The sequence below is a fragment of the Pararge aegeria genome, chromosome 3 (assembly GCF_905163445.1).
Source record: "Pararge aegeria chromosome 3, ilParAegt1.1, whole genome shotgun sequence".
NCBI classification, from domain to species: domain Eukaryota; kingdom Metazoa; phylum Arthropoda; class Insecta; order Lepidoptera; family Nymphalidae; genus Pararge; species Pararge aegeria.
In genome coordinates this window covers 12,399,664-12,688,021 of record NC_053182.1, presented here as the reverse complement: position 1 = coordinate 12,688,021, position 288,358 = coordinate 12,399,664, and the positions used below count along the sequence as shown (strand labels likewise).

Here is a 288,358-nt window from a genome sequence, read left to right as displayed (position 1 = left end):
GTGGAACCGTGTTCAAACCCCCGCACATACCTCTCCTTCACAAGGTTATGCGCGTTTTCAATTTACACTATTAAATTATTAGTTACTTCAACCGTGAAGGAAAATATCAAAGTCAAAGTCAAAAATATCTTTATTCAAGTAGGCCCATAAATGGCACTTTTGATACGTACATAAGAATTACACTGTAGTGAGATGATGGCTATAACCACATTCGTAAACTTAAAACTAAAGCTACGAGGGTTCCAAACGCGTCCTGGTCTAAGAAGAAGCCCACAACAAACATAGCCGGGTGTTTTTTTTTTGTTTTCACCATCTCACAATGTCATTTTAAATTATTACAAGAGCAACCTGGTTAGAGCAATAATTTAAACCCAAGCTTTTTCATCAATTACGTCGTCCTTTATACTATAATAGGACTTTTCTATAAGCTTACGTTTAATACAATTAGTAATAAACGTCGCCTAAATTCTCTATAACGTTTTCAAAGGCGTGTAAGGCTACCAATCCGCACTTGGCCAGCGTGGTGGATACGGGAGTTAATCCTTCTCATTCTGAGAGGAGACCAGTACGGGTAGTTGTTGCATAGGAGGAATATAGATCACATAATAGTTAGGCCCTCGGTATAGGAAGTACAAAAGCTTTTTTTAATAGCGCATAAATAAAAATTAGCTAAAACTATAAAGCTCTACGAAGCAACAATAGCGCCCGAGTGTACCTTCCGCCTACGTGCGAAATGTGGAACGAATTTCCTTCTGCGGCATTTTCACTGTGCACAAAGCTAAGCTTATTATATGCGGCTATTATAGGCGGCACAATAGCTTGTACAAGTAGGTGAAAAAAGACTCTTCATTTTATAGTCTTACGCTTTAAAGCCATGTTCGACTCCAATCTTATTTGATTAAAGAACTTAACCGAAAGCGAATTTCTTTAGAAGACGCCCATGTTTGTTTATGTTTCGATAAACCCGATATAGGTATCGGTATAGGTATGTTTTTTTTCCCAACTTCCCAAATAGCTTATATTTGGGAAGTTGGAAAATAAAACAATTTCCATTACAAAATTTTGTAACAATTACAAAATTTTGTAGTTTAATGTGCTATGTTTTATAGTGAAGTAAATAGCGTGGTTTGCTTTATTATAAGCGCATATGTGCTTTTGAATTATTAAAGTTAAAATGGTAAAAACTACTACTCGCTTTTGCTGCTAAATTACTTGAAAAGATTTTTTTGACTGAAATATGAACTTGACTGCTATGTCACCTGAAGGTATGGGGACTAAACTGTTACTGTAGTGTAACTAAGTCAGTCGTAACTTATATTAAAACCCCTTATTGGTTTCCACGCGACATCGTTCCTATACACCAAATCCTCCCAGAGAAATATATACTTAAACACCTCATGTCTCAAATCAAGCTAGTAGATTATGAGGTCAACAACTTAGATACAACTTTTATAAGTCTCAATCCCAACGCAGGGTTTTTGGAATTGGAGATATGCTCACGCCCCCGTGCCTCCCAGGGCACGTTAAGTCGTTGATTTCAGTTACTTGTAATTTATGATAACAGTCGTTAAAGCCCGCCAACCAGAACTGGAGTAGCGTGGAGGGAATATGCTCTAAAAACGTCTCTCCTATGAGAAAGGAGACCTTTGCCCAGCAGTGAAACGTTACTAAGGCGATGTTGATGAAATTAATGATTATTTCTTACAGTATTACTTACCTACTTGCTCAAAATTTCATTACTGCGGTGGAATTGCGTAGCGCAATAAATAACAAATAGCCACATTTGCTCTGCCTGAAAAGTTCAATTAAAAGAAACAGATAGCAGTAATAAAAACAGAAAGAGTTCTGCAAAATGAATGTACTTGCTCGTGTTTGATGTGAAAATCTATACTTATAATAAAACTGTAACTGGAAGATTTCTGTACATTTAATATATTTTGAAAATTTTGACCGGGGGATGCTTTATAATCGATACTGAGTCCAAAACAGATTTTTATTTAATTTTTGTCCGTCTATCTGTCTGTCTGTCTGGGCAGGCATCACGTGAAAACTACTGAACGGATTTAAATAAAATTTGCTATAGTGGTAGCTGGTATTCCGGGTCAACATATAAGATACTATGTATTTATCCCGATAAACAATAAGTTCTCTCCGGGAAATGGGATGAAGGTTTTTATCAATTTTACTTCACAGCTCCGTTAAATTTGAAGCGAGCGAGCGAAGCCAAAATTCTTTTTTTATTTGAAAATGTATACTATCAAGCATGTTTTGTCTTATTTTAATGAAGATCTGATAAATATTGTCGGAGATAAAGGACATAACTCTTCACAAATAACAGCAAGTCGCAAGGCATATGAGACAACGATCGAATGCATGCGCACCATACTACTAATATCAAAAATGCGAAAGTTTGTGAGGATGGATGTATGGATAGATGTGTGTATGTATAAACTAAAATAATGACAACTTACTAACTCAGCATACATCGTACAATAATAGTAGGTACGAAGCTAGACACGATGATTAGTATGTTAGCATCAGATATATTCTAGATTCTCGATTGACTCATACGCGGACGAAGTCGCGAGGGTCCGATATTATAATAATATGATCGTACTAATATATTCCATATATAACTTTAAAAAAATTAAATGTTTTGCAAACATTTATAATATTTGAAATTGTAACACTTAGTTATAAATTATTATGTGCAATAACGGATACCTTCTATCAGGAAGAGATAAAAAGCTATACCACAAAATCGCAAGATTTTAGCTTAGTTTTTGGTTCAACCATTTTAAATTAATTTATTATATTTTGCATCATTTGAAAAAGAAAACTGTATCTTAGATAAATTATGTTAAATTGGTATTTGTAATGTTTTCACCACTATGAATAAATAAATTTATTATTATTATTATTTTATATAATTTGTAAGGACTCCCTTTACCGTCTATTGGTAAGCATGTTTGATTACGGATCACGAGTTCCTGGGTTCGATTCGAGGTTTTTATTACTAACATGTCGCGTAAAGGGTCACTTAATCCTAGTGCTATAAAAGACTACGACTCCCCGCGTCTTAGTACGTGTACACTACTGTATTTCTTTACTATCTAAGTAATTGTTTTCTTTAAAAACCTTCATTCGCTATTATACAAGTCCCGTCAAAATTAGTCCAGCAGTTCCGAAGATTACTTAGAACAAATAGATAGACATATTTATTTTCTTGACTATTCAAAAGACAGCATTAGCTAGCTCACATAGTCTCAAACCACACAGGGTTTATACGCTTAATATATATATATTTTCCCCTTAATTTATTTTTTGCCTACCTAAGAAATAAGTATCTACTTAATATCATTTATTTGTCTACAAATGTGACATTATTTCGCTAATGTTGTTGATGACACACACCCCGCCAAACCGCATTGAAGCAGCGAGGCTGGGCTTTGCTCTAAAATCTCCTGACCTATGAGAGAGGAGGCCTGCACTCAGCAGTGGGACTTTGGGACTGGTGATGATGATGATGATGATGAAACAATGTTACAATGTTACTATTTATAAAGGAACATGAACAATACGTGTCGCACAATCCGACATACCGCCAATACATGCTTTTGCGAGCAATATTAAAGGCGTTCTGTGCATGTTGTTTTCTTTTGTCGCAAGTGCAATTTTCTGATATGAGACCCTTTGTTGTAGTGCGAGGCGTGTACACGGTATTCACGGCTGGTCGCAAGTTTAATTTATCATGATTGTACGACAGATTATTTCTGATCATGTAAATTTCTTCTTTCGGTTTAAGTAAAATGTTTTAAAGAGTTCAAGTAGGATATAAGTATTATCTTACAGATTTATATCGAGCCGTTACCGTCAACATAATTTTACTTATTAAAAAACAAATTCTACGGTTTTTAAGTAAAACAAATATATTATAGATAACCGTGCTGTTAAATATAATATTATATTGAATTGTTTCATTGAAAATCAATAAAATGTTATGTATTTCAATGTCACGGCATACAGCTTCAAACTTTTAAATAAACCTTCTGTAATATTAATGTTGTGTCGGTTATGCTAAGTTAGCGGTAATGATATGTAGGCTCTGATAAAAGATCTAACATTGTGATTTCGATTTCTACTCGAAGTAAGGGATTGGGTTTTTATCTGCCTTAACTTCATTTAAATAATATGGTAATAGAAGTTAACAGTAATGTTGTGCAACATCATTGTTAAAAAGATAGAAACATCTTATACATCTAATACCTATAAAAAAAATATTGGAGGTTATATCTGTCCTTTCGAAATGACTGCCTCTTACTTTGTACTCAGATGATTACCTGTACGAAACATAACCCTATTAATATAAGTTTTTTAATTATCTTGTCTTTGTTTTCTTTTTGTTTCGGAAATCTAATCCTCATGATTAGAAATTAGAGTTTTATGATAGTACCCTGTTTAGTCTAAAAGTCCCATATTTATGGACACTAATAGGTACCTATCTATTTAAAATCTACTCAAAAAGCGGATAAATGAAATAGTGAAAAGGTGAAGTAGTGAGGTAGAGAAAGTAGATAGGTTTCGTAGAAAGTATTTTTTCAAGTAAGAGCATTTTTATGGAAAAACAACATTTAATGAGCAAGGGATATAAGTTTGTTTTTTAGTTTATTTCAGTTTAGAAATTATGAGTGGATGGAGCCAAGGCAGAGTCTAGTAATTTAACAATAATGTAAATAATTAAATGAATGTGATACTGAAATGGAATGATTTATGTTGTAAGCTTCATATAAAATACACGTTTAAAGTCGTCGTTATTGTAGGTAATAATTCAGTAGATAGTGCAAAGCGAGTATTTAGCTGGGATTGCGCTAATTTATAGTTTTTATGCCGGCTCTAACTCTCGCAACGCGCTCTTTATCCATTAGTTTTATACTACAGTCGCATTAACCGACTATTCGCGATACGCGTAGGATAGTACCTATTTTACTTCTATATTAATATGATAAAGAGTGTCCACTTCATAAAATCAGTCTAGATTGATTAGATTTTTAAAATGCTTTTTATTTGTATGTAATCGATAAACTTAAATCTTCCCAACCGTTTTTAAAAAATATTTCGCATTTTGTTTCATAAGGGATCACGGAGGTCCCTAACATGAGAGGGTGGCTACGACGGGGTTTTAAAGGTTGAGAATCCCATATAAGACATCTTGTAAGAAGAGTTCCCTACGAAAAAAAGGGTACATCTAATCTAGGAATTATTACGCATAGAATGCCTACAACAAAGAAGGTAATTTTATTATCAAGACTATGCAGTGGCGTGCATAGAGGGTATGCACAGGGTTTGCAGATGATATAAAATGAAGAAAATCGTCAGTACGAGTTATAAATACTCAAGGGTAGGCTTTCCATAACTCTTACAATGCCTATCTTTAAGTTTTTTAAAAATCTTACTGTGAGATTTAGTCAATTTTATTTCATCTGCATACCCTGTGCATACCCTCTGTGCACGCCACTGAGACTATGTATGTAACTCCTATGTATATAAAACCTAATTCTTTGCAGGAATTTATTTGACGGCACTGAAAATTTAAATAGGTTCATATTAAATAAGTGGCGCGGTTTGCACTAGGTCGAGTAGTAAGTTTACTTCTAAGAGTGCTCGTTTCATATAACATAATTTTATAACATTATATTACGATCCTTAGTTGAAGTGTGTGAAATCGCGGGGAACATAATGATATGTTGTATCTCTGTTTTGAAGTAATATCAAAGTATTTATGTAGGTACCTACATATTTTTTTATAATTTCTTGGTTGAATTTCTCATTTTACTTTCGTTGTGCTATGATAATGATGTGACCGTATGAAATGGAAAAACGTAGAACGAGTTCGTATATCGCGCAATTTTCGCTAATTTGGTTTTGCAGTCCGAATATTTATATCTTTTTATATAAATCAATGTAATGTTTGTTCTAAGACTTTCATTTTACTTAGATGTTCTGTTTATATTATATATTATTATTTTAAAAAGGTATTTTAAAAATATTTTTTGTGCTAGACGTAAGTTATATTAATATTATACTACAATTATAAATGAGAAACTGTCTGTTTGTTTGTTTGAGACCTATGTTTGGTCGAACCAATACACGAATTGTGAAAAAAAATATAGGAGATTGCCATATGTTATACTTTTATTATTCAGAGCTTGCTTACCCGAACTAGGTAAAACTTCGTAAGGAGGTAGCTTGTACCACTTGAATCCTGTATCCTGGCCCTGAAAAAAAAAAATTACTTGTATCCTACGAAAACAAACGGTTCGGATTTCTTAGAAACCGAAAAAGCAAGCGCAAGTGATTTCAAAGGCAGCTACAAGTTCTAGTTATTTAATGAATTCACATAAGCTCCGTTGTATTAAATTTGTCCGCCTTTTTTGTCCGGCTTCGGCCATGGCTACTTGCCACCCTACCGACAAAGCGTTCCGGTACGACTTCGCTTCGAAACCCACAGTGATATGGGTGGTGGTAACTGCCATCATCCCGAACAGCTTAGCCATCTTGGAGTGCATCATCACTAACCAAGTGAGATTTCAGTCAAGGGCTAGCTTGTAGCGGAATAAAAAAAGCCACTATAGTTAGAGATGTCAACTTTAATAAGTGTTAGAAACGGTTGTAAAACTAGAAAATATTCTAACTATAAGATAACATTAAAATGATATAACGTCATCATCATTAATAATCCATTACCGGCTCATAGGACTATACTGGTATCAGAATAAGAAAGGTTTAGTCTACAATCTGGGATTCTTGAGGTTTATTCATAGAATAACCTTACTAAATAGCAAATTATGAACGTAACTGATCGATTATATATAACGGAAATTAATGTAGTTGACTTCCGCTATCCAATTAAACGGGTTTAATGGAAAATTCGGCGGCGCGGCTTCTTCTTGGAACAATATATGTACTTATAAGCTTCTTTAGCGTCAGAAAAATCAACCGCAACAACTTTAATTAATTGTTTTATAGTGCATAGTTAGTGTTACAGTAATTTTATATAGTGGGTAAATAATTAAACTTTTGATAACTATAACTTGATATGTCCCAGATATTTTATAGAATAAATGATTAGAATTTTAACAAATGTGCTATTTAATTACTATTAAATTAAAATTATATTTAATTTAAAGCCAATGTTCATGACATTTTACCGGCGAGTATTTTGATATAAATCCGAGCGCATTTTCGATACACTTCAGTCTTGACAATGCACTCGGCATGTATGGACTGTATGGACTCAGACGATGCTACGGTTTCTTAGTCGTTATCATTAGTTTTTCTATATTGACTTGACTGAGCAACCTTACGAAGGTCGCACACCTACACGGATTGCATTTGATTGCAAGAATCACGCATTTACTTCTTACTTATAATAAACATCAAAACATTTTTGGTAAACTGCGTCAAGTCTTTTATTCGCCGATACCCCAATGCCTCAAGACTAAAGTCTATAACGAGTGTGTCCTGCCTGTAATGACATATGGAGCCGAGACGTGGACACTGACAGTCGACCTGATCCACAAATTTACAGTCGCGCAACGCGCTATGGTGCGAGCTATGTTGGGAGTCTCTCTTCGGGATAGAATTCGCAACGACGATATCCGTAGAAGAACCAAGGTCACCCACATAGCTCAAAGGATGAGCAAGTTTAAGTGGCAGTGGGCGGGTCATGTCTGTCGTAGGACCGATGGCCGTTGGGGCAGACGTGTTCTAGAGTGGAGACCGCGAATCGGTAAGCGCAGTGTGTGACGACCTCTGGACAGATGACCTTAAAAAGGTGGCTGGAAGCGGCTGGATGAGAAAGGCGGAGGACCGTGTGTGGTGGTGCGCTGTTGGAAAGGCCTATGTTCAGCAGTGGACGCATGTAGGCTGTTGATGATGATGAATAAACATTAACCCTTAAATTAGTCTAATCTACGATTTCCGAACTCTACGGTGTAATTTATGAATGAATCTCGCCACGCACATTTTGCTATGATTCTGGGACTTTCAATCAACCACGCCACCACACAGGCCATGAATCGATTTGTAGATTTCACATGCTCTTCAAAATATGCTCTCAGGCAAGCCGGGTTCCTCATGATGTGTTCTATCACGGTTAAAGCACGTGATATTTAATTATATTATGAAAATCAAGTAAGGTGTAATGTATAATTTTTCAATCCTTATACTCCACACCAAACAGATCTTCAGCAATAGGGTTCATTGCCGCTACGCACGTTTCGCTCCGACACCGGAGCATCCTCAGGAGGTGTTTACTTTACAATGAATAATTGTTAAGTGAAAATTCGAAAAATGTGTTTAATAATTTCTAATTGTTCCCTCAAATCAAGTCCCTCAATTCAAGTCACTTGGTCGCAAGTACGTTATATTTCGTATGAATGGTTACTGGCCACGTTATGTCCACTGTCTAAAAGATGTTTTGCAAAATGAGATTTTTCAGGATGGTTATGATTGAAGGCTGCCATATGCTCTTTGTAACGCGTTTTGATTTGAGGGAACATTTAGGAATTATTAAACCTAATAATGGGAGATTCGAATTGCTAAACGAACCAATACACTTTTCATAACTTTCATAATATGTCATGGATTTCCGCAAAGTGACGCCTGCTTCCATCCAATATTGATATTTAATTATTTGAAACGCACATAGCTCGGCAAACTGCGGGAATCGAATTCCCTCTGAAAGGGGGATCTAAGGCCCAACCCCTATGTGGCTATGCGGCGGTTATGACCGCTTTTTTATCTATCACCGTTATCACCTAGGTACATTGCATAGACTTTATTATTATTTTGCTGCTTTTGTAAAACGTATTAAAATTGCAGTAGAAAGATTTACGGTCATGCATGCGATATCCTTTTACGTAGTGGTAAGATATTATAGCTGATGCTTAACACTTTACTTACTATTCTGTAAGGGTGGACAGGTTTGATTTATGAATAACCTTAAATTAAAAACTATGCTCTATAGCAACAAATGAATTTGTACCTTTTTTTTCACGTGGGGTAATCCTCATGGATACAACTACAGGGTACGGTCTGCCTCTCGGAATGAGAAAGAGTGTAGATGATCGTTCACTACGCTGGCCAAATGCGGATTGGTAGACTATACACGCCCTTGAGAACATTTAGAGAATACTCAGGTCCTGCAGATTTCCTCGCGATGTTCTCCTTCACCCTATCATAACGAAGATTAAATGATTGTAAGTTCCAACGTAAGAGGTAAACTACTTTTGCGATTTCAGGGTAGTTATAGGCACATTGTGTTATTGAAATAACGTAAAGTTTTGCTCGATATTTTTGTTAGCGGTAGCAAAATATATTTTATTAGCGGAAAGGATGTAGTTAGCAATAAATTCAGACTGGATGAGAGGACAGCCGATTGTATCGCTTTGACTTGGGAGTGTGGTATAATCCTGGTGAAGCTGACATTTGGCGAGATGCCATTTTGCGGGATGGCGTTTTCATTATTTAAAGCGAACAAGTGAAATATCTATACAAGGTCACTTTGTTTCTGTATGACATTTACACAGAATTAAGCATATACGGAAACCGTGCACAAGACTAATATGGAAGCACCAAAAACTACTCCACTTTAGGAGTGTTTCTCAAGAAGGCGGTTAGTCACTTTAGCATTCTATTAGCAGTTGACAGTAATAATTTTAACTCTAATGTTCTAAACGTTTATCAAAAAATGTTGAAAATGAGAAAATTTGTGAGCTAGAGTCGTGCGCGGGGTGTTTTCACTGTTTTTGGATACAATGCACTGCATGCAATAATGGCTGAATGAGGGTTCTGTATGTTCTTAAGTCTGTGGCCACATAATTATTTTTTCCATATTATTCCACTACAAGTAAGCCCTTGAATGAAATTTGAGTTCCATGTGGGAGAGTGATGATGCATTCTAAGGATAGTATTGGGCTAACCTATAAGGAATATGTCAGTATAATAAAATATTATATATAATATGTAAATAATATTCAGTTTTTAAGAGGCATCGTAGCTGAACATTAAATAGCTAGTCGGCATGTCTTTGTCGGGTTGATAATAAATTAATATAATTAACGCATTTCCAACGCAACTAACGCAACACTGTTCCCATTTATGGGATGGCTCTGCCAAGTATCAGTTTGATGCCTTGGATTCGGTGGATCGCCGTGCTAGAAGGCTCATCGGTGACCTAGCCAATAAAAAACTTAAAAGTTTGGAACATGGAACAAGGTTGCCTGCATTTCGGTATTCTATAGGATTTATTTCGGAGAGTGTGCTCAAGAACTATTTGATCTTGTTCCCCCCTCGCTTTTTTACCATCTAACCGCGAGGCACCGTAAGGATCTGCATTCCTACGTGGTCGATATACCGCGGACGCGTACGAAGCGCTTCGCATCTTCGTTTCTGATCCGCACCGCTAGGATCTGGAATGCTCATCCAGCTTCCATTTACATACATAGTCTGTGTGTTAACCCCTATAGTAAGAAGTAAGGGAGATGTCAACACTTAATATAAAAAAAAATTGCTTTAGCTTTTTTTATTAATTTAAACTGACTATCCTACTAAGTAATCAATGTTACCTACCAAGTATAAATGAAACGTTTTTTCGTGAAATGCACATTACAGGCCAATAGCACCCTTTTTCGTATTTTTTTTTAAGTTCCTCAAGACAAATTCGCGTAGGATAAAAATATACGTATAATAAATGCCATAAATAAAAATTACGAGAGTTTACAGCGACGCTGTAATTATGTTAGCATGAATTCCCGCGAACGAAGTAAGGTTGCAACCAGGCGCGGTAACTTCGTTGCTCAAACTGGAACCGCCCTCTACCTTGGTGTGTAAAAAGTTTTTAAATTCATTTGAAAAGTATTTATTTTTTAAATCTTAAACTTCATTAAAACATTTTAATCTCAAAGATGGTACCTACATACATGTATGGCTAATAATGTCAGCAGATAGTTATCACAGAAGAAGACAAGTTGGCTAGAATTTGCCAACTAAAATGAAAAATATAAAAAGGGTGATTAAAGTTTCTAGAGATAAGGCTTTTAGATTATTACAAGATGACGTATTCATTTGAAACAATAATTTTATTGTCAAAGTTAACTTAGAGTTAGCTTGTAGCTGAACTCGCTTGCAATCGATTCATTTTCGCTTAACAAACTCTGTACCGTCAAATAGGAGCTTTAATACAGTATGAATAACATCATCATCATCATGTCAACCAATCGACGTCCACTGCTAGACATAGGTCTTTTGTAGGGAGTTCCACAATACACGGTCCTGGGCCGCTTGCCTCCAGCGGCTCCCAGCGACTCGCCTGATGCATCTGTCCACCTCGTTAGGGGCCGACCTACGCTGCGCTTACCGGTGCGGGGTCGCCATTCCAGCACCTTAAGACCCCAACGTCCATCGGTTCTCCGAGCTATGTGCCCTGGCCATTGCCACTTCAGCTTCGCGACTCGCTGAGCTATGTCGGTAACTCTAGTTCTTCTACGGATCTCCTCATCTGATTTGATCACGTAGTGATACTCCTAACATAGCTCTCTCATCGCCCGCTGAGAGACTCTGAGCCTTCTTATAAGGCTTATAGTTAGCTACCATGTCTCAGTTCCGTAAGTCACCACTGGCAACACGCACTGTTCGAAGACTTTAGTCTTCAGGCACTGAGGGATTTTAGACGAGAAGATGTCACGCAGTTTCCCGAACGCTGCCCATCCGAGTTGGATTCGGCGATTCACCTCTATGTGTGTCCTAGGTATATGTACTCGTCTAAAATTTCGAGTGCAGAGTTCCCCACAATTACTGAATAACATACTATGATATAATATGATATAACACTAAACTCTGATGTTAAAGTATTTTGATACTCGAAAAGAACTTCTCAATTGCAAGCTAGAAAAACTTGTACTAAGCGTACTGATCAGAGTTTAACTGCAAAAGGAAACACATTCGTACCGTGTTAATACACGATAAGGATGTCTACGAGGTGTGAAAACCCTATCTTTATTCAGAACTATAGACTATAAAAAATATGAAAATTGTAGACGGGTTGAGGCCATGATATCAGTTATTAGAACCCGACCACCTACTGTTTTTCATAATAACATGCGCTATCCTAAATCAGGCAGATGTTAATATGCAATCTATACCTGGCGCCAAAAAACATTTATAAGGACATATGTTTTATCTACATCTTACCTACTGATGTAGGTACTGGTATATGATATTGGCCTGATAGATAAAGTTCTCGGTAAGATAATCTGTTCGTTCAAATTACTTATTTAGTATTCCGACTTGATAACGCTAAGAAACCGGTTAGAGAATAGGCATCAATAAACTGCCACAATTTTACATACTAGCGACCTCTAATTTAACGCTGCATGGCACCTTAGATCTGATAGGTTCGCAGGGGAAAATTACATTTTTTTCCTAAGGATAGTTCCAGATATTCAATATCGAATCTGGATATTTAAATAAGGGCTCTAGAAGTAGAAATGTCTCACTGCCAAACATAATACAACACACAAAGTAATACGGGTTTTGTTCACTATGATAATGTTCGGTGTTTCAGATGAATAAAAATAAACACCAAAATGGATATACCGTGCTTCAAGTGAAGTCCTTTTTAATATAATGGTACAAATAATAGAGCCAAATATATTTTGTTATGTCAGTCTCACGCACGTGTGGATTAAAGGCCCATTATGAGATGTGAGTCACAGTAGAAGTACAGGTTTATTTTAGATTTATACTTCTCACGTAGGTAATATACGAGGCACGGGAAGTTATCGTAGTCATTATTACGAAAAATAAATGAAACAAAGATTTCGCTCAGTACTTAAGCATCTAATTTTTCTTTGTCTATACTCGTATATCTAGTTATCTAAGATGATAAATACTTCACCATACCTTTACATAAAGTTATCTAGCTATCTGACTATCTATCGATCTATCGAACCATCTATCCATCTACCAACCTAACTATCTATCAATCGATCGATCTATCTATCTACCGACCTACCTATCTATCGGTCGATCGATGTATATACGAACTAATGACCATTCGTGTTTTCCGCAAACACCAAAAATGACAGATAGATTTGAATAGTTTTTTGGTTGCCTCAATTTAGTGATTGTTTAAAAAAAAACAGAATAATTAACGTAAGAAGTAGCTGAGAAATCTAAATCGAAATCGAGAATCTTCATTATGGGAATTACTGCGTCGGATTCAACAGACGTTCAACAGATGTCGTTCTTTACGGTTACAAAGTTCACTGAGTCGCCTAGTTCATCATAATTTAATCGTGTAGAGTAAGGATCTCCAGATTAGGATGATAATCCATAAAATGTAAAAAAAATGTGATTGTCTATGTCTATGACCATAGATATATTTTTTTTAAATTTAACTATTAATTTGACCTGAAATACTATTATTTATATTTATTATGTATTCTTTAATTGCACAGTTATGTCTGACTGGCAAATATCACTATAAGAAAAGAATTTTGAATTTGGCTAGTCACCCACCTACAGAGTGCACGTACTCGTAGCTTTAAACTGTGAAATGTAAAATTCAAGATAGAAAACTGTTATGCGTAAAACACGTAGGTATTTTATATTTTACAATTTCCCGCAACATAACATAGCGAAATTTTCGTTATTCACGTACTTACGTCATTAGTGCAATCATGACACGAGTGCGCGAGTCGAACGCTTCAAGAATGTTTGATAAAATATTCACTGATGCTGAAGCCAGACACTCTTTTTAATAAAGCTATATGACCTCATTACTGCCTGTAATACCGATAGAGTGTTTTATAAAAAGATGCTACAAAAATATTTATGTGACAAAAGTCTCCTTTTAACCGTACCTACTGCATAAATAGCCGTGTTATAAGTTTATTATGTGTATCTTTCTGTATGTCTGCGTCATAGTAGCCCCCAAACGAATGTAACGATTTTAATGTTTTTTTTTTCTAAATCTGACGTGACCAAGATGTTTCTAAGCTATAATAATTAGCGAATCTGTTCACACTTTAAATGATCATTAGTTCATTTCGTACAAGTCAAAAGTGTCATAGTTTCGTAGGTCCAATTGGTTGAGATTATTATTATTATTTTACATAAAGGGCTTGTTGAAACGAGGCAATCACAATCCATAAAAAACATCAATTATACTCGATTTAGAGAAAGGGGTACTATAATAAGGGGTATTTCAATTGACTTATATTTAAGTTATTTAAAATTTAACATCCTTTACCAGTGGGCTTATACGATAGTAGTAACATATTAATATGTATTAATACCTTTACTAAATTTATATGAAATCACATTTACACTTGAAAAAAAAGAAAAGTGTGCGTAAGAATAGTGAGAAGTGAGAAATATTTTATTAAATATTATCTATCGCTTTCCACCTTCATTAATTATATCACAGGAGAAACTATAATATAAAGTAGGGGAATTTTATTTAAACTCGATCCTCCAAATCTCAAAAAATAGTTTTCACAAAAACAATTGGCTTCAGTTTAATAAAGGCCTGTCCTAGACCGATAACGTCAGGAAGTGAGGCGCTGGGGAGGAGGCGATCACATCGATGGCTTATTCACTGCTGCGCAGTGCCGAACACAGAATTGAATTGGAAGTAAATGTGCCATACGATTACAACTGGTGAATTGAGCCAACTCGGAATTCTATTAATTCAAACTCTTCCTATACCTGGAAGTGCAGTTTAAAATGCTTAGGTAATAGTGCCAATTCTGTTGAAGAAAATCTCTGATTCTAAGTAGGTATATATAAAGAAAGACTTTTTCGTCTTGCAAACTCACGTGACCCAGTAAATTGTTTCAATGGCATCTGTTAGAAAAAAAAAATAGTATTCAATGAATAGTTTGGTTTATAAGAAGTAAAAGTCAATCAAAATATATTAACTATTGAAAAAAATCAGACGAGTTCTGTCTCATATTATGTGCAGTGCTTTGCATTTTTCTAAAAATGCTAATAAGTTACATACGATGGTTTTAATAGCTGTCTAAAATAACTTAAGTTTTACCATAATTTTGAATGATATTTCGACCTTATCTGATTAGGTAACGGTCTTACCCAGTGGCGCACACAATTGTTAAAGTCCAGCTACTTGCATTGGAGAAGCGTGATGCTCTAAAATAGAAAGGTATATGCTGGGCGCATTGGGACTGATTGTCAATAAGCTGACGTAGGATGAAGATTGTCGTGGGTCAGAACCCACAGTCGCGAATCATAATACTTTGTAAATGTGAACGGTAGATGTAAGCCATCAATATCCTTAAGATAAATCCATTTAATATTTCCATTCCGCGTTTTAATAGTCAAAGTTTATTTTTCTTGGAAGTCATTTAGTGAAATATTTGGACGCAGCGCAATATTATCTAGGCTGAGGTCTGCCAGCGTCTTCTTTTACGGCTCACATAAAAGTTTATTAGGTGCTCGATCTTAGTTTATTACGTGTTTGATATGTTTTGTAAAAAAAAACATATTCAATATATAGATAAACGTTCGTTTGACTATCTAATCCAGTGTTGTTCTCATCTAAAGGACTGATATCAAGACGGCACGTAGAAATCCTAAATAGCTGTAGATTTTATTTGTTTACAGGATTATTGTTATACTCTAGTAATACCAGGTAAAATAAATACCCATCCAAGTTTATAGTGGGCTTCTTCTTGGTCCAGAAAGCGTTTTACAAATTTATTTACCGCCGTTACACTACCGTGTACCTATATACTTTTGTATCTAATGAATTAGGTACGAATCAAAAGTGCCATCTATGGGCCAAATATTTTTATTTGAATAAAGAAACAATTTGACTTTGACTTTACCCAACCTATTTTAATTCTTATTGGCTCAAATAGGTATCTATCATAAGTAAAGAAATTTATTGATAATGATAATTCAGCCAATAATTTTTCATTTCGAACAATAGCAGTTCAGGCCTGTAACAAACTATGGGTTTACACGTAGTGGATGTAAGATGAAATATAGATGCTCATGAATAACGAATGAGATGATGAAAATTTTTGGGGGAATTGCTTGTTTCAAGTAAACATTGGGCCTCCGTTGAACCTTTTTACGCACGACGTAAAAAGCCAACAATTTAAAATCGTGCTTATATTTAACCCGTTTACCTACTATTATTCCGCCTGAAAAAATATCCATTTATTAAAACGTTATTAAAAGTGCAAAGGTTGTTTTATAAACTAACAATTATGGAACTTTATTGGGCTAAAATCGTACCACAGAGTGATATATATATAGCATATCCTTACTAATGATAATTAGGTATGCGATGTGTGATTGTTAGTTTGTCCGTCTTTCAGGGAGCAACGGCTTGAGACTTGAGTTTTTTTGTTTAGAGATAGTTTATAAGCCCGAGCTCTTAGCTAAGTTTTATACCAATAGGTAAAATGCAAGTTTCCAATAAGATAGATCTTATTCTGCCATAACCTCCTTATGATAAAATGGCTGAAATAATTTTGATGAAATTAGTTATATTGGTGATAAGATTACTACATACCTCGGTGGTCTAGTGAATTTTAATTCTGAAATGAATAATAAATAAAAGCAATCAAATTTAACATCTTTGAACCAAATAAAAAAGTAAATAAGCCTTTTTTATCGATAGGAATGTTGCCATCACATTCCTATCGATAAAAATGGCTTATAACTATTAAATTTAATCTTCGATCGAAAGACGTTGGATCAGATTTATATAACTTATCTAAATGCCACTCAAAATTAATATAAGTACCAGTAGTACCTTTATTAATTTTGAGTGTGATGCCTTAAATTCGCATGCTCCTTTGATGTCATAAGCAAATTGATTAACGGAAACAATAATGAAGTTCCTATGAATGGGATCAGTGGCGTGCATAGAGGGTATGCACAGGGTATGCAGATGATATAAAATGAAGAAAAAAATTTCCGGTACGAGTTGTAAAAAACTTAAGCTTTGTAAGAGTTATAAAAAGCCTACCCTCTAGTATTTATAGCTCGTACTGGAGATTTTCTTTATTTTATATCATCTGCATACCCTGTGCATACCCTCTATGCACGCCACTGAATGGGATATCATAATATATAAATTAAAAATGGACGTTAAAATGTTTAATTAAGTCATAATGTCATTTAGTTAACATACCCAGCTGCAATAGCATCCATCCACAAATACATTGTTCATGTCACATCATGTTGTATAAATGTAACAAACATTTCTCTACTTTAACATGAGGAATGAACAATGTCGTTAGTGCTCCATGGTTTAATCTTAACTCTGCACTCAGGGTTAGCACTTGTGTATTAATTTATCTAGAGAGGTATCCTAACTATTAAGACTTCGCTCGTTCGTTTGTACTTCCTTCACGCACTAACTTAGCAACCAATTGACTAGATTTTTGGCATAGAGTTAGTTCAAAGGACGGATAGTAACAGGCTATTTTTGGTCCAGGCAAAACATTAATTATTAATTTACAAAGACGGTTTTATAGGAACATTCGTATTTTTGCACGACCTTCATTCCCGCCCTAACAAAACCACCAATACACTTGATTTTTGGCAAAGAGATTTTATGTTATAGTAATTATTGAGGGACCAAGGAACTCCTTGGTCCTAACTTGGTACCTACCTAGCCTGAAGGTGGAAAACTATCACCTAAACAGAGCAACACTTCACTGGGCATGCAAGGTAAACGTCTTAGAAACTACAAAGTGCCGCCCTGGGTCCTTCAACCGGGGGCGTAGCTGTTAAGCTTCATATACCTGTAACACAGCTTTGCAAATGAGCATAGCGGTGGTAGTCTTCCAAACCGGATTGGAGTGGCCGGGGACGTTTTAAGTTGTACTCCTATTAAAAAATCAGGCCTTTTCCCAGCATAGGCTCAGGATGATGAAGATGATGGCTAAGTCAATCGTTCTTAACAGAAAGTTTTATACATTAAATAATAAGTTCACATAATAGGAATTCGTACAGATATATATAAAAACCAGAGGCCAAAGCTAAATAGCGTTAATGTAGGTATGTTCACTCTAAAAATAATGTTATATTAACGGCAGGGCTTTGAGGTATACAATAAGGTATACGGTATATACGAATAACTTGTCTATTTTGTCGTGGGTGGGAATATTATTCCAAAGGCAAAAATATTATCTAATAAGATAGGCAACCCTAACTCTGTGTATATAATAAACTGTACACGGTTACTTTCATTGGGGATTCGTATGTATTCATCTCACGTGTGAATCATATGAGACATTGCAAGCTATCACAGATCACTGCTTTAATAAATTAGCTGGCGGCGAGATGAACTTTTTCATAAAGTTATTGTTCCAACAATAAATTGCCTTTTGTTTTAGTTGCTCGCCACCGGATAAAGTTTAGATAAAATGATTATTATCTGCGTCCATGATAAATATGAGTCGTGCTAGGAATTATTGAGTAATAAGAACAAAAAATAAGAAAATGGATGAGAACACTGTTAAAGTAATATAAATTTTCCCAGGTATTTTTAGATTGTCAGAGGTAATGAGTTCATTGAGTTTGGACACTTTTAATTGATATAAAATATGGTCGGTTAGTATACCAGATTCTAGCGTTGTTGAGATGCTTGTTTAGTTATTGAAATTTTCTTTGAACAGCTAAGTTAAACCATTCCTCGTACTCAATCCCTCGTGAGATGTCTGTTTTACTATGGCTTTCTTTGTAACGGATTTAATTAAGTTCATATTATATACATACATAAGGTAGCTAATAATAAAAGTTTTGCTTTCCAAAATTTTTTAAATTGTGACATCGCGAAAGATCAATCAGATGTAGCTTTCCCGGGTCGAAAAATCGAACAAACAAAAGGTGTATCACACTTACGGAACTCACCACTTCTCTATCAATAGTTTTCTAGGCGTATTTAACAATATTATAATTATTTTTTTCTGCGATGCGGAAAAACGCGACGTTTATTCCAGGGAATATATAAATAGGGAATATATAAATTAAGTCTGAAGCTTGTAATAGCTTTATAATTATATTCCTAACGCGTTTACTTTTTGAACAACAATTATCTCGATCGTAAGCATAAATTTTATTTATTTAATGTTAATAACACTTGTTTGTCTAAGCCTAAGTCTGATTATATATGCATAGCCCTTTATAATTGGTTTAGTTTAGTTAATTACTTACATCATGTTTACAAATGTTTCTTTATAGAGGTACAAGCTTAGATAAACTATATTAAATTATAAGTACATAAATCTAGTAAGTCTAATATTATTTGAAGAAGATTGAAATTTTCATTATTTTCTTAATATTTATGAAGATGTCAACTTCAGCAAATTGCTTTATGCGGCTTATGATCACGCCAATATCATTGAGCGAAATCAAAGTGAAACTCATTACGAAGCAGTCAAAATCGGCTGCATTATAAAATGTTTACTACCGCCACTAAATCATTTCCAGGTTAACTGTGTTAAGAAGTTTATAAACTCTTAAAAGGCCTCGTGGTTTATACCTCGGCTTTCTTTCGGGGGAACCGAGTTATATTTCCGTCACGGAACTCCGTTATGTGCGTTTGGCACCCATCGCTTACTTTTTAGTCATGTACGTTTTTAATTTTAACATTACATGCTGAATATAGCGACTTGTGTAGCGTCCTGTACGTGCTGTAGCCTATATTTTTTAGAGCATTAGATTATATTGTCACCTCTTCTTGGTGGCTTAATTATCTATTGGTACCTCATTAATTTTTATCCTTCTCGTTACGGGGTAGCGAAGTGGTTGGTGACATTGTACGGTTGAATGAAAAGCATTTGCTTCAAGCTTTTTCTTGGAATCTATTCTTTGAGAGAAATAACCGTTTAAACGAATCAAAAAATAAATACGAGGTGACAACCACAACATCAGCTATGTTTATATTTACGGTCACTCAGCTTACGGATTAAGGTATAATAATAAAACAAGATTTCAATTACACGAGTCCTTCAAGTTGATAGCTTGGTTTAGGTTACTTTGGTAGAAAGCTAAAATACATTTGATATTACAAAAATTTGTCTAAATCGAGTACCAGTGATATTGTTCAAAAATAGTGTTCTAACCCCTCTCTCAATAACCTTGTATTCATAAGTGTATTATGTAAAGCGGATTAATCGCGTAAGCGGTTTCTGTATAACTTTACTCTTTAAAAATGTTCATGGCGTAGTTGCAATGAAGTAGTTTAGCATAAATTTCAGCCAACGAGGTAAAGGTGCTGTGCTACGAGGCCACATCCAGCGCTAACTTCATTAGAGAAAAAGCACTGCAGCACGACGCAACTCTCCACTTTGATACTATTTTTATACTTAGTAGTTTCTTATAAAAACAAACTATGGCAACATTTTTTCATTTTTGACGTGTATTGCTATTTTAAGCAATTTAATATCACTTGCTTTAACGATAATGAAAAAATTGTGAGGAAACCAGTACGCAGGCAGTTTTCTATAAATTTCTTTATACGCACTGGGCCAGCGTGATGGCGAAACATTTTTCTAAAAGGAGACACTAGAGCTTTTTGTTGCAGAGCTCGTGCGGGGAAAAACTACCACCACGCTTATTTGTGCCGCCAAGCAGCATTGTTACAATACTGTTTTCCGGTCTAAAGGATCGGTCGATCTTGGGTACCGATATTTACAGGCATAGTACCTACGCATCAGATTGATTGACAGGGAGGAGGTTTGTAGGACATGCTCCTTGCATGCGAAGTGTTGCTTTGTTTATAGGCGATGATTTAACCACATGACATCGGGTTGGCCATATGCTTTTTCCGTCAATTATTACAACAAAAAAAATGATACCCACCCTATGGTGAGCCGGTTATAGGTTGATACTGATGATGACCATGAGAGTATGTATAATTTTTTTTTTTAATTGCCTACAAAAATCTACAGATGGGTGAAATCGCGGACCACTGTTATAGTACTGCCTAAAACAGAAACTCTTGTCAGCCGTGTTTTCACGCTATTTTAGGAAGATCTACTTATTATTCTGTGCAGCGATAAATTTAGGCATATCAAGGCTAGTGCCTGGGGCGGTAAAATCTGAATATCGATATTCCTGATGAGAGAGTACGAAGATTTAAAACAGGTGGATATAGATAGACTATTTTGTTGATTTGAGTGCTAAGTAAGATTTTCTACTAACGTTAATTTTCTACTTATTCAATCGCGTGAATGTAAGCTACTAAGTATCGAAGGAGCGCTCGACCTAGTAACAATACTTGGAAGCAGTATTGCCACTAGATGACGCTCTTATATACGTGTAGAATAATGTACGCTATCAAACTACTAAGATTTAACTGCACGCTAAATAAGCAAATAAATCGACTCGTACGTACTACTACGTACCTACTCGTATATACAGTCGAAAAAAGAACCTATTTCTTATTTGAATTCGGTTATGAAGTGCAGTTTAATTAAAAATTATAACTGTAGGATTTCAAAGCATTTATGTCAGTATACACCCATAAACCACTTCTGGCAATTGTGGTCAAAAGATAGCGGAGCGTATGCGTACAAATCTTCAACCGCACACCCGGTTTCCCTCCATTGATAAATGGTGACCGCTATTACCCATCTAAAAGTTAGCAAATACATTCGTATTTATTTTGAAAAATATTTTGATTTAGTGTCACTAAAACCTGTGTATTTTGTTGTTGTTTTCTTATATGATCAAAAGTAATTTGTTTCTATTGTAATGGGGTAAAAACTTATAAGTAGTTCATACACGCCACGTTCGATGCAGCGCCAAGCCTTAATCTTCAGTAAGTAGATCAAGCTTAAAGTTTACGGTCCTTAAACTCGCTCGTTGCTTATTATACCTACGCATGCTTGCAACTTGGAGACAGGCAAAAGATTGTTATTAGCCAAGAATTTTTTTTTTTACCGTCAATACACACATCGGCCCCAAAGTAAGCGTATAGAATAGAATAGAATATCTTTATTTGCAAAATACACGTTTTAAAGTTTTACGTTACATTGTATTGCTGACTAACAAATGTAATTTTGTTGTAAATCATTAACAGTATAAAAGTTATTATCTTGTGTTATCGGTACTTATATGACTGATGTATATTTATGAATAATATACGTAAATAATTTTAACATACAGATAAACACCCAGACATTCATGTTAGAAAAACATTCGTCTCATAATACAAAGATTTTCCAGTTGTCGAAATTGAACCTTCTGTGCAAATCGGCCGCAAAATAAACGGCTCCTGGGGATTTTTAATACCATACATGTGAAACTAATGCAGATGAAGTCGCGGGCAACAGCAATATCTAGGTAGGTAGCTGTCTTTCGTCAGAAAAATTTTGCTTCGAGTTACGTCATGTACAAACGTATTATAAAAGAGTCTTCTTAAAGAATGACTTGGAAAAAATGCATTGATTCGACAAAAACTTCCATTCGCCTGGCTAAAAAGTATATAAAATTCGGGAAAGGGCTTCACAGCTTTCGAGGAGCGACCTTCGCGAGATTATCCCCGCCTCCATTTAATATTGTGGTGGCAAACAATATGAGATTGAAATACGTGAAATAATAAATTATCGTGAAATATTCATTCAGTGAATAAAATATGATCGGTTTGTCAAATCATGAACACGTTATATTTTCTACTTAATTTGTTTTACAAAACAGGGTTTGAAGATTGGTCAAATTTTCGAACGAAACCTTTAGGAACGAAATTAAAAACTGCGGCTTCTTTCTCAAAAGCCGTTTAATGATTGGAAACGGTTATTCGGTTTTATTGATTAATGTAATTTATTTAATAAACTAATTAAGGTTTTCCTTGTGTCAGCATTGGCTAGGTTCGATGACCACTCGTATTAGATCGAACTAATTAGCATAGTAATATATATAATAAGTTTAATTTGAAACCGTACTCGTGTAAGAACGCAGTTTTGAAGCGGTATGATATAGCGTTCCCAAATCATTGTATTCGTACCAAACTCAATAACAATTCATTTAACCTAGATAAATATTTTCAAGCGCTGTTTCATTTGCGCTTTACAAAACACTATCCACATCTATTTATAAGAAATAAATAGAAATGTGTAAATGAGCTCAATACTAAGCACGCGTTTTCATTATGCAAGTGTTTTGCACATAAACTGGCCCGAAAATCCACATTGGAAAAGTGTGGAGAGCATATGCTCAAAATTTTCTCTCTCCAATGGAGAGCCATTGTCCAGGGTCCTCCAGTTCGAGGGAAGCCAGTTGCTAAGGTCCAAGCTGGTTTAAGTTGGCGGCCTCAATCAGATGAGATTCGTAAAGAAGATTCGTTTATTCTCTCCATGCTCAGTCCACCAGCAGTGCGACATTACAATGTTGAAGCAAATAGCACAAATGTAGTGAAAGCAAAACCTTGCGGTGAGCATGCTCGGGCAAATATGATTCAATATGAATGAAAGTTAATATGACGTCACACCTGCATCCAATAAAGCACAAAAGGTTTAGGTATAAAAATAGTCAGACTTACTTCGGATCTGCAATAAAGCACAATATAAATTTGGATAAAGACGCATACATATTTACGCATATATATGTTCGACATTCAACTGTGCGACGTCATTACTTTTCATACCTAGGTACATATTTCAAACTAACGCAGAAGGCGAATTCTTATTATGTGAAACCTTGTTATGATGCATGCAGGGTTTCGTTTACTTGGTTGGTTTACGGTTTGCAGTTAAGAGGTATTTATTAACTTACTTTCAGGTTACAAGCCACTATGTTATGCTACGATGGTTTGTTTAAGTCACGAGTTTCGTGAAATTTTTTCTTTACGTGCAAAGTAATTTAATTTTTGGATTTTAAAGTAAAACTTTTATTGCATAGTCTCAATCTTTTTCGTCTGTGTGTTGCATGTCAAAATATTGTTTTCAGTTTTTTTATATATATATATCATCTCAACAATTGTTAAGTATTATGTATGTCGTACTCAAAGACACAGAGTTACATAAAAATATTAGTCGGAGACCTAGTACTTTTATCATTTTCCGTTATCATTTCCATTTTCCAAGTATAAAATTGATATTGATAAAGCTATTTTTATAACCCCAATGAAAAAGTTTGAAGTTAAATGTCTATAATGTGAAAAAAAATTACCTACACTTTTACCGTTTTATGAAAATTATAAAAATATAAAATAAAAGCAATGTGTCATCTCTTGTTTCAAACGTGTCTCATTGTAATATGGACCTTTGAAAAAGTAGATCGAAACTGCAACGTTTTCTACTAGATGACGCTACAGTCGCTATAAGACTGTGAAAGGCATATACTAATTTCGGCATCGACAGTAGGAGAGCCGTAGCTTAATTGGTGAAAGCGCTCAGGTCGCGATTGCCCGAGAGTCGCAGGTTTAAATCCTGTCGGTTCCGAAAATTTTTATATGCAATTTAAATTTATAAAAACTTTTACCGTGGTTTCATAAAACCTCACATATGTGGTGTTAATTTAAGGTTATTTTATAAATACATATTTCCGGATAGCAACTCAATTCATTTTTTAAATTTAGTGAGAAAAAACGCGAGCTGTTGAATACGCCACGGGAATACAAACCTGCATTGAATTGTTTCGAAACAATACTTCAGATCAATCCGCGTCGGGCGCAACCTCATAAATCCATAATCCTGAAGGCCTCATTTACGACGCGAGGTAAGGCTGCCTATCCACCTTGCGCTTCATTTTTTCACCAAGCTATCTAAATAGAAATTATCTTAAAATTCCAAGATACAAATTGCACTACCACTAGTTTAAGGAAACTCCAAAGCCCTCCAAATCGTCTCGAAGCGCAAATCATGTCTATGAATCTGCTCTTTAATACATAAATAAACCTCACTAAAGTTTCCGGACCGGTTTAAATGTGTTTTATTTTTATTACAATAATAAACGCGCATAACTTTGAGGCTGTTTTTAAAATATGTTTTAACTTGGGATTCAAACCAAGGACCTAGTGATTCATAGTGAAAAATCATAACCTCTAGACTTATTCTAGTGGTCACCATTATTGTAACTGTTTCTTTGATCTCATCGTCTATTTGTCCACTACACCAAACAGATAATTACATATCCATTCGACCGCATGGTGGATAAAACATAAACAATATAATTTTCTGATAAAAATTCGTATATCAATCATATCACATTATATAATAATCTTTGAAAGATAGATCACCTTTTTAGCATAATCTATTATAGCCATATTCAGTTGAAAAAATGATAACTAAACGTGAAAACGTAGCAAAAAGGAAGAAAAGATAGGGTACTATTAACTGAGAATTCTTCGAAAAAAGGCTACGGTGCAATGCTTTTTCACAGGCGTCACAATAATTTTCTTCCGGATTTTTCTTTTTGTTCCTCGTAATACAAACAAACACCTCGGGCAAAAAGATACAAAAGGGGAAGTCTCTCGGCAGTCATCCCCTGCTCTTAATGGGTTACGCCTCACTGCCTGTCAATCGTCAAGTAGCCGGTATTTTCTAATTTAGTTACCTTTGCTGAAATCACTTCACTGTGAATCCGGGGCTATGATGAGTATAAATTTGATAATAATATTTACTTTTTCATTATCATTTCTGATCCGCCGATTGATATAATTATAGGCTGCTTGTATGAGTTTGATCACGGATCACGAGGAAATAAGTTTAGTTTATTTCAAGAATTGGTTCTATCCATCGCTGTGTCTGGAAGACCACGTTAAGCCGTTTGTCTCAATGAAAGCATTATCGCTAACATGCCATAATAATCGTTCAAACCCCCCAAACCACATTAGTGCTGCATGGAAGAATGAGTTTTGTCTCTCTCGGTGTAGGTACTTGTTTGCATAGTTATTTACAATGCTATCAATGTTTTTCTATGGGTTTCTTTCTCTCTCTCTCTTTTTCCATGAGAGAGATTTAGGATTATAATAAGATTAGTATTGTGATAATATAATAAATAGACACCTACATTTATGGCTCCTATTTAAATATTATTTTCGTAAGCTTTGCTTTTCAATTTACTTTGACTTTTCAATATATAAGATAGAATCAGGTGGAAAAGAAAGAGAAGAAGGAGTTGCTTAGAAGAATCAAAGCGATATAGATCAACGGAGAATTTGGTCAGTCCAGTAATGGATTTAATGCTGCGTTGGTAGAAATCTAGTGGAAAGATGGTATCAAACTGAAAACCCCATGCTCAGCAATTTGGTGTATATGATGATGATAATGATTATGGTGGCGAATTTACCATAACCACTTAGTTAAAAGCCAAATTACCCAAACAAATTTACTGTACCTACTCTTTTCAATTTGAGATGTTGGTCAGGCATCAAGCTTTAATGGATAGATATTTTAACTGTACCAAGTGATCGTTAAACCTTCCCGAGCTTCATCCAATTAATGTTAAACGAGATTATATCTCTGATTACAACATAAATTTTATCACTCGAACGCTTAATAAAATTCAGTGCCGCTTTACATTACCATAAAAAAAATTAAAAGTAAACTTAATGTTTTTTTTTAATTTTTAAAAAGCAATCAAGTACAAAATTATCGATTGTTGTAGGAAAACAGTTCCCTCGCTTTGGTGTGTCTCAGGTTGGTTGAATGGAAGAAAAGGAAAAGCGAAAGTTGTGGATTCTTCTCGGCAGGCCATAGTCTGTCAAGATACGGGACTTGAGGCTTTGTTTTCATACTCTTGGTACTCGCTTAGTTATCACGGGTACAATCACGCTGGTGTTGGTTTTTCAGCTTTAAAAACTAAGGCGTGAAATCTTGACTTAGGGCGTAGTGGGGTTGCGTCAAATACGTATGCATTGAAATGTGTGTTATGTACTTGCTACAGTGTGAACATATTTAATTTTTATTGGTGATGTGTTGTCTTGGTATCAAGTTCGAAGTTTGGAGTTTTAAATCCAGTGCGTCGTCACTGCCGTGCTCTGCGTCGTCACTGACGTCTAAGTGGGAGGCAAAGTTGATGCGGGTAGGAGTTTGCGAGGGGACGCCCGTCTAATAGTCTAGCTCGAAATGAAGATCGGTTAGGACTTCGACATCACTTTTGGGGGCCGAGTTCAAATCCCAGCACGCACCTCAACTTTTCTATCTGCTATTTAAATTCAAATTCAAAATTTCTTTATTCATGTAGGCATATCACAGGCTTATGAAGCGTTCATATATATATATATATTTACATAATTGTAAGGGGATGGTTATAACTTCGTTCACCAACTTAAACCTAAAGCTACGAGGGTTCCAAACGCGCCCCGGTCTAAGACGAGCCCACAACAAACTCAGCCGGTATTTTTTTTTTGTTATCACCATCTGACATTAAATTTATATTCACGCCCATGCTTTTTTATCGTTTTACTTAAATATCCTTCCCTATCCTTAATATTATACTAGGATTTTTCTGTAAGCTTACGTTTTATATAAACTTTGAATTTATTGACATTTCAAAGATTTCATTTGGTAATTTGTTATAAAATACAATTGCCCTAGAAGGAATTGGCAATTTTGTGTAGCCTAGTAAACTGCACAACGAGTTTATAACAAATTAAAATTCGCTTCATCGGTATAGGAAAACATAGTGAGGAAACCTGCATGCCTGAGTATTCTCCATAAAATTCCCAAAGGTGTGTGAACACAAGACATGAATTTATCTACTGGTGCTTAAGTTGTGCTATTTGTGTAAATGAGCTAGTTAACTAAGTAAGATATAACATGTCCTAAAATTTTCTATTGTTCGTAACATTCGTACATAATCGCCATGACACGAATTATATTTATACCAATAAATAATCCTTCTCTCACACTTATTTCATCCAATTTCTTTAATGGATCCATTAATAATGCATTGTATCTTCTAAATAAAATAGGCTTTATATTACGAGGATTTATTCTAACTCAGATAATAATTCCTGTCGCCGCCCTTTGTAGACACCCTGGAGACTTATATAATGTTAGTATGTGGCGACGTAATTTAGCGCAAAATAAAATTATCGATTTATTCCTTCTGTTCATCAACAACAACAGCTGATGAAAATCAAAATGTTTACATATAACCTCGGCGCGACACTCAATAAAAAAAATATAATCTTTCAGACTAGGCCGTGAAACACAATGCGGCATAATGCCACTTTCTAAACTGATTAATAAATCAACGAAAATTAATGTTACTATAGTGATAATAATATATTGATATTGTTCAAATTATGAATAAGTCGCATCATTGTATAGGTATGTCAACCCCTTTTAATACATCAGCTATTATGATAAAAATATATTTTTGCCGTAGTGAGTGTTACACCGAGAAGTGCGAAATATTTTCTATATAGTTCATATCATTATACTTGGATATCGTAAAATGGAGAACCCACTATTTTGATTCTGTAACCACTTCTGTTATCGGAGTGTAAACTAATTACTAAACTCATTAAACGCAGGATATTGCACATGTATCAAGTTCCATTCGAGTTGACAAAGTTATGTGCACACGTATGTTTAACTCTCGGCGTGATAACATTAATTAAAATTTTAATAAGCCTCCGACTAAAGGTAGTTAGTAGCTGTGTTTAATAAACTTGGTAAATTCGTTAGTAATATTGTTACAGATGCTCATGACTGTTGGTACGACTCTTGCACGATCAAATTTCTAGATTTCGTAAGTTGAAACTGTGCAGTGCTATAAAACTTTAAATTCAAGCACTACCGCGAACTTTCTATGTTTAAAATGAAATCTCCACAAGAACGTCATAAAAGCTCTGCAACTTGGAAATAGGTGAACCGATTTCCACACTCGCAAAATTTACTTGTTCTAATAAAAATGTTTTTAGTTTATTCAAGGTTAGGTGCCTACAACAATGTCTGGTGACTATAGAAACAAACCAAACCTGAACCTACATAAGGTTAATTAAAAGATACATCTTTAGGCTCAGTGATAGAGCATTACAGAGATATTCTCAGTAGTGAACATGCTAATAGGTACATTCCTTATCAACCCATTATCAGCCCACTTTAGGGCATGGGTTTCTTTCAGAAAGAGAAGTCCGTTATCCAGAACGCTAGCCCAGTACGGATTGGTGTACGGATAGTTCTCACGCCTTTGAGACCATTATGTAGAAGTCTCCGGAATAAAGTTTTTTCCACGATGTTTTCCTTCTCCGTTAAAGTAAGTTATATATGCTTATAACTCAAATAACTAAGAAAAATAATAGGTGTAGCCGAAGCTAAGCACCCCGAAATAGAAGCCGAAGTTCTAACCACAAGAATATAACCGCTAGTTCGTACATAAGATAATAATAATACATAATTTTTATTATTAACCGTTGAACTCCAAGAGACTGACTACTACCTATTAACCAGTAAGTTGTTGTTAACGATAATATCAGTATCGATATAACTAATGTACCTAATGAGCATCATTTCAAAATAATCTCTCTACAAACAATCCGGTACTAAATCTCTAAATCCTTTCTTTTAGCCTAGGTAAAATTACAAAATGGAATGTTTTTTCTGGGTTGTCAGATCGTTCGGACTAATAGTATATCTAGAGGGAAAAGACGACCAGTATTATTTTTAAACGACAGTTTAATAAAATACCTTAAATTCCCTAAAATAAGGATTGGATTTATAATTAAGATTGGTCACACCACAAACGAGAATGGCGATATAATACGTCCTAGTGAGGGCCCTCACTACTTGCATTTAAAAATTTTAATACTTACTAAATTCCAATTTGTGAAGTCAAACTATCGAGATAGTTCGTAGTGAAAAATTTGACACAACAAATCACAAATAACTCTTTCTGTGTGTGACCTGAAATTGTTTAAGTTCTAGAAATCAACAACTTAACAAACAATACCAATTAACAGAGTAATATTACCGTTGAGGTTTTTAACACAGAAGAGGCGTTAAAGTCCTTAAACAAGCATATCCAGTTACTTTCCAAAGTTGCCTTTGTACCCTGTCCTCCTCCCATGTTCACACAAAGCTTAACGACTCCCAGTATTCAACAGAGTTTAATAAAGCAGCACTTTAAACCGCTTTAATGAACTTGCGAGTTAAGCAAATTATTTTGTAAACTATAAGTGTATTTATATAATAGTTATATGCAGTGCACACCTTTACCTATATTAAAAGTTAAAAGCTATGAAACCGCATTTTAAATTTACCGAATGGCTGATGATTGCATGGAGAAATAAAAAAAGTGGCATACCTACAGAGCGAAGCTTTTGTGATTTCCACTGTTTTTATGTAAATTTAGATGACGAACGATGAAAACGAATTTCTTGATGAACTGAAACTTACTCTTGCGCAAGTTTCTACTTTCTTAAATGTAGCAGGAGATTGTGTATCCAGAAAAATATAACATAAATAAGCCCACAAATTGCAAGCATCTGTTTATATTACTACGTAATAGAGGCGGAAAACTTGTGTAACAGCGCCAAAGGAACGAACATGTAGCTACAAATCATTTTTTTTCTGCTAAACGCGTGTATGAATTAAAGTGCGCTTAAAATATATTTATTTGTACAGCAAAACTATAAAGTATGCGAAATCCGTGCAGTATGGCAGCGCGCCAAGCAGATTATGCCAAGCCCTTAAGTTAAAGCAAATCGTGAAATGATCACTGATTATCATATTTGAATAGATGTGAAATAAAACTTACTTATTGATTATTTTATGTCTGGTAAAATTATATTTTTTACTACGCTTATATCCGTTTAAGCTTTCGGTTTGATATCTTTATATATATATTTCTTGTGTGCGTGTTTATGTCACTGAACTCCTCCTAGACGGCTGGACCGATTTGAATGAATTTATCGGTATGCGTTTGGGTGGCACCCTGGATAGTTTAGATTCACAAATCAGCCCGACAGATGGCGCTGGGGTCAGCTAGTATTTCATAATTATGTTACTTTTCTCAAATTGGTAGTTACTTAATTAGGTTAGACTGTGAAAAGTTTGCAATAAAGGTAATGTTATAACTAATAATACTGCAATGCGTGAATAGCAATGAAATATAACATGTATGTATATATAATATTCTTCAGAGACGCATTGTGAAGCTCCAATGCTAATTCGTTTATCAATTTGTTAAATATTATCTAGTATCTAGTAACAGAATGCCCTACTTCTTTGACAGAGCTCGTCCGTGTAAGTACTGGCGCCATTTTTACTGCTTATTTCTGTCGCTGAGTAGCATTGCTGTGTTCTGGTCTAGCGTCCTAGGGGTCCGGTTATCGTTGTAGATGATGCTCAACAGTTAACAACTACGCCTCAGGTGACTGACACAGAGAGGAAAGTTTGTGGGACGTGTTTCTTGCATGCCCTGCGAATTGATGGTCTGTGTATAGGCGATACTTGCTTTCAGGTGGGCTATTTACTTAGTCCATCATTTATTACTATAAAAAATAAATAACCAAAAATCTAGATTGATCTAGTTTACTTATAGCAGTACACATTGTGATTTGACAAGGTCGAACCGAGGAAGATTCGAGGGATATATTCGTATGGCACATTTGCTTCCAATTCAATTCTCTGCTCGGCTCGTTGCAGCGGCGAATGAGCCATCAAACTGATTGTCTCCCTCCCCCGGAGTCAGCGACTCTGTACTTCAGTACCTATGTATCTTTACATAGAGAATATTCTGGTAAATTTGGTTAAATATCAATTTGAAACATCGCGAACTTAAATAAGATTTGCCCAAGTTTCTGAAGAGCTTAACCGGCGGTCAATTTTAATCGGGATCCAGACACATTATACTTTGTATTACTGTTTTGTGGGTTATAGGTTTTATAAGCGTTTTATAAAACCAAAGTTGAAGCGTTTTTCTTGGTAACGTAGGTACTTAAAGCCCTTTTGGTAGCTAATATGTAAATTGTCGTTTATTTGAGCGATAGTCAATTTAAAGTAACTGGAATATGTAGACTCACACAAATTGCAGAACCCACAAGATTTTTATAGGCATTTTTTTTTAAGTGTATTTAATCCAATGAGCTTACGAATACAGTAACATATTAAATCAATTATGTAACCATTATAAAAGTAATTATAATTACGTTGTGAACTTGTCCTGCTCGCACATTTTTATCATTTAAGTTCACCTACCTACCTACAATTTTATAATTACAAAAGTTGTAAAAATGCACAAAGGAGAGCTTATCTAATAACCAGAGAGATTTCTTTCAGCAGGTAACATACGGGTTGGATGTAAGTAAAGAGAAATAACAGGGTGTTTTTATAATACACGAGCATTGTTTTGGTTATTACTAGGTGCATTTAGAAATTATTTAATAGATGTGTATACATACATACCTAGTACTGACATAACTCCAACTAGAAATGTCTGTTGCCAGACTTACAACAGTCTGCCTAACAACAAACTCGTCAACTGGACTAAATTAATAAGTATACGGTATGGTTATTCTAAATGCATAAAAGAGATTGTTGTTAAAGGAATAGCTCTACTTTTAGAGGTGTAAATTTATTTTGTTTTAAATTTGCTGAACATCCAACTTTGTTTCTTCGTACTTATCCGTAGCAAACTAACCACAATGTGTGGCGTAAGAGTTATGTATAAAGTACACCTACTATTATAAAAAGGGTAAATAATATACCTGTGTCATAAAATGCATTCCTTAGACAGTTAACATTTCAATGCCAAAGGGACTCAAAGGTCATTATTTGTCATCAATACGAATACGCCAAATGCTACGAAATGATTATCTTCACAAGAAAGACGAGTTGAGAAGAAATTCGTTTGAAAATTCAAATTTCGGGCGGAAATTTTTTACTTAATTGTGTTTTGTGGGAGTAAGTTATCACATAACTAAAGCTACAACATCAATATATCACATATAAGTAACGATTTCCAGTTGTTCCGATATTGACTTATATAGCTTTTCCGCAAGTTTTTATCGGCTCATTTGTTATTCAAGAGGGACTATATTTCATGTCATATCGAGTTCGAGCCACTCACTGTTACACTCTCTGAACGATCATTGTGTGCCATGCAGTATGATACTCTGGTAGTAAACAATATTTATTTTAATGAGTTTTGTAATTTGCAACATTTGTCTGTTTAAACGTAATAATAAATAATAAGGAAATCAGAAAGTACATATCGTGCATAAGTAGGTACAATATATAAATCTGAGGCGTCAATTTGCTGTTCACTGTTTGAAAGTAAGTTGAAAGTACTTTCGTAGCTTTAGTTTTAAGTTAACGAAAGCAGTAATCAACATTGTTTCACTACCCTGTTCAATTTTCTTGCCAAAAATTGCCATTTATGGGCTGAAGAAACATTTGAATTTGACTTTGGAATTGTTGGTACTATCAAAATGTGCTCAATACCTATCTATGCAGTTTTTTGAGAAATAAAGATTTTCTGTTCTGCAGTCACAACGAGAGTTGTTTGGTTCATAAAATGTTTCTCGGGTGTAGTTATCAACGCGCTGTGCTATTTCACACCAAAATTGGACGGTCCGAGCAAACGGTAAGTGCTACTTTAGTTATTGCTGCGCTACTTTCGAAAGTTTCTGTCAGTTTTAATAGTTCAATTAATTAAATTTTAAATGTTTGCGTTAGTTTTTACACATTCTGATCTTAACGAAATTTGAATTTCTTTAAACGAGAAAAAGGAATATGATTACTCAAATTATTGTTGGATTAGTATTAATTATGTTTATTTGATCTTCTTAGCAGTGGTGCGCGCTGAAGTTTTGTCTTTCAACCCCAGCCGTTTTTTTATATAGTTCTATTGACAGATGTTTGACCGAAAAAAAGGCACACACTCGTGCACAGACAGTCTTTTTCTGTGGGTCAAATTGGGGAGATTATAATTTCTGAATAGTCTGGTCTGGTGGGAGGCCACAGCCGTGGCTTGTTACCACTCCACCAAAAAAGATGTGATGCCTCGTTATAAAAGATGCCGATTAGTTGTATGTGGGATTACTATAACTGCCATAACAGGTTAGCTCGCCACCGCATTTTAAAACTACATCATCAGTCATTGTAGTCAAGGGCTAACTTGAAAATGAAAAACGTAGCCAAAGAACAATATAACTTGCAACCACACAGAGCACATGTTTTCGGTTCTAAATTCCCGGCAGATTAAATCCTGTCGTGACTGCATAATTTTTTATTATGAGGTGAGATCGCATTTAAGTGATAACTAGTAGATAGCGCTTAATACTTAATACTTCAAACATGAACTTAGAAAAACTAGTCTATTTAAAAAAATAATGTTACAAAAACGAGTATCAAGAAGTTATAAGGTTATAATTATCCATAAGATCTTTCTCACAGTAACGATATTTGTAAGGTTTATTAAAACAGAACTTTTTCGATAAGATACAATTTTGTAAACAAATATTCCAATTTCCCAAGTTTTTGAAAGTTTCCGTTGTTTGGTTAAGTAATAATTATACGTTGAGAAATCTTCGTTTCAAAACAGTAGCCTTGTTAAAACAAAGCTAAACTCCTGAGTCAAAATGTCTTTATACACAATCAAATAGCAAATAGAGAGAACATTGTTCGTAATTGATTGTGGATCCTATTTCTTCCTCACCATTTCGATCAAAGAGGTTTTCGTTGAAAGTGGTGGAGTTTATATTCGTCGGCTGTCTTTGTACGGCACATTTGCTTCTAATTCGATTCCCTCCCTAGCTTCAGTGAATGAACCATCAATGGGATCTTCTCCTGTCTTCATATTCCCACCCTTCAGCAAGTAATAGCCTTTTTATTAACTTATTTCTGTAAATCTATCTTTTTTATCACAAGTGGGTACCTATCTGGGAAACCAAGCTCAACTGATTGTCTCTCTTTTTATTTCCATAACTCGTGGTTCTAACTAAATAAACTTGTCAATTTTTAATAAAAAGTTCATCCAAGTCGTTATGTAGGTTATACATTTATATTATGAAGTTGAAAGTTAATAGTTATGTTTGAACACACCTTTATCTCGGGAATTACCAGATGAATAAATTTTTTTGCTAGATATCCCATTTTCAAAGGCTTTATCATATAAATTTACATAAAAATGGTACCGATATACTATCTTTCCAAAAATGAAGCAATTTATACTTCCTCCTTTTTAAAATATTAGTTTCAATACTTTAGTTTTTAAATGTTTGTCTCATTATATTTTTTAGGATTAGTATTATTTAAACGTTAAGTATTTAATTTTTTTTTTTTAAATAGCAAGCCTGTTTATCTTTGACATCTTCGTAACGTGGGAGTGTAGAAGATTAATAAATATAACTTATCAGGGCCAAAGAACTTTGAGTAAAACCTAGCAACGATTACTTAAAGAGACGAAAAGAAAAGGAAAAGTGTTATATTATGAGGCCCCTTATGAATTCATAAAATTTACCCTCAGCTTATTGTATGAAGAATTTAGTAAGAGTATATTCGCTTTAAGCTTTGGAGCTTCTGGGTGGATTTTAATTTGGTGTTCATTATTCTCTAGAGCACCTTTAGGAAGGAAGCCGTGTAATTAGTTAAAGGCAGGTTGGTATATTATGATGCAGTATGTATGAAATTGTGATCTTTAATTAGACCGTACATGTTTCCGACATTTTCTGTCTCTTTAAAATGATATGACGGGTTACTTATTCTAATTTTTAATAAAAAGTTCATCCAAGTCGTTATGTAGGTTATACATTTATATTATGAAGTTGAAAGTTAATAGTTATGTTTGAACACACCTTTATCTCGGGAATTACCAGATGAATAAATTTTTTTGCTAGATATCCCATTTTCAAAGGCTTTATCATATAAATTTACATAAAAATGGTACCGATATACTATCTTTCCAAAAATGAAGCAATTTATACTTCCTCCTTTTTAAAATATTAGTTTCAATACTTTAGTTTTTAGATGTTTGTCTCATTATATTTTTTAGGATTAGTATTATTTAAACGTTAAATATTTAATTTTTTTTTTTTTAAATAGCAAGCCTGTTTATCTTTGACATCTTCGTAACGTGGGAGTGTAGAAGATTAAGTATAAATATAACTTATCAGGGCCAAAGAACTTTGAGTAAAACCTAGCAACGATTATTTAAAGAGACGAAAAGAAAAGGAAAAGTGTTATATTATGAGGCCCCTTATGAATTCATAAAATTTACCCTCAGCTTATTGTATGAAGAATTTAGTAAGAGTATATTCGCTTTAAGCTTTGGAGCTTCTGGGTGGATTTTAATTTGGTGTTCATTATTCTCTAGAGCACCTTTAGGAAGGAAGCCGTGTAATTAGTTAAAGGCAGGTTGGTATATTATGATGCAGTATGTATGAAATTGTGATCTTTAATTAGACCGTACATGTTTCCGACATTTTCTGTCTCTTTAAAATGATATGACGGGTTACTTATTCTAATCATAGGACGGAAAACGAACGTTAACGATCATCTCTGCAGTGTGGACAATTTTTACAGTCTCATCCATGTATATAAGTCAAAAACAATAATAAAAGTTATTGGATTCATAATTAAAATATTACAGTTACCAATTTCTTATCTTAAAAATAGTTTTTTAATATTGATGCAAAACATATTTCAAATTCATTTTAAAAGAGTTGAACCAAAAGCTAAGCTGAAATCCTTTTCAGCTTTTGGATCTCTTACCGATTGAATGCATCAGTTTTGCACGACAATTAAATGTAACAAGAAATTATAAACACTTTTTCTGGTCCTTACTTTGAACATGATGTTGACAGCGATAGTACAACACAAACAGTACAATTTGTACGTAATTTTTACGCACGAACTTTTGTTAACACGAACACGAAAATTTATGGTTTAGTGCTGATGAAATTAGCAATAGGTAAGTTGCAATCTGACGATGCAGTTTATAGTAATTAATCAGTTTTAGTAATTTGCTTTGCTCAATAGATACCTACGTTTGGAGTAATATAACATGAATATTGCTAACATAACTCAGTTAAGTAATCTAGATCAAATCAACGTACGTTATCTTGGTAATTTAGCAATGTGTTGGTGTTGACAGATAGATTCATTCGCGTCTAATGGTCTATCCGTACATAACACGGACCGTGCCCTGTCACTGCTACATAGGTGAGAGAAACAAAATAAACTAATCATTTAAATTAATGAATTATGGACCCTTTTTTCAAAACAATGTGTATACTGAAGATAATCTTAAGTAATGTATACAATAGAATATAGAAGCAAAATGATTCTACTTCATCTTCTAGCTGTGGCCTTTAACCCATGTAATATGGGGTCAGCACAAAATGTTTTCTTCAAAAAAACAAGGCATATTTTAAGGACCGACCACTTCTACGACGTAAATTCTTCTTGGGGATGCTTTGGTTGGCTGTATAACCGCCATCTTTTGTTCAACGGGGTAATGTCAAATGGTAGTCAGCTGGTCCGTTTTAGTAAGTTGTGTCCAGTAAAATTTTAGATTTTTGATACTTTTATGGCGCGTGTACAGGACAGGACACAAAAGGTCATGTTCTGAACACCCACCTTTTTTATGGAACTCAATTGTGTGCGCGTTCGTTCGTGCATTCGTGTTCGTGTGTGTGTGTGTGTGTGGGCGTGTGCGTGTGTTTTTGTGTGTATCTATATGTGTATATGTGTGTGTGTGTATCTGTGTATGTTTGTTCGTGCGTGCTTATGTGTGTGTATGCGTGGGTGGCTGTTTGTCGACTTAACAAAAACTTTCTATACGTTCAGATCTTATAAATCATAAAGTTAAATTTTAGTAGAATAAAAAACAACCCTAAAAACTATCAAGTTGCGCGTAGATTAGCCTTTACTTTGATAATATTACAGAATTCATATATTACGTCAATAATGACGTAATGAGTGTATATATTCATCATTTATATACACTCATTACGTCATTATTGTTGTTCTTGATTTTATACAATATAACTGCTATTTCGATTTGGTTTGCAATTACGAATCCATTTCGTATTTACCATTATTTCACAATACCTAAGGGTCGTATGGGCTTGATGAAGTTTAATGATGCGGAACAAGGGGATCTGAAGTCGGCAATTGGTTATAGAACTTTGTCATCACAGGTAGCAATCACTACAGTGGACGCAAAAGGAATGCCCGCTACAGCTATCTACTAATATAGTATGACTTACTCGTAAGTTATGCATTTTTAGAATAGAGTAAAACGAGTAGAGTAAAATTTGTGATAACAAATTGGTTAACATTTCCACCTCCCTTTGAGGGGGACCGAGTTTTTATTTAGTAATTATTGACAGACCTCCAAAAAAAATGGTGGGAAATCGTCGTCTTTAATTAGAACGACTTTTCGCGGGACATGCAAGAAACACGTCCTACAAAGTGGCACCCATTGGCGTAGATGTTGTCTCATATGCTTGTAATTACCTACATCGGCAACCACGTCCTTCAGACCGGAAGGAAGCATTGCAACAACGCTGCTCGGCAGAAGTAAGCACATCGATAGTACGTGTATTTACCGGACGAGGTCTGTCACAAAAACTCTAATAATACTCAGTATCTTTCATATCGATGTGTGTTAAATGGCGCTACATACGCCCTTTAAAATAACGCTTGACGTTTAATAATTATTGGGGATAACATATTGCACGAAAGGAACCGAATGAAACCTAGTAGGTAAAAAAAAACCATAATCATGTTTAGGTTGTCGAAATGATATATTTTATATTGTTTCGTACTGGAAATATAATACCTATAGGTCCTGTCCAAAACAATCTCGGCTTGATACTTTATTTGTACAGTTATCACGTTAGAACAAAACAGAAAAGCCGCTACATAGAATGGCGTCGAGCCAAATGTCAGCTCGGCAAGGATTATAGTTATACCACACGACGAAATGAAAGAGATATTATAGTTAACGATCCCTCTCATATAGTATATACAAATTAACAAAAAAACTGACTGAAACACAAAAACACTGCATACAATCTTACAAGAGCCAGACGCAGTGATAGTCTAGTGGTTCGGACTTGTCTTTGCTCAGCCGGAGGACCAAGTTCCGCCAAGCACCTATACTTTCAGAGTTAAGTTCGCTTCAAGAAATTAAATATCACTTGGTTAGACGGTTAAGGAAAATTGTATGGCAATCATACATGCCTAAGAGTTCTGCATAATGTGGTGTCTAAGTGGTGGACTTTGGCCAAAACCCTTATATTTATTTATATTTATTCTGAGAGGAGACCAATGCCTTACATTTCGCCGGGATTGGTTGATAATCATGATAATATTCATGTGGTTTTTAAACAAAAAAACAATTTTCCGTCGCCATTTCGTCGACGTTCCGGCGTCGTTAAGTATAATAAGTTATGGCTAAGCTATTATTTTGATAAAATATCACTCATTGAAATCCTCAAATTAATTTATAGCTTTGTAGGTGCGTAAGAACTCCAGTATAACAATTGACATAGAATTTACATTAAAAAAACCTGCAAAGTACAAAAAACGCCAAATTAGTTAAAATTATTAGGCATGCAAATCGGACTCCGTGTAAAAAAACAGCAGCCAGCGCCCATCCGCTCGTAAATAATTTTATTAACAGAACGTAATACATTATGTATCTCTTTTATTATGTATGGATACGAAAATAGCAATTACGTTATTTCCACATCGCGTAAAAGTTTTAGTTGAAATAGGCGGAGCACTTAGTTCAGATTGCTGGAACGGTGTCCTCGTACCGGCAGAGGCAGCAATCGTAGGACTCCATCGGATGACTGTCATGGACTGAAGGTATCAATTAAGTTGTTGGGAGCTCTTGGACACAAACAGTACCAAACCTTAGCCATATAATATAAAATTGTTGTTATTGTAAGTTATATGTAATAATAATACACTCCACAGTTCGGATTCTCCTGGTTTTCCTAATCCTAAGGTTGGCTGGAAGAGATCGCTTCTAATCGATAAGGGCGCTTTTTCTATCCTACCTTTTATATTTCTTCTTTTCTTGTCCATGTTTTTTTTTTGTGGTGTTCAATAATTTGACTTTATCCCCACTAGAAGGTATTAAGGCAGGCTAAATAAAATAAAGAAAAAAAAGTATATAAGGGGCCATGTGACTAGATTACCAATTTATTAAAGCAGGGAGGGGCAATAAAACTTGTTTTATTATTCCATCAAACGGAACGCTGGAATACTTGCACTGCACTTTTCGTTTTAATACGTTTATCACGTATTCGCAGTGTTCCTATTAAGTACCTACTGTACTCGAATACTGTATTTGAATTGCAGCTGATTTCACAAAATACCAAAATTATGGATGTAAAAATTGCATTTTGCGCATTCTTTTTACCGTTTTTTAATAAAACAAAAAATAGAAGAACAGTTTAATCTTTGTCATCCAGTACATAAGTTTACTCAATCATAATTATGTCATCGATCCGTTTGGTTCTATCAAGGCTGGGCAGATACCTCCTCTTGAATAGGGATATTGTCCCCTCAACGTTGCTCTAACACGATATGGCAGGCTTTAACGATTATTAGCATGTAATAGTAATAATTATGCAGGGCTCGTGCACTCCGAGGCGAATTTTTTTTTTTTTTTTTTTTTTTTATGGATGAGACAACATAAATATCCTGACTTGTCAATTACCTTTGAGACTACAAAGCTTATTACTGTGCCAGGGAGGTCTGGCACTGATATTTTTCTGGTCTGCTCTGGTGGGAGGCTTTAGCCGTGACTAGCTACCACCCTACCGACAAAGACGTACTTATCGCCAAGATTGATGTAGCGTTCTGGGTATGGTGTCGCGTTGAAACCGTATAGGGGTACGGATTTAATATGACTGCTATAACTGAACCTAACAGGATACCCCGATACCATTTAACTTCACTTACCACCAGGTCAGATTGCAGTCAAGGATTCTATAGTCAAAAATATCTTAAATTTCCAAGACTTTTTTGACAGAAAAACTAATATCTAACAATTCTGACCAGAATTGGAAATCGAACTCATTGGTTCCGATTTCATGATCTTAGAACATACTAACTACTAGATAAACGCGGCAAAGATTGTTCACGCAGAACTGCGGGTAACAAATACTTTTAATACGCAATAGAAGCTTTAGCGAGAAGATTAGTCCGAATCCCAGTTCATAAATATTCATAGATTAATTACTTCATTTATTGTCTTTTATATAAAATAATTGAATCCTTGAGGGGGAATAAAGCAATTAAATACTAAAGTAAAAGTTTTTTAATGAACCCAATAAATTTAAATCAAATAATATATATGTTACTTGATAACATAATGCTTTGATGTAGGTATCCGAACGCTCCAAGCGTTCTTTTGATATAATGTCAACAACGTTTACTCGATACTAAAACTTTTAGCAGAGTTTTACAGCAAACCTTCGTCAAATCCGTTTGATTGTGTTCTACATAAACGAAATCGCGTGATAGACTAAAGACAACTTTAAGTTTAGAGACTTTAAGTTTTATTTACCCCTTTGAGCACGTACATGGGAAAAACGCTTCCCCAAATTGATTCTGGATGTGAGCCACGGCAACCTGTGCCACACCAACCTGCCGTCTTCCCGGAGCCAGATTGGATATGGAAGAGTGAACGGTCAAATCACTGACTGCTTTTGACCATATTCCCTTCGCCTGGAAATGTTAAGTGCACGGATCCAGCTGGTTGCTATTGTGACCTCGGCGCTTTCTTCCCCGGGCAGGTTCAGCTCTCTCTAGATTTCGCTCTGCAGCATCCTTTTTAACATAACGATTTCACAGAAGGAGGTCGCTGCCTTCCAAGCTCCATCTTTCGCCAGCATAGCCGATATTACAGCTGGCGGAGAGAGGTCCCCACGACATGGTTGATTAACACACGGCGTTCGGATTCCCAGGCAGGGCAATCTTCGAGTGTGTGCCCTTTCCGGGAAAAGAACCCGCGACCTCCAACTTACAACCGCAGCGCTCTCCGCTGCACTCCTAATCTACTGATTCTACAATAAAAAGTCAAAAGTATTGGTAGTGTTTAGGGGATGGTGTGGCTTTCTTGCGATATGATATCTAGGAAGCTTTAAATGGTATACGAAGTACTAGCTTTTAACGCTGCTTCGTTCCCGTTACGTTTTTCATACAAATGTCAAAGCACTATTTTGCCAAAATACTTTCTTAGTGGATAGACTAATATAAAAAGGTAAAGTTGGCCAGCCCAATTTGATTGAAAATCACTGGGATTCGAGCTATGCGTCGGTCAGTCAGTCAATCAGTTTGTGACAGTCAGTCTAACTTTCCTTGGACATATGCTATATACTGTTATAGCTTCATAGATCATTCTATTATTTTAGATACATTATTCTTTAGTAAAAAGTTAACGTCTAACTTTAAAAAATAAATTGTCACATTCCATATAATGAACAAACCAGTGCGCTTGGTAATTTGGTACCTAACTCTATAAAATTTGAGACTGCTAGTTCTACGAGTAGATCCGATGACTTCAATAGCGATTGTGGCTTGCAGATAAGCTTTAACTTCAGTACTTTAGCGTCGCATCGTTTGGAGGGTACGTACATGTTCTACGGGATGTATGCAAATGTGCGTTATTGTCTTAGAAACGACGTCTGCACGGCGATGTAAGTGTTCATAAACGTAAACGATGTGTGGGGAAAGGTGGTATTGGTCAAACGCACCATTTGCGTTAACGTCAAGGTCCAATGTTTGAATGGTATATTTGAAAAATGTATTTTACTTAAAAGATAGGGTACCTTTTTACAGATAATTCGGTTATTCGGTAAATATTTGGTATGTAGGGTTTTGGAGACTTAGGGATACTTAACCAATTGATGTAACAATATAGGTAATGATAGCGCAGCCTATGAAATACTTTACACATTGAAAAGTGAAATATAGTAAATTTCTAGGTAATACTATTTTAGACACTTTGCAAGTGACCTGTGGTTAATTATAACGACGAGTAAAATAACGACATCAAGCTAAAGCTAGAGCAGGTTTTCAAGTTCGGTCTTAAGCATATATGGACCTATGATTCAGAACCTGTTCTCAATTCGATGTCACCTTATTAACTAAGTGCCTAAATTAGGATGAATCTGATTTCAGTTTAGCTTTCCGCGTATCATAAGATTATTATATATCTGGAATCAGCTAGTACGATAAATCTAATCTGGTCTTTCGAGGAATCTGGACATAAAAGGCAAAATAATAGAAAACAAAAATTGAAACCACTTTTTGAAGAATAATGAAGGTCACACAAAACAAAAAAATTGTTACCTAAATTTTGACTTCATTGCTTGTTTTGTGATTGCCTTTTCTTTACTTCTGCTTTGTATCATTGTAAATTTACTTTTATATTTCATAGTAATACTGTACTACGATTCGTGAGCGCTTAGATAAGCCTAAACTTTAATAAAATTCATGTGATTAATAAAGAATATAAAATTCATATTGCAATAATGTTGGGCCGTGTATTAAAATTAAAAGAAAATTGTGTGCTACGAATGGATTTTAAAAGGGCGTACGGGCATCTAAAATATTTTTTGTAGTCCATTTTCTAGGTTTAAATTTAATCTTGTTTTTAATAAGCCCAATTGGATTATTTAAATAGTTTATTACTTAACGTATTCTCTGTGATATTATCATTTCACTCCTTCATTTACATTTCAAATTTTTTAGGAGAACTCGTGTGTGGAATGTTAAAATTAAACCAAAAATCTTTGCATACTGAATTCACTTTACTTCCATTTAGCATATATGATACAATCTGCAATATTTCAAATTATTGGCCGTAAATTATTATTTATAACATCAATTCATGTAATACACAGTCATCAGTCCATTAAGCTATAAGATATTTGAATATAAAGTGGGTTTATTTATTGTATATACTATAAAATTACGGTGTTATGAAACATTCGCGATACATTTGTAACGCAAAACAATAAACAAATCATCAAAGTAATGTTTTAACAATGATCTGCGTGATTAAAATTAAAAAGTTCAACTCGGTAAATAAAGAACAGTGTGTTAGCAAAGCTAAAAAGAAACCAAATGTTGTTGATCTAAAATTCAACGCCTCATACAATAACAAGTGGTCTAGGTTTCCGACAAGAGTGAATAGAGTGTGCCTCATAAAACCACCTTTGTCACCACTTTATATCATGTCGTCGAGCTCTATTCTATCAAACATGAATTTTAATGAATAAAAACGTCACATCGTTCGCCACATCTTCTTAGTTGGACTAGTGGCCGTAGTTGCCTACGGAACATAAGGGCCTGGGCCAGATTCCCAGGTCAGGAAAAAAATTCTTAGCACTAGCCCACCGTTAGATTGGCGTTGTCCAGGAAGAGTACGTTAAGCCTCGGTCGTGCGCGGCTTATGTTAAGCCCTTCGTATGGAACGGCAATAAGGCCATTCTTGAAGAACTCGGCATCACGCAACGTCTATCCTCCATAGTACAGGCTCGTATTCTCACGTTCTTTGGTCACGTATCCAGAAGAGACAACGACTCCATTGAACGTCTGGTTGTCCATGGAAGAATCGAGGGCACCAGATCACGCGGAAGATCGCCCATGAGATGGGCTGACCAAATACAGGCTGCAGTGGCTGTCCCCTTACATGAGTGTGCAAGAAAGGCAGCTGCCAGAGAGGAGTGGCGACGAATAGTTAAGCGTGCCACAACCCTTAAATGACGACCACGACCGCTCTAACAAGAGCGAACCGACTGAGAAGAAGAATGGAACGTTTTTAACATTTTTATGGGATAAGAGTTGTTAAAGCCCGCATGCTCTAAAATCCACATTCTTATAAGAGTCTAGGCATGTGCCCGGCAGTGGGATATTCATACGCTGAGGATGTTACGTAATATACACATTGTGTACACACATCAGGCCTATCAAAGAATCCTGATTCACGTCGATACTGATTTTTTGGTGGGTAGGCATAAAAGAAACAAGTCACAAATTTTACTGCTCTGATTCTTAAATTTATTTAAATCATATAAAGTGTTTTATTATAATTTATTATGTACCTGTGAATAGCCTAATCCAGCCAGCTTGCTAAAACAGATTTGCACAGAACCTATCTTTAGCTTTAATTGTGTGCTAATATAACCTTACTTTTTCACTTTCACAATCACTATTACTTGTCAACAATGGAGTCACTTAAAAGAAGCCTTTATGAGATCAATGACCACTTCAATGCCACGATGGCAGAATTTCAGAAGGAGCTGAAGGGAGCCATCCCAGCCACTAGTCCATCTTCAAACATAAACTCGCAGTTTGTGGCCTTCCGATCATTTGTTATGACTGCTCTAGAAAATCTGCAGCTGCAGGTGGAACTTTTAGCCAGGCAACAAGATGAGTTGGAAATGCGGTCTAGAAGGAAGATTCTTCTTGTTCATGGTATTGCAGAAGGTGATAAAGAAGATCCCAGTGTTTCAGTTTGTCATATTCTTTCGCAACACCTAAAATTGTCAAAACTCTCTGCTGAATCGTTTAGCCGCTGTCATCGCTTGGGAGGTGCCGGTGGTGACAGACCTCGCGCCGTACTCATAAAGTTCAGAGACTGGTCACTCCGGGACACAGTTTGGTCTGCAAAAACTAAGTTGAAAGGCACTGGGGTAACTTTATCTGAGTTTCTTATTAAAAGCCGCCACAAGACCTTTCTGGCGGCTCGGCAACGATTTGGCGTTGCGAAGTGTTGGACCAGGGACGGCAACATCGTGGTCCTTGACTCTGACGGTAAGCGGCATCGCATCACAAGTATGTCTGAGCTGAACGCCATCCCGGCCGCTGGTCAGGATGTGCCGCGTGCCGCTGTAACCACTGCTGCTTCTGCTGCTACTGGTGTAGCCTCTAAGGACTCCAGACTTGCCAACTCGAGACTTAAGAGAGTTGTAAGGAAATAGCTGCACTAGGTTACTATGTACAACGTCCTTTTCATCCAGTGTGCTGTATGCTCAGTTCTCGTGTCGTTGCTTATACATTTATTACTTAAATCTTTACTTGTTATTATTTATTTTAATTAGAACTTTGTTTTGTAGGTAGAATGTTTATTTTAGGTTTAGTTTGTTTTTTCTATTTTGTGACAACCCAAAGACCATGACAGACCAAAATAATAATAGACTAGTGACAACTGACACTGACAGTCAAACGTTTATACAGCCCGTTTGATACTCATATATAGAAGCATTTGTAAAGCCTGCAGCTCACTGTGCAAATAGCGTTTTCTTTTTTTTTTTTGTTTGTTGCTTTGGGTACATATTTTAATTTAGTTGTTTGTTTTTTATTATTGTTTTTATATATATATTTTTTCTTTTTGTTGGTTTGTTTGTTACATTCTGTGTATTGTAAGTTTTTATTTTCTTGTTTTTTGCCATGCAGCTGGTGGATTGAGGTATCAGGTACCTTGTTTTAGTAGTCACTTTTTTCGGTATTATTAATTTTATATATATTTTTTTTTTTATATTATTTTTTTATTTTTTTTGAATTCTTTTATTTATTATATATTATCATAAAATATTACAATATTATGTCGTCAAATAGTATAGATAGTATAGATACTGATATTTTTCTGTCTATGTCATCCAGTGATGATAGTTTCCACAGTACATCACTTCATCCTCTTGATGTTACACTTAATTCTAATTTCTCAGATTGTCTGAAAACCTTTAATGTTATCCATATTAACGCCCAAAGCATTCCGGCTCATTATCCTGATATGCTTGCGTCTTTTGATTCCCGTAACTTACACGCTATCCTAGTATCTGAGTCTTGGCTTAAGACTAGTTTACCCTCAACATCCTATTCACTGCCAGGGTTTCGTCTTATCCGAAATGACCGTGTTGGTAAGGGAGGTGGTGGAGTAGCGATCTATTTAAGATCTTACATTCCTTTCTCTATCGTTAGTTCGTCTTCACAACCTCCTCTACCCGATGCGGCTGAGCACTTGCTTGTGGAAGTTCTTTTATCCCACACAAAAATCCTTCTTGGTGTATTTTATTGCCCACCCTCTGTCTCTAACTACTTTCATTCTTTTGAAACAGTATTAGAAAAAGAAGTCCCCTTGTACAGCCATTCTATTATTATGGGAGACTTTAACACATGCCTACTCAAGGATGACTATCGTAGCAAAAAGTTAATGACTGTAGTGGAATCCTGTAGTTTGACTGTCTTGCCCCTTGCTGCTACGCATTACTCTCCTGGCTGTACTCCCTCTTTTCTTGACCTTATTATGGTCTCTTCTCCGGATTTTGTCTTCAAGCACGGTCAATGTCCTGCTGATGCATTTTCATATCATGATTTAATTTTTCTTTGCTATAAAATACGTCCTCCTAAAGCTAAATCTAAAATAATTCTCCAGCGTAACTTTGGTGGGATTGACAAGAGTCGCCTTTGTGATGATGCCAGTCTTCTTGATTGGACTGCTATCACAGATGTCGACTCGATTGATCGTAAGGTTGAGGTATTTAATACTTTGCTAACGCAGCTTTATGATACACATGCTCCTATACGACCGATAAAGATTAAGCATCTGCCAGCGCCATGGTTGTCGGATGAGATAAAAGTCGTAATGAATAAAAAGAATGCGGCTAGATATAAATATAAAGTGAAAGACTCGGAAGACAACCGTAAAAAATATCATAAATTACGGAACCGCTGCAATACCATGTGTAGAGATGCTCAACGACGCCACATTCATAAGTCAGTTGAAAATGGTGATACCATTAAAACATGGAAATTTCTTGAGTCGCTTGGAGTTGGTAAGTTATCCAGTCATACTTCTATTAATTTCGATATTGATCTCCTGAATAAACATTTCTCTACTTCCGATACAATCGATAGTGTCGATAAGGAAAATACTCTTAGACTTCTTTCTTCTGCCTCAACTCCAGACTTTCCTGCCTTTAACTTCAAATCTTTCACTGAATGTGATGTTAAGAAGAGCATTATGTCCATCGCCTCGAATGCTGTCGGTACTGATTGCATAAGCCGTAATATGATCATTCCTATTCTTGATGTTATTTCTCCCATTCTAACTCATATCTTTAATTATTCAATCCACTGTAGTAAATTTCCTGATGCATGGAAAAATGCACAGATTATTCCTCTTCCTAAAAAGACAACCCCCGAATCTTTTTCGGATTTTAGACCTATATCTATTCTACCCTTTTTGTCAAAAGTTCTTGAAAAACTAGTTTTCCAGCAACTGAATCTATTTCTTAATAAACATTCCCTTCTCAATCCTTTGCAATCGGGATTTCGTCTTGGTCATAGTACGGTTACAGCATTAGTTAAAGTGACCGATGACATTCGGCTGGCGATGGATAATAAGCAGGTTACAGTTTTGACTCTGCTTGACTTTAGCAACGCTTTCAATACTGTTGACTATGACATTTTGCTTAGTCTGATGTGCTCTATTAACATATCTCCATCTGTGATAGACTGGTTTCGGAGTTACCTCTATGGTCGTCGACAACGCATTCGCTTGGATGAGTCTATGTCTTCTTGGTGTGATGTTACGGCCGGGGTACCTCAGGGTGGCGTGTTATCTCCCTTACTCTTTGCTATATTCATCAATTCCATTACTCAAAATATATCTTCTCTCTACCACATGTATGCAGATGATATCCAAATTTATCGCCACTCAAGCATTGAAAATCTTGGTTCTGCTGTCTCTGCTATAAATTTGGATCTTGGGGTTATTTATGAGTGGAGCAAGCAATATGGTCTAAAAGTTAATCCTGTGAAGTCTAAATCAATCATCATTGGCAGCCCTGGAATGATTTCCAAAGTTGATGGACGTAACTTATGGCCTATTCTATATAACGGTGTAGGTATACCTTTTTGTGCTACCGTTAAAGACCTTGGCTTATATTTAGATCAGGATTTGTCTTGGTCCACACATATAAAAGAAATGAGTAGACGTATGTTTGCCACCATGGGCTCGCTGCGACGCCTAAGATCTATTCTCCCAATCCCGACTAAAGTTATGTTGGCACATTCCCTCCTTCTATCTATTCTTGACTATGCGGACGCAAGCTATCTTAATTTGACTGAGGACCAGCTTAACAAACTTGAGCGTCTCCAAAATCTTGCTATTCGGTTCATATTTGGCCTACGCAAGTATGACCACGTATCTGAATTTCGACAAAAGCTCAAGTGGCTCCCTATTCGCCGTCGCCGAGATATGCATGTCCTTTCACTTCTGTACTGTGTGTTATTTAATCCTAAAACACCTTCGTACTTGAAGGAAAAATTTGATTTTGTAGGATTGCCTGCTGATTTAAGATCATGTCGTATGCTGACACTTCACATGCCTTTTCACAAGACGAAGTTCTATAAACTCTCGTTTACAGTGCAAGCTATTGAGTTGTGGAATGCGCTCCCACTAAATATACGTGAGGCAAAATCGCTTGAAACATTTAAAAACGCGGTGAAAGCATATTATCTTGCACTATAATGACGACATTTATTATACCTTGATTATGTTTATTTTTATTATCTATATGTTCATATATGTGTATGATTGAGTATATATTAGTTTATTATTTTATATTTATTTATTATATTTTTCTTATTTGTGCAATTTTGTTTATGTATTTGTATTTAGCTATTTGAATGTACGTTTATAATAATTTTACACCACCTGTCCGCTCTCTCTCATCTTGTCCTAATCCAAAGGTTGCCTGGCAGAGATCGCTACTTAGCGATAAGGCCGCCTTTTGTATTCTACTTCTGTCTTTGTATTTCTTTTGTTTTTTTTTATTTTCCTAACTTCATTGTGGTGTACAAATAAAGAGTTAAATAATAATAATAATAATAATTTACTAGGGTAGGAAGTGGCCTAGCTACCCGTCCCTATACGAGTCTCCCTACTGTCTGAGGGGGGGGTCAAGCTGTCCTGATCCCCTCCTCCTTAGCGTTGTAGCCCTGGCAATCAGTTGGGGTTGTTGGTAGACGTTTGGGAAGTATACAACGGGTTCCCCGGACGTCCAATAAAGCCCACGAGAGGGACATGCCGTGGTGGTTTTTAGTTAGGGTAAACAAGTCCCACATAACCTCTGTCCTGCCCAAAAGGAGAGAGGTACAAAGCTTTTCCACCACGACAAAAAAAAAAAAGGTTAGGAAGTGGCAATAAAACTTTTTTTATTATTCCATCAAACGGGACGCCCCAAACACTTACACTGCACTTCTCGCTTTACCAGATATCGGATTGAATTAGTAATGCCAGTTTGTATGTCAACAACGGAATCGCTTCTATGAAATACTACTATATATTATAGTCTTGGTCCTAATGAACTAAAAATGGATAAGCTAAGATCGTCGATCATAGAACTAACAAAGTGCTCTTAGTAAATACCTAACATAAACACGGACTCAAAAACTTAACTGATCAGATATTTTTACCAATATTTTAAATATTAAAGAGTGTTTGGTTTCTAACAGTGTTCAACCCAATCATTGAACCAATCGTAATTTAATATGGCACAGCGGGCATCTTCAAGAGGGCTTAGTATTTTTATCCAAGAGTTGAAACTTATTACGTACGTACTACGACTTACGTACTATTGCATGGATGGTTTGACAGTTTTACGGTCGGCCGAAGCGCACAAAATTTTACGCACTAAAAGCAATCACGCCTGATGGTATAAAACAGTCTAATAGGCTGGTTAACCTGTTAGAGGTGTGGAAGTTATATTATACCCATATTTTCTCGGCATCGTAATATAAACAATTGACTCTACAACAATTGACTTTACAAAACCTTTAAAAAACGCGGCCAAAGTCGCAGGCAGTAGCTGCGGTGAAAGCGTTTTGAGAGCTGTAAATATAAAAAAAAAAAGTGGACTGTATTGACAAAGATTAGGAACAAACGCAAATCTGGATTAAAAGGAGTCAAGTTACGGTTCACCTTCGCGAATCCAACGTGTCACTTATTCAATATTAAATGAGGCGTTATGATAATCGATATTTATTTAAAATGTGTGTAACTTATACGGCCATGTTTTTTGTTCTCACGAATAGTACGTGCACGCACGATGGTAGTCGGTGCTCGAACGTTTGTTTATAAATTTGCAAACCTCAAAGGACGGGTTGGAAGGAAATAAAGATAGGAGTTTTAATGAGATGGAAAGAGAAAGTGTCCAATTAGTCATTTTTAATCGATTCGATTGTTTTGGCACATATTTTGATATTAAAATTGAGGTTCCTATTATTACCAAGCTGGTTAGTTAACATTGCCTGGACAGCTAAGTATCATGCATAATGTAATCGTACTTTATCCGGCAATGCTTGTGAGAGAGTATTAGATATTATTTCGTATGAGTGGGACGCTAGGGTTGAAGTGAATGTCATGCAAACAGCGCTGCACTCGACTTTGTAAATATTTCTCATTTGTATGTAAGCGACAACGACACGATTATGATTCTATTAAAATATAGTATATTTTTAGAATTTTGATTCGTTTCATATTGATTTATATATAGTTCGCAAATTCGATCGCGTATAAATTTAGATTTCTATGCCTATGTTACACTGCGAACCCTAATCTATAATGCAAAAAATCATGTCAATCTCTTGCTCAGCGAAAATGAAAAACACATCTATCCTTCAGGAACTGTACCGGAATAAAGCCTAGGTCGTTACAATACAATCGTTTTTCTGCTATATATATCTCGAAGCACGGCGTTGAATTCCTCAAGAATTGGGTTTTCGCTGGTAGTTCCGGAGATTATTAGAATAGATATGGTTATAACATATAATAGACTTAAGAGAGAACTTATAACCCCTTAGATACGAGTAGCTACTATGCTGACGGGATATAAAATATATTTTCCTGCGAGTTGCGAAATAGGCTTGAAGGTTATGTTTACAGCGTAAACATCGTTGGGATATACGTTACGGAAATAACCTGCCTTGCATCTAGATAACCACGATACGTTGGCAATAGCCTTAAAAAACAGGAATATTTTCCATATTTTTAATTCAACTTCGCGTAATAAAATGTAATTTTGATTCTCTTATACAGTTATTAACACATAGGCAATTTAGATTTTTTTAATGAAAGTGTACGAAGGGAATAGTTTTTCCCTTTATACTTGTTTCGGGATTAAATATTAAAAACATCAGTCCTAGTTTCAACTAATAAACATCACAAACTGAAACTGGCAAATTAAAAAAAGTCTAAATTTTAACGCTTTTTGTCTTTTAGACCTCTAAGTCTGCAACTCCGCTTGGAGAAAAAGACAGGATACAGCTGCAGGAAATAAAGAAAATTTTTTTATTATGGGAATTCGGGAATAATAATCTGATTTTAACTCCATCATGTCCCAGCTCTATCTTACACTGTGGAATACCCAAGTAAAATATCGTAACGTTCTCGTTTAGTAGAAAAACATTTTCTCAACAGCACTTACGAGTAGGTACCAGTGAATACCGCCCAGTTGGTTGATTCTCTAAGGTAAAATAAGATTTGCATTGGATGCAAGGAACTAAACAGTAAATTGTTCTCAGTAAACTTTTTTTCTTGTAAAATCCTTCTATAGTGTAGGTACTTAAAAGCTTGATGCTAAGAAATTAATTTATTCTGCCTGAAAAAGACTTTAAAATTTCTAACCATTTCTAGCTAAATCCGACCAATAAATTTCCCTCTGATTTTGCGATTGAAACCCAAAAATAACTAAAAACTCATTTTGAAGCCTGCTTCAAAATGAGTTTTCTCAATGGGCAGTAGTATTTTTCATTGGTTTTCCTGTTCTTATTGTAATCTTCTCTTGGAAAAGTAAGTTTATGGCAATGCCAACTTTATTCAGAAAACCAGCTGGTGAGCACAGACTCAAATAAATTAAATGTAAGATAATTTGCCTATCGTTCAAATAAACGCTAGGCGAAACTGAATAAAATAATATACATAATTTAAGGTTTAATAATTTGACCTTACGTATTCTCACAACTGGTTTCAACTGCGTTCACATTTCTACGACAAATCCTTTTTCACGGCTACTTTATGCTGCAGCTCATACGTATTTAATTTTGTTTGATACCAATTTAGGTACTAAAAAAATAAAATATCTTTCTTACCTTATGAAAATTAAGCTTAATTTGCTATTTAGGATTCTCCGGTTTCGGAGCGAAACGCGCGTAGGGGGTACATTGTCGAGGATCTGTTTGGTGTGGAGTATACGGATTGAAGAAATTATAAACAACACCATACAGATTCTCCTGCTGTTCGCGGAGTATAGCAAATTAAGCTTCATTTTCATAATATATTATGGATTTCCGTATAGTAACGCCTGCTTTTATCCAATATCTTTCTTGCCTTTAATTTCGAAATTACTTTCCTATTCTTAAGCTAACAACCGCATGCAACAACTAAAATGGGTTTAACTAAGGACTGTAGGTATAATAACAGGGCACTGCCAACTAAACAAACACCTTTCCATTTTTGGTGTAACTAAATGTAGGCAGGCAAGGCAGAGAACGGTAGGCAGAGAAAAATGTCGATGTCATCATAGATATAGAGGGAGAAGATGGAACACAGATAACATAATTTACAACATTATTATTTCTATTCATATAAATTTTTAAAACAAAAATTATAAATGTGGGGCAAATAAAGCTATTATAATAGTAATAATAAAACAACGCGGGGCGCAAGCTAGTTTTATTTATTTAATAGCGGTTATCCGAAAGATATTTCAGGATATTTGATATTTTATTAATATATTATATTTTTTTCGGCCCACAAAAACAAACAATAATCGAACTAGCTACTTAAGGAATATTATTTGCACACATTTTTTTGAAGTCATTCTCACCAGCTCGCTTTTCTGCATAAAAGTTGTGTGGCCATAAACTTATTTTACCGTTAGAAGATTACAATAAGAACAGTAAAGGGAAAACCAATAAAAATTGTTTTTATCACCCATTGGGGAAACACCTGCTACATAATGAGTTTTTAGTTATTTTTGGGCTGCCATCGCATAATCGGAGGGTAAATTTAATGGTCCGATTCAGTTTGTGATGTTTGTCATTTTCTGGGACTTGCCAAAATTTTGCGGATAACCAATGTTTTGCCACTAAATTTTTAGGTTCCTCATAAAATATCAAACTAACTTCAAAATTAACAATTGTTTTTTGTTAGTAGGTACGGTTTACTATTTAGTTCATTATACTGCAAAGCGTGTAATAATAACCAAAAATGTATGCAGTTATAACTCACGTCACATAAAAAGAGTGCATTTGTGTGCAAAAGTGCAATAATTTCAGTTTGTTTGTCCTGTACTGTATGTATCTATACTTATAATAAAACTGTAACTGGAAGATTTCTGTACATTTAATATATTTTGAAAATTTTGACCGGGGGATTTTTTATTATCGGTACTGAGTCCAAAACAGATTTTTATTTAATTTTTGTCTGTCTGTCTGTCCGGGCATCACGCGAAAATTACTGAACGGATTTAAATGAAATTTGGTATAGTGGTAGCTGATATTCCGGGTCAAAATATAGAATACTTTTTATCCCGATAAACAGTAAGTTTCCTCCGGAATCGGGATGAAATTTTTTATCAATTTTACTTCATAGATCCGTTAAATTTGAACCGATTTAAATAATTATTTTTTTATTTTAAAGCGTATACTATAAAACATGTAGTGTATAATTATAATGAAGTGTCTAATTTTAATGAAGGTCTGATAAATATAGACGGCGATAACAGCAAGTAGCAAGGCATATGGGACAACGATCGAATACATGCGTACCATGCTACTTAATATTATAAATGCGAAAGTTTGTGAGGGTGGATGTATGTATGTATGTATGTATTCTTGATTGACTCAAACGCGGATGAAGTCGCGAGGGTCCGCTAGTTTAAATATAACTTTACGAAAGATTCATACTTAGCTTCACTAGATGAAAATTGGAAATATTCATATAGTTCACCCACTGCATGCAACTATACTGTCAGTGCTCGTTTTAACTGACTTACAAAAAGTTGGAAATTCTCAATTCGGTTGTATTTTATATTATATTTATTTTTTATATTCGCTAGCTCAGAACTCTGTCATTTATTAACTTATTTGGACATTTTTTTTTGGTTTGAGACGGTATACTTCCCATGCGGTCCCGTTTTCGTCAGTTCAAGATCTGTTGATGGAGGATCCTGGAGAAATTCAGGGAAATCTTCAAATATTATATGTGGACCCCGATAGCGATTTGAGTATTGTTTTAAGTAATTTGAGCATTTGCTATTAAAAAGCACCATTTGCTCAAGTAACACTGATGATGAAGACTACGGATGGCGACCGGAACTACACGTATTACACTGGTGGGTTTCGATTATGCTCGTCACTATAATAAATGTTACATTTTACTTGGCATTGACTTAAAAATGTTGTAGAAAGTATTTATTTCTTGCTTTTTAGTTGTATAAAAAAGTCGGTTTTTTTGTCAAAGTATATAAAAATTAAAACGGAACTAACAAAGGATAATTCTAACACATAGGTACATTCTGCTAGTTGATATAATTTCCCTCGCATAAAGACAACTTAGATTTCCATTAAATTTATTGACGCGTAAAGGCCTAATACTATGGAAATATTCCATCCCTACTGTTTAAGTACAAGGGGTTGGTACGTGGTGGAATAAAATCCTCTTTGCAGGTAAACCAGATGTTACATGGATCCGCACAATTTCAGTGAATGTAAAATACCAACTTTGGAAAATGGCATTATGCCTCTACGACCTACGACTTTTTCAGTATTTAAGGTGCCTTGCATACTAGTTCTTGTATGCCATATATCTGTGTAGATAATTAATAAATAGCCTGTTTCAAATAAAATGACTCAATCATAATTAGATACTCAATTTTACATTTTATGGTTATTCAACTGCGCAGTCTTACAAGATTCAAAGATCGTAAGTTCGTAATGAAAGTAAATGATCCAGAAAGGAGGGCTCATCGTTGACGAGTAGTTAAGGGCTCTTTTACCGTTCCGTAATCAAACAAAGAACCTTCAAGGTTTACTGAAGCGTGCCCGTCTGTCATGTGGTGGGTGCATCGCTATTAAGTAAGTAAAAGTAAAATGCTAAAAATATTTATTTAGGGATATTTTCCGTGTTTGCTGTTAATAGGGCGAGGGTTTTTCCACTAACGATCATGTGGGCCATCTCATTGGTACGTCGATTATTTGATACCTATTTAGCAAAATAATGTTTATATACCGTAAATTCATCGTTTATTTGGTTACACACGGGTGTCGTCAACTCTTTCATTATTTTAACCTTATAAATTAAATTAAATAGAAAATTTGATTTTAGTGGTTGTAGTTTTAAGTTAAATGAATAATTAATTAAGGGTAAAAGTGTAAAACCGCGGTAGAATTCAAATACTTTCCTTCCGCGGTCTAGGGAAATGAGCTCAGTATAGATAATGAAATTGTAAATACTGGTTGTAAATTGACCGGCAGTGAGGCGTGACCGTTTACAGGGCAAGGGCTGAGAGCCTACTGGGAAATACTTTTCCCTCTTTGATCTTTTTGCTGGAGGTGTTTGCATTTCCATGTACAAAAGGACAAAATGGATAAGTTATGCCGTTTCAAAGCTTCGCGTAATAGAATCATTTACGCCTGTTTAATGGCGATAATTATTTCTAGAGTATTTCTCTAGGAAAAAATAGATTGGTATCTTGAATTATTTTCAATTCAATGGAAATAATAGTTTTTCTGACTATCTCTAGTCTACTAGGAATATCTGATCTAGAACAACTTTTTGGGCATTTATGTACGAAGAGCTCTGCTTCCTCGTTGCTAATGTGCATCGTATAGTCACTTCCTGTTACAGTACAACTTTTTTAGGTGTCATAAGTTACTATAGCAATTCATTAATGTGACTTAGTGTTATATGATTTTTATTTTTTCCTCTTGACATCAATTAATTGGGCGTATGTAACTATTCTGTTTTGGATGCCTTCTTTCTGGCAATACACTGTACTATAAACCAATATGTAAAATATTATTTACGTGTATTTTGAAATAAATTATATACTTCTATATGAGTCAACCCAACCTTGTTAAATTATAGTCGTATGTTGTCGCGGACTGTTTTTTAGAACATTAAAGAAACCATTTCGACATACTTACTACATACTTTTGTTTTAACGTAACGTTTACCGTTCATAAATTCTCCTATATAGATTCTGCTGCTTTTGCGGTGTATAGCAAATGAAGCTTCATTTTCGTAATGTATAATGGAATTCCGCAAAGTTACTCCTGCTTCTTTCCGATATGTAATGTTCTTATTTGGTACAAAAATATTATACCAACCAAGACCGTGACCGCGAATTCAAATCCGATTCAACATAGATTATTTCTAAATAGATTGACATGTTAAACATATAAAAAAACCGTCTAATAGAAATAATATAACGCAAAAGATTACGACACGGCCGCGGTTCCATACCTAACCTATCTTGTATTTTCTCTTTAACCATTCTTCATTTCTTCCAAAATATATGCAGTAAAGAGAAAAGTCTTTTGTTTTAAAAACTTGAGACGATAATTTTACTTATTTAGATAAGTATTCATAGTTTTGGATAATACGACCAGTAAACATGACCTAACGATTTTAATTATTTGTTTACTTAAATATAAAAGGGCAGCGTTAGTAAAAAACGTTTTCGTTCGACCGTTCTTTCTCCAACTTATTTTGAAAATCCTACTACCATGAAAACTCCTATATCACAAATACTTAATGTGGCTTTATGTTAGTGAAAGTAAATGGAGAGATTACCACCGACAGTGTCACAAACTTTACTTGTTAATAATATTAGTATAGAATAATAGACAAAACCATTAAAATTATATAAAAATCAAATAACCTACTTTCGGATTAAGTTGAGAACATCCTTATTTTATTACGGTGATGATAAAGATAATACACAATTCGGAAAAAAAACCTGGCTATACCTCAGTAGTCTTACCATTTAGGTACATAATAAGAAAAAAAATAATAGGGCAACACAGAACATAACGTTATTTCTTTGAGGGTAAGATTGATGTCAATGTTTACGACCAAGGCCAAAATAAGATCCGAATGTTGTAGCTAGGTTTTAAAAATATTATTTTATAATATTAAGTGTAAAGGTTAAAATGAAAACGGTTAGCCGTAACACGTTAGGTGCGTTAACTTGACTCTACAATAATTATGCTTTGAATTTACTATATTTTGCTGCATTACGTTTTGCTCTGAGGTTTATGAAAACCCGCTTGGCATGCAAAGTTTCTATAGGTACGGGTATGTACTACTGACTGGTTAGCTCGTACATGTACTTTAAATGTACAAAGTTAAAATTACAATTCAGTCAGAGATATATTTTCTATTATAAATCTTTAGCACCATGGTGCAATTAAAGTAAATAATTATAGGTTTCGTAAAGAATATACGATAGATAGAGACTGTTGCCGCGTTCTTCGTACGTGTTTCTGACGGTTTTTTACATATCCCGTGGGAACAGTTGGTTTTCCTAGCATAAAAAGCCTACGTTATTCTACGTCTTTTGAATTAATTCAATGCCAAACATCAAGCTGATTGGTTGCTTAGTTAGAAGGAAGGACAAAGACACAAAAATATAATCTCGCATTATAATATTATTAGTAAGGATTCAATAACGATTTTTATTTAAATATTGGATAGAAGCAGGCGTTACTTTGCAGAAATCTATAATATATTATTAAAAATTAAGCTTAATTTGCTATACTCCGCGAACAGCAGGAGAATCTGTATGGTGCAATTTATAATTTGTTGCATTACGTTAACAACAACAATTATTAATTGTAAAGTCAACATCTCTTGAAGATGCACCGGTATCGGAGCGAAACGTGCGTAGAGAGTACATTGCCGAAGATCTGTTTGGTGTGGAGTATAAGGATTGAAGAAATTATAAATTACACCATACAGATTCTCCCGCTGTTCGCGGACTATAGCAAATTAAGTTTAACTTTCATAATAGATTTTTATTTACTCGTATTTAGTGCAATAAAAGTACATAAGTTGATTTTAATACTTAAAATGTGAAATTATTAATTTCAAAAGGAGCCGTAACAACGGAATAGGTACAGTATATTATGTAGGTTTATAGATATCCCGGTATTCAGGAGCCATTATATTAATACGCAATAAAAGCGCTGGCAAAGCGATGAGTGCGAATCCCACTTCATTAATATTCATGGATAAATTATTCCTTTCATTGTCTTTTAGGTAAATGAATTGAGATCCAGAAGGCAAATAAACTCGGATAAACTAAAACAACTACTTATTTGTAGAAACATGAAGCACAATCACGGAATAGTACCTATTGTTTGCTGATGATACATTCATGATTTTGTGATTTGTCTAGGTATATTAAGAACGTTGTGGGCTTAAAAGATGTAATAAAAGTCCAGCCCCAAAGTAAGCGTAGCTTGTGTTATGGGTACTAAGATAGCTGTTGAAAATTTTTATAAATATAATACATAAATACTTTAAATATATATATAATTATAAACACCCAGACTGAAAAATATTCATGCTCATCACACAAACATTTTCCAGTTGTGGGATTCGAACCCACGGCCTTGGACTCAGAAAGCAGGGTCGCTGCAAACTGCGCCAATTGGCCGTCTGGGTTGTTACTGGGTGATAAGGAGGCTCTTACTAAGTGTTATAACAAAAAACCAGCTAAGTGCAATTTGGACTTACATACGGAGAGTTCTGTACCAAGGTACTAAAATAAATATTTATGTAAACAATATTATAAGATCAAGCCAAAAATACCAAAAAAGTTTTTAGGCTGTAGTCCACCACGCTGGAAAAGTGGTAGTGGTAGACGTCAAATCACTTAACATTATAAAGAACTCTCAAGTATGCAGGTCACGATGTCTTCGTTAACCTTTAAAGCAAGTTATATTAAAGTGCTTTAATGAAAACACACACACAGCTCAAAAATAATGTTGTATGCCGAACTACCATTTATCTACATTTTTATTATTAAATGTGTCAAGAGTAGTCAAAAAAATAACACATTCTGTGAGAATTTGGAAACTAAAGGTTCATGAGATATAGCCCGCTGACATACAGACGGACTGACGTATGGACGGATGTCACTAGACAGTCAGCTGTCCAGGCTTTAATATCGTTGGCTTCTGGTACGGAACCCCAATATAATGTAAATTTAGCAGTGACTGAAATATTTGTGAGACGGGCTGGCATTGCGATATGAGTAAGTGCGTTGGTATGTCGTCTCTTTGTGCTGAGCTCGTTTGCATACTTCCACATATTGCTTACAAATATTACTGGAACGTAAACATTTCTGATGTGGATTATATTATGAAATGCTTTTTTTACGTCATTGCATTGTCTCGATGTTATCTTAAAAATGTGTTTGCAAACAGATAATCATTTGTAAAATTGTAGTAAGACCTAGATATCTTCGCATTTATTTTGGTTTTTAAAAACCCTGCAGCAGCTCCTTACCCTCCCGGGATTGATTTCTACTCGGCATCGTATCGGAATGCTTAAGCGCCTTCATTTATATATTCGTTAATATTTTTTTTTTTTTTTTTTTTTTATTATTATTTAAACTAATCAATACTAACTTAGTTGTTAAGGAAAAATTGTTACTAATATACTAACAATCTATGGATGGAAACGTCTGAATTAAATGATTATTATTATATACCTACCATAAAGCGGTTTTGAGCCTTTCGCGATTAATTGTATCACGATAATGTGCTAGTAATACTAACCGGGGCTGACAACTTGCAACATGCTTTTTGAGGTAGGTACATGGGTGATAATCGTCAATTTCCTAATTCCTGGCTTATACTAAGAATACTTGAACAGACAAACCGAATACTTAAAATATTTTCAAATATTCTCATTTCAATATTTTCCGGCCCGGCCTAGCCCGGGAATTGAACCCAGAACTTCATGATCTGTATGTTCATGCTCACAACAACGAGGCAGTTGGGATACAGTAAACGAGAAAAGTAGTACTTGGGCCAAGCTACTAAGTAAATATTTTAAAGGTTAAAAACTCTTTTTTACAGTTTTGAATATAAAAAAATCTTTTCCAATAAGTTACCGGTAGATGATTGACGGTTGGATTTGTTGGCGGGTGGCGAGCGAGGGTTGAGAGGCAAGTGTTTGTGCAGTGCAAACACCGCCGCACTCGACCTGGTGAATATGCTCACTTTTGTTATATACGACAACAGTACGACACGTCGTAACACGTGTTACGACACGTGTTACGACGTGTAGCCCGCCAACCCAAATCAGAGCAGCGTGGTGGGAATAAGCTTATTATTATATAATGCCATTCTCGCCTTTTAGAGCTCGGTGACCAGCAATGGGATGTTAAAAGACAATGAAAATGATGTCAAGTAGTTTCAGTTCCACTCTCTTTGGCATTTAGTTCTTTATGTGGCTTAGTGGTCGTCATATATTCGATGTGGTAATCTTAACAATATTTCAGTAAAAAGGTTCATTTTACTGCAGGGTTAGGATAACGAAACAAAGGTCTGACTAGGTCTAGACAGGGCGTACATTGTAATTTAAAAAATCTGTTTATTATAAAATTTTGAATCCTTGTTAAATTTCTTACGTTGTTTTGTTTTAAATTAATCAATTGTTTCTATCAGTTATGCCGTCACAGGGCTTTTTCTTTAATTCCTTTGATTACATCCATTGTTTCCCTGCAATCAAAACCTTTTGTGATCCGCAGATCTAAATGTAAATAATATGACAATCACATCTTGAGAGGCCCTAAATACGAATGGTAAAACAATATTTACTCAAATATATATGTAGTAGTATTTGATTCTTTGATTTATTTTATTGATCGAGCAACACGACTGTTTTGTCGTTACGTTGTCAAGAAGTTAAAAGGATCATTTTTAAAGTACTTTCCTCTACTCTCAGCTTCTGTGTACATGCCCATGATAATTTACAGCTTTGCATTATATATTTTTTCTATAACTGTCGGTAACTAATCTAAAATTTAAATGATTGAATTGTTTTTTGTTTTTATTAGGTTTACATTAACATCACGTATCCGTATTTTTTTTTAAATACCCATTGCATACTTAAAACATGCATTGCATATGTTAATATCCAATGCCTATTCTAAGTGCTGTATCTATATCCCTTAGAGAGAGGAGGCAGTATGATATGAATAAAAGATCATTCATGGTAATGATCATTATACTCTAACAAATTTTGATAAGCTTATTAGTTCTGATTTACAATAAAATATCTGTGTATTGTAAAATGAAATTTATTAAATACTAGCTGACTGTATCAAATCAGTTACTATCGGATTTAATATCTTTTAGCATTTCTATACCCGTCATAACGTCTACACGATAGGTCCAATTTGAATAATTTAAAGAGGAATTCGCAGGTATATAATAAATTTTAATTTTAAAACTATTTATTTGGATAAGGATTTGATATGAACGTCACTATCTTAAGATTGTACCCGTGTTTTGATTGACAAATTATACCAAAAAGCGGTTATTGTGACTTAACAGTTAGACATTTAGCATCCCGGACTTTTTTGTAGGTAATAATGATTACTTTAAACATGTCCATCCATATATACATACATCCATCCATCCAACCATCCATAAATCCATCATCACAAACTTTCGTATTTATAATAATATTAGTAGGATGGTGCGCATGCATACGATCGTCGTCCCATATACCTTGCGACTTGCCGTTATCTATGAAGAGTTATGTCCTTTATCTGCGACAATATTTATCAGATCTTCATTAAAATTACACAAAACATGCTTGACACTTGCATACACTTTCAAATAAAAAAATTATGATTAAAATCGGTTTAAATTTAACGGACCTATGAAGTAATAAGCTTCTCCCGGGAAATGAGATAAATATTTTCATCTTAGAAGCTTATTGTTTATCGGGATAAAAAGTAGCCTATATGTTGACCCGGAATATCAGCTACCACTATACCAAATTTTATTTAAATCCGTTCAGAAGTTTTCACGTGATGCCCGGACAGATTGAAAGACAGACAGACAGACAGAAAGACAGACAGACAAAAAATAAATAAAAATCTGTTTTGGGCACATAATCTATGCCAGTGATGAAATTTATCGAGTAAAGACTATCTTTAAATTATGTGTTGAGCACAGTTATTTACCTAAAGGGTTGATAAAAACACTAGAAGCCCCAATTGTCAAAAAGAGAACAGGCGATCTGTCTAGTTTTTCAAACTATAGACAAATATCGTTAGGTACGGTTATAAGTAAAATTTTGAAAGACTCTTACTACCCGAAATGACGAGGAATTTCAATATAGATGACGCTCAATTTGGTTTTCGAGGCGGAGTCTCCACGAATTCTGCGATTTTAAGTCTAAAATATACTGTAGACTATGATGTAAATAGAGAAACTTCAGTATATGCATGTTTCCTTAACTTAAGTCAGGCATTTGATCTTGTCAACTACAAAATCTTATGGCGCAAACTTGCTTGCGCACAGAGATTTGGTAAATCTGTAGAGGTTCTTGTATGAAAACTATATGCACTATAAAAATCCGTTTGTCAAATATTGGTCTTGCGTGCACGGTGCGAGAACAATAATTTTAGGTTTTAAGTAAATTTAATTTTTCACATCTTAAAATTAGCTTTATTATTATACTTTAAAACAAATCAAAATATGGGACCATTGCCAAAAAATATAGGATTATTATTATATATTTTGCTGTCCTCTATCGACGTAGCATATTCGTAGCACATCTATGTTCGTTCGTAGGCAGCTACGTAACTTATAGCATATTTATCTAATCTACAAAGGCTCTTTAGGTAGGTGCTTGTCGTATCATCGATACATATTATATTCGATATTCAAATTACGCGCCGTCACGCGTGTTTCGATTCGAAATGGTCCCGTGCAATTGTTCATACTATGATTGCTAATAATCGCGCGTAATCGGCGATCATCAGCTAAACAGCTGTCTATTTTGGGCTATCTAGAATTGCTATAAGCGTGCTATTGTGCATGGTGCAGATCCAATTGATTTGAAATTTGGTGCACTAGGTTTTCCATAACATTGTAATATCTTGGAAAAAAACACCGACACTGAAGTTATTTCCCTATCTGACTCTGAATTTCAAGAGCTGACTATATACTTCGTACTTAATATTTTTGAAATCATTATTATCATCACCATAATCTGTTGAATAAAGTCCTCCTCCTCTATTTGTATGAGAGAGACTAGTTCTAGTTCTAAAGACGGTTGATGGGCTTATAACGCGATTTCTTAGTCTGGATTAGTTCTGAAAATTTCCTGACAAAAATCTCAATACCTTTTTTTCATTGTTTTTTTTTAAGGTTGAAATAAAATTTTATGTAATATCCAAAAAGACATCGTTACTTTTTCGTAGAAAACTAATTTGTAGGTCAAGGTTACAAAACAAATAATCTACTCGTACCACGTAAAAATCTTGATAGCGTTTCGGCTGCGGGTAGGGTGTAATGGTACTGGGATCTGATTTAGCGAGCTATAAATTTGGATTGCCTTTCCACATGCAACTCCTTCGGGGCCAGGCAACTATTGAAACAGTTATTGCCCACTCTACAAAACTTCAATTAACTATCAGTTCTTTTTACCTACTTCAATCCTTTTATTCCGTTTTGAATCCTCTGGCGGTAGAATTTTCAAAAACTATGGAATACCACTTTCCAACCAAAAGCCTAAACACCAAGTTTCATGGATATACTTTAAAAATTACGTACTTTCACTTTAGCCCCCTTTTTTCACCGCGATGAAATTTAACGACAAAGCTGTGATAGCCTAGTGGGTAAGACTTTGGCTTCCCTGTTGGGGGGTCACGAGATCAATCCCGCAATCACAACTTTTCGGAGTTATGTGCGTTTTATGAATTAAATATCCCTTGCTTCAATGGTGAAGAGAGTTTTCCTTAACGGTCTCAAAGGTTTGTGATGTCTTTCAATTCGCACTTGGCCAGCCTTCGACCACGGTCGAAACCCTTTTCATTTTGAGAGTGCTTGTAGTTGACCCGATATTGTCGTTATTCTATTGAGAGAATTTAATTCTTATTACAATCCTCAAATAACGCGTTGACGCCACGTCAAATGATACGGTCAAGCTTAGTTAGTTAAAAAACTTGTTAAAAAAACTATTTGCCATGCAAATCCCGAAGAAAGAATTAATATTCGGTGTACAGATATATTTTGGTAGTCGGGCCATCTGTTACTCATTCGACATCAATATACAATGTATAAGAAAGGGAATTTCAACTTACTAGATCTTCGAAGACAGCGTAAAAGAGATTATATCGTGCTTGTTAATTGCGACTCGAACACATATTAGGAAAATGTAAAAACCTTCCATAATTTGACCTCTTACGGCTTTTAATGCACTTCGCGAGATGAAAGCCAGCAAAGCGTTCCGTAATGTCCTAAATTTATCAGCTACCCGAGTTCTGTTGCATTATATTTTCTTCCTAGAAAACATATTTACAATGTAGTCGAAAGTTAACACAAATACGTTCTCATTAGACTATGTCCTTGTAAAAGTTAGCAACAGATTATGTTATGTGTGTTATGTTATTCAAATAAAAGAAAAAAGGGGTGCGGTTATCTTGAGCTTGCTATCATAATAATTTAACCACATCAGTTTCAGATAAATTATCAGACGACGACTTTCCTTGCCTGGTTTTGATCCATGGCATGGACAATTTAGGTATTTATAATTTTTGAAATTTCTCTGGTCTGGATACAACCCTACCCTAAGCGATTTAGCGTTCCGGTACGAAGTCGCGTAGAAATTGATTAGGGGTATAGCTTTAATATAACTTCTTTACCCCTAAAAGGTAGTCAGGCAGCACGTCAAGCATAGGCAGGAGACAATTATATTCCCGGGGAAAGGATTCTAATTAATCTTCTCCAACAGCTTTATCAACTCTCAGAGCATTGGCACAAGTGGAAATAATATCAAAATAATATAGGCTAGCTTGCAGTGGATTAAAAAAACGTCAATCATTCAACTGCAAACAACAATTAGTTGTAGCATTACTTTTATGTCAGGTAGATATGATTCTCATCCTAAGAGCAAAGTTCAAACCTGTGTCCGTTCGATCGTCTTTAAAAATATACTCTAGTTTTAAAATAAACGCGGACAGTTTCAACGATTCCCCGTTGTATTGGAGTAGGTCGGATGTAAGAGTGAATATTATTTTTAGAATCTTTTTCCAATGGCCTTGTGCTCCTATTATGTCAAGAGGGTAGAGACGTTGTCAGCCAAGTTCGAGTTCTAGGATTTTTTCTCATCTATTCCGATGAGATGGGTTCCTACGTGACAATGAAGAACCTTCATATACATTGTCACGAGTGGTTTAACATATTGAGTCATTTCCATTCCCTTTTCAACCTTATAAATGAAAAAATATCGTTATTTGTGAAATATATTTTACAAAATTCATGACAGCCGGTTGGCGCAGTGGGCAGCGACCCTGCTTTCTGAGTCCAAGGCCGTGGGTTCGATTCCCACAACTGGAAAGTGTTTGTGTGATGAACATGGATGTTTTTCAGTGTCTGGGTTATGTTGTATTATAAGTATTTATGTGTATTATATTCATAAAAATATTTATCACCTATCTTAGCACACATAACACTAGCTTCGCTTACTTTGGGGCTAGATGCCGATGTGTGTATCGTCGTATTATACTTATTTATTTATTATTATTTAATTAAAGACAAGTATATATTATTATATATATTATATATTGCTAAAAGTGTTTCCATAAGGTTTATTTATTTAAGGGTTTCCGGTGATGATTAGACTACAAAATATGGGCGATATCTGTAGGCCTCATGAAACACTGAGATCTTGACATATTCCCTGCTGTGCCGGTGAGTTTTGTGGCTTTACAAGTTGGAGGAAAATTTATAATTTCTGAATATTCTGTGGTCTATACCTGCTACCAAGCGATTAGGGGTATGTAGCGGGTATGCTATAAATATGACTTCTATAACCCTAATAGGTTAGTCCGCTCCCATCGCATACCACTGCTAACCGCTACCACTGCTAACCGCTACCACTGCATCATAACTTACCAGCAATTGAGACTGCAGTCGCATAACTTGTAGTGAAATAAAAACAAACTTTGCTCGGGTAACGGAATGAGGAGATTCGTAGAATAATGATTATTTAATCCGCCATCTCAAATACTTGCAGAGCCAAAGTGGCAATGATGGTCGAGTTTTGAACAACTCCGTTGAGATCCCTAAAAACAAAGCGTTGCCACTAATTGGTGGACACACGACATCAAACAAGTTGAAGGAAGTTGCTGGATACAACCAATACAAAACCGTAAAGTGTGAAAATCTCTGCAGATAAAACCGTGGGCGTCCATCGGGTGAGACGTTATTGTACTGACAAAATATTTTCTGAAAAAAGTTTACATCTCCAAATTGTTGGTCTATGTATGTAAACTAAATGGTGCTTGTTACCCGAGAATACTTTTAAGCAGCTTATAGACTGCGGCTTCGCTTGCCTGAAATTCGGGTCAAGCGGTCTGTATATCGGGTTCTAGTAGACTGCTTTTGATCAGCAGTATTTAATATTAACTATATTTGGAATTGCAATAAAAATCGCATCTCAATAGGTTTCAATGATTATCGCACGAGGCTCAAGTAGAAAACAAGAGATAGAGAAGAGGTACTTAAAGGTACTTTAATAACATTCGAGTTCGAGTTCACTTATTTAAATAAAATTATAGACCAGCAAGCGGAGATAGCCTGTGTGGCTTTAAGCCAAGGCCTAAGTTTTCAATGAACCGAGTTAATGGTGTTGAAAAATATTGTGAGGAAATCAGAATGCATGAGAGTTCTCCATAAAGGTCTCAAAGCAGAATGAAGACAACCGTTCCGCACTTGACCAGTTTCGTGGACTACGGCCTAATCCCTTCTCTTTCTGAGAAGAGCCATGTATCGTAAAGAACTTTATAAATACTCTCGTATACTAGAGAAAAGTTGAAAACATAATCGTAGTTCGTAGTTGCGTATTAAATGGATTTACCTAAAGCTCTAGTAAGTCACTCAACTGTATATTCGCTCATAACGGCATTTACATTTGTTTAGCCCACTAGAAAAGTAAAGGAACTGCGGGAGGATATCTGAAGCGAGCATGTCTTGAGTTGCGTCGCGACGAATGCGTGTGTGGGTGGGAGCACCCCGGCGGGCGAGGCGGAGGTTGGGGCGAGGGGTATCGATCCCCGCTGGGCGCTTGCGCCGCGGCCGCAGGTGCGGGTGGCGTTGGGCCTCGCGACTACACTCAGTGTCACCCGCGCAGTCCGCAGCTGGCCGCCAGGCGAGCGACTGCCTGAACGCTGCTCGTCAACAGCGCCTACACTGCAACGTTTGACATTTCAGACGCAGCGCGCGACAACATTACACCTCAAACCTCCTTACATGGAATTGCTTAAGTGTGACTTTGGAGCCGAGCACTGAACAAGATTATAAAAAGATTATTATGAAATATTTTTGACTTTACTGCTATTACCGAAACGCTTTTAGTGTTATTAAATAAATTGTACTTAAGTTTTTGATGACTTTTGGATTCCATAAATAAAGAGGAAAATTGTGAAGTGTTGACTTGAAAATGTACAAGTGTATTTTTAGTGATCGTGTAAGTGACTGGTAAAAGACCCGAGGTTTGCTCACGAGTTTACAGCTCGTTAAATCGACGGGAATCCGGGACAGAAGATCTTCACCTGCTTCCGCTCATCGGTGATAAATTTTATGACAAACGGTAAGAAGCATGCAGTGATAAGGGTCGGCCGCGTTATCTCCGCGGGCGGGCGGCGAGAGCGACGTATATCATCTTCTTGTCGAACGCAATGATAATTATCTTCTCCATTCATTCAACGACCTACTTTGAAAGTAACCTATTAAAAATACGCGCAAAACCTGTGAGTTTTGCCCGTATTTTTATTTGGTTATCAGGTTTTATGAATTGTTTTCCAAAGTTAAATAGTAGCCTGTTTTACTCTCGAACTCTGTTCGTGCTCCGTTCTCGTTGCTGCGCGTAATAAGGGCAAAATAACAATGACACTTTAACATTAACAATTGTTAACATTAAAAAATATTTTAATTCAATTTGACTAAATATCTACTTTCTATTTCAAATCCTATTAATTTCTTATATATTTGGTTTGGTTTGGCTTTTATGTCCCTATTGGGTTTGATCTTAATGTTTTGTACCTACATGATCTTTTCTTGAGTACAACTTTATTACAGATTGTTTTGTTCATACCGCATTTTTTGTTTTATGCTAAAGTACCATGAATTTATTATATCAACTGGGTAAAACGAATGTATCTCTTGTATGTGTTTACAAGAAAGGTCGTTTCCTATAAATACTTTTGTATTTAAGCTGAAAGTAACTAAATGGCTCGTTGATTAAGTGATTAGACTTTCAAGTACGGAACATAAAGTACAAGGTTTCATATACAAATTGTGTCGGTCAAATATTATAAAGTGTACTTGGTTTTATTAAATATTCGCGGAGTATAGCAAATTAAGCTTAATTTTCATAATATAAATTGGTTTTATTAATTAATTTCGAAGACATTCGTCCGGAAATTGAGGGTTTTACTCTCGTCTTTACGTTGTTGGGTCAATTATTATGAGTCATCATCATCATCATCATCATATCCCCCATTACCGGCCCACTACAGGGCTTGGGTCTCCTCGAGTAGAAGAGGCTAAGGCCCTAGTCCACTACGCTGGCCCAGTGCGGATTGGTGGACTCTGCACACCTTTGAGAACATTATGGAGACACGCAGGTTCTCACGATGCTTTCTTTCACCGTTGAGGCAAGTGAAGTCGAAATCCTACTTATCCAGGCTATCGTCGCGTCGGTTACTAATTAGTAAATCGTGATAATAGCGCTGTTGCCAACTAACTTGCATTTCAGTAGTATTAAAAATAAAGTAATTTAATTTATATACAATCGACAAAGCACACATCGACATCTAGCCCCAAAGTAAGCGTAGCTTGTGTTATGGGTAGATGACTGATGGATATTTTTATGAATAATATACATATATACTTATAATATACATATAAACACCCAGACACTGAAAAACATTCATGCTCATCACACAAACATTTTCCAGCTGTGGGAATCGAACCCACGGCGATAGACTCAGAAAGCAGGGTCGCTGCAATCAGCCGTCGAACAGTATGATGGGTCCAAGCTCTTCTTCCCTCACTCTTATGACTGTGCCGAGCTGTGATACATATAATAGGCTTATGATGGTATGATGATGCGTAGAAACCAATTAGGGACATGTATTTAATAAAACTGCTATACCCCTAACAAGTCAACTATCATTTTAGTTTGCATCATCACTTACCATCAGGTAAGATTGCAGTTTAGGGCTAACTACAATTTATTTACTATAAATTATAGTTCGATAAGTTAGGTATATTATGGAAAGATGATCATAAAGATGAAGCTATGTGCGGGTCAGAAAGTTATACAATTATTTTAGGCTTCTAGAACACGCTCCCCCATTGTTGATACCCCCCATTGATCCGCTGATGAGTTCTGTCCTCTATCTCCAATCATATTCATCAGATCTACACAAAGTTTTGGCAAAATTAAACACATATTATAACCTCTATAGTACAAAAATAATAATTTAAATCGGTTATAATTTGTCGGAGTTATGGTGTAAAATCGTCAAAAACTTTCATCCCCTATCCCAAAGGAACCGAGCTTAATGTCGGGATATAAAGTATTCTATAATACTTCTAACACTTCCAAAAATATGTGTACAAAGTTTCATGAGGGTCCGTTAAGAAGTTTTTGCTTGAAAGCGTAACAAACAAACTTACATTGGCATTTATAATATTAGTAATAATAATATATGGATTTTGAGCGCATGTGCTCTACTTCCAATCCGAATCCGAAGCGCTGTGAAATAGGCATAGTACTTTTCTAAAAGTGGTTGTGCACGAAATCAGAGTTCATATGTCAGACTGTTTAGTATATTTTCAGCATAGTTTCTTTTAGCTTAATATTCAGGGATCGAAGTAACAGCAATAATTTTTGTATGAATTTGCTGCATCTTATTTGAATGCAAGGCATATACAGGATTCTATCTTAAACAACTTTCAAAATGATTTTGGTTTACCATTGTTATATTATTTTTGGAAATTTAATTATTTGTAAAAGTATTAGTATCTAATAAATATAATACGGTATCCAATAATTTTGTATTCATCTATTATTAATTTATTTTATTGTATGTACGATTTTTTTTTCGATCCTTTTGCCGTATGTTTTGCACAGATCTCATTATTGTGTATTATTTCAGGTGTAATAGAGTATTCTAAATAATAATATTTAGCTTCGGTTTTTTTTTTTACTCTCGTTTATATAATGAGTACATTTATGTAATGAGTAGTTGGGATCATGCACACATAATTCTAGAGAGATCCAAATTCAGCCCGGGTTTGCTGAATTTATTATTTCAGCTATATAGCTTAGTTGGTTAGGCTTCGTCTTTCCTTTCAGGGGATGTCTAACTTTTCGGAGTTATGTGCGTTTCCAATTTAAGCAATACAATCAATTACATGCTTTAATCACATTCTTCCATAATGTTCTTAAGGGCGTGTGTAGTCTACCAGCGTGGTGGACTACGCCCTAAACCTACTCATTCTGAGAAGAGTCCCGACTACCTAATGCCGGTAAGGGGTTGATGACGATGAGCGTATGTCTTATAGTTAAACTGTAAAATAAACATTCGCAATTATTCAATTACATTTCAACTCGAAGAACAAAACAAACTGAACTCCGGAACTGCTTGGTATGTAAATTACTGGTGAATTGACTAACGTACTCGTACTTCATTCTCGACGACTACGAAACGACAAATATTATACAATTATTTATAATTATAGAGATTTTTTAAATCAGAATTCTATTATAAAACAGAAGTTTTACAACGAGATTCATTGAATATTGCACTAATATTGATAGTGAAAATAGAAAAATGCTATCTCAAAATGTATTGCTTGATGAGTAAATAGTTGATAGAGATTCTGTTGCTTCGGTAACACAATACGAATATTATTACCTTTCACCTCGAGAAATTTTCTCGTTCTCACGGGAAATCAGAAATTTTACGCGTACGAAGTCAACATCTGCTTGTAAAATATACAACTTAAATGCAGTTTTATCATTTTCCCAGCCCTACTTCCTATTGAAATATTACAGTAGGACTACAATTCCCTGACGCGGGATAAATGGATTTTGACCTTTTCACTGAGCCTTTTAAGTAAGTTAAGTTTAATATATTGTTTCTAAGTATATTTTCATGTTAAATATACTTAGAAACAAAAGCGTTAGCAAGTTGCTAGCTAGTGATATCCGTGTTCATGGAAATTCATGAGGACTTGATTAGGCGTCAACGTGCTTTGCTAATGGATTACTGTACGGTAAGATAAACCTTTAAAGCTAAACAAATGAAGGATAAGTAAACTGGGTAAAGTTGATATTACATGAACACCAATGAAGCGGTGATAGCCTAGTGGATATGGATTCGACTTCAGTTATGGAGGGAGTTCCAATCCCAGCACGCACCTCTAACTTTCTTCTAAGTTACGTTTTTTAAGCAACTATAATATCGCTTGCTTCAACGGAGAAGTAAAACATCGTGAGGAAACGAACTTTGAGACACTACACAATGTTCTCAAAGTAATATAAGAAATGGAAAGTGTAAAACCGTGTAAGAGTTGCATTATCTACTGCAAATCCCCTCAAATTCAATTAACTTAAAGAGTTCCTAAATATGGGATAGCTGATAAAAGATTAGTAATTACTGTAGCTCCTCAAAAAGATATTACATATTAGACACGACACAATGTTCTCAAAGGTGTGTGGAGTCCACCAATCCGCACTCGGCAAGCGTGGTGGACTATGGCCCTTAAACCCCTTCTTATTGTGGGAGGAGACCCGTGCCCTGCAGTGGGCCATTAATGAGTTGATATGTTGATTATGGACAGATTTTTTCTAAATGAGGTTGCTTTAGTGAGGTTGCTTTGCAATGGTAATTACCCTTAGCCTACTATTAACCCACTGTTGGGCACAGGCCTCCTCTCTCATTGTAAAGAGGGTCCAGACCTTAGACACACCACGCAGTTTCAATGCAGATTGGTGGCTAACAACGATTATAATTATTTCATAATACTGGTGACTGGATCTGATGCTTTTTGTGGTATAGGGATGAACAACGCCAATCATTGTTTAACCCCAACGCCAATAATTGTTCATCGACAGTGAAAAAAAAATCTAATGAAAAATTCATACTTATATCGTCTACAAACGCTTAAAAAGTTGTCGTTTGCCTGCCTGTGGACATTTAACTGCTATGCGATCGCAAAGAAAATAGTGGGACAAACGATCCCAGTATATATTAAAGTAAATACTTATTGAAAATAATGGGACCATCTAACATTTTTGTACGACTCAGAAGTCGAACCCATGGCCTCGAAATATATAGTAACCACTGGTCTAACGAGAAACTTACGACAAGCGAGAGTAATTAGAACGTAAAACGAGTCAAGAAGATAGATATGTTTTATAATAAACATAGTTTAGGTCTTAATTGCGTCAATGACATCATTAGGTTAGTATATATTTTTCCAAAATTATATATTTGTCTATAATACAATCATATATTTCTGTAATTAATCTTTAGCGGCCATTCGTTTTTTTACCCTAAGCCTACCTACCTACCCTAAAAGCTGAATTAAGCTTTTAACTTGTCCTTTTCTAGGTTTCCTGGCACAGATCGCTTTTTTCGTGATCGGTCCGATCTTATTTGTTATCTTATTCTGTTGTTTCGTGTAAAATCAAGTGTACCAAATTTCATTTAATTTTCATTAGTTATGTCAGTGTATTTATTGCCCTTATGGGAATATTAGTACTAGAAGTTGGATATCTCACTAAATGATGACGATTTGCAAGCTTGAAATCACGTTCACCACGCATAGAGGTTTGTCCTGTATATACACATAGCAACATAAATAGAGTTCGAAAATTGCCAGAGCAAATTGGCAGATTGCAGAACGAGCGCATGAGATTGGCTTTTTAATTGAATATTGAGCCATTTACACCCCAAAAACACTTTTATGATTAAAATAAATATTAAGGTTGATTAAGTAATATGGGCACTGAAGTCCTACAATGCACGACATACGTTACTATGTGACGTCATTCAATGACAGTCATTAATGGCGTTTCAAATTGTAGTTATAGTTTACTTTTCCTTGAATATGAATTTATGATAGGTGTTATTGTTTTTTTTTGCAATAAACGGCTAACGTGCTGTAAAGAAACAGGTTGGCAAGTCACAGTTGAGAAAAACCTGTGACTTGTCAATTTGTTCAGCTAAGAAAATCCACACTTTTGATGATCTCCCTGGCGAAACGGTGAGCGCTGTGAATTTAATAGTTAAGTTTATAATTTCTGAATTTTCTCTTTGTCTGGTCTGGCGGGAGCTAGCCGTGGCTAGCTGGCCCTACCGACAAAGACGTGCCGCAAGCGATTTTATGTTTTGGTGCGATGTCGCGTAGAAACCGATTAAGGGTATGACTACTTCCCAACAGGTTAGCCTGCTACCATCTTAGACTGCATCATCACTTACTACTACCAGGTGAGCGTGCAGCCAAGGGCTAACTTGTAGTGGAATTGAATTCTTTGATTGTAACATACTTTGAGCTTACCCGCAGCACCGATTTGTCACATGTGTAGCTTGTATTATGGACCTGAGACTTTTTATAGTAGAAAGTAATTTAAAAAGGGATTAAAAAATACAGCCTATGTAACCTATGCACGGCTACAGCTAACCCAATCTCAGTATAGTTTCGCATAGCATCCAGCTAGAAGAGATCTCAGCCCAGTTTTGTGTAGATATAGCTTGAATCTTCTGCATATACATTATTTACATATATGATACTTTTTATTCAGGTCAATATGACTGTTACTGTACTCATTGTAAAAAAAAAGCCCATGAAGTTGCGGGTAACAGATATATCGTTGTTGCTCGCGAAGTTTTCAGCGTTTGTTTCGGTTTTGCTGCGGGAATAGTTTATTTTTCCAGGCTAAGATTATCATATTATCTTTTCAAGGATGCAATCTATCTCTATGAAAAATTATGTCAAGAAATCCCGCGCACCGGTTTACCGGGGCACCGTCCTGTCAGTCTCCCGGACACAAACTATCTCTGGGCCAAATTTCTTCAAGTGTTTGAGCCGAACATAACTACCAAACAAATGAACAGGTCGTAAAAATATCTTAACAGAAAAACTTAATTCCTAACAATGATGGGAAAGATCCGGGAATCGAACCCAGGACCTTTTAATCTGTAGTTAAACAAGTTAACTAGAACACACGACCAACGAGGCGGGTTTACAAAATATGACATAATCTTATATAAAGTGTAAATAAAAACATTATGTACAGTCTCTGAGAAACCGAAAACCTAATTGTTTTTGAGTAAACCACTGCCGTAGTTTTCACTAAAAGAAATCAGACCCTTACATCACATGCAAAATTAAATCAAGCGACTCCTGCCAAGAGGGTTGTCATATGTAAACACATAAAATGTTTTTAATTCGTTTGTATGGAAAAATAAATAGGCTTCTTTTGATTCCTTATGATGTTCTTATACTTCACTTGGGATAACCTTTAAAACATGAAGCATACTTATGCATTCATCAACATTATCTCGTAATTCGGTTACACGTTGTATAATTCAATCAAACCACGCTATATACCTATTGCAGTTGACAGAATACTCAAAATATTTATGTAGTTCTAAAAGAAAACAAGTAATAACAACCAACACTTGATTTCACGTTTTACTATTTCGGCATACAATTGCGAGTGCGATAAGCCGAATACAATTTGTTTCACACTCCGAGCCTTTGGCAAAAACTGTAGGACTGGATGTGTAGTTTCAGATTGAAAATGTATTTCCGATGCTACGTAATACGTTCCTTTGCCCGTATCCGAGAGTTGAGGGAACTCGTCCGGTTTATTATGTCCTAGTCTATTCATTATTTTTAGCTCGCAGATTGTACCCTTGCTAGAAGCAGATTTCCTCTCTCATAGGAGAAAAGGACAAGAGCTAAAACCCACCACTCTAATGTGCGTAGATTAGAGCGGTGGGTTTTATGTCTTCCAAAGTAAATCAATATCATCAACATCATCTCAACCAATGGATGTCCACTGCTGGATAAAGTTTTTTTGTAGTGACTTCCGCTGCGGTTTTGTGCCGCTTGTATCCAGTACCTTCCTGCGACTCATTATATGTCGTTTGTCCACCTCGTGACTCCAACGATCTTCGCTTGTCCGAGCTATGTGACCGCCCATTGCCGCTTCAGCTTCGCAACTCGTTGAGCTATGTAGTTACCAAAATTCTTCTAAGAAACTCCTTATTTGATCTTGCAGAGACTATTCCAAGGCTACTCCACCCAAGCCAAAAGTACTATAAATCCAAATTTAAAATAAGACCTATTTACTTTCGAATTTTTATTGTACTGTAGGCTTTTGGAAAAAAGGAACAACCGCGAAAGGTAATTTTGGATAGCGTGAAAATTTATTTCCGGGTCGTCGTTGAAATATCTTAGTACGGTGGCGGACATTCAGTTAGAAGACCGGGAATTGTGGGATTACGTCCTTTTCACTGACCTCTTTTTGCGTTTAAAGTTCAAATATTTTAGATTGAGGTCGCTTGTAAAAGAAAACTTCTTTTTGAAAAATGTTACCTTTATTGGCTTACATTTTCGATCCACTTATACTTCAGTGGCGATAGCCTAGTGCTAAGGACTTCGGCCTCCCTTTCGGGGACCGAGTTCGAACTCCTCCTCGTTTTTAGTTTAAGCAATAAAAATATAACTTCCCTTAACGGTGAAGGATAACATCGTGAGGAAACCTGCATCCCATAACATTTTCAAAGTGTGAAGTGAAGTCCGGTGGACTATGACCCTTCTCATTCTGAGAGGAAACCCATGCCATGTAGTGGGCCTGTATGTAGTGCCATCGGTTGATGTTGATGAATACTGAAACTAAATGTTTTCTTTATTCTACGTTCCGTTACTCTTGATTGTATATCCTATATTGTAGTAAAATATTATCTTATATCACATCGCATGTTCTTTATAATGTACATAATTATAGAAGTGGACACAATTAATATCACAAAAACAAAAATTCTTATCCAGCATTTACGGTGGACAGTTTTTTATTTGGTTACTACATAGATTTAGAATGGGGATAAAGAAGAAACCCTCAAACAATGGAGAAAAGCACTAGGACAGATAAAATATCTCGTTACTTTTTATAACTTCAGAAAATAAAAGGGCGAATACCCAAGGGAGCTCGGAATTTTCATCAGTACCTAGTCTTAACTAAATAGGAATAAGTACGAGGACGTTTTATCTGCAGACAAGGCCCGAAGCTTGTCTGAAAAATAAATCTTTCCATAATGCGGTAAGTTCAATTTTGTGTGAAAATTAGGGGCATATTTCTTATATCTTTTCTTTGGGCCTCGCCTCGATTCATATCACGTTGCTAAACTCACAAAATATAGAAAATTCACTGTTTTCTCTGGCATTTGTTGACCCAAATGCGGAAAAGGACGCTATCTTGTTTCAATATATTTCACATTGTGAGCCTGTAACTATGAAGTGACGTAACTGTACTGATATTTTAGACAAAATATTCCATAGCGTGAATCCAGCCGCATCGTGAGAGTAAGTAAGATAGTTTTATTGTATTTTTTTTGACATAAAACATTTTCGGGAAATTTCATTTATTAGTATTCCATGCGTTTTATTGTGTATTGAATTATTTCTCGTGGGATTCCCGCCTGTTATATTATTCAGGCCGCAATGCGAGCTGTAGAAAGGTGTTAAAGAGTGAAATGGTAGAGTGAATGAATGGAATATGCGAACGAGTCGAACTATTCAGGTGCCTACGTCTATTAAATTTCTATAGCAAATTAATAATGTGTGAAAAGCATATTTTGCTGCTTTTTCAAACATTATTCATATAATTGGGGTTTTAAAATATCTTGCTTCTAGCGTTTGGTATTCATATTAACAGCTATATTTATTGAGATGTAGTTGCTGTAACGATTTCTTTCCTTAGATTAAATATCAAATGCAGTAATCACAAATACTTCATTTACTATTTATTAGTGACATCATCAAGATCGTCAAATCAATTGATTGATGTTCACTGCTGAAAATCAGTATTCATTACGTATTTTTCACTGTCCGATTTCTCCAGTCATGAACTGCTTGCTGTATGCGGTTTGATATATTTCATGTTAAGAGAATATGTTTATACTATGTACGGCATAATCTAATGAGATATACGTTAAATATTATAGGTAGCAACGCTACAAACGTTCGCAATTTCCGCTGCATATTGAAATTACGCATACATCGTTAGTAATTTTTGTACGCAAAAACTTTTGAAGGATTTTCTCCTTCAATTTTGTAGCCATCTATTCCAGTCACGCGTTACTTTGTTTATACACATTCGCTTTGGGGTACGCAAATAATGGGGTAACTTCTTGAGTTTTCCCGAACGGGGTACGCTTTTAGACGACACTCGAGTCATTAAAATAATGTGTAATTATATCACTGGTTTTGCTTCACGAAATTCATTAACTGTTCAACTTTTATGTGCGTGATATATAATATGTGTAATGAAAACTAATTTTTGTTTAAACTTAATAACCCTACGAGGAGTCTCATAATAATAAATGATTATTTATATTAATAAGTTTTTTAAACTACAAAATACTAACACCGAGGATAGGAATTAAAGGAAAAGCCTAGTGGTTAGGGCTTTTTCGGGGCTTTTGGAGTAGACGGAGTTTGATTCACGGAACCTCTAACTTATCTGAGTTACGTGTATTCAAAGCAATTCAATATAACTTTTTTAAACCTGTATGCTTGAGAGTTCTTCGTAACGTTCTTCAAAGCACGTGAAGTCTAATAATCAGCACTTGGGCAGCGTGAATTCTGCACAACATAAATTCTTTTCATTGTGAGAGGAGACCCGTGGGCTGAAGTGGGACGGCACTAAGTTGATATGATAGATGGAATGTATTACTTAAGTAGTAGATATTTAGGTACTATTTACTTTAACAGCATTACATAACACTTCTCGAATGAGTCCTAACTGTTTTAATAGAGCTGGTCTATTTCATCAGGCTTAAACATTGTTAATCACTCACATAAAACTGAACAAAGCTTTTGTATTGTGGTTTTGTGGCTCTGATTATTACGTAGAGATCTATATTTCATGATATAGTTCTTTGTGGTTGATTTTGGTCGTCGCTAATTTTAGTATAATTCACCATGAGCTTGAAGATACTAATTGTCATAAATATGCAAATACATTAATTACTAGAATTATTATGAGTTTTAATAAATTTTCATGTAAATGTTGAGTCATTTTGCGTTGCTATATTTTTCTTATCGGTTCCATATATCCATTATTTTGTGTTTTAATATTAACATGTCAATTTATAGAAAAAAAGTTTTTTAGAATATTTTATTTTGGAAAACATATAATTTTTTCTTCGAATTTGTCAGCTCTTTGGACGAACAACTAAAGAGAGCAAATGTAATTGGCTTGACAGAAAGCCAGAGAACTGTGTGTTGTGTTTCACTCTCGTAAAAACACATGAATTCGCATAATTAAATTGTTAGGATCGCTATAGAATCGCTTTCAATAATTCTACTACAATAGAAATACAATAGATAAATACGTTATCCTTTCGTAGTCGGGTAAATATGAAATAAACAAATGAATTGATATGATTCCTCTTTAGCGAAACAGATTCACACATGAAGAGGTATGCTCAGTGTTTTTAAATATATAAAGTAGGCACATGATATAATATGGAAGAGTCCCTCTACAATCTTCTATCGGATATAGATTTTTAAAATAATATTAGGGAAAGCAGTGCGTATATGCATGAATTACAATAACTGAACCGTCACCACGCAATCTTATGTAATTCTCAAAAATAAATATTTTATTTTGTTACGTTACCAGGTATATTTTGTTGGTATTGCCGTACCAAATGTTTCGGTAACTAGACGCAGTGGCCTGTCAATTTTAAACATTTGAAGTACGGATATGGAAATAGGCACCCTCCAATATGTACTTGCCTGCTTCCGTTCCTCCTAGTATCTGGATCCTAAAATCCGTAAAAGTAGGCAAAGTAGAGTGCCTATATTAGAGGATGTGGTTTCCTTGCGTTGAGAGTGCTTCCTTTAAATCTATCAACTTATAATACAACTTAACAGTTTGTTTTTTAGAAAAATCTTTTTTGCGTCCAACCTAGCTCAACTCTTGCGAAAGGCACTGCAGAGTAAGTTTTTCAATTTTCATCCCTAAGAGTCCGATTTTTTCAAGTCATATCTAAGAAATTGGACAGTTAGTAAACCAAGTGCTTAACGATTTGTGGCGGTCTCCACATTACATAACTAGATGGCGCTACTAAAATCCTACATCGCGCTAGCGAAGTGTTCACGAAGAATGCCTATATATACAACTTCCAAAAATGAATGTTCGGACCTCGGTCCCCGAGCACGATCACCCGCTCGGAGGAAGATCTTCCTATTGTTACGGTCGAGCGTATCACGATAGCTCCCGTACAGATTTATAAAAATGCCACCCAAAAATGATTAAACGTATGGAAGATTATTTGTTAGCCTGCGCTAAAGTCCAGGAATATCAGTCAGTTAAAAAATCTTGTTTGCATTTGATGGCCCAATTTTTAGGACGCCAGCCGCGTAAGGCAACGCGGGGGATCGAGATAAATTTTGTATTAGAGAAGAAAGTTTGTGTTCTTTCAGAAGTTGTACACTGGTCAAGGCTATACCGGGTAGTGAAGGTTGTACGGGGCAATGCTTGTAAACACTCCGTACAGATTTCACGTAACAACAGACAGTTTGTCACGGATTATTGTATGATGTTTTGTTTAAAATTCAATATTCCGACTAGAAATATCAAGCCAAAATTATTTAAAAGCAATGAGATAGAACTAATTGGGCAAATGTATTGTTTGTGGGGTAGTTGGTTGTTACTAATTTTAATAACAGTTTACAAAGAGCCTTTTACAACGAAGGGGCGGATAATAATTGTCCTTAAAAATGTAGTGTAGTTATATACCTACTGTCTGTACACATAATTAGTTTTTAACAACGCAAGTTAATTATGTTTACGAAGCAGTAGTTTAAAACTACTGGCAATACCCGGCCTTCGTCTGATGTTAGTCTTCGTTCTCGTAGGAACTGATGATGCAGTCTAAGTGGTAACGGTAGTATGGAAGTTATCATCAATAACCTATAATATCTGTATTAAGCTCATCCTAATTGACTTCTACTAGGTATCGTACTGGTATGCTAAATCATTTTGCGGCACGTAGTTGTTGAGCCTCGGCCGAAACCTCTCAACTGACAAGACCTGAGAATTTTCTGAAGTAATCAATTTCAAATTCTCCATGCCGGCTAACAAACCCTCCTACCACATAAAGATCAGAACTCAGCGCTGCAAAAGTATCCTCTACCCATCTCCGATCGGATTCACTACACGGATTTTAATAAAATTAGGAAATAGGTAGAGCAGAAGCAAAGTGACAAACAAATAGACAAATTTTCACATTTTTGTTATTAGTAAGGACCTGCGTTATGAAACCTGAAAACCGTATCGGAGTTTCTTAATTTTTGCTGATTATCTCTATCTTTCCTTTCACCTATAACCAGAGTGTCATATCTGCTTTTACTTGTTAGATAGTGTTGATGTTTATACCTTACCTGCTTCACCGCTAACGATTATAAGTGAGAAATTATACAGTTATTAATAAATAGTTATTAATGTCTTATTAATGTAACACAACTGTCAAGCCTGGTTTAGTTGATTTTTTAAGAGAGAGAATAAATAAAGGTTGCAAAGTTCAAGAATCAATTAGTAGTGTAGCTTGTCGTCCATAATTCATGACTACACCGAAGCACCTGTTGCAAAGTGGCTTCCACTGTCCACAAAGTAACATTCTTTCCCTGGGACTATCAGGTTGGCAAGATTTTTTAGTTTTTTACTACTTTCCCATGCTCGTAATTTCTAAAACGAAAGAGTATTAACTATTAATAATCCATTTGTTACTTTAAGAATTTACATTTTAGTTCGTTTGATTGTTATCATACATAAAAGCTTTAATTAGGTATTATTATAATTGCAGAATATATTATAAGCACACTCACATAAATATAGAATACACTCTGAGATTGCTTAAGTTAGAAAATGATTTTTTTATGACAGAATCGTCTACTAACATGAAAAGAAAAATAGTAAATTTATGTATATGCTCTTAATTCATTTTTCCTTTATGAGAAAAAGCTGTGCCTAGCAGTAAATCATTATTGTGTATTTTTGTAACCTGGATACTTTAATTGCAAAATTCTAAATATAAATTCGTAATTTCAATTACGGTAATATTTAAATGATCAAGTCGAGTAGCTAGGTATTACGATGCCCATTTGTTTCGGAAGCTTTCTTCATTAACTGAAACAAAAGTACTTACCTCTGGGAAATTTCAAAATTCGAAGATCGAATACTTGTAGCAACAAATGCTATTCTAATTATTATTGTTATTCTCACTGCTTTCAGCTTTAATGTTATAATTAACTTCATTAACTTAATTAGACCTAACTCAAATTTTACACGGAATTTTCTCTAACAAAGAAAACTTGTAAAATGTACGAGAGATTTCTTGAGAAATGGACACATTTTGTTTATTTATTCATAAATTAACACAGACTCGCGAGACTCGGCCTGAGACCTCGCCGCGTGCAGTATTTGCATGTACCTAATGGATCCCTATTTCTTTCTAATGTTATAAAGGCACTCATTTTTGCAATTATAATAATTACGAAATATTCTGCGATAAAGAGTAGAATATGCCACTCTCATATGACATATAACCTTTTTTTTTGTTATCATGGAATAGATTTGTGGTTACCCCTGACCTTTTGGCGGATGGAGCTTATGTGGGTGTCTCCCTCCTTAGTGTATATTGCCGAATAAAGAACCACTACGGCATGCCCCTTTCTCTGACATACATCCGGGGAATCCGTATACGATTCCCGGACGTCTACCAGCCCTCCCAGCCAACTGATCGGCCTATAATTAACCTATTTATATTGAGAGAAATCCTCCGATGTCCTGCAGCAGCGTGACTAACAGACGCTCTTCCACGCTAAAAGTTTTAGTAAGTAGTGAGCAAAAATAACGTGTCCTATAGTCTCAAAGTCGTTCTGATCATATTAATTGGATAGTTTACGGCTGTATGCAATTTCAGTAGTATATTTTGGAAATTTCAATATGAATGTTGTAAAGATCTACTTTAGTTCATAAGATTACAGATTTAAAATTATATTTCATTCATTTGTAATAGTTTATTTAAGAGTAAGTAGTATAAAATATTATAACAAAATGATATGAGTTTTGTTTTTTTACTTCAAGAAACATGCAATTCTACATTTATATACATTTTATTTATTAGTCAAGTTAATTTGCTTGCGAAACCTCTAATGTCGATCGAAAACTAGATATTATAATTTTTTTTTTATTATTTATTTATCTCTATTAGCGGCAATAATAAGTGGTAAGTCTTTCACGGTTAATTCGGTGTATCTCTGAAATTGCCTATGAACGCGGCAATCCAAATTTCTTCATATATTTAAACGTCGTTGTGAAGTATCACCTCTTGTCTCTGTAAGTTCATAAATATATTTTTACTATAATAAACCCATATAGTATCAATATTTATGATTAAACTGTATATTTTTATATAAATTATGTATGGATTCAGGATGTACATTGTAATGTAGTAGCTTTTAGATAAAAATAAAATTACTTCAATCCGTTGCTCTGTTGCTGTGTTATTGATTGACAAACAAACGCACTTTCGCATTTATAATATTAGTATGGATAGTGTGAATATTAGTATGGATGTAATTTTATGTAAGTTTGTCGTAGGTTTTAAAATTAATGAAACCTTTTTTATCTGTGCACGAACCGCCAATTCAACTGTCCTCCATATCTTTACTGGTTGCCTGGAACAGATCATTACCAGTGATAATGCCGCCTTTACTCCTTATGTTAAGTGCTAAGTTTTCCTACCTGTATTTTTTTTATTTGGTCTGCTAAAGAGTTTAATTATTATTATTATTACTATTATAAACAGTTTAATTTAAGGCTATATCCGGTCTATTTACTATGATTAATTTAATCATTTAATAAAAATTAAACTCGTTAACTTCGGCGAGTTTCCTTTGCAATACTATTTGTATTTTATTTACTTACCAATAAGGAAATGCAGCTTTGTACCACAGTAGGAATTAAACAAGGGATAGTTCGCACAGCTCTTTTCCGTTAAACAAATCACTAGTACGAGTTACGAAAGTTGCTTTTCCCACTGTACTTTTGTTTAAAAACATTATACATTGCAATTCATCGTTATACATTAATTCACTTTAGAAGTAAAAGCTTGAAGCAAAATTAATTAATTTGAATATTATCTCTAGCAACATAAATTATTTTAAAATCTGTTTAATCATCAATCCTTCGATCAGGTAGGAGGAGCAATGGAAGCCTCAGAGGCATTCCAGATCGCTGTGGCACTTTGAGAGAGATCGTTGTATCACGAAGAACTTGTTTGATAACAGTTTTACCCTTGTCACTTTTCGTTTCAGTGTACCATTATTATAATTAGCGTGTTTTTTCTGTATCTTTTGTTACTGTTTATTTTGCAACATCCTTCATTTTAGTTTCGATATTTTCTTTATTGTGGTTATTATTTAGTTATAATATTTTGCTTTGGTATATCTTAATTCCTTTCATGTCAGAGCAACGTTTAATCTAATCAGAATAATTTTTCTTTGTTAATATTGACTAGCTCTACCGTTAATATATGTTACTAATTGGTCGGAGTTACAAGTAATCTTTGTCCGCTTCCAGGATGCGATATATCTCCATTGATTTAATATGCTACTTGTATTTGCTATTTATAAACTCACTGCCTATCTCTGTACTAAATAATGCTAGGATTTGTTCAGCTCACCTAAAACATAAACTATAAAATAAATGTGTTTATGCATTTCGTAGGATCCCCTTATTTGCCCAGTATCAAAGTATCCTTTTCCGTGATACGAGTTATTTCTGTGCTAACTATCATTAAGATCAGTACATCTGTTGACCCGCACATAGATAACAAAAAAACAAACACTTTCACATTTATAATATTAGATTTGAATTTAAAGTTATCAAGATTGTATTAGAGATCAGTGGATTATAGAACCAAACTGGTAGTCGCTGTGTTCGGAGATATTTAATGAACTGCCCGCGGCCAGGCATCATCTCATCAATTGTTCCTAGCTTCATTAGTACGCAAGCCATTCTGTTCGAGGCACAACAAACACTTTTATAGGATCTTGGAAAATGAAATTGGAAGCTTTAATCACAAATTCTTGTTGTTTGTATCTCAATGAAACTGAACTATGCTTTTGGTTTTTCTTCTTTTACTATCTCGGGGTTGAATAGATAATATATATTTAATGACAGAAATCTAAGGACAATCGCGTAGCTTTAAAGTTTACTTTAATTGCATGCTTCATTCATAATCAAGTTTTTAATATTAACTCTATTTTCAGAATCTGATCACTATCTAGCTAGGCAACTATCACCGTAGCTAATTTCACAAGGCCAAACTCAGTGGGTCCGTTATTCCTATCGGAGAACCATCTTCCGGTTCCATTATGAGATCAGCTTCATTTCACCACATGGATTAACTTACTAACTATAGAGTATAGATGCAGGTAGCTGTTATGGAAATGGTATATTTATGGATGGGCCCTTGTAATGATTCCATTATATTACAAATTAACAGGAAATTAACAACGCGGTACGAAGGCTAATTAATCTGTTTGGTCATTTAAATGAAATACGCAGGGGCGGTGATGTATGCGTTTGGAAATTAGATCAAACTGAGAATTTTAGGCTCGGGTGTTCAGCGTGCAAGCTGTTGCGAGCTAAATAAATGTTTAACTACGCCGAAAATGCGGCTAAATTTGAGAGTTATCTGTGTTGTGATAATTTATTCAGATTAATTACAGCTTTTTGCGTGTGCGTATATGCCTACGTATAAAATCATAAATGGTTTTCTTGCCTAATAGCTACACAGATGTAACACTGAAATGTATATATTATTGCGTTAACTGATACTAAAGAACCCCATAGAACCATAGAGTCACAACCATAGAGTAAAGAGCATATCTTAGCGTGGCATTTGTTACAATTGTCTCGCAATTGCAAGGTTCGTAAGTCACAAGGTAATCCCTAAAGATTATTATTTTCAATATTTCTTCATAAAACAAAACCAGAAAACACAGTATACATTTTCTATAAAATAAAAATAAAAAGGTTTTTTCCGAGCCTATTGATTCGTTGACTCTCTGTCTAAAGTCTCGTGACTTCATAAGACTGTAAACACAATGTGGTATTGCTATGGTAAGAGGGTATTTTATTCCTAGAGACTCATAATCGTGGGTGACAATGAAGTGGCTCCCGGATTCTCGGAATGTACTTCAAATATTTTTAGAACATTCTGACGTATTAAAAAATAGTTTTTTAACCATTGTTCCTCCTAAATAAACCTTTGAAAATAGATTTTAACGAGCTACACTGCTATCTTACTATCAGTTTTTCCATTTTTATAGACTTGTGACGCCATTGCAGTCAAGTGATCCCAAACCGAGCAATTTTCATTTAAAATACCAAAAATATACCTATTGTTCGCTACAAAATGGCATTTTGGTTATTAGACACGATTAAAAAAGCAGCCAAATACCCTATTAATATACTTGGAATGGAAAATGTTTCCACTAAAAAGGGACAGACTAAGTAAAAGTTGCGGTATTACGCGAATGTATGAGAAAGGCAGTTGTCAGAGGAGTATGGCGATGCACAGTAAAGCGTGCCAAAACATTATAGTGACCACCACGATAACTCTCTCAAGATAAAACCGACGAGACAAAGAATATAAGTAAGGATTTAATAGTTTCATTGACCACAGAAACATTTTACTTGAAGTGAGTGAGAGTGAGTAGTGTCTCCATGCTCGAAACCCATCGGTCGTTGCGTTGCGTACCTTCGAGGTAGAACAAAGGGGTCTAGTAACAAGTAAATCCCACCGGAAAACGGGTGTATTCAGTTTAAAACATACGGCTTTAAAAGCTACTCCTAACAAAAATAACACCGGAAAATGTTATATAAAATGTAAACAAGCCTAGCCTTGTTCGTGTTGTGTTTTATAGCAGTAAGACTAATTTTATCTTACCTTTGCTATCTTGCCTTTCATGCTTAAGTCAACTAAACTTTTCGAAATAATAATAAAACGAAAGAAGAATGTTATTCGTACCCATTAGGATGCTAGAGAACATGCAATAGCTAAAACCGATATCAGCATGTACGAGACATGCTCCGATTACTTTCGTTTGAAATTAGTCTTAATACTTTAAGACGTAAGGTAAACAAGGTAGTAAAGTTATCATGGCACCAAACTCGTGGATTCGATTTTAAATGCAGCTACCACTAACAAAAACAACACCGGAAAGGAGTAAGATAAACTATTAACACGGTTATCGAGTCGTACCTTGTTCGACTTGCGTCTTTTAGCATTAACACTAATCTAATCTTACCTTTCCTATAGGAAAGTAGTGTAGTAGTGGCGGGAGTGCTGCTGAAGTAACCTAAACTTTTCGAGTTAATGTTAAGAAGGAGTATGTTATTCGTTCCCACTATGATGGGAGCGAACGTGGCCAAAACCGATAATATCCAGATTAGTTTTGTTATAAATTACTGAACTACATAAGGATAAATGCCATTTGACGTAGTCTGTTAAAATAGTTTGTAATAAACTCGGAGGGACGTTTTAATTCAACTTTCTTTAAATAAGATAATTATTTTGATTCGCATTTTTTTACAATTTGATAATAAATCGAGTTAGCTGCCTTGTATCTATTGTTCTATGGTTATTGTATACCTTCAGTAGGTACAACGATCGTTACAACAGAGTACGAAAAATCCTTTTGTTTTCTTTTATGTACGGTTTACTAAAATTACCTTTTATAGGATATTAAGTAATTCTAACGGTAGTAAAAAATAAGTAAATTCCATAGAGACCCTCGTAAATTTTTATGATGGGAGCTGTGTCGTCTCGATTTCTAACCTAAATATATTACGAATACGTTAATATCGTTACATTCACAAGGTTACAGTTCCAACTTAGAATTAATATTCTGCAAATCATTCAATTTAGCATAATTCATCATCGTCAGCTTCATAATACCCGATTGCTGGGCACAGGCCCTCTCCGTCATACGGAGGAAGTATTCAACTGTAGACCCTACAAAAAGCTTTGGGAGAACGATTGTTTTGTTTTGTTTATTTATCTGTATAAAGAACGGAACGCGGACAAAAAAGGAATATAATTGCAATGGTCAGACTGTAAAATGAAATGTGCCAATAGTGGGTACTATTAAGAGCGATATCTTCTAGGTTACCTACACAAGGGGATCTTATATCTGATTATGGATTTTCAACTTGACGGATGTGATCTCCGATGCACAAAACGACTTAACCACAACACAACTAGGATTTAGACGTCAATTTCTTAACCCTGAGCTGGTAGTGGGATTTTGACATTATACAATCGGGAATGGAACCCCGGACCTCATGATCCTTATTCGAATACACTAACCGCAAGACCGATGAGATCATTTTGGTATCATTACGAACAAAAAATTTTGTATAAACCCAGTGCACGGTTTTGTAGTTTAATATAATATATCAGTTAAATAGAAGCACCTCGATACGACGGGTTGGAAGCGTGTCCAATGTGGCTACCCGCAGTGGACAATGGCAGCCGGAGCACAACTGAGGAATCCCCCGTGTCACTTTATGTTTTGATGTCACGATAATATAAATAATTTTATTGGTATTACACGATAGCTATACCCGGTTTATTTAGAATTCTTCGTTTCTGATGATATTAATGTTTTTTTTTACCTTTGGCAGTGAAACTGTAAAGTCTAACGTTTGGGAGATGTGCAAACGTAATAAATCGCCATAGTTGGTAATTTTCAGTAACTACTTTGTATTCCAGTGTCTTAGCCAAGCTTTTATAGCTGAAGATGTGGACAAGGAAACAATTATCTTTTTAAGAGATCTGTAAAGGAAGATTGAATGTTGTCTAATAATTTTTTGATCCTAAAATCCTATGCCATAAATTTCGAAAAAGTTACTTTGTATTCCAGTGTCTAAGCCAAGCTTTTATAGCTGAAGATGTGGACAAGGAAACAATTATCTTTTTAAGAGATCTGTAAAGGAAGATTGAATGTTGTCTAATAATTTTTTGATCCTAAAATCCTATGCCATAAATTTCGAAAAAGTTGTTTCTCGTGGTAGTTCTGTGTCTGGTCTGGTCAGTCAAACATTGGTGGTTTATGAAAATGGATAAGATTATATTCGATTATATACTTCCAAGCCAAAAAGCCGTTGTTGAAAGGATATCGTCAGCAATAAATTCAGTATTTTTATTTGTACGTGTTAAATACGTTTTTTTACAAATTTCGCGGGAAACGTCAATAAAATAATAATCTTCTGTAGCTATAAAAAGTACTTTCATCATGTACTAAATAACTTTAACTTTTCATCAATGGCTTTCTCAGCGCACGTCAAATAATGAATTTTATAGGCAAATTTTTACTACTTAAGGTTGCATTATTGAATTTTTTTATTCATGTAGGCCTATCACAGGCACTTCACGGCTAAAGATCTCTCTTTCAAAAAATAAATTATAGCCTACGTTGCATCTTGATAATTTAGCCCTCTTAAAAAAAAAATGGTTAAATTCAGTCCATTTGGAGCCAATTTTGTACAAATAAACAAAATAATATTTAGTTTTTCTAATATTAGTATAGATGTTAGAATAAAACTTCAAATTAATTTAAAATATAATCTAACTATAATACTATTTACTTAAAATGTCTGGCTGTTGTTTATTTGACTTCTCTGTGAAAAGACTCATCGAAACCAGCCAGTACTATTTACAATTCATGGGTATTAAGTTTTCAAACGGTTAATGGCCATGCACTCGGAAGTAAATCTGTATCGTAGTAAGGACAGCCACAGTTGACTTCACATTTTCAGCAGCCATTTTCAAATAGTCTCATTGTCGAGTACTGTGATCGACCAACCGTAATCGAAGGCACGGCTTTTAATCGAGCAGCGTAGAAATGGTCGCTTTCAACACTCTTTTGTTCTCTACAAACAAAAGATTTCAGGATTTTCAAGTTACTAAGGAATACGAATGATAAAGAGGCGAAGAAAGTAATGAGACACCACCCGCTATCATGTAGCAGAATATGCTTGTAAATAATTTAAAACTAGTAAAAAGTATTTTGAACATTTGTCTCCTTTAATAATATTTACGATAAACTCATTTTGAAAATACATTTATGTTTTATTTTCAGCCTATTCTAGTCTAAAGTTATAAATATTAGGAAAAGAATATTAGCAAAATGAAGTGAGGTGTACTGATATTCAAAGTCTTTTAAAAAGTTAAACTTTAGTCTAGCTATCTGTAAAAATAAAATTGAGGGCTATGTCTGGCACTTCGAAACATATGATAATAAATAATAATCTCTCATAAATGATTATTTAAGCTCATAATACCATTGTTGGAGCTTAATAAAAATACATGTCTTTAAAATATTAATTTTCCTGTGTTTCCTGGCTTTGTATGTTTATCCAAGCTTAACTTTGAAACGTTTTTTGACCTGTTGTTGAAACCCAGGAACATGGGCTACTTTTATTACAGAGGATATGACAGCTAGGAAAATAAAATATCTTTATACGGAATTATTTGGGAAACAATGGGGAATGAAAATGAAAATAGTTAAGGCAGTATTCTACCCCGCTGGCCAAGTGCGTATTTTTGGACTTCACACGCCTTTAAAATCATTATGGAGAACTCTGTAGGCATGCATCTCACGATGTTTTCTTCACCGTTAAAGCATATGATATTTTAATTGAGGAGTGTGCCCGGGATTGAACTCGGTTCTGCCAAAAGTAAGGCCGAAGTCCTCACTAGGTTGTCACCGGTTCCGTGAATACCGGGAAAACTTCACTTATTATGTACTAAGACGAAGTCGTCGTCTACAGATAGTACTAAAAATTTTTAAAACACAAAGAAAAATATTTTTTACTGTAAATACAATATATATTAAAGTGCGAATGACTAATTTTATTTTCCTTTGTAAAATACAAAGAAAGCTTAATCAATGAATGAGAGCACCAAAAACAAAGAATAATTCAAACCGACACGATGTTTTAGCGGATTCCGTTTCCGATTGTGAAAATTTTTTATTTTCTGTTTTACTTAATAAGATTAAAACTTATTAGAACGGCGAAAAGAAAAGCAATATCCGGTTGGATACTTGGAACGAGTGGCCGAGAGCTGTCTTTGGCGTCACTTTAAAGAGTGCTATGAAAAATTCCTGCTGTTTAAATACTAACGGGTTTTAGGAATAATTTACAAAGACTGTTTAAGTTTGCGGACGTATTATTCATGAAGCAGAAATGGTTCTAGAACGACGGCTTATTATTCATTTGTCTTTATAAAGTATAATGAGTCAACTACATTGAGAACTTTTACTACTAACTCAGCAAATTGGATACATGAGGCTGTTAATTGTAAAATAACAGAGTTTACATTCTATATTTCATAATCATCATCAACCTCAGCTGATTAATGCCCACAGCTGGGAAAAACACTCTCTCACAGGTGAGAGCGATTTAGAGAATGTACCCACCATACTGTATAATTCGGCTCCACTGCGGGATGGCGAGTTTTAAAAATTATTTTTCCAGGATATTTGAGAGAGCTATGCTTGTAGTGATCAAATCATGGAAAAGGAGATTGAGGAACCAGAATTACCGACATAGCCCAAAGAGTCGCAAAGCTATGGGCTGGGCAAATAGCTAGGAGAACCGATGGACCTTAAGTTGCCGGAGCGCATTGGAAAGCGCAGTATTATTAACAGACGACATAAAACGAGTTGCATGGAGTCACTGGATGCAAGTAGCACAATGCCGTAGCTTGTGGAAATCCCTTCGGTAGACACGTGTTCAGCAGTGGACATCGGTGGTTGAGATGATGACTATTATGATAATCACATGGTAGCGATATACACGGGGAATGAGGGTGTAACGTGCTTGTGGAGGCACGGAGGATGATAAGTAACGTCTAGGGATTTCAGGATAATGTCTGCTAGTTCCACCGCCAATCAGTAGAACACGCTGGTCGTTCAATGTTAAGTCGAATGGGTAAACTCAATGGGTAATCGACATCTTAATTTGGCGTAGGGTACGTTCCTTGCGGTGGACAGACTACATTAAGCGAGGCGCCACTGGAAAGAAGCGGCCGAGGACCGCGGATTTTGGAACTCTACAAAAGACCTATGCCCATCTCCACATTTGGGCATAGGTAAGGGGGAGTAATAAGGATCGTCTATGCGGAGAAAACAATTGTTCCTTCATCCTCATCATGAACCGCAGTCTTTTAATGTCGCATTGCTAGACATCATCTCTCATAGGATACACGGTGTTAAAGCATAGACCCGCTACGCTGCTACAATGCAAGTAGGTGGACTAAAGTTGTCACATAGTGGTATGTTAATTAGGCTGATAATTACAATCAAGGTTATATGACAAAAAAACTGTAATTATTTAAATTTGATCTTCTATTATTTTATACAAAAGCTGGATTACTATTTTTATGCCAAACACTAACCAAGATTTGGACTGGTAACACAGCACAGCTAATCTTGTCTTCTTTGCATTAAAAATTGTCTCCTAAAAGTAATGAACATTTTGCTGTAAAAGGGAACGGTCTAATACCAAGACCAAAAACAGAAACATTTCATCCTTCCACCGCCTGTGCTGTCATTGCGTTGTTTACGAGTAAATATTTTAGTAATTGACTACATCGGTGAAAAACATCTGTTTTCATCGAACTGTACAACGTTATTTTTATAATATCTCATCTATCATTGCAGTTGCAGATTTCTTATTGTACGAGACAAATTATGAGTCAATTAAACCATTAATGTTATATTTAAATAGGAATTGCGTACAACTGCTAAGAAAACAGGTGATAATCCTCAAACATCTGATATTTGTTTCATAATGCTTTAAAACTATACCGATTCAACAGCACTTCTTATTCCTTTCCCACGTTATATGGAATTATACGTGGAAAAGGGGCAAGACTCGATTGGCCTAACAATTTTTCTTCAACTGAAAGACATACTTTTAGTTGGTTTTGGATTTTTTTACGACCAACCGCCTGTCTGAATTAAACCCGCCTTGTAAATGTTTTTGGACGTTCAAATACTACCTTCCGGTTCAATGGGATAGGGTCCCCTTCTAAGTCAGTTAGGCTTTCCGAGAAGTTCCTGTTTGCATCAGACTATTTGTAATTAAAAGTCTCCGTTTTATCCGCTATGGCATCATAAAAAACACATGGATTTATAAAAAATACCGACAAATACATTCGAATACGATGATGCAGGCAAACTTATTTTAAAATAGGCTATAAATCAGGAAAACAGGTAAAACGATATTAAAAAAACTGATGTTCGAATATCAAAACAAATCGGTCACTACAGTTTGATATTCGAACAGACTGATTTGACTTAGATGATCTTCAGGCGATGCGCGAAACAGTTCGCTTAGGAACGAAAACTAAAAAAATACCATTGTTACCAATAGTTAGACAAAAAACATCAGTGATTTCTAAAACCCCTTGTTAGTGCTGGCAGCGCGCACTGCGTGTTTTAATCGCTATATTGTAATGTAACGTATGGGTTTATATGGAAATGCCAAAAAATGCTGCTAAAAAGAGTAGGTATTACAGAGCGATTCTAAAACCGTGTCGCTAAAAGTCACCCGATTAAAAATCGCTGTGCGCATACCATTTGCACATACCAAAAATCACAAACCGTGTCAAAAAAATGCTCATAAATACGTACCTATATTGTGCGCTTTATTTATTTGGCACGGTCTGTATCTAATAGCATTCATTTTATATATTTAAACAATATATAGCCTAAAAGAGATTATTAAAGTATTTTTATGACTTCAAATTGGTTAAAAAACCAAATATATATATTAATATAATTCAAGCAAAAATCCTCAAAAATCTTCATAAATATAATTCAAGCAAAATGTAATAGAACTGCGGTTAAATAAGAGAAGACATTTGCATGATTTGCCATATCGTTAAATGATGATGTAGTAACCATTGAAAATACTGTTTTAGCTATTAAATGTCACTCACAAGAACGGTATGTTAAACATTCAGGTAATTTATTACGATCTGGTACCTACTCTTCATTCGCAGAGTAAAAAGTGTTCCCGTTGGCGCATTCGGATTTATACTGATAAGGCATTTGCTTAACGAGCGAGCCGATTATCCTTACAGATAGCGATATATCGGGAAAGGGTACTGGATTACAAAGGGGGAAATGTGGGGCGTTTTGTTTGACCTATGCTTACTCTTTGGCGCTCTTTGAACCGAATCTGCCTATTTCTAGTGCTGATATCATATATTCAGCTTTTGTGTGCGCAGATATAGATACAGTACCTAACTGTACAGTTTGTGTTTGGATTTTAAGGTTGGATTGAAAGTCACGGATCACCGCCGGGCCTGCATTGGTATTTGATATTCACTTTTAAATTTGAAATATTTTTGTGGCATGAATTTTCTATCAACGTAAATTAATTGGATTGCTGTGTACGTATGTTTGTGATGTGGATATATTTATTTATCGTATGATTTACTGTATGAAAACTTGTTCATGCATAATATACGTAAGTATTTTACTAACATTAATCTTGTAAAAACTTTGGAATGAATGAAAACAGACATTTAGTTAAATAAAGATATATTCATCTAAATAAATAATAAATATTTTAGATATTTAGGTAGTAGAAAATATTATTTCAATTCAATTTTGATAAACTTAAAATATATTCGCGAAATCTATCTATCTATCTTCTATATATAAAAGAGAAAGTGTGTGGGTATGTTCCGTATAGGCTCCGAAAGGGCTGGACCGATTTCAATGAAACTTTCAGGGAATCTCTGGATTGATCTGGCGAGTAATCCTGTGAAGTTTGGTGACGATCGGAGCACTCCTATTTTTGAACTGTGAAATACTGCTTTTATTTACTATGATGATATTCTATTGTTGGGTGTACATGGGTGTAGATAATGATCTTCACCCGCTCGAGAAGAGAATAGAAGAGAATGAATACGGAGAGAAATAAATGATTTTATATATTATAAGACTCAAATTAAAAATTTAATGATGTAAGTTTATTGTTTAAATAAAATAAAGCAATATCTAACCCGGCGAAGTGGGCTGGGTACGCTAGTATTTAGTAAATTCTAATATATTCTATACACTTAGAATAAAATTGTATATGCGCTCTATATTCGATACTGAAGTCTTAACATAAATTTTCTCATTTTTGTCTATCTATCCACAAATTATAGAATGATAAGAGTTCACAAGGTACAGATATACTTTTCACCAGAAGCTACACATACCACGATTATTTACAATTTATTATAAAAAAAAGAATAATTTAGTTAGTGAAATTATCACGAAATTGACTGAACCTGGTAGCAGGTCTATGGTTTTGAGTTTAACGTTGCGTTGTGACAAATACATGAGCATACTTCAAAGTATATACTCCCCATCTGATGCCGACATTTTCTGTCGCTACTCAACGAGTTTTTCTTTAATCTATTTTAAAAGTTAACATCCGGTACTGCAAAACGCCGATTCGAAACAATTGGATGAAGAATTCTCAAGTAACTTCTTTCATTATTGCATCACCATCATCATGTTAACCAATGGTTTACTTCCACTGCTGGACATAGGTCTTCCGTAAGAAATTCCAAATACCACCGTCTTGTCTCTTGGGCCTAGTTGCTTCCTGTGACTCGTTTGATTCGTTCCATCCAGTCCGTATTCTACCAACCAGTTACCGGTGTCAGGTCGCCATTCCAGCACCTTGGAATCACAATGTCCACGGGTTCTCTGAGCTATTCACACTGCCCATTGCTATATGCATTGTTTAACAGTACAGAATCCACCAATCCGCACTGGGCTCGCGTGGTGGACTACAGCCTAAGCCCTTCACATTTTAAGATGAGACCTGTGCCCTTTAGTGGGTTTGTAATGAGTAGATATGATGATGATTATGATTATTACAAAAATAATCCAACGGATAAATAAAGATCGACGGTTCTATGAGTACGATTAAAATACGTGACCATTTGTAAGAAGAAGAGAAATACACGTACATCTTGTAAAATATTTGCAGCTTGCCTCCGAAAGTCTAAATCTATATGTACTGAGGGCAATAAATTATAAGGGTTGAAAATAATTACCTTCCCAACTAGCACCAAAACTTAAGAAGGAGCGTTAAAACTTTAATAATTTCCTCTGATTTCCTCGATTTGAGGCGATCGAGCGAGAAAAGAAATAGAGTAAATTGGAAACAGACATACAGTCCTCGTATTTTTTGTCGACTGTTTATCTGTTTACCGATAACTTAAAAGTACATTACTTATACGAAGTCACTTGCGTAATTAAATTTTAATGGACTTCTCTATATCCAGATCTAGGTTTAAGGGTAAAAGACCGAGTAAATAACAAGAAGATTCGAAAGAAAACCAAACTTGTAGATGTAACGAAAAGGATAAGAATTTTGAAATGGAATTGGGCAGGACATGTTTGCCGGTTGCAACCAGAGAGATGGACCAAGAAAGTGACTGAGTGGGTTCCAAGAAATGAAACGAGGAAAAGAGGGTGACCAAGAAAGAGGTGGCGAGATATTTTCCATCAGAGGTGTGGACCGGACTGGATGCGAAAGGCTCGCGACAGAAAACTTTGGCGAGACTTGGGGGAGGCCTACGCCGTAGAGGCGATTTAAACGTATATGTATTTTTAGTAAATGTAAAGTTATTTGTAGTAAAAATATGTAAAATATAAATGTAATACGTTTTAGAAAAAAAGGCTTTTTTATTTTTATTTTATTTTATTTATTTATTTAATATCCAGATCTATTCTTAATACATTTTAATCCAATGCGCAACAATTAATAAATTATAATTGATTCTAATAATTAATAATGAATTTTTAATGACAAGGTTGCCTGGAAGCAAGCCGCTTTTATCTCACACAAGATAGAAGAAAGATTGTTAAATTGTAAAACGAAGTTGGAAAAGAGCAACTGCTGAGTTTCTTGCAGGCTTCTTCTTGGTAGAATCTGCCTTCCGAACCGGTGGTATAGAGTAACTACAAACAGACATACTTAACGTTTCAAAAGTGCTTATATTAGGCCTACTTGAATTAATGATTTTTTTTTTACGTACGTACCTTTTAATTTTTGAATGAAACTGCATTCAAGTAAAACCCCAGCCCAACAATAGAAATTAATAACGAGATGTTTTTCGCTGACCTGGAAGTAATATGGAAATTAAACGGCCCAGGGGAGACAGATAAAAACAATAATGCCGCAAGTATTTTATGCACGTGGCCCTCTAATTTATACCTACTATAGTTATCGTTGGGTACGAATACAATACGTCACGTTGGAGTATATTTGTTTCAATAGTTGTCTTGTTTATTGGTTTCTCAAAAGGTTTTATTTGTAGAGGACCGTCTGCACACGTAGTAATTGACTGGCACTTTATTTATTGACCTGCCCATGTTCACATAAATATAGCGCACGTGTAATTCGTATTTAACAAACACAATTAAATTACTGGTACGTTTGTATTTCTGTTACTTTTGTTTTTAATATAGAGTAGAAGTTATTAATTTAAAACATATCCTTTAAATTACCTTATACATACTAGTAGGTACCTATTGTAAAACTGAAGCTCATTCAAACAAACATTCATTCATTCAGAAATACGGACATCAAAGAAAATATTTCATAAAATAAAGCAAATTAATTTGTATTAATATCGAGTATGCTACTGCAAGCTTTCTTCGTTAAGTACCAATGTTTACTCATAATATAATCTTAAAAATGCAATATAATTAAATGTTGCCAATTTAAGTCGAGTGAATTGCTTGTCTTAGCAATCTTAAACCATACTAATCATTCTAATAATAGGCCAATGATTATACTGAACAATTAATTTCTTCCTGTTTTCAAAAACCCAAATAAACACGGTCAAAATCTTTTCACTAGGGAATTCGTAAAATGATACTTGAGAATGAAAAAAAAAATTGTTTTTTTATCATATTAAATATGAAAATATGACATACAAATAAAAAATACTACATCACAGAAAATTCAGGTTATATGAGTTGCCTGGTAAAAAAAGATTGGTAAAAGGTTCAATTTATGAGATAGGAGTCTTTTTCGATTAGGCGTTACCTACGAGTATATAAGCTTTCTATCTTTACATATTAAAACCGTATCCATGTATACCAATCGTGCAATTGCAAGATACTCAGCGAGAATCGATTTTTGAAATTATAATCCAAGAAGCTTATAAGGCTTTTCTTATATTTCGTTTTCCTTAATAATCCTTCATTACCCAGACAAATGGCACAAACCCATTTTGCTTATTCCGTTTCTTTGCGTCCGTTGTTGTCATCTTCTGTTTCATTAATACAATTTAATCTTAATAGAAAAAAATGCAGTACCTTGTAAGAATTATTGTACGAGTATGAAACAACAACGCCTCGATTTTGTTGTGTGTTGATATTTTTTCCGGTTTTTAATAAACGTTTAAAATCGATCTTTAGTTAGTGCAAGATTAATAAGCTATAGAAAAGGAGAAAGAAGTATTTTTACTACTACCTCTTTTTGTATACTAGATTTTGGTCGTTTCGCCTGTATAAACCCGATAATAGTGTCATATTATGTGCCTCTATGATATCTATTGAGATAACATTATAAAAAAGATTTCCTTCTGTCAATTGTTTTCGTTGCTTTGAGAAAAAAGGACAAAACTGGAGGCATATCACAAACAATTTCCTTTTTTTGTATAGTCGTCGTCAGTTCAGTGTGCTCCTACCTTGTAGGTGCATCAAGTGCGGGATTGCTTTTACACCGGACTTCCAGGTTATCAAATTGCAAATAAACTGTTGGTAGTGAAAGGTTAAAGAACAAAATATTTATTTTTATTCGTAAGCTTTATTTCTCGCAATGGTTCAGGTGGCTCATCGCGGATAATCGCAAACGTTTAATAAAAGCATCACTCACTAGTGTCACGTGTGACATATTATTATACGTTACTCGGGGGTGTTTATAAATTGGAAGGTCTACCGAGAAGAATTACAATGAGACAATATTACCACTTCGGTTACGGGCAAACAAACAAAAGTAGTTTTAGTAGTTTCAGAGCTTTTTGAGTCTGAGTTTGTCCGGGGAAGTACTACCGACATGTTTATATGTGTCTGCCGCACAGCAGCATAGTTGCAATGCAGTTTTCCGGTCTGGAGATCTTGGTTGCCGGTGTAATTAAAGGTACGTGAGGCTTAACACCTACGCCTCAGTGTGGTTGGCTTGGGGTGGCTTGCGGTGTCTTGTTGTTGGCTTGTGGTTGCTTGCGGTGGCTTGCGGTGTCTTGTTGTTGGCTTGTGGTGGCTTGCGGTGTCTTGTGGTTGGACGTTGAAGGACGTGTTTCTGTCATGCCCTGCTTAGTGTTTCTCTGTTTAAAGGCAAGCGTTTTTCACTTACTATCAGGCGGGCAAACTGGTAGGCCCGTCAATTAATACTACAAAAAAAAAACTATGTCTTAATTACTGCAGGGGAGAAATTTATAAACACTTTGTAACACGTACCTACTTCTTTAGCTAACAAACTTTCATTTTCCTGTATCATAACATTAGGCCGTTTAACAGGATAATTGGGCAATTGAATGCAGCTATTGTTATGCAAAATTTAAGCTAAATCCATCCAGTGGTTTGAGGTGTGCGTTGATACATCAATAAGTCAGTCAGCCAGTCATCCTTTCCTGCTATAATACAGAATATATTAACATTAAGATTTGCTGTCGGTTTAAAATTTAGTTATATTTCCAAATTATGTGTCTCGATTCCGTGGTCACCATATTGAACGATTGAATGCCTTTTTTTGCCTTGCCATTTTTTTCCCCCCAAATTTATAGCATCAGTCCTTTTGGGATTGTTCACCGTCGTAATTCGGTTAAGTTATCGTCTATTTTGGTTGGCATTTTACATAATATGATAGTAATGTGAAAATTTCACTGAGACAGCGTGGTGGGTCTTAGCTCTATAAAAAAGTAGTAGACCTGTAGGAAATGAATAGGCTAGGGATGATAATAATCATAAAATAATGTTATGCGAAGGCATGATGGAATAAATGATGTAGAAATTGTCTTTTTGATCATAACATGTTTTATATGAAATTGACATTAAATTCACTGAAATTTAACCAACGTTTGGCGTGGTAGCAGGTCTGTGGTTTCGAGTTTAACGTTGCGTTGGCTCAAATACATGAGCATACTTCAACGAATATTATTTCTCGCATAATGGCGACAGTTGCTTTTGTTATACAAAGTTTAATGTAGTACTATTTGTATTATACATATTTTAACAATTATGAGCCGATATATCAATATTCAAATATACTTAAGTGAGTCCAAATTTTTGTTTATTGTGTCTGCCCAATTGTATGTTTCAATACCAAATTAAGGGTGATTACATGTATTTGGTGCTTTGGCGCCCCAAATAACCGCTATTCAATAGAGTTTTCTTATTTAAAGTACTTACCTACCTTTGACGTAGACAATGAATTAAATTTCGTAGTATGTTGAAGAGTCGCACACTTCCAGTGTAAGTAAAGTAAGTGTGCATAATTTCGACAGTAATTATTTATTAATAGACTTGATTATAGTTAAAGAGACAAAAGTAAATTTAGGTAATATTCCCAATCTTTTTATTTTATACCTCTCTCAATAATATTACTATAGATTATCCGGTATCTCAAAAAAAGGCGGAAGAAGCCGCGAAAAACAGTTAGTGAATAAATATTTTATATACAATCAATTATCGAAATCATATAAAGTAAAGTTATTCTTTTTGTTGGGCATACCTTTACCTAAGAAATGAAATAGAATGCTAGAACATTAACTGACTTCAAAAAGGAAGAATTTCAATTGGACACGTAGGTACATAAACAACACAACAAATTTCAATCAGGAAATCCTGTAAAACCACTTCATTCTAACTGTATCTCTCTGAAGCAAGAAAGTTTGTTACCGAGGTAGCTACTTTGTGAGGATTGTTGAAATGTTAACCACGATAAACCTATTATGAAGCTTTACCTCGCATTAAGGTTTCATGGTAGCCCCCTTTTTCCGAAAAAAAATCGTAGTATTAGTTTCAGGTATAAATGCCGAATTAATAAAGCCATTGTGACCCTATAATTGTATCTTCTCCAGAATTGATATGTTCAAAATGTCATGCTGGCTTTTTGGACTGCGCGTCTCACAAACTAGTTGATTCTGGAGGAGCTTAAGATCCTTATTGTGATCCTATAATTTCGTACAAACTTGTTGATTCTGGACAAGCCGAAGATTCAGATCTGTTTCTCTACTAAATCGAATGGCAATGATAAGGGTCAATAGTATAGGTAGACTGGTTTTTATTGGAAAAAAAAGAAGCAGGTATTGGCTCTTTGCACTGACAGCATTTTCAATAAATCCAGAGCTCTTTCGAGAATTTCTTTCGGGCCAAGTTCTTATATATTCTCCTAGCTACTCGACATTCGTATTAAAAACACGAAGAAGAAGAAGTCAGAGAACAGTTTTTGGTGTAGCCCAGGGATCAAACCTAGAAACTAATGATCGGAACTCAGTTTTTTTTTTACTAACATTATTTTAAGCCCTTGACTTCACTCGGTTTCCTCTATGTACTAGACTTCTAGTACCTATTTTTTGTATAATACTTATATTTAAAAATAGCTGCCCCGCGCAACTTCGTCTGCACTGAATCGGTTGTTAGAGGTTTTAAAATCTCAAAAAAACCTAGAAACGAATTGCAGCGCTACCTACCAGGTCCAGTTTTATTTTTCTTACTTTTTGCGTTTCTATGCCAATCGTAACTTCTAAGCGATAGGTTCAATTTGAACAATTTTAAAAGTAATTTGCAGGTATATAATCAAACTACATATTTATAAAACTATTTATTTGGATAATAAATAATAAATAAATAAATAAATATACTACGACAATACACACATCGCCTTCTAGCCCCAAAGTAAGCGTAGCTTGTGTTATGGGTACTAAGATGACTGATGAATAGTTTTATGAATAATATACATAAATACTTAGAATATACGTATAAACACCCAGACACTGAAAAACATTCATGCTCATCACACAAACATTTTCCAGTAGTGGGAATCGAACCCACTTCCTTGGGCTCAGAAAGCAGGGTCGCTGCAAACTGCGCCAATCGGCCGTCAAATATAACTATTAATATCATGATAGGAATGTCAACATCTTACAATTATACCAGTTATTTGAAAGAAAAATTATAAAAAAAGTAGTTATTGTGACTTAACAATAACAGTTAGACATATAGTCTCGCGGGACATTATATTTATGTATCATCAACCATTTTCGCGGCGTACGCCAGTAAAACTCTAAATCGGTATGACATCTTTAGAAAACTTCGTTATATTTCAGCCAATTCACGGAAAACCACAGTAAAATATACACTAAATCATCCATCCATACTTAGATCCATCCATCCATACATTTATCCTAACAAACTTTCGAATTTATAATATCAGTAGGATGTTTTTCGTTCGTCGTATATGGTACAACTTGCTGGTATCTGCGAAGAGTTATGTCCTTTCTCTCCGACAATATATATCAAATCTTCATTAAAATTAGACAATACATGCTTGTTAGTATACACTTTCAAATAAATAAAAGAATTATTAAAATCGGTTCAAATTTACCGGAGCTATAAAGTAAAATTGATAAAAACTTTCATCCCATTTCCCGGAGGAAACTTTTTGTTTATCGGGGTAAAAAGTAGCCTATATGTTGATCCGAAATATCAGCTACCACTATACTAAATTTTATTTAAATCCGTTCAGTTGTTTTCACGTAATGTCCGGACAGACAGACAGACAGACAAAAATAAAATAAAAATCTGTTTTGGACTCAGTATCGATTATAAAGAAACCGCCGATCAAAATTTTCAAAATATATTAAATGTACAGAAATCGTCCAGTTACTTTTATTATAAGTATAGATATAGCTTACATACACAAATAGACTACGCTAATTAGATTTTACGCCTAATATTACAACTTTACAAAAATTATTTGTGTATTTGAACATGCTATTTTCAAAACCACTTTATTCAAACCCTTAGGGATATTTTTTCAATGGAAAATCCTGTGTGCATGTCCTTTTACCATATTTAATGTTTCTATATTTTGCGGTTTAGGGGAATCGTTTTACGTAGATAAAGTATAATTACTCGTATACTTATTTAGCCAGCATTTTAACTACAGTGTTTAACGAGCTGTTTGCAAATAAGGACGAGTTTTAGTTGTCTCAGCTTTTAATTGTCGAACCACAGTTTGGAGTAGTTAGTTGTTGTGAGTTAGAGACTGTTAATAGATGAATTGTATGAACTGCAGCGAGTAGGTACCTACCAAGCCTGGTACTTACTCGGTATGTAATAAAGTTAATTTTATTACAGCTGACTAAATTAATAAATGTTTTAGCAAAGATACATGCATGGCCTTATTACCGCTATTGTTGCAAACAGCGCTTCATTACTTGACTTCAACTAACATCTACATATTAATATGAACTCATGAGATATATAGTCAGTCTCTTTTTAAAAATTTGTTTCGCTATATTATGGATATAGCTAATGCAACAAAAGTTTTTTTTTAGTGCATTTTTATCATCTCATGAGACAAACCGCAAGCATCGTATTTAGCATTACCTTACCTCTTGCGATGTTAATGACGTCATACGTATTTCTGTACCGAATTTGTAATTGAGTATAATATATTTAGCGAGGTTCCCTTGGTATGGCTATATTGTGCGATCAAGGATAACAAGTATTTGCGATGTATTTTTGCGAGTCTGTCAATAGCCACAGTTCATTAAAATCACGCCTCTTCATTTTTGCTTTTCATCTCGATTTAAATGTTGCCTTTTAATGAGGAGTATAAATTTTAGTAGGTTATTGACCTCCAGGAATGCATTTATATTAAAATTTAAAGCGAACTGTTTGATATATGCCAGCAGTAGGTTTGTGGTTTCAGTTTACACTTGCGGTAAATACCTGAATGCATAATAGATGTTTGCTAGTATATCTACGGATATTCATGAGTTTCACTTTATAATTTTACCTTTTTAAAGGAAGGTATAGTTTTGTAATGGATTTTTATTAACGGCTTATTATAATTCTACGCAGCAACGGATCAAGACGATTTTTACCAATGATTTATAAAAGCCGTATAGTACGGCTAGTACGGCCGGTAGTAGTATACAGGAACAGTAGACTCATATAGTTTTAGGTTTTGGTGTTGGTTGGTTTCTGTCATCTTTAAATATTAAGCGTACACTTCTTGTAGATGGAGAATGATTAACACAATCATTAAAACTTTGGTCTTCAAAGTGAAAAGATTACTTTTATAAAATACTGAACTCAATTATTCTACTTTTTTAACGAGCTCGTAAAAACCGTTTATTCAAATAAATTTGTAAAGCCGTTGCTGTGAATTTTATAACTAAAGTTAAACGTTAGATATAGAGCTACACTGCCTGAATATAATATGTTGACGCGTTTGTATAATAAGAAACTAAATTGCTAAATTTTATTTTTTATTTATTATTCCACTACAAGTTAGTCCTTGAAAGCAATGTAAGTGTGGATGAAGTCTAAGTTGGTAACGGGCTAACCGGTTAGGGGTATAGCAATTTAATAAAACCCATACCCCTTATCGGTTTCTTCGCTATACCGTAACGGAACGCTAAACCGCTTAGCGGCACGTTTTGTTTCTGTAGGGTGGTAACTAGCAACTACAAAAGCCTCCCACCAGACCAGACTAGAAGAAATCAGAAATACAAAATTCAAGAATTGCACCTACTGGGAATCGAACCCGGTACCTCAATCTTCAAGGTCCATTTATGTATAAACATATACAAAATCTAGAAGAAAAGAAAACTGTACTCAATAATATTCTGTTCTTCTAGATTTTGTTTCGTATTTCTCATTCAGTATGATAACCAATGGACCCATTACCCATTACCAGCTGTGTATGGTGCAAGGTTTTGTCTTCATAAAAATGAAGAGTTTAGGTCGTAGTCCACCACGCTGGCGAAATTGTGAAATTGCTAGACATAACATGTCCTTGAAAACATCATGGAGAACCCTTTCCTCAAGGTGTTTTTTTTCACCGTTAAAGTAAGTGATAATTCATTATAATATAGCTCCAAAATAATATAGCTTGACGGCCGACTGGCGCAGTGGGCAGCGACCCTGCTTTCTGAGCCCAAGGCCGTGGGTTCGATTCCCACAACTGGAAAAGGTTTGTGTGATGAACATGAATGTTTTTCAGTGTCTGGGTGTTTATCTTTATATTATAAGTATTTATGTATATTATTCATAAAAATATTCATCAGTCATCTTAGTACCCATAACACAAGCTACGCTTACTTTGGGGCTAGACGGCGATGTGTGTATTGTCGTAGTATATTTATTATTATTATTATTTATTAAAACGTAAGAGGTGCGTGCCGGGGATGAAACTCAGATTAGCGAACTAGGCTTATATTGATAGGCACCCTAAGAATAGATCTAAATTTATATTCACGTACACCTATTACGTATAGGTAATTATACATTTGATCAGATAGAATTGATTAAGACGATAAAATATTCTTTCGACGTATTTAGCTAGTCGTAAGTAGCACATGAATCGCAATAATTGAATGCGTAAATAAACGTTCAGTACCTAATCAGTGATATTCATTAATCCTTGTGATTTAAACTTCACTCCGCAGCCACTTTATATGTTGATTGGGTAATTTTACCAAAGCGTTCCCTCACTCAAAACGATTAGTGATTCGAATTACCTTTTCCCTTTTTCGCAGTTTGCTTTCACCGGAATTTTTCGCCGCAAGAATTAAAAGTTTCCCAGACGTTTTATAGAAGGTAAAACGATTCTGACTAAGAAGCTTTCGAGTGTTGTTTTAAAGTAACATAGTTATAAATAGCAGTGTGTTTATGATTCCTCTATACAGGGTTATATAAAATATACCAGAAAGATCAAGGCCTTGTAGTTCCTTACATTAAAAATAATAATTTTGTCCTACGACTTTTTTTAACTCGATAGTTTGAGATATATTTATATTTTACATAGAAACTCTACATGTTACTCTCTAATACATCGGCAATAGCGCGAACCACGACTCTATCGTGCAGTCACTGACCCGATTATGTGACTTTGTCGAATCACATGTGTTAGGTTTCACATTGTATTGTTCATAGAAATAACGTGATTTATTACGTTTTTTTATGAAATCAATTAATACAGAATTTTGCGAAGTCGTAAACAGTTGTTATTTTTAATGATAGTAACTACAAGGTCGAGAGTATTCTGGTATTTTTTATATAACCCTGAATATGTGTATCTTAAATATGAACGCAGTTCAAAAGATTACATTTCAAGTTGTTGATTAAATAAAGGGAAAAACCCATAAACTTTGCAAACACTAGAAACTAGCGAATAAACATGTTCATTAAACAGAATTTCATAATATACAAACAAACAAAAGATATAAAAAGACTGGGATTTTTACATATTAAAATGAGGAATTTAAAATTTTATTGAGAATATTAATTACTTATACTCTTTATTTGTACACTACGAATAGAAAAAGAAACAATGGACACAACAAGAAGAAACTTAAGAAGTAGGATACAAAAGGCGGCCTTATCACTTAGTAGCGATCTCTTCCAGGCAACCTTAGGATTAGGAAAACCAAGGGAAACCGATTGGTGGGGTATTATTTATGAACAATTACACACTAATTCTTATCCAGATTACACACAAAAAATACTAATAATAATAAATATGAAAAATAAAAAACTAATATATACTATAACATACGATACATACTTAAATATGAGTAAGAGTTAATCGAAATATTGATTGAAATTAAATATAAACCGTACGATAAATACTTCAACGAGTTTTATTACCGAAAAATAACAAAACATTTGCAACTAATTATTTTAAGAATACATAAAACTGGCATACAAAATCTCTTTGATGTCGTCCAGTATCAACGTACTTTAAACATCATCGGTCAAAGGTAGAAAGGGTCGTAGATGTCAAAGATATCCAAGGTCTTATTACGAGACTGTACCCAACAAATTATAGACACTAAACCGCGCAACCATACATACTATGTAATTTAGTAAAATTAAGATATAGGGACGAGGAGATCCCTTGCTAGTTAATTGCTCACTTACTCTGTTAACAACAGTCTCATCGTATTAGGGTCATTTCTACAGCAATTACTTCTTTATGTTCCGCAAATAGTGACTGTTTGATAATTAAGTATCTAAGACTGTTAATGCCACGGCTTGCATATTAAAATGCCTCTTATTGTTATGTCTACTTTTTAAGTTTAAATCCAGTACACAATCCAGAATCCTAGATAATAGTAGATAATATGGACATAGTATACCATAAAGGACTCTACGACCTGAATTTTATGGTAGATTATTAATAACTTTCCTAAATAACGTCCAATTATGAATTACAAAAGGAAGGTATTTTTGCAAAACTCACTTGATACGATCAACTTCCAGATATTTTAATGTTCTCTTAATTTATTGAGGTATACTTTTTATTGCACACACAGAAACAAGATAGAAAAATAAACAACACAGAAATATATAAACTGGTTTAGGCGTGCTAAGGCGGTCTTATCGCCAAAGCAATCTGTTCAAGACCAAACTAGTAAAGAATAACTTAGGAACGCAGTGGTAGGATATTAAAGCCCTAAATTAAAATATTTAAAAATATACTACACGGAGAAATTCTATTACTACTATTTATGTTTGATTTTCGGTAACTACAACCTGTGTGCTTGGCAGTTGTATAAAGTCCTAATTTGGCTTCCTTCCTAATTGTCTTCTAAATGGCATTGTACCGGAACACTAAATTCTTTGTTAGTAGGCTTGTAGCTCGAAAATGGCGTAATCCGTATGAGGGCAGGCGAACTTTGCAGTTCGGAAAAATACGAGATTAGTTGCAATGGGGTACTTATGTCTTGAAAATACAAAATAAAAATTAAAACTTCAATCGTGTTTAACTTAAGATAAACAGATTAAAGATAGATAATGTGACGTAGCCAAGCCGCCATGTTGTCGTACCCTACCATCATGCCAAAACGGCCACGGTTTGGTACTTGGTAATAAAAATATTTTGTTTACATTAAATTAATTGATATTATTTCAGGATAATGTAGCTTTTTCCTCTCTAAATGGCCTTATAGAACTACAATCACCCAATATACATCAGATTGACCTGACAAGACTCAATTAATACTATTTATACTCACATTTGAATCTAATAGTATTTTTGCATTAATAGTAGCTAGTTTTTCAAACATTGTAATGGTATTAAATTGATGACTGAAAGCAACGGATCGGATCAACATCAGGTTCTATTGATCCTGGAACGAGTGTATATAGTCATATAATTAATAAGGCTATTAATAAAAAGTTTTATAACGATTGTTGTCACACAATGTTTTGTATTCTGCTTTGTAATATCAAATTACTAATGACAGAAAAAGAATAAGTTCTAATCTCTATCACTGATTGATTACTCGCTATACAACGTTTATTAGTAACGCCGTTTATTCTCAGCTAGAATTTTTAAAGTAGTTTATATTCTGCAACAGTTAATAGTTGGCAGTTTGTAGGAAATAAAAAGCTAGGACAAACATTATACAAGTTAGAGACGCCGCAACTTGAGGGGTAAGAAAAAAGTTCGAAGTGAAAGATGGAGCGAAGGATTTCAGCAGAGCAACGCTGCTGGGAAGGGAAAAGAATAATAAGCTACTTACTTCAAGTTACTTGTAGTTGTTAAATAAAAAAACTTTGCGCATTTAAACAGGAAATATATTTTTATTACTGTTACTAGCTCTGCTCACGGCTATATAAATATATATTTTTATTTCATTTCATCATCATAGGTCCTTTTTAGGGAGATCCAAATACCACGGTCTTTTGCAGCCTAGGTCGAGCAGAACCATCCGACTGCCTCTTGGAGGTCTACCAACGCTTACCTTTACGAGGGCGCCATTCAATTTTCAATTTTATTTATTTGCTGATACAGGTCTTAGATACTAGATCTTAACTGTACCACGCCAAATTGGCATGCAAATTGTTTTCAGGGTAGTTTCTTAAAATTTTAATTTGTTACTACTAGGTACAATTAAGATATTGGCAAATTAATAATTACTAACAAATGTCATTTTAAATATTCATCAATAGTATAAAAAGAATGTCTATTTAAATATTGAAATAACTTATCTTTTAAACATTTCATGTCATTCCAGCACATTGGGACCATCGGTTCTCCGAACTATGTGCCCCGTCCACTTCAGCTTAGTGGAATGTAGAAAAATAACTCACAATGTATATTAGGTAACATTAGTAGCTTTAGCCGGACCTTTGATTATTAATAATGTCCTATGTTCCATTAATTCGACACCTAAGTTATTTTAATACTGAATGTCATTAGAATCCATTGTATGTGTAAGTGAGTATTGTGGTCTTATAAATTGGAGTTCCTGGGTTCGATCACAGCGGAGGCAGTTTTGGTATTTATAATTTGCCAATGCTGTCTGGTCTGGTTTGGTAGGAGACTTCAGCCAGACTAGTTATCAGCCTACCTAAAAGACGTGCCGCCATCGTTCCTATATAATTTAGTTCCCTATACAAATTACCCCTAATAGGTAAGCCTACTAGGGGTAATTTGCACCTGCTATGCTACCATCTTAGACTGCATCATTTCATACCACCAGGTTATATTGCAGTCAAAGGCAAAATAAAAAAAACTATCTTAAAAATTACGTAATTACAAGGATTGGTATTTTTTATTCCTGCGTGAAGGAAGAACACAAAAATAAAACCTTTGCATTCTTTGTTTTATTAGGAAAAATAGTTCAATAAAACTGGGAAATAATCCTACACCTAAAATTTCATATGTGAACCTAATAAAACTACGTTTTAAATAAAGCTGTTTTACCTTTTTGCACATGGTGTTTTATTGTATTTTATTTTGCAATATGAAGGTACGGAGAAAAATATATTTTGTATAACAAATTTTACGAGTCGGATTGAGATGAAATGCCAAAGCAATAAACTTCGCCGCACTGGTAAATCTACGCAAATATGAAATAAATATTTATGGTACAGGAATATTCAGGGAAACCGGGCAATCAGTTGGTGGCTGATTAAGTACTTTTCCAAACAAGGGCCGTCTACACGGTTTGGAGTCTAAAATCAGAATCTATCCTAGAAAAGTTAAATATCGAAGTTAGTGTTATTTGGTATAATTTATTAAACTTTCGATGACTTAAAATTCATTTTTGCTGGATATTTTATTCAACTGATTAGCATTTTAAAAATGGGATAATAATTAATATTTAATGAAGAAATAGTTTAAATGAAACAATAAAAAATATATTTTATTCACATCCCAATATTCATCAATTAAGTTGGATATTGATATAACACTATTTGGAACACTTTCAATCTTCAGTCTTGTATGGGGTTCTAGACGATGTAACGATACCTCAAGGTGTCGTTACATCGTCTAGTCGTTATCACTTTTAAATACAAATGTATATCTAAAGAAATAACTGTTAACAGTTCTGATATTAAGAATGTTGAATAAATATTGTAATGGCTGGAACTATTTATCGCCTTAAGTTATTTTAAGGATAATACGATTATTTTATTGAGTCAAACTATTATCGTTATTCTTCCACATAGTAATAGTGGTACGATTTTTTTGATTTACACATACGGTTATCACGTCGAATCAAAACCAGACAAAGTGCGACGGTTTGTATTCTGCGGCCTAAGCATCGGTTTGTTTAATGTGCCACTCAGATCAAGCTTTTTTTATATTATACCATAGTGACAGAAAAGGTTAGCTTATGTTACCAGAAAAAAATTACATGTGCGTGGAAAGAGGTAATCGAAGACCTAAGAAGAGATGGATGAATGGTTTAAGAGAAGAAATGCGTTTAAATGGATAGTGAGTTGACGGTTGATAGGAGTAAGTGGAAGAAGAATACGTGTTGTACAAACCGTCAATTGGGTGGGATATGGGTAAGAAGAAGAAGATACGTTACGGACAAATGAGTAGGTGGCAGACCTGATGTTCAGTTGTTTCTGCTACCCATGAACATTTGCGGCACTAGGGGAGCCACTGATGTCTTGCCGGTTTAACCTATTCTGCCAATATAGAACATGATTATGTAATAAACCGTTTCTCTTTCATGAGCAATTTTGTTTTCCTTTTAAATTTTTCCCACTGCAGACAACGAAGCCATAGTGTCCGAATAAAAATAAAATACCGTTTATGAAACTTTTTGTTTTACGTACAGGAATATTCAGGGAACCCTCAAATGAATATTTAATAAGCGTATTCAGTTGTTCACTTCTGATAAAGATTTTATGTTACTAAAACCGAACGCGACCCCTCTTAATGGTTTAGGCGTGGTTTTCAGGGTATCTTATCCGCTCTGCATTTGTAGCCTGTAAGCAGTTTTGAAGTTCCAATATTGACTTAACCTTTACCTCATGGTGGATGAATGATATTTTTAACATTAATTATGGTAAATAAAACACAGCTTGATTGGATAGCGAAATGTTGATCCAAGTTGATAAATGGATGAGTGAATTTGGAGTTTTGGAAAGAATTTTGGCATCATTTGTTCCCAGCTATTATCAATCACAACGAAAGCATCCGTTCCGTTCTGAGAGCCAAAATAGTACCGACTCTTTTTTTTATAATTCGAATGAGTGCATGTATTTCCCAGATAATTCGAATGAGTGCATGTATTAAGTATCGTTAAGCCTTAAGTTTGTGGTTAAGCAATTTTACGTCAACTTAACTGGTATTCAGCATCATCAACCCCATTACCGGCCCACTACAGGGCACGGGTCTCCTCTCAAAATGAGAAAGGTTTAGGCCGTGGACTACCATGCTGGCCAAGTGCGGATTTCAACGACAAATCCGCACTTGGCCAGCATGGTAGTCATGCTGGCCAAGTGCGGATTTGTCGACTTCACACGCCATTGAGATCATTATGGAGAAATCTCAGGCATTTAGGTTTAGTGATATCCCCTTGATGCGTAAACAGACACACGAATAAATATTTCAACAAGTCTGTTTGGCGTTTATTATATTATAGATACCCCGTAACATTGTACGTTAGGATATACCTACGTGCTATATCACAAGTTTTACGAGTTGGGTCGAGATGAAATCGCTCAGCAATAAATTTTGGCAAACTGGAAAATCTATATTAAATATGAAAACAAAATTTTTCGTAGGTACAGTAAATGTTTAATATCATGTTACTGCATGTTGGAGGTAGTTTATAGAAAATATTTTCGAATTGTTGCTCCCTCAGCTAGATAGTACATTTTTAAAGAAGGAAATGCAAGTTTGGCAATCTTTATAAAGTCTTGCGTGGTTATCTAAGTTCTACCAACTTACAACTTGTATCGCTGGGACATTATTAGGACAGTGAATAAACATTAAATGGCATGTGCGTGAACTGAAAATTTATCGTTTACTGATACGGTCTCTGGCTTTTGTTACATCTTTTCCTTATTCTTTTCTTTTTTCATTCTCCTGTATTAATTCTCTTTCCCGGCATATAAGATTGTGCTTATTAGGATAATCCAATTACAGATAGTAAAATAGGTAACGTGGTACCCAAATATGTCAATATGCGTACATATATATCCATTAATCATCCTCGTTAAATTTCATCTACGATATGGATATGTCATATTATTAGTAGTGTGTGTGTTTAATGTGTGTATTGTTTCTGTAACGATTAAACTATAAAATATGAGAAATTTACTAATTATTTTGTCAGTATTAGGAAATAACTGGTAAACGTATCAATCATAATTAAAACAGTTAATAATTAATTGATTCTAACACTCCATTTTGTTCGTAATAATATGCTCTATCTTATACATCTCAAGAGTAGTGCACTTGTTCTATATTTGGCCCAGACGCTGTGTCAAGATGCATTTACCAGGGTTTCTAAAATAGGCACAATGTCTTGAAGTGTTTATACCCAACTTCTATCGATCCACCACCGTCTAGAGTTCCATACATAATATGTAGTAAGTATGTTTAGCCATCTAAATAATAATGACTTAAAAATTTGTAACGGAAGTACGGAGTTTGTAACTTAAACAAGCCCATGAACTCCTCATTAGCCAGCGCGTTGGGATAACATCACTTCTATGTCAATGGGTCAGACCAAAAGGTGATAATATAAAACTGATTATAATGGTGGTAATGTGATGAAATAACGGGGATCATAATATAATACAAATATATAAGAAATTTGTTAATTTACATATATTAATATTGCAGCAATCCCTGGTTGTGTTTGATGAAATTATTGGATTTAAATCGTTCAGAATAGATACATAACACATATATATTTTGTTAACTCGGCCAACTACCATAATAACTAAGTTTTCAAATATTTTCTATAATTTTGTAACTTAAACTGACTGGTAAACTTTTTATCGTAATAAGCACGTATCATAAGTAATAAGCCAACTCTGTACAATAAAATAAAACAACAGTGAAAACTAGAGTTTAACAATATTGGAGTTTATTGTGTGAGCGTTTGCATAATAAAAATACAGTTTTGTAAGTGTCTCTTCCATAAAACATGGGTCTCTTTTCGTTTCTTCTAATGTAATGTTTAGGTATACATTTTAACCAGTATAAAAATATAGCATATGGCACCTTGGTAATTCAGCTGCACAAATTAGGTTTAAAAAAACTGTGATTTTTGGAAAGTATGGTAAATACACAGACAGAATTAAGAAACCGTATACACGACTAATATCGAAGCATCAAAAACCACTGCGCTTTATAAGTGTTTCTCGATGAGCTAGTTAGATAGTCAATTTAGCAGTTGACAATAATTATTTTACCTATAATGTTCCAAACGTTTTCCATAAAATGAGAAAACGGGAATAAATTTGTGAGCTAGCAACATTCCGCGGGAGTGAAGTGACACGTGCGCGGGGTGCTTTTACTGTTTTTGGATACAATGCACTGCATAGAATAATGGCTAAATAAGGATTACGTATGTTCTTAATTCTGTGGATAAATAACGTAAATAAGAGGAAGCAAAGAAACACTGATTTGAAGTTGGAAATAAAAAAGGAAAATAATAGCAGTCAACTGAATATTGAACACTACACGTACTACGTAGTTAAACATGTTCTATCTCCATCTTCAATGCTCTTGCAGACAGAAGGACTAACTGCACGAAGTTAATTTTTGAATTCCCTCTTATATCATAGGTATTAATTATAGTCTTAATTTGTAGAACGATCGAAACGTCATTCTCTTTAAAACTTACAGATAAAGTGGAGCGAACTTGAGAAGAGCACTTTCATTATGTTTTATTCCGTCCTCGAGTAGAAAAGTAATAGTTTTTCCATTAGAGGGAGGCGAAAAAAGCTGATTAGTTCGAACGTTTAAGAAATCAGATACCTACTTGTATTTTGTAGTATATCACCAACGTGGTAGTCTGATTTTATAATGGTACATATCTAAGTAGTACTTCTTAACCTGACCTCAAATACATGTTTTGTCCATTTGTCAGCTCAAATTGTTGCGTTGCATTTTTCATGGACAAAATTATCTCGAGCTTTCGTACTCTCTGGAACCAGCATTGCGAAGCTTCTGTCGCTGATTGGATTGCGCAGGATTTAATTGAAAACTGAATCGTGGCACTGGAGGATTAGATATAATTGCTGATCACACGTCTACAAATGTTATATTAATTTAAAGAAACAATATAACATTTTTAATCTGTTAATTTAGATCGACGTAGCATGTCGTAATGAAAGAAGTATGGAAGTGGAAGATAATGTATACTTCCCTGATCATTTATTTTTGTTTGGTGTTTCCAACATGTTCTGTAGTGAAGAGCAAACTTGTATTGCAACCAACATCACTCTTCACCATTTCACCCCTAGTTGACAACTGGAGCACACACGATCATGTGTGTCCGATGCACGTCAGTTGTGACGTACATTCGCGTTATTTATCATCCATCAATGCAACGTGAGAGGGGGTTCGTTACACTACGGGTACAATAGTTTCTGTACTATCCCACAAAGAATTATACTCGGAGTAATTACTACGTTTGTGACGTGTAACCTATTCAGTCATTTATCACTGTAAGTTTTGTTCCAGTAGATGTCATTCTAGGTGAACCGTATTTAATTGCTTTCCCCTATATCCAGCTTTTTATTTGAAAAAAAGAGAAAAGGAAAATAAATACAAATCTAAATGAAATCATCGAAAATAATCTTATTTATTTCGTTTTATAATTACAAATTTCACTAACTAAAATCTAGGTTCTTCACAAGAACCTCCTCGTGACACAATAATATGAATTAACAATAAGCGAAAGAAAAAGACTAATCATCGTTTGAAAAAGCCATCTTATTAGATAGTGTATCTTTCAGTAATTGTTAGCTGTGAGGGAAATAAGAGTTAACGCTATATATTCTAAAAACAACCTTATCTGAAATTTATAATTCAAAGAGAATATATTGAATAAAAAGATAAATCAAGAAGGCACCTAATTTAAATTGAACATTCAAAGACCGACATTAAAAGTAACTCAAATGAAAACAAGTCATTCTAGAGCTAAGTCTCGGTTCTTTTATGTCTTCACTTCTAAGGGTCAAAACGGTTTAGAATAGCTTTGCTAAATTGATTTTATGTGTATTGCAGACTTTAGTCGGTCCCAGTTGTATCGGTGTCCGAGCGTTAGGAATATTTCGACTTTAGTGAAATAGCTTTAGTTTTAGATAAACTGCTTACAGTTTCCGGGCTCGTTCCATAAGCCTGCGACTTTATCTTTTATCTGCTCGTATTCATGTCTAATGGTAAAGTGCAAACATGGATACTACCTTTATTATTTAAACGGAGCAGTGTATACTATTAGTGTGCTTACACTCCTGACAAACCGTGTTTGTTGGTATAATAGGCAGTCAGAACAAATATTAACCTAATTTCATCTCAATACTTCCCTGAAAAACATTTATTTAATTTATTTAACCATTATAGATACATAATGCAGATAGAGACAGGCTAACAGACAGACAGACTGTTGAAAGTTTATTTTTTTATTTTTATAGTATCGCTGATTACAGAACCAATAATAATTAGGCGTGCGCAATACTTTATCAACATGGCCTAAACTAGACTTTTTCTACTAACGAGGACGCCATCCGTTTGAAACTATAGAGTTACGTATTTTTGGTGTGACAAAGTCCGTCTACATAAATCAAGTTACGCACAAAAATATTATTATTTATGGATAAAAATACACAATAGTCCATCAAAATTTCATATTTCTACGTTAAGCTGTTTGGGTTATAGGTTATTTCCTAGTAAGACAGGACAAAGCTTTTAATAGTTACAGATAACAGCTGTTATATTTAAGGATACTCCAAAATACATTTTAATTATTATGCTTTAGAAAACACAAGTGACGAAAATTACGGACGACGATTTTTTATGCTTGTTGCATAGTATTACTCGTTTGTTATATTTTCGTGAACATGGACAGGTCAATAAATAAAGTGTCAGTCAATTACTACGTGTGCACACGGTCCTCTACAAATAAAACCTTTTGAGAAAACAATAAACTAGACAACTATTGAGACAAATATGCTCGGACAAGACGCATGGTATTTTGTCTGACGAAAAGTATAGTATAAATTATAGGGCCGAGCATATTTTGTGAATAAAATACTTGCGGAGTTATTTTTTTTATCAGGTTGCGTCATATTTTGTGAATACAATATTTGCGGCATTTTTTTTTATCACTTTGCTCTGGTCTATGTAATTTCCATATGTCATCCAGGTCAGCGAATTCCATCTCGCTATCGATTTTGATTTCTGAGCTGGGTTTATACTCGTGTGTAGTTTCATTCAAACTTTGAAAGGTACTCTACAAAATAAATAATTATTATATCTTCCAAGAGACACGATGGATTAAAATGTTATTATATAATAATTGAGTAATATAATTTTATAGGTGCGCTAAGACAGAGCTTAAATGGTGCCTACAATTGCCTCTTTTTGAAGACTATTTGCCCTATAGTGCTTTTTTATACAGAATCGCTCATTTTTATTTTTATTTTTGCTCGATGGGCTTACTAGAATCTCAATAAAATATGTCAGCTTCTTGTAGTTTTTATGGAACTTTACTGTCACAATTAGAAATAAAGCTAATTTGAAGAAATTACAAGTGAAATAACAAGTGTTAACATAAGTGTTGCTTATCATTTTGTTTGCTCAAGCTTATCCAAGAACTGAAATCGAGAAAATCTGTGCACCGTAATAAAGTTTTAACGCCCCTGGTAACTTTTCGGTCTAGTTGGAAAGTTAATTCATTCTAGTTTCAGCCTTTATAAATTATTGCTCCGAGTTTATCTCAGTTTATCTAAACTTAGAAGTTTCTAACCCTAACAGAGTTTCTAGATTTTCCAATACGATAAATTTGACGACCTACCCCAGGCACAGCACCCCAGGCACAGCATTCGGGTTGCAGTCGTGGGTTTACGACTGTGACTACTCAATTCGCGTAATTATTATCCTGAGTCTAATGATGTCCCACTTTGGGTACAGCACTCCTCTTTGATAGGTAAGAGTTTCTCATTAACAGAGCACGTTGCACCATTGCGGGTTGGCGGGCTTTACCGATTATTATCACACGTTAGTGATAATAACCAACAACTCTCTGAGGCCTGGGGATGGACAATTTTAACTTCTTGGACCTAGGAACACCAAATACTAGACCAACACGGAAATTAATTTGGTTATAATTACTCAATTGCTTAGTAGTTTGGCCGAAGGCCTACGAGGAATCAACATTCATATTCAGACACGAGGAGGTGTAGAAGTTATGTCGAACTTCTATCGGCTGAAGGTCCAAGGTGTCCAACCTGCCATCTGACGATGAACGGGCTGGATTTGGTACACAACTTTATACCGTCACCACATAGACAACATCGTTCTTCCGTTTTTCGTCCGATGGTCCTCTCTTTAGCTCGAAGAATTAACTTCAGTTTATTTATCCTACGACAGACGTATACGATTTAGCCTCCCGCTACGATTCCGTATAGTAATCGATTACGCTCAGTAAACGGCTTTATCTGTTACACGTTAACGAACCTTTATCCCTATTTTAAGTCAAAAATATTCGCCGTGAGGTGAGATCGCAGTTGAAAACCATATCGTGTCATATAGCAAATAAAATAATACGCAAGTAAAAAAAAATTATGAACATGTATTATGAGTATTGTCCGCAACGATAAAGGTTACTTACTCATTTTATGTGCACTAGGTTGGATAATGTGGAAATACTCTAACTTCTTAGGTGATATTACGTTGATATGTAACAAATAAAATTTTACTGACATAGATATGTAAGTGAAAGGTATTAGTTCTCGAGCCTAATAATATTTTATTTTGCGACATTACATTAAGTCGGGCAATCTTCATAAAGTAGGGGAAATTGAACGGAGGGCTTGGTGGTGAGAGCGGTCGGCGAGATAATCTAGTTTATTGCACGAAACGTCTGGAGACGCCAGAGGCGGCGAGATCCGACCAGTAAGTACTACAGTGTTGTTCTCATACGAAGTCCCTTTTGTCATATTTATCATCGTCTGTATTAAAAAGCTGCCTTATTGGTCAAATAGTTACCTCCTTGGTAACTATTTGACCTCCAGCTGCTTCATTAGTCTAGAAATAACCTAATCAAAAAATTACTTGGGTACTTATGGGTACGAGTAGGTATTTGGGTTTTCAGCCCAGAAATTATTAATACCAGCTTGGAGTAACGAAAATGGTTTGAATGTGGCCAATGGTTTCGGTTATTATCAATAACATAATATGTTAGCGATCATTAATTATGTTACCGATAGTTAATATGGTTGTGATGATTAATTATGTTACGATTAGAATCATTAAAGCCCGCTATTGGAGTAACTTCCTCCACGTTACTCCAATCTCAGCTCACTATTTTTCACTTGAAGGGCTCCATGTCCCTCCGTCAGTCATTACAAGATCATGTTGATGATAGATTGTATCTAAAAAAAAATAGAAATATAGATTTCTATACGAATTTTAAATATATTCACACATTTGCGAACAAAAATCTTGTTTCGGCTGTAATATAAGACTGACATGAACTACTAGCGAGATGAAACGTAATTTAAGGGTATGTGAAGTGAGCTCTAGGCGAGATGGTTTTGTTTATTGCAAAGAACGTCTGGGGGAACTCAATGTGGCGGTCGAACCGGTATTAATGGCCCTACATTTCTTTGTGGAAGCCACTCATTCTGACAGATGGCAGTGATCCTTTATCCCTTAAAGACAAGCCTCACGATTTTCTTGGTCTCTGGAAATTCAGATTTAGTGGGTAATTCATTTGATTTCCCATTTTCATTATAGAATGAAGTTATTTAACATTTATGTGATGCTTCTTTGATCTTAACCGCAGGGTAAAATAGGCTGGAACTTTATCAAACAAATTCAAACTTTTAGCTTGATTATATCTTAGCCTTAATATCATGATAATCTTAATGAATGAAAGTAAAGTCTACCTACTTTTAAACAACTAACACAAAGCCATATAAAACGTCCAAGTGTGAGCCAAACTCGAGTACCAAAATTTCCGTACCTCGTGACTACTTACTCTCTTTTTCTTGTCAATGATTATTCATTGTGGTAGTGGTATTTTTATGAAAATATCTTTAATTTCAGATTTTGGCTTTGCAACCTTTGGAGATAAAAGAGATAAATTTTCACATTGTTAAAAATACGTGAGTTTTTGAAAAAATAATATAACCTACTAGCTGTTGCCTGCGTTCTTTATCCGCGTTTATCACAGTTTTTTTAATCTCGTTAGAACCGTTTTTTTTACATGGAATATAAAGTCTATGTTACTCTCCGACATTTCAACTAAATCAATAATCATGTTGATTGGTTGGTTAGTTAGGGCGTAAAGAAAGGCCAAAAAAACAAACAGACATGCACAGTTTTGCGTTTATAACACTAACTAGTAAGGATTTAAGAAAATGTTAATTAATCAATGAAAATTAGTAATTGAAATGTAAAAAAATATCAAAATATAACACACACAGGTTTTAATATTTTTTATTTTTTTCTAACCATTGATTTAATATTGTACTACTGTTTCAAACAAAAATATAACCGATCATGAAAAAATAAATAACCATAGACTATTAACAATGCAGTTTGATAAATGAAATTAGAGTTTTGATTCATCTGCCTTAATTTCACGAGTCACCGAGGGAATTGAATAGCTTATTTTTGCGTGAACAAATAAAAGTTATTTCACAAAAGAGCGCTTGATTGATGGCCTGTCGATGGCAAATCGTTAATTACTCGAAGAGAAACTGTCTGGTTTATGCTTATGAAAATTGCTTTTAGTTATGAAAAGCGGTGAAATCGTTGAAGATAATTATCGATCTGTAAACTTGATATAGCGATATTAAAGAAAATAATGAATAACTCTCAGTTTCTATTCCCAGGTTTTGCCAAAATTACTTAATTAAGTATTTTATTTTAAAAAACTTTAAAATATTAAAAAAAAAAACTTTAACTAATTAAAAACACCTTCAAACTAAAAGAGATATAAAATTGTTTCAATTGAATAATCCCATAATACACCGAAAATTATAAGCTTATTATGAAAACCGCAGGTGGAAGTTGGTTTTATTATTTGCGTTGAAAACATTATGTGACTGTCCAAGTCGAAGAGTAACAGCCATCCAGGCCGTTGGGATGAAATTTGTTCCTCCGACGCGTGGTACAATCAAAAATATCACAAGATTTCTTTAATCTGATATCACATTTACAGGGGTAAATGTGATATCAGATTAAAGAAATCTTTTGAACACTTATTATATAAATTATTGACGATAGAAAACACATCGTTTGCATGGACTGCAAAAATGTGAGAGTAATATAAAAGAATGAGCGTTGTTCCTGCAGGTACTTTGAATAATTTCGGAATAGTGTATTTTATTTAAAATGTTCTGTATGTAATTGTGTTAATTTGGAGTGTACTCTATCTTCATTCTGAGAAATCAGAAAGCATAGATGTAGGTATTGTTGAGAGTCGGTTAAAATTTATCCTGCGGGAACTTAAGAATTTTTCGGTGTAAAATAGCTAAATCAGACGTAAAAACATTAAAACCTTCACATTTATAATATTAATATCCAAAATCATAAGATCCACTGCTATGTGACTTAACAATTTAAATTAAAGTTTGAAAAACACAGTAAATATTATCAGAGCTCCTCAGAAACTATAAGCCGTCATAATACTTAATAAAAGCTAAACGCTTACACTCTACTGTACTTACTGCGATTAGAAACTTCGTAAACGTGATTATAATAGGAAAACATTAAGATAAGCTAACGACAAGGTATAAGCTATTTGAATTCAGCGGGGGTAGCTTTTCTAAAGATTTATACCAATTGCGTGTTTTATACTAATATAATATTGATCAACTGCCTCGATGGTATAGCATTTAGTATCTTTTATTACGGATCACGAGTTTCTGGATTCGAATCTATATAGAAAACCTTACCTAACTCAGTAGAGTTAGTTATAAAGTTAGTACGGTCGAGAAATTTTCATTATCAGCTACGAGGTAGTAATTGGTGGTGTCCACCGTGCCTCGGAGAGCAAGTTAAGAGGAAATTTTAGGCAGGACTCTCCATACAAACGTATTCCCCTAATTCCTCCCTGCATAATGTCTCTAGAGCAATCATTTTCATAAAATTATAGTCTAGTGGAAACAATTCGCTATCATTTATTTTTTAGTTTAAAAAATTCTTCGTTTTTACCGCTGATGTTCAGAGGACTCAATGACAAATTTGATAAAAAATAATGGGAAATAACGAAAGAGAAACCATGTTAGAGATAATCTTTTATAAATTTTCATGCCAAATATAATTTTCTCAGTTCTGGATGAGAAAACAATGGAATATTTTTATACTTGAAAAGGGCGACGGCAATCGTTTTTTCAAAATCAAGTTTGACCCAGCTATCGTCTTAAGCATGTATTAATGATCACAACTGTCGTGCCGGTAATTATAACTAACACGTGATAGTTATCGTCAAGGCACACCAACCCGCATTGGAGCAGCATAGTGGGTTATTGCTGCCTTCTGCCCAACAGTGGGTCTTTAATAGATCGAGGATGATTATGATAACATTGATATGTTTCAACATGAGACATGACAGATTGTATTTCATACGGTTTTAATTACTAGAATGTGGCCTCTCATGCACGTATAAAATGTGATTTGACCGACACGACCTGACTTACATGTAAGAGGTGGTTAATTACGTTCGTAGTAATAATTTAGATATCATATAGATATATGAAAAACTCATACAGTGTAATATCGAGCTACTTTGTTGCGACAAGCTTAGCTCACCAAACTTAGCTCTAACTAATGTCAATGGCTTGTCTTAATGTCGACAGTCATTACTCATGTCCGGAACAGTACGTTAAACCGCTCTCATCTCGTAGGACATCGTAACGTATGTAAAATCGTTAACGTCGAGTACACTGGTTTATATAACATTCGCTTTAGGTGCAAATAAGTAATATAAGAGTTGCACTGGGACTAAATGCATTAAAATAAATCAACAGGTGTTGTGCGAAAGCAGTGCTGTTTCAGTGTGATATTGCCAAATGCCAGTATTGATGAACTTTAACTCATCACCTTGCGTGGTTAGAAGCTTTACTAATTCGGATTTAAGAGTTGTAACGATAACTTGTTGCGTTCTTTCGGACTGCACTCTGTTAATAAGGCCGTTAAGACATTTTAGGAACGGCGAATTAAAGACCTCGTCACGAAACGCTTTAACAAAAAGAACCAACTGAAGTTTTCCATATAAAATATAGCTGGCCAGTAACACTGTGGGCTATGCAATTTTATTTTCATAACCAAATTTGGATTTGCCAGTCACATTCGCTTACATGTCCTGCATTAGTCTGGTCCGCTGTTGACGGATAGTCAAGGAGGCTCATATATTCCGGGTTATTTTTTAGAATTGCATGACAGAAAATCCCAATACCTGATATCCAGGCCTGCAAGTCGAACCCAGAAACTTATAATCCGTACATTGAACATGCTAAAAAGACATTGAGGCCATCAAATTAGGGGTTGAGAGTATCATTTTATTTCTACAAAGAGTATCAATAAATGTAGGATTCGAAAAAGTACTTATACTCCAGAATAAAATCCTTTTAAACGGATTTGGAAAGACTGCAGATAAAGTTCGACTAGTTTTAACATTAAAACCATTTTATTGAAATACGCTGTAGAACCTAACGTTTGTACCTAACTTAAGCTTTTTTTTTACTGTGGGAAAAACCAAAAGAATAAATATTCAGTACAATCCTAGAATTTAAACTATCTTTTTTATATGGTTTACAATGATTCATGGTTGGTGTATCGACTAGTGAAGAGTGTGAGAAAAGACGTATGAATATAAAATAACTATTTTATATTTTATAGTCTTTATTCATTATCTAGACGGAGCTGATATCTTATGTTTGATGTTTGGTTTACACATCCTAATTTGTCGGCTGCGTGTCATAATATACCTTAAAATTATGGCTAAATATAGAATTCATTCATCAGAAAGGTCTAGGGAGAGCTTATTTATGCTCGGACTATCTTTACTTGACCCGAAGGATGACCTTATAAGGAAAGCCATAGGAAACAAAAACCAATATAGCTTCACCAGAATGCATATATTTGTCGTACGTCGTCTTCTTTATAGATAGACGACTTCAGTCGAGTCGCTGGAAATACGCGGCACATGAAGTAGCTTGTGGAAACTCCTAAACCAGACCAAAGTCTGGGATGTCCATACGTTGAAATGATGATGACGATGATGATGATTTACAACACAAAAAAAAAAACATTTACTATTGAAAAAAGGTCTTTTAATTATATTTTTGCTTGAACACAGTTCTTAAGAAGTTTTGTATTCAGCGTAAGTTCAACTTAAAAGATAAAATAGTTACAATGCTATACCGAAAAAACTTCAAAAGTCACGAAAGGAATTTGTGAAAAGTGTGTTTATCTTCATAAACTTTAGTTGAAGACTTTTCTTGTTTAACGTTTCATCGTGTATTTAAAGAGAACATAGTTCAGATGCATCCATACTAATGTTATAGCTGCCAAAATGTTTCTGTTTGTTGGTTACCTATCTTGATGAAACTTGCCACAATGTGGCGTACGCTGCCAAGACGCAGGCGTATTTATTTTTCGGAAAAAGGAGCCCTTTCACCTTGGCTTCCACCTTCCGGGGGGCGACCATATTGAGCTCTTGGGTGACAACATTTCATCCAATCTCAATTTCGGCAAGTGTCTAAAGCCAAAGTGGCTGCTAAAAACTTGGTATCCTTAATAAGGTTAGGCGGTACTTCACGCCAAGACAACGCCTCGCATCGTACAAGGCTCAAGTCCGAACAATCATGGACTACTACCTGTGGGGTGGCTCTGACAAGTAGCAGCTCGAAGCTATAGATTCGGTAGATCGTCGCACCTCGAGGATTATAGGTGACAAATCGATAACACAGGCGAAACTACATAGCACTGCAGCACTGACGCAATGTTGCCTGGTTATCGGTTTTTATTGGATATACTTCGGTAAGTGTGCTCAGGAACTTCACAATCTTGTTCCTCCTTCCCCGTTCTACCAGAGAACAGTTGATATTTCATCAACACGCACGAAACGTTTTTTATCCACGTTTCTGATGTGGAACGCACTCCCGGCAACTGTGTTTCCTGCCACGTATGATTTGAGTACTTTCAAGGTAAGAGTGAATAGGCTTTTTCTAGGCCAGCGTGCTTCAAAGTACACCTCATCATTGATTTTCAACGGGCATGATTGTCGTCAAGCGCTGGCCTATCGTTACTAAAAAAAAACATCCTGTAGGTGGACGTAAGATAATATTTATCCCCGTAAAGCGCTGGTAAAAGTTAACCATAGCATTAAAAAAAAAAAAAAACATTTATAACCTATGCATGGGTTGTACGCTTGAGTTATCTTGGTGAATTTTGCTTGGAAATAGCTTGCATCCCGGAGACAGAACGGACGGGAAAATAAGGGATTCCTGTGGGATTTTTAAAAACCCTAAAATAGCCCTAACGAAGTTACTAGGCAACAGCCAGTAAAAAATACAATATTATAGTGCTACAAATATGTATGTATCTACTTATACATGGTACCAATTTTGATGTACATACATCTTATAACTGATCTAAATTTACATGTCTTAAAAGAGTGCTATTCTTTTCTAAGGAAAACATTCTCAAAAAGACAGCACTATTTTTACACCTTTCAATTTAGTGTAGTTCGTAAATACAAAAATAGCACTAATGTCTATGTCGTTGCTGCTTCTATTGTAGAGAGCGGATTCAAACATTCCAGAATCTCTAAAATAAAATAGCTGTTTTAAAATAGCAAGTTTAGCGAACCAAGAAGATTATATAATCAATTTCAATCTTATAAAGCATTCTATATTCCAATTCAATTTTACGAGTCACCGAAGGAATTGAATAGCTTATTTTCTTGAGAATAAATTAAAGTTTTTCTGCTAGAGGGCATGTCTACGAACGGGATACGATGATCAATTGTTGAGTATTTGTCGAACAATTCGTGCTTTTTCTTTACGTAATAAGTATAAGTTAATCTTAACTGCGTGCTAATATCTACATAAGGATAGGCAACTGAAACGTTGTAATGATGCGAACACATTAAGCTTCGAGATACGGTGACGACAAGGACTGTCGTATAGAGCTAAGCTGCTGAGATAAGGCACCGAAGCAGTCATTAAGGACGAGTTAAGAACGACAGCTCAGTCAACGATGTCAAATTGCCAAACGTTTGGTGTGTGAATACGATTTTTTTAATGATCATTACCATCGATATATATTATACATTTGCTGCAAACAATTTTTATTCAATAAACACAAAGCGAGCTTTTATTAAAATAATTTAATTTTTAATTTTATTATTCCACTTAAAGTTAGACCTTGTTTGCAATCTTAACTAATGGTAAGTAATGCAGTCTAAGATGGTAGCGGGCTAAACAGTCCGGAAGTAAGGTAGTCATACCCCTATATGCGCCATGGCACTGGAACACTAAATCTAAATTGTCTCTATATGTCCAGCGCAATCCAGGGCTGCTTCCCTGGTCGAGCATTTTGCCTTTAACCAACGTAAAGTAATTCTAAAAAGTACTACTACTAGTAGATATGAAACGAATTCCAAATCTATATTATAGAGGTTATGTTAATTACACAGAAAATAATAGACCTTCGATAAGGCCCTTTCGTTTCATAAGCTATTTGTGGAAAAGAACAACAAGAGAATTCGCAAATTTGAACGATAATAATAAACGTTTTAGGAAATGACTAATAATAATGGCTCTATTTTAATATTATTAAGAGGAAAGATTCATTGCTTTGTTTGAGACACTTTGAAGCTATTGAACTGATTTCGGCTTGAAATAATGGTATTTGATAACAAAGCCCGAAGATAAAATGTTGCAGATCTGTGTTTTTCGCGTGCTCTATGAATAGTTTGTGGTACACATTTTTGATGGCTTAGTACTGAATAGTCAATAAAAATAGTCTGCAGATTTAGCCAAGGTTACTATCGATATAGACGATTAAAATAATGTTATGTCACGTGGTACGAGTATAATGTATTTCCCATTCATATCCGTAGTATTGTAAAGCGGCAACGACACTGACCCGTATTCTTCTTTCTTTCTTTATGGCCCTTTGTACTGCGGCTTGGTCCGCAATAATTCTACCAACGTCAACGTAGTGGAATCTCTGACCTGTATTGTTACAATTGGAGAAGCTGCTGACAATTGTCATTTTGTTTTTGTCTCCAATTGATTGACGAAATTTTAGCGCTGTATGTATGGCTCTATAATACGAGTGTCTATGGTGTATAAATTTTATTGACTGAAGCCACAATAGTATTAATTCCGGAGACTCTTATGTTTCAAATGGGATTAAACTTAACCTTTCATTAGTATTATTAAGGAAAGCGAACTTATTTGTCTATATTATATACAAATACTTATTTGTATATATTATATACAAATATGACTTTCAGGATTCAGGGGTAGATGACACAGTGCACACACACACAATAAGCAACTTACATTAATAATTATGATTCCGTTGGTTGTATATGGCGTTAAAGGGTTTCGTACATATAGTGTAGAGGTTTGCGTCCTTGTAGTTTGGATTTATCGCTTGTCTCATTGTGAACACCGAATCTCTGTCTCTGCCATGCCTTAAAGCGTTGGTTTAACCGGTAATCTCGGAAGACATCCAGGCTTACCAAACTATTAGGCACATGACCCTAAGCGACATATTAAATGTATATCTAAGTTAAAAGGAATATTTATAGTTCATGAATAATCTTGGGTGAATATTTGATATTACGAGTTAATTGCCCGCAACTTTGTCCCCGCTTGTTTTTATTTTTAAAGCATCCCGTAGTAACAGTTTGCTTGAGACATGTGTGGCTGTAGCAGCAGCAAAAAATAGTCGATTGTGCTGGGTAAACAGTGTTAACTGGAGACAGTAAAGGAAAAGGACCCACTTTGAAGAATTAAGTACACGTCGGGGTCAGCTTTTATCACAAACGACGAATACTAACCGTTAAATTAAGAGAGGAGATTCTATGATACGTATTCTTCAAAAAGTATTAAATTTTTTTTTAGTTTTGTATTGTTGTACAAAAATAATTTGTAGTTTTTGAAAATAACTTTTTCTTGAACTTTAATTTAGAGGTAGGTACCTTATGAATTCAATGTCCGATTAAAAAATATTTTATTGCTATATCAATGTCCTTGATGATTAATAATTAATACTGCGATACAAATGTTAACCACTTTCGTTACTACTGGCGCGGCGATCCAATAAAACTTACGAACTCAAAAGCTGCTATTGCGACATGAATTTTGTATTTTTTATGTATATATCATAGTTTTCTCAGCGCACGTCAAGTAATGAATTGTATTGTCATTGCTACATTTTGCTACTTTAGCTTACATTTTTGCATTTTTATAAAGATTAGAGATTAAGAAATAATTTTTCGAATTGGACCAGTAGTGCCTGAGATTAGCGCGCGCAAACAAACAATCTCTTCTGCTTTATATATTAAGTATAAGATTTAGGTAATTAGGTACTTTCTGACACAAAAATTTTTAGCTGCTGGACGTAGGTCATGTAGGAAGTTCCAAATGCCATGGGTTATCTGGCCAGCGGTTATCTGGGACTCGTTTGAAGTCATTTGTCTGCCTGGTTGTTCACCACACTATTCTCACACCTCGTATTAGTATATTAGTATAAAATAAACCTAGGACTCGACTAGTCTCTCAGGCCAAAGTGCAGGTAGTTTAATTAACATGACATCTCATCATCGGCGTCGTCATGTTAATTTTCGTACATCTATCATTTAGTATTGACGGTGCAATTTCCTTAGACTACTGATTAACTAATTCGTACTAAATTGATAATGTAGTGAAACCTCTTCGTCACGTTTACCTGGAAACTTACTTTTGGGTCTCGGAACCCTTATTGTAACTCTTTGAGTTAATAAACCTGGCTAGCGTAAAAGTTAGCGTAGTGACGTATTTTTATACTAGGTAACTTAAGTTGATCGCATTGTTTTGTCATGAACGGTCGTAGTAAAAGATGGCCCGTGACCTCGACGCTTCTTCTATATACTATATATTGAACCTTTATAAAAGAATCATTAGAGTTAAGTACCTCTTTAAAAATCTGGTAAAAAATGTCGTTACCAAGTTGTTTTCCCGAGTGAGGTGGCAATCACCACCATCATTATCATATCAACCCATTACCGACCCACTACAGCGCACGGGTCTTCTCCCACAGTGAGAAGGGGTTAAGGTTGTAGTCCACCATGCTAGCCCAGTGCGGATTGGTTGACTCCACACACCTTTGAGAACATTATGTGAAACTCTCAGGCATGCAGGTTTCCTCCTTCCTAAAAGTTGGAGGTGCTTTCTGAAATTCGGACTCGGCCCCCCCGTAAGTCAAGTCGAGTTCCTACCCACTGGGCACCGCTCAAAAGACGTCTTGCGAAAAATCTATTTGACACCATCTCTGGTACAAAATTTTACCGGGCATTGAGGTTTTGTGAGTCTCTGTTCTCTCCACAAGTTTTAACTGAGAAAAGCCCAAATGTGATCCGACTCAATCAGAATCTGCGGTACTAATTTAACAAGCTGTCCTATTTTCGGTAAGAAAATTAAATTGAATTAAATTGTAACAAATAAACCATCGTAATTGACAAAATAATGATGATGATGATATGTCTATAATATACATTTATAGTTTTTATATATTATAGAATATGTTAACTTAATAGATGTATAATACACAAGAATAAAATATTTATAAAGATAAACGGAAATAACAAGGCCTCCGTATCTTTCGGAGGGTAAAGCTTCTTCCTACGAATAAGGAAAAAAAAAACGTGTGTGTACTTATGTACACGCGTTAGAAGTTATACTTATTTGGCGTAACAAGATAAAAATCTATTCAAAAATTTATTTTTTGCCTTATTCTAAGTTTTTAGAAAAAACTACACTATAGTCGTAAAAATGTAATAGGCCCGTTTTGACATTTGTCATCGCGACGTAACTAGTTATGGTACCATAAGACTCGGGACTCGATACTCACGATAAATCAATTCAAGTTTGTATCAGTACTTGATTGATATTATTATGTATTGTAAAGTGTTCGTTCGTTCAAAGTATTCCTTTAACTTCACAACCAATACGCGTGACTGGCTGTTGATTATACGTCCACTTTTCAACATGTTGAAACAGAGTTAGTACTATATAACAACAAACACAAAAATCGAGTCAAATCACTATGTTTAAATTAATGTCCAAAATAGAAGAGCCATAGTTAACGTAATAGTAAACAATATATATCAAACTTAAACGAGCGCACAGTCAACTTTACAAGATGAGGAACGAAAAACTGCGCAGTGCGCGCGGGGACGCTTCAGTCATGTGCCGCTTGGTCAGATACATCAACTCAGACTCATTATTTGGAACCCATTTTGAGAACCAAGCTCATTCTTTGCAGTAAAGATAACTACACAATATTTAATTTCGATATTCAGTAAAAAAATGGTTACAGCTCTAGTATAAAAAAAAAAAGACTGAGAACGTAACTGTTTTCGGAACGTTTCGCAAGAATTATAAATTGCCTGCTACTATAAAGTAAGCGCAAAAAGAATACTCGCGATATATTCTTTCATATTATTTAACGTCCCAAAAAAATTTACGTATTTTTTTAAACACTGTATGTTATTGATTTTTATTTTATTGTTTCTTTCAGTTTCGTTCCAAGTTACATTCTATGGTCTTGCACAAATGTCAAAACGGGCCTATTATATTTTTACAACTATAACAATATAAAATACATTGAAAGTTCATTATAACGCATTATCTAGTTATCTCATTATTGGACAGCCAAGTTTCACTCAACATTAACATTTGAGATTTTTGTACAATTAAATCAATTTATATTACCGGAATGAGCCCGCAGTCTTTGACAATTTAAATTGTACACTGTCAAACCTTATAGCTAACTGCAGAGTGTCGGTTTTTTGTGACTGTGTTTGACGGTTGTGGTTAACGCGCCAAAAGAAGTATAACTTCAAAAAGATACGTCCAGTATATATCTACTTGTGTGTACTAATTTAGTTTCTGATTAAACTGAAATTTTGATTTTGCTAATTTTCTATATGAAATACAATTGAGTACATTTCATAATTAAAATGGTAGGTGAGCACTGAAACTTTCTGTTGTCATGTGGTTGGATAGTTTAGTTTGGATAAAAAAATCCCGTTGTTTGATAAAACCTAAATATGATCTTCTTGTTTCTCCTGGCTATTATTCCAATTCATTTGGGGTCAGCCCTCCTAATATTCCTGCGCCACACCGTGCGGTTGTGGGTGATACAACCTAAATATGAATGTAAATGTGAATTGAATAATGTTTTAAAATTATTAAAATGATTTGATAATATGATGAAGATATTATAAGATAGGATTGCGAAAGAAATACTTAAATATAAAACGGTTCGCTGCCGAAGATTGCAGCTCAAAGTGGAACACAAATAGCTGCAAAACTTTTGTGTACCGACGGCCTTCAAACAAAACCCTTGCCTATGTTACGTTTAGTGTCGATTTTACCCAGCCGGTATGGCAACACATCAAATATATCTATACTATCATAAAGGCCGATAAATATACATTTCCCGCGTACATTTCAATTTAGCACTCGCTGTGTTACAATATTTTTCTGCGATCATTAGATGAATCTTAGTAAGATTAATAAATGAAAATATGATTTTCGTCGGTATTTCGAAAGCTAACAGTAAATAAGGCTCTCTCTTTATTTACAATCAGAAATATTATATATTATAGCACACAAAAATTGTGACGCGTTTTGTGGAAATAAAAAATATAATTCTTGGGCACGTATTAAAATATTTAAGTTCCTTAAATGTAGAAGGGTTCTCATTCAACGTGGATCTCATGGAACGTTGGAAAGGACTTTTATTTACCAATATTTTTATGTGAAAATCAGTATCGGTTACAGGGTCAAAGGGATGCGAAACGACAACAAAGATTCTGCTTGTCACGCGCGTGATTGATGATACATCCCCCTTCTCCTTTGTCAGCCGCTCGCGTAACCAAATAAGCCTGTAAATACCACAGCCACCCGCAATAAAAAGACCAGGATTCGATCATGGTCACCGTGTCAAAAGTACACGTCATATGTAATGAAATCCTCCCTAATAAATAATAAAGTTCACCGCTCTGGTCCCTGGGATACGGTAGTATGTAGCGTAAATAACGAGGGGTATGGCAGTTATATTGATTACCGTTACATTAACAGCACTTACCTCTAACAGGGTAGCTAGCTACCATCTCAGGTGGCATAACCTTTCGTGATATCAATCAGTTCTATAGGTAGATTTACAATCTCAATCAAAGTGAAGGAGTGATAGCCCAGTGGGTAGGACTTCGACTTCAATTTCAAGGGTCCGAGTTCGCATCCCAGTACGCACCTCTAACTTTTCTAAGCATTATTAGCAAATAGAATATCACTTGTTTCAACGGTGAAGGAAAACTTCGTGAGGTAACCTGAATGCCTGAGAATTCTCCATAACGTTATCAAAAGTGTGTGGAGTCCATCAATCCGCACTTGGCCATCGCGGAACCCTTCTCTTTTTGGAACCCGTGCCTTGTAGTGGGCCGGTAATTGGTGCCATTAAGCTGATATAGACAAAATTGCGTTACTAATTTTATATTTGTACCTTAATAATAAATACGTACAGTAAAGTTGGTTTTAGATTTTCTTCCGAAATCATATAATTCAAGTGATTTAGTAAAAGACGAAGACGAAGTAAAAGTTATAATTGAATACGTTTACATCACCACAATATATTTTATTTTTATGTGTAAGGAAGTTGAGAAGACCTGGCTAAATGAAAGCAATTTACTTTGACAGTATAGTTCGTGCAAAAAATATGAAACTATGCGCTGTGACCGCGCGGTGCAAATTAAGTTGCCGCAAACTTCATTTTCTAATAAAATTATAAGTCTTTGTAGAATGGTCGTCTGTGGCTAAATAAAAAGCTGTGTACTCTACGAGAAGTTATTTGAACGAACTTACAAAGTGGTACTACGAGTTGTCCGCCAACCAGCATTACGTGGAGGGTCTAGCTTTTTAATCAGACATTGGGTGAAATATTATTAGGGTGAGGATAGTGACGATGATGATAAAAACTATTGTTGCTAATTAGTGCTATTACCATAGATATATTTTAAATTGCTGCTTATCCATCCCGGACATGGTCAATGAACACAAAACATGGCACCGATTTATTGGTGCGAAAACGTGAAAAGATTACCAGGCGGGAGCATAGCAGTACAGTAGTTCAACTTTTTTTATTATTATTCCACTACAAGTTAGCCCTTGACTGCAATCTCACCTGGTGGTAAGTGATGATGTTGTCTAAGATAGAAGCGGGTTAACTTGTTAGGGAGTATGGTAGTCATACCCCTAATCGGTTTCCAAGCGACATCGCACCGTAACACTAAATCGCTTAGCGGCACGTCTTCGCAGGTAGGTAACTATCCACGGCCAATGCCTCCTATCAGACCAGACTTGAGAAAATTCTGAAATTATAAATTCTCAAATTTCCCCTGCCGGGAATCGAATACGGGACCTCCTGCTTAAATTCACAGCGCTCACCGTTGCGCCAGGGAGGTAATGAAAACTAAATACAATAAGCGATCCCTGATCTGTCTATAGCTTTTTTCGTATAACCGTTCTGACAAGGATAAGCCATATTTTCTTAATGACTAAAATACGAAGTGGCTAAATTAATTCGTGGTCCGTTGTAGTTCATGAGTATTCTAACAGATGGCACTGCTTTTTTTGTGCGGGGCCATATCTGTTTATTCATATCGATGGTTTTTACTATTCTTCAATGTCGAATGAACAAAACGAATGTTGGACCTGACAATTAAGTTAAGATTAGGCCTTTCATTCAACTAAATTAGTACTATCAGCCCTTCAACCTTTCTAGGATACTTGAGTTCGCTTAGAGATTACAAGACGACTAAGACAAACGACGAGGCGAAGGAATAGATCAGTCATCTAATAAACTGACTGATGTGCGTATTCGCTAAGAAGAAACGAACCTAATTTTAAGCTGTAATAAAAAAAAGTCAAGAGTTTATAACTATAGGGATATATATAAACTCTTAACTTTTATTTTTTGGGTGTACCTTCTTACCGTGAATTCCATTAATAAGTCTCGTATAAAAAAGGTGTTTTAAGGAATTCTATGGTTATTATTTTGGTTCAATTAAAAAACAAATAAAAAAAACAATAACAAAAAAAACCTGGCAAGTGACTCGGACGAGTGTAACACTCGCGCACTGATGGTTCCGTGCCTTGGCAAGAACGTTTTACCAATTTTGGGATAAAAATTATCGTATATGTTGACCCGGAATATCACCTACTACTATACCAAATTTTATTTAGATCCGTTCAGTAGTTTTCACGTGATGCTCTGATCTGTTCTGTCTGGACAGACAGACAGATAGACAGCAAGAAAGACAGCCAAAAATTAAATAAAAATCTGTTTTGGACTTAGTATCGATTATAAAGCAACCCCTGGTAAAAATTTTCAAAATATATTAAATTTAGATTTTATAAGTATAGATATGAACAATCAGCTGTTGCCACTTCGTTGACTTCGTCCGGGGTTGTAATCCTACGAAAAACGTAAGGGATAAAAAGTATCGTATGTACATTTCTAGGATGCAAGCAAAATTTATCAAAGTACAAAATAAAGAATGCCGAAGATAGGTAACAAATTAACACAACTTTCGGGTTTATAAATACGAATATAAATAAGTTTTATGCACTAAAAACTCCTTGACTGAAAAAATTATTTTTGCCAATCCCTCAATGCAGGTTTAAAACTATTGATTGGCAAAATCTGTTGGGCACACAGCTCGCAGAGCAACTAAATAAAGTGGAAAAATTCTGATTTTTACCGCTCCTTGATAGGGAGTAGGCGTAGAGGGCTCTACGACGAATAAATTCCTCGTAACGCCCTCTACGCCCTCTTGCCCTTGTTAAGATGTACAAACGATGCAGCAGTTTTAAATTCATAAAGAAATTAACTCGGAAATACAAGACTTGACATACGAGTACGTTGCTGTTCCTGTACACTTATTCGGGGATATAATCCAATCGTTTCATCTTAAGGGCTTAGTAGACTTACCAGGAGGTAGTTGTAACTTACTAAAGTTCCCACCTATGTTCGCCTGGATGTGTAAAGGATAATCCAACTGATATAACTCAGCACTTGGGTGTTTGAAAGTCTTCATTAATTACGCAGGAGCGGAAACTTACACTTACTTATGTATCGCGTAACGTAATTGGTAAATAACAACAGACTTGTTAGGCCGCCTCGATTTCATTAAGGGAGTGGGTACGCGTGTTTTACGTAACCAATTAATTTAATGAGTAGGCACTACCACAGTATAAAGAAGCAGTACAGTGGTTTGACACGTTTGATCTCGTGGTTTTCTTTAATTTTTTTAAGTAAGGCCTAGACTGCAATCTCATGGCAGTAGACATTTTTTTTCCCCAAGAAGAGGGCAGAATTTTACCTCCCTCCCCTTTCCTCCCTCAACTTTATCAACTTTAATCAGGCAATAATATCCTGATAATATTGGTTTAAAATTAAACGTAAAAAATAATCAACCCCTTTTCATTGTGGAATTTGACCCGTGCGTAGTGGGCTGGTAATGGATTGAGACGATGATGATGATGAATAATAAACGGGGGTAATTTTCCTATTCCATATTGCCTTGCCTTGGCAGATGGACATGTTGTTTTTTTTCCTTTTGGATATAATCGGGATTTATAATGATTGTCTTTTCCCTATGCTAGCCGTGCTAGTGATGTTAAGTGATGGTACAGTCAAAGATGTTAGCGTAATACGTTACCATTCGGGTAACGTATTACGCTAACATATTAAACCCTTATCTGTGATCGGTTTCCACACGGCATCGTGCTTAAACACTAATTCGATGCATTGCCCATCTTTGTCAGAATTATAACCAGAGGGTCGAAGCTGCCCTGAAAAATGTCAACGTATAGAGGCTATGGCTCTATAAGGAATAGAGGCCTTACTACTTAGGCAAGTAAGTCTTTCCTCGCCTCGTACTTTGCGGGATTGCTCTGTCTAGGTTTCTTCGTCGGACCTCTGTAGGACTATGCTTACTGTGTGTTACTACGCTCCCGTTTGTTTGACAAATTAAGAAGAACGACACGCAATGGAGCGTGTGTTACATGAGTAGTTTATTATTTTCAGTACATGGTGAAGAGGAGACAATATTTTAATTTAAGATAAAATATGGAAACGCGTAAACCGCAATTATTAAGAACTATCTATTTACCTATTGAGAGTTCGATTTCTATAAATGCACTGATAATAACCATGGTCCCACTGCAGTAAAACAAAAATTGCATCTTGCATCTTTTCTTTTCTTTTTTTCGAAAACGAAAAAAAAACAATCAATTAATGTTAAAAGTTTTATAACCTTGAAATCTTCAGATCATTTCAGGTTATAAGAGCCATCCAGGGCAAAGCAATAATTGCTATCATTAATTTAAACCTACTATCTGATGTTTTTGGATTGGATTGATTATTAATTTCAATCGTATAACGTTATCTTTCCTATGTAGACACACCTGTCCATACACGTGTTTTCCTTTTTATTCCTTTTCTTCCCGATATCACCATCCAAAAGGGTCTAAGGGTCATTTTTATTACAACGAAACTGTATAAAAGGGAGAACACCAATTTAATATAGACATTGTTAGCCTTTGCCTATATGTTTATTAAAAAAAACGGGTCTTACTATTATTAGAATGTCCAATATTATGCTTAATCTGTGATCAATATAAATTTAAGTGGGAGTTCAAAATGACAGGAATTAAAATTCGTAAAGAGAGTTACAAAAAAAAACGAAAGGAATATTTGAACAAGGTGGTATTGAAATAATCTGGTGTAAGATGCCTAGATAATTGTTTAAAAAGGATTGTGATGGAGATAAAGTGCCGGGATTGAAAAAAAGGGAAGAATTATGATAATATAGATTTGTAATGTTTATAATGAGTTATGCTGTAATTAGAGTAAACACTCTGAAAGATAAGATTAAAATGACTATTCCAAACTGGAATACTAAAAATAAAGTAATTTTTAATTTAAAGTCTTTTAAATTACACATAGATAAGAAAGCTACAACAAGCTACTTAATAAATACAAACACGCGAAGTTGTAGGTGTAGCAAGTGCATTGTACCCTCTGTTAACAATTATTAAATTACCGAGAACTTTTAGAGCTGAAAGGTTGTTTTTATATGATAAGAACAATGGCGAGCGTAAAGGACTAAAATAATTTATCTAACGTAATTGCACACAGTTCATCTGCAAAGCATCTGATGTGAACACCACATGATTAAACTGATGTGTTGTTCGCATCCGATGTTTCTTAATTTATTGTTATTTAAAGATAACTGCAAATCAATACTAATAATTAATAAAAAACGCAGACGAAGACCTGAGCAACAGCTAGTTTTATGTACAAAACAATGCATTGTTTTCTCCAATTAATTGTCTGACATAAGTTGGCGAGGGATTGTGTATATATTTAGATTTTAGATAAAATAAAGATATTGAAGAGTTAACGGTGACTACTTTTACACGATAACATTAGTATTTTATATATGAAATCCATAGAACGTTCGAGTAATACTCGAATGTTTGAACAACAAATAAAATACGTTTACAGGGACTTTATACAAAAAATAGTTTAAGCGTTAGTTATCTGTAAAATTTATCGCTTTTTCCATCCAAGTTATTTCTATCAAAAGCGGATGTTTTCGGAAAAGACATTCATGTTATCCGTTCAGTATTTTTTTGATCCAATGCTTGAGTGGAGTATAATATATCAAAATGTCGTACGAAATTCCAGCTTATATTTGGGAGGAAAATTAGACGCCTTAAGACTGACATTAATACCGGAGATTATTTTTCTTGATTTGATTTATTACTGGGCTCAGGGTTATACTTACCGTCGCCGTTTTCGTATAAGTGAAAAATTCATCAAGTGAGACAGGCGTGGAGAAAGTCGCGTGCAAAAGCTAGTTATCTATTTTTACTTTTTAGTAGTGTATATGTTTTCGCTACTACGTCAAATAAGAACAAAATTCTTTGTTATTTAAAACTTATTGGGTTCCGTATTTTTATAACGGATTGAAAGTAGTAAAATATTCGATGATCACGTTTTCGTAATTACCATCAAATAAAATAGAAATGTATTGATATCCAAATTTTTTGTGTTTATGACAGCCAAAAGGCGCAGTGGGCATTGATCCTGCTTTCTGAGTCAAAGGCCGTGGGTTCAATTCCCACAACTGGAAAATGTTTGTGTAACGAACATAATTTTTTTTTTTTTTTTTTGTAATTTTTTGATCAGTGTATTAACCTACACTTGGAGGAATTATCAATTTTTATAAATTTAAAATGCATATAAATATTTTCGGAACCGACAGGATTTGAACCTGCGACTCTCGGGCAATCGCGGCCTGAGCGCTTTCACCAATAAGTGCGTGCGTTCAGACATGCGGGAATCGTGCGTTTACGAATCGCGCGGTTTCAAACCGCAAAATTGTGATGCTATTCAGACACGCGCGGTTAGTATGCGATTTCGTGCGGGTAAAGCGTCAGTTTCAAAATGGAGGTCGACGAAGAAGTGTGTTTACTGTGGTTGCTCCTTAAAAAAAAGAAAAGAAAAAGGCGGTATTGGGTGCATCCAATATTACGTGACCGACTAGTACATGGTCAGTTCGTAACATTATATCCCAAATTAAGAATGTATGATAACAAATTTTTTGACTATTTGAGAATGTCAATAAAATCTTTTGATGAACTAATTGAACTGATCAGGCAAGATATTTCATGCTCTGAAACGCATTTGAGGCCAAGCGTGTCACCGGAAGAGAAACTCGTAATAACTTTAAGGTAAGATTTATTTATTGTTCTTCAAAATCAGCATAAATATTTTCTATAACTGTAGAGGACTGAGAGCCAGAACTAAATTGCGATGGTGACGGTGACGGTGCCGGAACAGGAGGAGATGATCCAGATGTAGTAAAATATCCTTGCGGGCTTGTATACTGTTGTCCTTGCCAATACGTAGGTGTGATCTGCTGAGTATTGTAGCGAAGAGGGGGTGGTAAGCTTTGTCCTTTTTGTATCACTTGAAGTAATTCAATTTTGGTTGCTAAACGCCTATTTTCTGGTACTTTTCTGAGTTCTTTATATAACGACAAACAAAAGAGTTTGTCGTCATCTTGCTTGGTAATACTATTTTCTTGAAGTTCATTCTGAAAATGTTTTCGTGACTCGATACTTTTTTCTATTAAAACCGCTATTTTTTCTTCTGGCACTTGTGTTTTCTTACGTTTAGGGGGACGTATTTCAGTGGCTTCGGTTGCATTGGCGTTTAGTTCACTTGTCTCCTCACTTTGCCTTTCATTCTGTTCTTCAATATTAGTTGTAGTGTCTTTATTACTTACACTATTCTGCAGGAAAGATAATCTTGAAAAATACATATATCGGGCTCCTTTACGAGCACCTGAACCAGAAGGAGTTGTTTTTTCTTTTTTGTATTCTTTATTGTAGCAATCTCGTATATTTTTCCATTTTTTTTGGAGTTGTGTACCTAAAAATAATAACATTATTAATAATATTCTTGTTTCAGATATCTTGGTACGGGTTGTTCATTTGGAGAACTAAGCTACAATTACCGCCTAGGAAAATCGACGATTACTGGAATTGTCCGCGAAGTATGTAAATCATTGTGGAATAAGTTGGTAAACATAGTCATGCCCGAAGCGTCTGAAGATATCTGGAAGACAATAGCACGAGACTTTGAGAGATATGCAAATTTTCCAAATTGCATTGGTGCTATAGACGGCAAGCATATCCGAGTTATAAAGCCTGTTGATTCGGGTTCTTTGTATCATAACTATAAACATTACTTTTCCATAGTGCTCTTAGCACTTTGCGACGCCAACTATTGCTTTACTTATGTTGATATTGGGGCTTATGGCAAAAGCAGTGATTCTGCTATATTTAAAAATTCGGTTTTTTATAAACGCCTGACAGAAAAATCATTAAACATACCAACACCTAAACCAATATCTAATGTAGACCTAACACCAATGCCTTATGTTATAGTTGGAGATGAAGCCTTCGGCTTAGCAGAAAATTTAATGCGCCCATATTCAGGCAAATGTTTACCATATGAAAAAAGGATTTTTAACTATAGGTTATCGAGAGCCCGACGTAATATTGAGTGCACTTTTGGTATTTTGGCGAACAAATGGCGCATCTTTCATAGGCCTATAAATGTAAACATAGATTTTGCCGAAGATATAATAAAAGCTTCTTGTGTTCTACATAACTATGTGCGGACTAGAGATGGTCTAAAATTTAAAGATACTTTATATAATGCACCCATGACTAATCTCAATACCTTGCATGCGGGAAGAGGGACACCGTCATCTTTGAATATCAGAGATAAATTCGCTCATTACTTTGTGAATGATGGGCGTGTTCCATGGCAAGACACAAAGATATAGCTGCAACTAACATACCGTACTTGTAATGTTTAGGTACATAACTAAATGTAAACAAACGAAATATGGTAATACCGTTGTGACCTTCATTTGAAAAATGCTCGAAATGTCTGCATAAAGCAGCCGAAGTTTGTTTATATTTATTTAAGTACCTAAAGTATACGGAGAGTATAATATACGCTTCATAACAATAATTATAACATAATTCTGTCAATTATTTTTTGGTGAATAAACCTACTTACTTAAAATATTCTTTTTTTCCACCGTGTCTTCGCAATTTCCAAATATCTCCACCAACTCTTGCCAAGCTCGGTTCTTGATAATTTTATTTGAGTAATCATCACACTGAATGTCCCATATTGCAGGTCTCTTCTCCACCTCATCAATAAATAGTTCAGTGTCGAAACGATCCATGGCGAACTCGCGAACAGTGACGTGCTCACCGCGCGGTATCCGCAACGCAACTGAACGCGAAGTAAAGACTCCATAGTAATAGAAACGCGCGGGAGCAGCGCGATTCTATTTTCTGGCGGTTGGGTTGCGGTAACCGCGCGGCTTGATTAACCGCGCGGTTATGTCTGAACGATTACTAACTAACTCATATAAATAAGACCCGCGCGATTTCCATGCGATTCTATAATCGCGCGGTTCCCGCCGTGTCTGAACGAGCGCAAAGCTACGGCTCTCCTACCGGCGCTGCCGAAAATTAGTATATGCCTTTCACATCAGTCTTATAGCGACTGTAGCGTCATCTAGTAGGAAACGTTGCATTTTCATAATATGCATTTTAAACTTATAAAAATGAACATGAATGTTTTTCAGTGTCTGGGTGGTTATATGTATATTATAAGTATTCATCAGCTGTAATATTCATCAGCTATCTCAATACCCATATCACAAGCTATGCTTGCTTTGGGGCTAGATGGCGATGTGTGTATTGTCGTAGTATATTTATTAAAGTGAAACTTCTTTGTCGACGTATGTAAGAAAACTTATAGCAATGTAAAAAATTGTAAAGTTTTTTTCTTACGTTTTACTTCATTTATAAGTCACATTTTTCCGTTTCGCGTCATATTTATTTTCAGTACATTCAACACGTGGGTATGATTACGGTATTATGGGGAGTAAGTTATTTCAGGTTAACCTTAGATTGTAAATATCATTGAATGTAAATAATTTTATTAAAACTAGCAATTATTAATTAATACGATTTCACTTTTGACGTAAAATAAATACAAACACTATTTTTTTTTAATTATCAGCCTTATTATATTACTCTAGGTATCCACTTTCTCTCTTAAGGGAGAGAATTATTTACAGTTTAGACCCTCAACTCTGCTCTAGTGCAGGTTAGCGGGCATTAATGATTAATTACACTATTTTAGTTAGAAAACCAGCACCGATCTTTATCGTTGAAGGCCAGGGTGGATAACACAAATTGTCTAACTCAGGGTTGGTGCTGATAACTTCTTGCCAGAAAACTCCAATTCCTCAAATAACTATCAACACAAAAAAAATCCAATACAAAATACATTCTTTGCCCTACCTGGCAATCTACCTCAGGACCTCGTGATCCGTAGTAGAAATAATAAGCAATGGTCTATTTTACAATTTTCAGTCATTTAACTGCCTCAGTCAAATGTCTGAAAATTGTGTAATCGCTAATAATAATTAATTGAGTTAATCTCGTAACATCGGGATGGGAGGGGTGATATTTCGCAACAAGATCCGAAGCTCGATCAACCCTGAAAAGATTAACATGTTACCCACAATTTGCCGCTGACACTTTGGCAAATCCCGGCGACTTAGTTTTTAAGAGGCTATTGCAAAAATAAATTGAAGCACAACTTTCATGTATCAGAAAGCTAAATGGCATTTATTGAAAAACACTAGGTCAAAATACCTGATCTACTCAAATTAAACAAAAAGTGGAGTTAGCTTTGCCCGCAACTTAGTCTGCTTTAGGAAGGTAGTGTTCAGGGTAAGAGGGGCTAACGCAACGCGGGGCAGCTGCAGCGGTGCATATCAACCTGGCAACTGCAGTATCTGGCTCCGACCCTGGCCGACCGGGGTCGGGGGGACCACTCTCCGACACTACCCACCCCTGGCCCAAGCGGGTTTAGGGGGCAGGAGCGCGGGGCACCCGAGGAACGCTTACCTGGAATGAGCGAACGGGGAGGAAGGACAACCGTCCGAAAAACTGGTAGCTCCTCCAACCCTGTATCGATTAGACTGGCAGGCTCTCATACCGGGCAAAATACCACTGCAGCTGGCCGCAAAGGAAAGGCGGGAAAGGGTAGACCCCTTCAGGGGGTTCATTCCGGCAGAGTTTTTTTGGAATTGAAAAATCCTTCAGGAACCTTTATTTTCCTCGGGTAAAATGTATGCAACGCTGTTTTTATATACCTCATGCCCATCTCCAAGGTGCAAAGTACATCTGTATCAAATTTCAACGAGATCGATCCTACGGTTGAGCCAAACAGCAAACTTGGTCATTTATAATATTAGCATAGATTTTATCTTTCTGAATTCGTCTTCCAGAAAACAATTATGTTTATTTGATTACTCTTGCCAAATGCAATTTTATCCACATCCTTCGTGCGCAAAATGCTTTAAAATAAAGTTTCACTAACTTGGATTCTAAAAACCGGTTTTTAATGTTTGTCTCACATAAAAAATCTAATAAACCAATTTTCCAGCCGTTCTCTTTTATAAGAGCTTATATTAATAGTTTGTGTATAATTTTAATTTAATGGTGTCCAGAGTATGAGTCACTTAGACTTCTAGTTCTTGCAGATAATGATCTGAAGACGTTTCGTTATGCAATTAGCATTTGCATGTGAACTTTGTAATTAGTGCAGGCTTTAAAATTGGCAAGCAGCGGATTGCGAAGTAAACGCGTTCTTTGTTCTAAATAGTTTAAAGTGAATTAGCTTACGTCTTTATTCTCGGTAAAATAGGATTACCAGAGAATGCTTTTAAAACATTTGAGCCGCTTTCTATCGGATTACGGTAATCTTATAATTTTAGCAGTCTATGTTTGTTTGGTATTATGATGTTACACCTCTTATACTTTACAAATACAATTCATTTTCATGAACGAGTGACACCAAGCATGATATTAAGCGTTCCAGTACGATACATCACTAGAGAGATTGATTGAAAACTGCCCTTAGGTTACTACATACTTGCTTGCATGGAAATGATCAAATATTGTATTACATCTTACACTAGTTTACTCATTGGTGCCTATTCTGGAAATGGCATCATCAGTAACATAGCAAAAGTGTGGCTGATTTGGCTGAATGATTTCTGACCCTCTAGTGTAAGTGAATCTGTAACATGTCTAGAAATAAAAAAAAACTAAGTACCTTGTGGAATTTATATCCGTTTGAAGGTTTTTACTAAACGACTGCTGCACAAATAGAATGGCAAATGGTCTATCAATCACTCGCCTGGCAAGCTGAATCTGTTGTATCTTCACACTATTACTTAGTCCTGTTGTAATATTTAAAGGATGTTAACATATTAGATGCTCAAAAAGTATTGCTCATGGGTATTTGCGAAACTTAAAATGTATTTAAGTTTAAGTTGTAAATGTATGTTCTTTTTAATGAGTGCTGACAGAATACAAAATGATTTTTCATCGTACGGGCTTGAGAAAACAATATTAAAGCCTTTGTGCTAAACAAAATTAAACATTTTCTTGCGAAAAAATTATTTCATTTATTAATTTGTAAAGAGTTCGCAAATAAATAGGTTCGTGAAAATAATATAAATGTTCAAAATATTTTCATGACCACTCGGAAATAATTTTTAGAAATTATAATAAGGCATTTTAAAATGGGCCAACATGCAAACCTTTCTAATTGCAAACATTTGTTAACTGAAACCTCAGGTAAATGAAAAGGGATTTTTTTGCTGATCGCAAAGGGTATTCAGGACTGGAAAACCCTTTTAATGGTATCATAATGTGTGATAATTAAATGTATCACATTTTGTTATAGGTATTTTGTTGAATAATTAATCCTGTGATGCTATTCAACTTTGATACTCCTGTTTTAAGGTACGGGATCCTATAATAAAAAACGTTACTTTGCATATTTTATGATAACTTTGTCATCTGTTCTTTAAATGTATCGATCAGTGTTTGATTGCAATCACACCGAATGGTGTATAGTGATGCGTACTAAGCTTAGCTAGAAAATACCACTCACTGCTGTTGACGCTTGGTTTGACGAAACCCATATTACGCTTAGCGGAGAAGACCGATCTTTGCGGTGCGCGTTCAAAACGAGAAAGCGGAGCGATTTGTACGTGTCGAAAGAATATCAACCCCGTAATGGGTAGACCCTAACGATATTTCGCATTTTCGGTTCGATAGTAGAAAAGTGAGGTTGGAACTAAATTGAATAGTTCCTGAGCACACTCTGTAATATATTGTAGAGCTAGATCGACCAGACGACCTTGCAACGGTGTTCCAAACTTTGAAGTTTTGCATTCACAATCGCCTCGTATAAATTCAAAGCTTCTCAATACTTTGCAAAAATATCCCAACGATGGCTGCATTACGACCAAACTAGAGCTTGGAACAAGCGAAGTGAAGAGTGTTCATAGATCTAGTTCAGGATACCAACATTTTTGCCGGCAGTTTTTAGCCTTGATTTTATTTGCCTTGATTTGTTTTGCCTGGTCCAAAGCATGTGTGTTGATACGTGTGTTCTTTAGTCAAGGCTCTTTTTCTTAACGGCTTAAGATATTAAGTTGAAATTTACATTTTAGATTTATAGTTTCATGATTCACGAAAAAAAAATCTTTTCTCCTCAATGGTGCAATTTTTGCTGCAATGCTAATAGAGTAAACTAGTAATTATTTTCTGCCCGTTAACTCGTTGTTTAGATTATTTATTCAACGGTTCGAAAATCAGCGATTTACAGATTCTTCATATTGCTATAATTCCCCGTGTCTTCTTCAAAACTGAAGAGTGTCATGTTGTTTTGGTTTTGGCGTATTTTTAGCAATCGAGCGCGTCCCGACGAAAACCCTTTTTGTAATTAAATTTGAAGCACTGTGTAAATTAAGTGAATAATAAACTTATTTTAACGAACCAAATTATTTTAAGTAGTTACATAAACAGTGCTGACATTATTTGTGTTTTATGATTATACTAGTCGTGTACACATTGCGGAGCTACTATTTAATAGCAAAAGTTTTGATCGCATAAGCTATGTTTTTCCTGTACTAATATTTATAAATAACATACGTTATTTTCATACAGCTTGATAAACTTTGTTTATTTAAACGAATATGACGCATTAGTAACTAGCTGTTACCTGCAATTTCACCCGCATGTAACTACTGTTTTCCAACGACAAAAATAAACATTTCTATCACAAGGATGCGAATTATATGTCTGTGCCAAATTTAACAAACAGATAAACTCCCCTAGGGCCTCAAACAGTCTCTTTTCTTTATTCCATCTACCTGTTTACCAAAAACATTATTCAGGCGTTTTTGAGCGTTGTAGAATATGTATATTTTAAATCTTCTGGGTTTTTCTTGACTTTTAGATATTTTACGGCATTAATGTTGACATTAATTTTGCGCCCCATAGTGTCAAGATTGCTCTTTTAATTAAAACAGTCATAGTTTTCAATGATTATTTTTTAAATAGGTTTAGTTAATAGAAAAAGAAGCTGGACCACGAAGATTTGCAGGTATGACTAAGATTTGGATTGTTGCGCTGTGTCACAAGAAAGTCCAATTAGTACATGCCAAAAATGCAAAGATTTGTTATGTACTTTGCAATGGCATACTTAGGGTTTTTGACCAGGGTAGGCATAAAGCAAGAAGATGGCAGAAATTAAATAAAACTCTCCATCTATGTAAGTATAATGAAAATTATAGAGTAGGCAGTGCTTTTGTGCACGTGTAATGTGCACGCCACTGGTGCTTTGGTTTTGAAGAAGAAGTTTTGAAAGTTCTTATCATTAAACATCTTGTGCCTGCCTAATTTCTATCCGACAGATAAAATCCCCTAGAACCTCAAATACCTCTTTATTCTATCTTCTGGGTTTTCTTGACCTTTAGATATTTTCCGGCATTAATGTGGACATTCATTTTGCGCTCCATAGTGTCAAGATTGCTCTTTTAATTAAAACAGTCATAGTGTTAAATGACTATTGTTGAAATAGATCTAGTAATGAGAACAAGAAGCTGTACCACAGAGGTTTGCAGGTATCATCAACATTTGAGTTGTTGCGTTGTGTCACAGGAAAGTGCAATTAGTAATAGTACATGCCAAAAATGCAAAGATTATTATGTACTTGGGTTTTAAAAAGGCGTATGCCTGCAAAGGTTGATAACTTGATTTTAGCCACTGGTTAATTAGGCTTTTGTCAGGGCATGATAGTATTGCATACAATAAATTAAAAAAAGAATGTATAAATGAAAATTTGTGATGTGAATATGTGAAAATACACTGACGTAATAAGAAATACGTCAGTGTATTTTCACATCTTCATTTCACAAATTTTCATTCATACATTATTTTTCTGAAAAATACGTATTCATTTCAGTATTTCAATATGCCTCTTCACATAAAAAATGTGTGCAACGAATTTTTTTTTTTTTATGGTTGAATATTTAAACATCTTTTGCCATCACGGATGTATGGTGTGGTAGCAATTGGAGTCATGTTTAAAGAAGCTAATAATTAAACATGATAAGCCAAAATAACTCATGTGTATGAATGAATGTCTAAAAGTTTTAGCGTAATTACTGATGCTCACAGTTTCTGCATATTTAATATTACTAGGTCAGGTAAAACCTTTAGCTATTTTTAGACCTCCATAAATAAACAATAAGAGAATAAAATTAATGAGAAGTGGGTAATCTTTAACTACAAAACCCTCCGACAATTTTAAATAAATCCTTTACGCAAAATTAATTTCAGGTATTGTACGAGACTAAAGGCAGTTAATTTTCAGAGGAGTGATTTGAATATCTGGCTCTAACAATGGCACGGAACGGAATGCCATTTAAGGCCGTCTTTCCTAAGTTCGTTACGAAAACCGGCAAAATTAGTTTAAAATTGTGCTGTTGTGTTTGCGTTCCATTAAATTATACGAACGGCAGGTTAAGTTTGTCAACATAAACATTTCCTCTTACCTACGCCATTTTCGCCCGCCTCCCAACGCACTTCAATGATATTTGATTAAAATGGAAATAAAATATTTACATATTAATTCACTTTGCTGTGTTTCCCATGCAAGGCAATACATATTCTTAGTACAGCTGGTCTTTTTTTTTAGATGAGCATGTATAATGGTATAGATTTTTTTTTTTTTTTTTGTACGTTAAACAGCTAATTCCAATATTACTAGTTAGTTAGTGGCATATAGGTAACTTTCATTAGAACTCAACGCTTTTACGATGTCATCAGTTTTTTTAATACCGCATTATCACCCTCTATTAGTTGGACCACAGACAGTTATATATACCATGATATCTCTGCCTTGGGTAAGTCCCTTAGCCTTTTGTAAAGTATTGCATAACTCATGGAGTTCTTAAGTACATGAGAATACTGACTACTACCCTACACCCGTTGGGTTTGAATCATGCTTGTCGGTAAATTACCGTTTAAATTTGCGATTACTATTAACTTTCCAATCTTATCGTTACTGCGGTGTGCGATATGTTTAACTAAAAAGTAGCTAAGAATGATTGAATACAGAGAGCTGAAATGTGTGTTTTAATTCAATGTTGTCCTAGAATAACTTAATATTTTGTGTTTATTCAACCCGATGGCATACGTAAAGTACAATATATTTCAAACGCATCTACCTTTCCTAACAAGTTTCCATACTAACTTACATATAAGAAATTTATAAAAAAAAAAAAAAAAAATGTTATTTAACATAAAAACTAAATTAACAATTACTTCGTAATATCACGTTCTAAATCTCTTCTTAATTACGTTTTCTTTGTTCCAGAATAAACCAATGGTTGGGTTTGTAGCACATGAAGGCATTCGGTCGAAAACATGACTTGGGTAAGTTCAAAACACATCTAATCATTTAAATTAAAAACTCGTCCAATTTTATTACTTATACCTACCTAAGTTCAGAGTTTCATTTCAGTTTTTTCTTTTATTTTAATATATTATTCGTAATATTGAATGTTAAAGTATTTTTATTAGTGCAAAATTTATTACTATTGATAACTTATACTACAAGGTTTATACCTAATAATAAATATAGGTACCTAAAAATTATATTGCTTAATATTTTAATTTTCTGTCATTTAGTTACCCAGTGAACTTCCTTCCACTAAAAGTACAAAGTCTCTTATCCTAAGTGACAGTTTCAAAAATATATATATAATATATATATATATATATATACACTATTTTAATCTGTGCCCATTAATAAAAAGCGAACAAACAGTCGCGGCTTTCAAATTTTTCAAAATACAAGCACGGCAATAGTTTTTATGAAATAAATTTTAAAAAAGGAAGTCATCATTCCAAGCGTTTTAAAATAAAAATAAAAATGAATTGCCGAATCCATTCCCACTATAGTTAACGTAGGCGTTATTATAATATTATACCTCCTCCTACGTTTAGATACGATTTTGTTTGGAAAGCCTCTTGTATTCTCAACAAAGCATCGTTGACCCAAGTCAACAATGAAAATGACCTATTCGCTCAATATCGAGCTTCTGAAGGGACGATGAGGTATTGCAGCATTTCGAAAATAATGAGTTCATTGCGAGTTAAAGTATGCAATCAAGGGTACTCTTGACTAGAAGAAAAATGAGGTGAAAGCTTTTCTCTGAACTGTTTTACTGAACATAGTGAACAACAGAATATTTTATTTTACTGTATTGTTCTTGTGAGTTCTGGGCTTTAGAAGCTAATGAATGGGTTAATCAACGATTGATCATCATTCGAAATCCCATTGTGCCCTACTACTTTAGACTGTGTCTAAGGTTCCATAACTTGAAAAAATTAGGAAGTTATGTTTAAGACATATTTAAATTATTTATGACTATTCAAATTTGATAAGATGTACTCGTAGATACTGCTGCCTGTCAGTTGCACAGTATGAATTTAAAAGTTCGTTCATATAAATTGATTTATTTTATTAACTATAAAAAATCCTAAGGCTGAAAAAATCGTAAACCAACGCAACCTTAAATTTACAACGTCTATTTACTCATGACCTGTGAGAATCGCACTCTTTCAACGGCGTAACTATAATAACTAAAATATAAAGTTGATCCATACGCAACCATAGGTACCAATTTATTTTATAGTGTTTTAGCTTAAAAGGTTTAGGAAAATGGGAACATACTAATAAATAAAGATATAAAAACTTTAGATTAACTAAAATAATATAAAGATATAAAAAAATACACACGCATTCACTAACATTCCTAGCCGTTCTCCGTTCCGTCATGGATAGTAAAATGACAAATACACCTTGGGTATTTCTTCGATCTTATAACAGATTTTATCTTGTAGCATTACTTGCATGTCACCTTCAAATTACAATAGTTTTGTGATTTTATTGAACCTAGTTTAAATTAACTTAGGTATCCACTGTTCAAATATGTTTTTAATAGAGGTTGCTAATGCTACTATAAAACTAATTACATTTTGCGCAAAGGATCAGCCTGACTGTTCAGTGCGGAGAGCATGCAATGTAGGACGAGCTTGCATGAGCTAATTTTGGTTGTGATGTGCAGTGGCCGCGAGCGCGCGAGAAGGCTGTATCAGGATGAGCCTGCGTATGGGGCGGAGCGCACGCGCTGAGCGGGCCGCGTGATGCGCGAGAGCGCGCGCGTGTCCGGCGGCGCGTCGCTCGCGCTCGCGCCCGCCCCGTGCGCGTGATGCGCGCGGACCTCGCCGCGCTATACGCGTGGCTCGTCTGTTGCGCCGCAGCTCTCTCTACGCACAAGTATAGCACGCGCGTGATTCGCACGAAGTACGGACCACTGCGCGGAATCGTAGTCCACTCGCATCCACAAGTTGAGGCGTACCTTGGCGTTCCTTACGCGACCCCACCACTTGGAAGTCTAAGGTTGATAATGTTGATGTTTTACTTACAATATAGATATATTTTTTTGTTGATCACCAACCCTTTCTCCCAGCGCGGTGATTATGGGCCAACCTTTCCGCTGGGAAAGTCTTTAGTCTAGCTGTGGACTGTTATAGACTATTGATGGTAGTCTTTAAAGTAAAAACTTCTTAAGCACTTTTTGGGTTAACATAATGGAGCTCGTGTCATCGCCACCGTACGCTTATAGAAAAATTACATAGAAAAATTACATACAATGTACATAGATTTATCACGTCTCTCAGTAGTCCCCAAAGTCTGCCCCGCATGTTTTTTTTACTGACTGTAATTTTACCTGGTGTAGTTACGTGTGTGTGTCTGAAGTCTAAGATGGTACTTGAGTAGCCTATAAGGGGCATGGCAGTTATTTTAAACCCTTTCCTCTAATCGGTCTTTACGCGAAATTGTACTGAAGCACCGGCGGACCTTTGTCGGTAGGTTGGTAACTAGCTACGAGCTCCCAACGGATAAAACTGTAGTAAAGTTTACTTTATAGCGTCTGCTGTACATTTAACTTCGATACATTTTAATTGCAATAAGTACTATGTCTAATTTTTCTATAATCTGCGAAAACGAGGCAAATCTGCACGATACAATTTATATTTTCTTAAGTGTTTACATAGCTTAGCGCATCTTCAGAACTTGACTTTGAAGTTAAGTTCTGAGGATGCGATGCGATACATATATAGAGGGCACATTTTGAAATCTGGGTAGGGTTAGGTATTGAACATCAATTGCACCGTGCAGACATGCCTTGTTTTCGGGGACTATAGAAAATATCATGAACTTCTGCACAATATCTCCTTCTTCTAAGCCACCATTCACTGGAAATGTATCATTCATAAGATAAGTCTATAATAACGCATTTAATTGGTTTCCATTAAGCTACCAAATAACCAATTAGATACTGCAAATACACACAGCTTTGTAATAATGAACTTTGTAACAGATACATGCCGCCCGTGACGCCATCGCAGTGGCGCACGACGCGACTGGCTGACGCCTCTGGGCCAGCTTGTCCGCAGGTGCCACCCGCAGCAACACCGCGGGAAGAAGCCCTCTTACTACACCCACGTGCGCGCATCCGACAACTCGAGCGTTTATTGCCAGTACTAGCGAACCAGAGCGAAGATTGCCTTTACGTCAACCTTTATGTGCCTGTAAATGGTATGTATATTTATTTTATTTACATTATTTTTTTACACTTTGCGCTATCTGCGACTGCAGTATAACTTATGGCTACAATTCTTAAATTTTTTGGATTATTTTGATCATGAAATCGCTATGAAAATAGATTACTTAGAAACAATCTATCTTTTCCGCCATGGTGATTACTATTATTTGGCGTCAAATATGTTTGATGTTTAAGATATTTTTTTATGTAAACAATATAAACCAGGTTCTTCAGTACGTCAAGATTGTTCATTATTCTTAGCTGACACTTCCTAAAAATTCCATAGGTAATGTGCAATATTCGCTTATTGGATTTTCAATATCTAGCTGAAAGTATTTACTGCTAGGTTCAGCTAGTAATATCGTATTCGCCATTCTCCCTTGATACAGCTTTTAACGGTATTTGTGGATATTGCAAATTGGACGCCTATTTCTGGATTGCCTCTGGCAAATGTGTTTCTAATTTAAACTGATCACTTAGCAATTCACAAACCTCGATATGTTTAGGTAAGTGAAGTTTTAGTACAAAAAAAAATAAGTAAAAGTGAAACTGGCGTTTAAATAGTGCCTTTACTCGGTTGATTTATGTAAGTTTCGAAACATGAACATTCTCGCCGTGGTTTTTAATCTAAATATGCATATAATATAAATAACAATGAATGAGATATACATTCTCAAGTTACACAAAACCTAATTAAATAAATGTTTAGGGTAATTGTTTTAATGTTTACTGGGATTTTAGTTTCGTAATTATTTAAAATATAGGTACCAAACAGAACTTTGTAAGTAACTTGATTCCTTTGCTGCCCAAAAAGGTTTAGAATTATTTTGTTAACTCAAATAAGTTATTAAATTTTACCTGTGTATCGAATATTTTAGTCCAACCATATATCTTTTGGGTTCAGGTTAACTAAATTATTTCAAAAATAAATTGGCATTTAAACCGAGTGGAAAACTTTTAAACAATGAGTGAACCTTCAATACCGATTAAGCAATTGAATTTTATTGTATAAGACCATGTCTATAATGGAACAATCATATTGTAATGGAGTGGCGCTGTTTTGGTTAAGGGTGGCGATTCGGAGTTTTTGGGGGTGCCCTTTAATCCGCGCCAGTTATTTATTATTTATTCGGACCATTTCGCCGCAAATTCGCTGTCCGTTAAATAAGCCGCTTTTCAATTATGTATCGCTACACAACTGCGTAAGGTTGTGCAAATTATAAAACACACCCAGACTTACACTGTGTACACATAATAGCTTATGGAATGTATTATTAATGCGTTTTGAAGATTTTTTGTTAGACTAAAATTTAACTTGATATTACGATAAGCAGCGCCCAATATTTTTAAAACTTTTAATATATGAAATATTATATATATACTTTTAATATATAAACAGAATATTAGGGTCAAAATATTTAAAAGATAAAAGTGAGAGATCAACGATCAACTGGAATAACGTCGGGCATATTATTGTTTTTATGACTGTCGGATCAAAAAACATAGAATGAAATTTAGGTTTCCTCAATTTAGTTGCTCGTGAAACAGAAACTTTATCGTTGTCAAAAGACAAGAAAGAAACCCATTACAGAGTAAGCAACATTTTCTCTTTTAGCCAGATATTAATCGGTGGATTTGAATGTCTTTTACTTTGAATGTACATGAAAAAGTAGTGGGTTAAACGTTTGCATTAATGAATAATCATTTCTTTAAATAACATTTAATAACGACAGATAAATAAACAGTAAAATAACATGTTATCATATGTTTGTTTCGTAAGCATAGTATATCCATTATGTCCGCACCTTTTGCATTACCACCAAATTTATTGCATAAGGCAAGTTAGTTTTAGTTTGATCGCAACTTTCTGCCTTCCCACTTTTCCTCTCCATCCTTCTAATAATAGGAAAGCTTAAAAAGGAGGAGGCAATTTATAAAATGGATGTTTTTACGTCGCTACTTTTTCTGCCACTTAGGAAGCATCTTTTACATTTTTCTTTTCCTTTTTCAGCACATACTTTACAATGACTTAGTGGAAACTGAGTTTACAAAATCATATTATGATAATAAATCCATTAAATAATAGCAGTGCTTATTCTTTATAAAGTCAAAGACTTTCATTATATGTTCATGCTAGCACAAGCTGATTTGCAGGCACTGACCGACCTCTATTATTAGGCTGCTGCCACTTTGTCTCCAATTGATTGCCATTTTAGTAGTGTAAGTTTGACGCTGTAATACGAGTGCCCAAGAAACTTAAATAAGAATTACTTTACTAATTTTACGAACTAGTATTCACTTTATATAGTTTACAACAAATAGTGCAAAACCTATTCGGTTTACACAATTGATTATATAAACAAAGAGTTAACAATAGAATTAGGTTTACAAGCATTTTACACTCATTTTTATGCAATGGCGGGACGAACTCTCCTCGTACAATTAGAAGATCAACTTTACTTTTAAAACATCTGACATAGACGCAAAGGTCGATAGACCCATAATGCCTAATTTTTCAATAAATTGCTAGTATTCGTTTCAGAATTCAGGAAAACCAGAGACACTTTGGTTTCAAATGGGGATAATTTTACTGCCAAAAAAATTATACTTAGTGTGTTAATATTAGATTAGGTTATAGGGCACTTCCTTCATAATATAAAGTTAAGAACCAAAAACCAAAGAAACCAAGAGTAAAAAACCAAAGGCGTGACTACTTTATTATTTACAATGAACCGAGATTTCTAATAGTTTAAGTTTTTGCCATCTCCGAAAACTTTTTCTAACATATACCGTGATAAAATTATAATAATAAGGTTTAGAGAGATATGCGACAGACGAAGACACATAACACATACTTATCTAAGCGAAATTTTCATTTTAAGAAACGATAACAATAACCTATGAAGAAAAGCAAGCCATGGATAAGTACAATTGGACAGGAAGAGAAAACACAAAGGGTTCTGAGGCCTCAATTCCGTAGTGCATTGCAGTGCATATAGCCCCCTGCAAGCAGTGCGGAAGTGAGGCTGAGGTCTCCTTAGGCAACGAAACCGGGCTGCTCATAGAAGATGTGAAGATCAACTAATATGAAGAGGAATCTTACGTGTTTTTTATTTTTAATGTTATGATTTCAAATTTTTATTTTACGTGTTGTTGTATGTTTATATGATTTGCAATTATGGTAATTTTGTAATTTCATTTCATAAGGTATGTACTAAAATTTTTGTCTACATTTTTAGAGCAACCCATAAGACTTTTTGAAAAATAGCAAAAATTATATCGATTTGCTTATATTTTAATCTATCTTCTGTCGTTTATTTTATCTTAGACTTGCTAGATGTAGAAATATAAAACGTAACATGCCAATTTATGTATTAGATAATTAAACGGGTATATTATCCTTTCCTACTGCTTAAGTAACATTGATTGCCATAATCATCCTCATCGTATTAATGTCTCACTGCGTCTTCTGTCATAAGATAGAGGGAATTAGAACATTGACTTAACACACTGCATTTTAGGTAACTGAAAAGATAATTTCTCGAAATCAGTTTGATTTGTAATAAAGGAAGACACATAGGAATAGTCTTTTAATTAATACTCACACACAAACATTCGTACGTGAGAACATTCCGTTTAATTAACAAAATGTTTGAGTTATTTAAGATATAGTTTAGGAATTCTTGGCCACTTAAACTGACGTTTACTGGACGTTATGAGATCTGTCCATAATTCATGTATTACATAATTTTTTACCAAATTTGCCGATAAAACAACAGACGAACCGCGATTTCCAGAATAACGAGGAAAAGTCAATGTTAAAATTCAATTGCCAGGCACTTAGAAATTCGATTCGCCGTGACAACATTGATTGGATAAGTTTATTTTCTCCTAAAACGTTGGACGGCGGCATAATTAAATTAATGATAATAACTGTCAGAGTTAGCTGGTGTGCCATCGTTTCGGAACTGATTAAACTTTAATATTGAATTATTAAACTTTCTAAATATAGCTTTATTTTTTTTAGGTCAATTTAATTAATAAACGTCGTTTGCCTTGTTAGTAGCTAGTAAGAAGAAATTAACAGCATTAACAAAACTAACGTTATTAAAGGTATCTCTGCCTTAACAGTAGCTGTCGTGATATAGTCATTAGTATTGTTTCTCTGATGATCCTGAACGTAATCATCCTTGCTGGTTGAACTGAGCTTTCCTAGTTATATTAAATACGGTGTGCCAGTCTTGTATTATGGTGGAAACATATTCTTGTCGAGAATTAGTGACTTCGTATTCATCTACATGTATTCCTCTGGCTATCACAGCGGGATACTCTGCCAATTGGGTTACCCACTACACAAAAGCTAACTGCGTTGAAATATTTAATATACAATAAGTAAGTGGGATATCTATCATTATTCTCTAGTGTTTAAATTTGTTTGTAGTTTAAACATAGCTCGTTCGAATTATGGCGAGGGAATATTTCATAGGTTACTTTTTTTCGACAGCTTTTTTCTAGGACTACAGTTTTTTTAGGAATAAGGACAACGTTTGCTTTAAAAAAATCTGCTGTGATAACGTTTACGATCAAATGGGATCATAGGTGACTCTGAAAACGTTCGTAGAAGGTCCTAGATAATATTAAAAACAGTAATTTACACACACACGTTTAGTCGCGCATATACAATCTGCATATGTGATGTCAAGTCACTCTCCTTACTAAACCTTAGTAAATAATGTATAGTTAATGCATAATTACACAATGTTTCGTCTGCTTCTTTCGAATGTCAAATTACTGATGACAGATAGAGAAAAAACATTATATGACTAATCACCAGCTAAACAATTAATAAATTAGTATGGCCCTAAATGTTGATATTATTTTTTATGAAAAGTGAGATATTAGTTATTGGAAATGACCTATAAGCATGTCTTTAAATAGAGTATTAGTGATAGTGATACATTTTATAGGCGGTATCCTAATACCCTCTTTGCAAATGACTTTGTTTATAAGTACATAGGATGTTCTATATTGCTTCGTGTCAGGTGTAAGGTTCCGAACATTGCACTCGACCTTACAGGGTCGGGTTCAAACTGGGGTTGAGGTAAGCTAAGCTGCAATAAATAATAATAATAATTCTCTAATACACCATAGTATTTTACGTAGCATACAAAAGTTTTTTTTATAAGAAAAGCTATTATTACCTTATTTAAAATGTTCAAGCCTTTTTATGACCTTTGTGATTGTATCTTTTATTTGTTAAAATTTATTTGTAGATTTATGATAAATATACTTTATAAACCATAATAATAATAACTTTTAGTTACAAATGGTTGTTTATAATTGTTTAGGCCGTGAAAGCAATGAGAATATAAAGCCCCGCTGTATTTATTTAGAATGTAAAGTTATAAAATTGATATTCAAACCTTAAAAGTATGCACTGTTATAATATTATTTCTTTATGTTTATGACGGACGTCGTTGCGCCTAAATAAATGGAATTCATTCAAGGAATTTGCGGGTCTGAGTAATTAATTAAAAGTAACGGGTCGGTAGGTTTTACTTTTCCATTTTTTGCATGATCACCTATTTTACATTTATTTAGTTTAAACAGATGAAATATAACATTTTATCGTAATTTACTGGTATCCAAGTTGAATATAGTGTAAAAAATTAAGCCGCAAGATGAATTAATTCCGTGCACAAAAGTAAATATTATTAGTTACAGCGAACAATTAAAACATAGAAGCATAACTACTGCTCAAAAATGGGCCCTAACGACAACATAGCCTCAGTGGGAGTGTGTTTTAAAGTAAGCCCCGCATGCGCTAAGTGCCTAGTCATAGTGCTGACTGATTAACTGTCGGCCAATCATAGCTGGTCCCGTGCTGCATGACATAAAGTAGACCAATCATTTATTTCGCGACTCAATTAATGGTGTGTGCGCATATAGACTGATACCCATTTCGAAATTCAATTTGTTAGAAAGGGCGACTTCTATGTTTTTTCGTTCGCTAATAACTTATAATAAATAAATTCAAGTAATAGCTTTTCTCTCAACAACTGACTGGTTAGATCTGTTTTAGGTAATTTTTCGATTAGCATGACATTTATACACTGGCAAGAGTCGTTCTGGGCTACCGACACATTATAACGTCAAAGTGAATCATCAACTAATAATAAAATAGACTTGACGTTCCCTTTTTTAAATAAACCTGAATTATTAGCCCTTGCTTTGTATAAGAATAGTTAAAGCTAAAGATTGGATGGTATTGATTCTTTTCACCTAAAATATTTAAATATTATTACTATCGATGATATCACAAAGCAATCTATGTCGACATACTGAAACGTTTTAATGAATGCTGAACGAAAGTACTAGGGCCACTCAGTGAACACTCTGTTTTTGCCGGCCTTGCTGCCCGCTCCGCCGCGCCGGCCACTTTTTCACTCAGGCCGTACACTAATGAGTGTTAGCAAAAGAAAAGAAATCCCCTAATTACTCTTTCCTTTCCCTCAATTACTATGTAATATACTTTTGCTTTCAGCAAGATTTTCACGCGTTTCAATTAGATTGTTAATTGACTGCAAATCTTTTACACTTGGTATTATAATTTTCGAGACGACAAATTATGCTATTCATATATACTCAACCTAAGTATGTTGTTTATATATACGTGTATCTCGGAAACTGCTCAAACAATTTTAATCAAGCTTGCTTCATAGATTAAAATCTACTAAGTTTTATTTCCTGACTAAATAATTTTTCGTAAAAAACAAATGAAATTTTTTTTTAGGCAATCTCGTAATTCTGTTTTCGTTTTACTTTGTAAATTTCTTTAAGGAAGAATATTTTCTGAAAACCCACGACTCTAAAATAATAATTTATTGATGAAAGAGTAAAAAGTTCCTGGGAGTCCGCAATTTCATCATTTAATATTCACTGTTTCATTTTATTTTCTATTTCAAATTCATTAATATCACTTTCACATTTTATAAATATTTTCATTAGTTAAATAGAATTATTGAGATTAGAAAATGGAAGCTGAGATCAGCACATGTCAATATAACCTTGTCATTGAATATTAAAGAATGTCGCAATCGTTAGAAAATTTATTAATTAGTTATTTATTACAAAAGTAATAATTAAACAATTCAATTGAGAGGTTTTCAAAAAAAATTTGCAATTAATTTTTTTTTTTTAATTTGTTGAATGTTTATTTACTTTGCTATTCACAATTGATCACTTTGAAAATATTGGAAATAAATAATCCTAATTGATTACGATATTTGCCAATAGCTGGCGTATAAGTCAAGAAGCGTGGAGTATATGACATATACTTACGACCAATCCACATTATTATTTTTAAATAGCGGAAACTACACAGACGTCTGAGATATGACGACGCCTGACGACGCGTCGACGTCTGACGCGTTACTTCCGTCAGAAAAATTTAAACTTAGTTACTCACTAGTCGCGCCTAAAGTAGTTTTATTTCAAAAATGTCGAGCAAAGTTCGATATCCCAAGTAAATTGTTTAAAGAGTAAGACAAATCAAGGATAAATTTGCTGTCAAAGTTAGAAAGCATCCATTTGTATAGCGAGGTATCAATCTATATTTATCATCATTTTAATATCAATAAGAAATACTTAATATAATTATACAGTTCACAAACCCCTTATTTAGCAAACAAGTAGCTTGTCTGCGAACATACCTAGTGATTGATGATAAAATATGAAATGGATTGTGCGAACCGTAAAGCGGTATGTTTTAAAGTCTAATCCGTGTACAATTTTTACGTGGCATCGTGGTGGCTTCGAATCAAATCCCTTGGCAGTCCGTTTGGCTCGTAGGGTTGTTATTAGCCTCGACCCACCTGACATTCACATTAATTTAATCAACTACTTAGTTGGTACAAATATTTAATTAACACTATTGCGTGCAACTCCTTAACCAGTAGCTAATTAAACTCTGTATATAGACTAATGATTGAGTTTTGAGTTCATCTTTAGTTTTTGTCTAATTACTATGGTGATTTTTGTGTATGATTTTTTTTAATAAGTCTTTGTTATATAAACCTTGGTTAGTTAAATGCTAGAAATGTAAAGCTTTAGCAATACGATGGTAAATAACCTCTCTTCTTGTTTTGTTATTTATTGCGTTTATAACTATCATTTGTTTTAATTATTTCCTTTTACCATATTGTCAGTAAAGCAGCGATTGTAGTGTGTCTATGTTTACAATCGTTATTTTGTTTTAATATGAAAGTAGGTAACGGTTAATTATGAACTTTCAATATTTTGAATCAATACATTCAGTGGGCTTACTACCATCGTTCAAAGTAATATTGTTTTATGTATAAGTTTAATGACAAACCCTGATGTCCCCAAAATAATGAATGATTCTAATGATCCAATTAATAGCATCGACAATACGTCAAGTGATGCTACTAAATGTCTACAAGAGGAAAGTTTCTTGCTCTTTAATTCCTTGTCCATACTATAATTAGATAAATATAATGAGATTTATATAATCACCACTTTACAATCTAAAGTTTGACGTTGAATGAATCAAAAGGAAATGAAAGTGCTTGTTGTCGTTAAGTCAGTACTGAAGGAATGAAAATTATATTCAATATCGCCCTTACTATTCAAATAGGGTTCCATACATAGTAGAAGCGTTGCTGACATGCCGACGTTCTTGTGATTTTCGTAGAGGTAGTGGCATTTTGACCCATATTCCACAAGTTGAAAATGTTGATGAGCAGAGCGAGTTTTCATGTTGTAGTAGAGAACCTAAATTGGTTACTAAATTTGAAAATAGCGCAGTATGAATTACGCATATACCGCCGTTAGCGTTTAAGTACTATTTGCAAGATTCGGAAATCACCAAAGCTATCAACTCACGCTATTTCTATTAAAGTGCTGCCATCTTTTGAAAAATAGCAAAGAAGAAAAAAAACACAAGTCCTTTCATTTTGGTTGCAAAAGGCTCGTCTATACTGTATCTCTAATTATATAACTTTTGGGTATTTACTTCATAAAAGTGATAATTCTTGGCAGAGTGGTCATGGAAATAGGGTATGCAACTTTCGTAACCCTAAATTTCGTAAACCCCAAAATCATATTGTAACCATCGTCTTCTGCATCTTACTATGAAAGTTTCTTAGATCTAAGGAAAAGGAAGACTCTTCCATTCAGATGCCCTGCTACGTGAAAATTGTCAGAGCATCGGCCTTTGTCTAGTCACTCTAGCAGGTGAGGTTGACAGTAGGGTAGATAAGACTTATCCCCCATTAATCTATTTGAATTTGACACCGAGGGTATTTTGTAAGAAAAGTGTTCGAGCATGCGAGCGTAGTATATCGGTATTTGCTGACACTGAGCTTTACATAATAGCTCTTCAAAGTTCTACAGACGTTTTTAATACACAGGTATAGAAGGGGAGAACGAGGGCGCGGGTCTCCCGTGCCTTGTGTTTGTGCACGGCGAGTCTTACGAGTGGAGCTCTGGCAATGCGTATGACGGAACCCCGCTTGCTGCGCACGGTGGCATCATTGTAGTTACTATCAACTTTAGATTAGGTGTACTGGGTAAGTAACATTTTCTATTATTCCACAAAAATATGATTATAAGAAGTGGCCGAAGTAGTAGCCAATATATCATGAATACCGAATTAAATATTAATAAAGGCGAACCCATCAATGGGCTCGCCTTTATTAATAGCAAATAATAACTACCAGAACTTGTAACAATACGACTTAATTAATTTTTGGAGCAGACTAATGAAAATACGAGCATTATATTCTTGAAATTGGTTTCCTGGCTTTTTTGAAAAAGTAGCAAAAACTGAATTTATAGGATACTTAAATAGCCGCGGTATGAAGCTTTCAACACCGATATGATTTGATCCACCAACAAGAAAAAAATTGGTTGTCTGTAAAGTTGGCTATTGGCTTACTGACGATAGTTGAACGTGACAACGTCGTAAGAAAATACTGATGGAATGGTTGCATTTTTCAAAAGAAAATTTTTCATTTTATTTGTTTGATAGATATTATCGTTGCTATAAACAATTGACACCACATTCACTTTTCACTGCACTTCATCCTTGCCGAAAACATGTAATGTATTATTGTATAGAAGCTGTCCACGCGGACGCATCGCTCACTCAAGTAGGAGAGAGACAGATGTCGAACACGGGGGCCGACTGTGCCTCTTTGTCGCTCGTTCCACGCTCTCGCTTGCACTTCAAGCCTTGAATGGAATGCCTCAGAGCGCGGTAACGCCGCATACGTCATGTTTTTTCGTGCGTGCAGCCGGCTCCATCGAATTATAAGACGTTGTCACGTCAAAAATATTACTTTTGTGTAAACATGTAGGGTACGTTAAAATACTCACAGATTATGGAAAAAAGAGTTCCATCCCTATCGTTTTAACCTTTACCACATATTATAATATAAAGAAAGTTGATATATTTCTTTTTAAAACCAAAACATGATTATGTCAGAAGATGTAAAAATTAGAACCAATCTCGCGAGATCTTTGAAACTAAGCTAGCTTGGGCTTGAATAATTACAGTTCCAAGAAAGCAAGCAAGTTCTATTAAATTATTTGCAATGAATAATGCTATGTAGGTACTAGAATATTAATAAATTTTATTTTATGAAAAGAAAACAACTTTTTCATCTCGTTTACGTTAACGAGAGATTTTGTAACGGAATACAATAATTTGATTATCCAAATTAATTAAATTAGATTATATTTCTTTGTAGTCCTTTCTCAATTTATGTTTATAAAGAAAAGATTATTTTACCTTTAGTAAGAAAGTACTCTTGACGTTCCAAGATCCAAAAATATCTCGCATTATTTATTAAAATATATCCTCTATTTTAATCTGCTTAAAAATATTAAATTTGAGTGGGACATTTTATTGTAGGTACTCCAAGAAATATCCAATAAATTCCAGGAATTGCCTACCAATATTTGTACATTTATTTAAGGTACTGTACACGAAGCGTGCTAACGGGACCCTATTACTAAGTCTTCGCTTTCTGTCAGTCCCTCCGTCTCTCAGAGGGCCGAATCTATCTTACTAAGATAGGTTATAGGTAGAAAGTAACATTTTTAAAGAATATGTACGTAACATTTACGCTATAATATGATATATTTAGATTTTAGTATTTGAATGAGCGAAAATGAACGTAAATTAAAAGTATCCTAATTACTGTACTATATACGTCTTTGTCGAATGGGTGGTAAACTGGCCTTTACCAAAGCCACCCAGCACATCAAACATTTGGCTTTATATGCACGGTTAGCTTAGATAAGAATTTGCACAATATAATATTAACGCTACTAAATCGCAGTCATTATTTGGTATGTAAATGTGATGTTCGGAATCGCTGATCCCTAGGCGTTGCGTGTGGACGGCAATGGCCGCAAATTGACACATTTGGTGTGAATTACTTCCAGTTTTAAACGATAGCGGCAATCTGTCATCGAAAACTTATGTAGATCGGTAACACTATAAAATTTACGAAATTTATTTCAATAACAATAATTAGATTTATTAAACAAAATAGATACTGATTTTAATATTTTGGTCTAAATAAAAGTAATGAAAACAAAGAACGGAATATATTCGTCCTAAATTAAATACTGAGTCTGGCTAAAACCTCTAGCTTAGAGGAAATTGATACTTTTGCTCGCCTCCCTGAAAGAGCACGTTAAGCTGAGTAAAGACTAACATGTAAAAATAACGAATAATTAAAGCCCGCTTACCCGCATTGTGGAAGCATGGTGGGCTGAGTCCAGCATAAGGACCTTAACAGGCAAGAAATGATGATGATCATAATTACTTATGTGTAATATATACATAATAATTATATTTTTACAATAATTGAAAGCTACACGTTAATCTACGGAAAAAGAAATAATACAGATGAAGAGGATAGGATATGACTATTGGAGATTACGCAACGACCGTGCTGAAGTGAAAAAAATAACCAATGTAAAGGTTTTTAAGTCGGAATAAGCGTGGAGCTCCGTGCTCACCTTTGAAATGGGCCTACCAAGTTCAACACCTTGGGCTCTATGTCTCGCTCTTTTTATGTAACTTTCGTCTTAGTTTCGGTGAACGAATCGCTACTACTCAGTTGTACATCACCTGTCCATGCAACACTCATAATCGTTTTTTATTTCATAGTATGCTTTGATAAATGTCTAAAGTGTCAATCAATAAACCAATCAAAAATAGTTAAAATGTCACCAAAAAAATTAGAAATAAAAAAAATGTAGCAAAGGTAATGGAAAAGTAAGTTGAATAGACATTTTATGCAACATAGACCTTTTCATTGCTTGCGTTGGGGTAACCTCTTAATTTTTGGGCTACAGAGCATTTCTCCGGTGCGAGGTGAGATACCACCTAAGAAGTAAGTAAGAAAAGAAATAGGGTTTTGGGGGATTTCTACACATTAAAACTCTTCGGTGGCCACCCTAAGCACATATTTGGCGGCCCTGGGATAAACTAACCGATCTCCTTTTGTTGGTACGATAAGCTGCTAATAGTAATTGCTATTCCCAGTAAATACCATTTAGAATTAGAACAGATCAGAATTCGATATAGATTGCTGATGCATTGATGGTGTGTATATGAATAAATAAATAAATATAATGTTTCTCTTGACTTGTGTCTTGAAAATATTGTATTCATTTTTGTATTATCCTGTTGTAATAATAATAATTTTTATTTATTGTGGTTATAACCCAAAAAGCACAAAACGTACGAAAGTAAATATTTTAACATTAATAATTATAAATTAAGAATAAATAAATAAATATTCTGTCTATGCACTGAAGGTGTATCAAATTACTTTTTATTTGGATCTCCAAAGAGCTACTTTTGGATCCCGCATTAGCTGTCCCACTACCTGATGGACAATGTTGCCAGAGTTACGTATTCTTTCCCAGAAGGATCCTATACGCGCCCTGATAACAGCAAAGAAATCGAGCAAACATGCCCTATGCACTGCAGTATCTGGGACGCTTCATAAGGATGCGGCATGCGTAATGACGCATACCGCAAGTTTTGTTGCACCCTTATAGAACTGAAGGACACCCTCTTGTTCAGATACCAGCATTGGCATATATAAAAACACTGGCTGTAGGCCCTAAAGAGAGTGTCCTTTACTTGTTTACTGAATTTAGTGAATCTGCGAGCGAGCATGTTGCTTCGTTTTCAAAGTCAAAGTAAAAAATATCTTTATTCAAGGAGGCCCATAGGTGGCACTTTTGATGCGTACATTAATTGCATGAGTATTACACGGTAGTGAGATGATGGCGCTAACCAAATTCGTAAACTTAAAACTAAAGCTACGAGGGTTCCAAACGCATCCCGGCCTAAGAACAAGCCCACAACAAACTTAGCCGGGTGTTTTTTTTGTTCCATCTCACATTGTCATTTAAAATTATTAGAAGATCAACCTGGTTAGAGCAATCATTCACACCTAAGCTTTTTTATCGATAACGTAGTCCTTATACTATATTAGGACTTTTCTATAAGCTTACGTTTAATAAAGTTTTGACAATGCCCTCCTTTTTCGCTCCATGTTAGGGTCGTCCTTGCACTCATCAGTGACGATGTGATCAAGGTATCTGAACTGTATGACAACCTGAACCGCTGTTGCGATTAAAAAAACTTCGGGAACCCTTTCCACCCTTTTTATTATTATTATGTATGACTTTCGAGCGACCTTAAGAAATCCATCTAATAAACGGAAGTTAGTAGAAAAACCTAAACTACGAAATCAGGCTGTCCCTATAGATTTTGCTTAGTTTCCTTTTTCCTAAACTTCAGGCCATGAGGGCAGCCAAAGAAGTAAAATTATCGAATTCGATCGAGCCATTTTCGTACCGTATTATTGATAACTACCGTATTATTGGTCACGTATTATTGATTTAAAAAAACACTGGTAACAAAAGGTAGCACTGTTACTAAATTAGAATGAGGAAATAACAGCATTGTTGCGTTAAAAGCAATAAATAACCAATCATCCAATATTTATGTTTTTCTTTGACTGAATATTCATTCAATCACGATCACTGAAAATGGAAACGATAAGTTTAACTTTATAGCGCTCACCAAAATTCGATCCGAAAGCTTAATGAGGCAACGGCATCACCGGCTACGAGTAATTGACACGTTTAGCGTGAATTACTCCCAAACGATGTAATACGATGCCGTGGAACTTTTGTTAATTAACTATCAGTGTAAAATCTCCGTATTAATTAATATGGAAATGAAATGTTCGAGAGCACCCGTCGATATCTGATCCCTGGGCGTAATGTGCGTACGGCAACCGCAAATTGACACATTTGGTGCGGAAATGCTTACGACTACGTACGATGTAATACATCACCGCTACCGTCGGACGATTACATCTTTCCGTATATAAATCGCTTGATTTATTTAAATGAATCGTGTGGAAAATTTTATGTTTAGATTTTAATATACATTTTTGCTAAAAAACTACTGATGGGTTTTAAAGCCTTGACAGATTTCCAACGCATAAGCTATCAAAACGTCAAATTTATCAATCAACTAGCGAACCCGCGCGACTTCGTCTGCGAATGAGTGGACTTAAAAAAATACGCGTATGTTGTCGCAGACTGTTTTATAGAACTTTAAACAAACAAATATTTCGATAACTCTACAAACGTCCGCCGTTTGGCGTAACGATCACGCATCGAACGCATCAGAGTCTCTCAAAAAGGATATTTTTTGCAGTTTTTGCAACATTTCTCATTAATAATAGTAGCCATTGGTCGTAGCGTAATGTTATATAGATTTGTTTTATACATTATTGTTACATCAAAAAAAAAAAATTATAATCGAAACAGCATTTTCTGAGATTAGCGCGTTCAACCAAACAAAATTTAAAAGCTTAATAATATTTCAATTATGCCTATCCGAAAAACCACGTCAATCTAAAACTCCGTTGCACGGATTTTTAATGACAAATGCGGAAAAAATAGCGATGCTATCCTGTAGAAGTTTTTTGCTTCTTCGGGATAAAAAGAGGCATATGAGCTATTCCAGACTTTATTTTAGGTATCTCTGCCAAATTTTAGCCAAATCGGTTCATTCGTTGTGGCGTTAATGCGTAACAAACATCCATGCATCTATCTTTCCATACATACATTCATCCATACATCTATTTTCACAAACATTTATAATATTAGTAGGATGGTACGCATCTATTCGGTCGTTGTCCCATATGCCTTCCAACTTGCAGTTATCTGTGAAGAATTATGTCCTTGATCTCCGACAATATTCATCAGATCTTCATTAAAATTAGACAATACATGCTTGGTAGTACACACTGTCAAATAAAAAGAATTATTAAAATCGGTGCAAATTTAACGGATATGAAGTAAAATTGATAAAAATTTTCATCCCATTTCCCGTAGGAAACTTATTGTTAATCGGGATAAAAAGAAGCCTATATGTTGACCCGGGATATCTGCTACCACTATACCAAATTTTATTTAAATCCGTTCAGTAGTTTTCACGTGATGCCCGGACAGACAAACAAAAATTCAATAAAAATCTGTTTTGGACTCAGTATCGATTATAAAGCATCCCCCGGTCAAAATTTTCAAAATATATTAAAGATACAGAAATTTTCCAGTTACAGTTTTATTATAAGTATAGATTTAGAAACGGGCTAAAGGGCTTAAATATATAACTGTTTCATTTTAGTTAACAAAGACAAACGTAACAATTAAATACAACAAAACAATATTTTAAAGTAAGTCAGCTTATCTACATAAGAATGTAAATAGTCTGCTAAAAATTCTTAATCATCATTTAATGATCACAAACTTAAAATTTACCTCCTGAAACATACATTATGAAGAGATTTAGGCTTTATTCGAAGTAAACACATGAAAAATAAACTCCTACATTGTACATATACACGCACTATCACACACATACGCACTCACACTCCCGCTCACACAAACTCACAGGCACGCTCAAACACACATACAAATACACACAAACCATAGGTTTTGTTATTTAAATTTTATTTTAGTGCCTGTTTTTTTTATTAATTTGTTTTACCAACAGTTTTACATTTAAAAAAAACAATTTAAACTAGCTTAAGTTAAGTTTAAAGACAAAATGTTCAGCTACTTATAGGTAAACACCGCATGCAAATAAATAGTGTTAAACTAGCTTACAACTACACAAGCACGATGAAAGTATATCACGTGTAGGCAATGTATAAAATTACATTCAGGCCATAAAAATCATTTAACTCTTGTGATAATCCAATAGTATGAGTAATAATTTCAGCATAAAGTTTTTCTACGGAAGGGCGGGACATTCTGGCACAGGTATATTAATTACTTAAAAGGGTTAGCCAACAACGGATCAATGTTTATTAAAAACTTATAAATAAATCATTTTTCATCATTTTAATCAAAGTCAACCATCTGGTGACTGAAGGGCTGGCTCATTAATTACACAATGCCTGGCTGTTCAGTGTTAAAAGCAGCTAGAACTCATAGCAGGCATGATGTTATATTTTAAGTTAAGTTTTAAGTTTAATTGTAACTATCAATCTAGGACTAAACTTACGACTTTTTTTCTACACACAGATCACGTAGATTTACGCGTAAAATTAGTTTCAGACGCTGCTATTAAACCATTGCTGACGTCTTGAATTTCGCATGCAATGTAGTATTGCACACTCTGCACAGGCGCTATTCAGAATTTACCATTTCGTTGATCGATACCTATTTCATTTTTAGGATTCTGTGTAAATATCGCTGACTTATAGAAAACATGTCTTGTGCACGTAAACACCTCTTTAGATAACCTTTTAAATTTATTTACTAGGAATTTCGAAACTAAATTTTTACTTTTATTACAGTAGATAGTCGAAGTAAAGTCAAAGTCAAATATTTGTTTATTCAAATAGGCACATAGATGGCACTTTTGATGCGTCCATTACATTTAAAATATAATATAGAAGTGAGTTGATGGCGATAACTAAGTTCGTCAACTTAAAATTAAAGCTATGTGGGTTCCAATAGCGCCCTGGTCTAAGAAGAATCCCACAACACACTTAGCCGGTTGTTTTTATTTTGTTATTACCATCTCACATTGTCTCACATTGATAACATGTACGTACTTTAATTAGTAATCGTATATTCTATCATCATTATCCCCAGCCTAGCAATGTTCTGCTGACCAGAATAAACCTTTTATAAAGCAATATTTACAGCATTGTGGGTCAATGCTTTAATTTTTCTTTTATGAGGAGCCTCACGATGCTTCAATGCTTGTTGGCAGGTTTTAACGATTTTTATCACATGTTACTGATAGTCAGGGTCCTAAATGTAGATTGGTACTTAAAAATTTCGGTCAGAAAAAATCAACATCTAGTTGATTTTTTGCCCGAATTACTGAATCGACCTCGGCTTAGAACCTCGAGACCTCGTGATCCATAGATAGTCAAACATGCTAACCACTAGACCGTCGAGGGCATAAGCAGCTAAGTATAAAATAAATATTAAACGGTTTAATATATACGGTTTTTTTATCGAATAAGAAAGCTAATTGACATAACCAATAACCATAATTAATAACTGTTTCGGAAACACAATTTGGAAGTGATACATGGTTATTGACCGATTAGGGAATTTGATCTATGATCTGACACAGGGGGTAATTCCGTTATTCCGACGTGCGGAGGCCTGTGTGGGCCGAGCGGTAACACACACAAGTAATAAAGGTTTATAATCATACATTAAATCGCTTTGAATTGTTATTGTAATGCTGTGCTGTTTATCGGGGCGTGCATACATAAACTATTAGATTGACTGTGGTTTAAAGTAGTTCATTTCTGAATAATATAAACGTAATAGAAGTAGAGCTTTTTATGACGGAGCTCTCCGGGAAGTCCTACCGCCATGCTTGTTTCTGCCGCAAAGCCACTTTGCAAGACGTGCTCCTTGCATGAACGGCGAGGTGTTTTTTTATCGGAGATGGTTTTCCATTTACCATAAGGTATCCGCTTTGTTACTCTATTACTTTGAAAAAAAAAATGCGTATACTAAATTAAAGAGCCTAAGAGATATTAGCCATTTAAATTTAATTTATAACCTAATGATATATAAGGTACAAAATTATTTTAAATCATATAGTAAGGCAATTCGATATCCCAGTATTCATATCATATAATCTTGCAATATTTATACCAAACTTAAAGAAAAACGGGTAAATGTGAGTTGGACTTGAACACGAAAGGTTCCATTCCTAGTTTTGTATAAAAAACACTACATACTATTAACATTATTTAGACTCACTTAACAATTTTTCGTTGTAAAGTCAACATCACCTGAGGATGCTCTTGTTTCGGAGCGAAACGTGCGTAGAGGGTACATTGCGGAAGATTTGTTTGGTGTGGAGTATAAGGATTAAAGAAATTATAAATTACAACATACAGATTCTCCTGCTTTAGGCGGAGTTTAGCAAATAAGCTTGATTGTCATAATATTATAAGATCGAGCAAACACATCAATTTAGTTTGTTAACAGTAAAAGTTTTAATTTTAATTTTTATGAAATATTTTTTTGTTATTGCATCAGAATCTTCGTCTCTACGACGACTAACAGGATATAGTAAAACAGGACGGATAGACCTCAAACACGACGAACTAATCGGTGTACATAGAGACATCAAGAAATGCGACCCTATATGAAAACCTTCGCCTTTTGGAAGTCGATTAAAAATCTCGGCGCTGGCCCGCAGTTGCCATGTATATTTAGTGATTCAATGTGTAAGGACCTCTCGTTAATTGGACAATGGTTAGCTTCAGATACCTACTGCAGATACATTAATTAATATGTAAATGAGTTGTCCGATAGCGCGTGCCGATAACCAATCCCTGGGCGTAACGTGTGGACGGGTTCGTCCACATATCACGTGGTTTGTGAAATGGCCGTGGGTAATGTAATATGTCACAGTGATTGCCATCGGCTCATCGAAAATACCTATAGCCATCGGTATTGTTACCTATAAACTATGTATAGGTACTTCGGCTAATTATAAATGAAAGCTCAAGAATTCGTATATTTTGATGTTGTATTCTGAGGAACGACGTTTCCGATATTAACGACTATTTTTTTAAAAAGATGACGTGGCATTAGTTTAAAAACAATTTTTGTGTATGAGAGCCCGTTTTTTGAAAAAGGTTATACGCTCTATTATTAATAAGTTAAAGAAGTTAAATAGTTAAAGTAATAATGGAATAATAAGATTGTCATTTAAAAATTCAATATTAAAAACAAAGCTAATGGTTTCCCGTATAACTAGAAGATTTTTTTTACAATAGTAAACCCCTAGCCAATTTAGAATACATATATCATTTAGTAAACAGTTATAAACTATTTTTGTCTAATGGCAATCTATTAGCGTTCTACTGCTGGGCACAGACCTCATCTCTCAAAAAAAGAAGCCTCCATTGGTTTTTAAACTTTTAATAGGGCACTTCGAGTGCTGGTACGTGATACCGTATGAAGCTGCTTCAGCTACGCTCTGTGCACGTGACGCAGTCGGTGACGCGTTTAGTTTCATATGTATTTCAGATATAACGGTGCGCTTAGTATCAGATTTGCACGCTCGCAAACGTGGAGTCGCTTTCGTGTATTGAAATTCTATACCGTCAAAATAAAATTGACTTAATGTTATTTGTTTTAAAGACGCAATTATACAACTGATTATGTTTTACATATTTTTTGCCAGAAACTTTATCTTTAGAATTCTGGGCTAATCTAACCTTTAAACGTAAGTTCCTTAACTCTGACGAACTAAAGTTTCGATACTCGAAAGCGACTTCTCAATCGACTGCGACCGAACAAATCTTGTACCAAGGGTACAGGTGCTGTCTTGCATACGTGTTGCACCTTTGCATGCATTTGGTGTGCATTGCTCTTTAGCGTGCTCGGCGAGTCACGTGAGTGAAACAACATTAGTTTTCGTACCAACAACTGAGATGTTATGAGAATTGTTTGACAAATGACCTTACCTAACAGTTTTGGCCCAACTTGGGAATCGAAATCGAACATGCTAACTACTAGACAAGTGAGGTAGTCTATATTAAATATTATTATGCAAAAACAATTTATAAGGGTAATTAATTATTTAAAAATATATTATTATTAACAGTCGCCAATACCTGAGCATTGGTGATGTATATGTACATGGATCGCCCACAAATTGGCACATTCGGTGTTCATCAACCGCACGATGTAATGTGTCAACGTCCGTGTCACTGCTATCACATTAACCATTATACCAATTACCAAAAGGTAATTGGAATAACTTGCTATTATTTTACTGGTCTCCTTTTAGCATGAGAAGGTTAGCCCTTAGTCTACCACGTAGGCTGAGTGCGGATTGATGAACCACACACGCCTTTGAGAATCTAATTGAGAACTTTAGCTATTTAATTGTTATTTATTTTTAACTGATATAATTTGGATGAGATGCTGTACAAAGTTTGTTGATAATGAGCAAGACCGAACAGTTTTTTTTTATAATTTTTAGTTTTTTATATAGATTGAAATTTAATAAATAATTTTGTTATAGGATTCCTGAAGACTGGTGCCAAAGGATCGGCACAGGGTAATTTCGGCCTGATGGACCTCGTGGCAGGGCTCCATTGGTTGCGGGAAAACTTACCAGCCTTTGGAGGTAACCCCGAAAAGGTTACTCTAATGGGGCATGGGACTGGAGCAGCACTTGCTAATTTTCTTGCTGTTTCGCCGGTGGCCAGAGGTTTGTTTAATTTTTATAATATGAATCTACAATTAGTGTTCTTACGTAGGGGACATATTTTCTACAATCGCAGTCCCACCATAGCGGGCTTTCCTAAGATGAGAGTCCCGGAGTAGGGAACTTTCCCACGCGCCTTAAATTTGTAAAATATCAATCCACAATTGACATATTAAAGTAGAGGATATTTCTACAATCGAAGTTCATGCGTAGATCACTTTCCTACGATTGGAGTCCCAGCGCAGAATGATTTCCCGCAATTAGAGTCCCAGAGTATGGAACTTTTCTACAATTGGAGTCCTGGCATAGGCGTATTGAACTTTCCTATAGGTTGTGTTCCAGCATAGGACACTTCTTCGTTCAACAAAAAATTACGATGTCGGATCTTTATTTCCGAATACATAACTGCTTACCGTAACACTTATTCACACTTATATCATAAGAGCAAACGTGACTGTTAAGGCATTGTTGTTATCCTAACTTAAAGTCTTAGCCGTGAAAATGTTGACACACTTTGATACTGCAATAGATAATGTCAAACACTTTACCGTCGGATTAATATTTAAGTCTCGTAAAACCGAATATCTTATGAGTTATATTATCTTATTAGCCTTTTAAACACATTCCGGGGTTTAATTATTAACAATTATCTCGCACTGAAAAAGGGCACAATAAAGCTAGAATACCCGGGTACGTTTCCGGAATCGCCATTGCAGAGACCGCGGCCTCCGCAAACATCGCCAGTTTACCAGTGATGCATAAAACCTCCCATTGTTTAAAATTAGACCGGCCTGCGGCGATTTTCGTTACGCTCTCGTGTCAAGAGCTTCGTTCATATCCTTTGTCACTTAATGTAATTATAATGATCGTTATAAATGAAAAGCTGTTTTGCTTCTCAATACAGGGCTTTACATAATTTTACGTAGTTGCGTTGCGTAGACGGGATTTTAACAGGCCGGTAGAGGATTACATTAAGAGTAACATACTTAACCTTTTTTTATTTTGGAAATATAAAGGAATAAAAAGAGGGTACTGTATGAGAGTCCCATCTTTTAAAACTTACGGACGTAAAAATTTTAAACGGAACCTCCCTTCAGATTGTTTCTGTATACGTATGCTTAATGTTATGATTTTCCTATGTTTTTGAAGTGGGGGTATTAAAATGTTCATAAAGTATGTATAAGAACGTTTTTTAAAACAACTTTTAAGATATTTACATATTTTACGTATGTTATTTGTTACATTGGATTGCGTTTAATATATTGGGTTATATTGTATTCTAGTATAAATAAAACTTGATATACCAGCTACGCTTTCGCAAGCAAGTTGTCAACGGTCAACTTGTACTTACTCAACTTATTAAGCACAATGTTTAAGTCGCACCGGCGCTGTTTTTGACAACCATGAGCTCCTCAATCGTAAAGAGAACATGTCAGTAGGCCTATAAAAAACTTTTATAGGCCTACTAAAAATAAGTTTTTGCAATTCTGATTTGTATGAGAATGAGATAATTTTGTACTTACCACACACTTTTTGTGAATACTTACTTCATTTTTACTAACTTGTTTTATCATCATTTCATTACTTCTTAGAGTGAAGTTTTTTCAGATATTAAGATATTATCAAAAACAAACTTACATAAAGGGAAACGCTTTTGATTTTGTTGGTTTTAATTTATTTATACTTGTTCTTTTTAATCAAACCTTTATTTCACCAAGAATCAAACGTTTATTTCACCAAGAAGTAACTAAAAGACTGTTTACATTATAAGTTTGTAGAATCCATTTCTACTAATTTGTCTTATAATGTAACTTCTAAACACAAAAAAGGTAAGGGGTAAAATTATCTAATTCTCATAAAAATTTCAAAACTTTAAAAAGGTTCCAATAAGCCTATTTACGTGTTCTTTTTACGATTGAGGAGCTAATGGTTTTCACAAACAGGGCCCGTTTACGAATGATGCATGGGACCACCCATTGTTTATAATGAGAACGGCCTGTGGTGGATTTAATTACGCATTGAAGTTAAAAGTTGAGTTGAAATACTTCGTCATTCATGTATATTTATTTTTATACTGGCTTCTTAATCACTTTAGCACCACATAATGCATGTTTGGCAACTTGAGATCGGGGAACGCAACTGCACAATTTTGAATTAGGGATTAGATATCCTAGATTTTCCTTTAGTCCGATTTGTACATTTTATCGCTTAATTCGACGTAAAGCTGTTTCACTGAAACGAAGTCGGACAAAAAACTACAATTTACATTCCATTTTAGATTAGAAAGAAAAAGTTTATCCAATCGAGCTAATTGATTTCTCTTATGGAGACCAAAATGTTTTTTCTCAATAGATTAAACGTTCATCAGTTGATCCTCCACGGAATAACAAAATTAAATTAGGTTATCTGTTTCAGAACTACTGAGGCGCGTCATCTTATTAAGCGGGTCGGGGCTCAGCTCTTGGGCGTTGCAGAGAGAACCGCTCACGATAAAAAGAAAGGTAGACAACTCTATATAAAAGCGTATTAAGTGTTAGCTTTGAGCGGGGCGGTAAAAGTAATTTGAGTAAATTAGTAAACCCGAGTCTCAAACAAGCTCTGCGGAGTTTTTATATTGCGATTTACAGGTGAGCATCTGGCCTTCACAGGGTTCCTTGTTGAAACAAAGATCCTTTAGGTTTAACGCAGACCGAAGATCATGCTGTCGTTCTGCGGTCTGAAAGCTGTAGTATTGTCATATTTAATGAAATATTCTGTTGAGATAGATAAGTTCTATTCTCAATATGTAATATGCAGTTTGTTTAATCTATGTATTGTTTGTATCTTTGTTGCTATTTACAACTGTTTGTAAATTGGTATGTAATGATTTGTGTTTTAAAATATTTGATCATGTTCGAAATATGCTCGGGCGTAGGTAACACAGGTGGCAAAACACATATAAAATGGTTACTCCGGAACCGACATATTTTTTAAATAATTACGTATTACTTTCTGATACGTAATCTCGGTTTTGTAATTCCTAACAGTGGATTATAATTATTACCGTATGGTTACACCAAATTCACGAGATATTTGTTTTCCAAATAGAAAAATGCTTGAAACGACGTGACATTACAAGGGAGCTTAGAATAGTAATCGGTACTCGGTAGATACGTATTGATTAAGTTAAAGGAGTCTAAGGACATAATGAAACCTATTTAGAAGTTTTGGTGCACTGCACGTGTGCATCTTAAATACTAACGAAGGTGTTTAACAGGCAAAGTTAAAACGATGCCAAATTTTGCTGGTGGATAAAGTTTGGGAATGTAACCACATTGACATTTTTGCTTCGGAAGGTTTTTTTAAAAAAAAAATACTGGAGTTGAGCTCTAAAATAAAGATCTTATAAAAAAGAAAATACAGTATTAGGGAGAGATCTCTCCAGTCAATGGCCAGATGACACAATAAGTGAGACGCTGTAAATCGCAGAAAATATCCAGCAGACTCTGTTGAGCAGAGTATGCGTATCGTTTGAGATGATGATCACCCCTTCGCTCTCATATATACCTTAGACCCACTGCACTGTCTTAGGAAGAAAATGGACCTGGAGATTTTGGTACGCTGGGAAAATAATTGTCAGATTCGAGGCTATTGAAGTAACCAATAAAGTTAATCCAGTCAACGACCTTTCTGGGGCGGCAGGGAGATATGTGCAAGGGCTTTTAGGTTTAACAGTTCTTAACAGTTCTTAGGTTTGATTCCCGTCGGAGGCTTATTTCAGAAAACTTCTGATTTCCAAACTTACTCTCGTATAGCTTAGAGGCGGGAGTCGCGGCTATTTATCGGTTTATTTATCGGTTACCACCTACTGTCAAGATGCCAATGATATCGCTTAAATACTGAGCGAGATAGGTTTAAAAAATGCTTTTCCAATTTGCCTAATTCCATCATTGCCTAAATTGCTGACATCACAGTCTAAGGTTAACTTTTAATGGAATAAAATAAACTTGCAGACTTAGTGATGTTGCTTGACTGATTTTCGAAGTTGCAAGTAGGCCGTAACTGACATAAACTAGTAACGTTGTCGATTGACCTTTTTCTGCCTGCCAAGTTTTGGGTTAAGGCGTGTAGTGTCCTCTTTTGGTATCTAAAGGATAAAGTTCGGAAATGTTTACATTTGGTTTTATGTTTATTAGGTTGCGGAGCAGACAGGGTGCCACGGGGATTTGCTAGAAGACGACCTGGCACCGTGCCTGCGCAACAAACCCCTTACGGAGCTACTAGCGATTCGCCTTGATCCACCGCGCTTCCTGCCCGGTTTTGCCCCATTTGTCGATGGCACCGTTATCGTGAATCCATCCTCCGTAAGTAACTTTTAATACGTTCGTTTCCTATCCGTTGGGATAATCATCTTTTTATTTTGTTATATTCTGAAAACAATATTTATTATAATCACAACCAGGATAATTTCAGAACTACCGTTTCAACAATGTATTAAAGCATATTTTTAAGGTCGGAACAATATATAAATGATGAATTTCTAAATAAAAGCGAAACTTATCACGTCAGTTTCGCTTTCATTTAAGCGAACCTATATTATAAAGCTGGAGGATTCGTTTGGTTAAACGGGCTAATCTCATTAACTACTGCTTCGAATCGGAATTTTTTTATTGTTGGATAGTCAATTTATTGACAAAGACTATGAAAGCCTATAACAGGAGCGGATCATCAATGAAAAATACTGCAGAAAAGGGGAAATATATTTCTTGTAGGAGCTTCCGATGTGTCCTTTGCGTGAACGCTTAAATTCACACCAAAATAATGTACGACGGAGTTGTTTATTTTAAAAGTACTCAAAATAGTCCTTGACAGCATATGTCTCTCTTATATGGTTGACTCATACGCGGACGAAGTTTCGGGGGATTATTTCACATAAACATGAAATTCTGACTGTAAAATTATAAAATGTTGATGTTGGAATTAACCGTTTAATTCCTTGCTGGCTTCTTCTTTATAGAATATAGAATTTCGAAAACTGTGGTCAAGTGACCACAAACAGATAGACTTTTCGTTTCTATAAAATAGGTTTGCTTGAAATAAATAATTTTTAAATTTAAATTGAATTAAATATCCGGTTTTGTCATGACAAGATCTTCACCGAAATATATCGTGTATTGGTACTTAGTAGAGACTTGTCACATACATCTCAAGTTTTGAGGGACAAAAGATCAAATAACATATCATGAAAATAATTGCTAAATATACAAGTTGGCGAATTGAAAACGCTTTTTTTTGTACCCGAAAGCGTTTCTTTGAAACGTATCTTTCTTCTACGTTCGTAAATATATTAAGTATCTTAATATAGACTTAAAAGCAGTATCGCCGATGAGGAGCTACCGATATTTACAAGGGTCTTAACGAGTAAGAAGTAATTCAATACAGTTAAGTAGCTTTACACTGTGACTTCTCAGAGAGCGAAGTTTTTTACTTGATTACTTATAACATTTTATGAAGATGAAGAAAAACAATATTTCGCTGTTACAGTTTAAACAAGAAGGTGATTTTGTAAATGAATTATACATAAACATTATGTTTCAATCAATTTGCTCGTAACAATTGTAGCTACTAAATCTATGGCTTTATTATACTTTTGTAATTGAATTTCATATATACTATAACCGCAGACCGTGTAATTTTTTTACGTCACACTATAATATCGTTTAATAGTATAGGATAGTTTCAGGTATTTTTACTAACAGTTGACAAGAATATAATCTCTCAGCATCATTGAAACTCTTGCATTTGGCTCAGCTCCTGTTATATATTACCTTGATATTAATAACCTTAGTATACTTGTAAGATTGATTACTATTATCATTTTTATGAGACATTTCTTCTTCTTGCCCTTATCATATGCTATGTGGAGTCGGAACATTATAGCGTCTTATTCAAGACTACTTGTTGTGGAATAATTTTTACAGATAAGAAAAGAAAAAATCGTGTTCGTTTACGTAAGGAAAATCAACTTGTATACAAATGCCTTTGCAAGTAGCATTGCATATTACGCTATTGCAATCAACTGTGTAGTTTCGCCTGGACTAGCGGTTGGCTAAGTACTCAGTCCATTATAGACTAAATTACAACAGAACGTAGCTATACGGACTATTTTATATTTTATTAATATGAACAGGGTACGATGTAATATGTTACTCGTACTACGACTCAACATGATTATTTTAGCTAAGGCAAAAACATATACTTCTTGGCCTACGGGCTCTTTCTTGGTCTTGTTTTTATCTTGATATCTTTTTTTTTCTCTAGATGATCTAATAATCAAAATCATTATTTTCATTAAATGCTTCGATTTTTAATATCGCTGAAGGTCTCGTTTTTTATGGCGAAAGCGCAAAGTTTAAACTCGAGCCATAATTTCTGGTTTTAATAAGGCCAAGAGTTTAATTTACCATGAACACGTGTATGATTTTGGAATGAATTTGTAAGTTCTGAGTAAAAGCAACAAGGGAGTAGAAAACTACCCCTTATTACCAGGCACTGAAAGGTGAATGGAATAATTTTACTACTCAGTATACCTACATAGACTTGTGTAATATTTTTACATACTACTTTAAAAATTGATAATGATGAAATAAGAGAACAGTATTATATTAGATGCTAAATGAGAATAAGAGAAGAAATAGATCATTCTCAGTTAGAAAACTGAGAATGATCTATATATATCTAATATCTAACAGTCCTTTCAGGAGAGAGTAATTAAAGCATGTTACCACCATGTCGGCCCAGTGAGGATTTTCGAACTTAATGTGTTCTCTGAAATTCGGGGGAGGTTATGAACGTTTTTCTAAGTCCGGGCTGTTATTGAGAAATTTTTGAGAGGAAAACGGGCTGGTGGGCTTCCTAATCCTAGCTCCACACTGGTACAAAAAAATCGTTAATAGAAAACAAGCATTACCGATTCTTGACCCTTTTAAATAAAAAGTTATATACAATAGTATGCTATCGTATATATCGATGAATGTAACTTAAAACTAAAACTACAAGCCAAACGCGGCCTGGTTACCTTTTAGAAAAGACGTAGTAAAGTACACCAATTCGCACTGGACCAGCGTGGTGGACTACGGCCTTAACCCCACTCCTTCTTATTGTGGGAAGAGACCCACGCCCTGAAGTGAGCCGGTAATGGGCGGATATGATCATGGTGATGATATTTCTGGAGTCCAGTGTAATTTTATCATTACCTACAGGCTCCCCCTCCAAATGACAACTCTAGATTGGGAGCAGGAGCGGCTGCAGTTGCCACAGCCGCCGGCCACGAACTAGCAGACTTTCCTCATAGAGAACTTCTGATTGGTCTCACCACTACAGGTAGGAAAAATTTTATAATTGCACCAATAACGTTGTCAAATCTCTAAATTAAACTGATTTGACAGAACTAAATGTAGCGCTTTCTTTATCCCTATCCCGTTCTTTTTAGATCGCTTAAAGCATTAAGACCGCCTTGGCGGATTACTTGGTTCTTTCTTGATATTTCATCATTTGTTTGCTCTGTAATTTGTGTAATAAAGACTTCATCGATTTTCCCCTGGGAAAAGGTTGCACTATTTTTCGACTTATCTATTCATTTTATGAATAACCGGATTGGCATCATTATTAAATAGTGTAATCCCTGTTATTCTCAATAACCATACAAACATACATAATGGTATTTCGTGTCATCAGGATGTTTAAATATATGTTGTTGCAATTAATAAATGAAGCGGCCGTTATGCCTAAATCGAGCAATTAACTAATCAGCTTGGATTCGGGGCTACAGTTTTTTAAAATGTGATTAGTCTTCCAAAACAGCTAAAAGCGTATCTGGGAATATTAAGCAATTTGATTCATAAATCATTCCACGTTATATTTTATCCACAAAACATACCTATGTCAAAGAAAATTGAGCTTTAGTTTTGGGCAACTTTTCCACTTTTTAATTAAATATGAATGCTGCGGCAGTCATCTCATAAATTTATGCAAATGAATGACATGCCATTACTTGCAGAATCTTACTTGGAATTCAATGCTCAAGACTTGGAGTTCGGGTTCAATGAGAGCCGGCGAGACCGCATTCTGCGCACCTTCGTCCGCAACGCCTACTATTACCACCTCAATGAGATTTATTCCACCTTAAAGAACGAGTACACTGACTGGGACAAACCTGTGCAGAATCCGCTTAGCGTGCGCGACGCTACGCTCGAGGTACGGAATTCATTTTAATTTCATTTAAAGTTTGTGAAAGAACTTTCTGCATTCATCTTACTTTGTAAACTATGGGAATTTGCTGACAGTTTTCGGACGTATGGAGGAGAATTTTTAGAGCATGATAGTAGTTTTAACAAATTTTCATTTGTTTTGGTATTTGTGTAAAATATTCTTCTCATTCTTCCTCTCTTGCCTTCTTCAAACTTTAAGAACAGACTGGTAATTTTGATTTAATTGATTTTTTTCCAACTACGTTTTTCGAGATGGGTCCCTTTTAATTATAAAGTCAGTCGGTCTCCCTGTGCGTCGGCATGACATTTGTTTAATATACTTTAAGATAAGTATTAATATCGTCATACATTGTAGCAACTGGCTCCGGGTAGTAAATAAATATACTACACAGATCGTTTTTTAAAATTATTTCATTTGGTCATAAATTGTAACAAATGCTCGTACGGAACATTTCTTATAATTTAAGGATTTACTTGACCTAAATTTGTAAGAAAATATTTTGAACGCACAATCGTCCTCTGGGATATATATATATTTTTAAGACTATCCCAATCACAATGCTCTTTTTCTCTATTTTGTAACACTAATGCTGCAGGATTTTTCACTACCCTAACCAAGGCATACAACAACGGTTCTATAACTTTCCCCTACATACCTTCCAAAAGAAATAAAAAGCGGTGTTTGTTTTACAGCGGACATATCTCGTACTCCGTGCTCCATTTTTAACGGCCATTCTTTTGTTTCCCCGTTGATAAGGGCACAGGCACGGAAAGGTGGCTGAATTCGCTCTACGTGACCCAAGGCGTGATGATTAATGAACTACGTCTTCGTCCTTGACTTCCTTTTAAGATTCCCTTTTACAAAAGAGTAGTCTCAAAGTTAAATACAATTTATCATGTTCAAAGGAAGATGAGAAAAGATATTGTCATATCATGTAATGTGTAAAGTAAAATAAGACATCCTAATATCCATTTTTGTAGTAAATCTTTAGTTCATTCCTTAATGTTTTTATTTAGATGTAACTCAGGCCCATTCTGTTGTTGAGAATGGTACCACCTTTTCCATCGTACTTAGACATAAAAATATCGAAACTTGTACCTACTGTAATAAATTTAGCAGCAGAAGCTGGACATCGGTTTGATCCATCGATTTTTGCTATAAAAAAAATGTTCATTGTTATAAATTCGACAAAGTTACTCGAAAATATTACTCTTTAATAATGTAGCCTTGATTCAGGTGAGTATCAGATGATCTTAATTAACGGCTCAAGCTGTTTTCGCAACTCACCAATCACTGTTGTGATGTACAAAGGGAGGTAATGGCTCTTGTGTATCTTGAATAGTATATAAATGTTAAAGACTCTCTTACAAAAGGTTATCAACTTATCTCTGATAAAACTTACTTCGCTATTAATGCCACTTTTCAATTCTATTTCAAATTGTGGCTGTCTATATTTTCTAAACTGTAACTTAATCCTTGGTACTGATTGATTTGCGAATAAATGAAACTCAATTTGGCTCCAATAAATGCGATAGTAAATGGAGTAATAGACTATATCGCAATAAATACGGCAGTTAAAGCTGAATTAATTTGGATTGGGTTAATAAAGTTTGTTTTAATAAGCCGAAACCTTTCAATTTTGCATTTATTATGCTAAATGAGTTTCAATTGATAATTTTTGTTTAAATTAATAACCGTTCGTGTTGATACAATCGCAATAATAATATATTAAACATCAACGGAGTTAATTATTAATCGATTTCTCAGTGCGTAATCCAGAAATCGTCAGAGTCAAGTTAACCGGCGCATTTATTTGTGGAATAAATGTTTTACAAATGTTTATTTTTAATATTAAAATGCCTTTATATTTTAAGAATGTTAAAATGTTAGTGTGAAAGCCTTTCTGCTGTTAAGTTCTTCTTTTATTCGGTAAACTCAAGATGTAGAGCTTGCAAGATGATAATTTTAAAATTGTTATAAACTAGGCTCCTTCTAATGATTTACCGTTTTCGTAACAAAAAAAAAATGTAAGATTATGTTTTATTGGTATATTTTCAATTTTTGGATATTTCTATTTTTTGCTTCAAGACATTGCTTCTCGCTAAAGCTGGAAGTTCTTTGTGGGATTGGATTCAATTGCGAGTGTCCAGATGCGGCATAATTACTAATAATTTTTGATTTCGTTGTCATAGAAGTTTGATCTTTTCACAGCTCTACGGGATTGCATACGTTATTATGTTTTGGGGCTAACTACACGCGTTTTTAAATAAAAGGGCATGATAAACGGCCTTTGTTGTTGTCCTAATGGTTTCTTTTTTCTTTCGAGGTACGGAACCCTAAAAAGTACGTTGGATTTCGTAGAAGTGTATAATAATTTATTATATACTATATAATAAATTGCCAATTTTTGCAAATTGCAAATTTTTTTTTAACAATAATTGTTAGTAGCTGCTATTGTTTTCTGTAGTGCTGAAGGTATACAGGTAAGTTCTAATACTGCGATTTTGCTACTGAAAAATCATGTTGTTTGGTTTTTGAAGAATTTATAACGGTATTAAGTATAAAATGTTACTTTGTTGTAGGTATTAAGTGACGGGCGGACGGCAGCTCCTTTGATAAGGCTGGGTTATCTCCACGCGTTGCGTGGTGGTACGACCTACTTCACGCATTTCCACCACCTTTCTGTAGATAAAGACTACCCGCAGGTAATTTTCATATCCAGACTACAGAGTGTGTACCAAAGGTGAGATTTTCTACCTACGTTTACTTGTAGACGTTGTTAGACACACTTATTCGGCCACGTAAGAGTTAACTAGGATTTATATTACTAGGAAACTGTAACGCCACTAGTTGGCGATCTTTCGATATTATACAAATCTTAGTTCACTATAATGCGATCGAATAAGTAAACAAAGGTAGAAAATCTTACATTTGACGATCTGTTGTTTCATCTAGTCTTCTTTTATATTCAGATATTTTACGTTTAGCGCCAACAAGTTGATGTTTTCACTACTAAACGGCCTCCTTCTTCGAGACTGAACTTGAATGCCTTTGGTTTAATTCATTTGTATATTATAATATAGTAGACAAAAGCACCAAAAAATGACGCTACAAAAGGTGTTTGGTTTCACAAAGTGCGTATATTACCGGCTAAATATGTACAGTAGCCAGTAGGTATCTAGGCGCTCATCCATGTGCCAGGCTAAGTTTCAGCCTAAAGAGTTCTGCATTAAATAAAACATTTGCACAACAAGATGTTTTTATCTCCCTTTAACTATATGCACATAGTAATCTGAGTATCACACACGATCACTAAACAGTGAAATTTAAAACATAAGTACATAAGTTAGGAATCTGTAATTTCGAGATAACATTTTTATAGTTAAATTCAAATTCAAAATATACCTATATGATATACCTACTCTCTTTGGTTTTTGAAACAGCATGATGTTATTTAATAGCTCCTACGTGAGCCCTAGTAGAAATAACCTTCTGAAGAATCGCTTGCCTTTATCATGTGACATTGCTGCCAAATCTGTTGTACACAAAATCTTTGATCTGAACTGACTGGTCTAAAAACAGTCAGAAATTTTTCACTGTTCTTAGACCTACCAATTTAGTTAAATTATAAAAATCGTGTTAAATTAAAGAACAAAATACAATCGAGGCTTAGGTGTGGATTTAACATATAATCTACGGTTTATGGAACTACATAGATCATAGCTTAACCTCGTTTTGCAGCACTCAGCATCTTAATATTACACATAGTAGTAGTTATGTCCATCAAAAAGTTTTACCTTATCCCTTTACAACACCTGTTAGGTTATCCTGCTGGCAAAGATTGAAGTCTCTTTTAAGTTTACTACCACTCGAGTTAACTTAAAATATTGCATAGTATGTATGAAATAAAAATAATTTACGATAGTTGCTAGCACTTTTTTATCACGTTTTATGTAAACTGTAGCTTAAGCTTTTTGAATAAAATACGTTTAGGCACGTGTGGCGCCGACCCGAATTACCTATTTACCATGAACGAAACATAAAAGCCTTTGATAAAACCAGCAGAATGTGGGACTTTAAAGTATAATACTAAAATATGCGTATTGTGTCCTTTGAATTATTGAACTATATTTTACTACGGATTTAAACTGTAGTTAAACTCCAGTATCATCATCAGTTTTTTACCTTCCGACTTCTATACAAAGGCAATATCTGATATCTATATAGAAGTTAGACGTGCCAGATTGTTTTAATACTGGTTGTCAGGCTAAATTGATGATCATTTACTTTCTGATACCTAATAACCATGATCAGGTGTTCAAGTTGGCTTAACTTACTCACTGAAGCGAGGTGGTAAACAACAAAATAGGTTACTTATCCAGTTAGCATGGGTCATCGATGGTTTACCAGCGTAATCGGCTGCACTGGCTTGTTTCAAATAGTTCTGTAGCCACGAATAGTCAGAAAAAGGGTACTAAACCGTAGGGGTATTACAGTTTTCTTAGTCATAAAAACTCATGTTCAACTTTTTATAGGTTCAATCATTTTAAACAAATAACAGCACAAAGTTTACATAAAAAATACGCAGTGACATCAATCGTTTAAGGTCAAATGGAGTCACTGTTTACTATGATGACGGGAAAAATGGTATGGTCCTATACTATTAAAACAATAATTTATACACGTCATGGTCATACGCACATAGACGTGTAATTTAAAATTAAACTCTGATCAATTGCTATTTTAAGTCATAACTATTCATTACAATTGTAGGTTTGCAACTTTTTTAAGGTTATTTTTATACATATATGATGTGCGATCGAGATAGCAGGACATAGTATGTCTTTTATTAATGTCTTATTTAATGGCGTAGTTTATATATGTCAATTCCCATTCGATAGAACCGTGATGGCCTAGTATTAACAGACATATATAGTTTTTAGTAGCAGTCTCTAATTTTTTTATAGTTTCTATTAGAATTCAATTTTATTCTGACGATGTATTAAATCTGGTTTAATTACCGGAAAAATGCTAGGTTGAGTGGCTTTGTGCTTGCATAATAACTATGCAACTTTAAAATGGCGCTTCAACTCTTTGAATGAAATAGGTTTAGGCACGTATGTTTCCGACTTGCTGCGGCTATTTACCGTGAATGTGAGCATAAAAGCCTTTGCTGAAACATATGGGGAGTGGAACTTTTAAGTATAATATTTGTATGTGCGCTTTTGTCAGCTTTTAAATATGCCGCTTAATGAGGCTCAAAAGTTGTAGTGGGCTCGAGGTATTTTAATATCCCTCGTTATGGTTTCTGTCTGTTTTACTCATGTTGGTCTCTTTGAGTTCGCTGTGTATCGTTGAAGAGTACCTATATAGTTAAAAACAAATCCTACTAAACTCAAAATAAACTTTATTTGCTGAGTATTCCGAAATAAGGTCCGACCAACAAAATATTATACTTACTACTTATTATTAAATTTCTGAAGTTCTTCACAGCGAAAGAAAGATTTGTTAATTTTGACTTTAATATTTCTGACTAAATCGTTATCCTGTATACGATTAAGTAAAATTTGGTTGACAGAAAAATATGTCAGCGTAAACTCAGCGTAAACGCGAAGTCAAACAACTTCTTAGTTATTTTATAAAATTATTAAATACTTCAGGGTTTAGAACTCGCATATTGTTTCAGAATTGCTTTGCCTAGTGCTCTGTCGAAACTGTGCGTTGCCAACTGCGTCTTCTACTTACAGTGGTAACTGATTGGCTATTTTACAATTTGTTTGTTGATAGCGTCCGGGCTCCGTCCATGGTGAGGATCTACCGTACTATCTCGGTGTTCCTCTAGCTCTGTCCCACCATCAGCAGAACTTTACGCAGCAAGAGCAACGGGTTGCCAAGCTGTGTATGCACTACCTCGCAAACTTCGCCAAATATGGGTAAGATTAATATATAATTTTATATAATTCATTACATATGTGTGCATTATTAACTTTTTGAATGAAATGCCTGTTGACACTTAGTTTTATATAATGTTGTCAGTTTTAAAGTATTTCGAATTTTTCTATATTGCTCTACTCCGTACTATTGCGGCTATAATTGATTTTTGGGCAATGTAATAATAGCTTCGTCTTCTTTCAAATCTGAATATGGATTATTTCATTGAGGAATATATACTGTCTAGTTGGGCCCATCAAACTTGTTATTATAATTAGGTACAGCCTTTATTAACCCCTTTCTCATTGTGGGAAGCGACTCCGTGCCTTCTTGTGGGCCGGTAAATGGTTGATATGCTGAATTAGATAAATAATTGAATAAAATCTAATCTATGAAAGATTAGATTTTATTCAATTCTTTTAGACCTTATATGAAAATCAATAGTGAAATTCATACGTGCTTTGTGTGTACCTACTAACTACACCGATGAAAGTAATACTGCTAATAAAGCAATACGCGCAAAATGTACCTTCAGTTTTCAGAATATCCAAGGCTTGACTACTTCGCACATATAACTGTAGTCACTAGACTTTCCTCAAAGGAGACATTTTAATTAACATCGCAAGATAAAACACTTCCCATCTTCTCGCAAGAGGATTTAGTGGCTGTAATAATTTAAATATTAACTAGAAAGTTAATTAAACATTAACTCATTTTTATATAATTATTTTTTCTAATTTAACAACTATTTTGAGCTATATTTACACATGAAACTGATGATGTCTGGTTTAATTATTTTCAATTAAATTCAGTCGCAAGTGATTGTTAATTAAATGACTTATATGATTATTTGAACAATAGCATGACCAAACGCTTTTGCATTTCGATATAAGTATATATTTATTAACCCTGCCACGCTTTGTTGTAACACATTGTGATTGAATGGTTGAGAAAAATAGATAAAAACAATCCTTGATGCGTATTATGTATCATGCTAATTTTTTTTCTAATTTTTGAAGCGTACACAAACCAACATAACATTTTTATATATATAGACTAGGCGCTACTACGCTCAATTAAGTATATTTAAAGTATACTCTATATTGAATAGGTCCTTTTAATGTTATTTTTGCGTACGTTGTGAGAAAACTAATAAAATCAGGTTTATATCAGGCTTTCGCTTTTAAGAAATTTAAAGAAATGGGGTTGAGTCCAAGATTTACGACACCTTCCAAATATCTACCAAACCGTGAATTAAAATGGGTTTTGGAAGTAGCCCATGTCTTCAAGGTCAGACGAACTTGCGACCAACTACGAGTAAAAATAATGTGCCAAATCTTACGAGGAGATAGATGTCGATGCTCCAGATCTTCATAACTGACTGTGTTGTATACGTACGTATGTGTACTTCTGGGACACGCCCCAAAAGACAATAACCTTCGTCCACGAAAAAACAAATTATTCGTGGTCCCTTCCTGTAACACTGTTGCACAAAGCATGGCACCTATAATACCGAGTTCATTGTTGTCATTCAATGCGCTCTTGGACAGCAATGTTTACATGAATTAAATAGATCCTATATCTATTTCGGGTGGACAGCCTAGTTCCGTGAATTGTAGAGATATTCTGACAATATTGGATGACCTTTACTTCAATATTCGCAAAGTATCACTATAGTACACACTACAAGTATATTAATATCATATCTTTTATAATGTTTAATGTCATCTTACATTCATTTGTCTTATTCCCACGAATTATGTAGTTCTATCTAGTTAGTTTAAGTGGCCCTGCCGTACTAACAAGATGTAAAATAAATAAATAAATAATATCAAGAGCTATTTTAACTATTGGCCAATTTCAAAATGTATTTTATCTCACAGCAATCCGAACGATCCGTCTGCAACGCCGCCGCCCAGCCCAGTGATGGGAGAGTCACCCCCCCTCGGCCCCGACGAGACGCCCTACTGGGACACATACGACACTATTAACCAACTTTATATGGAAATTAGTACGTCTCTTAACATTTTTTGCTGCGTAAATGACAAATAGGTATACTTAATTACATTTAATTGGTCAAATCACAGAGTAGGTAGTAGGTTATTGATTATTGACCTAGTTTATTCAGCCATTAACCAACATAACGTAAAGTGTATGAGGGCATCGTATATAAAAGATTTTATGGGATTTATTATACTTCATACGGATATAATGCATATAACCTTTTTAAACATTTTATTTTTAACAATTGCTAGTGACGGGTTTAATTTGTCTATATACTTTTATTGTGAGATGATTCATTCTTTTCATTTCATTGTAACATTGATTTAAAAAATATATAGTAGACAATAAAATATTTTGCATAAAGTACTTTTAAAAAGCGAGTATAGTCTCAGTGGTTAGCAATTCGGCCTTCCTTTCGGGGGGATGCACTCAGATGCACTCAGCATTTGCGGAAAGCGTTCCATAATAAATTTTCAAAGGTTTGGATCTAGGATCCACACTAGGCTGGTGTAGCAAAAGTGTGGCATAAGTTTTTCTTATTCTGTGAGAAAACGCGTGATAGTGTGCCAGTAAGGAGTGGATAGTGATGATGATAGCCCACCAACTCGCATTGGAGCAGCGTGTTGGGTCTATGCACTAAAACCGTCTCCGAGGCCTTTGTCCAACAGTGGGACGTAAATAGAGTTATGATGTTGTTTAGTATTTAGACAGCTCTCAATACTTGTTTCACCCTTGTTTAATTTATTCCTGTGATTTGGGAATACAGGCAGCAAATCCGAGATGAGAAGTCACTACCGCGGTCACAAAATGTCGCTGTGGCTATCCCTTATACCTCAGCTACATCGCCCTGGATCTGACTTACCCGACGCTGCCATGCGGCATCACCACTTTCAAGATGACAATGCTAATTATTACGAAGGTAATATAAGTGTACAGCGATTTCATATGACACTAAGAATTATATAAATAAGAGGACTTTGAGAATAGGTGAGACGAAATATTAAAGATGTTTTTTTTGTAAACAAGCAGAAGGAACGACAAAGGATTTTAATTTTTTTTCTGTGTTCTTGCTCGTAACGTAGTCCTTTTAATTTATTTAAAAATGTATAAGTAACTCTATAAAATTAAAGCATTAATTAAAATATAATTGCCCAGGCAATACGTATGTATTGAAAATCTTAATAAGAGTATATAATATACTTTCACGTACTTTATATTATACTCATAATATTTTTATGCATTGACCACTCCGGTGTCTCGACTTTTATGATTAAGTACCGAGTTTGAGCAATCGTATCATAATAATATTTGAAATGTTAAAAAAGATGTAGATAGGAGATAGCAAAAGGAATGCGAAAAATAATATTTTCTTACAATTAATAGAAAACTAAGCCGCAAAACATATATCTTAATCTTCTTTCTTATTTAATCAGGTGCAGTAAGAACTCAGTCATTATCACGCGCTCACATACCGCACGTAGTGAACATTGATATTGGTAACGCACGCGGTGATGGACGCAGCACTTCACCACCACGTGCTGCCCCACCGAAGCCTTCACCGGCCCCACCAGCATCAACAGAATGCCCTCCGAACGCCACAACTACACCGATGCAGCCCGATGATGCACTGCTTCGAAGACTTGCGTCGTCCCACTATCAGTCATACACAGCCGCTCTGACGGTAACCATAGCTGTTGGTTGCTTTCTTCTCCTACTTAATGTTCTCATTTTTGCAGGTATTTATCATCAAAGGGGCTCCCGGCCTCGGCGTTGCAAGGATGATCTAGCTGAGGCCGGGAGCTCGTCTTCTTCCGATAATTACGATGGAAAATTAGATTACGACGTTCGTGCTTTCGATGGTAAAGGTTTTGGTTTTGAGTGTAAATCGGCGCACGTGCCTCGCGGTTCTGGTTCTAAATTTGATTTACGGACGTTATCGGACTGCGGGGAACCCACTTTTGGAGAGTATAGTTGTTATGATGAGAAACATCGTGCAGCGCGAAGTTCGTTGCCAGATGTAAGCGTAGGTAGCGCAATAGAGGCAGGAAGTGTTGTTTGTATCGATACTCAGAAGCCAGATATACAAAGAGTGGAAGGCAGAAATCCAGAAGCCATAGGGAGGACTAGCACTTTTGAGCCGCGTGTTGTAGACAGTTCTACTCAAGTTAAATTTGGACCCGGGGAATATTCTGATAATTCAGAAACAAATGGTGATTCTGAAACAGGCACTGCTGGAGGTTCAGGTATTTTAAGGGTTCCTCCAGCGGCTACTACCCCGGCGCCACCAGGCATCATGAAGAAAAGAGTCCAGATACAAGAGATATCCGTATGAAAGTTAGAAAAATTAGACACTGCCGAGATTGTAGTGAATACACGGACAAAGTTGTGATTCATAGAGAATTTCTTGTAAATATAAATAAATACTATTATATTCCCAGCGTAATATATTAACAATCGTGTATATAATGTAAACATAACGTGTATTAGTGAAGTATTATAATGTCTGACTTGGAATAATTTTTAAGCGTGCAAATTCGCTGTAAATATTATGTAGGTTTGTAAACACGTAAAATCTACCCTTCTATATAACAATAGCTATTGTTATTGATAAAGCAGAAATACCTAACTTATATAAGCATAAAACTAATTTTGAAGCACAATATTGTTTTAATATGAACGATAAGATTTTTGTCTTATACCTGTTTCATAATTCTGTACTAACAAGACGAAATAAAATTATTGTAGATTATTGTGAGTACACTTAATGTATGTGAATATAACAATAAATATAGTGCGAAAAGACTTAAGATCTAGGTGTACCATAATTTTATCAAGGTGACGTGTTTCAGAAATTGTAGAATAAATTATTTATATTGCATATGTTGTATTTTTTTGTAAAGTTATTTTAATTGAGACGTATTAAATTTAAGTAGTTTTTGATAAGTAAATATTGAACACTAATATAATAACCAATATGTCAGCTGGGCGAGTACACAATATAGTCGAAATTATATTTCATTATGGTTCTTATTTATTTTTGCGGACGATGTATCTTATTAGTTTACTTATTTAGTTATGAAGAGGTAAACAGGGTACTACGCATTATAATCAGTTTTGGTTGATGTATGTTTATTGAAAGTATACATAAATTTAAAGAAAGCCATTTAAACGATATCAAACTCTAAAACTAAACACCTACATCTTGTTTGTTTGTTTGACTGACAATATTATTTAGTTCCGAATAATATAAATTTAATATTGGCTTCTAAATAACCGGGTTTCTATTCATATTTTTATCATAAACCCTAGGTAACAATTTAAAACTTTGCTATCGTGGTACTCTTAATAGAACGTCCTGTTCCTAAGGATTATTCTATCGCTTAACTTGGGCAAAATCTTGTTAAAACTGAGTTAAATTAAAAATGTATGAAATACGCGATTAAAGTTGTTTTGCAAGCAACGCACATTGCGTTCTTGAAATCATGTTGCTTAAAAAGTTTGAAGAACCAAAGTAATACGTACTCGTCCAAAATTTTATCTTCCCAGGAATTGATGATTTAAGTAATGATGAGTGATTAAGTAAGTAAAAATGCGTCATTATCCACATTGTGACAAAATGTGATTTGTAATATACTTTGAAGCTTTATAAATCTCAACACCAGCGTCATTTGATTCCTGAAGCCACAATTTGTAGCGTTCTTAAATAAGTGCATATGTAGGATACCGGCAAATTATTTTTTATTAAATTCTAATAGAACTCATTAAGTACTCTTTACATCTATAATTTATTATAAATACACACGATATGTTCTTAGTTAATTATGAAACTCCTAACATTATAAATCTTAATTTTCAATATTCTCAGTTTAAAATACAAAAGGGGTAGAGCTAATGGATTTTAGACATATAAAAGTTTGACTGACTATTTTTCTTTTTGAAATAGGAAAATCGGGCTTCCCTTACCATAAAACAGGAATCAAACATTTAGTCATTTGAGAGTTAAGAATATTACTAATTTGGAATCCTATTTAATTCATACCTAATGTATCACCCAGTAAACTCATTCTTTGCGAATGCATATTGGATTACCCACAAAGAGCAATTGAATTAAACTTGTATCCTACATGTGCTTATCATCTTATCATCACCTACGAATGTAAAGGCAAATATTTATTGTAACCAAAGAACGAAAAACCTCATTTCGTTCAGCGGTTGTCACATATATCGTCGGCGCAAAAGTCACTCAGACATGTTAATGTACACTAAATCTTTGTCAAACATAAATTATAATTATGGAATTGACTAAACTTAGTTTAATGATACCTATTATTATGCAATAATGCAATATTATTTTTATCAAAATCTTTAAAGAAAAATCATTTTTATTTGTTACTCGATATCCTATTTAATTGCATGGCGTTCGATTAAAATTATATTGTGATCAGTATTACTTTTCAGTTGCAAACTTTGATATCCAATTTTCCCTGAACGATTGTAAAGACAGGGACCAAATAGAAAGATTTTGACCTCTGTAACAGTAGTGAACTGCAAGTATAACGCAAAATTGGGATATCGAATGACAATTAAAAAAAAAAGGCCAGGCCAAACCGAGTAGTCCAAGACTGGATCTCTCACACTTCTTGAGATTAATCCTACGCCAAGGATGCAAGTAGGATGCCGCAGTGTGGTCTTCGCTTTTATTAGTAGATAATTATTAATTGGTAAAAATATAATATAATACAAAAATAAGCTTCCTTAAAGGAATTGTGTTACTTTGCTTATAAATACAATTAATTATATTAATTGCGTATACTTGTGCAGTAAAACGGTTGGTTTTTTACAAAACCCAGTTTCTGAAACGCTGATCATTGATCATATTAGCGATTTGGCTTGTAAACAATTGATCCTTCCTGTGTTGTTTTTAGGCCAAATCCCTATTAGCATAAGTTAATTAAAATTGTGCCAGAGTATTCAACAGCATTAGTCAAGACTTTATGAATGCAGTACAGAAGAGCGTTTCTACAACGCTATCGAAATTCATTCAATTTGGCAGCTATTTAAGTTCAACGTTTATTTGATCAGTCTTTCAGAAACTTTATTTAATTAATTGTTATTAACTTTATAATAGAAAAGCGTTTGATAAAAATGTTTGGAATTTTTTACTTATAAATTTCAATCTTTTATTTCAGAAAAGCTTTGCAATGTTAAACCTGCGGTCAAAACAATTTTCTTCTTAATTTAAGAAGGTGTCGAGTGTGCAAAATATGCATATACTTACAGAAAATACTTAATCTTTTGAATATTGTCAATTTAAAATCCAAAAATTTCGTTTTTTAGTGTCGTCATTTAGTTCCAGTGTTAATCCAGCTTTATAGTATTGATATGGATTTACTTATGTGATACCTATTTTAACGAATTTCGTTGAAAAAGCATTTATTTTAATAATTTTACACCCATTACGTTCATTAATTGGAAGTAAAGGTTTTACACTAAGTGTCTAGTTGCACCTATTAAAACATTGCAATCATATTTATGGTTTATGGTTGCGTCTTTAAATATATTTTTTGAACGTTTGTAAATTCAAAATCAAAATAATAAATAGAGTTTAGATTAGTTTCAATACTCGAAAATTATCCTACGATTGTGACACTATAAATCTTTAACTAAATGGTACAGGGGGCTCACTAATGTAACTTCATGGTATTCTTATAATATTGTTGACGCTTTGGTTTCATGATTTTAACCCTTACGTCAAGGTTTTAAACAAAGGGTTCTAGCCCACTTGCACACTCGACCACCTAAAACGAGTATACAGCCATGAAAAATCAATTCGGTAAACTGTTATAATAATTAATATGGTAAAACTCAACATTTTGTTACAATTTGGTGTATATTTGGAGTGCGTATAACATGGTGTTGAATAAATATTTGAAACTTACATTTTGCATTATTTTATTCATTTTCCTAAAGTAAAACTAGTATTTTAGATTTACAAGGAGTGTTACAAGTCATAAAGATAATAAACAAAAACAACCTCAAGACGTAAGTAACTTTTGCAACGAAAAGTCAGTCTAGTGCAAAAAAGTCGTATCAAATACGGTTCTACTATTGATAATATTTAGCTGTGGCAATAATTATAATTAGAATAATCTATACTTATAATAAAACTGTAACTGAAAGATTTCCGTACATTATATTTTGAAATTTTTTTGGACGAGGGATGGACTTTGGGGTCCCAAAGTGCTGGAATGGCAGCCCTGACTGGTAAACGCAGCGTTGGTCGACCCCCGACGAGGTGGACGGACGACATTAGGCGAGTCGCAGGTAGCCGCTGGATTGAAGCGGCACAAAACCGTGGAATTTGGAACTCCCTCCAAAATACCTATGTCCAAGAGTGGATGTCTATCGGTTGATTTGATGATGATGATGGTATTTTGAATTTTTTTACCGGAGGATTCTTTATAATTGATACTGAGTCCAAAATAGATTTTGTATTTAATTTTTGTCTGTCTGTCTGTCTGTCTGTCTATTTGTCTTTTTAGACACAGAACAGTTTACTGTCGAACTTATTGCCTCTCCAAACGAGAGGGTTTGCCCATAATCACCTCCCTGGGCAGACTAGTTTGTGATCATTAGAATAATGTTCAAGTAAATGATCTTTAGTCTCATAAAGTTCAATTTTTAATGCTACGACCGAGTCGGACTCACTTACGGCTTTAAATTGTTAAACAAGGATGAACATTTATGAGTTCAAAATAGGACATAACTGAGGGAAATCGTCGCTCGTGATTCAATTTAAATCAACCATTTTTTAGCACCTATTGTATCGTATTGAGAGCGGTGATAATAATAATAACAGCGCATTGGGTAAGAGCTCGACTTCACCTTCGGGGAGCTGAGTTCGAATCCCAGCACGCACCTCTAACTTTTAAGTTTAAAGTTGCGTTTTATGTTATTAAAATATCATTTGTTTCAACGGTGAAGGAAAACATCGTGTGAAAACCTGCATGCCTGAGAGTTCTTCATAATTTTCTAAAAGGTGTATTTCTGTAGTGGGCCGGTAATGGGTTGATTTGACGTATCGCTTTTAGTGCATAATACGAATGTTGGCTGATGTTTAAATGTATACTTAGTTAAAATAACCTACCCTACGAAGGTTCTACACATACTTATCCTTTTGTAGCTGACTCCTTTTTTCAAAGATAAATAGGTAGCCAGATAATTAAAAAAATAATGTTATAATGATTGATTAAAAATAAAAATTTATGTTATGAATGTAAAATGTTGTATAAATATATGGTGGGCTTATGCATGCATAAACCCACCTAATTTATAATACTATCTTAACGTAACTTGTCAACGAAAGGTGACATTACCGCGTCGCCAATAAAAAACGAGTGTTTGCGTGCAACGTTCTTTTGTTTATTTCATTGGCGTTGGGATTAAATTTCCCTTGCGTATTATCAAAACATACTCGTATATAAAATGTCTTATAATGTTTCCTACATTATATCTTATAGTCTATTTTAGATAATCTTATGTACGGTTTCAAATTTTCAGTATGCTAAGTGTCCCGAATGTGCAATTTCTTATACGAAATCACCAGCGAGTTAAACTTTAGGAGCTCATGGTAGAGCTGCAGGTGATTGAGATCCGAACTGTTCACACGAGCGGTATGATATTTTACTGCTTGGGCCTGGACAGGAGTACGAATGAAAATGTATTTATCTGTCCATATATGTTAAATACAGATGTAAGAATGTATTTATTAAATAAGGAATTCATGATTAACATGAGGAATTATTTAAAATCTACGTCCTTAGAATATTAAACATTTTCAAAGCAGTTTGTGACAGGATCATGAAATTACGATGTAGTCAATTGAAGGTTTAAGACCTTCTTGTGGTAATGCTGTGGAATTGGCAAACGACAATTTTCATAGCCTTCAAGTTATTCGTGTAATGAAACTCATTTGCTTAAACTCATTTGCTAAAGATGATAATAAAGAAGAAAGAGTGAATTACACAAACGACTTTTAACTAATAATGGAAGTTAAAAAAAACATGCGTGGAAATCACTACACTAGATCCCATGTCCAGCAGATATCCATCGGTTGAAATGACGATGACGACATTAATAAATTTAGAAATGCGAAATTGCTTAGCCAGCGTGTTTAATATCTTAAAACATATGTAACCCTAAATGCAAAATTACGATCATATTTAATTAGCAAAACCTCGGTAGTAATCGCGTAGCATGGCTACGCTACTGGTATTTTATAACTCGCGTATCCATTTCACGCCCCCGCGGAACTTTGCTCTTGCTAGTTGGAAATTTATAATTATTTATTATTTGTGTACAAGAAATTGTGATAACAAATATAAATATCTATAGTTAGCAAAGACTTACGTAATATTACGTCACTGTAAGCAAAGGGAATTATGAACTAGATATAAAATCCCTATCCCTATTTAATATTATAAGTTTATTATAAGTTTTTTTGCTGTTCTGTATTATTATAAGTTTATTATAAGTTTGTTTGTTACGCTTTCACGCAAAAACTACTTAACCGATCCTCATGAAACTTTGTACACATATTCTTGGAAGTGTTAGAAGTAATATAGGATACTTTTTATCCCGACATTAAGCTTTATAACCGATTTAAATAATTATTTTTGTACTATAGAGGTTATAATATGTGTTTAATTTTGTCCAAACTGTGGTTGGAGTTAGAGGACAGAACTCCTCAGCGGACAGCAGCAAACCCCTCATTCGAGGCTTAGCGATGCTGAGTACTTTAATTTTTTTTCGAACTACAACTAAATTGAATGCCACATCAAAAACAAAATCAAACGCAGACGAAGTCGCGGGCAACAGCTAGTAAAATATAAAACTCTTTGTTTTTATGTAGAGGTTCAAGGTCAAAACTTTATATGCGGTTTTTGTTTATAAATATGACAAATTATATTTAACTCTAGTCTTATCGTTCGCAGCAGGTTGCAAAAGTAATCTCAGCTCCTTTGCATAATTTTTTAGGTCCAAACGATCAAGATTTTCAGAAAAAAAGGCTCTTATTTAATATTTTAGCGTACCATAATTAAATCACGGATTCACAGGTGTCTGCGTTGCGACGTGTACTCGAAATTGCAGTGAACAAATTTGCTTCGGCTGAAATACATGGGCATGTGATTAATTTATGTCCGGAATTGAATTTAACGGTTGGAATGCATAGGAAGATGGGTCACTGGATTTAACCCCGCTTGAGATGCGTTCTGTTATTGTCATATTATTAGTGGGCTTTCTTGTATATATTTCAGTGAAATTTTATTACTTTTTTGTTAACATTGCATGTTTTATTAAGTGTCTGTTTTTGGGTCGACATTCAATTAATTATTCAGTATACCATAATCTAAAATACAAGGATACATAAGTATCAAACACAAAACACAAATGAAAATGAAAACGGATTTAAGACTGATAAAGAAAAAACCGATTCCTTTAATGATTAAAAGTACCATGAGAATTTTTATCTTTTACATTCGTCACTTTCGCTTTGTAATTCTTGCTGATGTATTCACGTTTCGCGGCTATGGAACTCTGTTTACGTTTTAATGAAAGGAAATGTATGTAAAATTCCTGTTTATTTTACTAAAAACAGCAAACCTACGAGTGCTGTTATTGTAATATCTTAATCTTTATATAATATAAACATAATTGTATTTACACAATATAGGTATACATACTTGTAAATACACATAGCTAGGTACCTACCTGATATGATATTTTCCGTCAGGTTTAAATACTATAACTTGCAACAACGCAACTTTCTATTAAACCAAAAGGTGAGCATAGGCTGAAGGATCTTCCGGCTTTACCACCATAGATCTCTTCGTTATGCGACCCAATGTTCATTAGATCATTAATGCCCAGTCAAGTGTGGCAAAGAAGATTTATCTGTGAGGAGGACCAATGTTCATCTTCTTTGATTACTTTATCAGCCTGATAACTAGCCATTACTTTACGAAACAAATGACTCTGAAATATGGTCGCTAAATATGTGCTTGATAAAAATAGCTGAGATTCATTCACAGCAGGGCTAGTACGGGCAGGAGACAAAAATTATATCCCCCGATTATATCCCCTGACAAGGAAGATAATTAACGTGTCCACCTGCTAATAGAATAGGAGAAATTTCTCCTATTCTATTAGCAGGTGGCAGTAGGTCCTCCGTTTTTTATAACACATATATTATTTGTATATTATTTCCAATTGTGTTCCAGTGCTCTGAGAGTTGAAAAAGTTGTGGGAGACAATACATTTTTATCCTTTCCCCGGGGTTATTATAGTCTCCTGCCCATGCTAGCCGTGCAGGGCGATAAAGAATAGAAGTATACGTTTGAAGGATCTCTAGGTAATCAAACATTATTGAAGAAATCATTACAATAATCACAGTTATTGACATAGCTTAATAAACGATTCTGAAGGATAAGTGACATTGAGTATGATAAGTGACTCAAAGTTACGAAAACCGAAGGACGCATGGGCTCCGAACTGCTAAAAAAGCTATCGGCAACGGAAAAATGCGTTTTTAGTTAAAAGTATTCTAACCAGGTGATAAGTATTCTATTTTTTTTTTTTATGACATAACTAGAACTTATTTAAACTAATTTAGCGCGTTTAAGACAATACCACTGTTTGGGATTTATTTCAAACTGAATAAATTTTGCTTTAACAAATTACTTTACTGTGTGCCAATTAAATAGAAAAGAGCTTATATAACTAAGATTAACTTTTAGAGTTAGCTAAATTATTATGTAATTTAGACCGGCAGGTTTGGAGTTCAAAGGCAACGTCGCAATTTATATTAAACTCTAAAATCCCCAAAGTTGGTAAGTTATTGGTTCATAAAAGGTTCGCTCGTTTAAAGAGTCATGATTGTCGTCAATTAGTACAAGTTCGAACGTTTTACGGATCGAATATTTGCGGATAGTTTACATTTTTAATAATCCCTATCCAATTACAGTAAAGCTCATAAGCACATGACAGAACCAACGAACAGTGTGTTAATATTCGTCTCATTTCCTGCACGATCAGTCAACCCGTACTATTATTTCTGTAATTAAGAAAGATTCCAAATAGTACGAAAAATCCTCTCCAGATTACGTATCACACGACAGACTGGCGACAGGCGTTAATCTTGCGATCATTGCAGTCAAACGTAACTTTTGTATTTTTATTGTATTCAAAAGTGACGTTTGACAGCAAAGATCACGTGATTTACGCCTATCACAGTCCTGTTGTGATATAGGTACGTAATCACCCTGCCGGTCTTTCAGAATAAATAAGTGCTAGTGTCTTCTAATAAGGAAGAGTTTGTTCTTTGTTTAAAAATCTTTTTTTTATTTTTTAAAAGCCAAATTTTTGGGGAAAGCATTATCATTATTTTTTTTAATTTCACGCCTAAGGGGTTTACCCTGAGGTTGAATTGAAGTTTGTATTTCAGTTCGTGATTTAGGTTGACAATAAAAATAATAAAATAAATATTATTTATGTGTAGAACGCGCATAAAACGGCACTCAGTTTATATAGTTGTTACAAGAATTTAACGCGCATTCGATACACTCAAGCTTTTTTGAAAGCGTCATAAGCTTTAATTAAACACAAATTAAAGTGATTCTTCGTACAAGTTGGTACATAATTATATTTGTCTAAATCAAAAGGTGAAACTAAGTGACCAATAAAGAATAAAGCTTTGTAACCTAAGAAAGGTTTAGTAATGTAATAAAGGGGGAAGACATTTTATTGCGTAATCGATCTTATCGGGCAGCTTTTAACGTAATTGACTGGTAAAACGGACCTTCAGAAAAGGTAATAGCGAAATCATAAAGTTGTAACTTCAGCTTATTAGTGATGACGACTTGCGATTCATTTTGTACTCGTAGATTTAAGGTTATTCTTTTTTTTATTTATGATTGGGACTAATAAACTGTATTCAAATAAGTTTGATATGAAAATTAATGAATAATTAATATATCTATCCCTACCGCATGATATTATTTATTTTTCACAGTAATATTTGATGGACCAATGAGATTCAAGATGGTCAGTGGATCAACAGAGCCAAACTTTCCCGGAAATGCAAGGAACACGATTACACCATTCAGATGGGAACAGAGCAATGCGGTTTGGCGGCAGATATAAAGATGGAGGTAGTGCTACCCTGGCCGAGCTTGGTTACAAAAAGCTCTACGGCTACTACGTTACTACACCATTATATCACAACAAAACGATTCGTTGACTTTTCGAGCTAATAGTTAATTGTTAAATATTGTATTTTATATGATGAGATATTTAGTTTATCATTAACCAGCATTTACCAGATAATGCTTGACTTACCTTCGTGTTTGTTTCGATTTTATTAAACAAATATAAACATATAGGATAAAGAACATTGAAATTTTAGTCTGATAAAAATATTGAATATGATGTAAATAGATAATTTACATAACAGATACTGGATAAAAATGCTCACAGAAGAATAAAAAGAGGAGAGACTAACGTCTAAATATTATTCTAATAATAAATAGTAAGAATATTGGATAGAACCAGGCATTACTTTGCGGAAATCCATGATATATTATGCTTCATTTGCTATACTCCGCGAAAAGCAGGAGAATCTGTGACTTTTCATTCATTGTAAAGTCAACATCTCCTGAGGATGCTCCGGTTTCGGAGCGAAACGTGCGTAGAGGGTACATTGCTGAAGATCTGTTTGGTGTGAAGTATAAGGATTGAAAAAATTATAAATTACACCATACAGATTCTCCTGCTTTTCGCGGAGTATAGCAAATTAAGCTTTATTTTCATAAATAGTAAGCAGTCAATATTTTTGATTGCAGCCAACGTTCTAAAATTGACAAACTATAAGTGATAGTTATCTGTTTTTAAATGTAAACCGCGTGTATTATGCATAATTCAGTAAATCCTATGTCCAATTAGCTTCAATCAGAATTCGAACAGTGTAACATCAATACATTCTGAATGTGCATTGAATAACGGGCTGACATAATTAAACCTTTCAGCACGAATAGCCTTATACTAAACACATTGATGTAAATTATTATCAAATCGGAAATAAATTGCCATTAATTAGTCACCTAAATTTGGTCTCCTAGTATTCCAAACGTATTGCAATTTATAGTAACGTTGACAAATAATATGATTGCCTCCGCTCACAAAAACGCTTTGTTCATTTCAAATATTATACTTTAGCTCCATGCTATAACTTCTTTTTCTAAATGTGGGAAGTACTTTCAGGCAGTATTTGGCTGTATTTTAAAATAAGGATCGATTGTCGGCTATATGATCCAGAAATTGTCGCTACGTTGTTATCTAGAGTTTTACCTTGTGTAGTGGATACTTGACGTACTTTTTAGTCGTGTGGTTCATCTATAGCTCACGAGATCCAAGGTTTGATTTCCGCGACGGCTAAAATTTTTTGCTGTCAAAAATTCTTATTACCTGCACAGTAACGAAATTGACATTATCCACGTGCCAGAATGCTGCCTTCTAACAACGTGGAATGTCTCCACTTTTGATTGATCCCCCTATGAGAGGAGAGCCCTGCGATCAGAATTAGGCTGTGTGATATCGAACCTACCGGATACCTTTTCTGTCAGCTTTATTTATATGTTATCCATTTTATTCAGAAAATATAATATAGAACCGGGCTAAATATAAAATATAATGCTATAAATGTCGGCTATAGAGTACATTCAACGGATTACTTTTGATGAAGTGGCAACAGTACAGAACCGCCTTATTGTTGATTTTCTCATTCCTCACATTCTCTGCTTCTCTTCGTCTATAAACTTGCAGCAATTTTAAGGTTTCTTGGTGTTCGCAAATCTGAACATATATATCTATCTATACTTATAATAAAACTATAACGGGTCAAATTCAGTAGAAAAATGAAGATATTAAAAAAAAAATTTGAGGGCACTCTATAACCAATGCTAACCCCAAAACAGTATTTTTTTCATTAATGTCTGTCTGTCTGTCTGTTTGTATCAGGACCACGCATCACGCTAAACTATTGAATGAATCTTTGCAAGATTTGAGTTCATACTACGCGGTTGGACGTAGGATTCTTTTTATCCCGAAATTGAGCTCAGTTTGGGAGAGGGGATGAAAGTGTTTGACGATTTATCAACATAACTCCGTTAAATGTGAAACGATTTAAATATTTTATTTTATTTTTGTTTTGGGTAGGTTATACTATCAGTTATCAGGCTGTTTCGTCTAAATTTTGTGTAGATTTAATGACTATTATAGGAGATAGAGGACTTACTGCTTTGGGTCAACGTTGCTTACCCACTGCAATTGACAAATATGTAGTGCTGCTGTTAAGCCAAACATCATTGTTGCAGTCACAGAATTTAAAGTATTTTAAATAAGGCAAAACGATCCTCTGGACAGGCATTTACGATTGGTAGTGTTTACGTGATTGGCGGTTTTAAATAATCGGTGACTAAAACACCAAGAGCAAGAACAGATTTATTATTCGCTCCATTTGTTTAAATATGTTGAAATACCACCTGTACTTAAAGGAGGTTTTTATGGTTGTATAGGTAGGGGTAGACTATGTAGCAGTACGCTGCGTCCCGTAATTTACGCCATCGAAGCCGCATGGCACATCTAAATAAAAAACATATACCTATGTATATGTTTTTTATTTCTTTGGTACCTATGTCAAACTCAACAACTGCCAAAGCATGTCCAAAAAGCACTAGGGTAACCTTCCTGGGGGATTTATATACGTAGGATACTTTTATTTCCGGAAAACTAAGGGAAATAAACGCACACAAAATTGCGGTTAATTTTATTGTTATTAATAAATTTGAATTTACTCAGATATAGTACCCCGTAGTTGAGAAAAAAAAGGTCATGGTCCAACCCTGTTGGAAACGGCAATAACAAAATAATTATTGTATGTTAAAAATTCAATTCGCAGGTTTCACGGACGGCTTCATCTGCCCGCCTCGTTACGAGCTGCTCCGCTCACATATCAGAATGGAAATGCAATTATTCTGCTGTAGCTTGGGATTATTTTAATGCTTATCGCTGTCGAGCACTGGTGTTGTTTACTTAATTTTTCATACGCAAAACAAAAAAAAAGAGAATGAATATAGCGATAATATTATATTTTACTACCGCCAATTTAGTTATGGGGATCTTGTCTTTTTTGAAATATTATGTTTTACGAATAGTTTGGTTTCACAACAAGATTTTTAGTCATAAAGATCTCTTCGACATGGTTACTGTTTACGGTGAAATCAAAATAATTTAAACTCCACTTCATTGAAGTAAAGTAAAGGTTTAGATACAACTTCGTCCTATTAGCTCTTAATATGAATATTGGGTCAAAAGTGTTTATATTGCAACGTCATTTCACCATCAAGTGTCAACGCAGCTACTTGTGACCGAATAAAAAATAGCTTACTGGTATAAACAATTTAATCATTTACGTAAGCCAGTATAGCGGTGATACTCGTAGCTCAGCGGGTAGGACTTCGACTCCAGTTTTACCAAACCGCACTGGGCCAGCATGGTGGACTACGGCCTCGACCCTTTCTCATTGTGTGAGGAGATCCGTGCCCGTTAGTGGGTCATATGATGATGATGATGATGATGACATTAACAAGAATAGTACAATAGAGACAACTTGCTTTTTGACCTCAAATATATCTAAGAACTTTTTTAAATAAAACAAGAACTTTTACTGTAGACCGTTTTGTTTTTTCTTTAAATTGTTTCAGTTTAATACCGCAGAAATCGTTTATTTTACTGTGATGTAAGCTATAAATAAATAAGCAAATAAATAATATCGTTAAATACAGCGGACGAGTCGATCATACATAAAGAACAAACTTTATGTTTGTATGTGGTGTTTATTTTACTAATGTTAAAGATGTGAAATGTTCACGACATACTTTATCAAAGTTGCATTAATAATATTAGTACAGATGCATAAAAACCATTAACGATTCGCTCCATTCGCTTGGGACAGACCGAAATGTTTGCGACAGGGCAATACGTACTATAATGTTGAGCAGTTTTACCTCATGACTCTTAGTTATAAAAAATGTACATAAAATTATGTTCTAAAAACAAATTAATCATGGCCGTCAGATTTTGCGGCATGAACTGGCGAAACGACTGTGGGAAATCACAGACGCGGTCCGATTGCGTGTATTTTGATATCCCGCGATAGTGGTTGCGTATCGCAAACTAATTGGAAACTCGATTTGGCCGCGTGGGCGATGTCGTTCAACAAACAAAAGATCCGCTCCCGTTATCTACTTTATTTAGATCGATAAAGCTGCAGCACTTTTGTTAAAATTAGAAAGAAGAGAGCAATAAATATTTGGGAACATATTATTTCGGAGTACTTACATGTGCATAGAACAAAAAAAGAATTAAAACGTGTCATTTGTCCCAAAATAGTATCTATTCAGCATCTTATACTACTATGGGCTAGGATTGGGGTACAACGGAAGTTATTTTGGATTTAGAAGTACAGAGTGTCTCCTTTAAATTTCAGTTCTTTGTGACAGATCTCGTCCGGGGAGGTAATACCACCGTGCTTATTTCTGCCGACAAAACAGCATTGCTGTATTCGGGTCTGAAGGGCGTAGTTACTGATGTAATAACGTCCACATTAGGCTTAACATCAATGCCTCGTACGTGTTACTTGTATGTCCTGCAAAATATTGCTCTGGTTACGCCTAGTTTATGGATTTTCGCTTACCTTGGGCTATATGCTAGGGCTCTATCCAAACTTATATGAGTTGCGCCTGTTGCAAACTAATATACTCGTATGTTTCTAGCTGTTATCCGCACTCTTCGTCCACTTTTTTAAAAATCCCATGAAATCCCTGGGATAAAAATCAGCGTATGTTATTTCCGTCCTTTCAATTAACTCTATGCCAAAAAGGTGATTGGATGCTAAGTACAAGTTATTCTATACCAAAAGTCAATTGGACGTAAAGAAAAGACGAACAAATAAACTTTCACATTTAACAACACTAATATTATAAATTCGAAAGTTTGTTTGTTTGTCTTTCCTTCACGCTCAATCAGTTACTTGTTATAGGAACAAAAGTGTAGTGCTGGGCTTCCGTGGAGCCAAACGGAGATTTATTTTCATTTAAAAGTATATTTATGACTAGATGTCCCCAGTACTGCTACAAATAATGCACTTTCCTCAATAAATAAAATATTAACAGTTAGTTTTTTGTGTGATGAACATAAATTTTTTTCAGAATCTGGGTGTTTAAATGTATTTATTTATATTATTCATAAAAATATCTATCATTCATTTTAGTACCCATAACACAAGCTACGCTTACTTTCAGTATGTCTATCAATACATTTGTTTGCTGCAACAATATTATTTAGAATCTATTAAAGCTAAAATAAAAAAAAAAACACATGTACAAACTTATTATCACCAACATCTCTATCCACTTTTTTATAACTCTTCGTTTAATTGATTTAATTAGTCATTGTAGTACTATGTATGTCACATGACAAATCGCGCTCAAAAACTAAAAAAATACGGAAAATTTATCCACCCTTTACCCTATAGCTTAAAAATACCTACATTCACACTCCCGAAAACGATTCGTTAAAAAACAGTTGGGTAGTAAAACGCGGGTACTTTATATCTGTAATTCTAAGTCTTTTTAAGATTAATTTGTAAGTAGTGGGAAATAAATTACAAGGGTAAAGTCGAAGGTTTATAGTAACAAGTTCGCCTCATGGGACAGACAGTAACTCGATTTAGGTTTCGTGCGCTTAATCAAGTGGTCACTTTAAGATATTTATGTATGGTCGTGTAATTAATGTACCTATTCGTATAATTACTATACAATTGCTCAGTAAATAAATAATTTATTCATTTTTGACGGGAGGTCGTGGTGCTGTGGTGTGTGCAGGGTAAATATGAGAATTTATAACTGGTAGGTATATAAATTAAAACTTCGGCTTCGGCTGAGTTACGAGAATTTAATATATTTTCCAAAACAGATTACTGCGCCGCTGTTGAATATTTTTATGAATATAATAAGTATTTATGTGTATTATACACATAAATAAGTATTTATGTGTATTATACACATAAATACTTATTATATACAGATGAACACCCTGACGCTGAAAAACAATCATGTTCATCACACAAACATTTTCCAGCTGTGGGAATCGAACCCACGGCCTAGGACTCAGAGAGGCAGGTAAGGGCAGAGTCGCTGCCCATTGCGCCAGTCGGCCGTCAGTCGGTAGATAGGCAGTGGATTAAACTGCTAGCTAGGTACTAAAATACTCATGTGATACAGTCAAATTATTTTTTGCGGCTCGGCTTGCGCTTTTTAAAACGCATTCATGTTTTAATACCCAATTATTACGTAACTGTTTCATAAACTAGAGACTATTACTATACAGAACTTATGTAATGACATGTTTTATCGAAACTGCAATTAAAAACGTATCCACGCAAAGTATCCAGACGATATAATGATACAACTAGTTAAATCCATACAAATATTATAAAAGCGAATATGTCTATTTGTATAAGGATAATTTTTATATTATAAAACGTTATAAAAAATCTTTTTTGATTGTATTAACCGTTACCTGAACACTGAGAAGCATTGAGAAGAGCAATAAGCACGTAAATCGGTCCAGCTTTTGTCTTAATTGACAATAACCGTGAGTCCCAGGGCGTCCGGGCTTGCTCCCAACGAATAATTAACGAACTTTCGCGATTTTCGAGTTTGTAAATTACATCGTGGCTTTACCAATCCGCCTCCTTGGTCGTCGATATTAATTATTATATGCGAACAAAATTTATCTTAGTAATTTAGGCCTTACTTTGTTTGCGACGATTTGATCTTATTTTAGAGAAATTTATATAAAAGTGATATTTGAGTTCAATTATTTATTGATTTATTTATTAATGTATATTATTCATTTAAAAAAATATATTGATCAGGCATCTTAGTACCCACAACAGAAGCTACGCTTACTTTGGGGCTAGATGGCGATGTATGTATTGTCGTAGTATATTTGTTTATTATTTATTACAATTTAATATTGTAAATTGAGCTTTTGGGTTTATATGCAGCAGCTATGAGTTACTTAGGGTAAAGTCAGTATGATAAATTCGTACTTTTCTATTCATTATATAACAATATTAAAATACTACGGAGTAAATTAAATGTACCATAAGTAAATTCAGGGCCATAACAATGCTATAATTTTAATTTCTAATAATGGAATTGAGCAAGTGCATACACATAGTGAGTCTCGTGTGTAATGGATAACAGGGGAGTTGGGACTATAAGTATAATATTGAATCTTAGAAAACTCAGAGTGATGAGATTTGGTAATTTTGAAAGAAGAGTTTTATGGTTTGTCCTTAGGGTGGGCCAAACACAACAGCATATTCTTTAATGAAAAAGAGCAAACGAAAATCAAAATACCAAATTTATCAAGAAGCCACTTGAAAAATTAGCGACTTTAATACAAACTTTCATGCCATATACCTGTCACCCATTTGGGGCTCGTATTAACTAGAACTAAGTAACACGTGTTTTTATTAATAAACATTAGCAGATTTCTATCGATGAGTAGAATAAAAAAAAACTACACCTGAAGACTTATCGATCTTAAAAGATTTTATAAGTATGTAATTTTCATAAATAAAACTTTATTTTTCTAAATTGGATAATAATAAAAAAATTAAAAATATAATTAAACATTTTTGAGCTTAAAAATATTTCTTTTTTATTTGTGTGCGATGCACAATTTCTGCCGTATAGCGGATCTGTCTAGTCACGAATCTACGGAATCGCGAATCTGATGAGGTCCTTGAAGTTCTCTTAAGAAAATCAGCTGTTTGGGCTGATGGTTTTCATTGAGTCAGTCATAATAAAGATAAGTCTTTAGAGTATAACTCTTTCACTTAAAACTAAGAGTGAAATGTTATACATTGATATATTACTGAGAGAAACAGCGACAGCGTCGAGTTGCGAGCATTAAAAGATGTTTATGGACAACGTTATGGCCTCCAAATAGCTGTCACAGACTCAGATATCATCCATTAGATCTGTTAATAGAAAAGTTATTTGGAACATAACAACATTACGAGTATGTTCATACTATTACCCTCCTGAAATTAATAGCTTTGACATATTATTAGCTATATAGAAAAATAACTAGAGCCGTATTGAAAGTAAGTTTAAAAGCAATAAATATTTACTTTTCACCCTTCTTATGTGGCCGATATATAATTGAGAATGAAATATCACTGTTTGTATGTGTAAACGGCGAAGGAAAACATCGTGAGGAAACCTGCATGCCTAAGAGTTCAGCCTGGTGGATTAAGGCCTAAAGCCTTCTCATTTTTGGAGGAAACCTGTGCCCTGTAGTGGGTCGGTGATGGGTTGATTATGATATATTCAAGATGTAAGAATGAATAAATAAAAAAACTCCACTTTATCACAGTTATGCCGACTTCACTAAGAGCTTATATAGCCAGAATAAATATTTTTCTGCGTGTTACACTCATTAATTCAAATGGTCACTGCAACGATGTAGTTGCCATGGAACAGTCCCGATGAAAGCATTAAACTACTTCGGCTATTATGACAGGATAGGTTACCATTATCTTGGGACGTGATCGGCTACTGCAATTAATGTCCCTTAGGTATGCGTGATAAGATAAGTTGATTATATACTACCTATTGTTCTATCTTAATTATAGAAATAAAAGTAAGAATTAATAACACATTTTTTATCAGAGGTATTTTTCAAATTCAAATATCTAAATTCATTTATATTGTTGGTCTGTTTTATAAATACTTTTGAAACGTCATGTCTGTTTGTCTGTAATTAATATACAGTCTACCACTGGAGTAGAAGGCGGCATGAAACTCAGCATTTGCTCTTATTGAAAGTACTATTTCTAAACAAATAAATCAGAGAGATAGAAATAAACAATGTTGTGGCAAACTTAATATTCAAGAAAGAAAATATTCAATCGGCCCTTGAAGCGCAAGATAAGATAAGATATCCTGCAAACTCGCATTAGATCAACGTTTAATCACTAAATTCCTCTTTCATATGAGAAAGGAAACCAGGCCTTCTGGGCACAGGCTTCCTCTCTTATAGGGTTAATAGGGTTAAAGATCATTTTCGTCCTGCAGAAGACACTGTTCGTGCAATCATTAAAGGATAAATTTAAAAAAGTTCAAATAATGACGTGCAGAGTCAGTGCATATTTGAAAATATAATTTATGTCCATAATTATTAATACAGCAAAATTTAAAAAGAAAATTGACTGTAACAATATAAATATTAGAAGCAAAAATAAACTCGCTGTGCAGTCTAGTCTAAGGCTAAGTAAAATTGCAAATTCATTCAAGGGCAATAGTATATTACTTTATAACAAACTAGGTGTCCCGGCGAACTTCGTACCGCGGATCTTTTTTTTTATTAAATGTTCTATTTTAATACTTATTATCCTATAACGGTCTAAGAGGAATCCAAAAAATTAAATATCATAAAAATTGGTCCAGCCGTTCTTAAGTAATAACATTCTTTTATAAATATATAGATTATCGAAAGAATTATTTAGAATTGCCTCTCAATAATTTTAAAGTTTATATAAAATGTAATCTTACAAAAAATCCTATTATAATGTTAGGGATTACTTTAACGATAAAAAAAGCTTGGGTGTGTATTGTTCTAACTTCTTTGCCTAATATTAATTTACTGTGAGATGGAGACGACAAAAAAAAATACCCGGCTAAGTTTGTTGTGGGCTCTTCTTAGACCAGGGCGCGTTTTACGCGACCAGGCTCTTCTTAGACCAGCGCGGACCAGGAACCCTTGTAGCTTTATATTTAAGTTATAACCATCCCCTTACAATTATGTATACATATATGTATGAATGCTTCATAAGTGCCTGTGATAGGCCTACATAAATAAAAAAAAATTGAATTTGCATTTGAGCAAATATCCAACACGCTGCTCTTATGGGAGTTGCTGGGCTTTAATGAGTATTATCACAAGTTAGTTACAATAACCGATAGATTGATATGCTTGGAGGCACGAGCCTAGGCACTTCGTGATCCGTAGTTAAACATTCTAATGACTAAACCGAAGAGACAGTTGTCTAGCAGAGTTACATTAATAGGTAATGTTACATTAATAGGTAATAATAGGTAATGATAGTTATTGATATCTTTATAATACACCGTGAATATAATATTTATGTAGTCTATTTTAAAATTAGTTAAAGGAAATTCCTGGTTAATTTCCTTCAACAACTCCGTGAGGCAAATAATAACATGCTCGCGTATGGCAACTTTTGTAAAAGTTTGGATGAGAGTCGTTACGGCCTCAGCTCACTTAGTAAATTATTTTACACACTTGTCGACCCTTGTCTGAAGTTAACGAGAACTTTTGTATCATATAAATTTTAGTCTCAAAATACCATTCAGTTGTGGTTTTAACGAAAATATAATATACTAGCTATTGCCCGCAACTTCGTCTGCGTTTGATTTTGTTTTTAAAGTATTCAGTATCACTAAGCCTTAAATGAGTATAGTAGTATATATATATATATATACTACTATACTCACAATTACAAACAAATAATTTGCAATAAAATAAAATTGCGACTATAATTAAAGATCTAAGCTATCCTATCTCTTAAGTTGGACCAGAATGCTGACGGTGTGCCAATTTAATTTAAAATCGGTTAAGTAGTTTAGGAGTCCATCGCGGACAAACATCGTGACAGGAGATTTATATATATTAAGATATTTTAGTGTCAGAATCATTTCTAGCTTTAATTGATATAAACTAATGGCAATTATTATAGTCTTTATGATACAAACAAGTGATTAAACCTTTTTAGTCTAATACTTTTACGTTGGTTGCGATTCGATTATGGTATATAGTAAGCATTTTGTGGTCCCCAAAATAAAGGAGCTGATGGTGAAGTGCCGGGAGAGCTCCTCAACAATTAACGTCCTGGCTTGAAAAGCAATGTTTATAGGTTAAGTGCTGTCGAAATTTGGCTATTAGATGATTATAAACTTACACACTAAAATGCATCACGCATGCTATCAATTTTTGTCTTGATATGTTAAGTAGTTAATCCACTCGTGGGTCATTCGGGCACCGTTATTATTTATCACTTAAAAGTCATTGATGCCTTTTATTTTGATATATTATTTTTATGTTGAAATAGTGAATAAAATTACAACTGTAAGTTTAACGAAACTCTTATACCACCGGATGGACGGATGAACCGAAGGACACAATGGGGAATGGATCGCAATAGTACCCAAGTTAACTAATACACAATATTATATACTAAAATATGACAATGACGCTAACTCGTTAACTTATACCTTTCCCGAAAGATGCTATTTCTTTAGATATATAAGTTTAAAATTCATCAAAATGAAAGTTTAACGATAAAAGGTTGATTTAATACTGTGTTGTTATAGCGTATGTAAGTGTATGAAAAAGAAATTCCCAATTTGTTTTTATTCTTATAGTTAAGTTAAAAGCTGTACGAAAGCTAATCTCTTAACCAAACTAAAAGGCTATTATTTGCAAAAGCGGCCGGAAATAGCGTGCAAATTGAATACACAAAGTTTCGGTAATTACTTCCTGTTTGCAAAAAGATCAAAAAGTTTAGGCTTGTTGTAACACTTATAGGTTTAATTGAGCTTTTTTGAGAGCATCGTAGTTTGACAAACTTTTACTTTATCTTTGTAATATACTTTAGTGACATATTTATGGTATTGGTTTTATGAACAATAATACGATTATTATTCACTAGATGTACCCTGCGGTTTCCTCCCGCACCAATTAACGTAACGTAAATATGGTTTCAATCTTACTGGTAGTGCCAATTATACAAACCTACGAGTGTGATATTTACAACCATAACAGGTGCAAATTCTTTCAACATAATATTGAAAACTGAGGAACCTGGAGAACGAGGATCCTTTAGTCTCACCAAGAATAGTATTCGTCAAAGTAATAGCCAAAATCCCATCGTTAGGTGAATTGTATGCAGAAAGTTAACCAAGAAAATATGTTAGATCTTTATACAGTCCCAGCAGTGAAGGTCTTATTATAATGCGCGGTAATATTTTATGTTTTTAGTTTCATTAAACCTCAAGTTAAGTGACGGGTTCGCTGCTTTCAGTTCAAGAGTTCTGTCCCCAATCATATCTATTCATAAGAGCTACACATACTGTAGGCGAAATTTCACTGCTATAAAGACTTTTTTAATGCAAAAAAAAAAATATAAAAATCGGCTCACATTTGACGTAGTTATGTTATAAAATCTACAAAAACTTTCTTCCGCTCTCTCAAGAGAACTGTGCTGATTTTCGGGATAAAAGTATACTGTATCTTACCTCAAATCTCAAAATCGCATGAACTCAAATCGTTAAAATTTTCATTCAAATTCGTTAAGTATTTTTTGCGTGTTTGCATATAGTGATACCCTAGCTGCATCACACATCCATGCCACCTCGTCAATAGTTAGTGCGGCTGCTACCAGTGTCGAGCAGGCCAACAGGCGTAAATATGAAAATCTGGATAGCAGTTTTATTTTTGTGCCTTTTCGACTTTGGGACCGTGGGGTCCGGAGGCACGAGCTCTTTTTAAAGTTTATTATCGAAAAGGGCATATAGAGTCTACCGGTGATCCTAGCGCGGGCAGTTACCATTACCGAATAAGTTTGGCCATCAAAAGGGGGATTGCTGCCAGCCTCTTAGGAACTGTCCCCATACTGTGGTTTCGAAGGCGTTATAGATTTTATTTAGTTTTACTTAGTATATTTTAGGTTATATTTATAAAACAAATGTGAAATTATGCATGTCGGTTTTTATTATTGAAATCTATAATATTTACCCTACCAATACGTTGCGCGATGTAAAAGGGCTATTTTAGGGCTCAAATAGAAAAACAAAACCCTTAACAGACATGCTGTATGTGATAGTTTGTTCGATAGTTTACCCATCTCTCACGGCACATTCTAACACAAAGGAAAACTTACCAAACCATGTTTCACGACGATTACCAGTGTAACTGAAATCAATGTTATACTCCTTTAAATGTTGGTCAATAACAATCACAATTAAATTATAAAATTAGACAAGGAGTATATGAGTTATAGTAGCCCTTATCGCCATCAAGCGTTCTGAAAACTAGACTCCGCTCAAACTATCTTGTAATTTAACTTAAAGAAGCTAAAGCACCGTCCAAAGATGAGATATAAAAGTGTGAATTCCTCTGAGATTGTAAAAATATGAGCTCAAACTTTGAACATAAACTGAGCTCGCAAACTGTGTAAACGTCCGCAATTTGCAAATGTTGACGCTTTACAAAATTATAAAATCCAAGTATCATGAATGAAAATGGAATTCCAACATTCAGAGCTCCGTTAGACAAGTTGTCCTGTAGCTTTTAGTTTTCCCGGATCCATCAAGCAAGGGTATAAGAACGAACATAGATATTGTGATAAAATGTTCCCATTTTAATAGTAGTTTCCATTCTCAAAAGTTTTTAAAAACAGTTTATTAAAGTATTAACCTTACCTAACTTCCGTGTTGACGTCTCAGATTAATAATGGGTAACTACGTGTCAAAGGATCAAATAGGATATATGCTCAATTAACAGCTCCCAGCTTAGTTCATCTATAAAACATCTTCCGCTGTCGTCGGCCGTCGGATATTACCTTAGTTACTTCTTTATTCTTCTATCGCACAAAGAATATCATTACGTTTTTTTGTACTAGATGCCTCTTTTGTGATCACACACTTAAGTACATGACGTTCATTGATCTTTTATGTTAACATTTCATAGGGCATCAGTGCCAATACCTGGCGGCGGTGAGCTATCGCTGCCGCTTTGGCTCAGGAGTACCAATTTAGGAAGCAATATTTCATAAAATTGTGAACACCTAGGTGTACTTACCCTATGAAATATTATTATAATATTCTTAGTATACAAAGGGAAAAGCTAACGATAAAGAATTTATCTAAACTCGTACATTAAAATCCTGATCTTGAAATCTAAAACAATGAATAATGACTAACACGATACGTATACATTTTATTAAAATATACAGGTACATCTTATATATTTCATAAAAATAGTTGTTTATTTAACCGTCTATTATTAGAGCATGATAGCCTCTAATAATAGACAGAAAACAAATGTTCACAAATGTATACACAGCGAAAAAAAACCTTCCTTTTTCAGTACTTACGGTCTTATAATATTTGGTGGCAACATTTTATGTATTCAGTGTATTAAATAAACTTAATACATAAAATATGGTGATGGTTTGCTGCTGACTTCTAAGGAGTTCAGTTCTCTATATATTATTTAACTGAGTTATGGTGTGATAATTAAACATAACTTGTTATAATATTCTAATAAACGGTGAAATCTGTTGGTATAGTTTAAATAATAACGTTTTAAGCTCATTGTATATCAAATACCTACTATATTCTACGAATTACATTAAATAAAAGACTTTCGCATAAAAACACCTACTTTTAACCAATAAAGCAAACCGAACGAACCTAGAGATCATCATTTGTTTGCATCAGAGGTATTTGTCACTAAGCGATAGCATATCAACAATTAAAAAGGAAATTATACACGTGTTTGTATTCTCTATGCAGTATTCTGATTTGGCCACAACGCTATGCTGTGCATTCTATACTGAGTAATTTCTCCAGGAGTTTTCCAACCAACATTCCGAGAGCTGCAACGAAAACCACGAATCAAAAAAAATTTAAAGTTTGAAAGATAACAAATCTAGCTAGTAAACTACTAGGGATATTCATTAAATACGTACACTTTTATTAAACTCTTTCGAATCAAGTAAAGCAAAGTTGCAAAAGATTCGTTTGCGAAACTATCTTCATCCACTGCAGTCTGTAGCATTCTTTAATTACATTTAAAGCACTCAACAAAGCAAACATCATGAAGCTCTGAACTCTGAAAGCGTAGTTACGCTTCCTAGCGTCTAAGATTACAAATGATTGATGAAAGGATAGCGGCAACTATCTATTTGAGAGAACTGGTTATCACTTACAACTTCATATTATTATGAATTCTGTACAAATATATTACATATCAAAAGTTGTAAGATTTATGTGGCCAGAGGGTACACCACGCTTTCGGTTGACTAATTCCACATAACTTAGTTTTGTTTTTCTCATATTATCACGAATTTCATAAGTAAATTAGTAATAGTAGCTGTTGCCCGCGACTTCGTCCGCTATTGTTTTTGTTTTTAAAGCATCCCGTAGGTACAGTTATTTCGCAGATGTGTGGCATTCAATTTAAGTATAGTTCTACAGATATATTTGTTTACACAAAAAGTTTCGCAATCAACAATGTCAATTGTTCACAATTGACATTATTGATTGCGTCTCGGATGGTATATACATTGTATAAGTCGCTACCACTGCTTATATGCTTAGATCAATTAACCTTCGCGATAAATTTAAATGCAATTTTTATTTAGAGTGATTCAAGAGGAAATATGTAGTAATTTAGTAAACCTGCGTACTTTTATAGTAGAAAAAAGCAAATAAACACCATGGATTTTCAAAAAATCCTTTCTTATCGTGCGGTTACGTCATAAGAGAAATCTACCGTCAAAATTTCAAGTGCCTAACCGCGGCTTGAGCGGTATTTTTATTTCAGCTTACCTGTTAGGAGTAATAAAGTCAGTTATATTATCTGATAACCCCTAATCGTTATTTACTAGACATCGTATCGAAGCGCTAAATCGCTTGGCGACACTTGTTTATCTGTAGGATGGTAACTAGCTACGGCTGAAACCTCAAATCAGACCAAACCAGACAAGAGTGACATCAAGAATGAATTCTTCGCGTTCATTCTTGGGCTTCATCATCACATACCATCAGGTGTGATTGAAGCCACGCGCTAGGTAGGTACATTAAGTAATAGAAAAAGTCATACTTAAAAGACAACAGCAGCAACAAAATATTATAATCTTACACTTTGATTCTGTGTTGACGTTGAATACAAATGTTTGAATGGAAATATTAAGACTTAGAAGACAATACCCATTGTTGCACAGTCAAATAATAATCCGAAGTTTGGTTGTGAAGTCTTTCTCTGTCAGAACTTTTCAGACAAAGGGGTAATGAACTGGCCTTCTGGCTTAAAAAACTCGTAGAAATCCGCGTGGATTCAATCGCATAAGTTAAATGTATATAGGCCAATTATTATATTATTTATTCACTGATTATAAGTGTACAAAATCGTTTACTGATCATCATAACGAGGCCATGAGTTTGATTCTTGAGTCAAACCGATTTTTTTTTTGCATTTGGGGTTTTTGTCCGGAAATACTCGATAACAGCCCGGACTTAGAATTGACGTGTTACAGCTGTGTGTCAGTTATGCCAATTATTACCCATCAATACGTATAAGTAAAAAGCACCTGATCATTACTAAATACACATTGATGTATTTGTAAGCTAACTGTCCGTACCTAAACCATTTTCAGGCTAATCTACCTAACGGCTAATAGAAAGATAGAAGATGGGCGACATATTTTTTTTAAATTTATATTTCCCGAAAAATATTATATTATCATACCAGCGGTTGGCAACAATTTTCATTGGAGATCGCCCGACTAGTGTTGAACCTAAAACTTATGTCAATTCGGTCATTAATAAAAAAATTAAAATGAATTTGGTAATGAACTGTATTAACTGGGTAAATTTTCTGTCTTGCACTAGAAGTAATCTTCCTATCTTGCACTATTTCTGTGTTTTTCGCAGAGAGATAATTGATTAAAGAATTCCCATTTGTCTCTACATCTGCCATCCGGGATTTATTGGGAATAAATAATAGGAATGCAATAAAAAAAAGTCGGAAGCGAATGAGATTGAAACAAAAGGGACAACCGATGGAAATTATGGTATTACTTTTAGTAATGATTACTCTTTTAGTTTAAACTCTTAAATTAAGAGTGAAAAGAATTTAGGTCGTCTAAGCGACGCAATCACTTAAAAGTCATCTATACATATATCATTCTCATCCTATTTGTAAATATGCGCAGATGCAAAATGCATTTCGGTGTACGAGGTAATCTTTGAGGAAGAGTTATAAAATAAAACATTTAAGGTGGAAGTTAAGGTAAAAAGACGACTGCAGCTTAATTAATAATAGCAAGGGAATTTAATATTCAGCGTAGGACAGGCCCTTTAGGAAATTTCACCTCCAAATTTCTGTATAATTTTAGCAAATTTCTAAGGGTAAAGCGATAAGATTAGAAAGAGTTAAATATGAACATCTTCGTAAGAGACCATTCATTTTTAACAATATTTTTGTCACTTAAATGGTTAGAGATAACTGCTTTACATGAATAATTGACATTACTTCGTTGTTAGTATAAAGTATATTTTACTAAGTGACTAACCTGTTTGCACTGTTGTTTATAATTTACAAAGAAAACCGTATAGAAATTTAACAAGGGGTAATTGTTTTGGGTACCTTGCCCGTAAGTGCCCAGTGACAGTTATATTTTTTGTAAATATTATTGTTAAGTAAGTAATTTTTGTTTTTACATATTTCATGTTTCTTTAATTATCATGTTATTTAATTTAAATTAATTCAACAAATTCAGAAGAATTGACTTAAAAAATTTACCTATCGTAATGAATTGAAATAATATAGTAGATACTTTTTTTTATTTAATAACAATTTTTTAGTTAGCATGCCGGTTTTATGCGTACTCCTGCCATCGTAACTGCATATTACATGTTTAATTTTATACATGTTAGCAAATATAAAAGTGCAGTGGCAACATAAAAAAATAGTCATTCATCCATGGGAAAATCCAGATAGCTGAAAAGACGCTAAGGGAGAGGCAAAGTTTTGTTTTCGCCTGAAGACAAAGATTGTGCTTATTTCAAAGCAGGCACTTGCATTTTTCTTGTTTTTCATCTTCCAACAGGCATAATGTATGTGTACACAAAAACTCGCATCGCTCGATGAGGAAACTTTGCTCATTTACGTGCAAGCTTTATATTAAAATTTTCTTGATAAAGTAAAACAATATGTTTTACGAGACAAAGAATCTTAAATAATTAAAAAGTTCACCTTTGATATTAAATATTTTAAGCGGTATAATATTATTGTATAGCAAATTAAGCTTATTGTAAGCTTATTGGATATCATGAACTTCAATAGAGTAAGGCCTGATTTAAGCAATATTTATTCGCTATTAATTATAAATTACTTAATTAAAAATGTATTAATCTATATTACTCACCAATAATTATTAATAACTATTTTTGTGGCAACACAGGTGACAGGCCTAAAAATAGTGGTATTCTTATCCACGAGTAACAATATGTAAAGAAGAGTAAAGTATTTTTAGAGCTAACAATTTAGTTTAGTGTAGTGATTTGTGACTACAGATTCAGCACGATTATCATATAAGTAATTAATAATTGGATAGTTATATGAATACAATTAAAAGTATAAGCTAATAAATATTGCTTATAAGCAGGCGTTACTTAACAAAAGTCCATAATATACAATGAGGTTTATATTAATACTAGCTGATGCCCGCGACTTCGCCTGCGTTTGATTTTGTTTTTTGATGTGGCATTAAATTTAGTAGTAAATCTAAAAAAAATTAAAGTATTCAGTATCGCTAAGCCTTAAATGAGGGGTTTGCTACTGCCCGCTGAGGAGTTCTGTCCTCTATCTCCAACCACTGTTTGGGCAAAATTAAACACATATTATAACCTCTATAGTACAAAAAAATATATTTAAATCTGTTATAATTTGTCGAAGTTATGGTGTAAAATCGTCAAACACTCATCCCCTCTCCCAAACGAACCGAGCTGAATGTCGTGACAAAAAGTCCTATATAACTTCTAACACTTCCAAGAATATGTGTACAAAGTTTCATGAGGATCGGCTAAGTAGTTTTTGCGTTAAAGCGTAACAAACCAACTTACTTTGACATTTAAAATATTAGTAGGGATAGGGATTATTTAAAACTAATTTAATTACTTTTTGCTACAGGTAACACAAGAAGGTCATTCAAGTTTATCGATTAAAGGTACTAATCGGTTCATTGAAGTTAATCCATGATAGGCATTCATCAGTTATTTCAATCATTCATAAAATCCTTGAAAAAATAACATTCAGAAAAATAGCCATACCATATTTTCTTCTCTTTTTTCTCACTTATAATTTGTTGTTATCAGACCAAGAATTGAGAAAAGAAATATGTTTAGCAAAGCAAACTTACTTGGGACGTATTTTATTTTTTACGAGAAACTAAACGTAAGTATTCTTAAGCTTCAAAGAAAAAGTAGTTTCACAATGAGCCCTCATAAATTTCAGCTGAAAGACAAATTTAACGTGTCTTTCTGTGTTATAAGAAAATGTGGACATGATGGATTTTAACTAAGCGGTATATTTCTTTTTGTTTTAAACTTTGCCTTTTTCACTTTTGCGAAAAAAGTTTAGACTTTTCTATGAATAGGTATTTATATTTAAAATGTGAAATATTTATGATATTCTTTTGGATCAAACGAGCTGAAAAAGTTACAGAAAACGTTACAAATGCATACAGGCACTTACTAACCGTCGCTTGAAACAAAATTATTATAATTGAATATCCTTATGTTAGGACGTCAAGATATTATTTTAAAATAATACTGCTTTAAGCGATCGTAGCCGGGATATTCCTTTGTCTTAGGTCCTATGCAGACGTTGATTTATCTACGGTACTATTAACGAACGCACGTTTAGAGCGCTTTCGAAGTACAGCTTATACAGTTACAACGCGATACAGTTTATTAGATATCGCCGTTTATGTCTGTCGATAAAAATATGAGACCAGTAGGTCTAGCATGCGTGCCACGAGAAAATTATCTATTCCCGTTACTTGTATTTTATAGAGATAGATGAGACAAGATCATACCTGGTGGTGAGTGATGATTCAGTCTGATATTAGCAGGCTAAATCGTTTGGCAGCACGTCGTTATCTTTGGAGTTTTAACTAGTCACGGCTTAAGCAAACGATCCCAAAACGTCAATAAGATCACAGTGCCAACCACTACGCCAAGGAGGCCTTCAAAACCTTTTATATTCATACTCGAACGCGTCTGAACCTTTGAAAGTGTAGGTTTCCTAGGTACAACTTAATTTTGTTTTTTTTTTATATAGGAATAAGTGAAGGACCAAGCAGATGCTAGCAAAAAGCTGATAGTTAAAAGAAAACCATCGCCTATAATCAGAGCAACACTTCGCAGGGCATGCAAAGAACACGTCCTTTAACTTACCATCGTGTGTCTATCAACCTGAAGCGTAGGTGTTAAGCATTATGTGCCTGCATTACACCGGCAACCACGCCCTTCCTCCCGGAACACAAAGTTACATTAGAATACTGTTGCTTGGCGAAATAAGCATGGCAGCAGCCGCGATAACTACCCCAGACGGGCTGGTCTAAATCTACCGTCAAAATTTCAAGTGCCTAACCGCGGCTTGAGCGGTATTTTTATTTCAGCTTACCTGTTAGGAGTAATAAAGTCAGTTATATTATCTGATAACCCCTAATCGTTATTTACTAGACATCGTATCGAAGCGCTAAATCGCTTGGCGACACTTGTTTATCTGTAGGATGGTAACTAGCCACGGCTGAAACCTCAAATCAGACCAAACCAGACAAGAGTGACATCAAGAATGAATTCTTCGCGTTCATTCTTGGGCTTCATCATCACATACCATCAGGTGTGATTGAAGCCACGCGCTAGGTAGGTACATTAAGTAATAGAAAAAGTCATACTTAAAAGACAACAGCAGCAACAAAATATTATAATCTTACACTTTGATTCTGTGTTGACGTTGAATACAAATGTTTGAATGGAAATATTAAGACTTAGAAGACAATACCCATTGTTGCACAGTCAAATAATAATCCGAAGTTTGGTTGTGAAGTCTTTCTCTGTCAGAACTTTTCAGACAAAGGGGTAATGAACTGGCCTTCTGGCTTAAAAAACTCGTAGAAATCCGCGTGGATTCAATCGCATAAGTTAAATGTATATAGGCCAATTATTATATTATTTATTCACTGATTATAAGTGTACAAAATCGTTTACTGATCATCATAACGAGGCCATGAGTTTGATTCTTGAGTCAAACCGATTTTTTTTTTGCATTTGGGGTTTTTGTCCGGAAATACTCGATAACAGCCCGGACTTAGAATTGACGTGTTACAGCTGTGTGTCAGTTATGCCAATTATTACCCATCAATACGTATAAGTAAAAAGCACCTGATCATTACTAAATACACATTGATGTATTTGTAAGCTAACTGTCCGTACCTAAACCATTTTCAGGCTAATCTACCTAACGGCTAATAGAAAGATAGAAGATGGGCGACATATTTTTTTTTAATTTATATTTCCCGAAAAATATTATATTATCATACCAGCGGTTGACAACAATTTTCATTGGAGATCGCCCGACTAGTGTTGAACCTAAAACTTATGTGAATTCGGTCATTAATAAAAAAATTAAAATGAATTTGGTAATGAACTGTATTAACTGGGTAAATTTTCTTTCTTGCACTAGAAGTAATCTTCCTATCTTGCACTATTTCTGTGTTTCTCGCAGAGAGATAATTGATTAAAGAATTCCCATTTGTCTCTACATCTGCCATCCGGGATTTATTGGGAATAAATAATAGGAATGCAATAAAAAAAAGTCGGAAGCGAATGAGATTGAAACAAAAGGGACAACCGATGGAAATTATGGTATTACTTTTAGTAATGATTACTCTTTTAGTTTAAACTCTTAAATTAAGAGTGAAAAGAATTTAGGTCGTCTAAGCGACGCAATCACTTAAAAGTCATCTATACATATATCATTCTCATCCTATTTGTAAATATGCGCAGATGCAAAATGCATTTCGGTGTACGAGGTAATGAGGAGGAGAATTTGAGGAAGAGTTATAAAATAAAACATTTAAGGTGGAAGTTAAGGTAAAAAGACGACTGCAGCTTAATTAATAATAGCAAGGGAATTTAATATTCAGCGTAGGACAGGCCCTTTAGGAAATTTCACCTCCAAATTTCTGTATAATTTTAGCAAATTTCTAAGGGTAAAGCGATAAGATTAGAAAGAGTTAATATGAACATCTTCGTAAGAGACCATTCATTTTTAACAATATTTTTGTCACTTAAATGGTTAGAGATAACTTCTTTACATGAATAATTGACATTACTTCGTTGTTAGTATAAAGTATATTTTACTAAGTGACTAACCTGTTTGCACTGTTGTTTATAATTTACAAAGAAAACCGTATAGAAATTTAACAAGGGGTAATTGTTTTGGGTACCTTGCCCGTAAGTGCCCAGTGACAGTTATATTTTTTGTAAATATTATTGTTAAGTAAGTAATTTTTGTTTTTACATATTTCATGTTTCTTTAATTATCATGTTATTTAATTTAAATTAATTCAACAAATTCAGAAGAATTGACTTAAAAAATTTACCTATCGTAATGAATTGAAATAATATGGTAGATACTTTTTTTTATTTAATAACAATTTTTTAGTTAGCATGCCGGTTTTATGCGTACTCCTGCCATCGTAACTGCATATTACATGTTTAATTTTATACATGTTAGCAAATATAAAAGTGCAGTGGCAACATAAAAAAATAGTCATTCATCCATGGGAAAATCCAGATAGCTGAAAAGACGCTAAGGGAGAGGCAAAGTTTTGTTTTCGCCTGAAGACAAAGATTGTGCTTATTTCAAAGCAGGCACTTGCATTTTTCTTGTTTTTCATCTTCCAACAGGCATAATGTATGTGTACACAAAAACTCGCATCGCTCGATGAGGAAACTTTGCTCATTTACGTGCAAGCTTTATATTAAAATTTTCTTGATAAAGTAAAACAATATGTTTTACGAGACAAAGAATCTTAAATAATTAAAAAGTTCACCTTTGATATTAAATATTTTAAGCGGTATAATATTATTGTATAGCAAATTAAGCTTATTGTAAGCTTATTGGATATCATGAACTTCAATAGAGTAAGGCCTGATTTAAGCAATATTTATTCGCTATTCATTATAAATTACTTAATTAAAAATGTATTAATCTATATTACTCACCAATAATTATTTTTGTGGCAACACAGGTGACAGGCCTAAAAATAGTGGTATTCTTATCCACGAGTACCAATATGTAAAGAAGAGTAAAGTATTTTTAGAGCTAACAATTTAGTTTAGTGTAGTGATTTGTGACTACAGATTCAGCACGATTATCATATAAGTAATTAATAATTGGATAGTTATATAAATACAATTAAAAGTATAAGCTAATAAATATTGCTTATAAGCAGGCGTTACTTAACAAAAGTCCATAATATACAATGAGGTTTATATTAATACTAGCTGATGCCCGCGACTTCGCCTGCGTTTGATTTTGTTTTTTGATGTGGCATTAAATTTAGTAGTAAATCTAAAAAAAATTAAAGTATTCAGTATTGCTAAGCCTTAAATGAGGGGTTTGCTACTGCCCGCTGAGGAGTTCTGTCCTCTATCTCCAACCACTGTTTGGGCAAAATTAAACACATATTATAACCTCTATAGTACAAAAAAATATATTTAAATCTGTTATAATTTGTCGAAGTTATGGTGTAAAATCGTCAAACACTCATCCCCTCTCCCAAACGAACCGAGCTGAATGTCGTGACAAAAAGTCCTATATAACTTCTAACACTTCCAAGAATATGTGTACAAAGTTTCATGAGGATCGGCTAAGTAGTTTTTGCGTTAAAGCGTAACAAACCAACTTACTTTGACATTTAAAATATTAGTAGGGATAGGGATTATTTAAAACTAATTTAATTACTTTTTGCTACAGGTAACACAAGAAGGTCATTCAAGTTTATCGATTAAAGGTACTAATCGGTTCATTGAAGTTAATCCATGATAGGCATTCATCAGTTATTTCAATCATTCATAAAATCCTTGAAAAAATAACATTCAGAAAAATAGCCATACCATATTTTCTTCTCTTTTTTCTCACTTATAATTTGTTGTTATCAGACCAAGAATTGAGAAAAGAAATATGTTTAGCAAAGCAAACTTACTTGGGACGTATTTTATTTTTTACGAGAAACTAAACGTAAGTATTCTTAAGCTTCAAAGAAAAAGTAGTTTCACAATGAGCCCTCATAAATTTCAGCTGAAAGACAAATTTAACGTGTCTTTCTGTGTTATAAGAAAATGTGGACATGATGGATTTTAACTAAGCGGTATATTTCTTTTTGTTTTAAACTTTGCCTTTTTCACTTTTGCGAAAAAAGTTTAGACTTTTCTATGAATAGGTATTTATATTTAAAATGTGAAATATTTATGATATTCTTTTGGATCAAACGAGCTGAAAAAGTTACAGAAAACGTTACAAATGCATACAGGCACTTACTAACCGTCGCTTGAAACAAAATTATTATAATTGAATATCCTTATGTTAGGACGTCAAGATATTATTTTAAAATAATACTGCTTTAAGCGATCGTAGCCGGGATATTCCTTTGTCTTAGGTCCTATGCAGACGTTGATTTATCTACGGTACTATTAACGAACGCACGTTTAGAGCGCTTTCGAAGTACAGCTTATACAGTTACAACGCGATACAGTTTATTAGATATCGCCGTTTATGTCTGTCGATAAAAATATGAGACCAGTAGGTCTAGCATGCGTGCCACGAGAAAATTATCTATTCCCGTTACTTGTATTTTATAGAGATAGATGAGACAAGATCATACCTGGTGGTGAGTGATGATTCAGTCTGATATTAGCAGGCTAAATCGTTTGGCAGCACGTCGTTATCTTTGGAGTTTTAACTAGTCACGGCTTAAGCAAACGATCCCAAAACGTCAATAAGATCACAGTGCCAACCACTACGCCAAGGAGGCCTTCAAAACCTTTTATATTCATACTCGAACGCGTCTGAACCTTTGAAAGTGTAGGTTTCCTAGGTACAACTTAATTTTGTTTTTTTTTATATAGGAATAAGTGAAGGACCAAGCAGATGCTAGCAAAAAGCTGATAGTTAAAAGAAAACCATCGCCTATAATCAGAGCAACACTTCGCAGGGCATGCAAAGAACACGTCCTTTAACTTACCATCGTGTGTCTATCAACCTAAAGCGTAGGTGTTAAGCATTATGTGCCTGCATTACACCGGCAACCACGCCCTTCCTCCCGGAACACAAAGTTACATTAGAATACTGTTGCTTGGCGAAATAAGCATGGCAGCAGCCGCGATAACTACCCCAGACGGGCTGAGTTACAAAAAAGCGCTACGACTGTTAAAGCGCGACGTCTGCGCGTAGAAAATACACCGTGTGCATCGGCTCTTACACTACGATTTCGAGTTTATAATATTTAGCAGCTATAACTTGCTTAAATGAAAACGGGCATCTAGGGGAGATCTCCACGATCCTTGTGTTGAAACTCAGAAGATATGACAAGGGTATCTTTCAAAATAATATGATATACTCGTAAGTATTTAAAGGGCAATAAATGAATAAATGGCGAGAAAAGAGACATTTTGACTCAATCATGGGTGGTCCTTATTTTATGAAGAGGTGTCGATTATGTTGTTAATTAAGAGTAGTTTATGGGCCTAAGAGTGTCATAGGCTACTATTAATTCCGGAGAAATGTTCGGTTCCTACGGGATCTTTAATACAGTTTCGTGATAACCTTTTTACACTAGAAGGGCTGAATGGATTTTGATAAAAATTTAGTACTTTAATATTATTTCCTTGCCCTTACCCACTCTTAGGAGTCAGGTAATGGGAGGGTGTTGAAACACGATTGGTCATGAGATGAAAATTTGTAGCAGACAAATGGACTTATGAGAAGTTATACGCGGACAAGGTCACGGACGAGCCGCTAGTAGGTTTTATTAAATTAATTAAAATCCCTTATCACATGAAACATGAATAATTAAATATTTGCAATTATTGTTATAATATTATGTATGAATATCAAGCTTTATACATGATATCTATTTCAATCATGTAAATTAAGATATTTTGTTTAAGAATCCATAATGTCCGCATAAGCGTTATTGTTCTAAGGGGGCCATAACTCTTCCTTATTGATGACGTATCGGGCCATCGCAATGTTATTTAGGCAGCTTGATTGATGGAGATAAATATTCGGATGGACGTCTCCGGCAAATTATTTCACTATATTTCTGCTCCGAGGCCTTCTTTGCTCTTACCTTCTGTAATTGCAACATAAATCTTACTCAAAAAAAGCTCTTACTTTTATACAATATTGTTGTAATTTAGTCAACATTGAATAGGTTGTCGACTTGTTTTAGTAATATGAAATAATAATTGCAATACATGTATTTATTTATACATTTGCCAACTAAAGACTAACAGACAAGACATTTTTTTTATGAAATGCACACGTAAAATTATTGTTTTTGGTGACAATATACGAGTAAGTATATACAATATATTTTTTTTTTCTTTGGAAAGCAGATAGTTTAACAATACCGTCTTTCGTTCTGACGTGAGTTATTACCCTATCAGTAGTCTCCAAAAACAAATTCTAGTATTTGAATTTGAAAATAAAATATCGTGAATAGATTGCGTTAGGCTGAATTTTTATAATGAATTCCCAGTTTTTTTTTAAAGTTCAACTTTTAGTGGATGTAATGGTGCGATACGAAGGGGCGATACGTGATCCAAGAATGCTCATTGAATTTAAGGGGAAAAATTTAAAAAGGTAAGATTTTAGACCATCCTTTTGTATAGATTAAAATGTAGGGCGGTAAAAGGGATGAATAAAAAAAGAGTAGGTAAACGCGAAAATGTTTTATGGTTGTAGCTGATTCGATTTTTATAATTATTTTCGAACGGAACATGAGTTAACCCCTTATCAGGCTACAAGGCTGATGGACGCATAATTTTCATTCAGACTTCCAAAATTGAAGGTTTCAAATAGTTTGATTCGATTAAAGTTTCAAAAGCAACAATAGATATATTATGCGCATATAACTCAGGGTTCAGTCGTTTGTTGTAATATATTGAAAGAAGTCGCCTCGCAATCTTTACTATAAGTACTTTATATCAAAAAGCGGAACAGTTAGTTTATATATTTGGTAGGTTTATATAATTTAAAAAAAAATCATTTCGTTGATTTGTTGAGAAAGTTTGTAAACTATGTATCCGTATTCTGCGTTTCATTCTTTATGCGGGTTAATCCATAGGGCCCAGCTAATTAAATAATTACAATACAGATTGAAATTATTTTATCAATAATTAATTTATATTATTCTATTCATGGCTAGTTTAACTCTTAGTTCTTTTTTGCTTTATACTAGATCGATAAATCCGCCGTTCATTTATTTTCATGCTAATGACAGCCACACAAAATGTCAGTATCAGTTCATACGGAATAAACTGTACGAAGCCCGATTTTTTGGAACGAAACGATTTATATATATAAAATCAAATTTTACTTCGTATGACTGTATGAAGGTTTCAAAAATGCAAAGTAATATGAATAAATAAAAAGGGAAAATGCTTGGTCGAAGATTGATACGGCAGAATGTTCGGAGGGACGCAGTCGGAAATTTTTACTATGTTCCTTTTCAGAGGCCTCGTTCCCTCTTACCTTCTCTAATTGCAACATAAATCTTACTCGAGAGCGGATCTGGTACATTGTTTTATGTTGTTGTTGTTCTTTCAGCGGATGATACAACGAAACCTACTGTATATCCGGTCTGAATCGTAAATGATGCTGTATTTTCTTACAAAATTTTGTAACGAGACAAGATGCCCGCGTTTTCTCACACACTAAGGGTTGTCATGAAAAGCTTTATTAAAGCAAAAGGGATGGTTTTATTACATAAAAACCTGCAAAAGCAGTTAAGAATAACATGCTGTGAAGGGCAAGGTTTAACAAAATAAGAATATCTTGATAAAATAATATGTTCTAACCCGTGTGTGTGTGCGTGTGTGTTTATCTGTCTGTTGCATTTTTTATACCGATCGAATGAACCAATTGATTTTGTTTTTTGTTACAAGGTGAATTAGTCGGGAGCAATCTCATGTTTGAGGAAAATCGGTCCAAGATGGCCGCCGCCAAAAAAGCTTGAAAGGGCTTCATCAATTTTCAAAATATATGAATTGTACAGAAATCAGTTACAGTTTTATTATTAGTATAGATTTACATAAGACCAATATTTTTCTAGTACCTACATACTCGTAGTTATTACGTATGATAAGTATTTATTCAGCGCAGGCGGATTAAGCAGCTTGTTAGGTTTTTTTTTCTGGTTTGCTTCATATATACCATTACATCCAGCGGAAATCTTATTAATATAGTAAAAAAAATAGCCTTTGTTACTCGGTTGGCACAGTTCCTATAGGCGATAAAGAATTAAAAATCGTATAAGAATTTTTGAGATTATGACAATCTGATCTTTTGTCTGTAAATTTAGAAATATGTAGATTAAACTAAAATGTAGTGTTTCGATCTATGGCCAATGAAATTAGGTAATTCCGGCTTACAAACTTTGACGTTATTTGCATGAGTGATAAAAGGACAGTCTTTACTGACTTGTTAGATAATTTAATTTAATTTACTGTAGCTTAGTTTTTATATGAGTAAAAAAGTAAAAAAAAAACACTACACTACATTTTTACAAAAAGCCCTTACTAATTCCTTTCTAACTTTTCTAATTGCAAGATAAATCTTTCTCGAATGCGCGTCGACATTGTTTATGATGTTATTGTTGTTCGGCGGATACTCGTAATGTTATTAAGTCTACGAGTTTCCTACGCTGAATTATAAATCGTTTGTATATTTAATGAGTAGTCCTTTATTTTGGTGTCATGATCATTGTCTGCGTATTTCCCACTTCTGAGCGTAAGCCTTGTCCTAATGAAGAGAGGGGTTCATAGAATAAAATCACTACGTAGTTGCGATGCAGATTTTTAGGCTTTCAGGATTCAGGAATGGGATGGATTTTCAGGATGGAGGAAGGGCCAACATCTTAAAGTGTTCTCCAAAGCAAATGGTGTCTAGCAAGTATTGAGAATTTATCGACAGTTTTATATAATATTATCTACGTGAACTATTGGTATATACCAATTCATAATGGACTTGTATTAATAGATATTTATTAGGCTTAGGAAATAATATTAAGTATAATATATAAGAATAAATAAATTGTATGCGCTACCGAAAAACAAAAAAGAAAGGAAACTGTTTTAACATAAGGTAATGTGTATGTGTAATTACATGACAGTATAGCAGTGAGGAAAATGTACAAACGACAGGTTCACCGCAGCTCAGCCGATCTGAGCCAAATTGCTGCTTCTAATTACAAGTAACAACGACCCGACACCGCTTTTCCTCGTCTCTAATATATGAACATTAATCTATTAAATGTGAAATAATTAACTACAATTAAATATGAAGCAACAAATAAGATCTGACTTGGCTTCGTATTCGTTATCTTAATAAAATTAAACAGAACTAGAATTATCAGTAATCTATACATATTATATATAATTTTTCATAAACGTCAAATTTGTGGCAAAGTTAATTATAATTTTTTTCTGACGATAAAATTTTACTGGAAACTTGTAATAATCCGTACTCTAAGCAATATCATAATAAATTATCAAGTTTGCATTAAGTACTCGTATAATAATAAGATCACACACATGGCAATAATAAGGAAACACATTCAGTAATACAAATACTACGAAAGTATAAACTTCAGTGCAAAAAAAAAAACTATTTTTGTAACAAGCGAGAGTGGCTAAGACCAAAAAATAATTGTAATATAAATTACAAATACTCTGCACAAAGCCATAAATCTGTTAAGGCGTCGTTGGCAAGAACTCTGCTTGGAATCTTACCAAATTTGAATATCCATTTCTGAAATCAAGAAGCATCATAGGAAAATGGTGTGTATCTACCACCTTATAACAGAGCACTCATTGCGGAATTAGTTACCTAAATCTTACTCCTTTGTTCGCTCGCTATATTTTATTCCTATCAGTTACTTACTTAAATAAAATGCACGAATGTTGAGCATGCTTAAATACATTTATAAACATATCATATAATGTCATAAGTTCATATCAGTTATTAAGAATCGTATTAGGTTACTGTTACTACTTACTGTAATTGCCTCGATGGTCTAGTGGTTAGCATTTTACGGATCAAGGGGTATTGGGTTCTACCAACATTGGTAGGTAAATAGGGCATATCTGTAACGAAATTCGTCGAAAGCGTCTGATACCGTTGATCTCAATTATTATTTTCAATAGCATGTGAAAATATACACAATTAACACAATATATCAATTAGTCAAAACTCATGGTAGATATATTTACTGGCTTATAGAACTATTGGTCAAAATGATAATGTGAATTCAAACTAGTTTGTCATTAGAATGAAGTGCAGCCATGCATCTATTGTTGTGTTCTCTGACAAATGCCGTTGGGGCCGTTGGTATTCCGAAATATGATCACATGCTGCAAATATCGATAATAACTTCCCTAATTTTGGTAGGATAGTGAATGTGAAAGATCACATTGTGTTGTCAATAGAATTGTACACGAATACACTAGAGTCATAATTATTCGAACCAAATCATTTCTGCCAATGCAGTTAACTGTTGTTGTTTATCGTTTGAATAGCATTCAGCTATTTCTATTTTACAGAGTCACAATGGATTTTGAATAACACATTCTGTAAATGTTGTTCAGTGGATCACCGAGTTAAAAATCATCGGCAATGAAACGTTACTACTAAATACATTACTCTAAACTAACTAGTAACATTTCTATGTTGTATTTAAACCTGGCGACATAACTGCTGTTTTAAGTTGGAGGTACCCGGCAGATGCCATTTGGTAATCTTAAATTCAAATGGTAAAGCTTCGGTCTTATCTAGTTACCACCCTACAGACAAAGACGTGCCACTAGCGATTCAGCGTTCTGGTACGATATCGTGTTTAATATAATTATCATATCCATAACTGTTTAAACCATTACCATCTTAGATATAATCATCAATTACCAACACGAGAGATTGCAGTCAGGGGCTTATTTGTAATGACATATCTAATTGCAAAGCCACACGCGGTGATATAAAACTTATCTAAAACAAAATCAAACATCCTGCCTGAAAGTAATTAAATGTAAAAACGTTAACATCCATTGAATATATAAACACAAAATACAGTCAATCTTTTAATTAACAAGTTGGGGCTAAAAATATACATTTTATAGATACTTAGTTGCTATATTACATACTCGAAAGTCGGAACAAATCAAAACTATCGAAGCAAATAAATAATTACGAGTACGTGCTGTTGAAGTTTATCATTGAATAGAGTTTAGAGTTTAGTTGCTCGTATTGTTGTTTTCTCCATCTCCAATGCCGCGGGGGTTCATAGCCCCAAAATTTGCATATGGCAAAATTTGATCACGTTCTGTGAACACGGGGAATAACGTTAAAACGTTGCGATGTATGTGCACATATAAAATATGTAAGTAACTAAATTTGTATAAGACTGGAACCCGACTTTCTTTCTATTACACCTTAAAAACATACAAATATTTTAGTAAAGTTCTGTCACAAAAAACTTTTCTAAGATTGCCCCAATGCCTCAGGGCGTCACTGCGAAATGTTGCTCTGTTTATAGGAAATGGTTTTTCACTTAACATCCGATGGGCCATCTAAGTGGTGCATCAATTATTAGTAAGAAAAAAAACAATAACAGTTTACGACGAAAAAATATAAAGCATTTTATTGAAAAAGACTGTATTTACGCTATAATAGTGCTATATTATGACGTTCAAAATCCTTGACACAAAATCATCAAGACCTTGGTGACGCTATTATTAAAACTCTCATTTCACTCCTCCGGCGTACTCTTTGTGATTGTACGTAGAAATTTACATATTAAGTATCACGTACTTTGAGCATCGGGAAAAACTTTCCCAATTGCGACTGTCCTTACAGAATTCTATTCCATACCGATTCGTTACGATATATTGTTGCTATTCAAAAGGGGTTGTTATCAGTATTTTCTAGTAGTAAAAGAAAAGTAGTAGTTTTTACACCAAGTCACTGGGGGAAACAATTCCAATACGTATAAAAAACTATTAAGTTACTAGAAATACTTTTTCTTTACTAGCCCTATTGCCCGCGACTTCGTCTGCGTTTGTTTTTGTGTTCAAAGCATCCCGTAGGAAAAATTTATTTGAGAGACGTGTGGTATTCAATTAAGAAGAATTAATAAGCATAATCTATATCTATTGCAATTTCAGTAGTTTTTGCGTGGAAAAGTAATAAACATTCATTCATCTGTCCATACAAAGTTAGGATAATATAGTATTTACCTTGTTAAAGACGCATACAATTTATTGAGTACATACCCGTTTTATTTTAGTTAGTCTTATATCACTTCAGCAATGATGTGTTTGTTGGCTATCCCACAAACAAGTCCTCTGGGACGACGGTTTTCTTGGAATTTACTCGTAGCTTTGTGCTACGATTGCTCTACGATGTGGAAAAGAGAACCATTTTTATAGGTAACTTTATATAAAGTAGTTGATATAGGAAGTAAACAGATGAGGTAAGGTAACTTTATATTTAGTAGTTTTATTCTACTACAAGCTCTTGATTGCAATTTAACCTATGGTAAAGTGATGATACTGTCTTAGATGGTAAGAGGCTAAGGTATTTTGGGTATGGCATTTATATTAAGCCCATACCCCTAATCTGTTTATACGCGACATATTACTGGAACGGTGAATCTTTGTCTTTAGGCTGGTTATTAGCCACGGCCTAAGAGCCTCCCAACAGACCAGACTCGAGAGATTCGTACATTGCTTCCACCGGGATCAAACCTGGGACTCCCACTTAGACCACAGCCTTCACCACTGTGCCAGGGATCATGACTTATTATAGATTTCACTTAATTTAGTTTTCGCATTGTCTAAAGTTTTGATAGATTTACCTACCTAAATTCATAATGGGTAAATTTGGTAATAATCATTAAAGCCCACTCTTTAATCTTCAATTTTCTTTTCTATAAGAGAGAAAATTTGTGCCCAGAAGTGAATGGTTAATAAACCTATTTTGCTTTCCCTCCTAATGATGTTGATGATGATGACTTTAAAACTATTCTACGAAAAATTTATAGAACTGCGTGTAAATTTAACCTAACTTAAGTTTCCATATTCGTGATTCAAATAAAGTCATTGCAATGCAGAACCATAATGTTGCTTAGTTCCGGTCCTTTCGTTTTTACTAAAAACATACCTTAAGATGTAGGAGAAAATAATACCTGTGAGCATTTAACTAAAGGTCTGTCTGGTGTAAGTTGCAAGACATTGAAGAAAATTAATCGCTTTGCCAGCTAAGCCTTTACGAGCACCTCTGTCCGCTGAATCTCACTGCCAATGCTTTACTCTGTTTCTAATCTAGATAGCGAAATGTTGTTAAAGGTTGAAATGCTTATGCATTTTTTTACATTTACATACTTTTGAATAGCTTTTTTTGCAATGCACGCATGTACCTACTTGCTCATGCCGGCAAATTGACCATCGTTCGTTTCATTTTTTTTTATTCTGCGTAAATCGTTAGTTCTTCCGAAACAAAAGTACCGCAAGGGCCACATTTTATGATGATCGGTAAAGTGATTGAGCCTAATATATGCTACAAACAAACAAACATACTTCCGTATTTAAGGCCTAGTGGAAAACTACGGCTAGGGCTAATTACCATCCTACCATCTGGTACGATGTCGCGTAGGAACCGATCATGGGTTTTATATAACTGCTGAACACCGAACAGGTTAGCCCGCTACTATCTTAAACTGCATCATTCCTTACCACCAGATGAGAATACAGTCAAGGTTTAAGTCTTAAGGAGAATTAAGTCAAGTCAAGAGAATTAGAATAATATTGTTATATTTAAAACATTTGATTTCATATTATTTAACCTTTTTAACGAGGCGAATGTATCAAATCAAAGAATAATGCATAGCTACTCTAGTTCAAAGTGAAAACATTATGTCAATGAATTAAATAATAGATAAAACGAAACTAACACACTTTTTGTCCCTTCTATCTCATGTGGCGTTAGTCGACCGACGGATTAATGTCCCGTGCAAGTTGTAAGTTGCCAAGGAAAATAAATGGTTCTACTGGCGAAAGCTCTACCAAGGCGTTTCTGTGTGAACCAAAGAACTAAAAGAACTTGATGTTTGAGAGCAAAGTTACTCATCCGATGTAATCATAGCATATATATTGAAAAATCTGAGTTTTCATGGAAATATTATGGACCTCCAATCCTTGAATTGTTTATTCTTTTTTTTTTTAATGGTATGGTGTACAAATAAAGAGTATAAGAAAAAAAAATCTTTCGTCATAGCGCTTCTTATCTACAACGCTTACAAATTAAATGAATGAATTGTTTGGACAATTATTTAACTTACTAACCCGCATTTGTACAGCGTGGTACCGATTAACTTCCCCCAATAAACGTATTTTCTCTCAACAATACAATATGGGAAAAGGGCTTTGACTGTCAGTGAGGCAATAACAGGCATTTACTATTTACACATGTTTCCCCGTATGAAAGCCCATTTTATCATATATAGACAACCTGCTACGAATCTTTCTAAGTTTTGATTAATTAAATCTCCTACCAATTTATGTAGAACTAGTACTTGAGCACAACTAACGGGACCCGACTAAAGCCCTTGACAGACTTCCATTAGAGCACAGCCGCAATTGGATATTGACATTAGAAACTAGCACGTTAAAGAGATTATACACAAAGTAATAAGAAGAGACAGTGCAAATCAAGTGGCTAATCGCTAATTCTATTTCAAATTATATTAAAATAAAAAAGTTAACTATGATTATAGGAATTTTTTTTATCGACGTTGAATGTACATTGTTCGTTTGTAGTTGGTACTTTCAAGCAAAACCGGTTTAATCTAGCGCTTTAAAGTTTGTATAGGGTTTGGGTTTATACTGAGAGGTTTGATGAGAAAATTTATCTAAACTTTTGAATGGATACAACCACGGGATCTTTTTTAAAAAAACAATTGAAAAAAAGTTGCAGATAGGAGCAGTGCCTTCTGTTGCACAGTATGGTAACATTATTTTTATTGAGATATTTGGTGGTTAAGGATAATGGGTATTTTTGGGGAGTTTTAGTTAATAATTAAGGCAAACTTAACGTACTTTAAGTGTATAAAAATAGTTATTAATACATAAAATACCAGACCAATATGTGAATTGTAGTGGATTGTGTTGTTTTTCTATCCACCTTGTATTTCTTTAACGTTAGTGGTGTCCAAATAAATAAATATATTGCATAATTCATAGTGTAAATAAAAACAGAATAGTAATCATTCACACATTGATTGTCTTATTACTTATTTATTATGCATACATACAAAGTGTAAATGAAAACGGAAATAATACTTCACAGCCTTTAAAGGTATATCTCACTGTATATCACTGTCTCTGAGATTTATCAGTGAAACCGAAAATCTTATATTTTTTGAGTAAACCACTGCCATAGTTTTTAATGAAAGAAATCAGATACACCTAACCTAACATCACATGCAAATTTAAATCATGTTAATCCTGTCACTTTATTAGCTACGCGTCGCGTAGCATAGGTACTATGCGCGTATCGGTCTTTTATTTAATATTTTGCTTCTTTTGATTTAATATCTTTTTAGGGTGATTCCTTGTGAAACGTACTTATGCATCCTACAATATAATATCGTAATTCTGGTACACATTGTACAAGACTACTGTTTAATATTATATTTTACTTATTAAAATTTAAAGTTAGAGTTTTTTGATGTTGGAAAAGAGCAACTGCTGAGTTTCTTGCCGGCTTCTTCTCGGTAGGATCTGCCTTCCGAACCGGTGGTAGAGTCACTACAAACAGACAGACTTGACGTTTCAACAGTGCTTATATTAGGCCTACTTGAAATAAATATATTTTGAATTTTGAATCAGAATTTTTTTTACGGTTTAATTAGGAAGCTAAGCAATTAGACGGTACGATTTAGTTAGGAAGCTAAGAAAGGGGAAAAAGCACCATAAAATAACATAACATCACATAGTAGCTGCTCATATAAAAGTATCATCCCTGCAGTAACGATGAAAGAATGATTTAGTTCATTACCGACCTACTACCCAAAATCCGAACTCAAATGAAATTCTTTTGATATAAAATGCGTTCTCCTCAGTCTAATTTTCTCAAGTGTTTTCCCAAGTTTTACATATTTAATGACGGCATTTTATTTGAAGTACCTACCCAATTTTAGATTAAGGTTAAGTAGCTTATATCCATACTTATATAATAAATTCGCTAACTAAGCAACCAATCGTCATGATTTGGCATACTTGGGCTACGTTTTATCCTAGGAGAATAAACGGTACTAAATGTGCAAGTATACATTATGTGTATACTTGAACATATTTATTAACACGTTGTATCTATGTTTCAGAACATTTTGATGTGATAAAATCATTAGTACTTATATTGGTTATTATAAATATAAAAGACATTTTTACAATTTTTATCAGTGTTTTTAGCTACACTTGGGGGAAATATTAAATTCTGTTTATATTTTTTTTAATTCATATAAAAACTCCGAAATCGACATGATTTGAACCTGCAACTCTCTGACAATCGCAGCCTGAGCACTTTGGGCACTAAGCTATGGCTCTCCTATTGCCTATGCCGAAAAAATTATGAATAAAAAGTATTATTTTTAATACTGTTATAAGCTTATGGAATATAGAACTTTTCATGCACTCCAGATCAATTTTAGTTTCAATCGGCTTTTCTTTAAGTTTTTTAAATGCATATAAAAACTACGGAATCGACAGGATTTGAACCTGTGACTCTCTGGCAATCGAGGCCTGAGCGTTTTGACCACTATTCTACGGCTCTCCTACCGCTGATGCCATAAAATTATAGATTAAAAGGTATTATTTTTATTAATATCATAATATTTTAGTTTTAATCGACTTTAAAGTTATTAGGGGAGTATTTTAAATAGGTCTATTTTATATGCACTGTAGAAGCATGTGACTCTCTGGCAATCGAAGCCTGAGCGCTTTGACCACTAATCTACGGCTCTCCTACCGCTGATGCCGAAAAATTATATAATATAAGGTACTATTTTTAATACTTTTATAATATTTTAGTTTTAATCGACTTTAAAGTTATTAGGGGAGTATTTTAAATAGGTCTATTTTATATGCACTGTAGAAGCATGTGACTCTCTGGCAATCGAAGCCTGAGCGCTTTGACCACTAATCTACGGCTCTCCTACCGCTGATGCCGAAAAATTATATAATATAAGGTATTATTTTTAATACTTTTATAATATTTTAGTTTTAATCGACTTTAAAGTTATTCGGGAAGTATTTTAAATATGACTATTTTATATGCGCGATAGAAGCGTCCTAAAGCAACAGATTAAAGATATATTGAGATATCTTTTTATCCCATGCACAATACGCAATTCAATTATCATATTAATGGAAAAAACAGAATAATTATTTATATCCTGAAATATAAACACGATCGTTAAACGAGGAATCTAAATCGCATTGTTAGTTGAATCGTTTGCAAACCAAGAAAATATCTAACGTTGTTTATTAAGTCCTAGGACTGAAGTTCTCATAATAAAGCCTTTAGTGAGGGCAATCCTATTCGTCAGAACTTCACGAAGTTGGGGAAAAACTAAATAATTATTTAAATCAATTAACATTTGACAGAGTTATTGTGACAAATCGTAAAAGAAATTCATCCACTCTCCCAAAGGAACTGAACTGTATTTTGGGATAAAAAGTATAAGTATAAGTAATGTGTTCAGTAGATTTACCCTTCTTTTATGCAGCGTCTTTTGCAATTAAAAGGGTGAATCATAGGTCCAGTCCGAATCAGTAAACTATAAATAAATATAGTTACGATCTTGAGTTCGGCGATTAGAATAATTTCACGAGAGCTTGTAGCTGGTGCTTTTGTGTTAAGAACTTGCCAGATACTCTGTTTAATGTACTTCTTCTACTATTCCTTCCCATCTACTATTATTTTTTCTTGATGTTAAGTGTATTCGCTTCTAAATAAACAACAGGCTTTTGGTTGGAGGATAGGCATGACATCTTAGAAAGGATTCGCTTACTTTTTCTATATATTCGCTAGGTAGTTAATCTGTCAACCTTTTACTTATACATACGCGAATTTTCCTTGAGTTTAACACATTAAATTCACACCGCGTAGGGTTTTAAAATGAAAATATGAATCACTAAAGTCCTGAGCGGCAATTTACCGTACTTTCACATGATATACGGTTAAAAGGCGCCTTGCAATGACAATAAATGTTATGAAGCACGTCGTGTTGCATGAACACACATACACACACATTTTAAATTAAAAGTTAGTAAAGTGTAAAAGAGTTCCCCGGGAATCCGCGACCTGCTTCTTTAAACCACTTGATGAATTACGAACCACAGCATACGGACTTTGTGATTTATCCACTCATATACAATGTAGGTAGAATAATGCAGAATTACTGCAGTAGAAAACAAATGTTAATTAATTCAGTTCTATTTTTAAGATGTATTAGAAATGTTATAAGCAAATGATATGCGGTGAACATGCAAGAAAATTCATACGAGGGCTTGTTGAAATTATGTATTCATAAATACATACAAGCCATGATAGCCCAGTGGGAAGGACTTCGACTTCACTTTTGCGGGGCCGAGTTCAAATCCCAGCACGCACCTCTAACTTCTCTGAAAATTCGAATAAAAAATCTCTTAAGTTGATGATGAGATGTTACTTTTAAGCAATTAAAATATCACTTGCTTCAATAAAGAAGGAAAACATCGTGAATTTGCATGCCTACCTGAGTTCTCCATAATGTTCTCAAAGGTGTGCGAAGTCCAACAATCCGCACTGGGTCAGCGAGGTGGACTACGGCCTTAACCTCTTCTCATTGTAGGAGAAGTTCTGTGCCCTGTAGTGGGCGGGTAATGGGTTGATATGATGAAATCTATTAATAAATAAGTAAATAAAAATATTCTACGGCATTATACAACAACTTTAAAGTAAGCTGATCTTGTGTTGGGGATTAAGATAAAAAATTATTAAGATAGATAGATAGATAAACGCCTAGACCCTGAAAACCGGTCATGTTCATTACTCAAACATTTTCCAGTTGTCGGAGTTGACTTGGACACAGAAACGAGAGATCCTAACCTCTGCGCCAATCTGCCAGCGTTTTTAATATTACAGGTATTATCAATATTATAGGTACGAGTCCCTGGAGACTCCCCGATCGAAGGCCAAGTTAGCCTAAGTATTAACCAAATTTCAGCACTTTTTGCCTTTTCGACCTGAAGATGATATGTATACACAAAGGAATATAAGAGATCTGCCAGTACTATCTAGTTAATTTAAGTTAGATATCATGGTATACCGCTGAATAAGTATACTTATCTTATTTTCATATTTTTTACAGCCAACACAATCTAGGTCCTCACCCTAGTCGCGCAAGTACGAGCATATTATTTTAAACCATATATTTACATTACATTCTAAAGTATAATTGCATATAAAATCATTTACAAGTTATGAATTTCTCATTTAAAATACGGTTGCTATGGGAAAACTCAAGTAGCTACTATCTACTACTCTATATTCATATTTTATTTTTAAACTGAGGAAGATTCTCAACCAACAGCGGATTTTTCAGGCAATAAGGACACCACAAGGGACTCGTGAATGCATAAAATGTAATTTTACTATATTTGAAATATTGTCAAAGGGAGAATATAAATTATGAGTACCAACGAACACAAAAAGTCTGAAATGTATCCTGAATTTTATAGTCGGGCTTTCAATAGTTATTTATCTTACAAGTGTTGTATTTTTTAAATGATACTCAATACTACGAAACCAAATATGTATGGATGAATTATTTATAATACATGAACGGGTTCAACATTCACCTGTAGGTATTAAACAGAAAGCTTTAAATTAAAATAGGTCTGAAATCGCCAGATAATCTGTTCCCTGAAATTTGTGTAAATTTTATAATTATGATTACTTACTGTTGTTTACTTGCGTGCAAAAATGTTGATGTCAAAACTTCTTTTGCCGCGTTGAGCTATTTTTTTGTAGGGGAAAAACTTACGGGTTCTCGTCACCGATGATCTCGACATGCTTATAACGTATTGTGCTAGACTAGCGAAGTGTAGTATAGAGTTTTGTGTACGTGTATAGCCATAAAATGATAATACGTTGTATATACTCGACTGTTTTATATGCGCCTCATTCTAATTTTGATTTCCCATTGTTTTGAGTTGTCATTCCTGTCGGCAGTCCTTATGATTGCCTCATCTTTTATTCACTGCAAACTCGCATACATGCAGTATTAGAATACTCAGTAAAATATTATATAATCTAGCAATACATTGGAAAAATAACGCCTTAAACCTGAAGAACTACATACACTTAATAACAAGTAAATTGCAAACAAACCAAACAATATGCAGATATTATGACGAGTTTTGTTTTTCGCTTTGTAAGAAAACGTTTGCAAATGTCAAGAAGAGCAACAGTATATTGCTATTTTCACAATATGCAAGTGAAGTGAGTTGTGCATTCGCAAATATATTCACTGTTTGAATTCGGAGAGCTATCGATGTGCCAAACTTCCAGTAGGTATATTTTAACAGGAAGCATTCCTTTGTGTCTATTGTTTTGAAAATTGGTATTTCTGGAAGGAAAAGATCACCGACGGGTAGAAATACTTAGCCGTGAGTATAGATAGATAATATTAGTAATAAATTATTGATAGATAATATTAATAATTTATTATTTTATAATATTCATTAATATTGTTAAATACTAATTTAGAAAATGCGGCAGTTAGTTTGCTTGTCTGGCCTTCTTTCACGCTTTATACAAGCCACCAATTGACTCAATTTTTGCGCAGCAGTTTACAGTTATAACCTGTGCTTTAAGAGGTAAGCTCAAAGCACAAGTTGTAACTGTAGATTGGAATATAGTAATAAGTTGTCGGTCAGTCAGATAGACCAACTTTTTTTTACCTATCAAAGAATGGCATAATTGCAGCCTATTTTAGTGTCATCAATCCATAAAAGGAATACGACGTTAAAAAAATTGCACAGACACGCATAGCGAAGAAAAAAGGTAAATATCATAAGACCCTTTTTACACGGCAATAAAAAATTGTACATTTAAATAGCTTATATACCTAACGTGCACTACAAAAAATGGTCATACATATACATATAAATACGTTTATAAATACACACCGGAAGTTTCAAGTAAATTTTCATTTATATATTTGCAGATATAATCGAACTGACGATGCTGTTGCGCATATTTTTTACACGGAAGCGTTACTAAATAAGTTGCTCGTTACTAAATACGTTAATGAATACGTTTCAACCTAACCACAAGAACTTTACATTTTCAGGTGGCAATACAGGGTTAAATATAAAATATCAGAAAGCTCCCGGTCTTGCAGTACCTATAGTTAAACTAACAATTATTGTTCTACAATTTTTCAAAATTCAGTATTAATTATTATTATTTCATGCAAAAAAATCATAAATCATGTTATTTCTGTAAAGTGTCACAACTTCGCGTAATCGGGTTAGTGACTGCACGATAGAGTCGTGGTTTGCACGCTGATGCCGATGTTAATAACGCAGTTGTAACAGGTAGTAGTAACTATCGAGTTTATAAAAAGTCGTAGAATAAAAGTTGTTACTTTTAATACAAACAACTACAGATCGAGAGCTTTCTGGTATTTTTAATTTAACCTTGTATCAGTTATTGTGTATCGTGTCTTTTTTTGTACGGTTACTGGAAAATGGAAAATTTTAACGCAATGCCATGTGAACCAAGCCTTAGACTACTAGGCTCGGGCATTAATAAATGTGTAGGTAGTAAAAAGTTCGAATTAAAGGCGGGCGTCGTCGGAGGGATCATAGCGGTCTCGGTGTCAAACGTAATGGAGCTGACAAGGGCCCGACCAAAATAATAGGAGAAATTTTGAAGAAAATGAAGACGTGATTTACGACTTACGACAAAAATATTCTTTTTTTGCGACAAAGAATACTGTCAGTATGCATATTGTTTGTATTTTTCACAGTTTTTTGCACCGAAAAATTCTAGAACACGAACTAACCAAGTAAACTTAGATATTTAAGGTTCTTTAACATCATAATGCTTCTTAACGGAGACTATAATTTTCAATAATAGCATTTCAAGCCATAGTTAGATAAATAATTACATTAAATTATAATCTTAAAAATTATTCTCAAATTTAGTATCTTCCGATTAGTAGCGAACCCTTTGATCGACGAACCCTTTGTAGAATATTAATTGGCTTATGAATTTGAATCAAAGTAATAGCTATTTTGTCGACGGGCAACAATAAGATAATACTTTATCTATAATATCGTAAAGAAATAAAAGTGCGAAGTTGCAATCTGATAGATAAAGTTTGTATGAACATCTTCTAAAAAATAGGGAATACCGACGGGTTTCGGGAATCATTTTAGGTAAAACTTACGTAGACTAATGATAACAGGACTCGATTCGATGAAAAGGTCCGCTTCTAATTGTCATATAAGTTTTGAAGGTGTTCTACCTAGCATGTTGAGAAATTCTTCAGATAAATAAGGATAGATGGAGTTAGCATTTAATCAAATTAGGAAAAGTCTAAAGGACTTTTCCTAATTCGGGTTCAAAACTAACAGAAAAACTTAAAATACTTAAATAGGTATATAAGTTCACATTGACATAAAGATATTACGGCCTCCCTCTTTAATTCGAGGTGTCAGTTTAGTGTTCTTATGGATAACTCCATGTCCATGCGTACGGATTTGGATATAATTACAATAATATCCAGAATCTTCACCTTATGGCTTGGCAAGCAAGTTCATTTTGCGGGGAGCAAACCCCGATTAATTACAACAAAAAGGCGACTGGCGATTTTAAGGATATCAGCTCATTTCAATCAACTTGCTACAAATGTATTTGTTGTATCGGTGGTTCGTGTAGATTGTCACTTGCTCGATACAATAGATGTGATATTTGAGTGCAGCAAAAAACACTTCAAAATTGTCAGCGTAATGAATAGGTAAAGAGGATAAGTTGAGCTACATTATTTATGAATAAGTCTAAGTAAAGAGAAAAGTTGATAACACAACACCATGTCGCCCGCCAGTAATAAAAGCACTAATACACTGCTATTGTAACTTTTTAAGTAGTTGTTGACCAAGTGACGGGTTCAGGATAAACGTTAATTAATTCGGAGACACCTAGAAGGAGGAAAGAAGTTGCCAATATTAAGTTTAAAGAATTAAATAAGTAAATAATGTCGTATTATTTATTTTTAATATATGTTGTAACACCGAGTGAAAGTCAGAAAATTTGGAATATGGCAAATCATCAAGATGGTGGTATTTTGCAAGACGTTGTTATCTATATCAGTAAAATTGAAGTGTTTATTGAGAGAGAGATATGTTTCAATGCAAAAGAATACCATATCAAGATTTCGTAGTAATTTCGGAAATCTAGAAAAAAAATGTTTATGATGAGACAAACATACGAACATAACCTTGGCCTTATTTATTTTTTGGCCTACGCGTTTAAATTTTTGTCTGACACAAAAATGCGATTAAATAATTTTAGTTTGTATTTTTCCATACACTGCTTGCTATGCTTATCATAATAATATTCTCATTAAATATGTATAAAACAAACTTGAACTTATCAAAGAGCATTTGCCTTACGGAAAGTATTTTAATTTCCATTTACTTTTCTCGAGATTGTCACTGGAGAACATTACAGTAATTTCGGCCAACATTAAATGATGCGAGATAAGTGCTCTGAAGTTGAACAACGATGAGTATTGCTCTGCTGTATTTATTCTGTAATATAACGCTGTTTGTTAGGTTCGCCGTTGAAGCGCATTTGACATATTAACAGGCATTTAACATATTAACGTTAATAAAAACGTTTTTTTGGTCCTGTACTTTTTGTAATAATTATACTTAACTATCTCATAGGAAGAGGCATGTTTGGGATGTTAATAGGCAGATGATGATGACTATGTTTAAATGCCTTTTTTAGAATGGCCCACAATTAACATATAACAAGGAACTGTAGGAAGTTACAGCAGTAATTGTATGTAAAAAAAAGCTAGTAAGCTTCTTCCGTTTGACGATAATTTTAATTCGATCTGACTATTATTTTACTCCAGCTTCGTTAAAAATCCATCCTGATAATTCGTTTGTCAAGATTTCTATACATATAATGAATTTCGATTATTTTTTAAACACCCAAAAAAATTTGAACGTCGATCATAAAATCAAATACCTATCTGTTATAATTTGATAAATCCAATGTTGTATGTTATGATTTAATGTTATGGTTAAAAAAATTGATAAATTTGTACTATAAATAATGTAGAATTACCTAAGTACATTCGTATTTATAATATACTCAGCCAAACTGACATTTATGCCAGAAGGGATGACACGTGTGTAAAACAATATTATTTAATAAAACATATCTTAATATATATATTTCTTGTGTGCGTGTGTATGTCACTGAACTCCTCCTAGACGGCTGGACCGATTTGCATGAATTTTTCGGTATACGTTTGGGTGGCACCCTGGATGGTTTAGATTCATAAATCCGCCCGACAGATGGCGCTGGGGTCAGCTAGTATTGTATAAAACGAAATCGTTCAGTTGCATCACTGCAACAGCGTTGAAACAAGATAGAGCATTTAGAGAATAACATGGCACTGTAAACTGTGGTGAAGGACTCTTGGCACTCGCTGACTGTAAAGTGTAAGCATCCACTCAACATCCTACAACATTATCGATCACGTACAAAGGCTCATTATTGTCATTGCTGAACAATGATCGCCCTTCCAATACAATATATTGACATTCCGTCATTATGCGAAGCAGTTTAATTAACAATATGGAGAAACGGTAATCGTGAATCAATCAAGGTAAGCCTTGTCTATATGCATTATAAACTATTGTTAAATTAATATCAATATCCATTATTGTGATCAAATCATCTTATAATTCTGATATCGAAGTAGATAGTAGATACTAAACGTCATCATGCTCAACCTATTAGTGTTCGGTGTCCCACTGCTGGGCATGGGATTCTCTCGTAGGGCACAGAGTGTTATTTTGCTTGGCACCCGTTTAGATCTCAATTCTTTTGTCTACCACCTCCCATATAAAACAGGCTCTCTTTAACACATTTTTGTTTTTGATATCATTACTTTCTGTAAAGACATTATTATGCGTAAAATAAATCTTTCTACCTGAATTTACGGTGCATAGTTTTCTAAATATGCTAGTCGCAACATCCCTATATAACATTCCTATATATATTAGAAAAATATATACAAAAAAATTTCATTTTATTTTGTTTTAAATAGTTTATTTTAGGTTAAATTTATAAAACAATTATTTTAAAGAATAAATAAATGCTAGTGTTTAAAAATTTCTTGTGTACAAAAAAATATATTCTTCGCTTTCATCATTTGTCATCACTTGTTTCTTTCTATTTACTTGAACTTTCCTTTGTAAACACGTAATTACCAAGTTGGACGCAAAATTTAACTTTCTTACTTAGGTTTTTGACCGAGTCCATGTCAATTAGTCGTAAAAATTTTGATTTGATGATTCTAGTAATTCTAAAAGGTTTTAATAGATTTTGAGATTACGAGTTATTAAGGGAGCAAATTAATGGTTCGTTAATCATCATCATCAGCCTCATGGTTGCAGCATCGTCAGTTTCATTCTTGGCTTTAACTTGGCTTGACATGCTGCCAAGTGTATCGAACAGGTTTAAATACGTTCGTTGCTGCCCAGATATATCCTTTTTCAAAACAACATTATACATAAACTGATCTTATGTTCCTAATTCTAAAATGTTGTGCAAGTAAAGGGTAATTTGATCTGCCCATGACAACCTGCTTAACGTATCGTACCTCCGCAGTACCGTCGTTAGCACGATCCATGTCTAAAAATCTTCCTGGTCTAAATATAGACAAAACTTTTTTTTTATTATCAAGTATTATACTTGATGGACCATCGCCTATATCTGGAACAACGCTTCGAGGCCATTGCATATTTCAAAATATTATCGGGATATGTACATATCCCGATAATATTTTACCAAACTATTTTTAAGAAATGTTCATTAACTACTGAGTCTTAGTTTTAAAAACTTTAGTTTAGCAAGTACCCACGAAAATAATTAAAGCTATTCCATTTAGTTATCATCGTCACACGAATTACTGATGGTTTAACAGATTCAAAATAAATGAAATGTACAGAAACGCTGGCACCGCAAACCGCGGAGCGATTCAGGCCGATGCGCCTACTAATTTTGTTACCAAAAACGAACAAAAGTTATCCACATTACGAATTCATGTTAGTGCATAGAAAAAAAAGAATCTCTTTGGATCAATTTCTGAATATCTATCAAGTCAAGTCAATAGCCTATAACAGTTCACAGCTGGACTAGGCTTCTACTAACTGGAGGGTTTTTCCTATAATCACCATGTTGGGCAGAAGTATTGGTGCTGTCCATTACGTATGCGCTACTGTCCATTCTCCAATATTTTCTTTAGTCGCTGGAACAGAAGTCTAATCTGCTGTCGTCACACGGCACAATTTGTATATGGTTATAATAATTATCTGAATTTGTTTTTAAATTTAGAAATGTGAATGTAACCGAATTTCTTTTTAAATTTAGAAATACGATCGTAGATGTAGGTTCTACAAATCATATGTGTTCATGTATATTGTATATGTATCTAAAACGAGTACTGCAGAGGGATTTTACGACGAAGTTCGCCTGAGTCTGAGTAATCTTGAATACATCGAACAATGCTAGTATTCTTATACAAACAAGAATACGATTTTGGAAAGAGTACCTATATGTTTCAAAATGTAAAAATGTATGAATTAATTAATTAATATACTTTTATTATACTCCACAAAAATAACATAAGAAAGAAAAGTATAACAAAATAAGGAACCTTCTTCGACAACGACGTTCTTCCAGGCAACCTATCCTGCTAACATCTCCAACTGCATCATCACTTGCCACCAGACGAGATAACAACAAACAACGGCTAACTTGTAATAAATAAAAAGTGTGTAAGAAACGGAGCTTTTTTTATACCTAATCGCCCAACTCTAAAACAAAGTCATTATTTTACTTTGTTGTGACTTTTTATTAAAAGTTACTATTAGTAACTCATGAGAAATCAGTGTCGGTAAATAAAAGTGGCCAAGTAAGAGTCAGTTTGGTCCGCGTATAGAAGGTTCTGCACCAAAGAAGTAGAGTATTATGATTTAAACAGAAAAAAATCAAAAAAATAACCTTTTTTCCGGGCAGTAAGCTTTGTAAAGGAAACTCGCGGATTAAAAATAAGTTTTCTCAAAATTTCAAAATGCTCGCTTTGCAAACTTTGGAGATAAGGATTTTTATTTGTTTATAATTTTTTTTAAGGTTAGCAATAAAGTAGCAATCTATTTAAAAGTTTGTAGGTGCCTGAAAAGCTAGCTAAAGATTGGGACATGCTCCAAAAGGCTGTTTCTTTTTATTGCGTTTAGCGAGAAAATTGAAAATTTTTGGGCAATAAACTTAAGCCCCTTTATTCCACTACCTACTTAAACTAGCCGATTTTTCGTGGAAATATAAGTTCAATAATTTGAAAATTCACTTATTTGGTGGTTCCAAAAACTGTGAAACACGTGTCTCTTGCATTGTAGTGAAAGCCTAATAAAGCTTGAAAAATTACAGACTTTCATATAAACCTACTTCCCTTATTTTTACATTGAGCCGTTTTGGCTATAGGTTGTCTGTAAGTCAGTCAGGAATAAGCGTTTAATAGTTTAGAAGATTATAAACTTAGAACAATTTAGTGCAATTATTTAAATTGCCATAATGTGCTCATTGCAAGTTTGAATAAGTTAATTCTGCCTCAGGTACTAGGTAAGAATTTTCAATGAGTATTAACAGAGATGTAGTTTGTAATAATTCCAAGTCATCATCAATCAATGAAATACCTTGCACTCGTCTCCCACACTATGCTAAGCATAAGTTAGTTAACCATCACAATGCGATTGTTTGGAAGTCAGCGTTTCTGGTGCACCTAAGTTTGGCGTGCTATTGTTCAAGTACACGCTCAATATTTGATTCGCTTTTGACTTTCCTGTCTAGTACGAAGGATAAACTTTATAATTATTAAATGCAATTTGAGTACTTATACGTTAACGTACTTTGTTTATATGTTCCGATCACCTAACGTAGTAATTTGAAAGATATAAGTAAGTAGGTAAACTTATTGCAACAATGCTGCGTATCAGCAGAAATAAGCATGGTTTTAGTACTTCACCGGACAAAGCTCTACTGCTAAGCATTGTGGTAATTCTTGCAAAAAACAAATTGGCTTTCCCCTGACAATATATTTTCGTAGGTCGTTGGTTAAAAAAAAAAACCTTATAATTTTAAGTTACAAGTAGGCAGTTACAATAATTTTCTATATGGATAACTTATTAGCAACTGGTTCAATGTTACCAGTAAAACGAGAATATTGCCGAATGTAATACATTAGACTTTCGAGTTCAAGTTTAGCCAAAATACCGGCTAAAACCCAGCTAAGTTCCTTCCTCCACAGCGGGACCATAGGGAAGTCTTCTATGCCTTTAAGACCCTGGGGCCATGGAGTCTAAGTGCTCTGGCTCATATTTTGCGCAAAAGATCAGCTGGCTATTCAGCGCGGAAATGCAACTAGCATTTTTGTTGTAAGCAAGTTATAAGTTGTATTGTAATATTTAAATTCATTACTTCATGCTCTATATTTATTTACGGTGACATCGAATTTGGTCCTTACATTATATAAAAGATCATTTATATCTATTTATAATCTCGATCGCCATCTTTATATATCAATATTTGAGGGGCAATTTCGTGTTTTAATTTAATTTTCATTATTCACTGAATGCTTTGATAGCTTATATTACGGAAGTCTGAGTCTTACAAAATTATTGTGTGTGTTTATTCTAGCTAATGATTGCCATATTAGTAAGTAAGCCAAAATATTTAATGCATATAATTAGTACCAATTGTAAAGTTACAATTTACAGTAAGTATTCATTGTTCTTAATTTTTAGTAAACAATTTGACCAGATTTTAATGCCATAGAGAAAAACAGCCCTTTTTCAGTGCCTAAACAATTTCATAAATTAGATTTGACCAAAGTCCTGATTGCTATTTAATTGTATTTATTATCGGAAGATTATCGTATGCGGTTTGATTTATCTCGAATATTCGCTTCTAACTACTAAGCACTGCAATAACTTGTAGATATACGATACACTATAAATACCATATGGTTAATTTAGCAAGTTCGATAAATTATTAGGATTTTAGTATATATAATATTATATTGTTGCTATCGGCAATTTAATATCGGCATATATTGAAGCAGTGATAGAGGGTCGGAATTCGGCTTCACTTCACTTCGGCGGGCCGAATTCGAATCCCAACACGCACTTTTCTAAGTTACGTGCGTTTTTGGAAATTAGGATATCACTTGCTTCAACGATGGAAAAAAAACATCGTTAGGAAACCTGCATGCCTTAGAGTTCTCCATTATGTTCTCAAATGCCTGTGGAGTCTACCAATCCGGACTGGGCGCGTAGTGGACTACGGCGTGAACCCTTTTCATTATTGGACAAGAGGTGTCCTGTAGTTGGTTGATATGATGATGATGATTGTTGCCAGGATTGCTCGTATATTATCAAACAGCAGAAATAAGTATGGAATACTAACCTTCCCCCGCGATGGCGTTTTCCGTTTAAAAGGTATTCTATATCCGTCTATCGGTTGCAAGTTTTCCCCATGCACGCCAAGAGTGGTTTAGCTATGAAGTCGTCCTTACGAATAGGCTATAATTTTAAATCCCCAAGAATCGTGTGTGTACCATGGTGTGTAGCGGTCTCCACATTACAGAACTAGATGGCGCCACAAAAATCTTGCATCGCGCTATCGAAATGTTCACAAATAATGCCTATATATACAACTTCCAAAGATGAGCGATTGGACCTCGGTTCCCGAGCACGATCACCCGCTCGGAGAAAGATCTTCCTATTGTTACGAGCGTATTACTAGAGCGTATAACGGTGCTTTCGCGACATATAAAGAGCATTTCTAAATTAAATCTCACATCTAGGATAGTTAACTTTATTGCAACAAAACACAGAAAACAAAACAAAGAAACAAGTACATAGTTTTAAGTTGCGAAGGCGGCCTCATCACTTAAAGTCATCTTGTACAGACAACTTAAGCGTGATAACCTATTAGTTTAACGGACAGTGGATGGTTAAGACACAAAGTTAAAATATAAAATACACCTACATAAATAAATTTGCATACTAAATTTAAATAAGAAATACAAAAATATTTAATACGTATAAATAATACATGTATAATATAAACTTACACAGTCTGAAGTATTGATATTTATATTAATTTATCAGACTGTGTTGGACTTAATTTTTTATTATTTTCAGGCCTTAGTTGACCGTCTGACCAATGATTTAATATGTATCTGAGTCTAACAACATAAAAATTTTGCCTATTAGGTCAGTAAAAGATCACCAAATCTCTTTTTTCATAAAAGGGGAGGAGTGCTCGATAAAATTCTCTATCAACCGCTTAGTTAGCTTACTATGATCCATAAGCCACAGAAATATTTTATTTTATTTATATTCATAATATAAATAAACTTATTACTTTATTTTTGTATAATCCTACTAGAGAAACCAAAGTTACAGCATGTACTTACACATTCAAAGGGGCCAAAATATTTACTTTAGCTAACGAGTTGATTTACAAGGTACCTACTTGCATAATTTGTACTCAAGTTTTAGAACACTTTTCACTCAGGTACATTTTTAAGGTCTCAGAATTATGTTTTAAAAAAGCAAGAGTTAAGGAAATATTATACTGATTACGTTAATGCTCTGACATTGTGGCTATTTTGAAATTCATACCCTGAATCTCTTTATACAAAATTTAGACAACACGTGCAACAAAGCGCTCAACAATTTTATGCTGTAAAATATTTATAAAGGAACGGTTTAGGTGCACAATACAAAGACATACCGACTTACCTTTATTTATCCTAACTAACGCTCTTAACGCCCGGGTATTATGCTTTTTGCACGTAGCAACGTAGCAATAGATCGTCGTAGTATCGACACTATACCGAAGATATCCCGGACGTCAGCCTTTACGAGATTAGTGTGGCTCTCAAGCAGCTTAAGAATGGCAAGGCGCCGGGTGATGACGGAATAACGGCAGAACTCCTGAAGGCAGGTGGAAAACCGATACTGAAAGTCCTTCAGCGATTGTTTGATTCCGTTATTCACCAAGGCACAACGCCAGAGGCATGGCACAGGAGTGTGGTGGTTCTGTTCTTCAAAAAAGGTGATAATACCTTGTTGAAGAATTACAGACCCATCTCGCTGCTGAGTCATATCTACAAGCTGTTTTCGAGAGTCATTACGAATCGTCTCGCTCGTAGGTTTGATGACTTCCAGCCTCCCGAACAAGCCGGTTTCCGTAAGGGTTTTAGTACCATAGACCACATTCATACGCTGCGGCAGGTTATACAGAAGACTGAAGAGTATAACCGGCCACTTTGCTTAGCGTTTGTGGACTATGAAAAAGCCTTTGATTCGGTGGAAACTTGGGCTGTGTTTAGGTCACTGCAGAGATGCCGAATTGACTACCGGTATATCCAAGTGTTGCAGTGTTTGTACAAAAACGCCACTATGTCAGTTCGTATACAGGATCAGACTACGAGACCAATCCAATTGCAGCGAGGCCTGCGACAGGGAGATGTTATCTCCCCGAAACTATTTACCGCTGCGTTGGAGGACGTCTTTAAGCTTCTGGATTGGAACGGACTTGGAATCAACATTAACGGCGAGTACATCACTCAACTTCGGTTTGCCGACGATGTAGTCATAATGGCAGAGACTCTGGGAGACCTAAATACGATGCTCAATGGCCTCAGCAGAGCTTCTCAACAGGTTGGCCTACGAATGAACATGAGCAAGACGAAGATTATGTCTAATGCTCATGTTCCGCTTCAACCAGTAATCGTTGAGAACACTGCACTCGAAATTGTTGACGAATACGTATACCTAGGACACACGATCCAGTTAGGTAGGTCCAATTTCGAGAAGGAGGTGAACCACCGAATCCAACTCGGATGGGCAGCGTTCGGGAAACTGCGTGCCATCTTTTCGTCAAAAATCCCTCAGTGCCTGAAGACGAAAGTCTTCGAACAGTGCGTGTTGCCAGTGATGACCTATGGCTCTGAAACATGGTCGTTAACTATGGGCCTCATAAGAAGGCTTAGAGTCACTCAGCGGGTGATGGAGAGAGCTATGCTCGGAGTATCTCTACGCGATCGAATCAGAAATGTGGAGATTCGTAGAAGAACCAAAGTTACCGACATAGCTCAACGAGTCGCGAAGCTAAAGTGGCAATGGGCCGGGCACATAGTTCGGAGAAAGGATGGACGTTGGGGTCCCAAGGTGCTGGAATGGCAGCCTCGTACTGGTAAACGCAGCGTTGGTCGACCCCCAACGAGGTGGACAGACGACATTAAGCGCGTCGCAGGTAGCCGCTGGATCCAAGCGGCTCAGAATCGTGGAACTTGGAACTCCCTACAAAAGACCTATGTCCAGCAGTGGACGTCTATCGGTTGATGTGATGATGATGAGTATCGAGCATTGATATTGTTAAACAGTCAGCAAGTGATTTATCATATGATCTTTGTACAATTGAAACAATTTCCGCAGAATTTAACAATTGAAAGTGCACACTGTCAAACCTTGTAGCTAACTTCGGGGTGTCGGTTTTTTGAGACAGTGTGCGCGCGCATCGTAAAAATTTACTCTCATCATTTTACCCTAAAAAGCGCCAAAAGAAAAACTTCAAAAAAACTATTTAATACGTTTAGCCCTACGAAGCAATGTAAAAATTTAATTTTACAAATAGATGCCAACACTTAAGTCTGTGTTTTTTTCCTTTCCTTGATTGGGTTGCCTGGCAGAGATCGCTTTTTAGCGATAAGGCCGCCCATCGTACCTGTGTTTTATTGTGTTGTTTTTGTTTATAATTTAATTTCTGTTAGGTGTACAATAAAGTGTTATTCATTTCATTTTTCATTTCATTTCAACACTGTCAAAACCTTATTTTCAAAAGTGAATTTAAAAAGTAGTTTGCTTATATATTATCTCTATTACGATAGCGTTAGGTACAGCCGGATTATTACCGTTTTATGCATTAGAAACAATTCACATTATACAAAGAACAACACGGCTTACGCATAAATAATTGTTAAGCGTTTCTTTTCAGCTACAATATACCGAAATATCAACGTGGACTATTATTGGGAGAACTAAAGCAACATGAAATTGTCTTCACTGTTTTATTGCTTTATTTTGCATTCTAAGTGTGTACTTTGTGTTCAGAGGAATAGCGTAGAGAACAACATTCAAATATAAATGTAGAATTCAGCTAGTTCTATTTAATAGGGTTTTTATGCAGTTCAATGTATGGCTTAGAACATTATCAAACACAAGCTATGTTTGTAATTCCTTAGAGAACATTTTTATAGGTAAGTCACCTTGTAACTGTTTACCTTAGAGTAAAATTTATGTTAGTATACTCTTCAATGCTATATTTTGTTGGAATATTACCTGCACTCGCTCGACAAAGCCTTATTACAAGATCTGTTATCTAAAGGTAAAGTAGGTCATTACATTCATAAGGCTTAGCGGCGTTGTAATGTTGTGCGGAAATGTATTATTACTATGATATATAGTGTGAAATTATAAGAAAGTCATCTATTGTTTAAGTGTCTCATTGTATTATGAACCTTTGAAAAGTTATTCATTTTTTAACTGATAAAAAGGCACCGCAGCTTAGTTGGTAAAGAGCTCGGACCGCGATGGTCGGAGAGTCACGTTGCAAGTTCAAATCTCGCCGGTTCCGAGTTTTTTATATGCATTTTGAATTCATAAATGGTTTTTAATTAAGAACTTCCGCATTCGAAGTAAATTCTAATAATTCAAACATATATGTATAGGTATTTCGCGTTATTTAAATGTTGATATTTCGCTCCGGTTAATGTGACTCTTTCGATAATAAGAGTTTGTGAAGCAGGAACCATAGAATGAATGAATACACTTTTATTTCACACCAGAAAAAGTACATAAAAATAAAATACATATAGTACCTACATAAGTAGATTATTGAAAATTTCTTCCAAAAGACAAATATATATTATATTGCGGGATATACTATTCTGCAACATCTTTGCTACATTAGGGAGTTACTCTAAAATCTAAAAAAAAGTTGGTATTCATACCGCCGCCCATCACGTAAGATTATTTCGAGCAATCTACTATTTCACTTTATGGAATAATGGCTATAAGTTTTATTTTTGCCTCCGCGTTGGAAGCATTGTGGTGCGTATAAACGTCCTGCACTACATCTTGCCACCTTGGAAAAGCTTAGTAGATATTAAAACTGATATTCTGGAAACGGAACTGTTTGCTTGTGTCTGTCCGTTCGTACTCCTTCCATTTATAATCCAACTGCAGGCCAAACCCCTATTTTTAGTCTATTATTGACGTAAATATTTAGTCTCTTGCTAAAATTTACTAATATTTTTAATTCAGTCCTTATTTATGTATTAATAACTTTAAACCTTAAGTGAGGTTTTCTGCTGTAAGCCAAGAAGTTCTGTCCTCTATCTCCAATTATATTTATCAGATCTACACGAAATTTAGGCAAAACTAAACTGATATTACAACCTATTCAGTACAAAAGTAGCTATTTAAATCGGTTTACATTTATACGGAGTTATGATCTAAAATCATAAGACACTTCCACTCAAGGGGAACTTCTTTTTATTTCGGGACAAAAAAAACATCCTACGTCCTACCTCGTAGTATGTGGATGCGGTAGTTTCAGCATGATTGATGGCCAAGATCCAGACAGACAAACAGACATACAAAAATACAGTTTTGGCTTCAGTATCCATAATAGAGTACCCGGCAAAATAAATTCTAGATATCCTCAATGAACAAAATTTCTCACGTTATAGTTTTACTATAAGTATAGATAAAGATCATCGTAGTTGTCGTACGAGATTTTAAACGTAAGTTGAAAACGTAGTTTAGTTATAAATAAATAAATATACTACGACAATACACACAGCGCTATCTAGCCCCAAAGTAAGCGTAGCTTGTGTTATGGGTACTAATACGACTGATGAATAATATACATAAATACTTATAAAATACAGATAAACAAACACTCATACACTGAAAAACATTCATTTTCATCACAGAAACATTTTTCCATTGTAAAAATCTAACCCACGGCTCGGCCGTCAAATAACTACTGGCATAAGCAATGCGCTGCTCCAACTAACCATTCCGCTATCAGACTCCGATTTTTTTGTACCTAGATACACCTAGTTTTTATATGCATAGTGTCACATATAATACGCGTTATCCTTAATTTTAACTTTATGTAAGCACCAATTATACCTATAGTAAGGACTATATTCTGCGTCAAGTCTTTCTATCAGCATTCATTCTGCTGAAACTGACCGGAGCACCCCTGGAGCGCCTTCGCCCTAGCAGCTGTCTGTTTTATGCTATAAAGAATCAAACAATAGAAGATTAGTGCGCAGGAAGAAAACGACAGTTGAGATAAATTGTTATGCAGTTGTTTTCAGCTGCACTCCACTGAAATGTCAACACAGACTTTTATTGCGAGAACTAAAGCAGCATGAAATTGTCTCTACTGTTTTATTGCTGTATTTTGCATTCCGAGTGTGTTCTTTGCGTTCACTGGAATGACGCAGAACAACATTCAACTTAAATTATGAGACAGAGCTCCTTAAACTTCTATGAGAAGACAATTATTCGAAACCGACCGAGCGTCTTGTTTGGTAACAAATAGCATAATAACGATATTAATTTTCCTAAGCCATAACAAGCACGCCAAAATAACAATGCTATTTACAAAACCCCAAAGCATATAAATTTAACTATAAAAAGCCTATACTCCGAACATTATAACATAGTTTCGTATACGTAATTATAAAATAGCATAATTATATTATCATCATCATTATATCGGCCCAGTACAGGTGGACGAATTATATTATATACTACACAAATTACAATAAAATACTGATGCAAAAAGTAAATTATATATATCTCTATTCTAAATAATTGTATTTGGAACGAAATACAGCGATCTAGGCCGAGGACCCTTAAAAAATCCATCAATATAAGTTTTATTGTATCGTATTCTTTTAACACGATTCATCAAATATTGTGATAAATATAGAACATGTAAAATTCATACAAAGTAAATCAAGCCACAAAATTAGTTTGAATACAAATACTTTACAGTCTTCGGGAACAAAATGGCAGCATGTAAATTCTAGTACAGTTGCTTTCAGCTGCACAGCACTGAATGTCAACACAACAATTATTGCGAGAACTAAACCAGCATGAAAATCTCTTCACTATCTCATTGCTGTATTTCGCATTTACTCGTAGAATGTGTTGGTTGTGTTCAATGAAATGGCACTAAGAATAATATTCAAAACTAAATATAATCCTAGTGCATATTGTACTAGCCCGAACGACCTAAACTTCCATGCAATCACTTTTTGTATACAATTGATGCCATATAAAACACAGTGGCCAGTACTTAATAAAAAATAAAAATAAAAAAATTTGGAAAATCCAAAAGTGCACGCCTCATAATCTCGTTTTTTTCAAAATAAAATTGAAATTTTTTTAACTGAAACTTTCAATGCTCATTACAATTTTTTTTTTCATATTAATTATTATTCATTTTTTGTAAACAAGACACGGGAATGTCATAATGATTGCACATTGAAAGTTACAATTAATATTAGCTAGAATAATTACATGGAAATTTAACGACAGTGAATTGAACGCTCATATTAACTAAGAAATTATGTCGTGTGTTACTTAAGATAATTAAAAAAAAATTATTCCGATACGATCATTTTTTCGACCAATTTTGATGCCACATACACCCGTCCATACACGGACGTCCAGAAAAGATTATGTTTAATGTTATTATTTACTATGTTAAACAAAAAAATTGTTATTGAAATGTATTTTATGTGCCTGACAAATTATTTGACTTGATATTAGTGTACTCAAATTATCCTGTAAGTGCAATATAAATAACAAAAAATCAATTTCAGTTTCGAAAAAACTGCTTTTTTTGAAATGCCGAGAGTAGAGCACAACCTCAACGCTTCGCTTATGAGGCGTGCAATAAAGGAATATTTTTATTGTGAACACTAACCTATTCAACTGCTATACGTTCATATACCTACTGATAGTTATATTTCATTTGCAAATAAAGGAATAATTATTATTATTATTACTATTATTTAATGTTTACAATAAATAGCTTTTATAATAAAATTACGAGCAAATAACTCCCAATACTGACATAAATTTAATTCAATTAGTTTTATTCGGCTGTAATTCCAATATTAACTGAATTAAAATGAGTTTCATTTTTTGTTTAATATAGGCTCAGGTTTTGTCTACCGGTTTAAAAACTGATACGATGGCATAATATTTCTAATAAAAACATGAGCACAATTCATCTGAAATTATAATATTGGTTTATCCATTTTACAACCAAACTATGAGCGTATGAGCACACAATGTCAAAAGAAAATCATAATGACTAGACCATGGTGTTTTTATTTGTTGATATTATACCTATTACTTCGTAATATTTTTATCACACATATTTTGCCAACCTTATAATATTGAATACTCAAAAAGCATTTCGTCTCTTTGCGAACGTGAACATCTAAGAATATCACCTACCTAGGAGACTACACCACGGCGTTCATCACGATTATGGTCAGACTCCAGTCTTTAACTTGAAGCTCGTGTAAAAAATAAACAAAACTTTCAGCCCTTTTACTCGGACGGTAGTTTGCCGTATTAACCGCTTAATTACTGTAAAAAGTTTCAACAAAATTTAGCGATGCTTCCTGCAAATATTTTTCATTTGGACAGACTTATATTAGCAGTTTTAAATCTGGTCTACGGACTCATCTAGGCTAATTTAACAAACTTTTTAAACGCTGTCGGCAAACAAAGTTACTTATAAGCCTCGTTCTAAAAAAAATGTTGATAATAGTACTTCTATAAATAAACAGTGAGAAGATCTACATAGTTTCACCGTGCTGTTTTTCACATGAAACAATTGGGCCTCTACGATTGCTTAAATTTCAGTTAAGAATCCTTTAACCGAAGAATATGTCTAAGTAATAAAGAAGAGTGTATAGAAGATTACTAAATAGCTCTCAAAAAATGTAGTAAATTAAAATCATTATGAGAAGCCCCACATTCATAAATAGGCTTTAAGAAAACAGTACAGCAGTTTGATTTTGACATAAGAAAAACACAATAAAGGCTAAACTTGCCAGAATATAAATTCTCATCAGACGAAGTTGCAGACATACGCTGGTAAGACATAAACATGATTGTTTTATTTTTTAGCTTATTACATTAAGCTATCGATATAACACGCCGATTTTGGAAAATCCTTAGTTTTAGGCTACTTTAATATGAAATTTTACAACGCATAGACCTTAGTTTTTTTTTGTTTAGATGGTGACATTGGATGGAGTCGAAATGCACGGTTTCATTTTAAAATTCAAATGCTAGGCCAAATATTTGCCTAGCCGTAGTTTTATTTAGTTTTTATTTTGCTCGGCCTCTGATATTTTCAATCTGGATAGCCGCAACAAGTATTAAATTTCGGATTATCTTTCCCAATTGACCTATTGGGTGGAATAAAAGAAGATTAGGTTGGATTAAAAGTAGATATATAATTATTTAAATATAATTTACATTATTATTTTAAATAATTAATGGTCTGTTAGTCTGCCAACCAACCGCCTACTCTAAGTCAAACTCCCCTATTACTGAAGAGGATTGTTTGGGTAGGTACTAGCCTCCGGTCTCATTCTCCTCAAAATTAGTAAATAAACCTACACCATTTTATGCATCATTCTTTACTTTATTTTCGTTACTATTGTACGCCGGCGACTATCATCCAATACCTTAATTGTAATATATTTACGAAAATATTTCAGGGTAGCTCTCATACAGGCATTTTTTTACCTTTCTTTGGAAAATATCCTTTTTTTTTTTTACTACGACAATACACACATCGCCATCTAGCCCCAAAGTAAGCGTAGCTTGTGTTATGGGTACTAAGATGACTGATGAATATTTTTATGAATAAGTGATATACATAAAATACTTATAATATACATATAAAAATGACCCAGGCACTGGAAGACATTCATGTTCAATATTTTCCAGCTCTGGGAATCGACCCAACGGCCTTGGACTCAGAAAGCAGGGTCGCTGCCCACTGCGCCAATCGGCCGTCCAAATACTAAAATCAATCGATTATCAAATGAATATAAAACTACCGGCTGGTGCAGTTCTTCTGTACTGATCAAAATATTAAAACCAATCTGGTTTTCTGGGCAGTGCCAAGTATCGGATATTTTTTCAATTTAAACCACCCAAGGACTAACAGTTAAATATGTATCAATATTGGCCTTGCAGTTTAGGAAGAGTTCAGTGACAAACACACATCCAGCTAATTTATATAACAGATACTTTTAGTCCTCCAATTAGTTCAAGCCGAATGTGGACATCTAGGCATATCAATCAAATGTTTTTTTCCTAACAGTGCAATATGAAGTTTTAGTCCGAGGCGACCCCCCACACACACACACAGAAAGAGATTCACTCACACATATACACAGTTACGTCGAACTTATAACACCACATCGTTTTGCGTCGCAGTTTAAAACAACAATAATAATGATGTTCTTATTAAAATCCAAACTTATATTGTTATAAATACGAAAGTGTATCTGTTTGTTTGTTACAAATATTCTAAACCGTTAAACAGATCTTAATGAAATAAGGCTAACATATAGCTTGCATGATGAACATATAAGGTAATATTAACCCCGTATATATATATATATATACGCAGAATTAAGAAAAAAAGTAGCTATAGCTTGACTACTTAACTTATCTTGGATAAATGTAAGTATAGTTTTCCGCCTGGATGACTTCTGAATTTTATACCGAAAAAATAAAGGATTAATGTGAGATTTAAAAAAAGATATATAAATGAAGTCGTGGTTATCAATAATTGTGTTAGTTGTACATATAGTCTCATATAGATATAACATGATGAAGGTAGGAAGTAATCGGGCGTCGACAGTCAATCGGATCCAAAGCTGTAATCTATTGATAAAACCGCGATAGCTAGAGGGCGTGGGTGAGAAAGTGATCACAGGGCATTGGACTGCATGTTTTTTTGCAGATTAAATCTTACAGAATGTGTAGGGGTGGATGCAATGCTTAAAGAACAGTTCTAAGGTTATTTATACTGTACCTAGACAACTATTCAAGATATCTTTTTTTTTATCAAAAAAAACCGACTTCTGTTAATTTAATTGTTATACCAACTAAAAAGTAAATATATTTTGTATCAATTAAGCTTAAATACTATATATTCGACTTTAGACAGTAGAGGCTTGATTTTATATGAGATTGTTTAAAAAATGCATTCTGCAATCGCGGTTTGCTGTGTTTTTCTAAGAGTTCCGTTGTCTGTCTTCGAAACTCTTATTCAGATCTACATGACATTTCATAATCGAAGCCACTATATAACAGTCCACTGCTGGAGTCCTTAGTCCAGCAGTAGAGTATTATATAACTCACAACCGATAGGGTTTGCCGGTGCCGAGGGTTTGCCCGCATCACAGTAGATGGTCGTAGATTGTCAGAGGACGCTGCTGCCCCATCTCCGTTAAATTCCCTTAATCACCTCACCCTTAGGAAGAGAAGTGATGGTGGCAACTGTATCCTAATCTCCCGTCGCCACAAATTGAAATGGGAGCAATACGCAATAAATAAATCTCTGCGTTTAATGTCACCAAGAGCGTTGCAGCGGTTGTGAGACAAAAAAAAACAAAAACTCTTTCGCATTTAAAATATAAGGATGGATATTTGAAATGAGCAATTACAGAAAGAAAGGTGCAAAAGCGCGCGCGGCATCATTTACAAAACGACGATGCAAGTTCAAATTATTGCCATTATCCTCGCCGACTGCGAAAACTCGTTTGCAATTGCATCGGAAAAGTCGCTTTTAATTTTTCCAAATGCAAAGCGTGAATTTGCATTTGTACGCAGCACGATATGTACTCGCTTAAAAGCCTCCAGCGAAGCAACCCGCCGCCTTTGTCGTTAATACAAAGCATTTGCTCACATGTGCTCTACAAAAACCTAGCTTTTTGTTCAGAGCGCGCGATACGGTTTTTTCTATTATTAATTATTATCGTTACAAGTTATTGGAGTATATGTTTCAAATAAAAAAGCTCGGGTGTGAATTGCTCTTACTTCAATGCTAAAGATTAATTGACGGTGAGATGGTGATAACAAGAAACCTGGCTAAATTTGTTGTGGCGCGTTTGGAACCCTCCGAAAACCTAACCATCACCTCACAAAATATTATACGTTTGAACGCATCATAAGGGCCAAATATTATACGTTTGAACGCATGTTTTAGGCCTTCATTAATAGAGATTTTTTTAGTTTTAATTTTAATTTTAGTTATGCATATAATGCAATAAATCACAAATAAAGTATTATGATGTGGCAAAGGACAACACTTATATCTTAAATGTTTTTATCTTAATCCTTAAATAATAAAATCGAGTTTTTAACTTGTTTAGTAACGGTGTTTTTAATATTTTCTTCTCGAACAATATCATAAATTGTCTGTACCATGATTAAAAGAAGAGCCAATGTCAATGAGATGGATCTGAAGAGTATTTTACATTTATTCGACATCTCGAGATTAAAAAGTGAAGGAGACACAATGAGTATAAGGGCTGAAAATCAAAATAGTAAAAGGATGGCAAATAGTGTTTTTAAAACCATAAACCTAAAAACGGCAGATTTGCATAATACCTAAGTATACGTTGCTTTTTGCCACACAAAAAAATGCATTGTAAAAATGCTTTAATATCAGCGAGAATTCCGGTGGGTGCTGTGTGACGTCATAAATAGCGTATTTTAATAGGGCTTGGCGCAGGCTGATAGTTGGATTTTGCTAAACGGTTATCCCGTTATCCCACGTAATGCCTTAACACGTGCAGCGCATAACTGAATATAATAGACACAAGAAAGCCGTGTAGGTAATTTGAGATGTGATATCGGAATGTTTCTTTAACTTACAAATAAATATTCTGTATCTTTCAATTTTTCGGTGTGCTAATAAAGCAAAGTTTAACCTCTTTTATTTTATTGTATTCTTATAAATAAAATATGAGATTGAATTCATAACTTTATTAAATATAAATAATAAGCACTACTCCAATCGTATAAAACATAAAATAATACCTAGACCTTTATATCTACAAAATTAAACAAATACAAAACATACTCGTAAGTCTAATTACATGGCCATAACGATCCAAAAACTTTCGAGGATATATTTTTTAGATTTATATTTGACATACGCCCTAAAGGCATTACTTCTAGGCCAAACAATGAAGGAGATTGAAGTTGGAATTTCATTATGCCAGCAGACGTTGTTCTTTAGTGTGGCCCTAATTTATGGTTGGATCGTAAATTCTATTCATATTCTACAATGCATTATTTCAATATGCTGGAAATACTCTCTCAAAAAGAAAACTTTCACTACTGTAATGTATTATTGCTTAAACAAAATAATTGTTTCACTAATTCAATACTACGGTGCTGATAACAACAATTTGTTCAATCCAAAGAAAATGAAGGTAGGTGAAGAGTAGTTATAATATAACACCGACCAACATATAAACAATTCACCAAGCTATACATTGAATAAACGAACAGCTTTGTTATCTGAAACGAATTAACTGGTTTCCATTGCTTAAAAAACGGACAAAAAAATGCCATTTACAAACGAAGTGGTTTTAAATCATTGACGAACGTATTGTTATAGAAATACGACTATATCTATTGCAATAATTTTATAAACTTAATTGTTTTTCAGTGTCTGGGTGGTTATCTGTAGGTATATTTTAACTATTTGTGTAAATCATTCATTAATATTTATCAGTCATCCTAGTACCCATAAAACAAACTACACTTATTTTGGGTTAAGATGGCGATGTGAGTATTATATATAATGATAATTATTTATGTATTTATTGAAATATCTGTCAATGATCTATCTCTTCTAATTAAAACTGTATAGCACATGAGCACTAACAAACCATGTCAAATCGCTAATCAAATAACATCCAGCCAAAAGATAAATAATCACCACACCTTCTTAATTCAACTTCTTTAGGAGATTTTCACAGAGTACACTATAAGCTACACTAAGCTAAGCTACACTTCGTCTACATGTTTCCATATTAGCCACAGAGACTTGAAAAATGATGTTCAAGCAATATTTAAAAAAATCTTATTTGCTTTAGGGTTTTACCTTGGGGTTGTACCTTTACGCGACTATTGGCACTAATTGGGAGAAATATTACAGTTTTGATCTTCCTTGAAAGGGATGTAGGTATGCCAAAAATACTCTTTAATCGAGAGATAATACACCATCATATACATTTTTTTCTTCAATTTATTTTATTGTTTCAAAAACACTTGGAATATCAAATATTTATTTAAAATATATTTTTTTTCAATTATGCATACGCAGGATTTAAAAAAATCATTTCATCCATTCTCATCCATAATTGCATTGCATTGCAATTTACAGGGTTACATTCTATAGATCTTTCTTTGTATTTACCAATGTATTATTAAAAAAGTAGGTAATTTTCGCTTTTCCTTGCACTTTTCACCAATGAAATACTAACCGTCGCAAGATTTTCACCTCAAGTGAAATTCCACCTGGTACTGAAATTGTTTTGCTCTTTTCTAATTCCTTCGGCTACTGTTAGGAATTCTTTGCCGTCCTCTTTGACTGCTGAAGTTAATAAAAAGAAATAATCTTTATTGCAAGATTAAAATTTTATAAATACATGGCGGTTTTAAAAAGAATAATCTTATGCCCGCGACCTCATAAAAAAATTGTGCCAAATTCCATCAAAATGCGCGAAGGTTAGCAGCAGCTAATTATTGTCGATTGTGCTGATTGTGTAAAATTGACTTAAGGATGGGTGACCAAATTTGGAGACTTGAAAGAGACCTTAGTGTACGTCGCTTTTAGCATATATGACTAATGACAAATAGCAATCGTTAAATCAAGAGTCAAAATCATACTCTAAGTTGATTCGTACGCAGGTTAACAAAGAAAACTTCTACCATTTTTTTATGTAGTGTTGCGGTCATATTATAAATGTATACATGGTGTACATATTATAAAGCAACGGTTAAATCTTAAGTTAGTGGTTTGATGCTCTCTGCTGAGGATTTACTTCTATGTCTCTAATGATATTCACTAATTTTGGAACGAGCTAAAAATATCCTATAAAACTATATTATGATTGATTCTATTATTTATCTATATAGGTATAAACTAAACGGCACTGGGTCAGCGTGGTGGACTATGGCTACTAAATAACTCTCATTGTGGGAGGGACCCGTGGCGATAATGAGTTGATATGATGAAAGGTATATCAATTTTTTTTAAACATAACATTACAAATTTATTTTTACTGCAATGAATAACGTAAAATGTCGACTAACAGTTAAAATATACATATATCGGTCGTAAAGAACGCCGATTCATACCTACAGTGCTATACAGTAAAGTGCTGTACTGTTTATTCGTATCTTTTGAGGCATTTCAGTTTTTCAGCTAAAATGTCCACAAAATACGCCTGCATACTACAGAAAGTAGCCGTGTACCTACGTAGTTCTAATTTTGAAAGTAGCATATCGGACGCCAACTTTTCTCGTCTCACAAAAGACTTTTTTAAAAACTGCTAGCGCTCGATGGAGAGAACTTATTCTAGTTTTGCAAGTATTAATATTAAAATTTTCAACAGGCAACATTCATAGAAAGGGTACGTATCTACTATTTAGAACAGGTGTATTTGCAAGTTTCAACTTAGCAGTCTTAGGACCTATTCCACATATACGAGTATGATGGATGTTTGGTATATTGAAATAACATAGATAGCTACGTATATACACGTATATAAAATATAAAATATTACGTATATAAAATATTCATTCTTGTATATTTTGCTTTCACATAAGCTGAATACAAACACTCTGAAACTCCGGTTTGGATAAAACGTTAAAGTCATAAAATCTCCACTTAACTAATAATGTTAAATAGAGTTAATATACCTTCGCTATATTTTTATACAAGGGAGACGTTTTTGAAGGGATTAACATAGTAGCGATTTTATCGTTATTCGCGAAGACTCGACCCGAACCCAAATGAGATTATCGGATAGAAACCAAACGAGACCCAAAGGGAATAGGGTAACGTAAATAAAAATGTGTGTTTATTTAATTTCATGAAAAAATCGGATATGCCTAATGTTTGATTCGTTTTGTCTACAAAACAAAAACTTTCTTAGTCTGATTAAATAGAGAACAGAGGCTTGCATTTGAATAAGCTTTTAAGTTAAGTTTATAATCATGAATATCTTGCTGAAAAAAAACAAGTTTTACGCTGAGAAAGAAATTATTAACAAAAAAACCATTTCACATTTATCTAAAGATTATTTAATAGAGTCATTCCCCGTAAAAAAACAACCAACGTAAAAAGGTATATGCTATAATACCAACTTTTGCGTATGCATAATATCAAATAAAACCGATTTACTTTAATCAAATCTTATTTTACTCCGTATTCCGCTAGTGCAAAACATAGGTTTTACAACTGTTCAAATTCAGATATTTCATTAAAGAGATTTTCGAATCTACTCAAAGGCTCTGATATTAAAATTTTCAATTCGGCAGACACACATTGATTCGTTCGCCAATAAAGTTCAAATTAGCTTTCATTGCAGCCAGGGATTTAAAATTCACTGAAGTCTTGTTGTTTTTATAAGTTATGCATTAGAAAAAAGATCCCCAATTAAGTAAAGTCTCAAGGGTCCAAAACATGGTCAGTTCTTCACTGTGAGCGGTGTAGAGAGCTAAGTTCAGTGTATATCTACGTGATCAAATCCGAAATGAAGAGTTCGGTTAGAAGAACCAGTTATCTTCATAGCTCAACCATTCGGGAAGCTGAAGTGGTAAAGTGCGGTAGTGGCAAGTGGCAACCTCGCCAGATAAATGGTGCCCTCACTTTACTTATAATACGTGTAACATTGTTAACTAGTAACATACATAATCAAAGGTTTTAACCCCGTGTTTGAAGCTTTATTGGATTTGAAGCACTAACAATATGTTTACTAGAATAAAGTAAAAATTGAATAAAAGCCCAAAGTTATTAATCCTTTTAGAATCGTGGACTTTCACCATTATTCCCACTTCGTGCAGGATCATAAATTCGTTGAAAAGTCGCTGGCAAGGAATCTGCTTGGAATCCTACCAAATTTAAATATCCCATTCCAAACTCATAAAAAATTCGTCGAGTGTGACCGAACACGTTGCATTTTCATATCTTTGGTATAATACTTATTTGCCATTTAATTTATATTAAAAAATTCTTACATACCTTTAAAAAAACTATCAAAATATTTTGATATTTATTAATTATCACTTACTATATGCAAGATTGAACCATCTCATTTTTAGCATATTAAATTAAATACCTATACTAACGTAGATAAATTCCATAACATAAAGAAAGTAGTTTTTAACTTAACTATAAATTAAATAACTTTAACTTAATTAAATAACTTTAACTTAAACATTAATAAGGCTAGTAGGAACTCCAAAATCAATTCAACAGTTTTAGTAATTCGGACGAGGGGACTTCTGTCGCTCCTAGCATTAAAACGGGTTAGTCGTTTATCTGTTTGTTCAGGGCTACATTTAAAACGGATTTTGGTATCGCTATGCTAGTTCAGTATTACATACAACAGCGTACCCTTCTAAAATATTGGGTCTTTGATAATATCGATGTAGCCTGTTCCAGGTTAATAATCGAGGCATATTTTATTTGTTTAATATGTCTAGATAACCATTTAACAAAGCATTGAGACTCAAGACTCATGTCAACGGACACGGAGACCTATGGCCGCTTATTTAACCTATCATTAAAGTCTTGCAATCCAAAGAGGCGATAGATAGATATATTTATTAAAGATTATTACAAATGATACGCGTTTTATGAAAATAAAGCTTAATTTGCTATACTCCGCGAAAAGGAGTAGAATCTATATGGTGTATGTAATTTATAATTTCTTCAATCTTTATACTTTATACCTTATACTCCATACCAAACAGATCTTTGGCAATGTACCCTGTAATCTTTGAGGGATGGAGTCTTAGATTATAGAATTCAAAAAAGTATAATAAGTTCCGCGTATAATTTGGATAGAAGCAGGCGTCTGCTTCTATCCAAATTATACGCGGAATAGGTCGTGGCACACACTTTTCATGGATTTTCCTTATAATAATAATGAAAGCCCGGTATTATAAATCGACAATAATATTATAAAAGTATATTTATCTATTCTTGATCACTGTACACAATTTAACTTAATTTAACACAAAAAAGCTAAAAATTATTCAATTAAAGTAGGCATTATTTACAATCACTATTGAAACCTTGCTATCGTCATAGTCAACCGCAACAATCTATGTAATAAGATTACATAGATTGTTGCGGTTGACCGGTATCACCGGTTCGGAAGGCAGATTCTACCGAAAGCCGGAAGCCTCATCCTATAGCTTATCAGTTAATCTTTTTCAACAGCTCATCATCAGCATTATAGTCAAATTTACCTTTGCAATCTGATTATACGAGTATACTAAACACCACGAAGCGGAAGATATGCAGATGTCACTAATGTAGGTAATTTTGTTTAAGATGATCGTTCAGCTCTTTTCGTTAATAAAAAAAAATATGATTTCTGCAGCTTTGACTCACAACGAGATCCCGAAAGAAAATTATAACATTTTAAGTGTCCCCCTATCTATTATCATTACGTTTTTACTTTTTTTTTAAATTAGGTAAAATAAATCCTAAGCTAACTTATTAAGAGATACAGATATAGCTTACGTCCAGGAGACGGACATTTCATTCAGGAGAGGCACACAGAAACCGTTCCTAAGTGATATAAAAAATTGCCTTTTCATATACGAGTATATGTAGTTATATAAACGTACCCTACTTATTATTTTTGAAACAAACGATTTCAGCAAGGTTTTTGAGTAATATTATGTACGTTAGAGTTATAAAGAAGTTTATACCAAGCTACAAGTGTTCAAAACATTCTCTCAGGCACTGATGTGACCCTGATAGGAGCATCGTTCCAGGTTGCGAGTCATAATTCGATAAGCGGCATTAGCCCGGAGGGCAACATGCATGAAGTTGCCAGCTTTGCGCCAAACGCAGTTATCCCATTAATGATATCAGCTCGCAATAGAAAACTGATAACATAAGATTTCGTATCAAATGCAGAGTGAAATTTTTACCTCAACGGGTATATTTTGTTGGTTTTAACACTCATTTGTTGCACAATAATGGACAATTGAAAATTGATATAAGCGAAACTTAATATCAAGAGGCATTACAACCAGTCTCATCTTTGGTAAATAATAGTCACAAAAGCTTCCAGACCTTCACCATCAAGCGAAATTGTGTCAACTTTAGTTGGAAACTTTACACAAAACACTTTTTTCGAAAACCACCACTGACAAGATTTTATAAAATGGTTTCATGATTTTATTAAAATTCAAATTAAGGAAGTTATTCGCTAAGATATAAGATGAAAATATTTATGTGGAGAAAGCGTCCTCGTACAAGATACCGAGCATGTCCAAGAAGCCTCGTAAATTTCGTTCAAAGTTATAGAAGCGAGCAATCTTCAAAATAGCAAACGTTTTCGCGTCTTCTGTTACAGCCCGCGCACCGCAAGGGCGAACGTATATTTACTCTCCTACAAAGCCAATCCAATTAAGCCAACAACAGCCTGGTCGCTGCATTTAACTGGTCGCATCTGCAACAGAATGTAAAGAAATAGAATCCTTTGACATAAATTCAAAAGATTCTTCAAGGTTTCTAAAAGAAAATTTATTTTCATTATATCAGACTCAGAAATTCGGTCAGAATCCGAAAGTTTTGATCGGCTCTCAACTTGACCGGTGAAAAACTTATTTGAATAAGTATTTTGGTCTACATGTCTGTTGTTTCTTTCTAAATTTTGTGGATGAATTTAATACTGATTAAAGAAAGCATATTTATTAACCTTGGTATAACCTAAAAACCAACCAAGTAAAACCTAAAAGACCAATTCCGTGAGAAATGTTCAAAGTAAGCTTATGTTCGCCCACCTTAAGTAAGTACTTCATTGTGAGTAGGAATATATGAGGTAGCTGTTTAGAGGAAATTACTGGCAACTTGGAGTGTGTGGCTTAGAATAATGTCTTAAATTACAACATTTTAGCCAAAACTCTAAGATCTATTATCCAACAAGTCTTGCAGTATTATATGATTTAGCAACCTTTGTTATAAAAGTTAAATTCCAGTTCAATTCAAAAATTAAATGGGCTGGTATTTGTACGTAAAAAGTGAATATTTTGTGAACGAATTTCAGTTGAGAGAATCTCAAGCTTCATAATCACCTACGGACTAATTTATCGCTGAAAACGCAAAATTGGTCTTTGGAGGAAAGGATTGTAGTACAACTGCACAGACTTTCCCAGATTTCTGCTAAACCACAATTAAGATGCAAAATGAGGTTTAAACTACTAATATTAAATCTATGGAATTCTTTACAGAGAAAAATTATATGTTTGTTCTTGACCATATTTCTAACTAAATTTCCTCTTAGTAATTATTTTAATTTTTGGATAAATTGATAAATGCTGTATATGTATGGACGACTGATTATTATGCTTATTTTTAATTTTATTTTAGCGACTAATAACAGCTAGAAAAATAGGAATTTAGTTGCTTTTTGCCATTAAGGTGGCAACGTTTCGCGGTTAGATGGCTAAGTTCTAGAATGACCCTCTTAAGTGAGTGTGCCGTAACCTAAATTTCATTATTTAAACCTTATTATTTTACAATAATAGTATTACCATTTCGGTTTATTAACTATATTGATATCGAAGGTATCATGAACACGGAACGGCAAAGCAAGGGTTTTGCTTAATAGGGTACAATCAAAAGGAATGAGCCATTATTATTATATTTTAGTAGCTTTTGCCTATATAATATTAAGGATTACATGTATGATAAAAACATAGCTCAACATTAACTAGGCTGTTAGATGGTGATATCAAAAAAAAAACCCAGCTAAGTTTATTGTGGGCGCTTCTTAGATCAGGGCGTGTTTGGATATCTCCTAGCTTTAGTTTTAGGTTAACGAATGCAGTTATCACCATCACTAACATTAGTGTAACATGTTATATGTATGAACGCTTCATAAGTGCCTTTAATAAGGTCTACATAAATAAAACATTTTTTGAATTTGAATTTGAATGTGACCGCTCGAATTTGTTTTCTTGAGATTAAGGAAGCCAATGATCCAAAGGCAAGAGCCAAAAGATCTATTACTTTTAGTAAACAGTTGGTAGGTACAGCAAAAGAATATTCGTCCAACTAACATTATAAATGTGATATATTGCACTTTTAAATTTTTGTTTCTTGTTTAATTCGAATGGAAATACCGCGAATAAACACAGGCTACATATTTATATCACGCAAAATTCAAAGTCGCGGTTTTGCCTTTGAGGATGCTAGTAAGTAACTTATTTCGATTAAGTAGAATATTTAAGATATGATTATGAGTTGGTATATTGATAAATTAAGTTATTCCTATTATTGTACTAATAGGTACATAAAAAAAATTATGTCTAACGCTCATGTTCCGCTCCACCCAATAATTGTTGGGAACTCTGCACTCGAAATTGTAGACGAGTATATATACCTAGGACACACGATCCAGTTAGGTAGGTCCAATTTCGAGAAAGAGGTAAACCGCCGAATCCAACTCGGATGGGCAGCGTTCGGGAAACTTCGTGACATCTTCTCGTCCAAAATCCCCCAGTGCCTGAAGACTAAAGTCTTCGAACAGTGCGTGTTGCCAGTGATGACTTACGGATCAGAGACATGGTCGCTAACTATGGGCCTCATAAGAAGGCTCAGAGTCACTCAGCGGGCGATGGAGAGAGCTATGTTAGGAGTGTCTCTACGTGATCAAATCAGAAATGAGGAGATCCGTAGAAGAACTAGAGTTACCGACATAGCTCAGCGAGTTGCGAAGCTGAAGTGGCAATGGGCGGGGCACATAGCTCGGAGAACCGATGGACGTTGGGGTCTTCAGGTGCTGGAATGGCGACCCCGCACCGGTAAACGCAGCGTAGGTCGGCCCCAAACGAGGTGGACAGATGACATCAGGCGAGTAGCTGGGAGCCGTTGGAGGCAAGCGGCCCAGGACCGTGCATTGTGGAACTCCCTACAAAAGACCTATGTCCAGCAGTGGACGTCAATTGGTTGAGATGATGATGATGATGATGAGGTACATAAAAGTTATTGAGAACACAAACAACAATGAAGTTGGATGTTTAAAACAGTACCACGTAAAGCACTAGTTAGTAAGATATTGAATAATATTGATGTTTATATAACCCGGCAAATAGAATAACACAGTCTGTTTCTATTTGCCTGGTTCAGTTTGAACACAACAAAAAACAATTGAATACCAAATATTATCTGTTAATTTTCCATTAAACCTATTTTCAAAGTTAAATATGGCATTACTATTGTGAAATTACCTTATGTTATAATAATTCTGGTCGTATTCTTATCTATAAAATGAGGTTATTAAATATTAAAGACATTATCTGCCATTTGCGAAGTAGTATTTTACCCTCGTATTAAAAGCGATAAAGGTATTCTTAGGTAAAGCAAGGAATTTAGATCATAAGGTATATACTACATACATAAGGAAATACTTTCAACCAATGCACGCCATATTGTCCAAGTATGTTCTTCATTTGAATCACATCTAGCAATAGCTACAACTAGCTGCTGGGGGATTACTACCAACACGTATAATCATAGTAGTATTATTTTAATATCGCTGAAGTTTCGATTCAAAATTGTAATCCTTATTTTTCGGACTGAAAAGTATGCCAAATGAGCTGTCATTTTAAAACTATACAGCTATACGTAGTATTATAAAAGTTTGAAATCAATAGTCTACTTTAAGATATTAGGTAGTAGGAACAAAACATTATTAGGTCTTGCTAAGCACATTATAATTCTAATGCGATTAATATATGCGGAACAAGCATCAATGAATCATTAGGTGTTAGATCATTAATAGGCAATTATAGTAATTGCCAACTAAATAATATGTATTGCTCATTATGCTAATTGCATAAGGAAATATTATTAGTAATTTCATTGAATTATATTAATATTTCTTTGTAAAGAATAAAATATCTATGAAAAGTAAAATACTTTGCAAATTAATTTCCTAATAGATATGAGGAATTTAATATAAAAGTTTCTTAATATAAGACTATAAAATACAAGACTGTTACAGACTATTTTTAAAGACATTTTAAAAAGTTTGTTGAATAAACAGCTTGGAGACGTCCTCGGGGGGTATAAAACTACTTATTTGAAGTCTCGCCGAATTGAAAATAACTGCTTCAAGTTGGTTAAATTTTCACGGAATATCTGTTGAGTTTCTTCGTAAAAGTTATGATGTTTGTTAATAATATTATTGGTTAAAAACTGTATGAAATTGAAAATACAACAATAATAATAAGAAGCTAATAAATTAACATAGCAAGGCATAGAGGTGATAGCCAAGTAGCGGTTAGGCTTCAGCCTCCATTCTAATGGGGTAGACCCTTTAACAGGATTATTTGCAATAAAACATTCAAATATAAACAATCGTAAACAATCGTGAGGAAGCCAAGAAGAAATGACCCCGAACGCGTTAAAGTTATGCAAAGTTTTATTTACGAACGTGATATAATCAAAATTTCGTTATAAACTTCCATACATTTTTCAACATAATTTTCTAGCAAGGTCTGAAGCAGAACAACGGCGACCAGATAGCGACAGCTAGTTGTTCAATAAAATTTAAGCGGTAGCGACGTGCGACGGATAGAATCAAAACGAAACGAGGTTTGCGGTGCGAGGCGTCGCGCTTCGTGCTCTATTCATTCGTCCCATTGATTGTGAATCTATTAAACCATCAGTCACTATCGTGAGTGTACCGCTCACAGCTAAAAGTTTCGTTTGTTTAAATTTTTTCACTTGAAACCTAAATCGACTAGCAGGCTGGCCACTGGACAAATCGTCGACACTCGCAAAGCGAAAATTTTGCGTGCGATGTTAATAAGTGTATCATCTATGGCCCATATGTTAGACGTGGCGCGCCGTTAGGTAACCCGTGGCATGCTTGGTATAATATTTTCATACATTTGTTCGCGCTCCCTGATAATCTGCACAATTGTTTTGAAACATTATAAAAGTGTGTATTAGCTCAGAGAAGCATCCGGGAACTGCTTCTGTGGGATTTAATAAACTTTACTTACTACGGCTTGGTAGCAAAGCCTTTGCAAGCAATTGCATCCTCGAGAGAGATAACATGGAAAATATAGGTTTCTGTGGGTTTTTTCACCAAAACTACCATAAACTCAGATAAAGTCTGGGGCATTAGCTACTTGGTAAAATAAAGATCAAGATTTAAATCGAACTGGAAACAAGGCATAGATATGCTTGAAAAGTTTAAAAAATTGTTAATGTTCACATAAATAGCGTTTCAAAAACCATTTTATAAGTTTACTAACCTCAAGCCTTAACGAGCCCCAGCGGAGTTGCTAAAGCCACATAATTAGGACTGGCTGAGTAGAATGTTGACTTAAACGTAATAAAATATTTATGAAACGGTCGTCTCCTGTCCAATCTGGACTCCTATATTTTAAATAAATCTTTTTAATCTTACATTGACAGCTAAATTAAGCCAATATTTTTTAATTCACGCCTTAATAGTGGCATTTAGTTTTTACTTGCTAACTCTCTTTATATATTTACTTAAAAACAAAGTGGGCACCACTTTGTCTTGCGTGATAATCTTAAGTTCATGTAATGCGCTTCATACCATCAAATGATTCCTATACAATAGGTATATAAGTTTGGTTCCTTTATATAACCCTTCACAATAAAGAAAATTTATTTACACCATTGAATTATGTTATACTTGTTTATGAATACTTCCACATTGAAAATAATGAGCCTTTATTTGTGATCGATAATGTTATGAGCTGCTGAGTGGATGCTCACAGTCAGCGGGTGTAGAGAGCCCTTCACCACAATTTACACTGCTATATGCATTTGCAATTCTGTTCATCGTCTGAGTACTTAATTAAAATAAATTAAGGACAAAATAGAATTTACTGACTAACAAATACATCCACTTACTCAGCGGTGCTCCTAAAATTTCAAGAGAGGAATCCTTTTCATGGTGAACAATACGCTTTATTTGCTAACAAGATAACCCGACAAATTTGTACGGTGCAATATTAAATTTTTACTCTTTGTTTATACACAATATGTTAGACAACAATGACTTAATACATAGAATTGAAAAATAATGTTGATAGTAGATATGATAATATTGATGAGGAGCGAAATCTGCGTAAAGAGAGTCTAGTAAGAGAGAGAGTGCCTGACTAATGTGCCTGCTATCAGCTATCTAAAAATAATGTTACAGTAATTTTATAAAGTGGGTAAATAATTTAAACGTTTGATAACTATAAATTCATATTTGCCAGATATTTTATTAAAAGATGAGGATTTTCAAATACCCTCATAATTATTAATTAGTTGATAGATAGTTTCAAGAAACAATTAAAATTATATTTGATTAATAACCAATGTTCATGACATTGAGTTCCACCAACTCTACAATACGACTGCATTATCGATACACTTCAGTCCTACATGGACTCGAACGATGCAAAGATACCTCCCGGTTTCTTAGTCGTTTATAAGCTTCGACTATAAAAAGTAAAAGTTCTAGAAACAATTACCAAAATCTCAAAATCTTAGAAGCAAACATTTACAGAGTGCAATTCTAAAAACTGCAATCCGTAGAGGTAGAGAACAAATCTGTATATTGAGGTGAACCGGAATTGCCACGAGACTGAAATGTTGCCATCTGCCTGACCGAGGAAAAATGAAATTCTTTTCTCACTTCGTTACGAGCCAGATGACGACATCCAGCGACGTGCTTTTCTAGTCAAACGCAATACATGGCACTAATAAATAGTTTATTACTTACTTTTATTCACAAGCTGTGTACGAAATTAATAACATTTCCATACCGTCTGTTATTTTGTAGCTTAGTAGTTTATTTTATTAATTTTGAAAACAACTTCCAAAAAAAGTACAAAACTATTTATAAGTGCCTTTTCATTTGAGTTGTTTAAATTCTTTGTTATTTTTCCTTAAATTCCGCGGAACCTATAGCTTTTCCGGGATAAAAAGTACCTTTGTTTTATTTCAGATTATAGTTTGCCTTGTGCCAAATTTAATCCAGATCTGTTCAGCCTTTCTAACATGAATGAGTAACCAACATTCATCCATCCAAGTTCCGCATTTATAATGTGTAAGATTCTTTGTTTTAATAATCATTGATAATCAAAGAATCTAGTCAAATTCAATGCTACCAAAACGCAAGTGTGTTAAATCCATATATCGTCCAACCAACCTCGAAAGGTTGCAAATTAAGCTTAATTTTCATAATAAATTCTGAAAAGTAACGCCTGCTTCTTTCCAATATGCAAAAATATTATGCGGTCCTTCAGGTATACGCAAACATAGACTATTTCTAAATAGATTGACATGTTGAACATATAAAAAAACCGTCTAGTAGATTTAACATCACTCAAGAGATTATGCGGTTCCCAACATATCTCGTATGTTGGGAACATACATTGTTAGAGTAACAATTAATTCTTAACCATTCGTCCAAATTATATGTAGTAAAAGCATAACTTATGATAATATGACAAATATTCATGACCTAACGATTTTAATAATTTTTTTTATATAAGAAACTACTTTTTGTTACTTAAATATAAAAGTTTTATACATTCGCTGTCGTGAACTAACTTTGTAGGCATTATCAAGCTCTACAATTTTTTTTTAGAACTCAATCATATGTCTCTCGTCGTTAAGGCAGCGTTCGTAAGAAACGTTTTCGTTCGACCGTTTTTACACAGACTTTCTTTGCAAATCCGACTATCACGAAAAGTTATAAAGCACTTACAAATAATGTGGCTTTATATTGGTGAAAGAATTTGCAAAATCGGTTAAGTAGATCCAGAGATTACAAAATCAGTGTCACAAATTCACAAACTCATAAAACCAAACTGAAAATGAAACCAATCCATTAAATTTGACGGATGTATGGTATACATCCACCAACCATCTTTTAAGAGAACGTGCTGGATATCGGGATAAAAAGTATTGCTTGTCCCAAATCGTAGAATGAACTCAAATCATGCCAAGTTTAATTTGAATTCATTTAGTACTTCCCATAAACTCAGAGAGCTGAAATTTGGTACAGAGTTAGGGTTTAATGGCCCATTAAGGGAAAACTATAAAAACTAGGATAATCGAAGATCTGGAGTACCTGGTGACCCTGATTAGAAAACACGAGAGCCCAACCAAACTATTACAGATACCGCCTTTACAAAAAATATTCAACTTGGTAGGTCGCTTCATTTGATGGCAAAAATAAATCACTATGCCCATGTTTGTATAAAAGAAGTGAAATCCCACCAAAAACATTCTGTAAAAAGCTAGCCAAGTCTCGATGGAGCTGCTTTTTTATCTCTAAAAAGTAATGAAATCTAGACAAAGTCGTGCCAAGGCTAAGGTGTCTTACTGTAATTTCTTTATAATTATAGTTAATGTTGTGTAACTTGGCCGTTAAAGGGTAAACGAGGGTACAAAACCAGGTGCTCCATGATACCATTGCACCAATCTGTCGCCAGATCCGCTACCCATTGACGATGGAAAATTGCCACTTGGAAAATGTTTATTCAATAACCAGTCAATTATAAGGTTGTTAAAGCTGCGTATTTCAATAATACTTATGTATAGGCGAGCCTAGAACAAACAGTATAAAATAAAATTTCCAGTTCAGACGGACTTCTAATCATTGATAGTAGTCCGTCTGTATGTCTATTTTATGTTAGAGCGGTGGTCGATTTGACGCTCCATAAAGAAAAGAGCAGAAGTCAGCATTGTCAATGCCTAATGCATGTGTTGTACAATCAAGAACAGCCTAAAATACTACACTAACTAACACTAACTACACTAACGTTCAATTACAAATACCAGTATGGGCTATTATCGCGCCTAACAAATATAGGTTGTTACAACAGATTACGTTACGTGTAAAAAAAATTTACTTGTACCCACTAATGTATAAAAAAATTTCAACGGTCAATTCACGCAACATTAACTATTATTATAAAGAAATTGCAGTAAGGAACCTTAGACTTGGCACGACTTTGTCTAGATTTCATTACTTTTAAAGATAAATAAGCAGCTCCATCGAGTCTTGGCTAGCTTTTTACAGAATGTTTTTGGTGGGTTTATAATTAAAAGATTGCACGTAGGTACTCGCTATAAAACAATTTGTAATCAGCAGCTGACAACCCTATTTGTCCCAGTAGAGTTCAGGGTATTCCCTTAAGTATACTTATCCTTTGCCTACCGTTCAATTTAGTCTAGGTTATCCCTGCAAATTTCAAAGATTTCTAACATAGGTTGGCTTAGGTTACTACTGTTATCCTTAAGGAACAAGATCAAATAAAATCCAACGGTCTCCTTAGGATAATCCTCTTAAATCTAATCCTAGAAATTTACTACACCACAATTAAATTCGGAAGAGTCTTAACATCATCATTTGTGTTTGTACCAAATTGTACCTACTCTCTTGCTCTATCTGTTTATATCTCTTTTATTTGGTGTACAATAAAAGTGTGTACATTCATCATTATATCAAATTTTAATGCTTAAAACGCACATAAGTTAGAAGCGCGTGTTAGGATTCGAACTCGCCCGCCCGCCTACCCACTAACTATCACCGCTTCACGCACCGCACCGGAAGTATCTAATAAACCAATTAGTTTACCTATTTAAAAAACCTTTTATTTAATAATATGCGCTTTTATTTTGCGTTATGTTACCCGAACTACGTGCATATGTTCGCGGAAGTGCGTTATTTATTATCTAGCAGAGTGGTGAAATATGTTACTCTACAAAATGTACTAGCTGTTGCACACGACTTCGTCGTTTTTCGTTGCTTTAAACTATACGATGTTCATAGCCAGGAATCAAGCAATCTATCTTTACCAAAAATTCGTGCAGACCATTATAAAAGCGGATACAAAAGGTGTTTTACAGCTCTATGTCCGTCGTCAGGATGCAAGCTATCACTGTACCAAATTGTATGAAGACTGGTGCAGCGATTTAACCAATTATAGGTAACGAACAAAATAAACAGACACACTCTTGCATTTCTGATGTTAGTATGGATATTGGAATATTAAAACACTAGCTATAAAATTTAATTCATCTTCATCATCATCATCATCTTTTTCATACTAACCCATTACCGACTACAGGGCACGGTTTAGGCCGTAGTCCAACACGCTCGCCCAGTGCAGATAGGTGGACTTTACAAACCTTTGAGAACATTATCGAGAACTCTCAGGCATGCTGGTTTCCTTACGATGTTTTCCTTCACCGTTGAAGCGAGTGATATTTTAATTGGACATAACTCAGAAAAGTTAGATGAGCGCACTGGGATGCCAACTCAGCCCCCGCGAAGGTGAGTCGAGCAAATACCCACTGGACAATCACCGCTTCATAACTTAATTACAACAAACAATAACACAACTACTGTACCTACTACAAGCGGGATTAAATACTCTATTACTTTGTCCTCAGTTGTCAGTGAAAAGAATTTTTAAAACTTTAAGACCAGCGAGTATCTAAGCTAAAACATAATTTACTCCAAAGATAAATTTTCATTTTACAATTTGCTGGCGGCGGACCAGCTATCTTCGTTGATGCTGAATCGACAAAAACAATGAAGAGAGATTAATGAAGTTTTAACATCAACTAATTTGATTAATGAAGTTTTAATTACTGTGTACCTATTACTTTTCTGTCTAGACGATAGGTAGTGCATAATCTGTAAGTGTAAAAGACCTGACTGACTAATTCAATCCAAACGGCTGAAGATCGAAATTTAAAATTTCGAGAGAACATCTTTGGGACATCTCACCCTAGAGGGTGGAGATTTTTAATCATATTCTTCCCGTAAGTGGGTTTAACATAAAAAAGTTTGAAAATCTGATTTTAGTTACATCAATTTAATTGATCATTTGAGCTAATGTGTTTAAAAGTTTTTGAAGTATTTTCAACCCTCCAACGGGTCAAGCTAGCCATGTAAAAACTTGTTTATAATATAACTAATTCTATTTCTTAAAAATAATATATTAAGGTCTCCAAATAAAAGCCCAAGGACAAGTGTCCTATCAGAAGGTAGATACATATTTGGGACGTAATAAACTTTCCAAAGCTCCAAAAGCTGCTTACATGTTAACTTTTAATATAGGACGCTTTAGTTGGCTTACCTAGACATTTTTCTAGCGTGCTTAACAAAGCGTCAAAATGCTTCTTCTGCACGAACGTGCTTCAAATATTTTATAAAAGAAAACTTGCCATTTATGGAGTACAAAATTGAAAGTGCAGTGTACATAAACTTTAATATTATCTTAATGTATGATCCATTATATGCATATTCAACAACATGGGTTATTCAATGCTATTTTAATACACGGGTACGAATAAAAGACGTAGTAAGTAAAACAAGAATATTTTCTATTATTACAAAAAATACTACTAATGTCTCATATATTTTTTATTTCATTGCAAATTAAATTTAAAGTTTCCAGTATAACTGGAACTAAACTAATTAAATATAGTTTTTCGGTTTAGAACCTGAATATAGCCATGAAAATAGTTTAGGGCTACCTATAACCAGTGAAATAGTATTTGATAATCATTAAGTTTCACGAAAAATTGTATATTTTGTCTATTTTATTAGCTTTTAGCTTTGCCTGTATATTGCTTTCTTTAGATGCGTATAGACGACGCGGGAAATTCTTACAGAATATTAGAAATTACATACAGATTATGTTGCTGGCATCTTCTATTAATAAAATATTCGTTTAAAATTATAATAAAATACGTACTTCTTCCTTTATATTTTAAAAAGCATAACTTCGTCACTTATAATTCGGAATTTCCTGAACTGGATTTGATTGGTAAATAACTGAATATAGTCAGCTTACCGGCTGGACTTTATTTTTTCTGGTTGATTCGGTAAAATATCAAAAGGATATAAGAACTAGGATCCTCTATGTTCCTATTCGTAATAAATTTACGACATAATGTTGACCTAGTTAACATTCCAATTTCGTAGAACATGGATAACGTTTTTGTCCTTTAGCTTGGACTCATAAATTATCTTTATAGTTCGACTTCAAGTTGTACGTCCAATTTCCATAATTTTATCTCGTGTAGGTAAATAAAATAATGAGCGTCCATGCAAATTATTTGATGGATGATGGCTTAAAAATACAAACAATTAGTTTAACTTTGGAATGATCATATTTAATTCTGTGTCTTTGTTTTTTAATATTATTTTAGTTAACCTGTTTTTTCACTTTTACCGGTTTCCAAAAATTAGCTATTTAAAGCAACTAGTCTAGTACTTCCTGAGATTAGCGAGTTTAAACATATCAAGCAACTATTCAGCTTTATAATATCAGTATGAGTATTAGTATCATTATTTATCGTAGATTAGTTTAATTAAATATAATAGTTACTGGTGAAATGTGGTGGTTTGAAACGGCAACTAATATTATAACAGAAGAGTTTTAAGATTTCAGGATTTTTAATCTTTAGGAACATTCAATGTTCAGAAATCAATTCTTATAGAATTTAATACACCATCAATAGATACTATAGTTATACCCAATTGTGACATCCCCAAAAGTTATTGGATAGAAGCAGGCGTAACTTTGCGGAAATCCATAATATATTATGAAAAATTAGGTTAAATTTGCTATACTCCGCGAACAGCAGGAGAATCTGTATGGTGTAATTTACTACGCACGTTTCACTCCGAAACCGGAGCATCCTCAGGAGATGTTGACTTAACAATTATTCATTGTAAAGTCAACATCTCCTGAGGATCCTGTGGTGTACGGATTGAAGAAATTATAAATTACACCATACAGATTCTCCTGCTGTTCAGGTAGTAGGTATAGAAAATTTAGCTTAATTTTTATTTATATCCCCAAAGGTTCCACAACCTATATTAAAGGTACGCATGTGTTCTTGTAAATAAATGTTTTTTAGAAGAAGTATAGTAGAAGGGTAATTGCTGCATTCTAGAGACTGTATATATTTGTTACTCTAAATGCTTTTCAGTGAAATGATTTGATGACTTTATAGGGCTTACAATATTACTGAAATAAAAGTAAACACGTATAATAGTTACAAGGTAATAGAGTTACCTTCTCTAAAAATATCACAATTCAGGTTTTGAATGTCGACGGATATCGTAAATCACATCTTCATGTCCTCGAATTACTTCTTATTTTGATAGGGACCCTTGTCAGCTCCATTACGCTCCGACACGAGATCCGCCCGACACCCTTCCTTCATTTGGACGAGTTAAGGCCTCCTCATATTTCTCCGCCTGTGAATAACCTTCATGAGTTTAGAAAGTTATTTCCGTTGGACGTTTATTAATATTAGTAACCACACGTAACGATATTAGAGCACAATGTAAGCTACCGATATTCTTTGCTTTCTTTATTTTTTTAGATAAAATGTATGAATTCAATCTTATGTAGATTGGATATTATCTTAAAAAATTGCAGTTTCCCTGGGAAATCCCGTGTCCCACGTGCAATTTTCATTTGCAGGGAAGTAAAGTAATATTTCACGTGGAAATAATATTTCGCGTGGATTTCGCTTTGCCCATTTGCTTTACAGGGCCAAGCACTTAGCGGATCTTTAAATTAACCACTAGATAGTGAAATCTGATAAATAAACCCCCACCTAGGTACTAATGGAATATACACTCACCTAATAAACAATGGTTCTTACTCTTTTCTGAGCAAATTACATGTTTTAATGAACGCGCAAAAATATTCAATCTCGATTAAACAATTGCTAATATTAGTACAAACATGCATAACAAAATTTAGGCTTGTCCAAAGAACTGAGCTTGTGCTTTTTAGAGTTGGCGTCTGTGCTTAGACGCAAAGTAATGTTTCCAGAGTCCATATACCTCTAATTTTACAGTTTTAGACGTTAAAAGGTTTCAAAATGAGAAATTCCATTAAATTTCACGTTGCTACCTACATTGCATGACAGATGAATCGATTGGAATGCTTTAGTGATTCTCGATATTCAAGTGAATGTTTTCAACTTGTCACCGGGACTGAGCCGGGAAAAATTAAATTCTTTTGGCGCGTTGGCATGGACTACTTCCTTATTCCCTTACATATTATTCTCTATCTGCCCCCACAGTTTCACCTACTTTAACTATGACGTTGGCTATGGACTCAATTAACGGGATTTCAACAGTAATTCTTTTATTAATTTGCCTGGGAATTTGTAAGCTCGTTCTAAACTACATTAAAATATTGAAACTCTTCTGATTTATTCTTAATAAAATATTATAGTGTGAAGTGACGAAAAACAAAATAATTTAACACAGGCTTTAATTTCGTTGTGTGAAAAAGCGTTGAGCACTTGGCCATAATTGAAGTCATAAGAAATGTTAATTCTTTTGGTAAAGTTGTTGGATAAGTTGTTAATTAAAGATTCTAAGTAAAAATAATTTAAGTTTTACTTACTACGATGTACCGCAGGAAGCATCGTTGCTTTTTTATTTGATGACGACTTGATTATCACCAAACAACATTAAATATTCCTCGACTCCTTAAAGATTCTTCTCAACTGTAGCAATTCTATATCTACCTTTTAAGATTAGCATATAATAATGAAAAAATATTGCTCGGAAATACTTTTAAACATACCTAACAATTTAAAACTGCGTGATTGCGTTTCAATTAAATTAGGCAATTATTTTATTGCATTAAATTAGGATTACCAAACAATTCAGTTCAATAGTAAATAGGATGGCCATCAATTATACGACAACGAAATAGGCTGATACGACACAATACGATTATATACACTGCTAACGGTAAAAGCGGGTTGGTAGTCTGAAAAAAAACCCTTCAGTATTACTCAGGTATTGAGGGAAAAGTACGTGTATGGTTCTAAGAACTTTTGTAATTGTTTCCTCACATAGAAAGCCAGTAATCTCAAAGTAGTGAATTTATCTGGATCCACGCTGGTGAATGCACCACAGGGAGCAAACATACAATTTATACTCGCCAAAGTCAATTCAATTTACGACGTGAACAGCGTGTTCTCTACAGCTTTTTTTATTGTCGTTCGTGACCCGATGCCACAAAGGGCATCTGTATAAAATAAAAAATCTGGATCCATTGCCGACAGTGAAGGTCAGTAAAGGTGGATTTACGTTACGCCATGCACGGTTAGGGCATGATACAAGCGAAGTGCTGACAATAGGAAAGTACTTTAGTTGTAGGGTATATACATTAAAAAGTCCTATAATACGTCCTATAATATAAAAGAGAAAGGTATGTCAGTGTGAAATAAATAAAAGGATCCCTGCTGAAGTCAAAATCTCTACAAAGTCTCTAGATTCGTATTTTAACACTTAAACATGATATAAATTATATGTGTTATATGTATATGTATATGAGTTATTATTTAGTCAACACTGACATAATGAGTTACTAAAACCTTTAGAAAGTCTCTAAATTGACTAGAGCACAAGAACAATAAAATAATAAACAGTGATGACAATAGACCTATTTCATCGTACTCAGACTCAGTGAAAAAAAAACACGTTTTGGGCTCATATTGTCCGATTATAAAAATTACCAAGATATATGTTACTAACGACTGGCATAATATTTTAGTACTTCATATTGCGCAACGAAGAAAGCTTGCAGTTTTTAATAAAATGAGGTATCTAAAACGGTTGCCATTATGTACATTATAAAAAAACGGCCTGTCAAGATACTTGCGGCAGATATTGAACATCAATAAGCACAGATCAGGGGTATATAAACTCCAATGTTCTGAATGCCACGCCACATATGGGGGTCAGACCGGACGTAAATTTGAAACACGTTACAAAGAGCATATGGCAGCCTTCAATCATAACCATCCTGAAAAATCTCATTTTGCAAAACATCTTTTAGACAGTGGACATAACGTAACCAGTAATCATTCATACGAAATATTACATGCTTGCGACAAAGGGTTGAGACTTGATTTGAGGGAACAATTAGAAATTATTAAACATAGGAATGGGAGGTTCGAATTACTAAACGAACAAATAAACTTATCAACTTCACCTCTATTGAACATATTCAGAGGCACTAATGAGGTGGGAGGAGCTTAGATAGATTAGGTGGGGGTCAGAAAGGTATAAAAGGCGACACATTTGGCGAATTTTTCACTTAACAATTATTCATTGTAAAGTCAACATCTCCTGATGATGCTCCGGTTTCGGAGCGAAACGTAAAAGCGTAGAGGGTATATTGCCGAAGATCTGTTTGGTGTGGGGTATAAGGATTGAAGAAATTATAAATTACACCACACAGATTCTCCTGCTTTTCGCGGAGTATAGCAAATTAAGCTTAATTTTGATAATATATCATGGATTTCCGCAAAGTAACGCCTGCTTCTATCCAATATCCAATATCCAATATTGAACATCAAACTTGTTGCTAAGGTATCTGTTCATCGATCTTTCGTGCCCTTAAATATTACAGCAATAATAACGCACCACCAACTTACCACTTAAATATCAATGTTAATAGGTTTAGGACTAGTTTCCAAAATGTGTTGGCCCAAGACGTTGCTGAAACCTCACTACGCTATCAAGTTATACGACTTGTCAAAATCCCACATGATTCCATCATCATTATCATCTGTTGTGGACACAACCACATATCAGCCCACTACAGGGCACGGGTCTCCTCCCACAATTAGAAGGCCGTAGTCCACCACGCTGGCCGAGGGCAGATTGATGGACTCCACACATCTGTTAGAACATTATAGAGAACTCTCAGGCAAAGGGTTTCTCACAATGCTTTCCTTCACCGTTGAAGCAAGTGATATTTTAATCGCTTAAGACGCACATAACTTGGAAAAGTCAGACGTGCGTGCTGGTATTCGAGCTCAGGCCCCCGAAAGTCAAAGTTCCATCTGGGCTATCACATCTAAAATAACATATTTTTATGTCAAATTCTTAAATTATGAAAATATTGCAAGTATTTAAAATTGTAATGTGAATTAATAAATCTATTAAATTTCCAACTACTTTAAAGATCTACCTACTTCCCTTTTCTTATAATACGATATTTACTAAGTTTCCTAATTTTTGCAAACTACTTACTTACAGGAAGTTCTATAAACAGCATTGCGTTTCTTAACCAGATGCAAAGCTACTTAAGTTTAGTTTTCTAGTCAAGTTGAAAGTACCACTAAGAGGTATTCAAAAGTTTGGTTACTAGTTTTATTTAGTCTAGAAATTAAAAATGTTGTATAATACGCTTATTTCAAAAGTATTATTTTGATGTTTGTGTTAGGTAACTTCCTATCCCGAATACTTTGTCAGACGGCACACCTAATGAATTCCAATGTCACTCACTTTGACTGTTTCTATAAAACTGTAACAGGTCCAATTCTGACACAAAACAGAAATTTTTGGTGCGCACTATAATCTATTCTAAAGCAAACACTGTATTTATTTTAGTTTCACTATTTAGTATTTTATTGTTCACAAATAAATAAATAAAATAAAAGTTTTTGTCTATGTGTTGACTATATGGGGTGAAGCGCATCCAAAACTACTGCCTTTCGTGAAATTAAAAATTAACCTTTCTGAGTACACATGTAGGGTGAAAGAATATTCTTTCGAATTTCAAAATTTCTACATTTATAGTTAAAGATATTCGGTTTTTTGAGATAGAAAATAAACTGTGTAAAAGTATCCAAGACCAAATATACTAATTTCATCAATAATCAGGTAATATCTCAATCAAAAT

The 288,358-nt window shown here is 34.4% G+C and overlaps 3 protein-coding genes and 1 long non-coding RNA gene across 4 annotated transcripts; all 4 read left to right on the top strand.

The window, feature by feature from the left end:
• Positions 1–45,202: 45,202 nt before the first annotated feature.
• LOC120636989 lies at positions 45,203–45,958 on the top strand. The gene has a single exon (XM_039908568.1). The coding sequence runs from the start codon at positions 45,203–45,205 to the stop codon at positions 45,956–45,958; it is 756 nt and encodes a 251-aa protein (XP_039764502.1).
• Positions 45,959–68,720: 22,762 nt separating this feature from the next.
• Positions 68,721–150,915, top strand: LOC120637206. Its single transcript, XR_005659426.1, has 3 exons — positions 68,721–68,892; positions 149,113–149,171; positions 150,869–150,915. It is a non-coding gene; the product is annotated as an uncharacterized LOC120637206 (long non-coding RNA).
• LOC120637205 (protein ALP1-like) lies at positions 139,090–141,784 on the top strand. The gene is made up of 2 exons (XM_039908909.1): positions 139,090–139,496; positions 140,239–141,784. Exons 1-2 carry the CDS (start codon positions 139,210–139,212, stop codon positions 141,119–141,121), a joined length of 1,170 nt encoding a protein of 389 aa, XP_039764843.1. The 5' UTR covers positions 139,090–139,209; the 3' UTR covers positions 141,122–141,784.
• A 97-nt stretch (positions 150,916–151,012) lies between the features above and the next one.
• Positions 151,013–192,014, top strand: LOC120637155 (neuroligin-1-like). The gene is made up of 13 exons (XM_039908824.1): positions 151,013–151,203; positions 152,189–152,406; positions 161,845–162,003; positions 173,073–173,261; positions 175,674–175,759; positions 177,434–177,601; positions 180,500–180,620; positions 181,297–181,493; positions 184,091–184,213; positions 187,296–187,441; positions 189,323–189,450; positions 190,210–190,362; positions 190,877–192,014. Exons 1-13 carry the CDS (start codon positions 151,013–151,015, stop codon positions 191,773–191,775), a joined length of 2,778 nt encoding a protein of 925 aa, XP_039764758.1. The 3' UTR covers positions 191,776–192,014.
• Positions 192,015–288,358: the final 96,344 nt, after the last annotated feature.

What these genes read in the sequence shown, in the direction of transcription:
- LOC120636989 (XM_039908568.1), top strand. Translation starts at nt 45,203, where the DNA reads ATGGAGTCACTTAAAAGAAGCCTTTATGAGATCAATGACCACTTCAAT.
- LOC120637205 (XM_039908909.1), top strand. Translation starts at nt 139,210, where the DNA reads ATGGAGGTCGACGAAGAAGTGTGTTTACTGTGGTTGCTCCTTAAAAAA. An exon ending in AAACTCGTAATAACTTTAAG is followed by an intron (nt 139,497 to 140,238) that starts GTAAGATTTATT and finishes TTCTTGTTTCAG; the next exon opens with ATATCTTGGTACGGGTTGTT.
- LOC120637155 (XM_039908824.1), top strand. Translation starts at nt 151,013, where the DNA reads ATGCGCGCGGACCTCGCCGCGCTATACGCGTGGCTCGTCTGTTGCGCC. An exon ending in TGCGCGACGCTACGCTCGAG is followed by an intron (nt 181,494 to 184,090) that starts GTACGGAATTCA and finishes ACTTTGTTGTAG; the next exon opens with GTATTAAGTGACGGGCGGAC. An exon ending in GCAAACTTCGCCAAATATGG is followed by an intron (nt 187,442 to 189,322) that starts GTAAGATTAATA and finishes TTTATCTCACAG; the next exon opens with CAATCCGAACGATCCGTCTG.